The 288,358-nt window shown below is 42.7% G+C and overlaps 5 protein-coding genes across 11 annotated transcripts; 3 read left to right on the top strand and 2 right to left on the bottom strand.

Annotated features, from left to right (window-relative positions):
• Positions 1-131,051: 131,051 nt before the first annotated feature.
• On the top strand, positions 131,052-223,676 carry tiam2a (TIAM Rac1 associated GEF 2a). Of its 3 annotated transcripts, none has more exons than XM_042332759.1 (27): positions 131,052-131,234; positions 132,918-132,951; positions 133,641-134,840; positions 136,440-136,875; positions 139,114-139,286; positions 140,045-140,269; positions 144,522-144,707; positions 147,592-147,729; positions 148,940-149,011; positions 153,630-153,797; positions 161,012-161,116; positions 162,202-162,280; positions 163,575-163,667; positions 166,921-167,172; positions 174,921-175,021; positions 204,817-204,996; positions 211,321-211,389; positions 212,175-212,300; positions 214,183-214,291; positions 215,712-215,891; positions 217,057-217,175; positions 217,673-217,781; positions 218,571-218,629; positions 219,152-219,257; positions 220,690-220,777; positions 221,418-221,575; positions 222,224-223,676. In XM_042332759.1, exons 3-27 carry the CDS (start codon positions 133,641-133,643, stop codon positions 222,847-222,849), a joined length of 5,157 nt encoding a protein of 1,718 aa, XP_042188693.1. In that variant the 5' UTR covers positions 131,052-131,234; positions 132,918-132,951; the 3' UTR covers positions 222,850-223,676. The 3 variants fall into 3 exon arrangements, with proteins under 3 accessions (XP_042188693.1, XP_007903687.2, XP_042188692.1); XM_007905496.2 differs by having other exon boundaries at positions 147,592-147,738; XM_042332758.1 differs by lacking the exon at positions 131,052-131,234 and adding an exon at positions 132,540-132,554 and having other exon boundaries at positions 147,592-147,738.
• Positions 218,451-242,286, bottom strand: tfb1m (transcription factor B1, mitochondrial). Of its 5 annotated transcripts, none has more exons than XM_007905492.2 (8): positions 242,126-242,203; positions 240,664-240,809; positions 238,745-238,896; positions 237,782-237,890; positions 236,968-237,119; positions 234,359-234,478; positions 226,330-226,457; positions 218,451-218,614 (listed from the first exon to the last, which is right to left on the bottom strand). In XM_007905492.2, the coding sequence occupies exons 2-8, from the start codon at positions 240,791-240,793 to the stop codon at positions 218,596-218,598; spliced, it is 810 nt and encodes a 269-aa protein (XP_007903683.1). In that variant the 5' UTR covers positions 240,794-240,809; positions 242,126-242,203; the 3' UTR covers positions 218,451-218,595.
• LOC103186446 (claudin-20) lies at positions 228,118-229,679 on the top strand. Its single transcript, XM_007905487.1, has 2 exons — positions 228,118-228,795; positions 229,656-229,679. The coding sequence occupies exon 1, from the start codon at positions 228,136-228,138 to the stop codon at positions 228,772-228,774; it is 639 nt and encodes a 212-aa protein (XP_007903678.1). The 5' UTR covers positions 228,118-228,135; the 3' UTR covers positions 228,775-228,795; positions 229,656-229,679.
• A 521-nt stretch (positions 242,287-242,807) lies between the features above and the next one.
• On the top strand, positions 242,808-288,122 carry LOC103186449 (potassium/sodium hyperpolarization-activated cyclic nucleotide-gated channel 1-like). Its single transcript, XM_007905497.2, has 10 exons — positions 242,808-242,897; positions 266,057-266,164; positions 266,947-267,087; positions 268,282-268,440; positions 269,005-269,098; positions 269,842-269,969; positions 270,818-270,964; positions 271,852-272,089; positions 284,294-284,461; positions 288,002-288,122. The coding sequence occupies exons 3-10, from the start codon at positions 267,025-267,027 to the stop codon at positions 288,007-288,009; spliced, it is 1,005 nt and encodes a 334-aa protein (XP_007903688.1). The 5' UTR covers positions 242,808-242,897; positions 266,057-266,164; positions 266,947-267,024; the 3' UTR covers positions 288,010-288,122.
• Positions 244,948-259,075, bottom strand: LOC103186454 (NADPH oxidase 3). The gene is made up of 13 exons (XM_007905503.2): positions 259,031-259,075; positions 257,996-258,091; positions 257,454-257,564; positions 256,625-256,709; positions 255,018-255,166; positions 254,338-254,519; positions 253,755-253,884; positions 252,723-252,815; positions 251,335-251,588; positions 248,867-249,029; positions 247,921-248,067; positions 246,708-246,832; positions 244,948-245,074 (listed from the first exon to the last, which is right to left on the bottom strand). The coding sequence occupies exons 1-13, from the start codon at positions 259,073-259,075 to the stop codon at positions 244,948-244,950; spliced, it is 1,707 nt and encodes a 568-aa protein (XP_007903694.2).
• Positions 288,123-288,358: the final 236 nt, after the last annotated feature.

The raw sequence follows: 288,358 nt of genomic DNA, 5'->3' as shown, positions 1-288,358 counted from the left end.
AGGGTGGAGAAAATCATTGTCAGTACAAATATTGGAGTTCTAGCCAGGCTCCACTGGTTCCCTACCACTGAACGGATGATTTCAAGATCCTCACACTCGTTTTCAAATGCACGTCCCTCATGGCCCTCCGGTCCACCATCAGTGGCAGCACTTTCAGCCACTACGCCCCGAAACTCTGAAACTCTCTCCCTCTATACCTCTACCTTGTGCCTTCCCGCCTGAAGACCTTCCTCTTCGACCATGCCTACAGACACCTCCCTCGTCCCCCTGGCTCGGTGTCGTGCCGCCACTGTCAAGTGCTCTTGGACTCTACATTGCATGAGGAGCGCTATATAAATGCAAGTTGTTATTGTAGAAAACAGTGCTAAACACATTCCATATGTCAAGCAAGCTGGGAATTGAGCAGCAGTGTTTCTAAATAAGATTATAATCTCTGTATTTGATATAGTGCTTGATCATATCAGCAAAACAGCTCACTGGATTTTACTGTGAAGTGTGGTGATTGTATGTGTAGATAAATAAGTCAGCCAATCTGCATCCAGAAAGGTGCCACAAGGAGTCTTGAAGCGAATGTCTTGGAGGATTGTTGGCATGGAAAGCAGGAGAAAATGCCCTCTCTTTCTTTAAATTAGAGCCATAGGATTTTTAATATCTGCCTTCCAAGCCAGACAAAACTGTCAATGTCTTTCGCCCAGGCCTCACTGTAAAGTGAGTACACTGTTTTACACCAAGTGTTCTAATATTCCAGGTAACATAACATGTAGGAGCAGGAGTAGGCCATTCGGCCCTTCGAGCCTGCCCCGCTATTCTATCATGGTTGATCTTCTAATCTAACTCCAGCTAATAACCTGACCCTGTCTTATCCCCATATCCCTTAATCCCTTTTGCAATAAGAAATCTATCTATCTCAGTCTTGAATATGTTCAAGGACTGAGCGTCAACAGTCCTTTGGGGTAGTGAGTTCCATACATTCACCACCATTTGAGTGAAGAATATTAATTGAGCTACTGAATTTCACCTTGTTCTATTGCTAAATCAAGTCATCTTGACACCACATTTCCTACATCATAGAATATTACAGCACAGAAGGAGGCCATTCAGCCCATCATGTTTGTGCCAACTCTTTCGAAGAGCCCAATCAGTGCCCCATTCTTTCCCCATATCTCTGCAATTGTTTTCCTTTTCAAGTACCTTTCCAATTCCCTTTCAAAAGTTGTTATTGAATCTGTTTCCCCACTTCAGGCAGTGAATTCCAGACCGTAACAACTCTCTTCATCTCCCCTCTGGTTCTTTTGCCAATTATCTTAAATCTGAGTCCTCTGGTTACCGACCCACCCGCCAGAGGAAACAGTTTGTTCCTATCTACTCTTATCAAAACCCCTCGTAACTTTAAACAAATCTGTTAAACGTTCCATCAACCTTCTGTGTTCTAAGGAAAACAATCCTAATATCAAATAATGTTTCAGTTCAATCTGAAGTATAAATCAAATAATTGCTGTATAATCTTTACAACATTGTCGTCTTGTAATGCATGCAATCTAGTCTTCACGAGAGCTATTTCTGTGATTTATTTTGAAACATTGGTTGTTAGCCAAAAATTCCATAGCCATACATGGTAGTGTGTAAAGCACTGTGAGGAGAGGCTTGTAGTGGTACAAAAGTGCTTCCATTTAATTTAGACCAAGTGCATTATTGCCATCAGCAACAGGGTTAGTGCAGTCATGCGGTTATGCAAGCTATGTGGTTTAGCTGGTTAGACTCCAGCAGTTACCTCAATACACACTCTGGGGTCCCCAAGCCTTGGCTCTTGCCAACCTACACCTAATACTCTCTGGAATTAGGTAAACGGGATACGTCCCTCCAGGGAGAGAGCGTATTCCATTCCAACAATGTATCTCTGGGATTTCCATGTGGAGTGGGATGCAGGGAAATCTTAGCTTGGTTTGAAGGTTTGATGATGGGTTTCCACATGTGTCAGACACCCGGCTGAACCTCCCACACCCCCCCAAAAAAAAAGTGGAGTCACTGTCTAACTAAATGTGTGAAATGGTATGATTTGCCTTTGAATGCATCAAAGAGAACCATGAGGCGAAAGTGTCCATACCATATATCTGTTTTTTGGGGTGGAGGAAATTATTGTCAGGTTCTTTCTCCATTGGCTGTTGGACTCTTGTAATCTCAGTTTGAAATTAATGCCGGATCGATCATAAACTAAGAAGCATCAAATTTCTTTCATCCAAAGTTTCTAGTCTGTCATCCAGAACTCCTGCTTTCTTTCCCCCAATATGATCTTTTCCTTACAATCCCAAATAAGAGTACATATGATGGATAGTCAATAGATGCCAATCAACCAAGATCTGTCGCTGACAGAATTTACAGTCACAACATTTTTCAGTAAATCTTGTGAAGCTCTTTGTGACGTCCTCCCAATGTGAAATAACAAGGATTATGTAATCCGATAAATGGATTCAGAGAATCTCATTGGATTACAACCATTTCAAATAATCTCCTACATGATTATTCTGTGCAACAAAAACAATGAAAGGGTAGAGTTCTCTCGCCCAAACCACACTATACAAATCTGTATTAATTCCCCACTTTTGCAAATACAAGCTTGTATTGAGATTTCATTCTTCTTTTAGTTTTTTGTTTCTCTTTTTCTTACCAGTTTTCTCCCCTTACTCCCCTTCTCTCCTGAAGCCATTTGAGCTTCATTTCCTTGGGGTGCAGCTCCATTTCCGTTGGCTACAATAGTTGCCCAAAGGCCACATTATTGTGAAGTCCTGTATCAGTCCAGGCTCCATGACCCTATCACCCCACCCTCACCTGGCTCCATTGGCTCCCCATCCCCCAGAGGATAGAGTTCAGTATCCAAGTTAATAAAGTGACTGTATCACTGCAGCTCACTTAGATGAGAAAAGTACAAGAGGTCAAATAGTATCTGCAAAGAAATGATACTCAAGTTCATCGTGTTTGTACCTTTTGAAACCGGTATTCAGGATACTTTTAGGTCTATGTTATACTGTGGATTATTTCACCGTGTTGGCTATTGGTTTCGGAGTGCTGAAGCAATTTGGTTATTCGCCAGTGGAACCTAGAACCTACCAAATAGGCTGCTCTAGGGATGCATTTGATATGGAAATCTTATGTAAGGAATACTGCATTGCAGTCAAGTGAATCCTTAAGAGGAAGCTAAGCTTTCACATAATGAAGAAGGGAATAGAAGGTTATGAGAGGATTTGGAGACTCACAAAAGTTATATTCATAATTAGACTCAAGTGGAATATAAACACTGGTACAGACAGGATGGATTAAATAATAATAATCCTTACATTTGATATAGCACCTTATTATGCCTTTGAGCTGTCTCAAAGCGCTTCACAGGATATACTGTAAAGACTGCATATTTTGTGAGCGATATTTGACAGCCAATTGTGCATAGCAGTGTCCCGCAAACAGTCGTGGATTGAGTGACCAAATTATTATTGTTTATTTACTTTTTGAAGGGATTATTATCCCCGGAAAAGCAATCTGCCAATCGACTAACAACCAGGTGCCTACTTACTCGCCCAGCCCCGGAATCGAACCCAGGTCCTCTTGCTTGCGAGGCGAGTGCTCTAACCACTGAGCCACAGGACTCCAAATGGCCTGTTTCCATTGCTGTACATTCTTTGTAAATCTTTATAAATCCTGAAATGAGACTGAAGAAGAGCTGTTGTGCTGCCACCTATTGGCCGGATTATTTAATTTCATATCTATTCACAACTAGTACTGTTAACCCATTAAATAATAATATAATTTACAGCACTGCTGTGTTCAATATAATAATGATAATCCCTGCATTTGATATAGCGTCTTATCACGTCTTCATGATATCTCAAAGCGCTTCACAGAATATACTGTAAAATGAATTGACTGTATATTTTGTGGGTAAAATAACCTTTACAGCCTTCAGAGTGACTGTCTTTTGATTACAGTAATCTCATTATCAGATTGTATACTTATGACACTGCTATCAATTCATAGAATCATGCAATATTTCAGCAGAGAAGGAGGCCACTTAGCCCATCGTGCCAGCTCTTTGAAAGAGCTATCAACTAGTCCCTGCTTTTACCCCATAGCCCTGCGCACTTTTCCTTTTAAGTACTAATCCAGTTCCCTTTTGAAAGCTATTATCGGATCTGCTTCCACCACCCTTACAAGCATTCTAGACCGTAACAACTAACTCTCTGGGTAAAATAAAACCTAGCCTTCACTAAAATGGCCTCTTACAACAACACACTTGTACTCCACAGTCTCTGATATAGTACGTCTTGTTTCTAGCATTGTGGCGAATGTAGACACCGGGTAAAAGTGCCTCGACTGAAATTCTCAGTCCATATTTCTCAGCCTCTAAACCAATTGATAAGAGATAACTCCAAATGTTCTGATCAAATCTTGGAGCATTTAAATTTTTTTACTTTATGCCCCAAAAATTACATTCATAATTAGATCATTTTAAAAGTAATTCTCATACAGGGTTTTAAAGATTTTATTTCATCATCAAATATTTATATTTTTGGAGGAATATAATTTAATTGAAATAGATTTAAATCATGAAATGGAAATTGTTCCCTGGGTAATGTGTAATGCATTAAACAAATCAGGACAGCATATTGCATACATTATTGTAATAATAATAATAATCCTTGCATTAGATATAGCGCCTTATTGCATCATCAAGACATCTCAAAGTACTTCACGGAATATACTGTAAAGTGAATTGACTGTGGCTTCCTGTAAGGAATCCTTAATGAATCCCTGCTCCACTGATGTGTGAAAGGCACTATACAAATGCAAAATGGAGTCCTGTAGTTTAGTAGTTACTGCCTCGTAAATGAGAGAACCTGGATTCGATTCCCAGGCAGGGCGAAACATTGGGCATGTTTCCTTACTCCACATGCCTCTGTTTACCTAGCAGTAAGTACAAATCCAGCTGTTAGTCGATTAGCTTTTCAAGGGGGTAAGAATCCCTTCAACAAATAAAGAATAATTTGGTCACTCAATCCATGACTGTTTGTGAGACATTGCTGAGTGCAATTGGCTGCTGCATTTCGCCCACAAAATATACAGTCAATTCACTTTACAGTATATTCTGTAAAGCGCTTTGAGTCGTCTTGAAGACATGATAAGGAGCTATGTAAAATGCAAGGATTATTATCATTATTATTGACTGTATTTTCTGGGCGAAGTACAGAACATGCCTCAGACATACACACATACATAACTCAGAATATGTAGATATCCTGTATATATGCCCCCAGGTACATAATTCAGACTGTGTATGTGTAAATGTGCTTCTACACAGGTATATCATTCAGAGGATGTGTAGTCTTGCAGCACTGATGAGAACGACTGCATTTCCTAGAGCAAAGCTGCACCTGATGCTGTTGGTGGAAACTGCAGCAGAAACTCGCGTCAGGTTCTAAAAGAATATAGAAACCTATAAGATTATTAAGGGTCTTGACAAGGTAGATAGTGTGAGACTGTTTCCCCTGGTTGGAGAATCTGAAACTAGGGGGATCATAATCTCAGGATTAAATGTCAGCCTTTTAGAACTGAGTTGAGAAAACATTTCTTCACTTAGAGGGTAGTGAATTTATGGAATTCTCTACCCCAGAAGACTGTGGATGCTCAATCATTGAACATAATCAAGACTGAGATCGATAGATTTTTAAAAATGAAAGGGATTAAGGGATATGGGATAGGGTGGGTAAATGGAATTAGGTTAGTAGATCAGGCATGATCTTATTAAATGGCAGGGCAGGCTCGAGGGGCTGAATGGCCTACTCCTGCTCCTGTTTCTTATGTTCTTATTGAGAATCCTCATTGAACCCTTTCTGCATCGTATAGTGTAACTTGTACTGAATGGTGCAGCAACATCTTAATAACAATAATAATAATAATAATCCTTGCATTTGATAAAGTGCCTGTCACTCTTCACCCAGCTCGGTCCATACCTCACAACCAACACGGCTGAAACTCCGCTTGGCTGGATCTGGCCTCCTGTTCGTTCCTCGTGCCCTCTGGTCCATCATCCGTGATCGTACCTTCAGCCACTACTCCCCAAAACTCTAGAACTCTCTCCCTCAATCCTTCCGCCTTGCCCCCTCCCTCCCCATTTTCAAATCCCGTCTAAAGACCTTCCTCTATGATCGTGCTTACGGTCACCTCTCCCCTTGGCTCAGGGTCAGACTCCGCCACTGTCAAGCGCTCCGGGACTCTACCCCATGTGAAGGGCGCTATATAAATGCAAGTTGTTGTTGTTCAGATGAGATTTTAAGATGAGGTGGACATTAAAGGTTTCATGTTAGAATTTCAAAGAGAACAAAGTTCTCCAAACCAATAATCCTTTCTTATCCAAATTCACAAATTAATTTGGAGTTCACCTCAGTAATTGTTTGTCAGAGATTTCTGGTGTTTGCGTTAGGAAGAACAGCCCTTCAAAGTAACTTGTTACATGAAGTGCTGTGAAGGCTGTGCTGCTTTTATGTAATAAGGCACTATATAAATGTAAGCACTGTGGTCTTATTTATTATAATACTCAAGCATTGTACAGTTAAGGTCTGAAACAACAACAAATTACATTTACACAGTGCCTTTCATGTCGGGAGGGCATCCTAAGGATAGTTAGGGATTTAGTCCCGAGCAGGGGGTTGGGATCAGAATGGGTGGAGGGCAGGGAGGGTAGAAGGGTGGCCGAAGGCGTGGTCAAAGAGGAAGGTCTTGAGATGAGACTTGAAGGAGGCAAGGGAGGGGGCAAGGCGAAGGGACTGTGGGATGGATTTCCAAAGGGTGGGGGCAAAGAGGCTGAAGTCCCGATCACTGATGGTGGGGCGGGCTGGGCAGGGGATGTCTAGCAGGCTGGAGCTGCTGAGCAGAGAAATGGACAGGTTGATATGGGGTTAGCGGGTCTTAGAGGTAGGAAGGAGTAAGGTCATGAAGGGCTTTGAAAGTTCAAATAGAGCCCCACTGACTAAAATGCTTGAACAATCTCTTTAGTACCGAGTGCCCTTTACCTTCTCAGTGATGTTGTGCGATGAAATCCATGTGTAGTGAATTTGGATGTCTAGTCTGGATATAGTTAACAAAGTCTAAATAACCCTCTGTGTTGTATTTCATAAGCCTGAAGGGAACCACTGACTTGGTAAATTGATGATTGTTTTGGACGACCTGAATCCATGAGAAACCTTGAAATTTCAGCACAGATGGAAGCCATTTGGCTGATGATGCTCCTCCACACTCCCCCACCACACAGCCCCTCCACTTCCCCGGCGGATTCATATCTGTTCATCAGATTTCACCGTTTCACCCACAAAATATACAGTCAATTCATTTTACAGTATATTGTGTGAAGCGCTTTGAGACCTCTTGAAGATGTGATGAGGCGCTATATCAAATGCAAAGATTATTGATTATTATTATCAATTTAAAAATTCAGCATAAAGAAATCTAGTCACTTATACAGAGTTAACAGTGTGAAAAGTCTAACCTCCAATTTCTCTCTTCACCCTGTACAATGAATAGTTGAAATCAATAAAAAAAATCAATAACTCAGTCTGCAGGGAATCATAAGGATCATAATCTTGCCAATCTGCGCCTAATACTTTCTGGAATTAGGTAAGCAAAATGTGTCCCTCCAGGGAGAGAGTGCGCATTCCATTCCAACAATCTATCTCCGGATTTCCATGTATAGGAGGGATACATGGAAACCTCAGTTTGGTTTGGATACTCTTAAGCACCGTGATGAGTTTCTGTATGTGTCAGACACCCGGGTTAGCAAAATAAAATAAGAACAAACTCCATCCTACGACTCCTCACTATGTTGTCACTCCACACTTGTGCCCTACATTGGTATTCAATGTTTATGTTGGTTTGAAACTGCTGTGTTAGCAACTATTAGTAAGTACTTATGAAGCCAAATAGTGTGACCAATCATCATTAATTTCCCATCCTTTCTACTTTAGATTCTCTGAGTCCAATATTATTAGCTGCTCTGCGCAATTGGTTTCAGCATTTCGCCCACAAATTAGTATATTAGTATATTCTGTGAAGCGGTCTGAGACGTCTCGAAAATGTGATAAGGCGCTGTATCAAATGCAATCATTATTATAAATAAACAGTGTCTGCACTTTATAGGAACTTTAAGAAACTCCAAAATTCAATTTAGCTCTTGTTCCCCTTACTGAGCAGACTGGGATCAATCACACCTATGTTCTTTTGTTTTAAAATTCCCAGTGGGTCTTGTTTCACATGTCTCGAACATAGTGTGTGCACTCATCTTAATAAGATTTCCACAGGTTCTGAGTGTAGTGGAGAGCCAGGACAGAAGTAAGCATTCAGAAGATGTTGAAACTCGCTTGTGTTTGGCAGATCCTTGCCCTTGTATAAAGAATTCATCCCGACCATCAGTCCTTCAGACCAATAGGTCATTCATCCCAAGCTGCTTCTGGGACTTTGCTGGCACAAATAGCTATCACAATTGCCAACTGAAATAGTCACTGCATTTGGCAGTAATTCCCGGTTGAACACTTCCACTAATTTTGTAATAAGTAAGACTCTTTCAAAGGAAGTGAGGTGGCAAGAATTGTTTCTCTAGCCCCTGCCTTCTTAAGCTCATGTATGGTTAATGAACTATCACTGTCATAGCAATACTCATGGAGTCCTTAGTTTAGTGGATAGAGCACTCACCTTGCAAGCGAGAGGACCTGGGTTTGATTCCTGGGCAGGGTGAAACTTTACTCATGTTTCCTTACTCCACCCGCCTCTGTTTACCTAGCAGTAAGTAGGAACCTGGTTGTGAGTTGGTTGGCGGATCGCTTTTTTCCAGGGGTAATAATCCCTTCAAAAACAAATAATAATATTGGCACTCAATACACGACTGTTTGTGAGACACTGTTGTGCGCAATCGGCTGCTGTGTTTCGCCCACAAAATATACAGATTGATTCACTTTACAGTATATTCTATGAAGCACTTTAAGATGTCTCGAAAATGTGATAAGTCACAAAATGCACCATGTACGATATTATAAAAACAAACAACTGGATGATGCAGAGACAGTAAGAGACAGGTTGTCACTTGCCAGTCCACACACAGTTATTTTCTGTTCTCACCCACACCTTGCGAGGGAGGTGCGTATTACCACAACAAAGGGAGAATTGAAGGGCAAGTCATTCCAACGACACCTCTGTGCCAGCCAGCAGGTGGTCAGGTTGAGAACAGCCAAGTAGCTGAGGATTAAGAGTGGGATAAATTGGACCACAGGCAGACTTTAATAGAAAGAAGAAGCAAAAGTAATTTGCTAAAGTACAGAAGAAAGTCACTATCTTTACCTCAACAATTACATGACAGTTATAATCTGCTTGATCTACCCTGCCATGATTTAACTATTTCATGTTTATGCTTTCTGAGAGAGAGACACAATCAGTCCTTTCTGTTGGATAAATTGAATAAGAGTCTTGTTTTTCTATCTTACAGAGTGAAACCTTAGGCAAGTTTCCTTACTCCACACGCCTCGGTTTACCTAGCAGTGAGTAGGAACCCGGTTGTCAATCGATTGACAGATTGCTTTACGGGGGTAACAATCCCTACCAAATTTTTTTACAATAACAATAAGAATTTGGTCACTCAATCCACGACTGTTTGTGGGACACTGCTTTGCGCAATTGGCTGCTGCGTTTCTCCCACAAATATACAGTCAATTCACTTTACAGTATATTCTGTGAAGCGCTTTGGGACGTCCTCCCGACGTGAAAAGCGCTATATCAAATGCAAGGATTATTATTATTATTGCACAGTCACTACACTTCACAGTATATTCACGTCTTCTCGACGTCTCAAAGCGCTTCACAGAATAGACTGTAAGTGAATTGACCGTATATTTGTGGGCGAAACACAGCAGCCAATTGGGCACGGCAGTGTCCCACAAATAGTCGTGGATTGAAAATGATCAATTGTGCCTGGTGTTTCTCACAACGTTTAATTGCCATCTCTTTTGGGTCCAGGTTTAATTCCCTGGAATTAAATTATTACAATTCAATTGTGATAAGGCGCTATATGAAATTATTATTGTTAGTATTCAGGGAGAGAAATTCCTCTTACACCAAGGGGTAGCAACTTGGACAATGTGCACATTGAGTGAAATGGGACCTCTCCATTGCATTAGTGCTTTGTAATTGTTCGCTTCTATTCGTAATACTCCATTGAACCAAATGTAAATCAATGTAAAATTGGCCTTGGAATGCTAAGTTGCGGAAAACATTTAAAGGTTTTAAATTTAACACGTTACCAATGGTCACTTTATCTACCATTTGTTAATAATAATAATTCTTGCATTTGATAGAGCACATTATTACATTGGTGAGACATCTCAAAACGCTTCACAGAATATACTGTAAAGTGAATTGACTGTATTTTTTTTGTGGGCGTAACGCGGCAGCCAATTGTGCACAGCAGCATCCCACAAACAGTCTTGGATTGATTGAACAAATTGTTATTTTTTAAAGGGTTTAATAGCCCTGATAAAGCTATCTGTGTCAATTGACTAACAACCGGGTTCCTACTTACTGCTGGGTAAACAGAGGTGTATGAGAAGGAAACTTGCCTAACATTTCACTCCAGCTGGGAATCGAACCCAGGTACTCTCGTTTGTGAGGTGAGTGCTCTCACCACTGAGCTACAGGACTCCACAATTTTATACAAGTTCCAACTGAGAGCACGTAAAGGTGGAGTGGGCATCATGATGCAAGAGTCACTGATGGATGTGCTCATATTGATTTCTGTTAGCCCCACAACATTCAGGGATGTTTTCCTCTGGTCGAGTAATGTAGTGTAATGTGCCATTCATTGTTCGGTTTCAGGTCTGTCCCTGCACACACCTTCCTGCTTCTCAGGTCTACGTGACATGGGCATCATCATAATAATCCTTACATTTGATTTAGACATCTCAAAGCACTTCAGAACTAACAAATTACATTTGTATAGCGATTTTCTTGAGACAGATCTTGAAGGAGGTTAGGGAGGGAGCAAGGTGAAGGGACTGTGGGTTGGAGTCCCAGAGAGTTGGAGCAGAGAGGTTGAATGCCCGACCGCGATGGTGAGGCGGAGGCCGTGAAGCAGGCCGGAGCCTGCTTAGTGGAGGGAGCGGACAGGTTGGTAGGGATTTAGGAAGTTGCAGAGGTAGGGAGGAGCAAGACCGTGGAGGGCTTTACAAGTGAGGACCAGGATCTTGAACTGTATCCCCTGAGTGATGGGGAGCCAGTGGAGCCGGGTGTGGATGGAGGTGATAAGGTTATGGAGCATGTTACAGAAGAGGACACGGGCTGCAGAGGTCTTGTGGAGGGAGGATATAGTGTAAAGTGGAGTGATTGCATTTTGCACAACAATGTCCCCCAAACAGCCATGAAGAGAATGATCAATGTTATTTCATTTGGGGGATTGATGAGAAGAACCCTAGGAGAAACTCCCTTCTCTTTACAAATAGTGACATAGGATCTTTAACATTCACCTAAACGGCAGACAGGACCTCAGTCTCACCTAAAGGCGGCACCCCCCAGAACTAAGTTGGAGTGTCATCTTAGACTATATGATTTCAAGACCTGACATGGAGCTTGATCCGGCAACCTTCTGACTCACAGCGAGAGTGCTTTTAACTGAACCAGGCTGACACGTATTTGATATAGGGTATTTCCCATGGGTGATGTCTCAAAGTACTTCATAGGATTTTATTATCAAGTTTAGTGACTTTATTTTGTAGGTGATTGGCATTCCTGTGCATATGAGGTGAGATTTCATAAATCCTGAACTGGTTAGCGCGCTCGCCTCCCAAGCGAGAGGACCCAGGCAGGGCGAAACCTTAGGCAAGTTTCCTGATTCCACATGTCTCTGTTTACCTAGCAGTAAGTAGGAACCCGGTTAATCGTCGATTTGCGGATCGCTTCTCTGGGGGTACTAATCCCTTCAAAATAATAATAAGTAGGTTACTCAATCCATGGCTGTTTGTGGGAAACTGCTGTGCGCAATTGGCTGCCACGTTTAACTCACAAAATATACAGTATATTGACTTTATAATATATTCTGTGAAGCGCTTTGAGTTGTCTCGAAGTCGCGATAAGGCGTTATATCAAAGCTAACGATTATTATTATTTTACCTTTCGCCCCCCTTCACTCTTAAACCTCTAGGATACCTGATCAACAGCAAAAACTAAATTATTATTATTATAACCCTCTGACCAAAGGTGAATGTGCTACAATTGAGCCATGCTGACACCTAGTTGTGTTGCTTCACTCTCTGGCACCTCCCTACCTCTCTGAACTCACTCCGCAATCCACCACCTGGCACAGCCGCTTGGCTGGCACTGACATCCTGCTTGTCCCTCACACCCTCCGCCCAACCATTGGAGATTGCGCTTTCAGCCACTACGCCCCAAACTGGAACACTCTCCCTTAATCCCTCCGCGTTGCCCCCTCTCTACCCTTTTCCAAGTCCTGCCTGAAAACCTTCCTCTTCGACCGTGCTTATGGTCACCTCCCCGCGCCCCCCCCCCACCCACACACACACACACTGGCTCAGAGTCAGGCTCCGCCACTGTTAAGCGCTCTGAGACTCTACCCTGCGTGGAGGGCACTACATAAGTGCAAGTTGTTTTTATTGTTGTTAACACTTTCACAAACACATTGAATCACTCTGTGCATCAGTTTCACGTATTGAAGAGAGCACAATTTACCCTGCCCCTAGCATTACTGCCAACAATTTATGAAATATCAATGATAGCACTCTGGGATGCTACCCTGCGTGAGGGGCAATATATCAATACAAATTGTTGTTGTCTCTTGCTGCTGCAACATTCTGTATATTTTCTGTAGTCGTGTAGCTCAGTGGTTAGAGCACTTGCTTTGCGAGCGAGAGACCTGCGTTCGATTCCTGGCAGGGCAAAACCTTGGGCAAATTTCCTTACTCCACACGCCTGATAATAATCCCTCAAAAAGAAACAATCATAAATTGGCCGCGTTTCACCCACAAATATGCAGTCAATTCACCTTACAGTATATTCTCTGAAGCGCTTTGAGACGTCTAGAAGACGTGAAAAGCGTCATATCAAATGCAAGCATTATCATTATTATATTATTTATTTTATGTGTCTTGCCAAATTCCACACAGTTTAACCTGCTCCGCTGTGAAATACAATTTAAAAGCAGACACTTCAATACAGTTGTCTGTTACCAACAGCAGATTCTACAATAACAGCTTCAGATATCGCCTCGCTCCCTCCCTTGCCTCCTTCGACTGCGCCTTTGGCCATCCTCCTACCCCTACCCTCCCTGCCCTCCACCCCTCCTGATCCCAACACCATGCTCGGGTCCAAATTCCTGACCGTCCAGTGCCTTGGGACGTCCTCCTGACGTCCCTACCTCTCTAACTTGCTTACCCCCCACTCCCCCACCCACTGCCTCCGCTTGGCTGGCTCCGGCCTCCTGTTTGCCCCTCGTCCCCTCCACTTCACCATCGGTGATCATGCCTTCAGCCGCTACGCCCCAAAACTCTCTCCCTCAATCCCTCCGCCTTGCCCCCTCCTTCCCCACTTTCAAATCTGGCCTAAAGACCTTACATTTTGATCGTGCTTATGGTCACCTCCTCCCTCCCTCTCCCCCGACTCAGGATCAGACTCGCCACTGTCAAGTGCTCCAGGACACTACCCTGAGTGAGGGGCGCTATATAAAATGCAAGTTGCTGTTGTTGAAAGGTGCTATACAAAGGTAATTTGTTCTTGTTGTTGTTATCAGTTTAAATGGGATTTACCTGATAGTTATTCATTCTGTCTGATGTTGCACTCTCAATAGAGTGAGTGTCTTCACAGACAGACAGAGATTCAGATCTCCTAATCTGACACTTGGTGGACAAGTGAAGGAGCTTTAAAAAAACAACTTTTGATCTTCTGAGTGGGATCTAAATGTGTCTATTATAGACATTGGCATTTTCAATTGGTTTTACAATAATCCAGGAAAGGACATTAAACTAATGTGTTCCTTTGCTGCCCAGAGAGAGAGACTTCAGGGAAAGAGATTTAAATGTGATAAATTAAGAAAACTTATTATTGATTTTGATTACGATGGTAAATGTGATTTGTTTGTCGATTTTCACTGAATGGCCGAGCTTTGGAGTTCTAAGCACTATGCGGTTTGTCACGGGTTACACTAACTAGCTAGAATCCTCCCTGTGATTTCTCTTCCCTAGTCTTGAGCACATTTATAGCTCCCTTCACCCACTTTTCCCAAGGAGACTTTATTATAAACAATAATCTTTGCATTTGATATAGCGCCTTATCACGTCTTCAAGCCACCTCAAAGGGTTTCGGAGAATAGACTATAAAATGAATTAACTGTATGTTTTGTGGGCAAAACTCAGCAGCTAATTGCACACAGCAGTGTCCCACAAACAGTCATGGATTGAGTGACAAAATTACTATTATTTTCTTAAGTTTATTTTTGCTTTGAAGGGATTATTCCCCCCACCCCCTCCCTGAAAAGCAATCCACCAATCAACCAATAACCGGTTCCTACTTACTGCTAGGTAAACGTGTGATGTAAGGAAACTTGCCCAACGTTTCGCCCTGCCTGAGAATCAAACCCAGGTCCTCTAGCTTGTGAGACGAGTGCTGTAACCACTAAGCTACAGGACTAAGCTAGTCTGGATATATCATAGTTCAATTTACTCTAGTTCATAGTTCAATGGTTCAGTGGTTCAATATAGTTCATAGTTCAAGGGGACGTCCTCCCGACATGAAAGGCGCTCTATAAATGTAATTTTGTTGTTGTTTACCCCTGTACAATTGCACTTTTTAATCAAAATGCATATTTATCGCTTGAAACTCTCAAGGTTTTGAGGTGATTGTGGAACGATGACCTTTGTTTTCAAGGGCGAGGGTTTTAGTGAGTGGTCATTTGCGAAAGGCGCTCTATAGTGTTTGATTGATACTCGTTTATTCAAGCAAATGCTACCAAGAATGATGTGCGCCACATTTTCAAAAATTATACAGAATGAAATCATCAGGAGTTTTGATAGAGTCAATATGGAGGAATTATTTCCACTGGTCTGTGAGTCAGTGACTAGAGGGCATCAATTTAAGATAGTAAATCAGAGAATAAGTAGGTTAGGAGAATTTTTCTTACGCACTTAGAGTTACAATATGGAATGTACTGCCTGGAGCAGTGGTTGATTCAGACAGAATCCATATTGGCTTTCAAGAGGGAACTAAGACAAATAGCTTAAAAAGGATCAGCTACAGGGGTGTGGGGAAAGGGCAAATAAATGAGTGAGTCTCAATACCTTCTCTAATGATCGTTGGTAGCTCTGTGACCCACCTTTGTGACCTGTTACAACAACAACAACAACAACAAGATTACACTTGCATAACACCTTTCACGTCGGGAGAACTTCCCAAAGCGCTAGACAGAGTACAGTATTTCAGACCCGAGCTGGGTTCAGGGGGGAGAAGGGAGGGGAGGGGAAGGGGGATGTCCGATGGAATGGTCGAAGAGGAGGGTTTTGAGGCGGAACTTGAAGGAGGCTAACTTCATATCAAGTTAACGCCATATCAACCTGTCCGTTCCGTCCACTCAGCTGGCCTGTTCCACGTTTCCCGCCTGGCCTGGCCTGGCCTGCCCCACCATCGGTGGTTGGGCCTTCAGCCTCTCTGCCCCCACCCTGTGGAACTCCTCCGCCTCACTTCCTTGCTTCCTTCAAGGCCTGTCTCAAGACCCTCCTCTTTGACCGTGTCTTCGGCCGCCCTCCTACCCCTACCCTCCCTGCCTTCCACCCCACCTGATCCCAACCCCCAGCTCAGGTCCAAATCCCTGACTGTCCAGTGCCTTGGTAGGTTCTTCCGATGTGAAAGGTGCTGTGTAAATGTCATTTCATTTTGTTGTTGTTGTTGTTGTAGGTGGGTTGAAATGGTTTGAGTATTGCTCACTTGGCTAATATTTATTTCCAGAAGCTGGAGCAGCTCTCAGACCCTAGACCACTCATGCATTTAGTTACTACAAGCCTTGTATAACCGCGGATTAGTCTTGAGGGAGTCAGCACAGACACAATGGGTCCAAATAGCCTTCTTCTGTGCCGTACATTTCCATTGTAGGGCAATTATCAAGAGGGAGTCTTGTGATATGTTTTAAATTCTTTGAGGAGTATAAACAACAACTAATTATATTGGTATAGCGCCTTTCACATTGGGAGGTTGTACCAAGGGTCTGGACAGTCAGTAATTTACGCCTGGGGCATGGGATCAGGAGGGGTGAAGGGCAGGAAGGGTAGAGGTAGGAGGGTAGCTGAAGGCACGGTCGAAGAGGAGGGTCATGAGACGTGCTTTGAAGGAGACAAGGGAGGTGGCGAGGCGAAGTGACTGTGGGATGAAGTTCCAAAGGGTGGGGGCAGAAAGGCTGAAGGCCCAACCGCCGATGGTGGGGCGGGCCGGCCGGGGGATGTCTAACAGGCCTGAGCCTGCTGAGCAGAGATAGCGGACAGGTTGATATGGGATTAGCAGGTCACAGAGGTAGGAAGGAGCAAGGCTATGGTGGCTGCAGTAGTTTAACATGTTGTTTTCAATTGTTTGGAAGAATTCTGACTTCCACTTTGTATAAAAGTGACAGATGCCTGCTTTTGAGATGATTTGACTGGAAATGACAACCTACTTACCTGTCAACAGTGACGAAGAGTGTTACTATCCTGAGTCACTCCTAAACTTATAATGTGCAAATGTGTGAGTCGTGTTTATAATGGCGTGATAAAATGTGTGGTCTCCAGTCTTGCCTCATTCATTTTGGTGAGTTTCAATCCCTCCTCTGTTCACTTGTTGCTCATTGGGTTAGGTGGGTAGAAAAGCTTTGAGCATTTCTCACTTTGCTAATATTTGGAGTCCTGTAGCTCAGTGGTTAGAGCACTCGCCTCGCAAGTGAGAGGACCTGGATTTGATTCCCAGCAGAGCGAAACATTAGGCAAGTTTCCTTACGTCACACGCCTCTGTTTACCTACCAGTAAGAAGGATTCTGGTTGTTAGTCGATTGGCGGATCGCTTTTCCGCAGGTAATGATGCCTTAAAAAAATAATAATTTTGTCACTCAACCCACGACTGTTTACTCCACACACACACGCTTTTCGCCCTCAAATATACAGTCAATTCACTTTACAGTATATCCTGTGAAGCGCTTTGAGACATCTCGAAAACGTAATAAGGCGCTATATCAAATACAAGGATTACAATGTTTATTTCCAGAAGCCGCAATAACTGATAGACCACTAAGACTCGTGCATTTGGTTACTATAAGCCTTGTGTAACCAAGACTTTGAGTAGATTTTCATAACCTTGGTTAGCATTCCAATTTAAATAAATAACCATTATGAGAGCCAAAACAGTTCTGGTGCTATCCGCTAGGGGACAGCAGGAGTCACTATCAGTGTCAGCAGCTTTTTGAGCAGTTAGTTCATTCAGCCTCTAAATGAACATGGAAATCATAAATCGCCATTTACGGCCCCAATTCCACCACTTTATTTTGAATGCTTCTGACATCTAATTTTAGTATTTTCCCCTAATCCTATCTGTCTGATTACTTGCTACCTGTGTTTTGTTAGATTTATTTTTTGTCATTGATTTAGGTTTGAATCCCAGGCCAGGGCGATATTTCAGTTTCCTTACTCCACACACACACCTCTGTTTATTTAGCAGTAAGTAGGAACCCGGTTGTTGGTCGATTGGAGGATCGCTTTCTGGGGGTAATAATCCCTTCAAAAAAATAATAAAAGATACTGTAATAATAATAATTTGGTCACTCAATCCATCTTGTGATCCTTGTGGTGTCAGCTGACTCACTCATCACTCACCATGGTGAAACCACTCAGCAATAAACAAGCCAAACAGGATTCTGGTTTATATTGCCACATCAGTTGAAACCCACGACTATTCGTGGGATTCTGCTGTGCGCAATTAGCTACCGAGTTTCTCCCACAAAATACAGAGTCAATTCACTTTACAGTATATGCTGTGAAGCACTTTGAGACGTCTCGAAGACATGATAAACTATATCAAATGCAAGGATTATTATTATTATCAAGGGATGAGCCATGAGAAGTAGTGACTAAATAAGCCAAGAATACTTCTATAAACCTTACAGAGGTATAAATGAGTAAAGTTTACGGTATTTTAAGCATTGTTTGTGTTTGTTTATGCTGATGAAAATGACCATTATGTGATGGTGTATCTCTCACTTAAAGAGAAGGTAGTTTCTCCCTCCCAGTGTTCTAACTATTAATCCCCCAAATAAAATTATTCAGTCATTCCATGGCTGTTTTACAGGACATTGTGCACATTTTGGCTATTGCATTCACCCACAAAATACACGCAGTCATACAATACATCCTTTGAAGAGATTTAAGCCTTCTCAATAACGTACATGATAAGGCGTTATACCAAATGCAAGCATTATTATTATTAATTAGTAATTTATTCAGAAGCTTCAAGGAAAATCGGTAAAAAATCAGTTTTTGGTTGGGAGAAGAGTACACATGTTGTCCCTCCCAAAGACATCAACCCTAGAAAATAAATATCACCATTTTACAGTTTAAGACAACAGTCTTAAGGCTAAGAACATTTTTAGGCTCTTGTGTTACCTACACAAGAGATACACTTGCAATTTTTCCACCAGAAAACAGTGACTAGTCATCATAAGAAAAACCCAGGTTGTTTTCGACCCACACAGCCACCTGCAACCCAGAGACAAAATGTCTTTGTATTATTCGACTTCATCAGTCACATGTTAAAACTATTAATCTACATGGAATTAACTGATTAATCTGGAGCTGCAAAATTGCAGCTTTCCTTTTTTTAAGTTTTAATAAAAAATACTGTGAATCCAAACAATACAAAATTTACATCTGCATAGCGCCTTTCACATTGGGAGGACGCCCCAAGGCGCTGGAATCACAAATCTCAAATAATAATATAATAATAATCCTTGCATTTTTGATGTAGCGCCTTATCACATCTTTGAGACTTCTCAAAGCGCTTCACAGAATATATTGTAAAGTGAATTGACTGCATATTTTATGGGCAAAACGCGACAGCCAATCGTGCACAGCAGTGTCCAACTAACAGTCATAGATTGAGTGACCAAATTATTATTATTTTTTAAGGGATTATTATCCCCGGAAAACAATCCTTCAATCGACTAACAACCGGGTTCCTACTTACTGCTAGGTAACAGAGACGTGCGAAGTAAGGAAAGTGGGAATCGAATCCTGGTCCTCTCACTTGCGAAGCGGGTGCTCTAACTACTAAGCTGCAGGAATCCAAATGTCTCATGCATGACTGTCTCCATCTGTGGAATTATTACATCGGATGAGTTAATTATCTGGTATTTTTTTTAAATGTGTAAAAAAACCAAAAATTCTCTTGGAACTGACATCAACAACAACAACAAGATTCCATTTATTGAGCGCCTTTCACGTCGGGAGGATGTCCGAAGGCGCTGGACAGATGGGTCAGGACCCGAGCAGGGGGGAAATGGTCAGGGTGAGGGGAGGGAAGGGAGGGAGCGAGGAGGGGGTAGAGAGTCGAGAGGGGAGCTGAAGGCACGGTCTACATTAAACAAATTCAACCTGTTGTGTTAGGCTGCAAATTTAAAGCTCTCCCAATTCGAAAAAAGAGATAGCCTATCATTAGTATTTCAGCATGCCGTTTATCAACAATAACTTGCTTGCAGGATAAAAATGGTTTTATGGCTTATCGATTCCAAATTTTTATTGTTTGTCAAGTTCCTGGAAATGGAAACTGGAATAGCATGTGATGCTTTCTGATGCTGTCAAGCCTTTCAATCTACACTGAAGTTTAGTTAGAACACTCATCTCGTAAGCGAGTGTACTTGGGTTCAATTGCTCTCACCACTAAGCTGTAAGATTCCACGAGTTAGGGTCCCAGATCAGGACTTTGAGCTCACAGTCCAATGTAGTCCTAGGGGCTTAACTGTATTGTCAAGTGCCATCCTTCAGATGCAATATTAAACTGAGGTCCCTTCTGTCTGTTCAGGTGGTCGTTAAGTATTGCACGAAGAGTAGGGTGTTTCCGAGAGTATTGGCCAGGAATCCTTCAGAGAAATAGTCTCGCCACAAATAAATGATCATTACATTAGACAGTAATTACCTTTGGAGTTCTTTGAAATGTTTCCACATTGTAGGTGTGGTACCAAATGCAAGGATTATTATTAATATAATACGTATCATGAAGAGTTGGCATCATGGAAATGGCAAGCTGAGAATGCCAATTACAATAGGATGTAAAATGTAGGAAGTAATATTAAATAACTGCTCAATGTTTAATTGCTTCACTTTTAAGGACAAACTTTGCAGAGTCCTTTGTTGCCTTATTTCGGCCACAAAATACACAGTCACTACACTTCACAGTGTATCCTGTGAAGCGCTTTGAGACGTCTCGACAACGTGATAAGGTGCTATATCAAATGCAAGGATTATTATCATTATTATTATTATTGCTGGTCCATCTGAGATCTGCTAACTCAGCACACAACAGGGATTGAGCCTGGGAAATCTAGCTCAACTTCACATTTAACTATATGTTGGAAAACAACTGGACTAACTTCTATAAAGCTGACAGCTGTCTCATGCAGCAAGTCCCATTATCATACTCCCCTTGTGTGTCACAGACATACTTCCTGCAGTATCCAAGCACACAGCTCACTTTATCCCTCGGGTTTTCTAATTTATTCAGGTAGAAAATGGTTTGGCTCCTGTTAATTAAATTACCAAACAAAAGTGGAGTTGTGTGCTAAATCAAATTATGCTAATATTCTTAATAACCTTTCTAACAAGCGGATCAAGTAATGTCATCACAGGGATTTATTTTTCTTAAAATATACTGGTAATATAACAAAGCATTAAAATGTATTATATAATTAAAAAAAGATAAAGAGATTATTACTTTTATCAGTGTTAACCTGCATTGCACAGTCATTGCACTTTGGGGAATTTTCTGTGAAGCACTTTGAACTGTCTTCCCAATATGAATGAAGCTATATCAAATGTAAGGATGATGATTATTATTAATTATTATTATTAATATTAATAAACTTTACTGGTACACGTGAAGAGATCCTGTTGAGTGTGTAATAGTAAAAAAGATCATTTATGCAATACGTGTCAGTGTAATTCAGTGGTAGGTATTTAGACTCTATTTTTAATTTGACTTGTTCAGCACAAAAATGGACAATAAAGCCTTTGTCTGGTTCGTTCAAGAGAGAGTCACTGCCAATAATTGTCAGAATTGATGTGTCCACTCACCAAGCACAAATTAAATTCAATATTATGTAAACATTGCGTAATTATCAATGAATATTCCTGCCAACAACATACCACAAGCAATGCTAAATCTGTGGTAAAACTACCTCCCATAAAAGACAAAGATCAAAGAGAGATGATATTTAAAAAGACTGGCTCATCAATTCCTTCTCTACACTCTACGTGACTTCTCAATCTTCCAGTTTATTATTATGTATCTTCTTGTCTTAATTTTCTTTATTCTTCCTCTTTTGCACTACATTTAATTGTAACGTGTGAAGTGCCTGGCCAATTTTCATACCTAATTATTATTATTTTAAATGTATATATATTTGAAGGGATTCTTATCCCCCGGCTAACAACCAGTCGAAGAGGAGGGTCTTGAAATGGGTCTTGAAGGTGGCGAGGGAGGGGGTGAGGCGGAGGGACTGTGGGATGGAGTTCCAGAGGGTGAGGGCAGAGTGGCAGAAGACCCGCCCGCCGGGGTGAGTGAGGTGGGCAACATGAAGCAGGTCGGAGCCTGCTGAGCAGAGGGAGCGAGGATGGTAAGGGGTTAGGAGGCGCAGAGATAGGGGAGGGTAAGACTACGGAGGGAGGAGTTGGGAAGGCCGACAAGCATAGTCAAGCCTCGATGTTGCTATATAAATGCAAGTTGTTGTTGTGATTACTTTCAAAGATACAACCTAGTTCCTCTCACTAAGCTATTATCCATCATGCCTACCTATCTATGATGTGGTGGTCGGGCTTTTCCCTTGGCCTTTTGACAGCATTCATTATTTTGCCACATTGTCAGCTCAGATCAATAAGGTTTCTATTTACAGAGTTGCTGACTCTCCACATGTTGAACCTTACAAACAATCTTTGGCATTTGATTTTAACAATCAAAGAGATGGTTTCCAAGAAGCTCTGGATTCTGGACAATTGCAGATACACTTTTATTAAGGTGCCAGTTTCATTTTAACACTGTATTCACAAGCTGAAGGCCTACATGCCTCTACGTATCAGTTGAGTTGATACAGTAATCCTTTCAAACTCCAATAATTGGATTATAACATTACGAGTGAGACTTTTGGCTGCCTCGTAATGTTTTTCCAGCTTTGTGGAGTAATCTGTGATACTGAGAGGCATAAATGGTGTAACCATTACCAGTCAGCACAGAATGAGAGAGCACAGGTTTAGACTGAACATGCCTCGAGTGAGAGTGAAACCTGTTTCCCGCACGGCAGTGGAAATTGTGAACAGGTTCCTGGCAAATGCAATCACTGTTGCTTCAGTTGGATACATATCAGACTACAATAGCACTTGTAAAGAGATTTCATGTAGGGCAATAAAGCCTTTATAGAGACGGAATGAAAACACAAGCAAAGTGGGAAGGGTAGGAAGAGGTTAGAGGAGGAAGATGATCGAAGAGGTTGTGTTTTTTTTAAGGATTGAATTTCTTCCCGGGGTCTTGGCCAACAATCTTGTCGTTAAAATATTAGTTGTTTGTGGAACATTGCTGGGTGCAGGTTGTCGGTTATATTCCATAACCTCCCTGGAGCACAGCCACTGAGAATTTGAAGCTCCGTTTTTGTTCATTAACATTGTTCTTTTACAGTCCTTTTTCACCTGGAGCTTCCGTAGCCCATAGCACAACATGTGCAGCTCAAAAAAAAAAGTAGATCATAGAATCATAGAATTATACAGCACAGAGGGAGGCCATTTGGTCAATCGTGTATGTGCTGGCTCTTTGAAAAGATCTATCCAAATCATCCCCCTCCCCCTCGCTCTCCCCAATCTTCCTTTTACAGTTTAATAATAATAATGTGTAGTTCTGTAGTTTAGGCTTAGAGCACTCGCCTAGCGAGAGGACCTAGGTTCAATTCCCAGGCGGGGCGAAACCTTAGGCAAGTTTCTTTACTCCACACATCTCTGTTTACCTAGCAATAGGTAGGAACCCGTTTTTTTTAGTCAATTAGTGGATCACTTTTCCAGGGATAATAATCCCTTCTAAACAATTTTTTTTTAAATAATAATGATTTGGTGACTGTGGGACGCTGCTGTGCACAATTGGCTGCCATGTTTTGCCCACAAAATACACAGTCAATTCACTTTACAGTACATTCTTTGATGCGCTTTGAGACGTCTCAAAGACATGATGAGGCACTTTATCAAATTGTAAGGATCATTAATAATCCTTGCATTTGATATAGCACGTTATCACGTTGTCAACAAGTTTCAAAGCATTTCACAGGGTTTACTGCAAAGTGTATTTTGTAAGCAACCAATTTACACACAGAAATTTCCCACAAACAGGCATGAAATGTTTGAGCCATTTTAACTGGACCATTTTTGGCCACAACACTTGAGAGAAAAGGAGAGAAACTCCTTTATTCTTCTCAATAGTGACAGCTGGGGCCTTGTGTAATGTCTCATCAAGGACAGCATCTCCATCAACGCAGTACTCCCCCATCACTGCATTCAAGTATCAACCTAGACTATGAGCTCATGATCCTGACCTGGGACTTGAACCCTCAACTTTCTGATTCAGAGGCTGGAGTATTACCAGCTGAGTCAGGCTGACTTAGTAACAAGGGAGGGGCTCTGACACACCAAATCAAGGCTTTCTTGACAACGAAACATGTTGTCATTTAAACAGAACATCTCAAACTTTTAGCCAAATCCTGGGGATTTGCTATTGCTGGTCTGTTTGATAGAAACAATGAGATTATTGTTCTATCTCCTTTTACAAAGTAATCGTCAATCTGCTCAGTCACTTATAAACACACCTTGTATGTGTCATGTCATATTTCTGCTGTATTTTCTTGACTGAGACAAGATTATATGATGATGTACCTTGATGTGCCAGATTCTGAGTAATAAATGCATTAGCGTGAGGGAGTGAGGAACGCGATCATATCATTCATATTCATTTAAAACTAATAATTAGTTACAAATAATATAAAAATATAATAATCCTTGCATTTGATATAGGCCTTAACGTCTCAAAGCGCTTCACAGAATATACTGGAAAGTCAATTGACTGTATATTTTTGGGGCAAAATGCGGAAGCCAATTGCACACAGCACTGTCCCACAAACAGTCATGGATTGAGTGAGCAAATTATTATTTATTTATTTTGAAGGGAGTATTACCCAGGATTTCAGGAAAAGTGATCCACCAATCGACTAACAACCAGGTTCCAATTTACTGCTAGGTAAACAGAGGCATGTGGGGTAAGGAAACTTGCCCAATGATTCGCCCTGCCCGGGAATCAAACCCAGGTCCTCTCGCTGGTGAGGCGAGTGCTCATTTAATTTCATGAGTTCATTTCCATTTTAGTTAAGCAATCTAGCTGTGTATGACTTCATTCTAGTTATGCTAATACTTGTGTCTTCCCCTCTCAAAAGTGCAGGTGTCTGCTTAACTCATCTCGTAGCATGTTCACTTCTGAGTCAGAAGTTGTGGGTTCAAGCCCCATAACAGGCTTTAAGCTCATAATCTAGCCTGATATTCTCCATACTAAGGGACCATTGCCCTTGTTGAAGGGCTGCCCCTGCCCTTTGGAGTCCTGTAGAGTATTAGTTAGAGCACTCGCCTCACAAGCAAGAGGACCTGTGTTTGATTCCCGGGCAGGGCAAAACCTAAGGCAAGTTTCCTAACTTCACACACCTTTGTTTACCTCAAAGTAGTCAGTAGGAACCTGGTTGTAGTCAATTGGTGGATCACTTTCTGGGGATAGTAATCCCTTCAAAAAAAATGATAATTTGGTCACTCAATCCACGACTGTTTGTGGGACACTGCAATAGGCTGCTGCATTTTGCCCACAAAATATCCAGTCAATTCACTTTACAGTATATTCTGCAAAGTGCTTTGAGATGTCTCAAAACAAAATAAGGACCTATATCAAATGCAAGGATTATTATATTATTATAAATAATAATTTATATGCTCATCTATGTGTTCTGTGATTCAAGTGCATTTTAAAGAGTTTTAGGATTTAGCACATGATGTATATAGTACATACATTCACTTACACAGTACAGTATATCCTGTGAAGTGTTTGAAATGTCCTATCGCTTGCAAGGCAAGAACTCTAACCGTTAAGCTACAGGACTCCACATTATTTCATTTAGATATTATACTGTATGTTGCATTCACACATTTCAATTACTGTTTGACTGATCACTAACCCAAGGGGAAGCTTTAGTTCAAACAGATAGATTTCTTCTTTCCTATAAACTTCTCAGGATTTGCTTGAGAAAAAATAAAATATTTATGTTGATTGATTTGTTAAGAATCCTCAACTGATAGACTAATAATAATAGTAATCCTTGCATTGTATATAGCACCTTATCGTGTCAAGACATCTCAAAAGTATTTTAGAGTTTGTTTTCTTGAAAGTTTAGTGACCGTATTTGCAGGTTAGATCTCCATCTGCCCATGTTGCTTGGGGTGAAATGCCTTTATTAACAAATGGTTGGCAACATTTTTTATCCATTTGTCATTTACATTGAGATACAAAGAGCCAAATCTCATTGAAGCATGTCTTCGTACCAAAAAGAGCTGCATTGTACTCATGAGATCTGCATGGTAAAAACAAGTCCTGTACTTCAGTTGTTAGAGCACTCGCCTCGCGAGCAAGGTGACCTGGGTTTGATTCCCGGACAGGGCGAAACATTAGCAAGTTTCCTTACTCCACACCAGTCTGTTTACCACGCAGTAAGTAGGAAACTGGTTGTTAGTTGATTGGCGGATCTCGAAGATGTGATAAGGTGCTATATCAAATGCAAGGATTATTTTATTATTAAGGTACAAGGTCAGTGTCTCTTTAACGAGAGAAATTCTGTAAAACTTTGTACCATTGCATGTCAAGTATTCCGAGCGCTACTCCGCATGAGGGACGTTATATAAATGCAAGTTTTGTTGTTGTCCCAGAGATAATCCATCAAACCTATAAGTGACCCATGGGAATAATTTTAACCTTCCTTTATACATTCATTACCTTGCTCTTTCAGGATCATTTCCTGGTTTTAGTCATCAGTCTGATTCAGGCAAGGCTGCAACACATTAACATTTGATGCTGCCTCCTAAAGGTCTGTTAATAAGGGACTCTTCCATGTGGTTATCTTAGAATTGAGACACAGTTTTTACTAACAATAATTTACTAGTAATTTTGTGCGCTGTTTGGATGAGACATTAAACCAAAGTCTACCTGTTCCGGCAGACTTTACGAACCTCAGGAAACTGTACAAAAAGAAAAGAGTTTCTCCCGCTGTCCTGCAGACAATAAGCTGGATATTAAATGTATGAAGAATTAAACTTTGCCCTTTTTGTTTGGTCAGCCGGGTGTCTGAAACGTGCAGAAACCCACCACAATGCTTAAGGTTACGATACTCAAACAATGGATTTTCACATCTGAAGCACATACTTTATATAGCTGTACTTTATGCATCTGTGTTGCTCACATTGATAACAGTTTAGTTGAAAATGTTTTTTTCTTCAGGTAGGGTTTGGTAAAATTGAAAATCTAAAATGTGTTTTTGCTTTTTTTCCCCCACAGGATAACACTTCCAATACAATAAAGTTCTAAAGAGATGAGACTTATATAAAGCCTCTTCCCTGTTGCATAGGAAATACATGTGCACATGACAAAGGTAAGCCAGGTATCTGACACTTGCAGAAACCAATCATCATGTTTAAGTCCATCATATTAACAAACCTGTTTCTCAGTGGCTAGAGCACTCGCCTCGCAAACGAGAGACCTGGGTTTGACTTCCGGGCAGGTCAAAACGTTGGGCAAGTTTCCTTACTCAACACGTCTTTGTTTACCTAGGAGTAAGTCGGAACCTTTAGTCGATTGGCGGATCGCTTTTCCAGGGGTAATAGTTCCTTAAAAAATAATAATAATTTGATCACTCAATCCATGACCGTTTGTGGGATACTGCTGTGCGCAATTGGCTGCTGCGTTTCACCCACAAAATATACAATCAATTCACTTTACAGTATATTGAGATGCCTCAGAGATGTGATAAGGCACTGTATAAAATGCAAGGATTATTATTACTCTCTACCCCCTCCTCGCTCCCTCCCTCCCTTCCCTCCCTTCACCCTGACCATTTCCCCCCTGCTCGGGTCCCGACCCAACTGTCCAGCGCCTTGGGACGTCCTTCTGACGTGAAAGGCGCTCTATAAATGAAATCTTATTGTTGTTGTTGTTATTAATACATTATTATTAATATTGTATAACCTACATCTATTCAGCTGGCCAGCTGGCATAGGTAGGGTATGGGTGGATAAGTGTGTAAGTGTGTGTGTTGGGGGTGGGGTGATACATGACACACTCCGAAACCAGCAAACAGAAATGTTGCTGTTCTGACTTGGAACTGAAGAATCTTGATCACAGCAAGGGGTTTGTATGAGTGTTGGACACCCTCGCGGCTGTTAAGAATTGTATTGCACCTGCTTTTTTCCCCCTTCCCTTTAAATTTCTTTGTACCTAATGTCAGGACTTTACCTAAGCAAAACTGTTCGTAAAATCTGAACTTGCTGAAGAGTTGCCTAAGGCCAGTGCTGTACATCTGATGCCTTCGGACTCCACCCAGATTGTCAGTTCAAGCTAAAGCTGATGAACACTTTCTGCTGTTTTCAACAGGCAAAGGTAATACCTGAAGAAAAGCACAGAAGCCAACACCTTCGCCGTCATCAGAAGACATGTTAACCACAAATTACTCAGCGGCCAACAATGCTGAAGCAGTAGCAGAAATTGACACCGTCTTCCAAACAAAGAAGATCATCTACTTTGGTATCTTGATTGGTCCCTCATCTCCTCCGCTCCACCATTGGTGGCCATGCCTTCAGCCACTACGCCCCGAAACTCTGGAACTCTCCCCCTCAATCCCTCCGCTTTACCCCCTCCTTCCCTCCCCACCTTCAAATTCTGCCCAAAACTTTCCTTTTTAATTGTGCTTACGGTCACCTCGCCCCCTCCCTCTTCCCTGGCTCAATGTCAGACTCCACCACTGTCAAGAGCTCTAGGACGCCACCAGATGCAAGGATTATTATTTTATTATAACGTTTAGTTGTACTAAATTGCCCTTTCTCGATAATCCTCCTCCTGCTGTTATTGCATGTTAGACTTGCTTCATACAGGATGTGTAGTGACATGCTCTTGTCAATAGGTAATGTCTTGCCAGCTGGATCTTCTCAGTTTATCGTTGAATCATTCAATAACCACTGAATGCAAATTGTACAAAGTGCTGATTATTGGCTCTCAACCAACAGTGAAGGGTCACTATGTGGGTGGGGGGGGCGGATGAAGTCTCCTGCACTATTTTGAGAGTTCTCTTTAAAATCTGAAAATAATCTTGAAGGTGGTAACATTTTGACGTGAGGGTTTTTCAATGATCATTAATTTTTTTATTTGCTTATTATTAACATTATTGACCAAGTGTGAGCTTTACAAATCACCGTCATTCACACTTTTTCATCACGTCTCTCCTCACAGGGATCTTTAGCACCACCCTCCGTAAGCAACAACAACAATTTGCAGTTATATTTCGCCCTTCATCCGGGTGGCGTCCCGGAGCGTTTGACTGGTGGAGTCTGACCTTGATCCGGGGAGAGGAAGGTGGGAGGTGACTGTAAACATGATCAAAAGGGAAAGTCTTCAGGTGGGATTTGAAGGTGGGGAGGGATGGGGCAAGGCAGAGGGATTGGGGGAGAGAGTTCCAGAGTTTGGGGTGTAGTGGCTGAAGGCACGGCCACCGATGGTGGAGCGGAGGGGACAAGGGACAAAGCACCAGGTGTTAGAGAACAACACAGCCCATATTCTCTCCCACACTAGCCTCTTCCTGTATATTTAGCAAAAATGTTTCTCCCAATAGGTGTGCCATAGAAATCAGTAACACTTCTCAACATGTTTAACAGAACACAGTGGAGAAGGAGTGCAATAATACATGTATTCATAACTATGTTTGTTGAGTTACATAGGAACATAAGAACAGGAGTTGGCCATTCAGCCCCTCAAGCCTGTTCTGACATTCTATTAGATCATGGCTGATCTATACCTCAACTCCAATTATCCACCTGATTCCCTGACCTAACAAATATCTATCCACCTCAGTTTGAAGACATGAATGGATTCAGCATCCACAGCCTTTTGGGGGAGAAAGTTTCAGATTTCCACTCCCCTTTGGGTGAAAAACTGCTTCCTGATTTCACTCCTAAATGGCCTGGCTCTAATTTTAAGCTGATACTCCCCTTGTTCTGGATTCCCAACCAGAGGAAATAGATTCTACTCAATTGAATCCCTTTATTATTTTAAAAACCTCAATCAGATCACTCCTCAACCTTCTAAACTCACGGGAATAGAGACCAAGTTCATGCGACCTGTCCTCTTAATTTAACCCTTTAAGTCCTGGTATCATTCTGGTGAATCTGCACCCCATCCAGAGGTCTAATGTACTATCCTGACGGGCGATGCCCAACACTGAACCCAGCTCTCCAGATGGGGTCTGACCAAGGCTCTATGCAGTTGAAGCATCACTTCCTCTCCTTTATGTTACAGCCCTATTGAGATAAAGGCCAACATTCCATTAGACTTTTTGATACCCTTTTGTACCTGTGAGCTTATTTTTAGTGATTTGTGTAGGTGGGCACCCAAGATATGTTGTGTTAGAGATGTTGCCGAGCAACAGGTTGTGATTCTGAAACGACCAACAGGACATTAAAAACTAACAACATTTAGGAAGTATCAAATTACACTGTGTGTTGGTACTGTGTTACGAAGCAGTGCATGAACAGTGCAAGGATCAAATCAGCAAATACAGCCGTTGATTTTAACAGTACATCTGCATTATTGAAACTCGGTAATGTTTAAAAGTTTATTTCAATAAAAATGATTGTTGACTGCCTTGACTGTATATTTAACAAAAGTCCATCTCACAATAGGTTTGCCATAGAAATCATTCTCAATAACACTTCTGAGAATTGACTGTTTATTTTGTGAGCAAAATCTCTTCTCCCTTTATATGCAGAAACACAGTGATAATCACCCCTTGTGATCCAGAGTTGTAACAGCATTCGTCGGTCTAGGGGAAATCTGCTGCTCATTGATTTCCCAGCAGATATTTGTTCAACTCTTCAATCGCTAGGGGCAAGTTCATGAGCTGTCTGTCCTGTCTCCAGCTCCACCCTGCTATGCCAGCCAAAATAAACATCAAAAAGAGAAGCTGGAGGGGAAATAAACAGAAATCTAATCCAATCCCTGCTCTGCACAAATGTTATCCATAATTGAACTCCCTCCTCACCCAGCATACAATTAAATCACCTTTTTCCAAGCAAAATTATCTTGATCACGGCAACTCAACAGTCTAGATGGATTAGAAATGCAAGATTTTTTTTTCTCAGCCTGACAAACCGGAAACCCATCACGGTGTTTAAGAGCATCCAAACCAAGCTAAGATTTCCATGTATCCCACCTAGACATGGAAATCCCAGCGATAGATTGTTGGCATGGAATGCACACTCTCTCCCTGAAGAGACACATCCTGTTTACAATAATACTAATCCTTGCATTTGATACAGCGCCGTATCACGTCTTTCAAGCATCTCAAAGCACTTCACAGAATATACCATGAAGTGAATTTTGTGAGTGAAACACGGCAGCCAATTGCACACAGCAGTGTCCCACAAACCGAGATAGATTGTTGGAATTGATCAAATGCAAGAATTATTATCATTATTATTATTTGTTTCTCTTTCTACAAGTACAGATAGAAACATATATATGCCATTAAAGGTAGATATAGTTATTGTGTGTGATAATTCTTCAAAAGTATCTTGCCTGATCCGAGCAGGCTACTGAATACAAAATGCAAAAACCTACTTGATTCAAAAACAGCACAGAAGTTTCACACTTGTCTGGTTTCAGTTATTCAGTTGTGCTCCACTACATGCTGAGTGGAGGTTGTTGTCTGCTGACCCGCTGCTGTGTCAAAATTAAATGCTTCTGGATTTTTTAAGCATGCTCAACAGCCCATTCAAACCCTGTGAAATTAAACTTGTGGCTGTGCCACAAGTGAGTGAGCTGTGAGGGTGTAGAACTCCACTTGCAACAACATGCTGGAATGTGGAGTCCTGTTGCATAGTGGTGAGAGCACTCGTCTCGCAAGCGAGAGGACCTGAGTTTGATTCCTGGCCAGGGCAAAACATTAGCCCGGTTTCCTTACCCCACATGCCTCCTCGCCTCCAATGCCAACTACGAGGCGATGCTGGACTTCCTCAAATCCAAAGTCGAGGGGATTCACTCAGCTGCCTCTGCCCTTCCATCTACTAACCCCTCCCCATCTGTCCCTCACACCCCGGCTCCTACCCATACTTCCCTCCACACCTTCAAACCACCATTATAACCCGCATGAAACCAACCACCTGCTCCCTTGACCCCATCCCTACACCTCTCCTTACCTCCCAGCTCACCTCCTTGGCCCTCTACTCACAGACATCATAAACCTCTTCCTGTCCACTGGTACTGTTCCCACCCTTTAAAAATGGCTGTCATCACTCCTATCCTTAAAAAATCCTCGTTGGACCCATTCCTGCTCTCAAAATAATGCCTCATCTCCAACATCCCTTTCCTCTCCAAGGTCCTGGAATGAGTCATTGCTTCACCACTTCGCTCCTTCCTCTCCCGTCATTCCCTTTACAAAGCCCTCCAATTGGGTTTCCGTGCCGCCCACAGCACAGAAACCCTCTGATCAACGTGACAAATGACATTCTGTCCATCTGCAACCAGGACTCCCTCTGCCTCCTCGTCCTCCTTGACCTCTCTGCTGCCTTCTGCTGGCCAGTTCTGGCCAGGATCCACTGGCTCCCCATCACCGAATGGATTGACTTCAAGATCGTCACTCTCGTGTTCAAATCCATTCAATCCCTGGCATCTCCCTACCTCTCCGACCTCCTCAATCCCCAATCCACCACCCGGAGCCTCCGTTCGACTGGCACCAGCCTCCTCTCATCCCTCACAGCCACCGCCCCACCATCGGAAGTCGTGCTTTCAGCCACTATGCCCCAAAACTCTGGAACACTCTCCCTCAATCCCTCCACCTTGCCCCCCCTCTCCCCTCTTTCAAGTCCCACCTGAAGACTTTCCTGTGAGCTCTGAATGAGTTGAATCTTTTGAATAGTGGAGCTGGGGAGATCAAGCGAACAATGCGTTTGAGTAATCCAGGTGGGAGGTGACAAAAAATTGCATGTACGAGGGTTTCAGCTGCATTTGGGGTAAGGTACAGTCGGAGGCGGGCAATGTGGCGGAGGTGGAAGAAGATAGACCTGGTCAAGGAACGGATGTGGGGAACGAAGGAACCGGACACCTAGATTGTGCACTGGATCGGTGAATCTGAGGAAGAGTCCAGGGAGGTTGAGGATCAACTCTGCAGGAATGAAGAAGTATTCTAGAAGGAGTCCTGGTACCCTGCAGGTGACCGGGTAGGGGCGGGAGGAGAAACCATTTGCCGAGATGAAATGGAGACGGTTTGTTAAGTAGGAATCGAACTATGCGAGTGCGATCCCACTAAGGTGGATGAGGGAGGTGAGGTGGTGGAGGAGGATGGCGTGGTTGACCATGACGAATGCATCAGATAGGTCCAGGAGGATGAGGAGGCAGAGGGAGTCCTGGTCACAGATAGACAGGAGGTCATTTGTGACTTTAACAAGTGCTATCTCTGTGCTGTGGGCAGGGAAAAAACAGACTGCAGAGGCTCGAGGAGGGAAAGGTGCGACTAAAGTTGACCTGCAATAATGCGTTCCAGAATTTTAGCAAGGAAGGGTAGGTTGGAAATGGGATGGTAGTATAAGAGATTAGAGGATCGAGAGTGGGTTTTTTGAGGAGGGGTGTGATATCAGCAGTTTTCAGGGGGAGTCGAACAGAGCCTGAGGAGAGCGACTGGTTGACCGTGCCGGCCAGCAGTGAGGAGAGAAGAGAGATTAAGTGACCAGCAGCTTGGTGGGGAGGGGTTCGAGGCAGCGGGTGGTGAACTTCATCTGGGGATTGTGGTTGAGAGGGAGGATGGAGAAATGGGGGCAAAGGAATGTAGTGGCAGGAGCCGTGACTGAGGGAGAAGGCAGTGTGGATGGTCTGGGTGGGGTGGAAGGAGATGTGGTGCCAGGGAGGACGATGCAGCCAAGTGGATGTTTTCAATCTTTGAGGCAAAGAAGTCTAGAACCTCTTCACACTTGGTGTTAGTTGTGAGGATAGAGGGATCTTGAGGGGGTGCACAGAGGTGATGGACGGTGGAAAACAGCATCTTTGGATTGTTGTTTGCTTCCAGGATGACTTTGAGTTTAGAAACAGCCCTGGATTTCAGGGGAGCCAGGGAATTAGAGGATATCAGAACAACAACAACAACATTTCATTTCTATAGCAGTATATTCTGTGAAAAGCATTGAGACCTCTCGAAGACTTGATAAGGCGCTATATCAAATGCAAGTATTATTATGTAGTGCTTTTCATGAAGTAGAACACCTCAAAACATTTTATGGAGACAAAGCAGAGTGCAAAGAAGGCTGGGAGGCAAAGGGGTAGGTAGGAGGTGGTCAAAGATGCAGACAAAGAGATATGTTTTCAGATAGGATTGAGCGAGTTGGAGGGATTTGAGGAGAGAGTTCCAGTGAATGGGAGAAAATCTGTAAGATTTCTACAATTCTTCCATGAAATAATAAGATTTCTAGCTTCCTAAACTCACTAGATCTTGCGCTGTTTCCTTATCAGATAATGGATTGCGGAACATGGGAATGCTTGCTAAAGATTTGTATTGATACAGTGCTTTTCACATTGGGAAGATTAGGGATGAGGGGCAAGTGGGGTGGAGACTGAAGGGGGTGGGGGAGGGGGGGGTGGTGAAGATAACTGAAGGCACGGTAAAAGAGGAAGTTCTTGATTCAATACAGCAAGAACAAATTGCAGTTACACATCGCCTTTCATGCTGGGAGGATGTCCTAACAACAACAACAACAAGATTCCATTTATAAAGCGCCTTTCACGTCAGGAGGACGTCCCAAGGCGCTACACAGTTGGGTCATGACCCGAGCAGGGGGGAAATGGTCAGGGTGAGGGGAGGGAAGGGAGGGAGCGAGGAGGGGTGAAATGGTCAGGGTGAGGGGAGGGAAGGAAGGGAGCGAGGAGGGGGAAGAGAGTCGAGAGGGGAGTTGAAGGCTCGGTCAAAGAGAAAGGTTTTGAGACCGACCTTGAAGGAGGAGAGGGAGGAAGCGGCGAAGGCACTGGGGATAGAGTTCCAGAGCCTCGGGGCTGAGAGGCTGAAGGCCCGACCACCGATGGTAGGGCGGTTGGGGCGGGAGACGTGGAGCAGACCGGAGCCGGAGGAACGGAGGGTACGGGCAGGTAGGTAGGGGGATAGTAGGTTGGAGAGGTAGAGCTAAGGCGCTGGACAGTCAGGGATTTGGACCAGAGCAGGGGTTTGGAATCAGGAGGGAGGGAGGGTTGGCATAGGAGATTGGCCGAAGGCACGGTGAGGAGGGTCAAAGAGGAGAGTCTTGACAAATGCCTTGAAGGAGGCAAAGGAGAGAGCGAGGCACAGAGGCTTTGGGATGGAGAGCTGAAGGCCATGCGGGAGATGTGGAATAGGCCCAAGCCTGCTGAGCGGTATTTATTGTAATTATTATTATAATAATATCTGGAATAATATAATAAGTATCTGGGAAAAATATATATATAAAAGGCTAAAACCTCTCATCCTTGCCCATTCTCAAACAGTATTATTTCACAATACAAATGTTAAATGAGCAGCCAGTTTACTTGCCAAAAGATTACTTATTCTCCCCTTTGCATAAATTAAATTAGACTTATTAAGGGCAGATATTCCCTAGGTAATCCACAGTTTGTCTTGATGCAATTAAACCATTCATTATATGAGGTTTGGGCATCTCTCATGTCTCCCTTGGTACTGAACGTCTGTGAGAGGCTGAGAGCCTGGGTAAGAGGTATATCCATTCCCGTAGCTCGACCGTTTAATTGAACGATTACTTTTACACTGGAAGTGGACCTTTGCAGGCAAGGTTCCTTACTCAACACACCTCTGTTCATCTAGCAGTAATTAGGAACCTGGTTGTTGGTCGATTGGCGGATCGCTTTTCCAGGGGTAAAAATCCCTTAAAATTTTTTAAAAATTTAGTCACTCAATCCATGACTGTTTGTGGGACGCTGCTGTGCACAATTGGCTGCCGCATTTCGACCACAAAATAGACAGTCAATTCGCTTTACAATATATTCTGTGAAGCGCTTTGAGACGTCTCGAAGACGTGACAAGGTGCTATATATCAAATGAAAGGGTTATTATTGATGCTTCAAATCTTGGACCTCGCCCCCAGAGGGGTGGGATGGAAGAAACACAGATTAACATATAAATTCAACGAATGAGAGTTAAAGTCTGTGTGTGACTGACAGAGTGAGATGCCAATGGACCATTGGGGGCCAGGCTGGTTGTAGGCGTGTTGGCTGCACTTTATATGTGTGACACACACACAGACTCACAGAGACTGTAGGCTGAGGAATAAAAGGTTGGGGTTGAGCTTCTTGCAGTTAGGTGTGGATAGCAGCAACAGCATATCAAAGCCAAGATAAAGCCAAGCAAAGACTTTTACTCTCAGTTACAACTGCAGCATTGACAGCTGTAAGGTTGTCTCACCAGCTGGTAAGTTTGACACAACAGTCTCTTGACTTTGTCCCTTTAAAGTTGTGCTGTTTTTGTTCTCCCCATCCTCTCCCCCTCCATTGGCTTCCCATTCCTTTTCTTTCTTTCTCTCTCTCCCTCTCTCTCTTCTCTCTCTCTGCCTGGACGTTGTGTTTTTTTGTTGGCATCTTGTCTTATTGTTGTTATATGCTGAGCTCCTGTGGAGAGGAGAGGAGTGGAGGCAGCAATGGGGCTAATAAAGGAACGAGGAAATATCTGTGTGACTTTGTCTGGGAGAAGCTGTGTACTGTGAGTGAGAGTGAACTGGGTTTCTTACAGAAGTGAAGCTAAACTCAGCCACATCACAGCCAAACTATTCTTAAGCACTTAAGGAGTACCCAAAATTAGGTCAGATCTCTGTTTCATATAAAAGTCAACAAACAACGTGTTACTGTAGGGATTTTTTTAATGAACGAAGTATATATTTATTTATCGATAGAATATATATTTACATTTATTTCCTTGTGGCGGGGCAGTTGCCTCTGTGCACTCAATTTTATAATAAATAATAATAATCCTTGCATTTGCTGCAGCGCCTTATCACATCGTTGAGACGTCTCAAAGCGCTTCATAGAATCTACTGTAAAGTGAATTGACTGTCTATTTTGTGGGCGAAACGTGGCAGTCAATTGTGCACAGCAGTGTCCCACAAACAGTCGTGGGTTGAAGTGACCAAATTATTACTTTATTTTTTGACAGCATTATTATCCCCAAGAAAAGCCATCCACAAATTGGCTAACAACCGGGTTCCTACTTATGGCTAGATAAAACAGGCGTGTGGAGTAAGGAAACTTGCCCTGCCGAGGAATGAAACCCAGGTCCTCTCGCTTGCGAGGCGATAGCTCTAAACACTAAGCTGCAGCACTCCACTTTACAGCAGGGAAGGGAAAAGCAAGTGTGTATTGTCCTGAAAAAGTTGTGAGTTAAAGAGTAAGCGGAGGGAGGGAGGGAGGGCTGGCTTGGTGGTGCCTTTGATCCCCGAGGTGACTCGAGCTTTCACTCTGTGCGTGTCTGTGCGCCAGGCACACCCTGTATTTACCATTTTCGGTTTTCTTGTGTAATTATGTCAAACCAAAAACAAGTTACATAATTAGAAAGTGTATCTTTATAAGCCTTTCTCTGCAACTCCAAGCTGGTGCTTTTAATAATAATAATAATAATCATAATCCTTGCATTTGATCTAGTGAACGCCTTATCACGTTGTTGATGTCTCAAAGTGCTTCACGGAACAAACTGTAAAGTAATTTCATCTTTTTGTTTTAAAAGCTAGTACTTTTAATCATTTAAAAAAAATATTCGCTCAAAGTGGGTTTCTCCCCTTTGCCGTGTGTTAAATAAGCGCTCCAAAACGCCACCTGGCATGAGGGGCGCTGTCTAAATGCAATCTGTTGTTCCCTTGTGAAATGGAAGTGTAGCAAGGAAATGTGCCGGAGAGCTAGCGGCCGGTTTGTGTGTGTGTGTGTGTGTGTGGGGGTGTGTGTCTGTTTGTGTGTTTGTGTGTGTGTGTTAAGCGCTGGGTTTGGGGAGAATTGGACCGATTAGAGCCAACTCTGTGGAGCTCTGTAATTCAGTGGTAGGAGCACTTGCCTCGCAAGCCAGAGGAACTGGATTCGATTTTCGGGCAGGGCGAAATGTTGGGCAAGTTGCTTACTCCGCATTGCTTTTGTTTACCTAGTAGTAAATAGGAACCCTTGATTGATTGGCGGATTGCTTTTCCGGGGGTAATAATCCTTCAAAAAAAATTTTTTTTAAATTGGGCCCCCAATCCACGACTTTGCAGGACGCTGCTGTGCGCAATTGGCTGCCACGTTTCGCCCACAAAATATACAGTCAATTCACCTTACAGTACATTCTGTCAAGTGCTTTGAAACATCTCGAAAACGTGATAAGGCGCTATATCGAATGCAAGGATTATTATTATTACAATGACATCAATATTCTTGCCTCAAATCATATATGAAAGAGCAAGCAGGGGTGCGGTTCAGAGTCAAAAATAGGACTCCGGATTGCAGGAGTAAAGTTGTCCACTGATAGCTAAAGTTAAATAGTTGAAGCTCTCTGAGACGCTACCCCTGCATGAAGTTTTTGTTGTTTTTGTTAAATGCTCAAAGCTGTTGATTGTCAATCCTCTAGTGCTGCAATCCTCCAGCACTGAGAAATAAATGCTTTGTTTGTGCAATTCAATATTTAAAAAAAAATCAATATTTGCTTGCTGTGAAGCGACTGAACGGAAATTTTAGACACAAAGCTGTTTTTTTTTGTGTCATCTTGATCAGTAAAGTAAATTTTTTTTGATAACGTCATCTTCTGGAGGTTCACAGAAGAGATCTTGACAGATATCAAAAGGACACAGAAGCCTCTATTTAAACATCTCAATGCTACAAATGTGTTGGCTTAACTCAGTCACTCGAACTTAGGTGATGAAAATATAATGATAATAATACTTGCATTTGATATAGCGCCTTATCATACCTTCGGGGAGTCTCAAAGCTCTTCACAGAATATACTGTAAAGTGAATTCACTGTATATTTTGTGGGCAAAACAAGGCAGTCAATTGCTCACGGCAGTGTACCACAAACAGTCATGGATTGAGTGACCAAATTATTATTATTTTTAAAATATTTTTTTCAAGGGATTATTACTCCCAGAAAAGCAATCTGTCAATCGAATAACAACCGGATTCCTACTTACAGGCGTGTGGAGTAAGGAAACTTACCCAAAGTTTCGCCCTGCCCGGGAATCGAATCCAGATCCTGTCGCTTGTGAGGTGAGTGCTCTAACCACTAAGCTACAGAATTCCATAGGTGATCAGACCTACAGCTGTCATTAGGTACTGCATGTGGTCTCTTATGTCTCTGGGTTAAGGAAAGAATGTATTGGATAGGGTCCTACTTGCTAACCGTTGACGCTTGCAACTTGTGTGTGTGGATGCTGGGTGAGGATTGATGATAATCTAGTGAGGACCTTGCTACTAGTTACCATTTGTTTGGTACACAGGGTTGAGGAAATGTCCACACATGGCAGGGAGCCAGATAGGCTGGTCAATCATCAACCATGTCTTGGCTTGTCTCAGACCTGCATGCCTTCCTTAGTTCAGGAACATCCTGCTTACCTTATCTCCCACTGCCCGCCCAACCCCGATTTCTAGCATTATTATTGAGACATGGTACTCAACTTATTGATGTTGAAAGGGTGAAGGACTGAGTGCAGTCACAGAGGTTTAAACTCCAAAGTCCATTGTTCAACCAAATAAGATACGCCTCAATTTGCTGAGTGTGGAGAGGATGAAGCTTGGTTGTGAAGTTCCTGATAACTCTTCGTGGGGGAGGAGGGGAAGGGAGGGGGTGAGGCGGAGATAGAAAGTGAAAGAGTCAGACACGGCCGCACAGAGGGAAAAGACTCCAAGAATGACAATCTCAATTTGCTATAATTTGCCACCATTGGTCGTGTCTCTAGCTTCTCTGCCCCACACTTTGGAACTCCTCCCCACAGCCCCTTCACTTCTCTCCCTCCCTTGCCTCCTTCAAGGCATATCTCAAGACCTTCCTCTTCGATCGCGCCTTCGGCCAACCTCCTACCCTCCCTGCCCTTCACCCTTCCTGATCCCAGCCCCCTGCTTGGGTCCAAATCCCTGACTGTCCAGCGCCTTGAGACATCCTCCCGATGTGAAAGCCTCTGGTAAATGGAATTTGTTGGTTGTTGTTGTTCTTGAGTGAAGGTGTATCACAAGACTTCAATTTTCAGTTTGATTTATACAGTACGTTACTTGACTTTATGGTGTGCACTTGGGCTATCAGCATATCTCTACCATTTGGCACTGAGCTTCAACATGTAATGGCCTCTCCTGTACAACAACAAGAAGATTAGATTTGTATAGCACCTTTCACGTCGGGAGGACGTCCCAAGTGCTGGACAGTATACAGCATTTAAGACCCAAGCTGGGGCTAGGGAGGGAGAAGGTTGGGGGCAGAGTGGCTGAAGGCTCGCCAGCCAATGGTGGGGCAGGTGGGTCGGGGGACGTGAAACAGGCCGGAGCCGGTTGAGCGGAGGGAGCGGTACAATACATGTACTCTTTTGTTCAAAGCAACAAATGTGTTTCCACAATTAAGAAAAATCTGTTCACTGTCTGCTGCTTCTTTGTGTTTGGTTTGGCCTTTGGTGCTTGATTATAGCAATACTATAGAGTTTCCATTACCCAGTAATAATCTGAATTAATAATAATAACCCTTACATTTGATGTAACGCTTCATCACATCTTCGAGACAACAAAGCACTTCACAGAATATACTGTAAAGTGAAATTACTGTATATTTTGTGGGCAAATTGTGACAGCAGTGTCCCACAAACAGTCGTGGATTGAGTGACCAAATCATTTTTATTTATTTATGAAGGCATTATTACTTCCGGAAAGCTTCCGCAAACGCCTAACAGCCGGGTTCTACTTACTGCTAGTTAAACAGAGCGTGTGGACTAAGGAAAGTTGTCTAAAATTTTGCCCTGCCGGGGATCGCACCCAGGTCCTCTCGCTTGCGAGGCGAGTCCTCTATCCACTAAACTACAGGACCTCACACACAGTACAGTCATTCATGTCATTATCAACTTTTCCTAACACCTGCTAGGAAGCGCAACAAGTATAAGAAGCACTGATCTACCGAGGGCAAGACATATCCTTTAGGGGTGTGGCAGTGATGTGCAATAGTAATGAAACCTAACAAAGACTGCAAACTGCACAGGATATGTCAATACATTTAAAAATTGCTGATGCAGGTATTTACAGACAGCATCCTTTGAAGTAGATTGAGCCTCCTCAGCATAATTGCAGCAGTAATCTATAAACTCTGCTTAAAACATGATCATTATGACTTGATGCCCAAATTGATTTTATAGCAAAACATTGGAGCAAGGAGAGGGAAGTAACCAGTATGAACATAAAATCACATTATAAATAGGATAGCTACTTTAAAGATAGGTCATTATGATTCTGAAGGGAATAGATAACGTAGACTATGATAAGCTGTTTTACCTTGTACTGAACAGTAGAACCAGAGCCTGTGATTGAAGGGGGTAAATTCAGAACAAATCTGCGAAAACATGACTTCAGTGAGCCAGTGATAAACCTATGGAACAGGCTCCTTAGGGAGATGGTGGAAGCAGAAAATGTTGTTTGTTGCAAGAACTAATTAGATAGATTTCTGCTAGAAAATAATATCTGGGGATAGTATATAGTTTGGGTCACGACCTGTCAAGCAGCTGCCAAGATGGTGGAAGTCGAACTGAATGGACCTTGGTCTTTTTTCGCCAGCAAATTCTTATGTTCTTACATTATGGACCTGAAGCAATATTTAATACAAACGGGATATAGTTTTTTTACTATTGTTGTTCCATAGATTGGCCAGAAATAGAAGGTATTTGGGGACCAACCACAGCTTGCACTTATACAGTGCCTTTCACATTGAAAACCAGTCTCAAGGTACTTTACAGAGATTGAGTGGCATTAGGGACGAGGTGAGAGCTGGAGGAAGGCACAGAGAGAGAGGTATTTAGATGGATTTTGAAAGCAGTCAAGAGAAAGTGAGAGGTGGAGGGCTGTAGCTCAGTGGTTAGGGCACTCGCCTCGCAAGCGAGAGGACCTGGGTTCGATTCCTGGGCAGGGAGCAACGTTAGGCAAGTTTCCTTACTCCATATGTCTCTGTTTACTGAGCAGTAAGTAGGAACCTGGTTGTTAGTCGATTGGAGGATCACTTTCCGGGAGTAATAATCCCTTTGGTCAGCTGCCTAATAAACTGCAGATTTATTATTGGGACTTGTACCACAGTGTAGACCCAACTGTTGTGATTTATTTCTCAATAAAAACGTCTGCACGGATAAGAAAATTGATCTTTTATCTGATTTTTTCCTGCTTCAAGTTAACTTAACAGAAATGATCTGCAGTATTTGTGTTTCTGAAAACAGAAGGGAAGGAAGGATACTATCTTGTCATATTGAAGGAGCACACGCATCATTTAGTTTGATAATTGTCACCAAAACATCCAATGATTTTCTCAACATTACAGTGCTGATCACTTCTTCATCGTTTGAGGAGTGAATTGCTTTGCCTTCTCCTCTCACCTTGATTTCTGAAGCATATAGCTCCTCCCAACATAAAAAAGGATTAGTTTATAATAATAATAATCCTTGCATTTGATATAGCGCTTTTCACATCGGGAGGACGTCCCAAAGCGCTTCACAGAATACACTTCAAAGTGAATTGACTATATTTGTGGGCGAACGCAGCAGCCAATTGCGCACAGCAATGTCCCACAAACAGTCGTAGATTGAAAATGACCAATTTATTATTGTTTTTTTTGGTTTTGGAGGGATTATTATTAGGCATGTGGAGTAAGGAAACTTGCCCAAGGTTTCGCCCTCTGCCTGGAATTGAACTCACTCAGGTCTCTCGCTTGCAAAGCGAGTGCTCTAACCACTGAGCTACAGGACTCCAGTTTAGCAAAATAGTGCACCAGATTCAGACTTTGGGATGTGAAAGGCACTATAAAGGCCAGCGAGAGGAATTGAGTTCCATTCCCAGGCAGGGTGAAACGTTGGACAAGTTTGCTTACTCCACTCGCATCCTTTAACCTAGCAATAAGTAGGAACCCAGTTGGTAAGTCGATTGGCAGATTGGTTTTCTGGGGATAAAAATCCCTTCAAAAGATAATAATAATAATTTGGTCGTTCAACCCTCGACTGTTTGTGGGACACTGTTGTGTGCAATTGGCTGCCGTGTTTCGCCCATAAAATATACAATGAAATCACTTCATAGTATATTTTGTGATGCGCTTTGAGATGTCTAGACGACGTGATAAGACGCTATATCGAATGCAAAGATTATTATTATCATCTGCTCTGCTTCCAGCTTCTGATCACTTTCCAGTCATGTCTGCTGATGACATTTAAAGTGCTCTGAGATATTACCCTGTGCAGAGGGTGCTATATACATGCAAATTGTGGTGGTTGTTACTGGAAAAGTGAGCCCTTGTTGATATTGAATAAGGACAGGATTATGCTCAGCTCGGTTTGCTTCAGTAGAGTAGTCTGACGCTTACTGCCTAAACTCATATATGAAGAAAACAAAAGGCAAAATACTGCAGATGCTAGAAGTATGAGATAAAAACAAGTGGTTGGGAACACTCAGCAGGTCAGGCAGCATCTATGCAGAGAAGATACTGTATTAATGTTTCAGGTTGATGGAAGCGTACATGTTTGAAGTATGAAGAAGTTCAGTACACATTGCAGTAAATCCTATGAAATGCTTTGAGACGTTTCAATAACGTGATAAGGCACGGCATCAAATGGAAGGGCTTTTGTCATAATTGCTCATTGAGTGGGCAGGCTGGAGAGGTGCCTTAACGCGTGCCTGTGAATATACAATGGGTGAGGATTTCTAAGTAATGCAAGCAAAGGGAAAATCAGGGACCATATGGGGAAACCAGCTGGTTTCAGCTTGCCTTGTGCACTATTGTTGGGGCAAGATGGAAACTCAACACTTCGACCTCTCCTTTGACCACCCTCTTACCCCTACCTTCCCTGCCCTCCACCCATCCTGATCACAATACCCTGCTCAGGTCCAAATCCCTGACTTGAGACATCCTCCCAACGTGAAAGGCACTGTGTAAATGTAATTTGTTGTTGTTGAATCAACTCAGCTCCATTTGCACCAAGGGGGAAAAAGGGAATCATTTTTTTGATCAAGTTGAAGTTTGCATCATTGCAGTTGTTAATGTAAATTGCTCAAGCGCTCTGAGACGCTACCCTGCATAGAAGGCACTATGTACGTGCAAGTTGTTGTTGTAAACTGCATACAATTTGGCGAGTGGGAAAGTTAATTCTTAGGAGCCTGTAAAACTGCAGCAATTTCTAATCTGATCTCCCACTTGATAAACTTGAATGTAATTACCCTTAAACTCTGGAAGGAATCTGAACCATTTCCAGTTTGAACTCCAATATTAATTTCCAGTTTTATTTCTCCCCGCCACCCCCAAAGCCCTTAACTTCACCTTTCCTGATGCTGGAATCTGTTTAGTGTGTCCCAACCTACACTCAACCTTTGTGGAGTCCTGTAGCTTCGTGGTTAGAGCACTCGCCTCATAAGCGAGAGGACCTGGGTTCTCTGATGTTTTTAAAGATTCAAATCTTACGCACACTAGCAAAATGCCCAAAATATTTATTTCAAAAGAAAATGAAAAAGAATATTTTGTCATTCATGATTGATGATCATAATAATTATAATATGAATAATAATCCTTGCATTTGATATTGTGCCTTATATCTTCGAGGCGTCTCAAAGCGCTTCACAGAATATACTGTAAAGTTTATTGATGGTATATATTTTGTGGACGAAAGCACATAATTCTTTCTTTAACAATGTTATGTTCTTTGTTTAAAAACTTTATGTTTTGCTTGTTGATTTAGTTTAAAGTATTTCCAATGATCAGCACCAATGATCCAGTTGTGAGTCCTGTAGCTCAGTGGTTAGAGCACTCGCTTTGCAAGCGAGAGACCTGAGTTCAATTCCAGACAGGGCGAAACCTTGGGCAAGTTTCCTTACTCCACATGACTAATAATAATCCCTCCAAAACCCAAAACAATAATAAATTGGTCATTTTCAATCTACGACTGTTTGTGGGACATTGCTGTGCGCAATTGGCTGCTGCGTTCGCCCACAAATATACAGTCAATTCACTTTACAGTGTATTCTATGAAGTGCTTTGGGACGTCCTCCCGACGTGAAAAGCGCTATATCAAATGCAAGGATTATTATTATCGTTATTGATAACAATAATAGTAATAATATTATAATAATAGTGAAATAATAGCAAAGATACTTTAACCTGAAACTGAAAGGACCTGTGGGTTTGAAGGCAAGAAATATTGCACCAAACTGCTTCATTTTGAACCTCGAGCACTCTTACATTGCCACTGACATCTAGAGAGTGCACCAACATCTGAAGTTGTTAGTCGATTGGCTGATTGCTTTTCCAGGATAATAATCCCTACAAGAAATAGTAATGATAATTTGGTTACTCAATCCGCGACTGTGTGGGACACTGCTGTGCGCAATTGGCTACTGCGTTTTGCCCAAAGGCATAAACCCAAGGCGGTAGGACAAGAGGGCACATATTTCTTGACTATGAATGAAGGCATATTCAGGACAGACACCAGATAGTATTGCTTTACACAGGGGCAGATTAATGACTGTAACAGGTTACCAGGAAGAGTGGTAGAGGCCAGATCACTGGACTCTTTGAAGCAACTGCTCGATACTGGGATAGCAAAACAGTGGGGTTGATATTCTGAAAAAGTGAGATCAAATGGTTCCACACATCATCTAACCCTCCTATGATCTTCTATAGCATGAAGCAGATTCCTGGCTGAAGGAAATGAAGCTTGCACTGCTGGGACTATCTGTTGCTAGTCTATCATGACATATAATGGCTGGAGCCTTAGCAATTAGGAAGCCACATGGTTGACTGGAGCACTGCAGGGCATCCAATGGGTGAGTTTAGACAGTCCTGAGTCAAGCTGCAGGATGTGTAAGAACACCCTACATAGCAGGCACCATAACCTAAGTGACGTGTTTTGACACACAAACCCATGTATACCGTGAGGTAGTGATGGGATATGAAATCTGCCATCAGGATGCTCCCCCACAATGAGAGGTTTCTGCTGTTCATCAGGTGTCCTGGAATTTTAAGAATGAAGAGGTGAGAAAGGTAAAATAATAATAATAATCCTTGCATTTGATATAATGATTTATCATGTCTTCGAGACGTCTCAAAGCGTTTCACAGAATATACTGCACAATGAATTAACTGTATATTTTGTAGGCGAAACATAGCAGCCATTAGCGCACAGCAGTGTCCCACAAACAGTTGTGGATTGAGTGACCCAATTTATTTTTTAAGGGATTATTGCCCCCTGGAAAAGCGATTAACAACTGGGTTCCTAAGAGGTGTATGGAGTAATTCTGAATGGGAATTATCATCAACAACAGCAAAATTACATTTGTACAGTGCCTTTCACGTTGGGAGGACGTCTCAAGGCGTTGGATAGACAGAATTTTGGGCCCGAGCTGGGGGTCAGGGTCGGGGAGTGTGGAGGGCAGGGGGGGAAGCAGGGAGATCGAAAGCACGGTCAAAGAACAGGGTCTTGAGATGGGTCGAAGGAGGCAAGGGAGTGAGGTGGAGGGACTGCGGGATGGAGTTCCAGAGGGTGGGAGCAGAGTGGCAGAAGGCAATAGTGGGGCGAGCAAGGCGGGGGACATAAAGTAGGCTGGAGCCCGCTGAGCGGAGGGAGCGAGCAGGATGGTAAGGGGTTAGGAGATCCCGGAGGTAGGGGGGAGCAAAACCATGGAGGGTTTTGGAGGTGAGGACCACAATTATAAACTGTATCCTCTGTGTGATGGGAAGCCAGTGGAGTCGGGTGAGGATGGAGGTGATAGGGTCACAGATCCTGGTACGGGAGAGGACATGAGTTGTAGAGTTCTGGATGATCTGCAACCTATGGAAGGAGTAGTTGGGGAGGCCGACAAGCAAGGAATTTGTATAGTCAAGCCTTGATGTAATGAAAGCACGTATGAGGGTTTTGGCGGCCTGTGGTGTGAGACAGCAGTGATCCTGGAGTCAAGGGTGGAGGCAGAGAGGTAGAGTTGGGTGTCATTCACATATGTGTGGAAGTTGACCCCATGTCTGCGGATGATGTCACCAAGAGGGAGCATATAGATATTGAAGAGGAGGGGACCAAAGACAGAGCCCTGAGGAACCCCGCACGAGATAGTGTGGGGTCTGGAGGAGAAACCGTTTGTGGAGATGAAGTGGAGGCGGTGTGAGAGGCATGATCTCAACCAGTCGTGAAGGTCTCGAAAGCAAGAAGACCCGTGCACAAACCCGGGTCCTCTTGCTTGCGAGGCGAGTGCTCTCCAGGACTGCAGTATTGTAAATTTTGAGTATTTTGAATAATACTCTACATCCACAAGACCTTGACTTGTTTTCTATGTGCACTGCAGTTTTTCCTTTGCTTTCTTTTGACATTGCAGGATTGGTCTAATGGCTGGTTGGTTTGGTGGGTGAAAGGAAAGTCATTGATTCAGTACGATCAGAAAGTGAAACCTAAACAGAGTAAATCGCATTAAGCTACATTTACAACACGTCTTCCTAGCATTTCATGACAACCAGTCATGCTTGGCAGAGAGAGAGGGNAAAAAATCCATATTTCATATTTATGAATCCTGTTGTCATCTTTTGGGATTTAATTTCTCTGGGACACAGAGATAATTGGAAGCAGGATAAATGTATTTTTTTTTAAAAAAGCTTTCAATACTTCCTCTGCAGACTAACCAAATAAAAAGCCGAACCTTTTAAAAGCCCGAGAAATTTCAATAATGTTTGGACAAGGTTAGAAACCGCAGAGACCTTACTGGAGATGTAAATAGCACCCGCCACAAGGATCAGACAGTGAAACTATTATTTCATAAATGATCACTCCATGAAGCCAACAAAAACAGGGGCTACATCTTGAAAGGATGCTTGCACAGCTGAACCCTCTGCAAGATAAGCCAAGATAACAAGGTTTTCTTTTCCATGACTGACTTCTTGCTCTACCCCCAAATGGTATGCCAAAGCTTTCCCATAACCAAGATGTATTTGTTTTATTCACTATGGTGCACTGGTGTTCCTAAGCTCCACCACACATTCCTTACCCTGTAAAAGCTTAAACCTGTCCACATCAGCAGATTTTTAGGCTTCAGTTGCCAGGGATGGGTGTGTTTAGAGCACTCGCCTCTCAAGCGAGAGGAACTGGGTTTGATTCCCGGGCAGGGGAAAACCTTAGGCAAGTTTCCTTACTCCACACACACGCCTAGTTCATCTCGCAGTAAGTAGGAACCCGATTGTTGGTCGATCGGTGCATCACTTTTCCAGAGATAATAATCCCTTCAAAAATAAATAATAATAATAATTAGTCATTCAATCCAAGACTGTTTGTTTGTCAATGCTGTGCGCAATTGGCTGCCGTGTTTCTCCCACAAAATATACAGTCAATTCACTTCACAGTATATTCTATAAAGCGCTTTGAGACGTCTCAAGGACATGATAAGGCGCTGTATCAAATGCAAGGATTATATTATTTATTCAGTGCTTAGCTCCAGGGCTATCACCTGATGCAACACAAAGCTCTCAACACTTATATTCCACTTTGGCTCTGGACTTGCGTCTCTCCCCAGAGGCAAAGTTGTGACATAAAAGAAGAATAAGCTGAACAGTTAAGTCTGTGAGCAGACAGACTAGTATAATTAACACAAAGTCGCCAGCTCTGTATATTCAATGCTAATTAGATGGGGTGACAGATAACCAAGGCACCACAACTCAAACAAAGACACTTTCCAACCAAGATCCTGGCTGATAATAATAATAGTCTGAGGCAATGTGGCTCCAAATACACAAGCCCACCCTCTGTGACAATCTTTAGTCCGGTTCCTGAGCCAGGCCGGTCCGCAATATTCCAGGGCACTGCTGATGACAGCATAGCCCGGCCTGGCTCATCAGCAGGACCTGGAAGGGTAGACCAGTCACTGGGGTCAGGGAGTCATCCCACTCAGCTCCTGTTAACCCTGCAAGCCAAAGCCCTAATGGGTCGGTTGGTCCTCGCTGGACAAGCAGTGGGAAAGCTTACCAGACAGCAATATTGATGGTAAGCTGTGTGGTTTCAGCTGGTTGGACTCCAGCAGTTACCCCAACACATGCTGTGGGATCCCCAAGCCTTGGCTCTTGCCAACCTGCGCCTAATTCTTTCCGGAATTAGGTAAACAGGATGTGTCCCTCCAGGGAGAGAGTGCGCATTCCATTCCAACAATCTATCTCTGGGATTTCCATGTGTTGGTGGGATGCATGAAAATCTCTATTTGGTTTGGATACTCTTCAGCACGGTGATGGGTTTCCGCATGTGTCAGACACCCGGCTGAGCAAAAAAAATACTAAGACCATCCTGGGGTCTTGTGTCTGTTACTATGGGGGACTCCACGTGTTCACTTACTGCCACTGTGCAGTGGCGATAATTGGATTTCAGCATTGCCAATATTATTAGTAACAAGCCTTGCGTTTGATATAGCGCCTTTCACATCAGGAGAATAATAATAGTAATAATAATAACCCTTGCATTTTGATATGGCGCCTCATCGCATTGTTGAGACGTCTCAAAGGGCTTCGCAGAATATACTGTAAAGTGGTGTGACTGCGTGCATTTTGTGGGTGAAATGCAGCTGCCAATTTGCGCACTGCAATATGCTCACAACCAGCCATGAAGTGAGTGATAAATTTCATTTGGGGGATTGGTTGGCCAGGACTCCCTTCTCTTTTCCATACAGCAGTACCATGAAATCTCAGTTTAACATCTCATCTGAAATACGTCTTAAAGCGCTTTGCAGGATTTATTGCAAATTGTTGGCTTGTAGGTGAATGCAACAGTCATTTTGTGCATACAGGAATGTCCCAGATAATGGTTCTGAAATATATTTTTTTTAAAAAATGGTATTTTCAAATTGCTTCGGATCAGCCTTCTTATAACTTATAATTAACGCCAACAAGTTGTGGAAAGTATGTTGGCTGGTAAACTATATTTCACCCCACGCACTTAAAAGATTATAAAGGGTCCATTATTTTATAAAAAGCCCTAGAGGAGAGAAAGACAAATATGTGGCAGCTCTTCCAATGTCCTGATGGATAATCGCAGGTACAGAACTGAGACCTATAGATCAACGAGGTTAGTGGTTCAATTCTTGAAATAGGTTGAATTAGCTGATTTTAATTGAGACCATAGTTGAGTGGGGGGGGAGGGTGTCACATTTTGCCTTAGTGCCCGCTTGGCTGAGGAGTAGAAAGAACAGCAGGATTTCTGCTCTTGACAGCTATTTGGTGCCTCTGCCAAGATGTGTAGCTTAGTGGTTAGAGCACTCACCTTGCCCTCGAGAGGACCACATTGGATTCCTGGGCATGGCGAAACCTTAGGCAAATTTCTTTACTCCACATGCCTTTGTTTACCTAGCAGTAAGTAGGAACCCACTTGTTAGTCAATTGGCAGATCGCTTTTCGGAGGTTTATAATCCTGTCAAAAAAAAATTTGATCATTCACCCACAAAATGCATAATTCACTTTACAGTATATTCTGTGAAGCTCTTTGAGACGTTTCGAAGACGTGATAAAGCCCCATATCAAATGCAAGGACTATTAAGTTATGAGTATTAGACAAGGAATGGTTGCATAGGTGAGGTAGCAATGACTATCCAACAGTCTCCCAGCAACTCTTAGCCAAGAAAAATGTCTGCCTTGTTTCGAGGCTGGTAATGAATAAACGGACGCAGTAATCCTATTTACAAAATTCCTCTTTATCCTAAGACCAATATCATACTCATCCTTCAAATAGTCTCCAGAGACCAAGTTAACCATGTTCCCTGCATCAACCAGCAGGGACTCTGGTCACGTAATCCTTCCTGGAGCTTGCTAAGTGTGTTCCTAATTTTAAAACATTGCATTCCTGACTGATTCCTAACACTCGTTTTTTTTGAAAATAAATAAGTAGTCAATTAACATTCTTGCTATGTGGCTCATTAAAGTGATTTGTCTAGACAATATGGAGTTGTGCATCCAGATGCTGAAGTTTGCATCCTGTCTTTCTGCAAACCGAAAACTATGGGTTGGAATTACAGTACAATATTGTATTCTGATTACAACATTGTCACCTTGTAATCAGGTGCAGTCCTGTAGCTTAGTGGTTAGAGCAATCACCTGGCAAGCGAAAGGACCTGGGTTTGATTCCCGGACAGGGGAAATACTTAACAACTGGCCAGTTTCTTTACTCCACATGTTTGTTTACCTAGCAGTAAGTAGGAACCCAGTTGTTAGTCAATTGGCGGATCCGGGGGTAATAATCCCTTCAATATTATTATTATTTTAGAATCCCTACCCCATCCCCACTCTACTACAATCCTGGATGCACACAACAAAAACATATTTCCCGTCTGACTTGACCTTTGCATCAGAGCTGGATGTGGATACTCAGGATTGTGCCGTAGTGGAACAACTCTGCAGACACACAACAGCAAACAACATTTGTCGAGTGTCGTCTTGTTAACATTTCATGCATGTCACACTTATTTGTAGACTGTTTGATTCCATGTGCAGCGCAAGAATTCACTCCCTCTGTACAACAGAAGAATTCTGATCATGCACTGCTGCCTGGCAGTATTTTCTTCATCTGATCCCAGAGCACTGTTGAACGTAGCCAAGTATCCTGCAAGTCTGACTGTTTTCCTAGTAGGGCTGAAACTTGCCGGCCAGCAATATCAATGGCAAGCTACATTGTTTTAGCTGGTTAGACTCCAGCAGTTACCCCAACGCCCACTCTGGGGTCCCCAAGCCTTGGCTCTTGCCAACCTGGGCCTAATACTCTCCAGAATTAGGTAAGCAGGATGGGTTCCTCCAGGGAGAGAGTGCGCATTCTATTCCAACAATCTATCTCTGGGATTTCCGTGTGTAGGTAGCATGGAAATCTTAGCTTGGTTTGGATGGTGATGGGTTTCCGCAGGTGTCAGAAACCCGACTGAGCAAAAAAAATAGAATTTGGTGGTTACAGTCGAGAGCCTTGATGTTAGGAGGGAAACAAATTGAAGATGTCGTTAGACAGTCGGTTAGTTAGTGTTAAGTCAGTCAGTGTTAAGTGCAAATGTAGATCTTGCATTTGGTTGCTTTACTTCAACATTCAGGTACCAGAAGATGATAAATGCTAATTATTCCTGCTCAGTTGACATTGAGGTTGATTGGTGTGTCTTTACGATGGCAGAGGTCAGAGATGTCATGGACTCTTCTGAAGCTGTAATGTGCTCTGAGACATTTGAAAGGCTTACCTTGGTAATGAAGAGTAATGACTGGTGTCGATCATTTTTAACATTAACTTTATTATGCTCGGTGACATTTGACAATCCATGCTGAGTGGTACCAATTCAAATGCATGCACTGACAGAGTGGTGGGATGCAGGGGCTGTCTGGTGAAGTGTTAAAACAGAAGTGGATTCCTGTCCAGTGGTTAGCGGTTAGAGCACTTGCCTCGCGAGCGAGAGGACCTGGGTTCGATTCCCAGCCAGGGCGAAATGTTGGGCAAGTTTCACACCTCCATTAGTAAGTTATTATTATCATAAATTATATTTCTAATTTATAAATTTATAAATTAGCAGTAAGTTAGAACCCGGTCGTTAGTCAATTGGCGGATCCCTTTTATTCCCTCAAAAATAAAAATAACTTTTTTAAAAATTTGGTCACTCAATCCACGACTGTTTGTGGGACACTGTTGTGCACATTTAATTGCTGTCTTTCGCCCTCAAAAATAAGGCGCTATATCAAATGCAAGGATTATTATTGTATTATGACGCATGTCAGACTTAAAATGTTAAATCATTGTTGAATGCAATATAATCCAGTCTTTGCAAAAATGAGTAAAGTGAACAGAAAACAAATAATGTTGTAAACAGTTTCCTATCTTCTTACTGTTTAGTATGTGTGAACCTCTTAAGAAAGTAGCTTTTTTTTTTCTCCTTCCTAATTGGATTTGTCTGGGAAAATTCTATGCCATTTCCTGCTTTGCTGGATGAACTTGCAATTCTTTATGTTCTTGAAAGATGTAGAAAAATTGGCATATCAATGCTGGTGAAATGTAGTTGTGGAGCACATTAGTGGTGCTGGGAATCCTGGACATGATGACTAGTGTGTGCCTCATTCTGCCCATCAGATCTACAATAATAATAATAATTCTTGCATTTGATAGAGTGCCTTATCACAACTTTGAGACTTCTCAAAAGGCTTCACAGGAGATACTATAAAGTGAGTTGACTGTATTTTGTGGCCAAAAAGCAGAGGCCAATTGTGCACAGCAGTGTCCCACAAACAATAATGGATTGAGTAACCAAATTATTTCTTTTTTTGAAGGGCTTACTTCCCTCAGAAAATTCTACACTTGTCACCGATGTCAATGATCCCAATACGAACAGTTTTCAAGGCAGTCATTTACGTGAAGCTCACATCGGTTCACTGGAGAGTGTTTATTTGTGAGGATTTAAGCAGAGGTGTCGGTCTTAAAGGGTTTTTCTGATGTTTCCATTGATGCCTGAATGAGATCTGGCTTTAGTAGGAGTCGACCCAAGTCGTGAGACTTCTTTTGAAGTTCACCAAGAAAAAAAAGTTTGTATGAACTTCAAGATGAATGACCTGACTGCGAATCCATAATGTTTCACTTGCAGCATGAGCACATTTTTCACCTTATATGGAAGGCTGCCTGTGACTTATCTCAGGCGTATTTAATATTTGTGTTTATTGTCACATTCCTTAAAGTTCAGTTGCAAGAAATAGTTTTACTGCATGTAACCCAAATACTTTGCCAACGCATGTGAAGTTTTTGGTGCTGCTCTTAAAAATGTAAACTCGCAGCTCTGGAAATACCGCTGAGCGGTTTTATTTCACAAAAAAAGCCACAAAACCAACTGTGCTTTTTTATACGCTCAGGAATTGACTTGTTCCATATGACAAAACTCCCTTGTATAAAAGGTTCTGTTTGCAAAGGAATAGTGAGCTCAAATTAATTAATACAGCATGCTTAACATGGATTTCAGTATGCCCTCCGCATCAAAGAACTACTCAAAGTGCTTGACTAACACAGGGTCGGACCCAACCGGCAAGTGAGTCCCTCATCTTTGACCGCGCCTTCGGGAACCCTCCATGCCCCCCACCCCTCCTGATCCCAACACCATGTTTGGGGCCAAACCCCTACTGTCCAAGCACTTTGGGACCTCCTCCTGACCTAAAATGCGCTGTGTAATTGTAATTTGTTGCTGTTGTTGTTTAAAGACTTTGACTGATCGCAGACTTTTTAGAAGTAGTTTTAAAAGGTATTTGAAGACAGGAAGAGAAAGAGATGTACTGTAGTAATGCAAAGCAGTTTTGGAAGATGGTTCCCACAGACCTGATGCAGTGACCATACGTCCTGGAGTGAAGGAAGTGGAGTAGAGAACAATAGAAACAGGAGTAGGCTATTCAGCCCCTCGAGCCTGTTCCACCATTCTTTTAGGTCATGGCTGATCTGTACCTCCAGTCCAATTTTCTGCCCTTGCCCCATATCCCTTCATACCTTGACCTAACAAATATCTATTTACCTCAGTCTCGAAAATGTGAATGGATCCAGTGCCCACAGCCTTTTAGGGGAGAGAGTTCCAGATTTCCACCACTCTTTGGGTGAAAAACTGCCTCCTGATTTCACTTTCATAGACCATATGAGTCAGATGAGAGTTTGGTTGGAAAATAGGACTGAAGAACATTGCAAAGCTAATTGGTGGGGTAAGACTGTGGAGAAATTTGGAGACCAGGAAAACCATCTTAAGCTCCATTCTATGTGCAGTCAATTCACTTTACAGTATATTCTGTGAAGCGCTTAGAGATGTCTCGAAGAACGGTTCCGACGAAGGATCGTGGACCCGAAACGTTGACTCACTTTCCTTTCTCCATAGATGCTGCCTGACGTGTTGAGTGTTCCCAGACACTTCTGTTTTTGATACTCTAAAGTGAATTGACTGTATATTTTGTGGAGAAACGCAGCAGCCAATTGCACACAGCAGTGTCCCACAAACAGTCGTGGATTGAGTGATAATAATAAAAAAAATTAAAAGGGAATATTACCCCTGGGAAAGCGATCCACCAATCGACTGACAACCAGGTTCCTACTTACTGCTAGGTAAACAGAGGAGTGTGGAGTAAGAAAAATTACCCAAGATTTGTTTTGACTTGGCCAGTATAAGGCTCTAACCATTAAGCTACACAAATTGGCAATAAAACTCATAGTCCTTTTTAGGAAAGCTTGGTGTATTGTTTTGTTTTGGACATATATGTTCCTATTAGTGACATCTCTTATTTCATGACTCATATAATTAATGCTGTTTATAATCAATCCATTCTGAATAGTCGTAATTGTACTGACCTGATCTACAATGGGGCTAAATAGGTATCCTACTCTGCATGTACAGTAATTTATACTGAAGAGTCTCTGACCATTTATATAACACTCCTTCATGTAGGGCATGGTTTTGGAAAGCTATAAAAAAATTTCCAAGACTTTACCCTGTGTAAAGGGTTATGGGAGAAGGGGTGGAGGGAAAGAGAGGGTGGCCACAAGCGTGGTCGAAGAGGTAGGTTTTAAGGCAAGACAAAGACTGATTGAAAGGAGGGGGAGCGAGTTAGGGGCGTAGAATCTGGAGGCTCAGTCACTGATGGTAGTGTGGACAAGACAGGGGCATGCATGCAGTAGCTTTGAGTTTGTCAAGAGTAGGAGAAGATCAGATATGTCTGCTAGCCCGTAGAGTACAATCCATATTCGATTTCTATAATGGCTGACCAAGCATAGAGTTCTGGCGAAGCTTAGGCACTTAAAATGGCCACTGTTCCCTTGAGATTGTGTTGAATTTGTGCATTGTGTTGATCTGATGTGAACATGATCTTTCAACATTTACTCACCTGTAATTTGACCTAGTTCATCTCAGACTGTATCCAATTACAGGCTCGACAACATAAGCTTTTTGAGGTGGAAAGCGACTGTGCGTTCAAATTAGACTCTTAGGCTGATGCGGATCTGATTTGTTTAATCCAGTGTTATTAAGTGGAAGGTCATATTCTGAACTTCGATCCGAATTTAAAAAAAACAACTTGGCTTGTTGCCCTGGCTGTAAAGCAACTGATTTAAAAAATATATATTCTATGCTCTTTAGCATACGGGGGAAATCAAGTCTTAAATGTTTCTGTCTTTATAATAAAAATAAACCTTGTATTTGATAAAGCGCCTGATTATGTCTTTGAGACTTCCCAAAGCGCTTCACATTTTACTATAAAGTGAATTGACTGTATATAAGCTAAAGCTTATATAGTGCATGTGAATCACATGCTTGTACTTCCTGTTTGGCCGATGCCCAAAATGTTCTGACAAAAGTTAATATCACACTCACACCAGGAAGAGAATTGTATTTTTGCAATCGTGCTCTGGGTTTCAATGCATATTTTTTTTCCTTTTATTTTTCTGAAATCAATAAGAGACGACTTCGACTTGAAAAACTGGTTTGAGATATCTGCTGGATTTGTGCTAGGTCAAAGAGGAGATTTACAGCCCAAGTTTAGAGAGTTTTTACAGCTACCTACCTTTGTGTTTTCTATTTGTGATGTTCCATTGATGGAACAGATATCTTAATCTTGCCCAGTTACTTTCCCCCAACTACTAATTATGCCACTGTCTGCGTCCTTTTTTTGTGTATTTTTCCCTATCCTTTCTGAAAAAAAGGTCTAGCTAAGTTCCACTAGCTCCCTGTTGCTGAACAGATAGATTACAAGATCCTCTCACTTTTTTTCAAATCCCTTCATTCCCTGGCACCTCCCTACCTCTCCAACCTGCTTACTCTCTAACCCACCGCTTGACTGGCTCCGGACTCCTGCTTGTCCCTTGTGCCCTCCACTCCACCATCGGTGGCTGTGCTTCCAGCCACTATGCTCAAAAACTCTTGAACATCCTTCTTCTATCCCTCCTTGTTGCCCCTTCCTTCCCCATCTTCAGATTGCGCCTGAAGACCTTCCTCCTCGACTGTGCCTACGGTCATCTCCCCCTTCCTCCAGCGTTCTGTCAAACACTCAGGGACTGTACCCTGCATGAGGGCGCCGTCTGTCTCAAATCAGATAACACCGCACGGGTCAGGACACCGTCCAGGTTGTCTATTTGAGGTAGGCGGATAACGAAGATGTTATCTCATGCTAGAGTACAGTTCCATGGGAATTAACAGTGCTCTATCACCTTGTCTGGGTCAATTAGTGTTGGAAGACTATTTTGTCCCACAAACAGTCATGGATTGAGTGACCAAATTATTATTTTATTATTATTTTCTTTTTAAAGAGATTTTTACACCTGGAAAAGTGATCTGCCAATAGACTAACAACCGGGTTCCTACTTACTGCTGGGTAAACAGAGGTGTGTTGAGTAAGGAAACTTGCCTAATATTTCGCCCTGCCCGGGAATCGAACCTAGGTCCTCTTGCTTGTGAGGCAAGTGCTCTAACCATTACGCCACAGGACTCCTCATAAGCTCAAAGCCCTGATATTTGTCTTAAAAACCTCTTATGAATTTTTGGGTGTTATCTTGAATGATTTTAAAATTATCCCCTCCCCCCAAAATTGTTATTTTCTTAAAGATAGAGGGTGGGGGTGGGAGGTGTTAACCACTTGAAAATAAAGTGTTCTAACCCCTAAGCTACAGGACTCCATAATCTCTAATAATATTAGTCCTTGCATTCAGTATAGCACCTTTCAGGTTAGGAGGAAATCTCAAAGCACTTCAGACAATTTACTGTAAAGTGTAGTGACTGTGTAGCAAAGTCCCAAAAGCAGCCATGAAGCGAATGACCAATTTTATCGGAGGGATTGTTGACCAGGATGTAAGGGAAGTTCCCTTCACTTTTTGAATAGTACTGTGGGATCCCTTAACATCCACTTGAACAGGTAGACGGGACCCCATTTAACATCTCATCCGAAAGATGGCAGCTCCAACAATGCGGTGCTCCTCAGTATTATATTGGAGTGTGAGCCCAGACTCAGTTGAAAGTCCCACCTCGGGATTTGAACCCACAACCTTCTGACTCCGTGGCGCGAATTCTACCAACTGAGGCAGGCTGACAGCCATTCTTGCGTTTCCATTTTCTATTAAATTGGTCTCGGCCTCGTGTCCCTAAACTTCTTGTTGAATCAGGACCGTGTCAGTTTCTTTCTCGAGTGCTTCAACAAAGTTCCTATTCCCTGCAGTCATTTGGCACTATTTTAATGTTGAAATTTTAGATGGACTTAAAAATAAGACTAGGGTTATGGTCTGCAGTACTTGTTTTAAGTCATTCCTGTGTAATGTTGCCAAAGCGAAAACTCCATTTCCAAATTGAGTGTCGATTTATATTTGGCTTGAGCTTACATGTACTCAAAAGTTTCGATGAAAATTTGCTGTCGTTCCCTACATTTTTGAGTAAAAAAATACATAGCAGCCATTGTGTAAGATTGTGAAGTCCTGTAGCTCAGTGGTTAGAGCACTCACCTAGCAAGCGAGAGGACCCAGGTTTGATTCCCAGTAGGGTGAAACATTGGGCAAGTTTCCTTACTCCATACACCTCTGTTTATCTGGGAAAGTGGGAATCCGGTTGTTAATCGATTGGCAGATCGCTTTTTCGGCGGTAAAAATCCCTTCAAAAACAAAAATAACAATTTGGACACTCAATCCAAGACATGTTTGTGGGACACTGCTGTGTACAATTGGCTGCCATGTTTCACCCGCAAGTTATACAGTCAGTTCACTTTACAGTGTATTCTGTGAAGCGCTTTGAGGAGTCTCGAAGATGTGCTAAGACATCAAATGCAGGGATTATTATTATTGTATTCATTATGTTATAATATAGTGAGGTAGGTACAGGGTTGTCAGGCAAACCATGGAAACCTTGGCCCAGTGCAAGGCAACAACTCCTGAGAGGGTATAAAGGAAGGATCAAAAAATAGGAGAATGTATTTCAGAAAGCTGAATGGCTTCCAGCCAACCTTAAACATGAGAGGGAAACGTATGCAAATTCTTTGAAATATGCACAGCTAACTCCTTGCCAAAATGAATGAAAGGAATGTAAACCATTTGTAAACATCCAACCATATTGTTCTAGAAAATGAATGTGCTACAATTCCAAACCAATTTGAATTAAGCGAGTCTAAAGATCTTTATTGCTGCTGTTACATATTGTGAAATTTCAATACTACAACAACAAATTTACATTTGTATAGCGCCTTTCACGTCGGGAGGATGTCCCAAAGCACTGGACAATCAGTGTTTTGGACCCAAGCTGGAGGTCGGGGTCGGGAGGGTGGAGGGCAGTGGTGGACGGTGACCGGAGGCACGGTCGAAGAAGAGGGTCTTGAGACGGGTCTTGAAAGAGGAAAGGGAGGGGATGAGGTGAAGAGACTGCGGGATGGCGTTCCAGAGGGTGGGGGCAGAATGGCAGAAATACGAAATAATAATCCTGCATTTGTTACAGCACCTTTCACGTCTCAAAGTTTGAGGACGTCTCAAAGTTTGAGGACGTCTCAAAGTTTGAGGACGTCTCAAAGAGCTTCACGGGATTCACTGTAAAATGGAGTGACTCTTTGTTTGTAGTCAAATGTGTCAACCAATTTGTACACATGTCCTGCAAAACAGCCAATTTCCAACTCTGATAAAGTCAATATTCCAGCATTGTCTTAACTTCTGTATTCTGGAGAATATTTTGAAAGACGAACAATATTCAAAATCTTTGTCAATTTTAATGATGAATTTGGGCAAACTTGGGGGTTGGTGTGAAATTGGAAACATTGTCGAATAAGATGAAGCTTTTTTTTGCCATCAATCTGTGCTCTGCCCGCTGGGCATGAAAGCATTTAATTTTTGTGTGTTCAACCCCCCCACCCCCGCTCTTCTTTATGAAAACAACAACTTCCTGTATTTGGAAGGGGTTGGGGGAGGGAATTTTAAAATTATTCAAAATAGCCCCCAAATCCACAAAAGATTTTTAATCTAAAATGTTGGGGCTTTGAGTTTATGTAAAGTCTTGTAGCTCAGTGGTTAGAGCACTCGCCTCGCAAGCAAGAGGACCTGTGTTTGATTCCCAGGCAGGGCAAAACGTTGGGCAAGTTTCCTTACTCCACACACTTCTGTATACATAGCAGTAAATAGGAACTCGGTTGTCAGTCGATTGGCGGATCACTTTTCCAGGGATAATAATCCCTTTAAAAAAAATTTTGTCACTCAATACACGACTTTTTGTGGGACACTGCTATGTGCAATTGGCTGCCCACAAAATATTCAGTCAATTCGGCAAGTTTGGGTTCATTGCAAAAGGTTTAGAGTACAAGAGTAGGGAAGTCTTGCTGCAACTGTATAGGGCCTCGGTGAGACCACACCTAGAGTATTGTGTGCAGTTTTGGTCTCCTTATTTAGAAAAGGCATACTTGCCCTAGAGGGGGTGTAGATTCACGAGGTTAGTTCCTGGGATGAGGGGACTGACCTATGAGGATAGCTGAATAAACTAGAGCTATATTCTCTAGAGTACAGAAGAATTAGGGGAGATCTTATTGAAACATATAAGATTCTTAAAGGGTTGGATAAAGTAGACACTGAGGGTCTGTTTCCCCGGTAGGAGAATCTGTGACCAGGGGTCACAGTCTTAAGGTTAAGAGTCAGCCTTTTAAAACAGAGTTGAGGAAACATTTCTTCACTCAGAGGGTAGTCAATTTATGGAATTCACTACCCCAGAAGGCTGTAGATGCTCAATCCTTGAACATCTTCAAGGCTGAGACTGAGAGATTTTTTAAAAAATAGAAGGATTAGGGGATATGGGGAAGAGCAGGTAATTAGAGTTAGGTCTGAAGATCAGCGATGATCTTAAGCCATGATCTTATCGAATGGCGGGGCAGGCTCGAGGGGCCGAATGGCCAACTCCTGCTCCTAATTCTTATGTTCTTATTTTCTAATTCATGTTATGGTATACTCTGACGTGCTTGAGATGTCTCAAAGAAGGGATAAGGCGCTATATCAAAAGCAAGGATTATTATTATTATTATTATAATAGTCCCCAAACCCTTCAGGGCAGTGCTAGTAGAATGTTGCATTGTCAGAATTACAGTTCTTCAGATGAGACATAACACCGAGTTCCTGCCTGTTCAGCTGGACAATGGCATTATTTAACAAGGCTTTCTGGGTCTGTGAGAGGTAGAAAATAATACACACAACTGTAAATCAAATCTAGCTATAAAGTGGTCCAACTTATATTCTCAAATTTTTACTAGTGGCATTGATTGAATTGTTACACTGAATTGGATTACTTTTTTCTATGTATTAGTTTAGTCAGACTGTCACAGTTAGGAGCACTCAAGACTCCGAGTCCGAGGTTGTGGGTTCAAGACCCACTTGGGAATTTCAGATCTAAATTGAGTCTCCAATTTGGGTGTCGTCCTTTGGATAACATGTTAAAACTGAGTTCCCATCTGTCTGTTCAGGTGGACTTTAAAGATTCCAAGGCATTACAGTAATCAGATCATATTGGTCATTCACTTCATTAGCTGTTTGTGGGATATTGTTGCATGCAAATTAGGAGCTTGCTTACAAAATACACAACACAAATACAAAATACACTTTACAGTAAATCCTATGAAGTGCTTTGTGACAGCCACCCCACCATGAGAGGTAATAATAATAATCCTTGCATTTGATATAGCATCTTATCACGTCTTCTAGCCATCTTAAAGTGCTTCACAAATTTTACTGTAAAGTGAATTGACTGTATATTTTGTGGGCATAATGTACCGCATTATTATTTCAGCACAACAAGAATTCTAAGATCTGTGTCCATCGTTACCCAGAGATTGCAGCCTTCTCTATTGTAGTGAGCATTTGTACCAGTATCTGTGCTTGTTGTAAACAGAGAAAACAAATGCCATTTATGAACTCTATATTGAGTCGTATGTCATTTAATAATTATTTATCACTTTTGAATCAAAACCGAGGATAATGTATTCAATTGATCATAGAGTTTAAACATATCAATGGCAAGCTGTGCGATTTTAGCTGGTTAACGCACACTCTGGGCACCTATTACTTTCCGGAATTAGGTAAACAGGATGTGTCCCTCCAGGGAGAGAGTACACATTCCGTTCCAACAATCTATCTCTGGGATTTCCATGTGTAGGTGGGATGCATGGAAATCTCAGCTTGGGTTGGATACTCTTAAGCACGGTGATCGGTTTCCTTACGTATCTGAGCAAAAAAAAATTTCAAGCACAATATTCCATTGGTACTCAAGACCCATTTTAAGGTTTGCTTGAAGAATTAAAATGCTTCCCTGGGATAATGAAGATTTCATGGCCATGTAACAGAGTTTTGGTAAATATTCATGCCTTCAGATTAAAGTGAGGTTTTATAGAGAAACTGCTTGGGTGACTTGTTTGAAACTATGTTAATCCTCTTGTTCCCTCCCCTCACCCTGACCATTTCCCCCTTGCTCAGGTCCTGACCCAACTGTACAGCGCCTTGGGACGTCCTCCTGACGTGAAAGGCGCTCAATAAATGGAATCTTGTTGTTGTTGTTGTTGTTTATGTGTGGCTGTTTTGCACTGTTTTGCATTGTACACTCTGAATTACTAGACATCAAATGCAAGTTCTATAATGTCATTAAATTTCAAAAACAAGTCATGAATGGTGTTGGATAGCGCACCATGCATTGTGGGGGAGGTTGCAGTTATAACTCACTACCACACTTTGTTTCCAAAAGTGTGGTTCATCAAGGGTTCAAATCAGTGACCTTCTGGTCTAGACTTCTTAACGCTGCACAAAGCAGTGCCTTTCCCCATTCGGGTGAAGGAGGATCTCCACAATCTCAGCTGACTTTTGTGCTGGTCGGAGAAGCATTGAAGACACAGAACCTCCCTATTGTTAGTTCATGATCCACGCTGGAAAGTGCCCCAGAGTGGTCAATCAATAAATAGTCCTTGTATTTGATATAGTGCCTTTCATGTCGGGAATACATAAATTTGTGGAGTCCTAGCTTAGTGGTTAGAGCCCTCACCTCGCCAGTGGGAGCACCTGGGTTCGATTCCTGGGCAGGATGAAACATTAGGCAAGTTTCCTTACTCCACATGCCTCTGCTTACCTAGCAGTAAGTAGGAATTTGGCTATCAGTTGATTGGCGGATTGCTTTTCCGTGGGGTAATAATCCCTTCAAAAATATTAAATAAATAAAAATAATAATTTGGTTACTCAATCCACGACTATTGGTGTGACAATGTGTGTGCAGTTGGCTGCCGTGTTTGCCCCAAAAATACAGTCAATTCACTTTACAGTATACAAAACACAAAATACTGCAGATGCTGGAAATCTGAAAACAAAAACAGAAGTGTCTGGGAACACTCAGCAGGTCAGGCAGCATCTATGGAGAAAGGAAAGTGAGTCAACGTTTCGGGTCCACGACCCTTCATCACTTTACAGTAAATTCTGTGAAGCGCTTTGAGACGTCTCAAAGACATATCAAATTCAAGGATTATTATAATAATACCTAGAGCACACAGATATTTTGTGAATGCAAGGACCCTTGGTGGGCAAGTTGTATCAGTGTTCAATAGCAGTGGTAGGTGTGAGGAGAGATTTAAATCAACTCCCTTCACAGTGGGAATAAGAAGAGACCAAATGGAGTAATATGCATTCCAAAGGAAGCATGTGTCCTGTGGAGGGCATTTACAAAACAACAACAAATTGTACAGCTACTTTCACGTCAGGAGGATGTCTCAAGCTGCTGAACAGTCAGGGATTTGGACCCGAGCAGGGGGATGGCATCAGGAGGGTTGGAGGGCGGGGAGGGTTGGGAAGGAGGGTAACCGAAGGCGCAGTCGAAGAGGAGGTTCTTGAGACAGGTCTTGAAGGACAATGGAGAGAGTGAGGCAGAGAGACTGTTAAATGGAGTTTCAGTGGTTGGCGGGAGATGTGAAGCAGGCCGGAGCTCGCTGAGTGGTGGGTGTGGACAGGTTGGTAGGGGTTATTGTCCTTCAGTACAATAATTATTATATGATATGAAGCAATCTTCTACTCTGGTATCATAAGGTGTGGCAAATAATTTAAGGTATGCTAAATTCTTGGATGGGATTGTAAATATTTATTATGATTTGGGCAGGGCGAAACATTGGGCAATTTTCCTTACTCCTTACACACACTTCTGTTTATAATAATAATAATCCTTGCATTTGATATAGCGCTTTTCACGTCTTCTAGACGTCCCAAAGCGCTTCACAGAATATACTGTGAAGTGAATTGACTGTATATTTGTGGGCGAACGCAGCAGTCAATTGCGCACAGCAATGTCCCACAAACAGTCGTAGATTGAAAATGACCAATTTATTATTGTTTAGTTTTTTTTGGAGGGATTTTTATTAGGCTCTGTGTGGAGTAAGGAAACTTGCCCAAGGTTTCGCCCTGTCTGGAATTGAACTCCGGTCTCTCGCTTGCAAAGCGAGTGCTCTAACCACTGAGCTACAGGACTCAGGAACTCGGTTGTTAGTTGATTGGTGGATCCCTTTTCTGGGATTAATAATCCCTTCAAAAAAAATAATTTGGTCACTCAATCTACAACTGTTTGTGGGACACTGCTGTGCGCAATTGCCACATTTCATCCACAAAATTACATTTGTATAGCGCCTTTCACGTTGGGTGGACTCCCAACATACAGTCAATTCATTTTACAGTATATTCTGTGAAGAGCTTTGAGACATCTCGAAGACGTGATGAGCCGCTATATCAAATGCAAGGATTATTATTATAACATTTAAGGATGATGATAAATGGGAGCTCCCCATTATAAAGATTTAGCAGAAAAGATCACGTTTTCGCTAGCGGCATGTGATTTGAACCCAATGTCAACAAACCCAGTTATTTTGGCATCTCATAGGCAGTATTATGATTATAGCTCCACACATAATTCTCATTTTCATTAGTGTAACCGGACTTCCAGATGTTGCGATTCCAGGTGTGCTCAGTATTATCTTAACATAATCTAATGTTGGAATTGAGCCCTACAGCTCTCAGTATTAACTTTACAAGTTAAATGGCATGAATAGTTAAATGAAATGATTCCATTATATTTCTGACCCTGATGGTGATAAATCACTAATATAGCATTTGGCCTCATGCAGCAATTCATATGTCCCTTACACAGCAGTTAATCCTAACGTCTCTGCTCCCTTTTGAAGAGTCTCGTTTCATTTATTATTATAATAATCCTTGCATTTGATATGGTGCCTTATCATGTCTTTGAGACGTCTCAAAGTGCTTTACGGAATATACTGTAAAATGAATTTACTGTATATTTTTGTGGGAGAAACGCAGCAACCAATTGCACACAGCAGCATCCTCAAACAGTCGTGGATTGAGTGAACAAATTATCATCACTATTTTTTCGAAGGGATTATTACCCCTGGAAAAGCGAACTGACAATCAACTAACAACCAGGTTCCTACTTACTGCTAGATAAACAGAGGTGTGTGTAGTAAGCAAACTTGTCCAACGTTTCGCCCTGCCCGGGAATCGAACCTGTGTCCTCTCACTTGCGAGGCGAGTGCTCTAACCACTGAGTTACAGGACTCCACTTTTGTGTTCGACTTATGCTCAAATTGCTTTTGAACCTGAAATAAAAACATAAGAGTTTACTCGATGAAAGAAGACCATCTAATTCGCCTTCTACCATCCTGGCAGTTGCTTGACAGGTCATGATCCAAACTATATACTGTATCCCCAGATATTATTTTCCAGCAGAAATTATCCAATTTGTTCTTGAAACAAACAACATTTTCTGCTTCCACCGTATCCCTAGGGAACCTGTTCCATAAGCTTACTACTCGCTCACTGACCCCCTTTCAATCGCAGGCCATGTCCTCTGGTTCCACTGATAACAGTTCCTTGATGCTCCAAGTCCTTGAGAGAGGAATGTCTTGCAGTGGGTGCCTCTTTCTAAGCCATTACTGTATTTTGTTTATGCAGCTTGGAACATTTGGTCTAATTGTCAATTAAGTGTTGTACCAGATGGATCTGGACATGTGTCTTTCTCTGCGTCCTCTTAAGAGCCTCACTTATCCTGCAGAGAGGAATTTGCTTGACAGTTCAGTGATCAGGCTGAAGGCTTTACATTGATCACTTTCTCATTCACCCTATACAACACTTAACGTTTTACAGATTTCCAAGTACTGTATTTCATTCTGCACTAATAATAAAAAAAGCAATATGTCAGCATTTCTCCTAAAATGTTTCTAAACCTTTGCAAGTTTATTTGAGCTAGGTTCCCTTCACACAGTACCTTTAAAAGAATCCTGTAGCTCAGTGGTTAGAGCACTCGCCTTGCAAGTGAGAGACTTGGGTTCAATTCCCAGCAGGGAGAAACGTTGGGAAACCTTACTCCACACGCCTTTGTTTACCTTAGCAGTAAGTAGGAACCTGGTTGTTAGTCGATTGGCAGATCGCTTTTCCCGGGGTAATAATTCCTTAAAAATTAAAAAAAAGTAACAAAATTGGTCACTCAATTCATGACTGTTTGTGGGACGCTGCTGTGAGCAATTGGCTGCTGCGTTTCAACCACAAAATATACAGTCAATTCACTTTACAGTCTATTCTGTAAAGTGCTTCGAGATGTCTTGAAGATGTGATAAGGCGCTATATCAAATGCAAGGATTATTATTAGTAGAAAACCAAATATTTGTCACATAGTGATGAGAAATGTACCCAGAATTGTTTTGTGCCTCCTCTAAATTTTTTCCATTAAGAATTTTGCATAAACCTTTAAACCTGGGAATGTATTGGTATAGATCATGACTCCTGCTGTGCAAAGTAAGGATAATAATAATAATCTTTGCATTTGATATAGTGCCTTATCACATCTTCAAGATGTCTCAAAGCCCTTCGGAATATACTGTAAATTGAATTGACTGTAATTGAGTGTGTAATTGTGTACTGACCTTGTAGGGGTTGAGTCCTAATCTGGTTGCTGGAGGAATGCCTAGTCGGAAAACTCCACCTCATCCTCAAACTGTTTTTATTATACATCAATTCTTCTACGTCTGTGCTGGTCTAGTGTTCTTCTCTTCCTCCCTTTGTGCACGCCACTACTATTAATATTTGCATGAATTGCATGAAGTTAAAGCCGCTGCATGTTAAGTTGGATTGTCTTTTGAAATATTCAGAATAGCTCGGCCACAAGGTTCTGGGTTTGAAGATGAGGCTGCTCATCCTTCACTCTTCCAAAATCAGTGTGGAGTCCTGTAGCTTAGTGTTCTGCCAATCAACTAACAACCGGGTTCCTACTTACTGCTAGATAAACAAAGGCGTGTGGAGTAAGGAAACTTGCCCAATATTTCTCAAACCCAGGTCATCTCTCTTGTGAGGCAAGTGCTCTGACCACTGAGCTACGGAATCAGTGCTTGCAAGTGCTATCGGAATCTGACATTAAGGTGAATATTTGACAGCCAAGCATAATATTATTAATAAAAGACAAATTGCAACAAGGAATACAGCTACACACAGAGGACAGCGAGCACATTGAGAAATCAGTATATTGCAGAACACAACTATACAAATCACACAATGAGAAATACAGCTGTATACAGAACACTGCAGAGCACAATATTTATGGAAGTTTGGGGTTGGTGTTTAATTGCTCTGGGATGCTACCCTGCGTGGAGTCCTGTAGCTCAGTGATTAGAGCACTCGCCTTGTGAGCAAGAGACCTGGGTTCAATTCCAGGCAGGGTGAAACCTTGGGCAAGTTTCCTTATTCCAAATGCCTAATAATAATCCCAACAAAACAATAATAAATTGGTCATTTTCAATCCACAACTGTTTGTGGGACATTGCTGTGCACAATTGGCTGCCGTGTTTCGCTCACAAATATACAGTCAATTCACTTTACAATATATTCTGTGAAACGCTTTGAGACGTCTAGAAGACATGAAAAGCGCTATACCAAATGCAAGGATTATTATTGTGTAAATGCAAGTTTTATTTTGGTGGTGAGTTTGGGTCAGAACCAACCCAGAACTACTTTATGCTTCTAGTTTGTCAGCTAAAATCTCCTCTGGAACCTTCTTCCACAAACGTTACCTCGCTTCTGTGCACCTACTTCCACATCCACACCTCTTCTGCCTTTAAACTCCATGTAAATATACAGTATATCTCCTGGACATACTTTTGGTCAATATCTTTCCTTACTCCACACACCTCTGGTTACCTGGCAAGAAGTAGGAACCCGGTTGTTAATCGATTGATGGATCACTATTCCGGGAGCACTAATCCCTTCAAAAAATAATAATAATGATTTGGTCACTCGATCCATGACTATTTGTGGGACGCAGACGTCCTCTTATGTGAAATGTACAACCCAAAGTTTATGTAAAAAAAAACATTTTTCGTACTTAAAATCTTGTGTGGAAGCTCTCCAAGACGGTGTTTACTCTTAGCAATGTAGAGATTTGTGTGCCTTCGTGTAGAGATCAAAATGCTTTCCTTTAGGAGAGCAGGGTATTGTAATTATGTGTTTGTTTCCCTTTGTGTGTATGTGTGTTTGGGCTTTGTTTATTTGTTATGTAAGAAAATTGAAAAAAGATCAGTGGAGAAGAGCCAACAGAATTAATATTTTCTCTGTGGAAAAAAAAGATATTTCAGGCATAATTATTCCTGTAATGGATTTACTGTTGAGACTGGATTATTTTCACTACAGCAACAACAAAAACTTGCATTTGTATAGCGCTATTCATGCAGCGTAGGATCCCACAGCGTTTGACAGTGACGGAGCATGACGCCGAGCCAGTGGAAGGGGGAGTTGACTGTGTCGGAGTTAAAAAATTGCTAAACCATCCAGCCCTGGGAGGGAGGGAGTCATTGCCCAAAAACCTTCTAGAGGTCCAAGGTAAAAGATGCAGAGTTCCAAGCGGACTCATGAGGTTAAGGCGTGGAGTCCTGTTTCTTAGTTGTTAGAGCACTCGCCTCGCAAACGAGAGGACCCGGGTTTGATTCGGCGAAACATTAGCCAAGTTTCCTTATTCCACACGACTCTGTTTACCTAGCAGTAAGTAAGAGCCCAGTTGTTAGTCGATTGGCGGATTGCTTTTCGGGGGGTAATAATCTCTTAAAAAAAAATTAAGAAAAGTACTAACAAGTTGGTCACTCGATCATAGAATATTACAACACAGAAGGAGGCCATTTGGCTCATCGTGCCTGTGTCGGCTCCTTGGAAAAGCTACCCAATCCGTCCCATTCTTTCCCCGTGGCCTTGCAATTTTTTCCTCTTCAAGTCCCTATCCAATTCCCTTTTGAAAGTTGTCATTGAATCTGTTTCCACCACCCTTTCAGGCAGTGCATTCCAGACCGTAACAACTCAGTTAAAAATAATTCTCCTTATCTCCGCTCTGGTTCTTTTCCCGCTTATCTTGAATTTATGTCCTCTGGTTACCGACCTAACCACCAGAGGAAACAGTTTGTCCCTACCTACTCTTATCAAAACCACTCGTAATTTTGAACACCTCTATTAAATCTCCTCTTAATCATTTCTGCTTCAAGGAGAACAATAATAATAATAATAATAATATTCAAGGAGAACAATCCCATCTTCTCTAGTTTCTCCACATAAATCTGCACTCTCTCCAAGGCCCTGACATTTGTTCCTAAAGTGCGGTGCCCAGAATTGGACATAGTACTACTTGAGGCCTAACTAGTGACTTCTAAAAGTTTAGCAGAACTTCCTTGCTGTTGTACTCTGTTACTCTACTTGTAAAGCCAAGGATCCCATATGCTATTTTGAACAGATCTATCAATCTGTCCTGCCACCTTCAAAGACCTGTATATGTGAATCTCCAGGTCTCTCTGCTCCTGAACCCTTTTTAAAACTGTACCATTTAGCGTACGTTACCTCTCAATCACAAATGACTGTTTGAGGGACTCTGCTGCGCCCAATTGGCTGCTGCATTTCGCCCACAAAATACACAGTCAATTCACTTTATTCTGTATTCTGTGAAGTGCTTTGAGACATCTCAATGATGTGGTAAGGCACTATATCAAATGCAAGGATGATTATTAAGTCTCCTGTGCAGTCTGAAAAGGTGCTCACCAAGTTGGTTGGCAAAAGTCAGATAGTGTCTAAACCCAGCATGGGATTAAAAACTCCCACACATTGCACTGAGCCGCGTTTCAATTCTTCCAAATACACAATGCTGAGCGAGGAGATTGATGAACGTGTTTTTGTTGCTGTGCAGTCTCTACCACAGACAAAGCAGCATTTGTCAACCTGATTCTTATTTGCTCCACTTCATATTGACCTTGGCCTCAAGTCCAAGTTAAGGCTGGGGTGGGTGTCTGCAGGCTATGAAATCTTGTCACTGTCCTGTTTAATGGGGGCTACAAAAATTGCTTCAAATATTAAAATGCTACAAATTCAAGTTGCTCCCCTNCCCCCCTCCCTCCCTTGCTGCTCCCGAAACACATATGAAGGTGCATTCCACATTTTACAGTGCTAAACCCACACAATGGAGTCTTATTGTTCCATTCAGCTGCCATACATTTCTGGTTACCTTTGCCCATTTGGGAAAGAAATCTTTCTGTTAGATAAAGTACTCACTGAACTGCACATTTCTGATATTTAACAGGCTCATATAACAAAACACCACATATCCATTATTGGTTCATGTGTCCTGTTCCAACAGACACCCCCGGATCAGATTGTTCATTCACTTCAGCGCTGGCTGTGTGTGGGACATTGCTATGCACCAAATTGGCTGCTGCAGTCTTCTACGTGGAATCCTGTATCTTAGTGATTAGAGCACTCGCCTCGCAAGCGAGAGACCTGAGTTTGATTCTTGGGCAGGACAAAACCTTCGGCAAGTTTCCTTACTCCACACCTCTGTTTACCTAGCAGTAAGTAGGAGCCCAGTTGTTAGTCGATTGGTGGATCACTTTTCTGGGGTAATAATGCTTAAAAAAAATTGATCACTCAGTTCACGACTGTTTGTGGGACACTGCTGTATGCTGCTGTGTTTCACCCACAAAATATACAGTCAGTTCTCTTTACTGTATATTCTGTGAAGTGCTTTAAGACGTCTCGAAGACGTGATGAGGCCCTATATCAAATGCAAGCATTATTATTATGACCTTGTGATCAGTTCTTGATGGTGCCTCAATTGCAGGGGTTCAGTCTTGCAGTTTCAAATGCAGACTAACTACAACTTCTGCAGCCACTAAACATGAACAGTTGGTTTACAAATTCTTTTCTGGGGGAAACAAAAAAAATCCTGGACAAAATAAACTGCACTCCCAATTTTGCTACCCTTTGAAATCAAAGTTTGGTTTCCATTCAGTTCCCGTAAAAATGATTCATTCTGAAAGGAGTCTCCTTGTTCAATTACTACGCTGATACTTGAGTGAAGTTTTCATTTCCGCAAGTGGAGAAGCTGGAGATTTGCAGCAGATGTGTGTTCCAGCTCGATGCAAATCTTCTGCTTTATAGTCAAGACAATGTTGAGGTCAAGGGATTGCTTTCCAATTGGAGAATGGTTGGTTTATTGATCACTGATGTGTAGCTCAGTGATTAGAGCACTTGCCTCGCAAGCGAGAGGACATGAGTTTGATTCCTGGGCAGGGTGAAAAGTTGGGCAAGTTTACTCCACACGCTTCTGTTCACCTAGCAGTAGGTAGAAACCCAGTTGTTAGTTGATTGGTGAATCGCTTATCTCTGGGGTAATAATCCCTTCAAAATAAATAAATATTATAATAATTTGGTCACTCAGTCCACGAATGTTTGTGGGACACTGCTGTGCGCAATTGGCTGCCGTGTTTCACCCACACAATATACATCAATTCACTTTATAGTATATTCTGTGAAGCACTTTGCGATGTCTCAAAGACGTGATAAGGCACTATATCAAATGCAAAGATTATTATTAGTTCCTCTTTTTCACCATTTCTCTGTGTCTGGGAGACAGCCTGGGCACCAAAGCCCCCCTCCAAACAAACCTCCCATTCAGGTCAGCATTTCAGTGGCATTCGGATGTCCTCCTGACGTGAAAGAGAGTATACAAATATAATTTTGTATTGTATTTATGAGGAGAGTGAAAAGGAATTAATTTAAAATTCAGCTTGTGTACTGTATACAAAATGTCTATCCACCTAGTGAAACTCAAACCCTTGCTTTTCGGATGTTGAACGGCCAACAAGTGACTATCTTTCTGGGGGGAGCTAAGCACCTGAACTGGCTCCAAGGTTACATTCCTGGGAATAGAATGTGGGAATCGAGCCAGACCTCTGTGATGGTCTTTAGTCCGGTTCCTGAGCCAGGAGGGTCCGCAGTATTCCAGAGCACTGCTGATGACAGCACAGCCCAGCCCGGCTCATTGGTAGGACTTGGAAAAGCAAATCAGTCACTGGGGGCAGGGAGTCATCTTACTCAGCTCCTGTTAACTCTGCAAACCAAAGCCCTAAGGTAGGATGGTCCTAGCTGGACAAGCAGCGAGGAAACAATATCAATGGCAAGTTATGCTTTTTTTAATACAAAACCAAAGCACCTAACAGTATGCATTTAAGAAGTTAAGTCGCTTAGTTGCAGCAGTTAGTCTTGTTCACTTGGAAGAAATGTTTGCGGCACAAAGCGTTTGTGGAGTCCTGTAGCTCAGTGGTTAGAGCACTCGCTTTGCAAGTGAGAGACCTGAGTTCAATTCCAGGCAGAGGGCGAAACCTTGGGCAAGTTTCCTTACTCCACATAGAGCCTAATAATAATCCCTCCAAAACAAAACAATAATAAGTTGGTCATTTTCAATCTACGACTGTTTGTGGGATATTGCTGTGCGCAATTGGCTGCCGTGTTCGCCCACAAATATACGGTCAATTCATTTACAGTCTATTCTGTGAAGCGCTTTGGGACGTCCTCCCGACGTGAAAAGCGCTATATCAAATGCAAGGATTATTATTATTATTATTATTATTATTTGTCTGCCGATGTGACTGATTGCTCTGACTATTGATAAAAACAATGGAGGTGTTGGTGTTCCTGTTTCTGTATTATGCCTTTAGTGGCAGTCAATGAAACACTTTATGTACATTTGGAATAATAAGATTATAAATAAATTTGCATTTTGACAACATGGCACCTTAACATCTCAATGTGTTTGACAGAGTTTCTGTAAAGTGTAGTGATGATTTGCAGGCTAATATGCAGCATATTTCCACATAACAATATCTTACAAACTGTCATGAAATGAATAACCAATATTTATTTGATGGATTGGGACTTTTAACATCCAACTGAACAGGCAAATGGTAGCTTGGACTAATGTCTCATCTGAAGGACGGCACCTCTAACATATCAGCACACCCTCAATTCTTCACTTCACTTCACTCTGTTTATAATCCTTGCATTTGATATAGCGCCAAGGTATACAGTCAATTCACTTTTCAGTATATTCTGTGTCGCGCTTTGAGACGTCTCAACGACGTGATAAGTAGAGTCCTGTAGCGCAGTGGTTAGAGCGCTTGCCTGGTAAGCAAGAGGACCTGGGTTTGATTCTCGGGCAGGGCAAAATGTTGGGCAAGTTCCAGTACTCCACGCCTGTTTACCAAGCAGTAAGTATTCAAGATTCTCATCCTCACCTACAAGGCCATTCACAGCCTCGCTCCCTCCTACCTCTCTGACCTACTATCCCCCTACCTACCCGCCCGTACCCTCCGTTCCTCTGGCTCCGGTCTGCTGTACATCCCCCGCCCCAACCGCCCGACCATTGTTGGCCGGGCCTTCAGCCTCTCAGCCCCGAGGCTCTGGAACTCTATCCCCCAGTGCCTTCGCCGCTTCCTCCCTCTCCTCCTTCAAGGCCAGTCTCAAGACCTTTCTCTTTGACCGTGCCTTCAGCTCCCCTCTCGACTCTCTTCCCCCTCCTCGCTCCCTCCCTTCCCTCCCCTCACCCTGACCATTTCCCCACTCCTCACTCCCTCCATTCCCTCCCCTCACCCTGACCATTTCCCCCCTGCTCGGGTCCTGACCCAACTGTACAGCACCTTGGGACGTCCTCCCGACGTAAAAGGTGCTCAATAAATGGAATCTTGTTGTTGTTGTTGTTGTTGTAAGTAGGAACCAATTGGCAGATCGCTTTTCTGGTGGTAATAATCCCTTCAAAAAAAATAATAATGATCTGGTCACTGAATCCATACTGTTTGTGGGACGCTGCTGTGAGCAATTGGCTGCTGCGTTTTGCCCACAAAATATATAGTGAATTTGCTTTATCGCACATCCTGTGAAGAGCTTTGAGACGTCTCAAAGACGTGATAAGGCGCTCTATCAAATGCAAGGATTGTATAGAGTAACACTGTCTGTTCATGTTACTTTGGGGTAGGATCTCATTAAAGTGATTGATCTCATTATAGTACATTGTCTATTGCAGTTGTATGTCTCAAAATGTTTCTGTAAAGTGTAATAATTGGGTATTTTGTAGGATCAGAAGCCTGGCATTTAGAGTTGTATGACAATGTGCTGCTTTGATGATCTTTAATTTTACATTGTGCCAACCATATGTAGGAAACTCAGTACACAGAGGAAGGATAAGATTTAAAAGCTGATTAATTAAATAAGAATAATCATTGCATTTGATAAAGTGCCTTTCACGATGAGAAGACATCTCAAAGTGCCTCACAGGATAGACTGTTAAATGGAGTCACTGTAGACAAGCACAGTAGCCAATTTATGTACAGCAAGAATCCACAAACCGCCCTTAAGACGTTTCAAACACGTGATAAGGCACTATATCAAATACGAGGATTATTATTATGAAGTATAAACAATTGTATTTTGGGGGGGATTGTTGGTCAGGACTCTGGGAGGAACTCCCTTCTTTTGAACACTATAATATAATAAAGTCTTCGAGACGTCCACAGCACTTCACAGGATATACTGTAAAGTGAATTGACTATATATTTTGTAAACCTGATACAGATCAGATTACACATGAAGCTTTCGAGAGACATTATCTGAATGGTGGTCAGTGACCAGTGTTCCACAATGACCAGTCCTGGGCCCCATCTCCAGTATATATAAATGGCCACAAGGTAGAAATAGAGGGAAACATAGCCAAGATGACAATAGCTAACAATTATAATTTGTGTAACAGGACTGAGCTCGGCTGACGCACATTCTGTAGAAAGAAGATAAAGGCTTTCTCTGCAGATTGTCTCCCTTATAAAACTTGTGATGCTAATTACAGGGCAAAGTCATTACAGTGAAACTCTTCATGGTGCAGTTTACAAGAATGACACATTATGGGTTGGTTTTCTAGTGATGCAACCAGCCAAAGTGCAGAACCAGTGGTTTGGGAGGCTATCTTTTGTGTGTCATGTTTTGACGTACTTCAGTTTTAAAACTTGCCAAATCATTTGCAGCAGCCACAGAGCACAGAGATGTGGTGTTGCTGCACATTCTGCACTTCTGCTCCAATCCAGAAGCTCCAATGGACCTAGGAAGATATTGAACAGGCCCTGCTGTACAATAGCAGGACAAGTGCTGTTAAGGTTGTCTGGCCAATGCGTGTCTCGATCCACAAGAATCTCCATAATGTATGTTCCAGTGACAGGTCATTTCAAACCATTTTTGCTGTGTGTATGGACAATAATAATAATACATGCATTTGATATAAAGCATTATTACGTCTTTGAGGCATCTCAAAGTGCTTCACAGATTATACTGTAAAGTGGAGTGACTTTTGTGGGCGAGACGCGACAGTCAATTACACACAGCGGCGGCCCAAAACAGCCGTGGATTGAATGACCAAAATTTTTTCTTGTTTTTAAGGGATTTTTACCCCCGGAAAGTGATCCGCCAATTGACTTAACAACCAGGTTCCTATTTCCTGCTAGGTAAACACAGGTAAATGGATGGTTCTATTCCATAGATCTTTTGATATTGTACCACTGCAGATCAATAATTTGAGAGAAAAAAACACATCCAGACTCCACATTTATCACCCTCACAGCCTCGCCTTGGGTCTAATTATATGGTGCACTTTGGAAAACAAACACTGTGCTTGGCTGCTGACCGAGTCTCCTCTGGATGTCTGCCAAGGCCATAAACGGCCTCTGATAAAGTGCAAACATTTAGGAAAGACTTAGAACCTTATAGCACTTCATCACATTGAAGCGTATTTTATGGTGTTACTATGAGGATAATTGCAGTGACTTTCTTTGTTGGCAAACATGAAGCCATATTGTGGATGTCAAAGTCCTACAAACAGCTACGTGATGAAAAATCGATTGTATCTGGAAGATAATTGAAATCCCCCTCTCTTTTCAAATCGTGTCATTGGATCTTTAATGCCCACCTGAAGAACAGGCAGAATGCACCTCCTTTTAAGGTATAGTCTGCGTGAGGGGTGCTCTACAAATGCAAATTGTTGTTGTAGTAGTCCAAAGTACAGAACTTCCAACAAAGCAGTGCCTTCCAGCGCTGCACATCAGCCGAGGCTATGAGCTGAAGTCCCAACAATGGGGTTAGAACCCACAAACTTCCAACACAGAGCCAAAGTACCGAGCCAGGCCAACTAACACTTAACATTTAACACTTTGAGGATTGCAGTATATTTTTCACACTGAGGTAATTGAGGAATCAGTGCTTTGGGAAGTCCTCCTGACATGAAAGGCGCTATACAAATGTGATTTGTTGTTGTTACAGCAATTAATTTTGCACAACCGAAATCAATGACATCCATACACTACATCTGTAATGCACACATGCATTTGTCGAATACTAATGGCTTCGTAGATTGAGGGAATATCATTGCAGTTGATATTATAAAAGGGCTTTGAAAGCTGAAGTATATCCGTGCTTGCAGGGATTGCAGACAATGCCGTATGATTTATTAACTGTTAATCTCATGGTGTGTGTGTATGTCTTCCATGTTGTGTCTTTGGCTGAAGAAAAGCACAAAAGGGAAAGCACAGGACAGTGACTTCTGCTCTTCATTGCCACCATTCCATTTAGTTTACTGCTACGATGCTATTATGTGTTAGAACAACAAGGTGACTTGAGTGGTGAATTGCAACATGTTTCCTGCTTGCTGAAGGAAGTGGTGTCATTAGAGACAGAATTTAACATTGATTGGCCATAAACTCATCCCACAGTAATATAATAATATGTCTCATTCTGGGAGAATCTATAATCACAGCCAGAACCATTTTTATGTTTTTAACCCAAGCATGCACCATGACAAGAATCAGAACAAAGGGATCCCCTTTTAAGCATATTTTAGTGATGTTTAATTCAGCATTCTATGCTTTTTAATTCTTGCAAATCATGTATCACTCCAATTCTTTGTGGTTAGAGCACTTGCCTCGCAAGCGAGAAGACCTGGGTTCAATTTCCAGGCAGGGCGAAACATTACGCACATTTCCTTACTCCACACACCTCTGTTTACCTAACAGTAAGTAGGACCCCAGTTGTTAGTCGATTATAATAATAATAATCCTTGCATTTGATATAACGCTTTTCACGTCGGGAGGACGTACCAAAGCGCTTCACAGAACACACAAGTGAATTGACTGTATATTTGTGGGCGAACGCTGCAGCCAATTGCGCACAGCAATGTCCCACAAACAGTCGTAGATTGAAAATGACTAATTTATTATTGTTTTGGGTTTTTTGGAGGGATTATTATTAGGGGTGTGGAGTAAGGAAACTTGCCCAAGGTTTCGCCCTGTCTGGAATTGAACTCAGGTCTCTTGCTTGCAAAGATTGGCGGATCGCTTTTCCGGGGGTAATAATCCCTTCGAAAACATAAATAATAATTTGGTCACTCAATCCATGACTGTTTGTGGGACACTGCTGTGCGCAATTGGAGCTGTGTTTCGCCCACAAAATAGACAGTCAATTCACTTTACAGTATATTCTATCAAGCGCTTCTCGAAGACGTGATAAGATGCAATGCAAGGATTATTATTTTATTATAGAATATAATCCACATAAGTATATTTTAGTGATGTTTAATTCAGCAATCTATGCTTTTAATTCTTACGAAGAGTGTATTTGATAGACTGTGATTGAGAAGTAAATGAGAGTTTGTAGCATAGTGGGGCAACAAATATTCCAAATAGGAAAAGGACTGTGGAGTCAGTAAAAATGCAAGGAGAAGAAAATTTACCATTACAGATGGAGCAGGGTTTTGCAGTAAGTTTTGTGTGCAATTCTAATTATTGGTGAAGTTCTTGAATTGCTTTGCGGGGACTGTTGTAGATTACATGTTAGAGGTGGGTGGGATTAATTGGCTGTGGTGGGAATTGAAACTTTTGAAGCAATATTTATTTGCTGAAAAGAAGCTGTTTTTAATGCTTGAACTGGTGCTTCCAGGTTGTGGCTTAATTTAGGATTTAGCTTTGATTTTTCAGCAAAGGGGAAACGTTGAAGGTTAGCGGTTGCAACTTTATTTGGGTGGTCCCACTTAGTGCATGAAACTAATTATGGTTACAGATACCCCACATTAAGTCAAGACATTTCCATTTGAGAAGCATCTAAATATTATCCATCCAAATTACCCCAAATTATGAATGTTTTTTATTTTTAAAAAAATCTATGTATACATTGCATTGTTTAAGCAAGTCGTTACAAAAACACTGGGACTCACGTTTATGATATCTCAGCATTTCTACGGTGAGTATTAACACTGGTTTTCCAGATGAGGTTTATTTCTGAACCAGTTACAACAGAATCACATCGTTGAAATTATTTCACAGTTGGACCTATAATAATAATAACAGTAATCCTTGGGAGCGACAGGACCTGGGTTTGATTCCTGGGCGGGACGAAATGTTGGGCAAGTTTCCTTCACACACCCCTGTTTACCTAGCAGTAAGTAGGAACCCGGTTGTTAATCGATTAGTGGATTGCTTTTCCGGTGGTAATAATCCCTTAAAAAAATAATTTAGTCACTTAATCCACAACTGTTTGTGGGACACTGCTGTGCACAACTGACTTCCGTGTTTAGCCCACAAAATATAGTTATTTCACTTTAAAGTGCATTCTGTGAAGCGCTTTGATACATCTCGAAGATGTGATAAGGTGCTATATCAAATACAAGGATTATGATTATGATTATTATCTGAATCCTGATTGTTTTCTCTTGTCACTTGGGGCAAAAAAAGGCTATCGTTTTGAATGGAAGAGTCGAATGTGGGGTGAGTTCAAAATAAGACGTGAAATAAAATCTCTGCGTGTCAGTCAGCCTAGGGGCTTCTTATTGATGTATATCGGGCATGAGATGAAGTGTTGAACCTTGGGCTACCATCTATTTAAAATTTAAGCCATGCAATTGTCGGCCCTGGGATGGCTAATTCTGACTTAATGAAACCCAACCTGCTGTGAGTAAACACCTCGTACCTCACCCTGCTTGATTCTTGCATAATTGATCACTTCATTTTACTCTCGCCTCACCAAACCTATTGATTGTATTGTCCTCTCGAGCTGCTCTTAAACCTGATTTACATCACCCCTGCAGTTCCAAACAGTTGGGTCACCTGCGCTTCTTGCAGAGCTAAACCAATTCATGAGCCTGTGTATGTATATCGACCAGATGGATCCCTGTGAAAAGAAATGATGGGAGTTGAAGGGTGAAGTCTATCAGAGAATGAAGGCGAGACGCTTCAGACCATTTGACTCCTCGTACTTTGATTTGGAATGACCTGGGAAGTCTTGCTCCATCTCTATTGTGTGCAGGCAGCAGTGCGTGAGAAGATGAAGTCACCTGTTGCTCGTACTAGGACGAGAGTGGCATGGTGTCATGTGCTTTAACCACTAAGCAACAGGACTCCTGTATATAAATGAAATTTATACTGTTGCATTTTCTGTGTGTGTGTGGGGGGGGGGGGCATGTGTACATAAATCATAATAGTAATCCTTGCATTTGATGTAGCTCCTCATCACGTCTTCGAGACGTCTCAAAGCGCTTCATAGAATATACTGTAGAGTGAATTGACTGTATATTTTTTGGGTAAATCGTTTTAATGAAATACATGTGAAAACAAAACACAAAGTAGGATACTGGGTGGTACGTTTTCCTTTCAACTCTCGGAACTGAATTTGGAGCCAGCCTGGATTGATGGGATAAGTATCCTCTGCCTGGCCATGGGGGGTTCAATCTGAAATAACATCAGTTCCAACTTACTTCCTTGAGGGTGTGGGCGGACAGCACTAAACTGGTCTTTAGTTAGCACTAAATTGGCCGGCGCACTCTGGGAGACTACAGGATACCTGATGCAGGAAGTGGAAAGTATACTGTGAAGTGTTCATCTGAGGTTTATTTGAGGCATGTTACTGCTCCATAGTGCAATGAATTTTGCATCTAACAGTGCTATGATGGAGCACGAGTGTTTCACATTAACTAATGCAGCTTGAAGTGTCCTATTGTCCAGCTTAATCTTCTGAGATTGTGAGCATATCAATTTACCATCGTAAACTGTTGCACCTTTTTGTGAGGAGAGTTATCCTTTACAAGTTCCCAGTTTAATCCACCTCAGTCTAGCAATAATAGGGATAGAGGAAGAGTGTTCCAGAGTTTTGGGGCGTAGTGGCTGAAAGTGCGGTCACCGATGGTGGAACGGAGGGCACGGGGGATAAGCAGGAGGCTGAACCAGTCGAGCCGAGGCAACGGGTTGAGGAGTAAGCAAGTCAGAGCAGTTGGGAGGTGCCAGAGCATGAAGGGATTTGTAAGTCACTTGTACTAAATTATTTATTCTCAGAGTGATTACAGTATAGTCCATGTTAAAGGCATTTCAAAGTCACACGTTAACCTTCAGCTGTTCAGCACCGTTAATCTAACGATTGTCTTTATGAAGGGAAATGGAGCCAGTGATTCTTATGTTTTTTTCTTATCAGTCTCAAACTACACATCACTTTTCAATGTCTACATTCTACACAAGAAGGCGATTGACAAATTTGCCCGTTCTCACTGTGTAAAGGAAATACAAGGCAATATATTTGCACACAGACTCTCCAGTTATTGTCTGATAATCCTTGTATTTGTTATAGTACCATTCACATTTAGAAGACATCTCAAAGTGCTTCACAGGATTTACTGTAAAATGTAGTGACTGTATATTTTGTGGGTGAAACCAAACGCTAATGCAGAAGCCGATGTACGCACAGCTATATCCCACAAACAGGCATGAATTTTACTTGGGGGATCGTTGGCCAGGGCATCAGGAGACACTGCCTATTGTTTTTTGAACAGTGCCAAGGGATCTTCAATGTTCACCTGAAAAATCAAATAGGACCTTGGTTTTAACATCTCATCTGAAGAGATTTCAACAACAGCAAATTACATTTGTATAAGTCTTTCATGTCGGGAGGACTTCCAAGTCGCTAGACTGTCAGGAATTTGGACACGAGCTGGGGAACAATACAAATCCCCCCCCAGTGCTGTATTGAACTGTCAGCCTAGACTGTGAGTTCAAGGACCCGGAATCGGGCTTGAATTCACTACCTTCTGACTCAACAACAACAACAAGATTCCATTTATAAAGCGCCTTTCACGGAAGGAGGACGTCCCAAGGCCCTGCACAGTTGGGTCATGACCCGAGCAGGGGGGGAATGGTCAGGGTGAGGGGAGGGAAGGGAGGGAGCGAGGAGGGGGAAGAGAGTCGAGAGGGGAGCTGAAGGCTCGGTCAAAGAGAAAGGTTTTGAGACCGGCCTTGAAGGAGGAGAGGGAGGAAGCGGCGAAGGCACTGGGGGATGGAGTTCCAGAGCCTAGGGGCTGAGAGGCTGAAGGCCAGACCACCGATGGTAGGGCGATTGGGGCGGGGGACGTGGAGCAGACCGGAGCCAGAGGAACGGAGGGTACGGGCAGGTAGGTAGGGGGATAGTAGGTCAGAGAGGTAGGAGGGAGCAAGGCCGTGAATGGTCTTGTAGGTGAGGATGAGGATCTTGAATTCGATCCTCTGGGGGATGGGGAGCCAGTGGAGGTGAGCGAGGGTGGGAGTGATGTGGTCCGAAGCCTGGTGCGGGACAGTACACGAGCTGCAGAGTTCTGAATGACCTGCAGTGTGGAGGGAGGTGCCGGGAAGGCCGACGAGGAGAGAGTTCCCATAGTCCAGCCTTGAGGTGACAAAGGTGTGGACCAGGGTTTCAGCAGCGTGAGGGGTGAGGTAGTGCTGTAGTCTGGCGATGTTCCGGAGGTGATGGAAGGCGGTGCCAGCTGGTGCGGATGTGAGGGAGAAAGGACAGTTCAGGGTCGAACAAAACACCGAGGTTCCTGACTGGCTTTGAGAGGTGGAGAGTGCAGCCTTGGATACTGATGGTGTCGGCGCCTGAGGTGCGGAGGCGTTGACGTGAGCCAATCAGGAGGGCCTCGGTTTTTCGCACATTGAGCTGAAGAAAGTTGTCTCTCGTCCAGGACTCGATGTTGGACAGGCAGCTGTCAGGACATCGGTGGTCGTGGAGTTGAGAGTAGAGGAGGAAAGGTAGAGTTGGGTGTCATCCGCATACATGTGGAAGTTAACTCCATGTCTGCGGATGATGTCACCGAGGGGGAGCATATAGAGGGTGAAGAGGAGGGGACCGAGGACAGAGCCTTGAGGGACACCGCACGAGACAGTGCGGGGGGTGGAGGAGAAGCCATTTGTTGAGACAAAGTGAAGACGGTGAGAAAGGTACGACCTAAACCACTCAAGGAGAGTGACTCAGAAACAAGAGTGCTACTAACTAAGCCAAGCTGACACTTGCATTGTAAACTTTCATCCTTTGGGCTTCCTTTACTGAAATAGGTTGGGTTTGTACTTTGTCTATGACTTTGTGCCCCAAAACCCAAACAATGGATAGTAAAGTGAAAATCTCAAATGCATCTGTTCCTGCCCCAGAAGTTTCATCAATGATTTAAAAATCTGTGACGGCTGAGACTTGCAAATGAAACCGTTGTTTACCTGGAGGCTGCAATGCTCAACCTCTTGCTCTGCCTTTTTCTTAAAATTCTAAAGAATTGTCAAAAATAACCTTAACTGGTAGAACATAAGCATTTGCTAGGCAAAAGAAGACCAAGGTCCATCTAGTTCGCCTTCCATCATACTGGCTGTCACTTGACATGTCGTGTCGTGTTCCTCAAACTATATACTGTATCCCCAGATATTATTTTCTAGCAGAAATCTATCTCATTTGTTCTTGAAATAAATAACACTTTCTGCTTCCACCATCTCCCTAGGGAGCCTGTTCCATAAGTTTACAACTCGCTCACTGAAGTAGTGTGTTCACAGATTTGTTCTGAATTTACCCCCCTTCAATGGCACAGCAATGCATGCTTGCTCAAGAACAGCAATAAGAATTTAAGAAATGCTCGACGAAAAATGACCAAGGTCCATCTTGTTTGTCTTCCACCTTCCTGGCGGTCGCATGTACATATGACCTGAACTACCTATGTAATATTTCCCATAATATTATTTCCTAAAAAGAACTATCTAATCTGTGTTTGAAAGAATCAACACTTCCTGCTTCAACCGTCTCCCTAGGGAGCCTGTTCCACAGGTTCAATGTTCGCTCACTGAAATAATAAAAATAATTCTCGCATTTGATATAGTGCCTTATCACGTCTTCTAGACGTCTCATAGCAGATCACAGAATATACTGTAAAGTGAATTGACTATATTTTGTGGGCGAAATGTGGCAGCCAATCGTGCACAGCAATGTCCCATAAACAATCGTGAATTGAAGCGACCAATTTAATTTTTGGAAGGAATTATTATCCCCAGAAAAGCGATCCACCAATTGACTAACAATCGGGTTCCGAATTACTGCTAGGTAAACAGAGGCATGTGGAGTAAGGAAACTTGTATAACATTTCGCCCTGCCTGGAAATTCAAACCCAGGACTCTCGCTTGCGAGATGAATGCTCTAACCACTGAGCTACAGGACTCCACGTCCTAGTGTTTGCGTAGATTTGTTCTGAATTTGCCCCCCTTTCAATCACAGGCTGTCAGCTGGTTTAACTATTCTGGACTAGTTGAAATAGCCTGTCATGATCTACATTGTTTAGCCCCTTTAGAATCTTAAAGACAGCAATCATGTGATCTCCCAATCTTCTCTTTTCCAGTGTGAACATACATGCCTGCTTAAGTACTGTGTTACGTTTTAGTGATGTGAACTTTGTGTTTACTTTTCAGAATCAACATCCACTCATGTGGGCCTGACGGAGATCACTGGCTCCACTTCACTCTGTCAAGGTGATCATTACAACTCAAGGTTGCTGCAATAATGCTAAGGATGAATAATTTAGTACAAGTGACCTGTTTACAGAGGTTATTTTTTAATAACAATTTTCTGTACAGCTTAATGATTATACTTCTCAAAATACTCATGTGGTTTTATATTTGTAAACCATTTAGATAGTTCACATCTAAACCTTATTTGGTCTATTATTTCCATCTGTAGAAATACAGGGCAACACTGATATAGTGGTTATAGTGATTCCTTGTGTGAGCGGAGTACTGTAGCTCAGTGGTAAGAGCTCTCTCCTCCCAAGTGAGAGGACATGGGTTCAATTCTCAGGCAGGACAAAACATTGGGCAAGTTTCCTTACTCCACAATCTTCTGTTTACCCAGCAGTAAGTAAGAACCCGGTTGTTAGTCGATTGGTGGATCATTTTTCCGGGGGTAATAATCCCTTCNAAAAAAGAATAATTTGGTCACTCAATGCACGACTGTTTGTGGGGCACTGTTGTGCGCAATTGGCTGCCGCATTTCACCCACAAAATATACAGTCAATTTGCTTTGTAGTATATTCTGTAAAGCGCTTTCAAACATCTCAAAGATGTGATAAGTTGTTATATCAAATGCAAGGATTATTATTATTATATAGTGCTATCTTGCACTGTACAATGGAGCCATACTATCGAAGGGGAAGGACTTCCCGTAAAAATGGCCGACTATCATGATATCGGGTCACCGCTGACATTATTTCCTCACGCTACGCGCAGGAAATAATAATAATAATAATCCTTGCATTTGATATAGCGCTTTTCACGTCTGCTAGATGTCTCAATAAAGCGCTTCACAGAATATGCTGTAAAGTGAATTGACCCTATATTTGTGGGTGAAACGCGGCAGCCAATTGCGCACAGCAGTGTCTCACAAACAGTCATGGATTGAAAATGACCAATTTATTATTGTTTTGTTTTATGATGATGCTAATGTCATGACAGAGCCGCTACTTCTGATCCCAGAGGTGAGAGTCCTACCCACTGAGGCAGGCTGACAATAGCTTGGCCTAACACAAAAACAGAAGTGGCTGGGAACACTTAGCAGGTCAGGCAGCATCTATGGAGAAAGGAAAGTGAGTTATCCGTTTCGGGTCCATGATCCTTCATCAGAACTGGGGCATGTTGGAGGGAGAGGCTTTTAAGGGCTAACAGAGAGGGGGGAGGCAGGGCAAGGAAGACAGTGGAGGGGATGATGGATTGACTCACTGCACCACTACACCATTCCTGCACAATTTGGATCAATTTCAAGAATCTCTCACTTGTTTTCAAATCCCTTCATGCCCTCGCACCTCCTTACCTCTCCGATCTGCTTAACCCCCACCCCCTGACTCCACCACCCGCTGCCTCCGCTCGGCTAGCTCCGGCCTCCTGTTTGTCCCTCATCCCCTCTGCTCCACAATCGGTGGCCATGCCTTCAGCCACTACGCTCTGAAACTATCTCATTCAATCCCTCTGCCTTGTCTCATCCCTCCCCACTTTCAGTTACCGCCTAAAGGTCTTCCTATTTGATCGTGCTTACGGTCACCTCCTCCCTCCCTCTCCCCCTGGCTCTGTGTCAGACTCCGCCACTGTCAACTGTTTGGGGACACTATCCCACATGAAGGGCGCTATATAAATGCAAGTTGTTGTAACTCCCAATTTTGTGAGAACATGCTTAATTGTAAAACTGTTGTTTTCAAACTTACATGTTAGACATCTAAAAGCGCTTCACAGCATTCACTGTAAAGTGTATTTTCTAGTCTTATAGGCTGAATGAATAACATTGTACATTATACATTACAAGAAGCATTGATATCATAGAATCATACAGCACAAAAAGAGGCCATTCGGCCCATCGAGTCTGTGCCAGCTCTTTGAAAAGAGCAATGTAATATCAATCCCACTCCCCAGTCCTTTCCCCATAACCTGCAAACCCGTCCTCCTCAAATACCCGTCCACTGCGTTTTTAAAAGTTGTTATTGAATCGGCCTCGACCGCCCTTTCAGGCAATGCGTTCCAGATTTCGCTGTGTGAGTCACCGACACACCCACCAGTGGAAACAGTTTTTCGCTTTCTAACCTATCAAATCCCCTCATGATTTTGAAGCCTCTATTAGGTCTCCTCGTAACCTTCTCTGCTCCAATGAGAATAATCCTCACCTCTCGAGCCTTTCCTCATAATCAAGGTCCCTCATTCCTGGTACCATCCTCGTAAATCTCCTCTGCACCCTTTCCAATGCCTTAACATCCTTCCTATAGTGTGGTGCGCAGAACTGGGCACAATATTCTAACTGAGGCCTAACCAGTGTTTGATAGAGGTTAATAATAACCTCCTGACTCTTGTACTCTATGCCCCTGTTTATAAAGCCTAGTATCCCATATGCCCTTTTTACAGCTTTATCTACCTGTTCTGCCACCTGCACCCCCAGGTCTCACTGTTCTTTTACCCCCTTTAAGATTGTATTACCGGCCTATATTTCCTCCCCTCATTCTTTCTTCCAAAATGCATTACCTCACATTTTTCTACATTGAAACTCATCTGCCATGTGTCTGCCCAATTTGTCTTCCTGCAGTTGGCTCCTATCCTTTTCACTGTTTACCACCCTGTCGTCCGCAAACTTGGAAATGGTACTTGCTATACCCAAGTCCAGATCATTTATGTATATTAAGAAGAGCAGTGGTCCTAATACCGATCCCTGGGGGACACCACTGTACACTTCCCTCCAGTCAGAAAAGCAGCCGTTCACCACAACTCTCTGCTTTCTGTCTCCCAGACAGTTCTGGATCCATACTGTCACTGTCCCTGTTATACCATGGGCTTCTATCTTTCTTACAAGTCTTTCATGTGGTACTTTGTCAACTGCCTTTTGAAAGTCCATATAAACGACATCAACTGCACTACTTTTATCCACCCTCTCAGTTACCTCATCGAAAAATTCTGTTAGATTTGTTAGACAAGATTTGCCTTTAACAAATCCATGTTGGCTGTCCCTAATTAACCCATATTCTTCTAAGTGAAGATTTATTCTGTCCCAGATTATAGTCTCCAGGAGTTTCCCCATTACTGATGTTAGGCTGACTGGCCTGTAGTTCCCAGGTTTATCCTTCTGTGCCTTTCTCTACAGGGGAGTCACATTGGCCACTCTCCAGTCCTCTGGCACCACTCCTGTGTCCAACGAAGATTGAAAAACTATGTATTTAATGTAGGCGGGAGGGAGGAAAGAACTGGTTAATAACATATGTACAGCAAGGATGGAAAGTTCCTTTCAACCAACTAGCCCAAGGCGACTTGATTTCCTGCTGTGGCAAGACGGAACAACAAAGCACTTCATTGCCATGGTTATAACCCGAGCCAAACTAGCTTGCCCAGACAACCCCTGATGTAAAACAGCTGATTTGCTCTCCCGAGCCACGATATCTCAGACCAGGTTTGGGGGGAGTTCCTGCTGCTATTCTCCACTTGACTTCATCAAAATTTCAAAAATAACAATAATGATTTGGTCACTCATTCCACGACTGTTTGTGGCACACTGTGTACGCAATTGGCTGCCGCATTTCATGCACAACATATACAGTCAATTCGCTTTACAGTATATTATTCTATGAAGCGCTTTTGAGACGTCTCAAAGACGTGATAAGCCACTAGATAAAATGCAAGTACTGTTATTATTATCAGACCACTTAATTTGTTTGCAAAAAAATTTAAAGATTAGAATGATAGTTCCCTGACCTGACTGCTATCAAACACTAAGGCTGATGGAATGGGATGAAGAACAGTAGTTCTCAGAAATTTACTATTTGCCTGCCTGAAGTGAAACTTTGGATTTCATCCTTGCAAAATATCAATCTTACTATAACCGTCTTCCCATAACAGCACAAAACTGCATCATAAATCAGCGCAGCAGTGAGGGTCAATTAATTTCAAATTGCCGATTAGCTTCTGTGGAAAGTTCTCCCTTAGCGTCTGTCCTACATTTTCCTTTTCCAATCTTGAAGGAATTATTACCCCCGGGAAAGTGATCCACCAATCGACTAAAATTGGGTTCCTACTTACTGCTGGGTAAACAGGCGTGTGGAGTAATGAAACTTACCCAACATTTCGCCCTGCCCGGGAATCGAACCCTCATCCTCTCGTTTGTGAGGCGAGCGCTCTAACCACCAAGCTACAGGACTCTACTTTGTAATTAAAGGCACAACAGAGTTTATTTATGAATGTTTTAATCTGGCCCTAGTCCTTAGCCCCACACACTGGGTACTTGGTAATAAAATCTTTGTGATTGTGAGCCCAAATTGCAAAGCAGCCAAGCCTGCTAATGATGGCCATTTCATTTAGCAATTTTGATAACCTGCCAAAATCTACAAATGCAACCGCTCCGCAAACGTACTGCTTTCCACTGAGCAGATTTATGAGGACAGACTTTAGGAAGTTAGAGTAGGTTATATATAGCTTTACGGCTGACCACACAAGGATGGCTCCATCAGTACGGGTACAAACTGTACCATTTTTATGTGGGTACATGCCATTTTGACAATTTACCAACTTTTTCTTTATTTCTCCATTTGTTCCTCCTTTCACATTGTATCCTTCAGTATGACTGTAGGTACACACAGTCCACCCTGGTCCACCAGCAGGTGTACATCTAACCAAGATCATCAGGCTATCGGGTCATCTGGGTGGGGGGGTTGGTGTGGGGTGGGTTAGGTGTGGGGAAGATGTGGGAGAGGTAAGTGGAGTCTCCTCGGAGCTGAACTGGCCCTAAGGTGACATGCCTGGCAATGAAATGTCAGAATCGAGCCAGCCCTCTGTGACGGTCTCTAGTCCGGTTCCTGAACCAGGCAGATCTACAGTACTCCAGGGCACTGCTGATGACAGCACAGCCCAGCCTGGCTCATCGGCAGGACCTGGAAGGGCAGACCAGCCAATGGTAGCGGGGAGTCATCGCACTCAGCTCCTGTTAACCCTGCAAGCCAAAGCACTAACGGGTAAGGGTGGTCCTAGCTGGACAAGCAGCGGGAAAGCTTGCCAGGCAGCAATATCAATGGCAAGCTATGCGGTTTTAGCTGATTAGACTCCAGCAGTTACCCCAACACACACTCGGGATCCCCAAGCCTTGGCTCTTGCCAACCTGTGCCTAATAACTCTCCGGAATTAGGTAAACAGAATGTGTCCCTCCAGGGAGAGAGTGCGCATTCCATTCCAACAATCTCTCTCTGGGATTTCCATGTGTAGGTGGGATGCATGGAAACCTCAGCTTGGTTTGGAGACTCTTAAGCACCGTGATGGATTCCTGCATATATAACTGGCTGAGCAATAAGAAGGACTGGAACAAGGTGGACCAGTTGTGTGTCACTAAAATCAATACAGATGCAAGTTGAAAGCTTTCAGTGTCCATCAGCTCTCAGACCAAATGGATCAAATGGCCTCCTTCTGTGCTGTAAATATCTATGATTCCACAGAGATCATTTTACTTTTGAAAGCAAATTCGGAATAGCAACTAGGCTTAAATGGATTGTACTACTGTATAGTGCGAGTTGACACCAGCATTTGTCAGTAGTAATGCAATTTGAATTGAAATTGATTTAATCCGCTCCCTCCGCTCAGCAGGCTCCGGCCTGCTCTACGTCCCCCACCACCCGGCCCACTCCGCCGCATCGTCGGCGGTCAGGTCTTCACCTCTCTGCCCCCAGCCTTCGGAACTCCATCCCGCAGTCCCTTCGCCTCGCTCCCTCCCTTGCCTCCTTCAAGGCACATCTCAAGATTCCCCTCTTCGACCTCTACCCTCCCTGCCCTCCACCCCTCTTGATCTCAGCCCCCTGCTTGGATCCAAATCCCTGACTGTCCAGCGCCTTGAGACATCCTCCCGCCGTGAAAGGCGCTGTGTAAATGTCATTTGTTGTTGTTGATTGCCTGTATCTGGATTTCAAATAGTATGGCTTCACTCTCATTTAAATGTTGCATGAGACGGTTAAGTGGATGTAAAGCACCACTTTGTTGTGTACTTTGCGATTTTAGTTTTTGTATTATATAAACCATTGTACAAAAATTCCTGCCTGTTCTAACATAGGAAAAGGAACTGTCTGAAATGTACCTCCTTGGAATATCTTCCTTTTATCCCCGTACAGTTTTAGCTGTATAGGAATTCGGCCACTTTTCTCCCTTAGGGATTTAGGAATTTGAGCACAGGAAGAGTCCTTGTGTTGCCATACGAGAGGGTCTGACAGACTCACAGTGACCTCCCAGCATCTGCTTGCAATACAGACTCCTGCGGAGAGAGAAAGAAAGAGAGAGACAGAGAGAGAGAGAGAGAGAGACTGCCCCTGGATGTTTGTTTAGGCGTTGAAGAAAGGATTGAGACAGGAGGGACAATGTGGAGGATACAGAAACACACTTTACAAGAATACACTGTAATTATGCGATGGAAATATAGGTCTAAAAGTGGAAACTCTCATCCCTTTTTAAACCGCGACATGAGGTTACACAATTAACAGAAGGAGTGAGTGTTGGTTATGATAATAATCCTTGCATTTGATGTAGCACCTTATCACGTCTTCGAGACATCTCAAAGCGCTTCACAGAGTATACTGTAAAGTGTACTGACTGTATTTTATGGGCAAAACGTGGGGCAGCCAATTCCCACAAACAGTGCCCAAATTATTTTATTTTGTTGAATTTTCTTTTGAAGGGATTATTCCTCCTGGAAAAGCAATCCTCCAATCGACTAACAACCGGGTTCCTACTTACTGCTGGGTAAACAGAGGCGTGTACGTGGTATAAGGAAACTTGCCTTTCCTGCCCAGGAATCGAACCACTGAGCTGCAACTCCACAAAGCAAGGTGCAGCTTTGTGTAATAGAATGGGGTCGGTCCTGATTAAGAAGCTCCTCCAGGGCACATGGCCCATTTTAAGAACCCAAGGTAGTGCGGCTTTGATCTAAAAGCCTAATTCTAACAACCTGGGGTTTTGGGGCTGGCTGACCAGCTCGCTGTTGGAACCGAGGAGCTGATCTTAATCAAGGTTCCACCAATACACTGTTGTTCAGAAGTAGAGGTACTCCAAATGTATGTTTTTCATCAGGTATCAGGATAGTTCAAACATCTGTTTAGCATCCGTTTTTGAATCCCTTATTAAAATACAATCAGGGGGATGTGGGACTCCATATTATGCAGCCGCACTCAGTCATTTCAGGCAACTGCAGTTCATATCTTCAGCTCGGTCATTGAAACCCTCTCAGTGAAAGGGATGAAGGTCTCTCTTTCTGTGGCAGCTGTTAAGGTCACAAGTCGGGGTCCTTTTCCATTTAAAACTGCCACGAGAAATCTCCATGGAAACCGGAGTGCCAAACTGGAGAAAACTTCACATCTGCTTATTCTTGCACATTAAGCCTCTTCCCACCCTGCCCTCCCCCCACCTCATTTCTCCCCCTCACTCCCATATATTGACCTTGCATCAATGGGGCGAAACAGTGCAAGTGAACCCAAGTGTAGTCTTACTATTCGAGTTTGTGAACTGAGGGGAGAATAAACTAGGGAACATTAAATCTCACATTTAGTGCAACTGCTTTTAGCTCCTGCTGGGCTGGGTTTCAGACTGTGAACCATTTGTCTGCAGATCAGAAACATTCCCTCACCTTGTAGCATGGAGTTTAGGATTCTGCATTAAGCACTGGTATTAACAATATAATCATAATAATAATAATAATAATCCTTGCATTTGATATAGGCCTTTTCACGTCTTTGAGATGTCTCAAAGCACTTCACAGGATATAGTGTAAAGTGAATTAACTGTATATTTTATGGGCGAAACATGGCAGCAGTGTCCCACAAACAGTTGTGGATTAAATGACCAAATTATTATTATTGTTTGAAGGGATTATTACCCCCGGAAAAGTGATCCATCAATCGACTAACAACCAGGTTCCTATTTACTGCTGAATAAACAGAGGCGTGTGGAATAAGGAAACCTGCTCAATGTTTCACGCTGCCTGGGAATCAAACCCAGGTCCTCTCGCTTGCGAGGCGAGTGCTCTAACCACTGAGCTACAGGTCTCCACATCAGCATCTAAAGATGTTTACATTTTACTCGTGTCTCAGAATTTGTCTAATAAATGTCTGACTCTGCTACTGAACGTCGAGGTGGGGACAAGGTCAGGGAAATGTTGACTGATGATCATGTTACTCCTAGTTAGTTAGTTAGTTAGTTAGTTAGTTAGTTATTGTAATAGAACTTGATGGAACTTGCTCCTTGCTCCTAAATCTTGACAGTTAACCAAAATAAAAAGCATGTGCTTTGTGCGTGATTTAAATTAAACCGCGGCCAATGTTTTTGGGGAAAATGTGAAGTGATGTGCCTCAGATCCTGTGTGAGCCAGGACTGATGTTTCTGGTGGACTGGAGGCTGTTTTTGAAAAAAAAGGGACATTGGCAAAACATGAAAAGCTAATTCAGAATGACTTGTTCCCTGACGAAATCTGGAGACATTGAATCTTTCCATGCTGAATGCTGTGTGCAGCAATTTCTTTTCAATTTGTAGCCTATTGTATGTGTGTCATGCGTATGTGTGGTGTGCATATGTATGTCTGTGTGCGTGCATGGTATATGTGTTGCACATGGCGCATACGATGTGTGTGTGTATGTACAGTGTGTATGGTGTGTGTGGGTATAGTGTGTATAGTGTGTATGTGTGTGTACTGTGTGTTTGTGTAAGGTGTGTGTGAGTATGTATGTATGCATATGGTGTGTGTGTGTATATACGGTGTGTACAGTGTGTGTGTGCAGTATGTGTGTATGGTGTGTGTATATGGTGTGTGTGTGTACAGTGTGTACGGTGTGTGAACTGTCTGTGTGTGTACAGTGCGTGCGGACGGTGTGCACGTGTACGTTGTGTGTGTACATGTGTATGGAGTGTGTATGGTTTGTGTGTGGTGTGCGTGTGTATGGTGTATGTTTGCGTGTGTATGGCGTGTGCAGTGTATGTGTATTTACGGTGTGTGCGCGTACGGTGTGTGTGTGGTACGGTGTGTGAGCATATGTGGTGTGTGTGTGCGGTGTGTGTGCGTATATTGGTCTGTGTGTTATGATGTGTGTGTGTGTTTATGGTGTGTGTGTTGTATGGTGTGCGCGTGCACGTACGGTGTGCACATGTGTATAGTGTGTATATGGTGTGTGTGCATGTGTATGCGTGTGTATGGTGTGCGCGTGTGTATGGTGCGTGTGTACGGTGTGCGCGCGTCTACGGTGTGCGCATGTGTATGGTGTGTGGTGTGCGCGTGTATGGTGTGCGCGTATGGTGCGTGCGTGTATGGCGTGTGTATGATGTGTGTGTATGGTGTGTGGTGTGCGCGTGTTTATGGGTGTGTGTATGGTGTGTGTATGGCGTTTGTATGGTTTGTGTGTGTGGTGTGTGTGCGTGGTATAGTGCATGTGCGTGTGCATGGTGTCTGTGTGTGTGTATTGTGCGTGGGTGCGGGCGAGTGTATTGTGTCTCTGTGTGAGTGTATTGTGTGTGCGTGTGAGTGTATTGTGTGTGCGTGTATGGTGTGTGTGTGTGTATGGTGTGTGCGCGTGTGAACGGTGTGTGCGTGTGTATGGTGTATGTACGTTGTGTGTGCGTATATATGGTCTGTGTGTGTATGATGTGTGTGTGTGTTTATGGTGTGTGCGTTGTATGGTGTGCGTATGTGTATGTGTGTTGTGTGTGCATGTGTGTATGGTGTGTGTGTGTATGGTGGTATGTATGGTGTCTGTGGGTGTGGGTATGGTGTGTGTATGGTGTGCGGTGTGTGCGTGTGTATGATGTATGTATGTGTGTGTGGTGTGTGGTTTGAGTGTGTTTATGATGTATGTGTGTGTATGGTGTGTGTGTATGGTGCGTGTGCGTGTGTGTGGTGTGTGCGTGTGTATGGTGAGTGTGTACTGTGTGTGCGCGTGTACGGTGTACGCATGTGTATGATGTGTGGTGTGCGCGTGTGTATGGTATGTATGGTGTGTGTGTATGGTGTGTGCGTGTACGGTGTGTGTGTGTATGGCGGTAGTGTAGTTTGTGTGTATGGTGTGTGTGTGCGCGTGGTATAGTATATGTGTGTGTATGGTGGTAATTATGGTGTCTGTGTGTGTGTATGGTGCGTGCGAGTGTATTATGTGTGTGTGTGTATGGTGTGTGTGGGTATGGTGTGTGCGTGTGAACGGTGTGTGTGTATGATGTGTGTGTGTTTGTGGTGTGTGCGTTGTATGGTGTGCGTATGTGTATGTGTGTGTTGTGTGTGCATGTGTGTATGGTGTGTGTGTGTATGGTGGTATGTATGGTGTCTGTGGGTGTGTGTGTGTATGGTGTGCGGTGTGTGCGTGTGTATGATGTATGTATGTGTGTGTGGTGTGTGTGTGTATGATGTATGTGTGTGTATGGTGTGTGTGTATGGTGCGTGTGCGTGTGTGTGCGTGTGTATGGTGCGTGTGTACGGTGTGTGCGCGTGTACGGTGTACGCATGTGTATGATGTGTGGTGTGCGCGTGTGTATGGTATGTATGGTGTGTGTGTATGGTGTGTGCGTGTACGGTGTGTGTGTGTATGGCGTTTGTATAGTTTGTGTGTATGGTGTGTGGTGTGCGCGTGGTATAGTATATGTGTGTGTATGGTGGTAATTATGGTGTCTGTGTGTGTGGGTATAGTGTGTGCGTGTGAACGGTGTGTGTGTATGATGTGTGTGTGTGTTTGTGGTGTGTGCGTTGTATGGTGTGTGTATGTGTATGGTTGTGTGTTTATGTTGTGTGTGCATGTGTGTATGGTGTGTGTGTGTATGGTGGTATGTATGGTGTGTGTGTGTGGGGGGGTGTGTGTGGGTATGGTGTGTGTGTATGGTGTGTGTGTGTATGATGTATGTGTGTGTATGGTGTGTGTGCATGGTGTGTGTGTATGGTATGTGTGCGTGTGTATGGTGTGTGTGCGTATATGATGTGTGTGTGTTTATGGTATGCGTATGTGTATAGTGTGTGTGTATGTTGTGTGTGTGGGTATGGTGTGTATGTGTGTGTATAGTGTGTGTGGTGTGTGTGTGTATGATGTATGTGTGTGTATGGCGTGTGTGTATGGTGCATGTGTATGGTGTGTGTGTTTGGTGTGTGTGTGTGTTTGTGGTGTGTGGTGTGTGCATTGTATGGTGTGCGTATGTGTATAGTATGTGTGTGTATGTTGTGTGTGCATGTGTGTATGGTGGTATGTTTGGTGTGTGTGTGTGTGTGTGTGAGGAGGGTATGGTGTATGTGTGTGTATAGTGCGTGTGGTGTGTGTGTGCCACTTGCCCTATCCCCTTACTCCACTGGCTCTTTCCCCTCCTTTGAGCACCTCACCCTCTCCCACCCCTCCTTCCTCTCCCTTAAAATCCTCCTCCTCTACCGGCCCCCTAAAACCTCTCCCACCTTCATCTCTGACATTTCAACACTCCTCACATCTCTCTGCCTCTGCTCTGGTTGCCTCATCATCCTGGGCGACTTTAACCTACACTTCACCCCCTCCTGCTCCATCTCCACAGACTTCTCTTCCCTGCTCTCCTCACTCAACCTCTCCTTACACATAAACTCCCCCACTCACAGTCACGGCCACCCACTCGATTTGGTGATCACCCGGGGCCTCAGTGTCTCGGATGTCACCATTACCGAGAAGGTGCGTGTACGGTGTGTGTGCGTGTGTATGGTGTGTGTGCGTGTACGGTGTACGCATGTGTATGGTGTGTGGTGTGCGCAAGTGTATGATATGTATGGTGTGTGTATAGTGTGTGTATATTGTGTGTGTGTGTGTGTGTGGTGTGCGCATGTGTATGGTTTGTGTGTATGGTGTGTGTGGTGTGTGCGTGGTATAGTGTATGTGTGTGTATGGTGTATGTGTATGGTGGTATGTATGGCGGGTGTGTGTGTGTGCATGGTGTCTGTGTGTGTGTATGGTGTGTGTGTATTGTGCGTGTGTGTGTATTGTGCGTGTGTGTGTATGGTGCGTGCGAGTGTATTGTGTGTCCGTGTCAGTGTATTGTGTGTCCGTGTGAGTGTATTGTGTGTGCCTGTGTACGGTGTGCGCGTGTATGGTGTGTGTGTGCGTGTATGGTGTGTGTGCATGTGTACAGTGTATGTGTGTGTATGGTGTGTGTGCGTGTACATGGTGTATGTGTTTGTTGTGTGTGCATGTATATGGTGTGTGTGTATGATGTGTGTGTGTTTATTTTGTGTGCGTTGTACGGTGTGCGTATGTGTATGGTGTGTGTGTGTATGTTGTGTGTGCATGTGTGTACAGTGTGTGTGTGTATGATGTATGTATGTGTGTGGTGTGTGGTGTGTATGTGTGTATGATGTATAGTGTGTGTGTATGGTGCATGTATGGTGTGTGTGCGTGTATGATGTGTGTGTGTTTATGGTGTGTGGTGTGTGCGTTGTATGGTGTGCGTATGTGTATAGTGTATATGTTGTGTGTGCATGTGTGTATGGTGGTATGTATGGTGTGTGTGTGTGTGTGTGGGTATCGTACACCCACACACCGTATGCACACACACCCCATACACACACACATACACCCCATACACACACACACCATATGCGCACACCATACGTATGTACGTATAATGTTTGTGTGTGTGCATACGCTGTGTGCGCGAGTACGGTGTGTGTGCACGCGTACGGTATTTGTGCGCGCATACGGTGTGTGTGCGCGTGTACGGTGTGCGTGTGTGTATGGTGTGTGCGTGTGTATGGTTTGTGTGCGTGTGTATGGTGTGTGCATGTGTATGGTGAATGTGTATGGTGTGTGTACGGTGTGTGAGTGTACGGTGTGTGCATGTGTATGGTGTGGTGTGCACGTGTGTATGGTATGTACGGTGTGTGTGTGTATGGCGTGTGTATGGTTTGTGTGTATGGTGTGTGTGGTGTGCGCATGGTATAGTGTATGTGTGTATGGTGTGTGTGTATGGTGGTATGTATGGTGTGTGCATGGTGTGTGTGTGTGTGTGCATGGTGTCTGTGTATGGTGTGTGTGTGTACGTGTGTCTGGTGGGTGTGTGTGGTGTGCACGTGTGTATGGTGTATGTGTGTGTATGGTGCATGTGTGTATGGTGTACGTATGGTGTGTGCATTGTGTGTGTGTGCATGTGTGAATGGTGTGTGCGCGTGTGTGAATGGTGTGCGTGCGTGTGTGTATGGTGTTTGCGTGTGTGTATGATGCATGTGTGTATGGTGCGTGTGTGTATGGTGCGTGTGTGGGATGAGTGTGTATGGTGTGCATGTGTATGGTATGTGTGTGGTGTGTGTCAGTATAGGTGTGTGTGTGTGTATGGTGTGTGTGTGTAAGTATGGTGTGTGTATGGTGTGTGTGTAAGTATGGTTTGTATGTATGTATGGTGTGTGTGTTTGTATGATTGGTGTGTGAGTGTGTGTATGTACGGTGTCTGTGTGGTATGTGTGTGGGTGTGGTATGTTGTGAGTGTGTGTGGTATGTGTGGGGGTGTATGTGGTTAGTGAGGGACGGTGGGGGAGAGGTGAGTCACTGCTGTAGAGTACTCGCATCCTCCCACAGGAGAACCCAAACCCTATTGGGGCCATTTCTGGTGGCTTTACCCCTAAAGGGGGTGAGGGGGGGGGATGGGGTTTGAAATAAAACAAATCGTAGCTTAACCAACTGACAGAAGCTCCTGGAAAACAGTCATCTGTTCAGTGGCAAAACTGCACTCACCACCTATTCGAAGTTGCAGAGATTAAAACAATTTACTGACCCCAGTAATCAAATCAAAGCGCAGGTCGATGTTTCCGAGTTCTTGTCGAGTCAAGAAGACAACAAAAAGAGTCGGACGAGCATCTGATATTCATTTGTGCTCAGTGTTTTTCTCCTCTCCCCCCCCCCCCCCCACACTCTTTTAAGGACATAGCCTTTATGTCAGTGTGTGTTTTCGTTCGAGCCGCAGTTTGTAAATGGCCTGGCACGATTTGCATTGGAGTTGGAGTGGTTTTTTTGCATAACGGTCTGGCAAATGTTACTATTTCAGGAAACCGACTGGTTTAAAATTGCTCTGGAATTCCTTCGTGAGGTCATTTCCTTCAGTTGAAGTCTGTAGTTGTGACTTTATAGAGGCCTGACGGGGAACTTGCTCCCTGCTAATGTATTTGTTAGCTTCATGGGAGCCGCACTGTAGCGGAACAACAATCCTTTTGAATGTAGTTACTGACGTGAATTGGTAAACGCGGCACTCTGTACCTGGGGGCTCTCGTAGCTCTGAAATGAACAGAATAAGGCAAACGTTACTAGGTAAGTAAACTGCAGTTGGTGCTTGGTTGACATGCATTCTTCTTAACATCATTTCTGAGTATTGGAACGTATTCTTATTTCATTGCATCTGACTGCTCTGGGGAGCTGTGTGTTAGATCAGTCTGCTGCTCTTACACTGTAACTCTTGTACTCATAGCATACGGACTGTGACATAACAATAATAATAATGATAATCTTTGCATTTGATGCATTTTGAGATGTCTCAAAGCACTTCACAGAGTATACTGCCAAGGGAATTGACTGTACATATTATGGGCGAATTGCAGCAGCCAATTGCCGACAGCAGTGTTCCACAAACAGTCGTGGGTCGAGTGACCAAATTATTATTATTTTCTTTTTTGAAGGAATTTTTCTTAATTTTTTTTGAAGGGATTATAAGCCCCAGAAATGCAATCCGCCAATCAACTGACAACCAGGTTTCCACTTACTGCTAGGTAAACAGAGGTGTGGATAAGGAGACTTGCCCAATGTTTCGTCCTGCCCGGGATTCTAACCCAGGTCCTCTCGCTTGTGAGGCGAGTGCCCTAACCACTGAGCTGCAGGACTCTACACCCCTTTTACATTCACGGATTTTGGGCGCACATTTCAGGGGTGGGGGTTTGGGGCTGGGGGGAGGAAGGAAGGAGGCCTTGCTTCCGACGTACATTTTGGAAGGCACGGAAATGGTGTAGCTGTCGCGATGATGTCAGAGAAAGGCAGCGAACACGCACAAAAATGTTAGGATGTTATTTTGCTGACAGACTCTAATAACAGCAGTGAAAGCTGGGGCGTGGTTTTGAATCTTTAAATGTGCGAGGGCAGTTATAAAACCTGTTTTTTTAAAAAGGCTAGTAGAATTGTGGACTTTCTAAATAGGAGCATGGAATATAATATTCACATTTATGTTGATGGAGTTCTGTAGCTCAGTGGTTGGAGCACTCGCCTCTCAGGCGAGAGGACCTGGGTTCGATACCTGGGCACCCGGAGGGGAGTCACTCATTTGTCAAAGATTATGAGAAGGTTTAATAAATAAATAAGGAGAGACAGTTAACTAGAGGGCATCAATTCTCCAGGCTGTAGATGTAGTCCTGTAGTGTAGTGGTTAGACTTCTCACATCCCAAGTGAGAGGACTTGGGTTTGATTTCCGGGCAGGGTAAAACATTGGGCAAGTTTCCTTACTCCACACGCCTCTGTTTACCTAGCAATAAGTAGGAACCCAGTTGTTAAATGGCAACTGGGGGATCACTTTTCAGGGGTAATAATCCCTTTAAAAATACTAATAATTTGGTCACTCAATCCATGACTGTTTGTGAGCACTGCTGTGTGCAATTGTCTGTCATGATTCGCCGACATAACATACAGTCAATTCACTTTACAGTATATTCTTTTAAGCGCTTTGAGACTTTTAGAAGATGTGATAAGGTGCCATATCAAATGCAAGGATTATTATTATTCATCAAAATAGCAAAGGGAGAGTTGTGGGATGAGTGACTGATCCAAAAGTGCGTGTTCAGGAAATTTGGCCGCCTTTCATAATTAAGCGCTCTGGAATGCTGCCCGGCGTGAGGGCACTATATAGATGCAAGTTGTTGCTGTTGTTTGCAATACCTGACATGCCTCTGCAAGAAAGCTTGTCATTGAATAGCAGTGTAAATGCTCTGTGTTAGTACTGATTGATCATTTGTTGACTGCAAACCTTTTCAATTCATTGTGTGACATGATGAGGTGTTAGATCCAATGCTCCAGTATTATTATTCTCAATGGCCCTCCCATAGGTAAGGGCACCTACAGCCAAGGATACCTCATTGGTATGTTGATAGAGTTCTACATGTCCCATATGCCCTGTAGCTTAGTGGTTAGAGCACTCACCTCGCAAGCGCGAGACCTGGGTTTGATTCCTGGCAGGGCAAAACCTTAGGCGAGTTTCCTTACTCCACATGCCTGGTAATAATCGCTCGAGGAAAAAAAAAAAAAATTGGTCACTTCAACCCCAGACTGTTTGTGGGACACTGCTTTGTGCAATTGGCTGCTGTGTTTTTCCCACAAATTTACAGATAATTCACTTTACAGTATATTCTGTGAAGTGCTTTGAGACGTCTTGAAGACATGAAAAAAGCGCTATATCAAATGCAAGGATTATTATTATAAGTTGTTGTTATTGTTGTGAGCAGGAGGATAGTGACAATGCTCTCAGGCAGTTCATGCTGAGCTGTGCTGCTCACAAGGAAGCTCGCAGGGAGTTCCTGGTACCAGTTGTTCACCTCGTGAGGGCTCAAACCTGCACTTGTCTTATCCCTAATGACAATTATTGTAAAAGTATATCCAACAAGCAAGAATAATCCTTGTATTTGATACAACGCCTGATCACATTGTGAGTTTTACTGCTGTCCACTCCCTCTGCTCAAGGCAGGTCTCAAAAGATACCTTTTTGACTGTACTTTTTCAACAACAAGAAGATTCCATTTATAGAGCGTCTTTCACGTCGGGAGGACGTCCCAAGGCGCTGAAGTCAAGTCATCGTACCCCTCTGGCCTGCTCCACGTCCCTAGCCTGCCTCACCCCCCCCACCCCCATCTTCAGTTGGGCCTTCAGCCTCTCTGCCCCGACCTTCTGACACTCCATCCCACAGTCCCTTCGCCTCGCTTCCTCTCTTGCCTCCTTCAAGGCACGTCTCAAGACTCTTCTTCAATCGTGCCTTCGGTCACCACCTACCCCCACCCTCCCTGCCCTTCACCCCACCTGATCCCAACATCCCAGCTCAGATCCAAATCCCTGACTGTCAGCACCTTGGGACATCCTCTCGATGAGAAAGGGGCGATATAAATGTCGTTTGTTGCTGTTGTTGTCTCCCGCCCTATCCACCCCACCATTGGCGAGTGTGCTTTCTGCCATTCTTTCTCCGCTCCCTAGAATTCTACCGTGGAGTTCCTCCGACTCATCTCTCGCTCCCCTCTTTCAAGGCATATCTCAAACAATACTTTTTTTACCACACATTCAGTCATCTTACCCCCCGCATGACTCCCACCCCCAATTTGGGTGCCCATCCAGCACTGTAAGGTGCTTTGAATCATCCGATGTGAAAGGAGCTGTATAAACATAAAATGTATTGTGAAAAGTATAGTTACTACATATTGGTAGATGAACAAGGAAACCAATTTGTGCACAACAATGTCTCACAAACAGCTATGAAGTGAATGATCAAATATTTATTTGGGGGATGTGGGGGCCAGGAAACTGGGAGAGAGAAACTCCCTTTTGTTTCTGAATAGTGCCATGAGAATGAAATGTAACAGATGAGAATATTTCTGAAGGTTTTCAGTTTGGACTAACAGTGGCTCTTAGAAATCATTAAATATCTTTTAGGCCTGTTAGCGAATTGGAAAAAAGTTTTTTGAAGTAATCATTTTTGTTCTCATTTTTATTGTACGTGTGTTACACTGAATCCAATGACCATGTTAAATGATGTGAATGGCCCTTTTGCTTTGTTTTTTTTAAACATAATTTGATTTTGAGAAGGATGGATACTGGTTCCCCGGGTGACTTATTGGTGGGATGGTGTGTGTGTTGGGTGGCGGGGGTACTTTGAATTAAAGGTTCAATCTGTCCATGCAGGTCCAGTTTTTTGTTTGTTTCTCAACCAACCAGAATGTGTGCCTTTTCTCTTAGCTCCTGGCTGATTTGCAAGCCAGCACCTGCTTGTATTTGTGATTCTGTTCTTAACAACCTGTTAATTGGTCATTGACTAATTGTACAGCCAAGTAATGTGCAGATGGATGAAATTATAATCTGTGAAATGCGCCCCTTTTATATCCCCCCCCTTGGCTTTTTCCCTTCCAAAGGTTTTCTTTTGTGGTTGACAGAACAACACAACATTTGCATTTCTTGGCTTGATTGTAATTACCACTGAATGCTGCTGTTCTGTGGCAAATGCCAAGCAGCTGTGGGCAGCCAATTCTGTCTCAATGATGTGGGCAAATTAGGTTATCAATAGCTGGGTCACACCTCAGTTGGAGAGCGAGGAAAACCCAATCTGGTTGGTACCAGCTCTGATTTGATTCAGTTTAGTTTGGAGGTGAACAATCACACCAACATGTTCTGAATGCTTTTCTCCTCGAGTTGGGCCGAATTAAATTTTTCCTTCTTTGTTGAAAGAATGAGAAGAGTGTCAGCTTGTTCTATGTATTGTGCTGCTGTTCAGACTCCTTGATCAGTGTCTATCTAGCAAGGGATCCTACCAGTTATCTGTGTAAGTACTTGGCAACTTAGAAATACTGGGGAGAAGTGTAATGTGAGGTTCATCCTGTTTTTTTTAACAGTGCAGTTGTCAGTAGGTTGTTAAACCAACCACTCTGCCCTCTAATGAGAATCTTGCTTTGAGTTGATTTGCTTGCTTTGGGACTCTGCAAGGTAATTAATTGACTTTCACTACGTTCAGTTTATGCAACCTGTATGATTCGTGTCCGACTGAAAGTGCTGTTTGAATTTTAAGGGGCTTTTTAACATTTTAGGGAGGGGGACTCAGCTTGGTAACAATGGAAAATGTAAAATGTTTGTTTCTGTGTGAAGACTAGTAACTAGTTTAGAGCGAAGCCTTGTGCATTAAGGAGTTGTGGCAGAAACTGATGGATGTCTTCTGTGAAAGGCTTCTCAGTTCAGCACTTAGTATTCTAATTGTATCCTTTGACAGGCTTTGCAGATACTGTATTTGAATACCATTTACTTGCGATTTGCAGGGCCAGGCTATCCATCCGTTGTTACAATTTGCAAGTTATTTTCCTAACCGAAATACTAAACAATGGCTAAGTTTGTCATTGAAAAATGTGTCTTTTGTTTAATAGTGTAACTTGTTGCTTGGATCTTGTAACTTGTCTGCTCACATGTAAACAGTGAATGGGTTTCTTATTCAGAACATAATCAACTTTGATAATCGCAGTTAATCTGTTCGCCTACAAAATATCCAGTCAATTCACTTTACAGTATATTCTGTGAAACGCTTTGAGACATCTTGAAGACAAGATCAAATGCAAAGATTATCAAATGCAAGGGTTATTATTAATTCTTGCATTTGATACAGTGCCTTATCATGTAGTTGAGACGTCTTAAAGCGCTTCACGGGATATACTGTAAAGTGGAGTGACTGTTTTACAGGCGAAAAACGGCAGCCCATTTGGGCACAATGATGTCCCACAAACAGCCATGGAGTGAGATATAGCACTTCTCAAGTCGGGAGCACGTCTCAAAATGCTTCATGGATATACTGTGACTGTATTTTGTAGGCAAATTCCCTTTCTCGTCACTGTTCTAACTCCTTTTGATTGGGTGGTGCAGCTACAATTTAATGGTGGCAACTAGTCCACTCATTGAGACAATGCACATCCCATTGCTGTCATTTTATCAAGGAATCCCTGAAATGAAATGACAGCTCAATGAATCTTTGCATAATTCAGAACCATGTTCTTACTTGGAAAGTGCATTTACTTTGAGCATAAATATTTAAAATGTTAAAATTCAGGTATAATGTATTAAGTTAATTTAGATTAATTAGTGTTTAAATTAATTTACAAGAACAACAAAATTACATTTATAGAGTGCCTTTCACGTCGGGCGGACATCCCAAAGTGCTGAACAGTCAGGTGTCGGGGCCCGAGCGTGGGGGAGGGGTGGTGTAGGGGTGAGGGAAGGCAGAGAGGTGGGAGGGAGACCAAAGGCGCGGTCGAAGAGAAGGGTCTTGAGACCGGCCTTGAAGGAGGCAAGGGAGGAAGCGAGGTGAAGGGACCGTGGGATGGAGTTCCAGAGTGTGGGGGCAGAGAGGCTGAAAGCCCGGCCACCGATGGTCAGGCGGGAGACGTGGAGCCCGCTGAACAGAGTTGGTAGGGAGTCAGCAGGTCGATGAGGTAGGAGGGGGCAAGGACATGGATCTTGAACTCGATCCTCTGGGGGATGGGGAGCCAGTGGAGTCGGGCGAGGGTGGGAGTGATGGGGTCACGGAGCCTGTTGCGCAGAGGTTGGGATGATCTGCAGCTTGTGAAGGGAAAAGTTGGGAAAGCCGATGAGGAGGGAGTTTCCGTAATCGAGCCTTGATGTGACGATTGCGTGGGTAAGGGTTTCAGGAGCCTGAGGGGTGAGGCAGTGGCGGAGTCTGGCATTATTGCATTAAATTCAAGGATTATTATTATTATGGATAGTATCTTTCAGATTTCAGTTTAACATATCCTACGTCTGAAAGCACATTACAGAATATATTGTAAAGTGTAGTGACTATATTTTGTGGGTGAATGCAGCAGCCGATTGTGCACAGTAGTGTCCCACAAACAGTTGTGGATTGAGTGACCAATTTTTTTTTGAAGGGATTATTACCCCCTGGAAAAACGATCCACCAATCAATGAACAACCAGGTTCCTACTTACTGCTAGCTAAATGGAAGTGTGTGAAGTAAGGAAACTTGCCTAACTTTTTTCCCTTCCTGGGAATTGAACCCAGGTGCTCTCACTTGTGAGATGAGTGCTCCAACCACTAGGCCAGAGTGTATTTATAGTGATAGCAAAATGGTTCAGGTTAGAACTGTGGGCAGTTTGTATTTTTGCAATGATTTATTGTCTGCTCTGTTATCAGTGCTGGGTGTGTCTGAGGTGCCGTCTGTCAGATGAGATGTTAATCAGCCTTCCTGTTCACGTGGACGCCAAAAATCATATGGCACTACTAGAAAAGAAGAGGGAGTTCCTCTCCCTCCGATAAAATTGGTAACTCACTTCATTGCTTTACGTAAATTGACTGGCTCGTTCACCTACAATTTGCACAGTCACTATAGTAAAATTTTGTGAAGAGCTTTGAGACAGCTTGACAGTGATAAGACACTTTATTAAATAATAATGATCAGTGCATTTGATATAGCGCCTTATCACGTCTTCGAGACGTTAGGATGTCTGTAATGGGGCCGATTCCAGTTGATTGCCATCCCTGTAGTTCAGTTTGGCTTTAAACAAAGGTCATTGATGTTCGCATTACCTCGCACAAGCTGTAAATGTGGTCTCAATGAGGATGTGTTTTCGCCCTTTCCCGTGCACAATGAGAAATGGTTCAGGAAGCCGTTTTGGTTTTGAAAACTATAATAAAGACTGGGCTAGACTTCCTGAATGATGCCTTGCACTGTGCGAAGAGCCAAAGGCAAATCAAGATTTCTGGAACAATAATTGTACAGAGAGAATAAACTAGCGATGCTCTATTCCAGAAATTTTTGAGTGGTGTCAGACTGGAAGACACATGAGCCCAGAGGAGTGAGTTGCTGTTGCTGTGGTTTGCTGTACTGTAAATCATTTAATTCTTAAGTTTTTGAAGGTTAAGGTGAACTGACTATTATATTTAAGACCATTTGTATCAACGTAGCTGCATAGATGATGCGGTGGATCAGCACAGGCTTGGGGCAGTTGTGAAATGCTGTACTTAGCATCTGGCATTCGTTTTGTTGGCTGTTCAGCTGCGTAGAGGGTCGGTAGAGGGAAATGTCCAACCAACTTTTGAAAAAGCTTCTGTCCTGGAGTCCTGATTCATTTGATATTTATTTGCTCAGCCGGGTGTCTGACACATGCAGAAACCCTTCACGGTGCTTAACAGTATCCAAACCAAGCTGAGGTTTCCCTGCATCCCATCTACACATGGAAATCCCAGAGAGAGATTGTTGGAATGGAATGCGCACTCTCTCCCTGGAGGGACACATCCTGTTTACCTAATTCCGGAGAGTATTAGGCGCAGGTTATTAATAATAACAATAATAATAATCCTTGCATTTGATATGGCGCTTTTCACGTTGGGAGGATGTCCCAAAGCGCTTCACAGAATATACTGTAAAGTGAATTGACTGTATATTTGTGGGCGAACGCGGCAGCCAATTGTGCACAGCAATGTCCCACAAACAGTCGTAAATTGAAAATGACCAATTTATTATTGTTTGGGGTTTTGGAGGGATTATTATTAGGCTCTGTGTGGAGTAGGGAAACTTGCCCAAGGTTTCGCCCTCTGCCTGGAATTGAACTCCGGTCTCTCGCTTGCAAAGCGAGTGCTCTAACCACTGAGCTACAGGACTACAGGCTACAGGTTGGCAAGAGCCAAGGCTTGGGGACCCCAGAGTGTGTGTTGGGGTAACTACTGGAGTCTAACCAGCTAAAACCGCATAGCTTGCCATTGATATTATTGTCTGAGAAGCTTTCCCGCTCTGAGACGCCGTCTGGCGTGGAGGGCACTATATAAAACCAAGTTGTTGTTGTCCAGCTAGGACTGCCCCACCCGTACATTAGGGTTTTGGCTTGCAGGGTTAACAGGAGCTGCCTGATCCAGGCAGGAGAAATGTTGATAATGGGAAGGAGGACACGTGAAGCCATTTCTTTTTTAAGAAAGCGAAAATTGAGCATTATGCCAAGATACCAGAAGCCCAGTGTGGTCTCTTTGGGATGCTACTCCGCATGAAGTGTGCTATGTAAATTTGGTCTCTGAAATGCTATAATTGTGTGAGGCTTACAGCAACAACAACTTGCACTTATATAGTGGCCTGCATGCAGGGTAGCACCTCAGAGCGCTTAACAGTGGCAGAGCCTGACTCTGAGCCAGGGTCGGGGTGCGAGCAGGCGTGTGGCTGTAAGCACCGTTGGAGAGGAAGGTCTTCAGGCGGGACTTGAAAAATAAGGCGGACGGATTGAGGGAGAGAGTTTCAGGGCATAGTGGCAGAAAGCGCGATCTACGATGGTGGGTCAGAGATAATCAAAACATGGTCAAGAAAGGAGGGAATAAATTGTCGAATAGTTCAAGTGGAAAGGGAACTCAGAAATACACCATCATTCTAAATCCCTCTGTGTAATTAAACATTGACAAAAAGCGATCACCAATCGACTAACAACTGGGTTCCTACCTGTTGCTCGGTAAACAGAAGAGTGTGGAGTAAGGAAACTTGCCCAACATTTCGCCCTGCTCAGGAATCCAACTCAGGTCCTCTTGCTTGCGAGGCGAGTGCTCTATCCACTAAGCTTCAGATATGACTCAACAAACAGGAGTGGATGCCACTGTGGAACATTAATCCACAGTGGCATGGGTTAACAGGTAATGTTGTGGAGTGAACAGCCATACTTCATTTATGGACTGTTTACATTAGCTGATCTTGCGTAAATCAGCAGTTGGCTTTGTTAGCTCCTGAAATGTCCCGAGTCTTTCTGGTTACGGAAACAAGATCAATTATTCTCTTCATTTTATGCACTGCTTCATTAATATTAATAGGTTTTATTGTAATATTAATAACATTTGCTTTCTGCTTCGTCTCTGGGCTCTGCATGCAATGCAGGCTGAGAGCACACGATTCACTCCCTGGACTCCATAAATATCTACAGTAATAATAATCCTCCTCGCATTTGATATAGTGCCTTATCATGTCTTCAAGGCGTCTCAAAGTGCTTTGCAGAATATACTGTAAAGTGAATTCACTGTACATTTTGTGGATGAAACACTGCAGCCAATTGCGCACAGCAGTGTCCCACAAACAGTCGTGGATTGAGTGACAATTATTATTAAACATTTTTGGGATAATTATGAATTATCTATTGGGAGATGCCCCAAAATGCCATCCTCTGTTTGCTCTACCCTCCCGGCCTCCTGCTTTTGGAAACGGTAGAAAACACAGGCAAAGTACTTTGAGGTTAAGTGATAGAAATGGAATTGATTGAGATGACTGATTCCTTTGTGTAGAAGCTTTGTTTGAACTTGGCAGCAGATTGCATCACAAAGCTTCACAGTCCAGCAATTAAAATAATGTGTCAGCACGTCACTGCTGAAATACCACTGCAGAACTGGATTAAAATGCTACTTTGAAGACTTTTGCTTGCAAATGTTCTGACATGATAGTTTTGAGAAATGAGCCATTGCTAAGAGCGTCTAGAGCTACAAAGGAGCCAGTAGCACAATGTGTTGTATCTCTGTCCTTTCATCTGTTGAGTTACTTTCTTGCCCAGAAAGCATGGATGAAGGTCTCCTTGCTCTTGTGACCGTTTGCAGGGGTGAATTGTAACTGTTGGCATCAAGATCACAAGAGACGTTGCGATGAAGAAGGCCTTTCCAGAGGCTTTTCAGAATTCCCAGCCTTCCTCCCCGCACAGCATTGGTGCACTGGGCTTCATGTGATCACTTAATCCACGACTGCTTGTGTGTAACTGGCTACCTCTTCACCCACAAACTATACAGTCAATTTTCTTTGCAGTATATTCTGTGAAGCTCTTTGAGACGTCTTGAAGATGTGATAGGGCATTATATCAAATGCAAAGGATTGTCATGAAATCCTGTGTGATATCCTCATGGAATTTATTAATGGCTTGGATTACTGGAGGAAGATTTAAAGGAATGGGGTATGCGAGAGTCTTTGGATAGTGCAGAATTGGCAGTGAGCTAATTGTTGCATTTTTGCAACTTATTCAGGAAACTCAGAAGGAATGTAACTGAAATATTTTTGTGTATAAACCTCTTTAATTCTAGTTCTAATAATAGGTTACAGTGTCACAAAAGCAGTTCAAGTAAAGAATGCTCTTCAGCCCATTTGATCTCATTATTCTGAAATACCTGACAATGCCTTCCCATTGTAGTCTCAAGGTATTTCTTAAAAGTCCATTGTTGCCTTTACCTTTGTTCCCACTAACCTGTTCCAATTGCTATTACCCTTGTATGTAAAGAACTCCTTCCTGGTGGTGGTTGTAAAATTAACCTTTTGATGTACTTGTTGAGTCCAATAGCTCAGTGGTCAGTACTCGCCTCACAGGCAAGGGGACGTGGGTTTGATTCCCGAGCAGGGTGAAATGTTGGGCAACTTTTCTTATTCCCCACGCCTTTGTTTAACTAGCAGTAAGTTGGAATCCAGTTATTAGTCGATTGGCGGATTGCTTTTCCGGGGGTAAAAAAAAGTGGTCATTCAATCCACGACTGTTTATGGGACACTGCTGAGCACAATTGGCTGCCGCATTTTGCCCACAATATATACAGGTGATTCACTTTGCAATATATTCTGTGAAGCGCTTTGAGACGTCTTGAAGACGTGATAAGGTGCTATATCAAATGCAAGGATTATTATTACATCCTAGGTGCATCTGAAAGTATTGTTTTGGTTCCACTTTCTCAATTCCATTCAGCATCTTGTATAACGTCTCTTTTAAGACTAAAGAGCTCTGGTCTGTCTGGTCACTCTTCACGCCTCTAAAACCAGGTTCATCTTCATTGGTCTCTCCTGCACCATCTCTCTTATTCTGTGTAGTATTATAATCCCTGAGGAACCAGTGGGAACATAGTTTGCCGAGTGACTGTTCACTGCTTTATCTCCTCCCATCAGTATGAATTATTGCAGCTAGAGAAAGTCCATTATCCTGGCTTGTAAAGGGTGTGAGTCATTGCTTCGTTTATCTTGCTTTCAACAAACATTGTTCTGATGAAGTTCACGTTGAGAGTTGTTGATTCAGGTAAGTGACTTGAGGGACCCATTGAAAGTAATAATAATCCTAGCATTCGATATAGCCCTTTATCACATCTTCGAAACGTCTCAAAGCACTTCACAGACTATACTGTAAAGTGAAATGACTATATTTTGTGGTCGAATACATCAAAATGGTTTCATTTTCACTTTATGCTTCAGAACGCTGATGCTGCACTTTCAGCCTCTATGCCCCAAACTCTGGAACACTCTTCCTGTATCCCTCTGCCTTGCCCCTTCCTTCCCCATCTTCAGGTCGCGCCTGAAGACCTTCCTTTTAGATCGTGCCTATGGTCACCTCCCCCGGCTCGGCATCGTGCTCCATCACTGTCAAGAGCTCTGGGATACTACCCTGAGGGGAGCTATATAATCACAAGTTGTTGTTGAATTGCTTCAAGTTACAGTGTAACAAACTGAGAACTTCTCCACAATTTGAGATTGTGATTGTAGTTTTGGCTCCAAGAGTTTTTTTTGAGACGGCAAATCACTTTCTGCACGGTGTTATAATAATAATAATCCTTGCATTTGATATAGTGCCTCATCACGTCTTCTAAACTTCGCAAAGCACTTCACAGAATATACTGTAAAGTGAACTGACTGTATTTTTTGGGAGAAACGCAGCAACCGATTATACACAGCAGCAATTATTGAGTGACAATTTTTTTTGTAAGCCCTTGATTCCTGAAGAATGGCATTGTAATAAACTAGACACCCTGATGGATAACCTAGACCAGAGGACAGGAAGAGAGCAGGACATAATTGGCCACACTGGGTGCTTGCCACTCTTTTAAGGATCAAGTCTGGTGTGGCCTGTAAAGTGTCAGTTTTTTTTATTGCTGCCAGTTATCCCACTGTGAGGAAAGCCAGACCTACTGATATAAACCGAGAAAGTGTTTTAGCTTCAAGTAAACTTGTGTTTAGTTAGCTGTGCCGTCGAAATCCACTGTCCTCTGCGTGAAGTAGTTCCTCCTAAATTCTTTTAGTTCTTCTAGTTGCTATCTTACTTGTGTCCCCTGGTTACGGACTCCCCAACAATTGCGAACAGTCTATTTATGCTAAAGGGGTGGTGAGAGTGGGAAGTGCTGTGTTTAGAAACCTGGCCAGTTTAAAGTTGGGGAGAAATTTCGCTTCCCGGGTGGGCCGAAACCTTAGGCAAGTTTCTACTCCACACACACACTGTTTACCTTGCAGTAAGTAGGAACCCGGTTGTTAGTTGATTGGCAGATTACTTTTCTAGGGGTAATAATCCTCCCCCAAATAACTCAATCCACGACTGTTTGTGGGACACTGCTGTGCGCAATTGGCTACTGCATTTCACCCACAAAAAATGAGTCAATCCACTTTACAGTATATTCTGCGAAGCACTTTGAAATGAGTCGAAGACGCAATAAGGCGCTATATCAAATGCAAAGATTAGTATTAGTGTGCGACCTGCCTGGCAAAGGAAGGGTTAAGCCAGCACTGCTGACTCTGGTATGCCGTGTTGACGCAGAGCACGTGAATTAGATCCAATTCAACAAAGGCCAGGACTTAACTCTTCAAAAAAAAACCTGAATGGAATCTGTTGCAAACAATAGTGAGCTGCAGATCAAACGACGCACGATTCAGAACAACCTGGAACTATACCGGGGGCTGTAGAGTAAACAGTGCCTCTGTGCACAGGGTAAAGGTCAGAAAATTAAGCGAACAGCAATGGTTTTGATGTGTTTTTCTTTGTTTAAATTGTACTGCTTTTGAATCCTTTTATGAATTCCTTGCTGCACAATGAGAGAGTGATATCTTTCACTTTTTTCCCCCTGGAATTCCAGCTGGGATTCTGCAGAACTTCAGGGAATTGCAAGTGAGGACGTGAGCAGGGATAATGACTGAAATTGGTTAAATGAATATGCAGTTATAAACTTGGTGGGGTGGCGGACACAGATTGCAGAACAAACGTTGCTCAGGGCTTTTATCTTTAAAGTCTCCCGATTAATTTTAAAAGAATCCTTTGCGTCCCACTGAGTGGGATAAGTACTATCATTTCATCCAGCTCGCAGACCAACACTCTTCGAGTGTAGTCTATACACTGACTCTGGTGGAGATGAGCTACCTCTTTGAAGAGAAATGTGCTTGTGAGGGCATCTCTTGATTGTTATAGGGTTGATCTTTTCTCTCCCCCCCCCCCCCCCCCACACCGCGTCAGCAACCCGTTTTAAATAATGTACAGCATCCTGTAGCTTAGTGGTTGCAAGAGCGAGAACCTGGGTTTGATTCCTTGGCAGGGCAAAACCTTAGGCAAGTTTCTTTACTCCACGCCCCTTTGTTTACCTAGCAGTAAGTAGGAACCTGCTTGTTAGTCGATTGGCAGATCACTTTACAGGGGTAATAATCCCTTCAAAATCTGACTTCAATCCATGACTGTTTGTGGGACACAAATGCGATTCATTTGACAGTATATTCTGTGAAGTGCTTTGAAACGTCTCGGAGACATGATAAAGTGCTATATCAAATGTAAGTATTATTTTTAAGAGTTGACTTTTTTTCTCTTTCCTTTCTTCCCCCCACACCCCCCACCCAACACCCCCCCGCGTCCAGTTTTGAGGAGCCAGTTTTAAATAATATTAAAACACAGGTAGAAACCATAAATACAAGTTGGTTTATTGCATAGAAAGGTGAGGACACCATTAGTCAGATCTCTTTGATGCTCCAGTTTTACTCTGAGAGAAATGTTAAGGTATTGCTACTTGCAATGCCTCGAAATGGCTTAATAATAACAATAATCCTTGCATTGATTAGAGCGCCTTATCAGGTCGTTGAGACATCTCGGAGCGCTTCACAGAATATAATGTAAAGTGCTACAAACATTCTGGCCCTGCATGAGAGTCGCTATATAAATGCATGTCGTTGTAAAGTGAATTGACTGTGTATATGTGTGCATATATATATATATATATATGTGTATATAAAATAGATTTTTATGGACAAAACACGACAAACAGACGTGCATTGAGTGACTGAGCCCAGATCTGCTTGATTACAAGGCAAGTGCTCTCACCAATAAGATACCGGACTCCAAATTCCTTGATAACACCCCTCAAGCTTTACTTTCTCAGAATACGTTAACTATAGCCGCTTGTGTCACTCACACCAACTAATCAAACAACAAGTATAATAAATGTGTATATGTACACTATATATATAATGACGGAGAAGTGACAATGACTCAGTTTGCTTAATTATGGATTTATTTAGCAAATGAGGAGATTTCACTTTGCTCTGTTGACTATTTCCAGAGCAGGAAACTGCCCACAACCACACCAAATCTATTAAATGTTTCACTCGCGGCAGGAATGGAAGGTATCATACTTTTAGGAAATCTGTTATTGGGTGAGATCCTGTTTGGTCCTTATTAAGTGGTGGTTTGTTACCAATTACGGTATGACTTGCTGCCTGGACTGTGGTATACAATAACAGATAATAATCCTTGCATTTGATATAGGGCCTCATCCCGTCTAAAAGCGCTTCAAAGAATATGCTGTAAAGTGAATTGACTGTATATTTTGTGGGCGAAACGTGGCTGTCACTTCCTGCACGCTGCACATACACAGTAAGTGCTGTGACCTCACTTCCTTCATCAACAGGTTACACGTATATATCGCCCTTCACGTCGGACAGACGTCCCAGGGTGCTGGACAAATGGGTTTTGGACCTGAGAGTTGAGGGCAGGGGGGTGAGGGTTGGAGTGTGGCTGAAGGCACAGTCGAAGAGAAAAGTCTTTAGATAGGAGTTGAAGGAGGCAAGAAAGGGGATGAGGCGGAGGGATTGCAGGATAAGTTCTGGAGTGTGAGGGCAGAGATTGTGAATTGTGAAACGCAACAAGTGACGCTGGTGACCTGACAACCCAGAAAGCAGAATTATTTCATCATGGGAAGCTGTCTGCTCCATGAACTGAGTCCTCTAGCTCAGTGGTTAGAGCACTCGCCTCGCAAGCGAGAGGACCTGGGCAAGTTTCCTTACTCTATGCACCTCTGTTTACCTAGCAGTAAGTAGGAACCTAGTTGCTAGTCGATTGGCAGATCGCTTTTCCAGCAATAATAATCCCTTCAAACAAAAATAATAGTAATAATTTGGCCACTCAATCCACGACTGTTTGTGGGACACTGCTGTCCGCAATTGGCTGCGTTTCGCCCACAAAATATCAGTCAATTCACATTACAGTATATTCTGTGAAGCGCTTTGAGATGTCTCAAAGATGTGATAAGATGTCATATTAAATGCAAGGATTATTATTACCTTAGGTCAACAAGACACCCTCTCTACACAGAAATTCATCTTATTACTGTGTTCCTCTGTACATTATGCAAAATGTCTGTTTAATTGATGATGCTTGCACTTTACAGCCATATAAAGACCTGGGGGAAGGCGATCGAAAACATCATTTTAAAATTACAGCTTCAAATGGGATATGAAGATGCTAATCAAACATTGATGAACACGTATCTTGATCTGTTTATTCCATACTCCTGTTCGTGGTGAATGAAGCATTTTAAGTGCTAAAATGTGAAGGGCTTCCTAAAAAGGTGATAAATTAGTGTGCTGGAATGGCCAACCCAACCTCCTATTTCACCGCAATCGAGTCCCGTAGTGTAGTGTTTAGCGCACTTGCCACGTGAGTTAGAAGACCTGGGTTCGATTCTCAGGCAGAGCGAAATGTTAAGTTTCCTTACTCCACATGCCTCTGTATAACAAGCAGTAAGTAGAAACTCGGTTGTTAGTTGATTGATGGATCGCTTTCTGGGAATTATAATCCCTTTAAAAAAAAACAATAATAATTTAGTCACTCAATCCACGACTGTTTGTGGATCACTGCTGTGCGTAATTGGCCACTGCATTTTGGCCACAAAATATTCACTCTACAGTATATTCTCTGAAGTGCTTTGAGAACGGGTTCTCCAGGGAGACGGTTGAAGCAGGAAATGTTGATTCCTTCAAACACAGATTAAATAGGTTTCTTTTAGGAAATAACATTATGGGAAATAGTTTGGGGACATATGTGCATGTGACCGCCATGAAGGTGGAAGGCAAACTAGAAAGGCCTTGGTCTTTTTTGCTTGTAGCATTTCTTATGTTCTTATGAGAGGTTTCGAAGATGTGATAAGGCACTATATCAAATGCAAGGATTATTTTTATTGTGGAATTGATTGAGATGGCATGGACCAGGAGAGAACTAAGTTTGGGCCATGCAAGCCATGTGTTTTGCTTTGAACTCAGTGTGAATCAAATCCAATGAAGGACTATTGGTAGCACTCACGTACACCTACTTTCACTGGAACCCAAAAAAGTTCCGTAAACAACATAAATTGAAGTGACAGCCAGCAGTCATCTAAATAGTATTAGCAGCCGAGGAAGTATTAGGTGTGTGTTTCCTGCATTAAGGTTGTGGTGCATTCAGTGGCAAAAGGCTAAAGTTTTCCATATGTGTGTTTACGAAGCAAATTGTCCAGCCACATTTCAAAATCCCTGCAACCTCCGGGATTTCATGCAAACTTTACGCATTGGGCTAGGGTTTTGGTTAACCAGAAGTTGCACATAAGGGTCCGGGAAAGTTAAGACAGGATCCAAATTGTCCTATATATAATATGTGTATACACTGTGTGTCCAGTGGAGTCCTGTAGCATAGTGTTTAGAGTTCTTGCCTCGCAAGCGAGACGACCAGGGTTAGATTTCCGTGCAGGACAAAACCTTAGGCAAATTTTGTTACTCCACGTGCCTCTATTTACCTAGCAGTAAGTAGGAACTTGGTTGTTAGGCGATTGGCGGATCGCTTTTCTGGGGATAATACCTTTTTTAAAAAAAAGTCACCAAATCCATGGCTGTTTGTGGGACAGTCCCCATGTGTCAGACACCCGGCTGAACCCCCCAACCAAATAATTTGTGGGACACTGCTGTGCACAATTAGTTACCGTGTTTCTGCCACAAAATATACTGTCACTCCACTTTACAGTGTATTCTGTGAACCACTTTGAGACGTCTCGAAGACGTGATAAGGCACTATATCAAATGCAAGGATTATTATTGCAAAAGCCTCACATTGTCAAACCACCAAGCTACAGGACTCCACGTTGTATTGGTGGGAGTATAGTCTAAAAGGATACATGATATAAGTTTTAAACACAAGTACCTTTTGGGTTTCTTTGTTCAACAGAACCCATCGTCAGCAGCACCAACTGAATGAGTGCTGTGAGTTTGTCACTCGTTAAGTGATGATTACTGCTCTAGGGCACTTTCCAATGAGTTGGGTTTATCCTTGCATGCCAAAGCCTTAAGTATTCCAGGGAGTGGGTTAGAACAAAACTAAATGTGCAATGTTTTGCATTGAATCACATCTTTGGAAAGTGCCCTCAAGAGAGCTGCTGTCTAATTTAAACCCATTAGGAAGCTGTCCTTTTAAACTGTATTGCTTTGGACCAGACAACTGGGTGGGTGCAATGAACCACGTTGATATATATGTTGGAACTTGTCTCTATTGGTTTAGGCTGCTGTCAATTAGGTCTTTATCGGGGTAATAATCAGACTGAGTACACCAGCAAATAGCCCTTGTTTACAGTGTTTTTTTTAATTTGAAGGAGAACAATATGAATTTACTAGCTTGATTTCACATTCAAAATGTGCACAGATTTTGTCCTCTCCTCTTTTTCCCCCTGCCTCACTGCCCCTCCCTCCCCTTCCTTGCCTTCAATCCTTCCTCCCTCGCTTCCCTCCCTCTCCTGCAGGCTCAGAGTCATGCTGGGATGCATAGCCTCTGGTACTTTGCCCAAGTTGCCGTTGTGTGACCCTGATCTCCAGGAGGCAGCAGTTTGACAGCTGGGGATCACAATGGAGTCTGATCCTGTTCTCCCTGATCATTTTGCAGGGTCACTGGAAACCAATCAGGAGCAGGAACACCCTAGCTGATTTCCTCCCCCACCACCTCCCCCACTCCCAGCCCAAGGATGCTGACATGAAGCTGATTTGATGCACATCTTTTGCCATTCTTGGGAGAGATTAAACAGCTCCTTACAGTTTGGGGATTGAACCCGGACCATCTGATCTGTACAACTCTGGACATCACTGGGCAGTGCATCACATCTAGGCTTGACTACGCCAACGCATTGCTTATCGGACTCCCCATCTCTTCCCTCCACAAGTTGCAGATCATCCAGAACTCTGCAGCTCATGTCCTCTCCCGCACCAGGCTCCGTGACCCTATCACCCCCACACTGGCTCCCCATCCCCCAGAGGATAGAGCTCAAGGTCCTCATCTTCAAGGCCCTCCACAGCCTTGCCCCTCCCTACCTCTGTAATTGATAACTCCATATCAATCTGTCCGCTCCCTCTGGCCTGCTCCACGTCCCCACCCGTCCCATCCCACCATTGGCATTCGGGCCTTCAGCCTCTGTGTCACCACCCTTTGGATCTCCCTTCACCTCGCTCCCTCCCTTGCCTCCTTCAAAGCATGTCTCAAGTCCCTCCTCTTCAACCATGCCTCCGTCCATCCTTATTGTCCCTGCCCTCCACCTCACCCCTAATCCCAACCCCCAGTTCGGGTCCATCTCTGCGATTTCCAGGTTTAGGTGGGATGCATGGAATTCTCAGTTTGGTTTGGATATGTTTAAGCAATGTGATGGGTTTCCGATTGTGTCACGCAACGCCTAGTTTACCAACACAAAAAATGGCTGGAATAATGGTAACCGAATGTTATCACATAATGTAGCTGGTTTGTGTGTAACGACTGAGGTGGCAAAAGTACATGGTAAATCTGTAGTAACATTCTTTTCTTAATTCTCATCCAGTATCTTATGTGGCTGAAGAACACATCTGGGGATCAGATAAGCAATGGGAAGCATGTGGTTTCCTTAAAAGATACCAGGACATATTAACGGATTAGTGGTGGAAGCAGCATCAATAATCCTCTAATTCATGCATCCTTAGATGAAAGTGGACTTAATTGTTTTGCAGATGAGTAACCCTTAGGGGTTTAACTTCATAAATGAGGAGGGAGAGACCATTTAAGGATTTTCCAGTTGTTTAGATGTAGACAAAGAATTCCTTAGCAGATGAAGCTGCAGCAGAAATACTGAAGACACTGATGAAGCGAAGCATTCATGGGGCTTGGGAGAAAGTGGCAAAGAAATGGGGATGGACGAAGATGGGAAGTTATTCGTAAGGAACCAAGGAGTCCTGTAGTTTAGTAGTTAGAGCACTTTGTCTTGCAAGCGAGAATCCTGGATTCGATTCCTGGCAGGGCGAAACTTTGGGCAAGTTTCCTTACTCCACACGCCTCTGTTTACCTAGAGGTAAGTAGGATCCCGGCTGTTAGTTGATTGGCAGATCATTTTCTGGGGGTAATAATTGCTTAAAAAAATAGTAAATTGGTCACTCAATCCATGACTGTTTATGGTACACTACTGTGTGCAATTGGCTGTGTTTCACACACAAAATATACAGTCCATTCACGTTACAGTATATTCTGTGAAGCACTTTGAGATGTCTCAAAGACGTGATAAGGTGCTGTAGCAAATGCAAGGATTATTATTATGAGGGTAGCTGAGGACTTCTAAAGGAACATATGGCACATTTGAATTGCATCAAAGTCACTGACGGAAAATAGGCCATTTGGACCAACTAGTCAATATCAACGTTCACACAAGACATCATCTCTCATTACCTCTTTATACACCCCTCTATTCCCATCTCCCTCATGGATGCAGCAGGTTTCCTCTTAAATATATTGATGCTTTTTGCTTCAGGCGTTCGACAGCATGTACCTCATTAGGAGTCCTTTTCCTTTAACTCAATGGTAGAGCACTTGCCTCGCAAGCGAGAGACCTGGGTTTGATTACTGGCAGGGTGAAACCTTGAACAGGTTTCCTTACTCCACACGACTGATGATAATCTCTCAAGAAAAAAAACAATGATAAAATTGGTAACTTCAATCCACGACTGTTTGTGGGACACTGCTGTGCGCAATTGGCTGCCGCGTTCGCCTACAAATATACAGTCAATTCATTTTACAGTATATTCTGTGAAGCACTTTGAGATGTCTAGAAGACGTGAAAAGCTCTCTATCAAATGCAAGGATTATTATTATTTTTGCTCGGCTTCTGTGTAAAGAAGTTGATATAAAGTTGCAGGTCTTCCTGTTTTTTCGTCTCGCCAATAATTTGGGAGCAATGTTAATTTGACAATACTTAAGGCAAGTCTTTAATGAGTCGCAGAACGTTGGATGGACCCCATCTGGAGTACTGCATTCAGTTTTTGGCACACACCTCAAGAAGGATAACAATAATCCGTGTATTTGATATAGTGCCTTATCGGGTTCGGGATGTCTCAAACCGCTTCACAGAATACTGTAAAGAGAATTAACCGGGCAATTTGTGGGTGAAATTTGGCAACCAATTGTGCACAGAAGTGTCCCACAAACAGTCATGGTTTGTGTGACCAAATTATTATTCATTTTTAATTTTGAAGGGATTATTACCCCTGGAAAAATGATCCGCCAATCACTAGCAACTGGGTTCCTACTTGCTGCTAGGTGAATAAAGGCGTGTGGAGGAAGGAAACTTGCCTAACATTTTGCACTGTGATGTGTAGTAATTTCCTGTATTTGTCGGCAAACTTTCAGCTGTTATGGCAATACTAGTCTGGCGAAAGCCAGAAATAAAATTGAGTTCAACCAACTTGATTTCTGTTTCATTAACTTAACCTCATTCCATTTGGTTTGAATCAAAATGACTGAAAACTAATTTACATGGTTTTTTGAAAGTATTGCTGTGTAAATGAAATGGATGTGTAATGAAAATGTTTTAAGATTACATAGAATTGCATTGAATGTCACTGATGGAAATAGGCCATTTGGACCAACTAGTCAATATCGATGTCATATGTTCATGTGAGTCGCCACCTCACCTTACCTCTTTCTACACCCCTTTATTCCCTTGTCCCTCATGTATGCAGCAGTTTTCCTATTAAATGGTGCCCTCTGTTCAACCATTTGTAGCTGTGCTCAGCCACTATGCTCCGAAACTCTGAAACACTCTTGCTCTATCCCTCTACCTTGCCCCTTCCTTCCCCATTTTCAGATCGCGCCTGAAGACCTTTCTTTTCGACCATGCTGACGGTCACCTCCCCCGGCTCGGTGTCGTACTCCGCCACCGTTAAGCGCTCTGGGACGCTACCATGCGTGAGGTGTGCTAGATAACTGCAAGTTGTCGTCGTAAACATATTGATGATTTTTGCTTCAGTCATACCTTTCGACACTGCGTATCACATTCTCGCTAGGCTCCTGTGTAAAGACGTTGATCTAGGGTTGAAGGTTCTCCTGTGTTTTCTTCACAACTCGCCAATAAATTGGGAGGGATGTTAATTTTAGCAACATTTAAAGCAAGTCTTTAATGAATCGCAGAGTGAAATGTTTATTAACCCGGCTGTGTGTAATGACACTATTCTAACCAGATTAGTTAAAGTGATAATTAAACTTCACTACAATATGGTTAAAGAGTTAGTGATTCCAGTTTGGGCTATCATGAAAAACACTTGACGGGTTTCCCCCAAAACATTGGTCACTTTTCAAAATGTTCAGTTTCTTTGTTTTTTCTCCCCCCCCCCCTTTGTAATGGAAATGTTCTTCCTTTTCATTGTACTTAATTACCTTTGGTAGTTGAGTGTAATTGTACACTTGTGAAAACCTCCTCCCAAAAGCATCTTTAAAATAGATTGAAATGTGGTTAGTTATCTCATGTCGAATGTCCTTGCAGATGGGAGGGATTGAAACCCCTTGTCTCGTAAAGGTCTATTAATTTAAACAACTGGGACTGAGCGCTTGCTCCAATGTTGTATGTCTATTTCCAGTGTTCTCTACACTTTCACCAGAAAGTGAATTGACTGTACATTTTATGGGCGAAACACAGCAGCCAATTGTGCAGAGCAGTGTCCCACAAGCAATCGTGGATTGAGTGACCAAATCATTTTTTTTAAAAAAAAGGGCTTATTACCCCCGGAAAAGCAATCTACCAATCGAGTAACAGCCGGGTTCCTACTTGCTGCTCGGTAAGCAGAGGTGCGTGGAGTAAGGAAATTTGTCCTTACGTTTTGCCATACCCGGGAATCAAACCCAGGTCCTCTCACTTACGAGGCAAGTGCTCTTTCCTCGAAGCTACATGACTCCACTTACTGCTTTAAGTGGACCAATGGATCGGTTAATGAGTGTCTAGAGCCTGCCTGCTGGGCATTAGTCAGATAGCACCTGTGTCCTTGTTAATATGCCATCCCATTAATTCCTATGGGACGATTGGGTACATGAAAGGTTCCATTTTTCTTTATTTTCCCTTGATAGCAAACTTAGTAATACATTAACATAGTTCCTTATTTAATTTATACGTTGCCCAAATAATTTAACTCCGCCACAAATTCATTTTGTTTTCTGTTTGAAGAGCCCTGCTGTGATCTCTATTGAGCGAGACTACAAATGTATCGTTCGGCTGCAAACACAGTCACGCACATCACAGTAAAACACCTGTGAAGTCCTTTGTATTGTTTCAATTACACTATATCAAATGCAATTATTATGCTTCCCGATTACGCAAATGGTATACATTAAAAGGTGCTTGTAAAATGTTACCTTTTATTTAGTACAGCTATGAAAGACGTTTTTGAGTCCCAGCTGTATTGCTACAGAGGTTCTGAGACAAAGGAAGAGAAAATAAGAATGTTATATTGGCCATTTGTGTTCAAGATCCTTGTCTTCGAATTTAAATCCCTCTGTTGTCTTACCCCACCCTTCTGTGACCATTACAAACCGTACCCTCTTCACGTCCCTCATCCTACCATCGGCAATCAAGCTTCCAGGCTATCTACCCCGCACTATCTGGAACCCCATCTCAGAGTCTCTATGACTCAAGACCTTACTCTTTCACTGCGCCTTCAGTATCTTTTAGTCTCAGGAGGAAATAATAACAATAATAATCCTTGCATTTTATGCAGTACCTCATCACGTCCCCGAGACATCTAAAGCACTTCACAGAATATCCTGTAAAGTAAATTGACTGTATATTTTGTGGGTGAAATGTGGCAGCCAAGTGTCTCACAAATAATTGTGGATTGAGTGACCAAACTATTTTTTATTTATTTTGAAGAGAGAGAAACATTCTTCTGTATGATGGGTGGAAGGGCAGGGGAGAAGAATATTGCTGTGTACTGTATTTGATTTGCCACTTTCTATATACTTGTTTTTTAAGTGCTTGATGCTAACAGCTCCCAATAATGGAGGGAAGTGCTCGTTCTCACAGACATTCCTTACATTCACCACATCTCTCCTTCCACCGTTAACTTTCACCCCAACTGCCAAGTCCCTCATGCAAATCTTCAGCGTGTCCAGTTTGATTATTTCAGTGCCCTCCCCACCCTACACAAGTCACAGAACATCCAGAACTCTGCAGCTCATTTCTGACATGAAAGGCACTATACAAATGTAAATATGGAGTTCTGTAGCTTAGTGGCTAGAACGCTCGCCCTGCAAATGAGAGACCTGTGTTTGATTCCAGGGCAGGGCGAAATGTTGGGCAAATTTCCTTACTCCACACACCTCTTTACCTAGCAGTAAGTGGGAACTCAGTTGTTAGTTGACTGGCGGATCACTTTTCCGTAGGTAATATTCTCTTCAAAAATAAATAAATATAATAATAATCCATGACTGTTTGTTGGACACTGCTGTGGGCAATTGGCATCCGCAAATTATACCGTCATTTGTCTTTACAGTATATTCTGTGAAGCCTTTGAGACATCTCAAAGACCTGATAAGGTGCCATATCAAATGCAAGGATTATTATTGTTATAAACTGCCACCAGAATTTTTAATCACCTGAGAGGCTGAGCTCTGGATTTAAGTAGCTTTCTTAAAACCTTGCCTTAGTAAAACGTGTCTGTTGTGACTTGTGACAGAGCACCCTCTATAGGCATTTATGTATGTGTATGGAATATAATGCTGTTCAACAACTACTTGGCTATTTCAAGTATTGTATCTCTTTCAGACATTCATTGCAAGAATTATTTGTTGATATTATAGTTCTATTAAAATAAATTAATGCAGCGCAGCCCTGTCAGAACATGCCCAGGCTGGAGTGCAGCTTTGTTTAGAGGACTGGTGCACTGTGAAGCCATTGCCATAGCGGAGTTTGCGGTGTTTCCAGCGTTGGCTTCCTGTGCTTAAAAAAAAGGCTGCCTTCTAGGTTGACATTGATATTACTTCCTGCACATGTGAGCAGTGAGCAACACACAGGACGTGACATGAGTGGTGACCTGCAGTCAGCCATTTTTTGTACCTTGTTATGAAGTGGGTATTTGGGACAGTGGAGCCGGACCATGGAGTTTACCTGTGCATTGCGTAGTGTTCATTTGGACTTGCTATAATGTGTGGCTTAACTGGTTCCGGCCTCCTGTTCGTCCCTCGCACCCTCCACTCCACCATTGGAGGTCGCGCATTCAGCCACTACGGCCTGAATCTCTGGAACACTCTCCCTCAATCCCTCCACCTTGCCCACTCTCTCCCCTTCCCCTTTTCAAGGCCCACCTGAAATCCTTCCTTTTTGACTGTAAGCCCCCCCCCCCCCCCCCCGGCTTGGAGTCGAGCTCCGCCACTGTTAAGCATTCTGAGATGCCATCCTGAATGGAGGGCGCTGTACAAGTGCCAGTTGTTGTAGCTTTGGGGCGTTGGGTATTTGCAGAGACTATCAGAATCCTGCAGCTCAGTGGTTAGAGTACCTGGGTTCGTGGGCACGGCAAAACGTTGGGCAAGTTTACTTTCTCCACACGCCTCTGTTTACCTAGCAATAAATAGGAATCCAATTATTAGTTGATTGGTGGATTGCTTTTCCGGTATAAATAATCCCTTCAAAGAAAATAAATAAGTAATAGTTCACTTACTCAATCCATTACTGTTTGCGGAACGCTGCTCTATGCAATTGGCTGCCGAGTTTCGCCTATAAAATATGCAGTCAATTTACTTTAGTGTATATTTTGTGAAGCTCTTTGAGATATCTTGAAGACGGGATAAGGTGCGACATCAAATGCAAGGATTGTTATTATTAACACAGTCCAGATCTGCACCATAAACATGAAGCACATTTCAAAAGCAGTTAGAAATATTGTTGGACCTTTTTTCTGGTTCGCATCTGTTAAGCTAGATCTTTAGATCAAAATACCACTGTGTGTTTTATTGCACTAAAAAAAATATTTAGACACTTTTGGGTTCAGTTCTGTACATAACTGAGCTATAGAAATATTTTTTATTAAAAAATGTATAATAAGCAAAGACGCAGAATTTGAGCTCCTAATTCAAATTAACAATATGTACATTGCGGCTGCAAGAGAATGAGAAGCTTAACCCTGGGGCTGTACTTTGATGTATAACTGAGCCATTTGTAAACAGCTGCTTTTTTGCTTTTGAAACTGTGGGATGTCAATTTTGAAATCTTTAGTCTACAAACCATTTTTATTGGAGCGTGCCTGTTTGTGGAAAGAAGTTCTAGCTTCCATGGATACTAGGTTTGAGTGTAAAACACAGTGTTCCCCAAGTCACTGATTTTCTGTTCAGCTTTGGCTCAAAAGCTTTCCTGACTGAGCTCTCCTGGCAATTGTGGTATGCAAGGTCATACAACAGCCTAGTCATAGAGTATTCCCCGAGGAACTGTGAGGCATTATAGCAGCCTGTCCTGTCTGGGGGAATCATTTGAAGCGAGTGATGGAAAACCACTTTGGTTGGTCCACATTCCTTTACTCCTTTTTGGTTTCAACCAATGGAAAAAGTTGAGAGTGTTCGGGGGTGTAACTAGTGAACCAATGTTTGGGTGCAAGTCATGTTTCTTTCCAGTGTTTAATGGTTCGGCAGCCTGCAGTATTAGTCACAGCTCCAGCAGCAAAAGCAACTAGGATCATTCTTGTCAGATAGTGAATCTTGGGCGGTGCATTTCACAACGGGAAGGTAAGACTTTATCTTTATTTTTTAAAAAAACTCAACAGAATCTCTGAACAGGTGTTGTTTATCTTAGGTACAGGTGTGCCAAAGAGACGATAATAATAATCCTTGCATTTGATGTCACGCCTTATCACCTCAATCTACTTTTGTGGGATACTGCTGTGTGCAATTGGCTGCCACATTTTGCCCTCAAAATTTACAGTATATTCCTATGAAGAGCTTTGAGACGTCTTGAACATGTAATAAAGGCTCAATATTAAATGCAAGGCTTAGATAGCTTAGACTTTGTATCATCGGGGAGATTAGTGCAATTCTGTGAGAAAGGGTGGAGCCCTTAAATAGAATTTACTCATAAGATGTGACTGAATGGAGACAGAAATAAAATGGCATTGAATTTTTATTAGCTTGAATAAGTGTCAGCCTGGTTCAACTGGAACCCTCTTCTCTGGGTTAGAAGGTTTTGGGTTCAAATTCACGTTGGAACTTAGAGCTCACTGACTCTCTTGTACAGTGCCGTTACTCGTGTATTCTTTTGATGCAATATTATGTTGAAGATCTGTCTGTTCAGTTGGGCATTAAAGATCCATGATATTATGTGACCAGTAGGAAGAGCGTTTCTACCAGTGTCCAACAATTGTCCACGTAATTTGATCATTTATTTCGTGGCTGTTTATGAGATCTGCCAAATAGGCAGATTTGCTGCTGCATTTGCCTACAATAGATACTTGACCACAAATACATGTCTTTAAGGCATTGAGGAGTTTTGTGGTTGATAGAAATAAGCTATTTCCACTGGTGATGAGTCAGTGACTGGAGGGCATCAATTTAGGATAATTAGCAGTGGAAGCAAAAGGGGAAATCAGGAAGAATATTTTGCACAGGCGGTTGCTAGGATACGGAATCCCCTGCCGGGAGCGATGGTTGAGGTAGAATCCATATGAGTTTCAAGAGGGATCTAGATAAATATCTAACTCAGAGTGATTTGCTGGGGCTTGAGGGGGGGGACAAGGCAGGTAGAGGGACTGCTCTTTCAAAGAGCCAGAATTGACGTGACTGGTTGAAGGGTTCTATTAGTTCTGCGGTTCTGAACGCTTCGATACATTTCAACTTGAAAGATACAATATCAAATGCTACACTTATCCTTAATGACCCAGCGCCAAAGATTGTGTTGAAATTGGCTCTTGTGAAGTAGAAAAAATGTCTTATTTCGCAAGGGAGGCGAACAAGACCCACAGTTTTCATGCCCTCCCCGTCACTATGCATTACATAAAAAAAGTAACTAGTTTGTATGTATCAAGCTTTCTCCTTCGGACCACATATTTCAACAGTTTAGATTTGACTCCAAATACTGTGTAAGTGAGTGCTGGTCGGTTACATAAAGCAGACCTGTTTAAGGAACCCGAGGCTCAGTTACCCATTAAAATGCAGAATGGCAAAAATCTAGTCTTGCTAAACATTACCAGCTTTTATATTTAAGTGTGCTTGTGTGTAAAGGGGGTAGGGTGGAGGAATCATGCTGGTGAGAAATGTGGTTTATGGTCAATTTTCTACTTGCTTCCTCTTTTCTCCCCCCTTCTTCCCTTCCGCCCGATGAAGGTGTTAGCTCCCCTATTGGGGTACAGTTCAGGTACTTCACCCATGGTTGTGTGGGAATTCTCCATGTTAGTGCTTAAATCAAAGTGTCATTAAAGTTGACATTAAATGGCATAATGCTGACAAGACAGAAGCCATACTCATTGGCTCCCATCAACATCTTCTATCCTGTGGCTCTGATCTCCTCAACCTCCCTGGCCTATCCCTCAGACTCACCGAACAGGTGCGCAACCTCGGCATCAAGTTCGACCCGCAGCTGTCCTTCCTTCACGACATCCTGTCCTGACCAGGACCATCTTCCTCCACCTCCGCCACATACCTTACCCCAGAGACAGCCAAAATATGCGTTTGTCACCTTTCGAATGGATTTCTCAAATGCCCTCTTTGCCGTTCTCCCCAGCTTCAGGATCCAGCTGATCCCAAACACAACAACAAAAACAAGATTGCATTTATGGAGCCCTTTCATGTCGGGAGGTCGTCTCAAGGCGCTGGACAGTTGGGTCGGGACCCAAGCAGGGGGGAAATGGTCAGGGTGAGGGGAGGGAAGGGAGGGAGCGAGGAGGGGGTAAAGAGTCGAGAGGAGAGCTGAAGGCACGGTCAAAGAGAAAGGTCTTGAGACCGGCCTTGAAGGAGGAAAGGGAGGAGGCGGCGAAGGCGCTGGAGGATGGCATTCCAGAGCCTGGGGGCTGAGAGGCTGAAGGCCCGGCCACCGATGGTAGGGCGGTTGGGGCGGGGGATGTGGAGCAGACCGGAGCCAGAGGAACGGAGGGTACGGGCGTGTAGGTAGGGGGATAGTAGGTCGGAGAGGTAGGAGGGAGCGAGGCCGTGAATGGCCTTGTAGGTGAGGATGAGGTTCTGGAAATTCGATCCTCTGGGTATGGGGAGCCAGTGGAGGCGAGCGAGGGTGAGGGTGAGGGCGAGGGTGGGAGTGATGTGGTCGCGGTGTCTGGTGCGGGACAGTACACGAGCTGCAGAGTTCTGAATGACCTGCAGTGTGGAGGGAGGGCCGGGAAGGCCGGCGAGGAGAGAGTTTCCGTAGTCCAGCCTTGAGGTGATAAAGGCGTGGACCAGAGTTTCAGCAGCGTGAGGGGTGAGGTAGTGCTGTCGTCTGGCGATGTTCCGGAGGTGGTGGAAGGCGGTGCCAGTTGTGGCGCGGATGTGGGGAAGAAAGGACAGCTCAGGATCGAACAGAACCCCGAGGTTCCTGATTGGCTTTGAGAGGTGGAGAGTGCAGCCTTGGATGCTGATGCTGTCAGCTGCCCGCAAACTCTGCTGCCCGCATACTCACCGATACTAAACTCTGTAACCCCATCACACCAGTTCTAGCCAGGCTCCACTGGCTCCCTATCGCCAAACAGATCCCTTTGTGCCCTGGTAACATCCCTACCTCTCCGACCTGCTTACCCCCAATCCACAACCCCCTGCCTCCGCTTGGCTGGCTCCAGCTTTCTGAATGTCCCTCATGCTCTCCCACTGGTAGACTCGCTTTCAGCAACTATGCCCCAAAACTCTTGAACGCTCTTCCTCTATCTCTCCGCCTTGCCCCTTCCTTCCCAATCTTAAAGTTGCGCTTGAAGACCTTCCTCTTCAACCGTGCCTACGGTCACCTCCCCCCAGCTCCGCCACTGTCAAGCATGATGTTGTTGAGTGAATGAATGCCTACAGATGAATGGGGCTGTTGGGAGATCTGTCCTGGTGGTCATTAACTGGCATTTATGAGGAAACATGTGGTGCTGATCACAATTGCTCAGTATTGTATATCCCTGAAGTCCTCGATGTGATTCTACAAACCGTAAACACATGCCCTGTGTTGCGCATCTGCAAAAGCAACTCTGGAGACTCAAGAGTTTACAGTGACAAGGAATTTGGTTTGTTCAGCTCTTTTCCGCTCGGGAAAGACAACAAATCCACTTTTAATTGTTAACACTCCCAATGCTATCTGTTGCTGCTTAGTCTTGTGCCAGTGTTAGTACTTAATGGACAATCTTCATCACCCTTGCATTTGATACAGTGCCTTATCACATTGTTGAGACGTCTCAAAGTGCTTCACAGAAGCTTCACTGTTTGTGGGTCGCTGCTGTGCGCAATTGGCTGTCGCGTGTCGCCCACAAAATATCCACTTCACAGTATATTCTGTAAAGCACTTTGGGATGTCTCAAAGATATGATAAAACATGATATTAAATGCAAGGATTATTTTTATAATATAATCAAGGGCAATTCACCAAATGCGGTGCATTGTCAAAGGCGCTGTTTTTCGGATGAGATGTTAAACCGAGGTCCCATCTGCCTGTTGGGGTGGATGTTAAAGATCCCATGGCGCAATTCGTAAACCGAAGGAAGTTTCCCCAGTCTTCTGGCCTCGAACCCCCTGATAAAAATTGGTCATTAACTTCATTGGCTGTCTGTTCCAAAATTCATTGCCGAGTTTGCCCACTTCACATAATCACATGAAGCTCTTTGCTCAGAATGCAGCCACTGAGATATTAGACACCAGCCGACTGCTCTGTAACGAGATTGCCCTGCAGTTGTCGGACGTGGTCTTGCTGTAGTGCAGTGTATTATGGTTTGAGTTCAGGCATGCTAATTTTGAATCAATTGTGCTGGAATGGAACCATATGAAGGAAGGGTAAACATTCCTCTTGCTGAAGTACAAAGAAACATCAGGGATCATTAAACTCTTGTCTGCACTCTAGGACGCCATAGCCTTTCAATTCGATTACAGTCTAATTAAGCCATCATTCTAGCTTTGTGCTGCCAGAAACTATAGTGGAGAACTGTCTCCATCTGCAAAGTACTGGAGACTACAGTGCATTTTTAAACCATGGAAAAATAAGCTACATTCTGTTGCCACAATTTTGAATTGTAATTGTCCATTAGAATTATAAAGCACCGGGTTTTATTCCTTCAGCATAGAACAAAGTGTTGGATAGTTTACTCTGTTCCCTCGCAGGGTTTGAAAATGCTAACTTTCCACAAATATTAATTAAAAAGTGTTGGGCAATATTATTGTAGATTTCAAGATGCGAGGATTATTATTATTCTAATGTATAAAAAGAATTTGGATACCTGAAGAGTTGGTTACAAATGATACCACTTAACAAGGGCATTTTGGTACCTGAAAAATCTTCTTATTGTAAATATGGGAGCGTAGATAATAATAATAATCCTTGCATTTGATATAGCAACTTATCACATCTTCGAGACATCTCCAAGTGCTTCACATGCTGCACTATAAAGTCACTGTATATTTTGTGGGTGAAACTCAGCAGCCATTTTCGCACAGCAGTGTCCCACAAACAGCTGTGGGTTGAAGTGACCAAATTATTATTCTTATTTTTGGGGGGAGAGATGGAGAGAGAGAGAGAGGAGAGAGAGAGAAAGGGGATAGGGACATAGTCTTCATTCCTCTCCTGCAAGATGACTGGGTGTGGTGCCTTGGCAATATATTACTATGCAGTACATAAGTACACATAAAAACATAAATGTTTGTGTAAGTGGCATAAAGCAGAGGGAAGAACTATAATGGCATTGATAGCTAGAGACAAATTAGAAAGTGGAAATGTCTGCACGTGACACAACTTGTTGGTGACTCAGTATGTGTGCAATAGGCATGTCTGGGGAAAGGGTTCTCCAGGGAATCGTGGATGGAATTAGTAATGTTTACAAAGTGGGGGAAACAGCACCTGGAATAGCTTACCAGGAAGGGTGGTAGAGGCCAGGATTTAGGACATTGAAGTAGCAAAGGGAAGGTGCCAGTTTGAACATTCTAGAAAGACGAGATCAAACGGGCAGAAGAGGCTTTCTTCATTTAGACCTTTTTGTGATCTTAACTAAACAGCTGTAATATGTGAATATTTATAGTGAATAGTCTAGGCTGCAGTGCAACCCTGGGGGAATGCTGCTGCAACAATAACAACTTTCATTCATAAAGCGCCCCTCATCCAGAGTAGCGTCCCAGAGTACTTGATGTCGCTCAGGGACGCAGCTCCCAGCGCAACGCCGTGCTGGGGGGAAGGGGTGGAAGTTGACCGTAGGCCCGTCGAAGAGGAAGGTCGAAGATGGGGAAGGAAAAGGCAAGGCCAAGGGGATAGAGGAAGAGTGTTCTAAAGTTTCGGGGTGCAGTAGCTGAAAGCGTGGCCACCTATGCTGGAATTGAGAGCGAAAGGGACATGCAGGAAGCTGGAGTCAGTCGAGCGGAGGCAGTGGGTTGGGGTTTAAACAGGTTGGCGAGTAGGGAGGTGCCAGGGCATGAAGGGATTTGAAAACAAGTAGGTCAGAGGTGCTGCCGTTGAGGTGAGATTTTAAACCAATACACCATTTGCCTTTTTGGGTGGTACATTAAAGATCTTGTGGCACTATTTGAAAAGAGAAAGGAATTAGACAACCATCCCTCAAAATAAAATTGAACATTCACTTCAAAGTGGGGACTTTGCTGATTGGTGGTTGTATTTGCCTACAAATACGCAGTCAATAAATCCTGTGAAGTGCCAGGAGACGTTTTGATGATGCGATAAGACGCTATATCAAATGCAAGGATTATTAGATGATTCACACTCCTTGCTTTATTAATTCACTGTGCAGAGTTTCATGGATAGTTTGTCTCTTTTTTTATATTGTCTAGAGAATGAATTGAAACCAGTTTATTTTTTAACTGATGTTGGTTTCCCTATTTGTCTGCAGATGTTCACCTTTGAGTGGTATTGCCTGCTCGATTTGGGACTGTTCACGTTACAGGAGTATGTGCACTTCTGGGATCAATAACTACCACACCACCAGCCCTCCTAGCGGCCAGACAAGATTGGAAGCTTCGGATATCATCGGTGTCAGGCCAACGGTTTGCCACTAAAAAGTTGGTTGGGAACAACGGCCTAAGTAATGACTTTCTTCCTCGCTTCTGCAGAGATGCCAATAAGGGAGGGGCTTATTCTACTTCAGTTGTGTGAGGTTGTATTGGTTGAGTTTTAAAGTGTAGTATCTGTTCCCGATGATTGATTGGTCAGTATCCAGGTGTACTGCAAAGTGAAATGTGTGGCTCAGTGTTTAAATTTCACCGGGGGGCTGCTGAGCATTGCCACAAGTTGCAGATAATTATAACAATAATCCTTGCATTTGATATTGTGCCTTATCACGTCTTCGAGACGTCTCAAATCGGTTCACAAAATATTCTGTAAAGTGAATTGACTGTATATTTTGGGGGCGAGATCGCTGCTAAGTTAACCCTTTCCAGTTTGGTTGGTTGCCTTTCATAATACTGACAGGGCAACAATCTGGCCCAGGTTATGGATTGTTGACCAGTACTTCAACAACAACAACAAGATTCCATTTATTGAGCGCCTTTCACGTCGGGAGGACGTCCCAAGGCGCAGTACAGTTGGGTCAGGACCCGAGCGGGGGGAAATGGTCAGGGTGAGGGGAGGGAAGGGAGGAAGCGAGGAGGGGGTAGAGAGTCGAGAGGGGAGCTGAAGGCTCGGTCAAAGAGAAAGGTCTTGAGACCGGCCTTGAAGGAGGACAGGGAGGAAGCGGCGAAGGCACTGGGGGATAGAGTTCCAGAGCCTCGGGGCTGAGAGGCTGAAGGCCCGACCACCGATGGTAGGGCGGTTGGGGCGGGGGATGTGGAGCAGACCGGAGCCAGAGGAACGGAGGGTACGGGTGGGTAGGTAGGGGGATAGTAGGTCGGAGAGGTAGGAGGGAGCGAGGCCGTGAATGGCCTTGTAGGTGAGGATCTTGAATTCGATCCTCTGGGGGATGGGGAGCCAGTGGAGGTGAGCGAGGGTGGGAGTGATGTGTTCCCGAAGCCTGGTGCGAGACAGTACACGAGCTGCAGAATTCTAAATGACCTGCAGCTTCCTACTGGGACTGCATGAAACTACATATGTTTGACTACATACATGAAGAATAGTCACGTAATATATCAAAAAGATGTTCCTGTAGGTGGCACTGCATTGGGGCCTGAGCGAGTGTTTTCATATAAAAAACATTTGGTCATTCAATCCACGACTGTTTGTGGGACACTGCTGTGCGCAATTGGCTGCTGGTTTCACCCACAAAATATCCAGTCAATTCACTTTACAGTATAATCGTGAAGCGCTTTGAGTCGTCTCGAAGACGCGATAAGGCGTTATATCAAGGATTATTATTATAAGAGAGGGAAACATTGAATGCATGGTGCTGTAGGACTGTTCCATTGGAACGGTAAGCTGTGCGAGAATGACTCCGCCGTGATGACATTGCCTCATTTGCTCAGCAATAAAATAACTGGTTGTTCCTAATAGGAAAATGATGGGAATACAGTGAAGGAATTTGTCCGGCTGGAAAGAAAACCAAACCTCCGACAGCCCAATGTTGACATAAACATGATTCAGTAGTTTTTGGAACACGATAGAAATTTTGATTCAGCCATTGTGCACTGTTTAGTCTTTAGTCCAAATATCCCCTTGTTTGCTGTGTGCATTTTGTGTATATGTGTGACCATTGCAACCAATATTCTTAATCTTCACTTATTAACATGTTATTGTCCTGTGAAGGTAACTTCTTTTCTTTATTTCTCTGCTCTAGATCTTTCTGCACTACACTTGAGTCGAAAAAGCAGGTGAATAATTTGGCCCAGGTCTCTACAGAACCCTTATTGCATTTTCTGGGCTTACTCTTTCTCCTCACGTGAAGTGTGCTGTATAAATGGAGTCCGGGAGTCCTGTAGCTCAGTGGTTAGAGCACTCGCAATCGAGAGGAGCTGGGCTCAATTCATAGAATCACAGAATATTACCAGGCTAGAGAAACTCGGATTATTCTCCTTGGAGCAGAGAAGGTTAAGGAGAGATTTAATAGAGGTGTTCAAAATTATGAGGGGTTTCAATAGGGTGAACAGGGAGAAACTGTTTCTACTGGCAGGTGGGTCGTGACCAGAGGACACAGATTTAAAAGAGTTGCCAAAAGAACCAGAGGGGAGGTGAGGAGAAATGTTTTCACACAGCGAGTTGTTCGGATCTGGAATGCATTGCCTGAAAGGTTAGTGGAAGCTGATTCGATAACTGCATTCAAGAGGGAAGTAGATAGATATTTGGGGAGGACAAGTTTGTTATGGGGAGAGAGTAGGGAAGTGGGATTCATTTAGATAGCACTTCCAAAGAACTGGCATGGACACGATGGCCTCCTTCTGTGCTGTATGATTCTATGATTACAGCACAGAAGAAGGCCATTTGGCTCTTTGATTGCAGTTCATTTGTTGAGCGAGATTGAAAAAATGTTTCCTGTGTTTTCTTTTTTTCTCTGCAATTTAAGATGGGGAATTCGGACAGTCAGTACACTCTGCAGGGGACGAGGGGGCACCATATTGAGGGGAAGCCCGCACCTGGTAGCAGACAGAAGTCTTGCGCCCTGAAGATTCGGAGTGTCTACGCCAAGGATGAGAAATCACGCTCTGCTTTTGGCTGGGGGTACGGCGGCAGCAGCATAAGCTACAAAGCAAGATCTCTGGGCAGAAACTGCCTTTCACAACACAAGAGTAACCAACGTTACCCTCTCAACAACTCTTCACATCACTGCGAGTCTTTGGCCGCGGGAAATCACAGTAATAGCAATGCTTACGCCAGGTGCCACTTGGGGAACTACAGCGATGGGAACAACGCTATGTTAACCGGAAACCACATTCCTTGCATTCGTGTTGAGACAGCCGGCAATCCCGCTAAAGCCACGCAACGCAATGGCTGTGTGGTGAATGGGCACGGATTCCACACCAGCGAAATGGACGGCAAGGACCCAGAAGGAGAGCGCAGCCCAAAGGTTCTCATCAAAACCCTGGGCAAGTTTGACGGGAGCTTAAGGGTCGAGTTCCATAGCGGCTGCAGCGGCAGCAACAACAACAAACTACCGTCCGAGGGATCCCACGGGCCGGTTCAACTGCTTAGATACTCTCCAGCTATGGAGTCCGACCCCGGGAAACAAAGCGAGGCACACAGTGATCTCAGCAAGGAGTTTGGGATGGAGCAGGGCCTTGCAGCTGGTGAGGAGAGGTTGAAGTCTAGCAAGGGCAGCTCGTTGAGTTCAGAGTATTCCTGGTCAGACTCTCCCTGGGGTGCCCGGGTTTCCTCTGGTGAGCTTGACAACATGTTCCCAACTGGGAAAGCATCAGACACCAGCAACGGACATCTCTTCCCGAGATCGTCTCTCTCCTCTTTCCAAGAACTGTACAGCGATCAGGGTTTGGGACCCTCCACGCCCTCAGGGATGGATTTTTCAGGTGCCTATAGGAATCCCTCTCTAAAATCCCAAACCTTATTTGTACCTGACTTTCCCAGCTGCACAAACTTGCCGTCTGATGAGGAGGACAGAGGGCCCATCCAATATTCATCATACACGCTTCCCTGCCGCAAGTCCAAGCACCTTTCTGAAGATGGTTCCTCAAGAGATGCCTTAAAAAGTCGAATACGTCGTTTAAGTGCTTGGACCGGCAGCCTTACGAGGAAGAAAAGGAAACTGCAGGTGAGTCACACGTGGTACACAATAATATATAATAAAAAAAATCCTTGAATTTGATGTAGCGCCTTATCACGTCTTCGAGATGCCTCAAAGCACTTCACAGAATATACTGTAAAGTGAATTGACTGTATATTTTGTGGGCGAAACGCGGCAGCCAATTGCGAACAGCAGTGTCCCACAAACAGTCGTGGATTGAGTGACCAATTTTTTTTAAGGAATTATTACCCCCAGAAAAGTGATCCACCAATCAACTAACAAGCAGATTCCTACTTCTGTTAGGTAAACAGTGACGTGTGGTGTAAGGAAAGTTTTGCCCAAAGTTTTGCCCTGCCCGGGAATCGAACCCAGGTCCTCTCGTTTGCGAGGCAAGTGCTCTATCCCCCAAGGTACAGGCCTCCATGTACATGAATCGGATATCTTCAGGAGAAGCCACTGCATAAAAGACTGCTTAAAATGGCCCATGTTATTCAGTCTTCCAGTACAGAACCCTTGCAATACAGTGATATCTCTTAATATAGCATGGATTTTTGTTTACTAGATGGGAGCAGATTGGAATTGCTACAACTTTAAGAAATATCCATTGCAGCTAATATTTTGCAGGGCTATGGGGAAATTGCAGCTAATATTTTGCAGGGCTATGGGGAGAGAGCGGACAAGTAGGATTGATTTGGATAGCTTTTTTCAAAGAGCCTGCACAGATACGTTGAGCCGAATGGCCTCCTTCTGTGCTGTATGATTCTATGATTCTGTGAACCTTTCAAGTGGAGGAAAGTAAAGTGACTTATGGGATCTGTCAATTCATCTATGAGGAATTCATCTCCAAACATTAATTCCTTTTAGAATCTGGGACTTGTAGTTAAAACAACATTTGCTGTTTCTTGAATTCTCATCATTGTTTGTTTTGTGTAGGGGACGTGTTGTTTCAAAGCAGAACACGGCCAGATGGCAGAGTGCATGGGCTTGCCAATGTACTGTGACACAGGAGCAGTAGGAGACACAGTCCCGCAGTGAATGAGGGAGCGTTGAGGGCGTGTGCACAGCCTCTGTTCTCACTCACCAGCAGTGCTGTGGGTCGAGGTAGCAAGCAGGTTAGCTGCTGTGGGTTAGGAATTTTCAGGGAGAAAAGTTGATGAAGCTTTTAAGAGGATATTTCTTAAAGTTGTAGCAATTCCAATCTGCTCCTATCTAGTAAACAAAAGGCAAAGTACTGCACATGCTGGAAAAACATGCTAAAAGGACCCGGTTGATAGTTGATTGGCAGATTGCTTTTGTGTGGGTAATAATCCCTTCAAAAAATAAATAAGTTGCTCACTCAATGCACGACTGTGTGTGGGACACTGCTGTGTGCAATTGGCCGCGTTTTGCCCCCAAAAATACAGTCGATTCACTTTACAGTATATGCTGTGAAGCGCTTTGAGAGGTCTTGAAAACGAGATAAGGCGCTGTGTCAAAAATGTGAGGATTCGTTCTGTGTGTCCAGTGAGCAAGTGAATGTTTGCAATTGTACCTGAGAACAGGTGAGCTACGAAACCTGTTACGCCTGAAAAAATACTCGATAAGCAGGAACTTTCGTTTAACAAAACGCACCTTCCATTGTTGCAGGATTCAAAATCAAAGGATATGAACGAATATTGTGACAGTGGAATAGATGGCGTCACGGGGGACACTAGCTCCCCATCCCAGATCTCCAGTCTAATGTGGTCGCTGGGATCCAGCTATACCCTGCCTCCTCGAAGCAGCTCCAGCAATGCAGTTGGCAACGATGTCCTGCGGCAGAGCATCTACGAGAACTTCATGCGGGAGTTGGAAATGGGCCACATGCCTCTAGAAAACACTGACCAGTCAACAGAGAGCGAGGAGACAAGCAGCGACTCCTTCAGTTCTTTGGAACAACTGGATTTATTGTACGAAAAGGAACAGGGGTTTGTGCGGAAGGCCGGCTGGCTGTCCTTCAAGCCTCTTGTTGCCCACCAGAAGGAGAGGAAATTAGAACTCGCTCCTCGCAGAAAGTGGAGACAATATTGGGTTTCTCTTAAAGGTATTGATGCTGCCAGAGTTTGAGGTGCAGAGGCGCTGGCGCGAGCCAATCAGGAGGGCCTCAGGCTTGGTCACATTCAACTGTAGGAAATTTGCCCTCATCCAGGACTTGATGTCCAACAGGCAGTCTGTCAAGACAGCAGTGGTCCTGGAGTTGAGGGTGGAGGCAGAAAGATAGAGTTGGGTGTCATCTGCGTACATATGGAAGTTGACCCCATGTTTGCGGATGATGTCACCAAGGGGGAGCATGTAGATATTAAAGAGGAGAGAGCCAAGGACAGAGCCCTGGGGGACGCCAGACATGACAGTGCAGGGGCTGGAGGAGAAACTGTTAGAGGCAACGAGTGGAGACAGTGAGAGAGATAGGAATCGAACCAGGCAAGGGCAGGTCTGCGAAGGTTAAGTAAAGAGGAGAGGTGGTGTATGAGGATGGAGTGGTCGACAGTATCGAAGGCGGCAGAGAGGTCGAGAAGGACAATGAGGCAGAGGGAGCCCTGATCACAGATGTTCAGAATGTCATCAGTGACTTTGACCAGGGCTGTTTCCATGCTATGGGCAGCGCGGAAGTGGATTGGAGAGGTTCAAAGAGGGAATGGCGAGAGAGAAAGGAGCGGAGCTGGGACGTTCCAGGACCTTGGAGAGGAATGGGAGGTTAGAGATGGGGTGGTAGCTGGAGAGGAGGGATGGATCCAGGGAAGGTTTTTTCAGGATGGGATTCTGTCATTATTTATCCACTCTAAACCCTTCTGCATAATCATAATAATAATCCTTATTAATGAACACAGCATACTGAAGACTTCTAATAGATCTCCTCTTACTTGCTCCCCTCAATCATTTTGTAGAGACCTATAGCTTATTGGTTAGAGCGCTCGCCTCACAAGCGAGAGGACCTGGGTTTGATTCCCGAGCAGGGCAAAATGTTAGGCAAGTTTCCTTACTGGTCAATTTGCGGATCGCTTTTCCTGGGGTAGTAATCCCTTCAAAAAAATAAATAACATAATAATTTGATCACTCAATCCATGACTGTTTGTGGGACACTGCTGTGCGTAATTGGCTGCCTTGTTCAACCCACAAAAGTAAATTCACTTTACAGTATATTCTGTAAAGTGCTTTGAGTCATCTCGAAGACGTGATAAGACGCTATATCAAATGCAAAGATTATTATTTGATTGTTCAATCAGATGACGTATTTGTGCTCCAAGGTATCCAGATTAGTCATTCTATCAAAGTTGGAATGAAATTGCTCTACACTCAAAAAAAAAGTCCTGCAGACATCCTTGAGAGGAAATAATTTCAGCATTTTAGTTTATTTTAGTTTTATTCTTGAAAACTTGGCATTCTGGAGAGTGATCTTGTTCCAGAATTCTGGATCTAATCACAACAGACTGGAACAACAAGGTCTGCTCTATTTATAGAAGGGTTCTTAGTAATAATAATAATAATCCTTGCCTTTGGTATAGCTCTAATCACAGCAGGACATCTCAAAACTCTTCACAGGATTTTACTGTAAAGTGTAGTGACTGTGTATTTTGCAGACAAAAGGTGAGGGTTTGCTCAGGCAGGATGTACCCTTGTTGAAAGATCACTCGCAAACAGACCTCTGGGCTGACACATTGACCGGAGGCGACTGTGAGCAATTTTTTGCTCTCTCCTCACTCAGAGATTCAGATATCATGGGAAGGTTTAAGATCATTTCAAGTTCAAGTGGGCAAAATGTTTCTAGATTAACCTATGCAATCTGGTCTGGTGTTTATCCCATTGGATTTCATAGAGGTAGAGGTTTGCAGTAATGTAAAATACAATTTTAACATAAGTAGACTTGCAGACTACTGTGTGCTGTAGTATTGGGCAAGATATTTACATAGGAATGTCCAGGACTACAAGAACTATTTGTGTGTGTGTGTCAATATTCTACAATAACAACAAAGTACATTTACACAGTGTCTTTCACATTGGGAGGACATCCCATGGCGCTGGATTATCAGGAATTTGGACCCCAGCAGGGGGTTGGCATCGGGAGGGGTGGGGGGCAGCGAGTGTGGGAGTAGGAGGGTGGTCAAAGGCGCAATCAAGGAGGGTCTTGAGACGTGCTTTGAAGGAGGCAAGGGAGGGAGTGAGATTAAGGGACTGTAGGATGAAGTTCCAAAGGTTGTGTGGGGGCAACCTTCAGGGGAGGTACTTGATATACCATCCCAGAAAAATGCGATGATTGTGCAATGTTTCCTGCTTTTTCTTCTAGGCTGCACCCTCCTATTTTATGAGGCAACTGGGAAAAGCTTCATCGAGCAGAGCAGCGTGCCCAGATATGCCCTGTTTGCTGAAGACAGTATCGTGCAGGCTGTGCCTGAACATCCCAAGAAAGAAAACGTGTTCTGTCTCAGTAATGCCTTCGGGGACGTTGTTTTATTTCAGGTTACAGTATTTTTTTGTACGGTTACTATAGAAAGAAGCTCGTTCAAACCGTAAATGTGGAGTGTATGTGAAAGAGAATGAATGTCCTGAACTGACCGTTCGTCCCCTCTGTTCCACCATCGGTGGCCGTGCTTTCATCCACTAAGCGCTGAAACTCTGGAACTCACTTCCTCTAACGCTCCGCCTTGCCCCTTCCTTCCCCATCTTCAGATCGCGCCTGAAGACTTTCCTCTTTGACCATACCTACGGTCACATCCTCCAGGCTTAGTGTCGTCCTCCTCCACTGCCGAGTGCTCTGGGGCACTCCCCTGTGTGAGGGGTGCTGTGTAAATGCAAATTGTTGTTGTAGACACCAACTGTGCAAATAGTCAGTATTTTGTACCAAACCTGATTTCTTGTTCTCTGTGACTACACTATTTTCTTTTAGATTGACAACAACAACAAGATTTCATTTATAGAGCGCCTTTCACGTTGGGAGGACGTCCCAAGGCGCTGGACATGGGTCGGGACCCGAGCAGGGGGGAAATGGTCAGGGTGAGGGGAAGGAGGGAGCGAGGAGGGGGTAGAGAGTCGAGAGGGGAGCTGAAGGCACGGTCGAAGAGAAAGGTCTTGAGACCGGCCTTGAAGGAGGAAAGGGAGGAAGCAAGGCGAAGGCACTGGGGGATGAGGCATGCATGACGGAGGTTCTACTCAAATTTCAACAGTGAACTAACTTGTGGTTAACATGCAATGCTCACTGTGTCTGCCCTGTATTACAGGCTATGAGCCAGACTGATCTGGAAAATTGGGTTACGGCAATCCATTCTGCCTGTGCATCAGTGTTTGCAAAGCAACATGGAAAGGAAGATACAGTCAAGCTACTGAAAAATGAAACAAAAAGCCTTGTGCAAAAGATCGACATGGATGGGAAAATGAAGAAAATGGCAGAGTTACAGTTGTCGATTGTAAATGACCCCAAAAACAGGAAGGCAATTGAGAATCAGGTATTAACTATTCATGAATGAGTCCCATAGCCTAGTGGTTAGAACACTTGTCTCGCACATGAGAGGACCCAGGTTTGATTCCCGGGCAGGGCGAAACGTAAGGCATGTTTCCTTGCTCCAAACACCTCTGTTTACCCAGCAGTAAGTAGGAACCCGGTTGTTAGTCGATTGGCGGATCACTTCCGGGGAGTAATAATCCCTTCAAAAAAAATAATACTCAAGTGGTCACTCAATCCATGACTGTTTGTGGGACACTGCTGTGTACAATCGTCTGCGCATGTTATGTTGTTTCACCCACAAAATACACAGAATATCCTGTGATGCACTTGGAGATATCTGAATGATGTGATAAGGTGCTATATCAAATGCCAGGATTATCATTAATATTAATATTATTAATGTCAGCTGCCAACCTCTTCACATAGATACCTCATTACATTCCTGTGTGATTGGGGTGTAGCTCCAACAGGGAAGGTTTTATAGCCAGTCATTCTGGCCTGGGATCTCTGTATTATGTTGTTATGCTTCTTCTTGTGTTCCTGCAAACCATTTTAGACGGGAAATTCTGAAGGATAGTACCTTTGACAATGTTTTAGCTTGGACTGAGAGATCAAAGTCTGTCCTGAGGCAAGTGTGTTACCAATTTAAAAGGCATGGGTTGGGAGGTGGGCACCAGGACCAAGCAGGCAAGTGGGATTAGGCTTTGTGACTTGTGTCAAAAAGCACATAAAATATAGTCACTCCACTTTACAGTATATTCTGTGAAGCGCTTTGATACGTCTTAATAACATGATAAGGCGCTGTATCAAATGCGAGGATTATTATTACAACGGTACTATAACAGGGAATCCCTTTTTTGAACTGTTTCCCCCCACCCCCCCATGAAAAAAAAGTTGCAGCTGTATGTTAGGGCCGCACATTGTAATTGGTAAATGAAACTTCAAAACAGACCTCTTTGGTTATCTCCACCCCCCCACCCAGCTCAGGCACCCATCCAACCCTGCAAATGCCATTTGGTATGACCTGTCAATGTGGAAGGCGCCGTCTAAATGCATTGTGCGTTTCTTGCTTGTGAAAAGGGTATGTTTGCCTACAAGTACAGAACTTCAGTGAGTCATGCAGTAAAGCTACTTCAACATAAAATCGGTGACTCGCTCTTTGTTTCCAGTGAGTCTCCGATCATAAAAAGGGAAATATTTTCTTCAATCCACGTGTCCGCGTAAGCGTGTGGTAAACATTAGGGACACATTGTGGGTCTTTATGGATCAGCCATGGAGCTTACGTGCTATTTCCACTTGTTGAGTGTACTTTTCCATGTCGCTTGTGGATTGTTTGCATGGATTTGGGCAGACTTTCCTGGAGGGCACTGAATGATGCCTTTATGGAGCAGAGGTAAAGCATTACTGTTGAATAATGACGTTTTAGTTTCCTTACAGAGTGTATGAGGGGGAGAGAGAAAAATATTGTCTGTCTGTCTCTCAGTCAGAGTCTTGTCAGCATTTTCTTAGTCACTAACTATAAATCATACTCTGGGAAAGCTAAACAACCCTGCCTGACACACAGCTCTTCTGAGAAACAGCTGGTACTATTTTAGCATCTAAAATTGAGAGCAGATAGACTTCAAATTAGACTGGGATTCTGCGGCCTTTCTCTGAATGTGCCTATCTATCTTTAATGTTCCTTGTTCTGTGTGTGCCTGTTTCATCTTAAACTACTGTAAACGGGGGAAGAAATAAGGAGCTACTACATTGCTGGCAATTGTATAACCTTCCTGCTGATTAGTTTTGAGATTTGATTTCAGCGGCTTGACAGGAAAATGAAAATAATGAGATTTATTATCTTAAACTGCAATCAGACTGACTGAATGCCATTTTTGCTTGAAACTCTTCCCCACCCCACACACAACCGTACCACTGAAGAGATTGGGGGTGTGGAACAAATTGTCTTTTTGGTAATATTGATTCCTCAGCTGGGATCGTTCTCCTTAGAGCAGAGAAGGTTGAGGGGAGATTGAATAGAGGTGTTCAAAATTATGAATAGTTTTGATAGAGCAGATAGGGAGAAACTATTTCCTCTGGCGGGTGGGTCAGTAAACCAGAGGGCATGGATTTAAGATTATTGGAAAAAGTACCAAAGGGGAGACGAGGAGACACTTTTTTTCCCTAGAGAGTTGTTACTGTCTGAAATGCCCTGCCTGAAAGGATGATGGAAGCAGATAAGATAATTGGTTTCAAAAGGGAATTAGATAGGTGCTTAAAAAGGAAACCATTTTCAAGGTAAAGGGGTAAGAGCAGGGGAGTGGGACTGTTGGTAGCTCTTTCAAAGAGCCAGCACAGACACGATGGGCCGAATGGCCGCCTCCTGTGCTGTGAAATTCTATGATTTTAGCCAGCAATCTCTATCTTGGTGCCAGATCCGTTTTAAACTGTTTCAGCAGAATTGGTTTGAAATTTATGAAGTGATTGGATTGAATATCCTCAAACCTCCATGAACCTGTGCTTGTGCTAATCCCAGCCCTGCACAAGGTGTTTCTATAATTACAAGTGATAAGGCTTGGGCCAAAGAAGCACTTAATAAGGCACTTGACATTCGTAAAGAGAAGAGACTTTCTGACTTAATTCTGTTCAAAATATCAACGGTAGATATTTGAAAGAATAATAATAATAATAATCTTTGCATTTGATATAGCGCCTTATCATGTCTTCTAGACATCTCAAAGAGCTTCACAGAATATACTGTAAAATGAATCAACTGTGTATTTGTGGACGAAACGTGGCAGCATTGCGCACAACAGTGTCCCACAGACAGTCGTGGATTGAGTGACCAAATTATTGTTGTTTTCTTGAGGAATTATTATCCCTGGAAAACCGATCTATCAATCGACTAACAACTGGGTTCCTACTTACTGCTAGGTAAATGGACATGTGGAGTAAGGAAACTTGCTCAACATTTCGCCCTGCCGGGATTCGAACCCAGATCTCTCACTTGCGAGGCGAGCGCTCTAAACACTAAAATGAGTCCACTTTAATGAATTAACTTTATAAATTGAACATCAATATTTAGGCAGCCCTTATGGTGTAATGGATGGAACTGGATTATACAGACCAGGAGGTCTGTGCTGAGTTTACTGATCTCAACCCTCCCAGGAGAGTGAAGAGAAAACTCGCCAGAATTCCTGGTCTTTTTACTGCACCCTCTACTGGTCGTGTGGCAGTTGGGTGGCAGAGATGAGGCTCAGCTATGGCATCATCTACTCAACAATGGACTGCGGACACTCACTGTTAAGGCTCACACATGAGCAGGGGCCACTTGAACAGGTTAGCGGAGGGCAGCCACGTCACAGTCACCTTATTTTAATTAAGGCTCTACCTCTTTCTACTGATATTTGCAGTAGATAGTCTGATAATAATAATAATAATCCTTGCATTTGATATAGCGCTTTTCACGTCTTCTAGACGTCCCAAAGCACTTCACAGTAAAGTGAATTGACTGTATATTTGTGGGCGAACGCGGCAGCCAATTGCGCACAGCAATGTCCCACAAACAGTCGTGGATTGAAAATGACCAATTTATTATTGTTTTTGCTTTTGGAGGGATTATTATTAGGCACTGTGTGGAGTAAGGAAACTTGCAAGGATTATTATATTCTATATTACACCCTAACCTGAATCGGTACCAAAGGGAGGAAGGCTCAGAATAGCTTCACTTTACAAAGGAAGTAGTGCCTTGGGATGTCCCCCCAACAGTAACAGCAACAAAATTACATTTATAGAGCGCCTTTCACGTCGGGAGAGTGGAGTCGGGCGAGGGTGGGAGCGATGGGGTCGCGGGGCCTGGTGCGTGAGAGTACACGAGCTGCAGAGTTTTGGATGATTTGCAGCTTGTGAAGGGAAGAGTTGGGAATGCCGATGAGGAGGACGTTTCCGTAATCGAGCCTTGTTGTGCCGAATGCATGGATAAGGGTTTCGGCAGCCTGAGGGGTGAGGCAGTGGCGGAGTCTGGTAATGTTGCGGAGGTGGTGGTAGGCAGTGCCGGTCATGACGTGGAATGTGGGGGAGAAAGGACAGTTCAGCGTCAAATAAGACACCCAGGTTCCTGACTGGCTGAGTGAGGTGAGAGGCATTATATAAATGTAAATCTGTATGGAAATTTGCATTGTATTGAAGTGTGATTCGCGGACGTGACTTGTGAGCTCTTCTCAATGGGGAATTGTGCTGATCAGTTTCTCCTGTAATAATCGCTTCCTCACCAGATCCAGCAGTGGGAGCAGAACCTGGAAAAGTTTAACGTGGACCTGTTTAGAATCCGTTGCTATTTGGCAAGTTTACAAGGAGGGGAGCTTCCCAATCCCAAGAGTCTCCTAGCAACAGCCAGCCGGCCTTCTAAGGTGTCTCTCAGCAGATTGGGCATCTTCTCAGTCTCTTCGTTTCATGCTCTGGTAAGGATCACTTCCACAGGGCCAAGCCTCCATATCGATACACGTAGAACACATTTCTTCATCTTCACTCAGAGGGTAGTGAATTTATGGAATTCTCTACCCCAGAAGGCTGTGGATGCTCAGTCCTCGAACATATTCAATCGATAGATTTTTAAAAACTAAAGGACATAAGGGATATGGGGATAGGGCGGATAAATGGAATTAGGTTAGAAGATCAGCCATGACCATATTAAATGGCGGGGCACGCTCCAGGGGCCAAATGGCCTACTCCTGCTTCTATTTCTTATGTTCTTATGATATCTCTGTGGGTGGGTACGATATCAAAAATATTGCAGGGTTATGGGGTAAGAACAGGGAGTGGGATGAGTTGGTAGCTCTTTCAAAGAGCCAGCACAGGCATGATGGGCCGAATAGCCTCCTTCCGTGCTGTAAGATTCTATGTGGCAGAAAGTTTTTGTGCTATGGACGGAAGGCTGTGTTCAGAGGCTGGTCACTCAATCCACAATTGTTTGTGGGACACAGCTGTCTGCAATTGGCTGTTGCGTTTCGCCCACAAAATATACAGTCAATCTATTTTACAGTATTTTCTGTGAATTACTTTGAGACGTGATATCGAATGCGAGGATTATTATTATTCCACCACACTCTGTTCCCTCGTCCGTCATGTAAATATTTCAGCCCTGATTTCCCAAGCTTGCTAAATAATTTACATCCCCATTTATGCAAAAATGCTACACAAAACACCACCTGAACAAGACATGGCATGGAAACCTTTTTCCGTCCGTGCTCTTTCAGAGATGGCACAGGCACAATGGGTCAAATGGCCTCCTTCTGTGCTCTAGTATTCTATGATTCTATGATAATTTCCTATCACGGCCTGTGATATAATGCGTGATGTGTATAATTCCCTAATCCTCTTTTCAATGGAGTTGCTGTTCATGTGCACTTCTGATCTGAGAGACTTGTAACCGCCAGTTGATTATGCAGTGCCCAGCACTGAGTCACGGATGGAAAAAGCTTTCCACTCGCTCCACCTCTTGTTCAGTCAGTCCTTTGTGGTGCACTATTACATAAATGGGGATGTACATTATTGAGCAAGCTTATTTTTAGACCAATATAATACCAACTCCTTTGTGATGTGAGATATTTAAAAAGGAACACTTTTGCAAGAATATTTAGAAACTAGTAAGCCCTAGTAACTAGTGGGTATCAATTTAAGATAATTAGCAAACAAGCAAATGGGAGACTAGGAGAATTTTTTTTCCCCTGCACAATGTTGTTAGGATATGGAATGTCTTGTCTGGAGCGGTGGTTGAGGCAAAATTGATATTAGGTTTTAAAAGTAAATGAGATAGATATCTACAAAGTGGAGTCCTGTAGCTCAGTGGTTAGAGCACTCGCCTCGCAAGCGAGGGGACCTGGGTTTGATTCCCGGGCAGAATGAAACGTTGGGCAAGTTTCCTTACACCGCACGCCTCTGATCACCTAGCAGTAAATATGCACCCGGTTGTTCGTTGATTGGGGGATCGCTTTTCTGGGGGGAATAATTCCTTTTTATAAAAAAATTAATAGTAATTTAGTCACTTGATCCACAGCTATTTGTGGGACACTGCTGTGAGCAATTGGCTGCCGCGTATATTTATACAGTCAATTCACTTTACAATATATTCTGTGTGCTGATGTCTGTGGTATAATACCCTCAGGTAAAACTTCCAACAAGGTCAGATTTTGTGAAATTTCTGCCTGACCTCTCCCTCCCCGCCACCACCCCCAAACAAGGTAATCTGGAAAAGATCCAGAATATCTGAAATGTTCCAAATTAAAGTTTTAGTTCAGAAAAAAAAAATTGCGACTTATGTTGAAAATACTGCGATAGTATTCCTTCCAATGGTGACTTTAATTCCTTCCAGTGGTGCCCAGTGAAGGGGTGGGGGGGGGAATTAGGGTGAAAATTAAAGCATAGAAGTTCTTTAGGTGGAATTGACTACATAAATACGTACAGACATCAAGAGGAGAGCCAGGTATCTAGCAGCACAAGCTGTCTGTTGTAACTCGATGATGCGGCCACATTTCTTCTCAGAGGCAGACCTATCATGTTTAATGTGAAACTCGTGGCTCCTAATGAAACTTTATTTAATGAGTCCATCATCTGCAAGTGTTCAGCTCCGCAACATCGGTGTAAAATGCAGAACTTAAGACCGTTTCCAAACTGCTGGATGCTCTCACAAGCTGCGGCTCAAGGCAAGTGAGCGATTTCTGCTCCGACATCTCTGACTGACTGAAATCAACTTTTAGTCAAGCACTAAATTTACAGTGTGAATGAAGCATTCTGAGATGTCCTTCTCTATCAATGTAAGTTCTGGAATTCTGTAGCATAGTGGATTCTTGCCTAAGGTTTCCCTGGCAAGTTCCCTTACTCCTTAAGCATGCCCCTGTTTACCCAGCAGTAAGTAAGCACCCGTATGTTAGTTGAATGGCTGAGCATTATTACAGAAATAGTGATTCCTTCAATAATCCCTTCAAAATTAAAAAATAATAATAATAACTTGGTCACTCAATCCACGACTGTTTGTGGGACGCTGCTGTGCGCAATTGACTGCCACGTTTCACCCACAAAATATGCAGCCAATTTACTTTACAGTATATTCTGTGCAGTGCTTTGAGACGTTTTGAAGATGTGATAAGGCACTATTATTATAGCAAGGATTATTATAAAAGTGAAAACAGCGATGGTATCTCTCAGTTTCACTACTGTCCTAATATATCTTCTTGTGAGCTTCCTTGTGGCTTTGACATCCTTTTTAAAATGTATTTATAGCTTGTTACTGCAGTGAGGTACCGTATGTGCGATGTGTGACCTGTGCATTCTGCCTGTTTTTTCTAGATTTGTTCAAGAGACGAGACCATGCTCCGAAAGAGAACCCTCTCCTTGTCTCAGCGAATCCGAAGCAAAAAGGGCTTATTTTCATCCCTGAAGGGTTTGGACGATCTTGGGAGAAAGGGAAAAGAAAAACGTCCCCTGGTAACTCAGGCATGTTTCATGTTTTTAATTAAAACTAAGTAAAATTTCGTAAGCAATTTTTTTTAACTCCTCCTTTTAAACCCCGCCCTGATGTGGTGACTTACAAAATCGTTTGAATCATTTGCATATTCATTTGTCTACAAACGGAGTCACTACACCCTGCAGCAAGGGTAAAGGAAGCAACGTGACAAGGCACTAAATCAGGTGGATTATTTTGATATATAGTGTTCAGCATATAGTGTTCTGATATATGAACACTATATGCTGATATATGGACCTCTGTGTGCAATTGGCTGCTGCATTTCGCCCAAAAAATACAGAGTCGCTACACTTTACGGTATATTTTATTTTCAGACGTCTCAAAGACATAAGGCAAGATCAAGAGTCCTGTAGCTCAGTGGTTAAAACACTTCACGCAGTGGACCATTTGACCTATCATGTTTATTCCACTACCTTTTTTTCTTCAATTGCCTTTTCTTAATGAATCCCTCTTTCCTGCATAAAGGGACATAGGAACAGTAGGAGGCCATTCAGCCCCTCGAGCATGTTCTGCCATTCTATAAGATCATGGCTAATCTGTATCTCAACTCCAATTACTTGCTCTTGACCCGTATCCCTGGATACCCTGACCTAACAAATATCTATCCACCTAAGGCTTGAAGGTGTGAATGAACAGCATCCTTTGGGGGGAGAGAGTTCCAGATTTCGACTCCTAAATGGCCTGGCTCTAATTTTAAGATGATGCCCCCCTTGTTCTGGATTCCCCACCACAGGAAATAGTTTGTCTGTAGCTACCCTATCGAATCCCTTTATTATTTTAAAAATCTGAATGATACCTTAATCTCCCTCTCCCACATCCTTATTGTTATCCTATATAAGGTTAAACAATTGAATTTTCCCACAATGCTACTAACACTAATAGTCTCATCATTCTCCTTTTCTACAAATAAATTGCAATGTTCAAGGAAAAATTTTGTTTGGTTGATTTGGTTAACGTTGATAGCCATATGTCCGCTATATGTCAACGTTAACCTTAAAGCTGTTCAGATTGAACAAAATCATAGAACGGTCAATTAAGCTACCTAATCAAAATGCGGTGAATACAATGGCCTATTTGAATTTTTTTTGATAGTGAGCTTGAGGGAGATATATTGTTTCAAGGAATTTTTTTGGGAGATTTCTATAACTTTTGCTGCTCTTCTCTCTTTAGGTTTTTGATTGTAATGGAGGTGCAGACTTCACAGGCTCTCAGTTACCAGTGAGCCACAGTAGTACTGATGAGGTGAGTGAATCATAATTACAGCACCCTCTTACCCATAGCCATGACTGTCAAGAGCCTTGAAATGTCCTCCCAATGTGAAAGACGCTATATAAATGTGGAGTCCTGTAGCTTCGTGGTTAGAGCAAGTGAGTGGACCCAGGTTTGTTTCCCAGCAGGGCAAAATGTTGGGCAAGTTTCCTTACTCCACACGCCTCTGTTTACCTAGCAGTAAGTAAGAACTCAGTTATTAGTCGATTGGCGGATCGCTTTTCCAGGGCTAATAATCCTTTTGAAAAAAAAGAAAAATTAAAAATAATAATAATTTGGTCATTCAATCCACAACTGTTTGTGGGCCGCTGATGTGCACAATTGGCTGCCGCGTTTCGCCCACAAAATATACAATAGATTCACTTTACAGTATATTCTGGGAAGCGCTTTGAGACGTCTTGAAGATGTGATAAGGCGCTTTATCAAATACAAGGATTATTATTATTATTAAATGCAAGTTGCTGTAGTAGTTAGCAGTAGTATTGCATTGTATATTGGTAAAACAAATTCTTAGATATGGTTTGCAATTCTTAAATTGGTCTATCTTTGGTTCTTGTTAACAGTAAAAGTGGTTACATATTCCTGTAAGGTTTACATTTTAAAAAATATTCTCCCATGTTCAGGGAAATTCAGTGTCTTGGCTCTCTGTGGATCATTTCTGCACAGACTGTAAACTGATCCCATGCCAGATGTGAAATCTAAGTTAATGATACCCAGGCAACATGTTGTTCAAATCTGTATACTGCTTTGTCAAAACTGGGGGAGGGAGAAGGGAGAGTGGAGTGTGTTTAATAGTCTCTGGCACTTCAGTCTGGACTAATCATTTATGACAGTATGAATACTGGCAGGCAGGATACTACGGGTGACTGTTTTCTTGTTGGAAAGATTAATTCACAGGCAGCTGTCATAACCGAGCAGGAACAAGCATTATCAGAAGCAATCTGACATGGTACCTTGCCCAGTAACCCTAACCCAGTTAAGTCTATGCTGGGCCGACTGTTAAATCCTGCGACTTATTTCTCCCAGATAAAGTTTTGATGTTTCTCCAACATGCAGTTCCTCGTGCAGTCCTGCTTATTCGGGTGGATATTAAGGATCCTATGCCAATACAATACAATGTTACATTTGTATAGTTCCTTTCATGTCGGGAGCACGTCCCAAGGAGCTGGTCAAAAAGAGAAGGGAGTTTCTCCCTGGTCAAATAATCCCCATATAAAATTGATCGTTCACTTCATGTCTGCTTGTGGAGCATTGCCGTGTGCAAATTGGCTGCAACATTTTCCTACAAAATCACGGCATGAAAGGAGCTATATCAAATGCAAGGATTGTTATTCGCAAAATGGAGTAATCCTCTCCCTCAACAGGAGAGTAATCAAGGTCTTCCTCTGAGACTACAGTCAACATTTACTCTACATGATGAATAATCTGTCTCCTAGTCTCACATAGCCAGTGGTTTCAGCCTCTTTTCCCCCTGCCTTTGGAACTCCATCCCATAGTCCCTTTGCCTCGCTCCCTCGCCTCCTTCAAGGCACGTCTCAAGACCCTTCTCTTCAACACATCTTCGGCCACCCTCCTACCCTCTACTATCCCTGCCCTCCACCCCTCCTAATTCCAACCTGGTCCAAGTCCCTACCTATACAGCGCCTTGGGACGTCCTCCTGACTTGAAAGGTGCTGTACAAATGTATGTTGTTGAATCTAGTTTTTTTTAATATAAAAACTACTTTCAGGGAACACATTTCATAGTTTCCAGGAATTAATTATTTTCGGTCAATGAATTTAACGTCAGCAAAACTATTTCAAAAATCTCTGAGCAGAACCACGTAAATGTGTGGTGAAGGGAAGTTCTGAAGTAACGTGTAGCTTTTAATATCTCGGTACATTCCACGTCATGTCATTTCAGATCATTGATTCTGACTCCTGGAATATTTTGCTTAAAAACCACAAAGTAAATCCAGGGGAAAAGAAAACCCTTGCTTAGTCATTCACAGGATTTAATTTTAGCATTAGTTCAACTATGAAGATTGAATGTCAGAACTGAGCCTGTGATGGTCTCTAGTCCGGTTCCTGAGCCGGGCGGGTCCACAGTATTCCAGGGCACTGCTGATGTCAGCACAGTCCAGCCCGGCTCATCAGCAGGACCTGGAAGAGCAGAGCAGTCACTGGGGGCAGGGAGTCATCCCACTCAGCTCCTGTTAACCCTATAAGCCAAAGCCCTAATGGGTAGGGTGGTCCTCGCTGGACAAGCAGAGGGAAAGCTTGCCAGACAGCAATATTAATGAGCTATGCAGTTTTAGCTGGTTAGACTCCAAGCCTTGGCTCTTGCCAACCTGTGCCAAATACTCTCTGGAATTAGGTAAACAGGATGTGTCCTTCCAGGGAGATAGTGCGCATTCCACTCCAACAATCTATCTCTGGGATTTCCAGTGTAGGTGGGATGCATGGAATTCTCAGCTTGGTTTGGATACTCTTAAGCACCGTGATGGGCGTGTGTCAGACACCCAGATGAGCAAACAATAATCATGTCCTGGAGCCATGAAACTCCTTTTCTCCTTCTACTGTGGTTAATCTCACTCCTACAATAATTTCTTTTGACCATGAAGTTGAAATCCATCCTTTCATAGCAAAATGTTGGGGGAGGAATCGCAAGAGAGGGGAAGGAAGGGTGGAGTATAAAGTTTAGCCCTTGCTGGTTGGGCTGAATGGTCTGTTTCGGTGATGTAAAGTTTATATAATTTTATGCAGGGAGACTTTAATTTTGAGTTCTGGCTAAGCTAGAATGACGTAATCACCATTAGGGGATATAACTAAAAAGATATTTTGGATGGAGAATAATGGGAATGATCCCAAGATGGGAATCTAATTCAGAGGATCACATAATTGCAGAAACATAGAAACAGAAGTTGGCCATTCAGCCCCTTGAGCCTGTTCCACATTGCTATAAGATCATGGCTCAACATTTATACCTCAACTCCAATTACCCACCCTTGTCCCCATGTCCCCTGATTCCCTGACCTAACAAACATCCATTCACCTCAGTCTTGAAGACATGAATGGATTCAGCATCCACAGCCTTTTGGGGAAGAGAGTTCCAGATTTCCACTCCCCTTTGGGTGAAAAACTGTCTCCTGATTTCACTCCTAAATGGCCTGGCTCTAATTTTAAGACGATGACCCCTTGTTCTGGATTCCCCACCAGAGGAAATAGTTTCTCTGTAGCTATCAAATCCCTTTATTATTTTAAATCCTCAATCAGATCACCCCTCGACCTTCTAAACTCAAGGGAACACAGACTAAGTTTATGAAACCTGTCCTCGTAATTTAACCTTTAAGCCCTGGTAACTAAACCGATAGAGAATAGTCATGAATAGTTTGTAATTGTAATTTAAATCCTAAGATTACAGCTGGCTGGGAAGGGAGGAAGGAGGCAGTACAATTGTTTCAGATGCTTGTTTTATGATTCATATTGTTCCAATTTGTTTTTGATTTCTGATCAATTATTTTGGTCTCGCTTTGGCTTTGTACACTACTCAGCCCAACTTGTCCGTGCTGGTGTTGATAATAATAATAATCCTTGCATTTGATATCGCGCCTTATCACGTCTTCGAGATGTCTCAAAGCACTTCACAGAATATACTGTAAAGTGAATTGACTATATATTTTGTGGACGGAACACGGCAGCCGATTGCGCACAGCAGTGTCTCACAAACACTGATGGATTGATTATTATTTTTTTATGCTTGCATGAACCTCCACTATCCTATACCCTCTCCCAATCCCTCTTCCAGACCCCTCCGCTCCCTCCTCCCTCATGTGTGCATAGAGTTTCCTCCTGAATACATTAATGCTTTCAGCTTTGGACACAAAGCTCGAATTGTAATTTCTGTTTTCTAAATATTACAACAGCAGCTTGCATTTATACAGCATCTTTCACAAAACTGTAAATTCCGCAACCTGCTTTACCAAATATAGGTGGTCAGAAATTAAGTGAATTTTACAGACAAAGGCAATACAGTAAACCTCACATAAGTCATATCAGTTGGGACCATACATTTAATATGATTGTATTTGTGGAAGTAGAACAACAACTTACATTTACACAGCGTCTTTCGTGTCAGGAGGACAGCCCAAGCTGCTGGACAGTCAGGGATTTGGACTAAGCTGGGGGTTGGGATCAGGAGGGGAGAAGGGCAGGGAGGGTGGGGTGTAGGAGGACGACTGAAGGCGTGGTCGAAGAGGAGGGTCTTGAGACGTGCCTTGAAGGAGGCAAGGGAGGAAGAGTGGCGAAGGGACTGTGGGATGGAGTTCCAAAGAGTGGTGGCAGAGAGGCTGAAGGCCCGACCGCCGATGGTGGGACATGCAGCAGGCTGGAGCTTGCTGAGCGGAGGGAGCGGACAGGTTGATTATGGGGTTAGCGGGTCACAGAGGTAGGGAGGGAGCAAGGCTGTGGCAAATGCAATACCTTCATTAAAATATTTGCCAATGCTAAGAAATACAAACATATTGAAATGTCTATCAACACTTGGAATTGTCATTCATAGGAAATGGAACCTAAACCGATGCATGTTTAACGTATCCAAATTCTTATTCCAGCACGGAGCTGATGGATCTATGAACGTCCACTTTCCAACACCAGAGAGCGCATTGTGTGAAAGTTCCTCAGAGAGTACAATTCGTGTCTGCTTTTTTGACCACCAAGCAACAATCATCGCAGTCAAACCAGACCACACAGTGGAGGACGTGCTGACTATGGCTTGCAAGGTGCGTCACCTTTCACCCCCTAAGAAATGGAGTCCTGTAGCATAGTGGCTAGAGCACTTGCTTCGCTACCGAGAGGACCTGGGTTCGATTCCTGGGCGAGTATCCTTACTCCACACGCCTGTTTACCTAGCAGTAAGTAGGAACCAGGTTGTTAGTCGATTGGTGGATCACTTTTCTGGGGTTAATAATCCCTTAAAAACAAAATAATAATTTGGTCACTTGATCTACAAGTGTTTGAAGCACACTGCGCTATTGGCTGCTGCGTTTCACCCACAAAATATACAGTTAATTCACTTTACAGTATATTCTATGAGGCGCTTTGAGACGTCTCAAAGACGTGATAAGGCGCTATATCAAATGCAGAGATTATTATTATCCTGCTTTACTTAGCGTTGACCCAAATGCACAGATGTAGTTAATTTGCAACGACCTGACTCTTTATACATGAGAGCGAGCGGTGCACCAATTTCAGATTTTGATATAGGTTATTCTTATTGCATCGCTCACACACTCCCACTGGAGTGTTATCTGGAGATGATGGATCACATACATTAATGGAGTCATTTTTCTAAAACCTGCCACAAACTATTCACAACATTACAAATTCAATTGGAACAATCGTGGTGACCTTTGTGTAATCAACAATTCAGATTAATTCATTGCGCTGCATATAATTACAAAGACTGCAGGGCAACGAGACATTGACTGACCCAGATTTTTTCCCCGAGTCTCAGTCACTGGGGATTCTCACTGCCCATTAGTGTCACAGGGAATTGTTTTTCATTATCTTCTCTGCGAATACTCAATACAATGGTTTTAATATTATTTTTAGAATAAATATTTCGCCCATAAAATACTCAGTCAATTCTCTTTACAATGCATTCTGGGTTGAGACGTCTTGAAGATGTGATAAGGCGCTATATCAAAGGCAAGGATTATTATTATGAAACTGCTGTGGTATAAAACTTTTTCGAACATGAATCTGACATGCAAGTGTGCCTCATTTCATTCATCTATAACATATCGTGTCGCTACACTCGCTACGTGTGAAGCGCTTTGAGACATTTCGACAACATAATAAGATGCTTATTTTTTTCCTTATTCTGGTGCTTCTGCAGTCTTAATAGATGCTATACATTGATATAATATCTTTTACCTCGGGAGAACCTCCCAAAGCGTATGCTGTACGGTGTAAAAAGGCAGTGGTTATAAGATTCTAGGGATTGGGTGCCTAACTGTTGGAGTGAAACTTGCCCGGTTTATAATCGTCATCTTAACGACCTTACTTTTTGATCATACTTACTGTCACCTCCTCCCACACCCCACCCACCCCCTACCCCTGGCTCGGTGCAGACTCCGCCACTGTCAAGCGCTCTGGGACTCTACCCCATGTGAAAGTTGTACTGGAAAAGGAAAAAATGGCAACGATATGGGGAAAGAGCAGGGGAGTGGAACTGAGTGGGCAGCTCTTCTAAAGGGCTGGCACAGGCACAAATGGGGCGAATGGCCTCCTTTTGTGTTGTAATATTCTATGATTGTTGTTATATCTTCATGCCCCACACTATACAAAAGTCATGACTTACTCGTGCATCTGTTATATGCTGGAACATTTTAATTTGTGGTGATAAGTTTGCCAGATGCCCATTTTGCTATATTCCTGGAACTATGTTCTATGGGCAAGTTTTCATATTTTTGCAGATGTATCCTTCTTTATAAAGAATCTATTAAGTTGTCATTTTTGCACCAAATAAATTTAAATCGCCTGATCTCCTGGTGTCTTCGATGCAAGATGACAAGAGACTGCTAAATGTTTAATCCTGTGCTTCGTGTGTCACATTTTTTAAAAAAAAACGCATAGCTCCCTCATTGTTTTGCAAATTAAACTCGAAATGCTTTTGCAGGCGATTCACAGATGGATGGCAAAAATTTGTGGCAAGTTGGTCATCCAAGTCTTGTACAGCAAGTGCAGTCAATAACAAGAAAACTGCAAGTTTAGTTACTCCACATGTGTTTGCGGGGCTTATATTCTCTTTAATTTTTTTAAAAAATAACTTTAGTTTGGTCACTCAATCCATGACTGTTTGTGGGACACTACTGTTTCACCTACAAAACATACAGTCAATCGATTTTACGATATATTCTGTGAAGCGCTTTGAGACGTCTTGAAGACGTGATAAGGCACTATATCTAATGCAAGGTTTATTATTATTATTCCAAAATAGACGATCAAACACATATGAACATATGAGATTAATGCTTTTTGGACATGTTGTAGTTTGGGAGGTGCTTTAAATATTCCTTCGCCCTTTATGTAGCTTAATATTGGCCCACTATCTAGCCTGGAGAATGTCACAAGAGCAGAATTGCTCCCGGCAGTCTTCAAGTCGAGTTTCTATGATGTTTCTCAAAATACGTAAAAATCCAACCTGCAGCCCAGCCCTCAATTCTCCCTATTTTTTTGCCTGTCGTCACCTGTATTCCAGTTCCTGTTTTCCCCCCAAATTCTTGCAGAAACCCTTTCCCCTTCAACCCTTTTGTGTCCTCAATCCGTCTTTAAATTCCATCTTAAAACCTACCTTTTTGCCAATGCGTATGATCGATTGCCTCCACCTCTCCTTTCTCACTTGCTCAGGGTCCAAGACATTCTACACCAAGGGCTCAATATAATAATATTAATCGTTGCATTTGATATAGCGCCTTTTCATGTCTTTGAGACGTCTCAAAGTGCTTCATAGAATATACTGTAAAGTGAATTGACTATATATTTTGTGGGTGAAACACGGCAGCCAATTGCACACAGCAGTGTCTCACAAACAGTCGTGGACTGAGTGACCAAATTATTAATGTTTTTGTTTATTTATTTGAAAGGATTATTACTCCCTGAAAAGTGATCCGCCAATCGACTAACAACCAGGTTCCTACTTACTGATGGGTAAACAAAGGCGTGTGGAGTAAGGAAACTTGCCTAACGTTTTGCCAATATAATTGTGAGTTGTTGTTGATTCAGAGCGAGCTAATAAGGTCCATAGAACAATGGCATCCTCTGCCTCACTATTCAGAGAAGCAGCGTAAAGACTGCAATTTCTTGTCTTGGGAGGGTTTTAAATTTTATTGGCCATGGTGCAGCCCCCACAGAACATCAGGCATTTTTGCATCTTGTCATTGATTATTTCCTTGGAGACCAAGTGGCTTCATTTGATCCTCCTCCACTCCCCAGGAGTCAGCATTCGGGATTTGGTTTTGATGTTTCCCTTTGTGCCTTTGGGAGAAACTCCACTCAATGAAGGGTCGGTTCTTAGAACTGTTGGTTGCTTGGATGTTTTTGAAGTTTCAGTTCTGGACGAGCCAAGCCCAGGTTCCTAGACTGAGTCTTAAATCTTCTAACGGATGCTTCTAGACTTCAGAGGGCAATGGTAGATACACTTGACATTCAGGAAGATCTCCCGTGAAGGCGCATAATATTGTTGGGATCACATGGGGATCCTTTATGGTTCTAATATATTCTAATGTTTTATGGTTTTTGGAAACAGGAGTGCAGTAGAGAGTTTGTGACAGTCTTAACATTTCGCTTCCATTTTCAAAACTTGTATCAGTAGAGTTGCAGAACTGTGGCAATTGCCCCATGCCTTGTGCCACTGTGTTTATCTGAGGTGGAATACGTGGAGGCCTATATCTTAGTGCGCTTGCCTCGCAAGCGAGAGAACCTGTGTTTGATTCCAGGGCAGGACGAAATGTTGGGCAAATTTCCTTACTTCACACACCTCTGTTTGCCTAGCAGTAAGTGGGAACCCGGTTGTTAGTCGACTGGTGGATCACTTTTCCGTAGGTAATATTCCCTTTAAAATTAAATAAAATAATAATAATTTGGTCACTCAAACCATGACTGTTTGTGGGACACTGCTGTGGGCAATTGGCATCCGCAAATTATACCGTCATTTGTCTTGACAGTATATTCTGTGAAGCGCTTCGAGACGTCTCGAAGACGTGATAAGGTGCTCAAATGCAAAGATTATTATTCCTCAATGGAAATATCCCAATAACTTGGTACCAGGCAGTGTTGGGTCTTATTTGGGGTCTGCTGCATTATTGTACTGTTCAGTGGGGGAAAAAAATCCATCTCCCAGCATTTGAGTATTGTTTGAGCTTCTGTTCAGTAACTTTTTTTCTCTCGCTTTTCTCTCTTCCTTTCTTATACCTCTCAATTTCTTTTCATCGATGATCTCTAAAGCTACTTCTGTGCTGCTTCTGACCTGATTATCTCTCACTCTTACCTTCCAACTCTGCTGGTGAGTGTGTGTGTGTGTGGGGGGGTGGGGGGGCGGAGGGGGGAAAAGGCTGCCACTTAACCCAACTCCAAATCAATTGTGGCAAAACAAGTTAGACATGTTAAGTCACTTTCAAAGTGTTTCTCTGAAATGGAGCAAATTTCTAACCACTAAAATAACTGAAACATGTCTTTTTTTCAAGACCCTCCTCTTCGACTATGCTTTTGATCTCCCTGCTTCCCCCCACTGCCCTCGCTTAATTTAATTCACCCTCCCTGATTCCAAAACTCTGTCTGTCCAGTGTCTTTGGGAAGTCCTCCCAATCTGAATGGCGCTATACAAATATAATTTTGTTGTTGTTTTATACACTGAAAAAAAATTCGGCAATTAGTATGGAATGTGCAAGTTTCTTTTTTCAAATATATTATATATACACATTTATATAATATACACAATGGGTGACCAAAAGGTTGTGATACCATTACAATATCTAATAAGTCTTAAAGAAATTATTTTTGTTTAGATAATCGGGTAGTTATCACGACCTTTTGGTCACACTGTGTATGTACATATGCATAGATATACTGTAGATATATACATAGTGGGCATTTCGCCCACAAAACATTCAGTCAGTTCATTTTACAGTATATTCTGTGAAGCACTTTGAGAATTCTCGAAGATGTGATAAAGCACTATATGAAATGCAAGGGTTATTATTATTTTCCACCTCCAATCTTCCTTCCTCATCTCCTCAAGGCTATAGTTCCATGGGTGCTGGTCACGTTTCAAAACCTCACTCAAATACCGAGTCACGTATTTCAGCTCTTCTTCCATATGTGAGCCTGGCCAGTGAGTGAGGACTGAAGCAATCGGTCCATCTGGTGTGGCTTAAATGGGCTTAAATGACATCAAAGTTCCAAGTCCTTTCCTTAACAACATGCAATTTCCAGCACAGACCACCAGAGGGCGATCTGGAACCACAGCCGTTGGTGCTTCCTATTTCCATGCCAGCCTTGCGCCCTCCCCTTGCCTCCTTCAGGGAAGCTGGTGGCCAACTCCAGCTTCCTTAGTGCAGCCCTGACTGGTGCCACCTCACTCCATACTGAAATGAGCGATGAATCTCGTATCTTTCTAGTTCACATGGTTCAGTGTGTGCCGTACAGTGGCTTTGCCAAGTGAGCAAGCATCCTCAACACTGCTCCACATTAGTGCGTTGGGGTCGCTCATGATTCAATATAATTTTGGGGGCTGAGTGGATGTGCCAGAGGACCTGGGTTCTCCTACACACCTCTGTTTACTTAGCAGTAAGTAGGAACCCGGTTGTTGGTCGATAGGCGGATCACTTTTCCAAGGGTATTAATCCCTTAGTTTTTAAAAAAAATTGGTTACTCAATTCACTGATGTTTGTGGGACACTGCTGTGCACAATTGACTGCCATGTTTCGCCCACAAAACATAGTCAATTCACTTTACAGTATATTCTGTGAAGCGCTTTGAGATGTCTCGAAAAGGTGATAAGGCACTGTATCAAATGCAAGGATTATTAATCACAGTAATTATAATCCTTGCATTTGATATAGTGATTTTCACATCTTCGAGACATCTCAAAGCGCTTCACAGAATATACTGTAAAGTGAATTGACTGCCTGTGGGCGAAACGCGACAGCCAATTGCGCACAGCGCTTATTATTATATCAGAATGGAAGCACATTTCTTGGAGGATGACACAGATATTTCCCCTGTAACTTGGATCCCTTGATGAGAAGTGACTAAGGTCCCAGCTGTGCGAGCCTGAGCTTGGCTGTTGGTGGCTTGGAGGCTGGTACATCCATTGGATTTAATCGAGTCCTATCTGTGGATGTCCAGATTCTCATTACTCATCCACGCATTTGTTACACCCAAGCTCGACTACGCCAACTCCCTGCTTGTCGGCCTTACCAACTCTTCCCTCCACAAGCTGCAGGTCATCCATAACTCTGCATGTCCTCTCCCGCACTGGGCTCCATGACCCTATCGCCTCCACCCTCACCCGGTTCCACTGGCTCCCCATCCCTCAGAAAATAGAGTTTAAAATCCTTGTCCTCAACCTTCAAGGTCCTCCACGGCCTTGTTCCTTCCTACCTCTGTGACCTGCTAACCCCATATCAACCTGTCCACTCCCTCTGCTCAGTAGGCTCTGGCCTGCTCCACGTTCCCCCACCCAGCTCGTGCTATCAACCTCTCTGCCCCCACCCCTTGGAACTCCACTCCACAGTCCCTTCGCCTCACTCCCTCCCTTGCCTCCTTCAAGGTGCATCTCAAGACCCTCCTCTTCGACCGCGCCTTTGGTCACTCTCCTATCCGTACGCTCCCTGTCCTCCACCCTCCTGATCCTAATCCCCTGCTTGGGTCCAAATCCCTGACTGTCCAGCGCCTTGAGACGTCCTCCCAACATGAAAGGCGCTGTGCAAATGTAACTTGTTGTACAGTTTTGTTCAGTATTCCAAACCAGTTCAGTGGTAGATGGCTGAATTTAAAAGGTGCAGAGAATATTTCAGTAAAATTATACCCTTCATCACTCGACAGCAGGGTTATGCGATTGTGCTCCATCCCCTTGGATTAAGTTTGTATCTCAGTCGAAGAAAAACAAGTAGACTAAGGCAAGCTGATTTTCTACCTTACATAATAATACTAATCCTTGCACTTGATATAGCGCCTTATCACTTCTTCGAGACGCCTCAAAGAGCTTCACAGAATATATTGTAAAGTAGTTGCACTGAGTTTTGTGAAGCGCTTTGGGACGTCTCGAAGACGTGATAAGGCGCTATATCAAATGCAAGGCTTATTATTGTTATCATTATTTCTAAATGCTTTGATTTTAACCGTTTTCAAATGCTGATCACTATTTTTGCTGCATCACACGTTTGGGTGAGTGTAATAATTAACCAGCACATAACTCTGTCGTGTACAGGCAAGGCAACTGGATCCCGTTCATCACTTTCTTCGCCTTAGAAGAAGGGTGCACAAAAATGTGGAATATATTGTTCCCAACAGAATGGACTACATCCAGGACCAGGTAATAATAGTTTACTGGAATTTCACTCGGAATATGAGCCTGCCTAAGGTTGTATTGGAAACTGAATCTGGGGTTGCAATTGAAGGGATGCAGGGTGAACAGGCCTGCAGATGGGAGAAGTGGGGAGGTACTGACTTGTATGTTGGATTGTAACGTGGAATACGTAGCTGTATCCATGATCCATTATTTTTGAGCTGATATAGCAGATGGAACGTTGTGGTTAGAGCACTCGCCTCACAAGCGAGAGGACCTGTTTGCGATTCCCAGGCGGGATGAAACCTTAGGCAAGTTTCCTTATTCCACATGCCTCTGTTGACCTAGCTTGTTTGTTCCACCTGTTCAGGTAGACAATAAAGGTCCCACAGATTAACTGCTCATTTAATAACGACTTGCATTTATATAGCGCCTCTCACACAGGGTAGCGTCCCAGAGCGTTTGACTGTGGCGGAGCACGATGCCGAACTAGGAGAGGTGACCGTAGGCGCGGTCCTCAGTCGCGACCTGAAGATGGGGAAGGAAGGGGCAAGGTGGAGGGATAGAGGAAGAGTGTTCCAGAGTTTTGGGGCGTAGTGGCTGAAAACACGGCCACCGATGGTGGAACAGAGGGCACGGGGGGCATGCAGGAGGCCGGAGCCAGTCGAACGGAGGCAGTGGGTTGGGGGGCCAGTCGGTCTTGGCAGTTTACAGGATCCAACATCAACCACGTGCCTATCAATACAGTCAGTGCACTTGAGAGTAATTACTTGTGAGGCACTTTGAGGTCCTTTTGAATGTGTTAAGGTGCAATCAAAGTGGATTTTTTTTCTTTTCTAAAATTGAGAAACCTACAGGAATCATTTCGATTTCAACTGCACAGAACAGAAAGTGATTGATTACCATTAAACTGAGGGAACAGTCTACATGAACAGGCGACTTGCACCTCAGTTTGGCTCATCCAAAGGATGCACTTCTTGTAATGGAGTGCTTCCCAGCATCAGCCTAACACTGAACACACTTGATCCCAAAGGCTTAACAACTGAGCCAAGCTGAAGTGTCGCATTACGTTGACATCTCTAACGATATATTCACTTTGTCTTTTACCGCAGCTTTTTGATGAAGTTGAAATCATCGCCGTGAATATTCATTACGTGCGTCTTGAGAGGACAGGACCTGAAACTGCCTTTGGTAAGTGCTTTTGTCAGTCTATGTTTCTCGTAAGTGGAAAAGCAATGGATGATGAATTTTGCACCATTTTTCCATATACAATAATCCTTTCCTTTGATAAAGCATTTATCACGTGTTCGAGTCATCCCAAAGCACTTCACAGAATATACTGTAAACTGAATTGACTGCATAATTTGTGGACGGAACATGGCAGCCAATTGTGCACAGCAGTGTCCCACAAACACTCGTGGATTGAGTGACCAAATAATTATTATCTATAAACTGCAACCACTTTAGTGGATGGCTAAAATAAATGCAAATGCACACCAGTCTGACAATGCACTCTTTTTAAAAAGTCCAGAGATCCCTTCAGTAAATATATGATGCAAAAGTAGACAAGAACCATTGTCACGTTTTCAAATCCGTTCATGCCCTGGCACCTCACTACTTCTCCGACCTGCTTACCCACCAACCCACAACCTGCTACCTCCGCTCGACCGGCTCTGGCCTCCTGCATGTCCCCCGTAGCATGCATTCCACCATCGTTGGCTGTGCTTTCAGCCACTATGACCTGAAACTGTGAAACACTGTGTCTCTATCCCTCCTCCTTGCCCCTTCCTTCCCCATCTTCAGGTCTTCCCTGAAGACCTTCCTTTTTAACCGTGCCTACGGTCACCTCCCTCCTCCACCAGCTCAGCGGCTTGCTCCGCTACTGTGCTGCGCTCTGGGACGCTGCCCTGTGTGAGGGGCACTGTGCAAATGCAAGTTGTTGTTCTCACCATCAATAATTTGCGAGACTATAGTAGTTGTAGAGAGTTTCTGGCTTGCAAACCAACATTCCTGACCTCAGTGCACCTTTTAAGCTTCACATTTATATTTCAATATATGTTTCTGTGTAACAATGGCAAGTTCCATGTTTACGCAAATCTTTAGTGAGGAAAGCTCAATAAACTTCCATGAGGCACACTGTTCATTTGTGCAAGACTGATACATCTCTGCCCCCACCCTTTGGAACTCAATCCCACAGTCCCTTCATCCTTGCTCCCTCCCTTGCCTCCTTCAAGGCACAGCTCTAGACTCTCATCTTTGACCTTGCCTTCGGCCACCCTCCCTGCCCTCCACACCTGCTGATCTCAACCCCCAGCTCGGGTCCAAATCCCTAACTGTCCAGCGCCTTGCGACCTCCTCCCGATGAAAGGTGCTGTGTAAATGTAATTTGTTGTTGATGAAGTGCCAACTAAACATTAAATAGCAATAATGTGTTCTTGGTACAGGAATATTAATACTTTCTTTTCCTCCTTTCTTCCCCTAAAAGGGTTTGCAGTCGCTGGACAGTTTGATGGGAAGCATCAACACAGTTCTTTGTTTGTGAGCGATGTTCTCCCTGATGGACTGGCCTTTGGAGAAGGTATTGCTATTTGCATATGTATATGATTGGTCTTGCATTTGATATAGCGCCTTTCACGTTAAAAGGATTACTCAAGATTTTTATTGTATTTGAAGGTGAATGTGGTAGCCAATTTGGGCACAACAATGCACCTCAATGAACCACAAAGTCAATGTCCAATATAATAACAATCTTTGCATTTGATATAGCATCTTATTAAGTCTTCAAAACCGCTTCCTAGAATATATTGTAAAGTGACGGATACCGGCCTCCTGCTCATCCCTCGCGCCCTCCTCCCCACCATCGGAGGTCATTCTTTCAGCACTAAACCCCGAAACTCTGGAACACTCTTCCTCAATCCCTCTCCTTTGTCCAATCTCCCCCTTTTCAAATCCCACCTGAAAACCTTTGACCGTACTTACGGCCATTTCTCCCCGCCCCATCCTAGCACATGGAGTCAGCCTCCGTCGCTGTTAAGCGCTCTGCGACGCTGCCCTGTGTCGAGGGCACTATGTTGTTGTATAATATATATCGCAAATTGCAATATTCGTTTCTTGGAATAGCAATTGCTAATATATATGTGTATACGAAGACATAATACGGCGCTACATCAAATGCATGGACTATTTATTATGAGAGTGAAGCTTCCTCTACTTTGCCCTACCTGTACGCCTGTACGAACTCTGCAGCTCGTGTACTGTCCCGCACCAGACTTCGCGACCACATCACTCCCACCCTCGTTCGCCTCCACTGGCTCCCCATCCCCCAGAGGATCGAATTGAAGATCCTCATCCTCACCTACAAGGCCATTCACGGCCTTGCTCCCTCCTACCTCTCTGACGTGCTATCCCCCTACTTACCTGCCCGTACCCTCCTTTCCTCTGGCTCCGGTCTGCTCCACATCCCCCGCCCCAACCGCCCTACCATCGGTGGCCGGGCCATCAGCCTCTCAGCCCCGAGGCTCTGGAACTCCATCCCCCAGTGCCTTCGCCGCCTCCTCCCTTTCCTCCTTCAAGGGCGGTCTCAAGACCTTTCTCTTTGACTGTGCTCTTCTCTCGACTCTCTACCCCCTCCTCGCTCCCTCCCTTCCCCCCCCCCCCTCACCCTGACCATTTGCCCCCTGCTTGGGTCCTGACCCAACTGTATAGCGCCTTGGGTCGTCCTCCCAACGTGAAAGGTGCTCTATAAATGGAATCTTGTTGTTGTTGTTTTGCTCTAATCTCAGAAGAATACACCCCACATTATTGTTGCGGCATCCGTTTTTGCAGTAAAATCACCCGAACTGGGTTTAAAACTGTTCATTCTCATTTCATGTAGCAACACCCACACAGCAAGAGAAAATAGACGTTCATCCTTTTAGTGTGGGCAAGATGCAAACCCAGATCAAAGGAGTCTGTGGTTATTCAGGACTCCTTTGTATAGATGGGGTGGGGGAGAGTAATACTGTAACTTCCCTTTTAAGTCTCGATGTCAATAAATAATGTAGGAAGATTCACATAATAAAAACAATCACAAGATGTAACATAGGTCCAGCCTGCTCCATGTCCCCCGCCTGGCCCACCCCACCATCAGCGGTCAGCACTCTCTGCTCCCAACCTTTGGAACTCCATCCAACAGTCCCTTCATTTTGCTCCCTTGCCTCCTTCAAGACCCTCCTCTTCGACTGCACCTTTGGCCACCCTCCTAACCTTACCCTTCTGCCATCCACCCCTCCTGATCCCAACCCCCTGCTCATGTCCAAATCCCTGACTGTCCAGCAGCTTGGGACGTCCTCCTGAGATGAAAGGCGCTGTGTAAATGTAAATTGTTGTTGTACTTCCACAAAAACAAGTAGTCTTTGCAAGCGAGAGACCTGAGTTCAATTCCAGGCAGAGGGCGAAACCTTGGGCAAGTTTCCTTACTCCACACAGAGCCTAATAATAATCCCTCCAAAACCAAAGACAATAAATAATTGGTCATTTTCAATCTACAACTGTTTGTGGGACATTGTTGTGCGCAATTGGCTGCCGCGTTCGCCCACAAATATACAGTCAATTCACTTTACAGTGTGTTCTGTGAAGCCCTTTGGGACGTCCTTCCGACGTGAAAAGCGCTATATCAAATGAAAGGATTATTATTATTGTTATTATAATCTAATCCACAATATTTAGATTGCAGATTAAACCAGATTTGAAACTCATTGCAACTTCCAGGTATCACAACCAGTTTATTTTTTGTAGAAATTATGTAATTAATATTATTAATAATGGCCATTAATTATAAATCATGAGAATCAACAAGGTGAAAAAATGTCAAGAAGCCACTAGCGATTATATAAGAAAACCATTTAGTGTAAAACTTGCATAAATCTCACCTGTCTAAGTCGTATAACCGCCCAAATCCAATGCCTTGGGACATCCTCCCGACATGAAAGATGCTGTATAAATGTCATTTGTTGTTGTTGATAATAAGTGCGGACGAAGAGGTAAATCTTAAAATGGGATTTAAAGGGAGATAAAGCGGGGGGCAAAGCGGAAGGAGATCCAGAGGTTGGGGGGAAGTGACTGAAGCAGGTCTGTACCAGCAGATTGAAGGGGGTGGGCAGAGGAGTGGGGTTTAAGTAACCATCAGTTTATTTTATTTCTCATTATATATGTTTAGCCACACAGATTTTCTTAAACTCCATTAATCAATGTTGAGATATTTGAATATTCAACGTGGGTACGAAACTTGTCAAAATAAAACGCTGACTTAGAATAAAAATAGTAATAATAATCCTTGCATTTGAATTGCACACAGCAGTGTCCCAAAAACAGTTGTGGATTGTGTGACCAAATTATTATATTTTTTGAAAGGATTATTACCCCCGGAAAAGCGATCCTCCCATCGACTAACAACCCGGCTCCTACTTGCTGCTAGGTGAACAGAGGTGTGTGGAGTAAGGAAGCTTGTCCAATGTTTCTCCCTTCCTGGGAATCAAACCCAGGTCCTCGCGCTTGTGAGGCGAGTTTAGTGCCTTGGGACATCCTCCCTACGTGAAAGGCACTGTACAAATGTAATGTTGTTGTTGTTGATTGCTCTAACCACTGCTTAGTGGATTAGTACAGGATTATCACGTCTTGGAGAAATCTCAAAGCGCTTCACAGAATATACTGTAAAGTGAATTGACTGTATTTTGTGGGCAAAATGTTAAATAAAATGTTACGGCTTCTGAACAGTTTCCTGGAGTGGACGTGGTAGTCTTGATCAAGGACCATTGACTAGGTTCGTAACAGTTTAGTCCCTTTACTTCCAGGTGTACGAATAGGAGATGAGATCTTGATCATAAATGGGGAAGTGGTGGCTGATCTGCAGCACACACGCATCGAATCCTTGTTTGCAGAGAACCATTTGATGCTGACTGTCAAAAGGCAGTCATGGGAATTGAGCCAAGCTTCACATGAATGCAACGACTTGTTAAAGCACGAGCCCATCGCTCCTCGACCTCCCAATCAATCAAAACTGCTGCAAGAGTTCATTGACAGCCTCCTACTTCCTATCCCTTCTGGTAAGAGCGTTTTTCTGTCTTCATATGAAGCAACATGGACATAGGTGAACGTAATGCCTCAGCAGAGATTGATCAACTTCTTTTTTTATAATAAATAATCCTTGCATTTGATATAGCGCTTTATCACGTCTTCGAGGCGTCTCAAGGTACTTCACAGAATACACTGTAAAATGAATTGACTGTGTGTTTCGTGGGCGAAACACAACAGCCAATTGTGTACAGCAGTATCCCACAAACAGTCGTGGATTAGTGACCAATTTTTAAAAAATTTTTTTTTGAAAGGATTCAAAACCACTAAGATACGGGACTCCACAAAACTTCTAAACTTCAATGGCTGATTAAAAAAACGCTGCTGTTTAAAGTACTGTTCTCTCACCTTTTTGAATTTCCACAAAATAAAATATGCGTTCGTGGAGAATATTTGTGGTACACGTGGTTGGTGAAAAGAAACTTTCAATTGATTCCGCATTTCACCCACAAAATATACTATCAATTCACTTTACATTATATTCTGTGAAGCACTTTGAGACATCTCAAAGTCGTGATAAGGCGTTATATCAAATGCAAGGATTATTATTATTTTATAACCATTGCAAGAGTCTGAAAACTGAATTATTATTAACGGTTTCCTCCTTACACAGGTTGCAGAATTGGTGCATACATTTGTACCATGTTAGGTGCATGGTATACTTTCCTAGTTTTGTGGAGTCCTGTAGTCAAGTGCAAAGGTTATTACTTTTAAATGTGGAAAAACAGTTGGAATAACATTGAGGAATAAAGCAGGTTTCAGATGACATTGCTCTACAGCATAGAACATTGCTGTTAAACATAAGAGATGTTTGACGCCTTCCCCTTTCTTTAAAACTGCAATCAATCATGGTTCAAAAGCACATTGAAACAGGAATGGGTAAGACAAACCACAAATGAACTGATGTATTACCTGATGTATTGCATACTGATGTACATAAACCACATTGACCTTCAACCTAAAAGTCCGGTATGAGGATGAGCTGGCTACTCATTCAACAATAACAACAAGATTGCATTTATAAAGCGCTTTTCACATCGGGAGGACATCCCAAGGCGCTGGACAGTTGGGTTGGGACCTGAGCAGGGAGGAAATGGTCAGGGTGAGGGGAGGGGAGGGAGGGAGCGAGGAGGGGGTAGAGAGTCGAGAGGGGAGCTGAAGGCACGGTTGAAGAGAAAGGTCTTGAGACCGGCCTTGAAGGAGGAAAGGGATGAGGCGGCGAAGGCACTGGGGGATGGAGTTCCAGAGCCTCGGGGCTGAGAGGCTGAAGGCCCGGCCACCGATGGTAGGGCGGTTGGGGCGGGGGATGTGGAGCAGACCGGAGCCAGAGGAACGGAGGGCACGGGCAGGTAAGTAGGGGGATAGTAGGTCGGAGAGGTAGGAGGGAGCAAGGCCGTGAATGGCCTTGTAGGTGAGGATGAGGATCTTGAATTCGATCCTCTGGGGGATGGGGAGCCAGTGGAGGGGAGCGAGGGTGGGAGTGATGTGGTCCCGAAGCCTGGTGCGGGACAGTACACGAGCTGCAGAGTTCTGAATGACCTGCAGCTTATGGAGGGAGGGCCGGGAAGGCCGACGAGGAGAGAGTTCCCATAGTCCAACCTCGAGGTGATAAAGGCGTGGACCAGAGTTTCAGCAGCATGAGGGGTGAGGTAATGGCGTAGTCTGGCGATGTTCCGGAGGTGATGGAAGGCGGTGCCAGTTGTGGTGCGGATGTGAGGGAGAAAGGACAGCTCAGGGTTGAACAAAACGCCGAGGTTCCTAACCGGCTTTGAGAGGTGGAGAGTGCACCCTTGGATGCTGATGCTGTCAGCGCCTGAGGTGCGGAGGCGCTGACGCGAGCCAACAGGAGGGCCTCAGTTTTGCGCACATTGAGCTGAAGAAAGTTGTCCCTTGTCCAGGACTCGATGTCGGACAGACAGCTGTCAGGACAGCGGGGGTCGTGGAGTTGAGGGTAGACGAGGAAAGGTAGAGTTGGGTGTCATCCGCATACATGTGGGAGTTAACCCCATGTCTGCAGATGATGTCACCGAGGGGGAGCGTATAGAGGGTGAAGAGGAGGGGACCGAGGAGAGAGCCCTGAGGGACACCGCACGAAACAGTGCGGGGGCCGGAGGAAAAGCCATTTGCAAAGACAAAATGAAGATGGTGGGAGAGGTATGACCTAAAGCATTCAAGGACAGGGCCTTGAAGGTTGAGGTGGTAGGACAAGCGGTGGAGGAGGATAGCGTGGTCGATCCTATCGAATGCGGCCGATAGGTCGAGGAGGCAGAGGGAGCCCTGATTGCAGATGGTGAAGATGTCATTGGTGACCTTGACCAGGGCAGTTTCCGTGCCATGGGCAGCACGGAAACCAGACTGGAGGGGTTCAAACAGTGAGTGGGTGGAGAGGAAAGAGCGCAGCTGGGAGGCGACGACTCTTTCGAGAGTCGCTTTCCCTTTTGATGTTGCAATTTGAAATCATTTCCGTCATAAAGGCGATCAGAAATGTGAAACAGCATTCAGATGAGGAGTCTTCCAACTGAATACATCCGCCAGGCTATGTATATTCCTCCCCTACCTATTCAATTTCTTCCTCCCCGCTCCCCCACCTGCTGCCTCCACTCGGCTGGCTCTGGTCTCCTGTTTGTCCTTCATCGCCTCCACTTCACCATCGGTGGCCGTGCCTTCAGCCACGATGCCCCGAATCTCTGGAACTCTCTCCCTCGATCCCTCCGCCTTGCCCTCTCCCTGCAGCATTCTTGCAGCATCGCTCGCCATACTCACCACGTGACTCCCATCTGTGGCTAAACCAATGTCCTATGCAGTATTTTCCCGATGGGAAGGGGAGTAGGTCTATAATTAAGATGTATATCTCAATTTTCCTGGCGATATGCTTGGTAAAGGAATGTGGAATCCTGTAGCTCAGTGGTTAGTGCACTCGCCTCGCAAGTGAGAGGACCCGGGTTTGATTCCCGGGCAGGGCGAAACGTCTGGCAATAATAATAATAATCCTTGCATTTGATATAGCGCTTTTCACGTCGGGAGGACGTCCCAAAGCGCTTCACAGAACAAACTGTAAAGTGAATTGACTGTATATTTGTGGGCGAACGCGGCAGCCAATTGCGCACAGCAATGTCCCACAAACAGTCGTAGATTGAAAATGACCAATTTATTATTGTTTTGGGTTTTGGAGGGATTATTATTAGGCTCTGTGTGGAGTAAGGAAACTTGCCCAAGATTTCGCCCTCTGCCTGGAATTGAACTCAGGTCTCTCACTTGCAAAGCGAGTGCTCTAACCACTGAGCTACAGGACTCCACGCAAGTTTCCTTACTCCACCCGCCTCTGTTTACCTAGCAGTAACTAGGAACCCAGTTGTTATTTGATTGTCGGATTGCTTTTCCGGGGATAATGATCTCTCAAGAAAAAGAATAATAATTTGTCTATGCAATTGGCTGCTGTGTTTTGCCCCCAAAATATACAGTCAATTCACTTTACAGGATATTCTGTGATGCCCTTTGTGACGTCTTAAAGATGTGATAAGGCACTATATCAAATGCAAGGATTATTATTATTAGAGTGCTTGGTGTGTTTCTGTCCTAGCCACTGAAATATTGACACAATGTGTTTGAAGGGATTTGAGATTTGCTAAAAATATGAATTCACTTGTTTTCTGCAAAACACCAAGTTTGTTTCCCAACAACACTATATCTGAGACTCTGGCTGTTGCGCTGCTGTAGTAAAACAGTAAGTGAAGGAAGGAAATTATTCTTTTAGGTGTGATACCAACTTGACTGTTCATTGGAGCAGAAACCAGTTTTTACTTGAGGTCGTGCAAAGAGGTTTGTGTGGCTGGGAACAGTGTTGAGGTCTCGGGCCCTGGCTACTTCAGATCAGACTGGGCTAAAAATCTGAATTATAGTTAGCCCGTTCATTTTTGTGATCGGCTTAGCAAGCCAAAAGCAAACTTAGTGTGGTTTGTTTTCTGCTTGATGATGATTCCACTTGGAATATCAGACATTTGAATTATACAAGCAGATGTTCTACATCCCTGACATGTCCAGGGCCTTGGGACATCCTCCTGATATGAAAGGCACTGTGTAAATGTAAGGTTGTGGTGTTGTAAAGTGGTGTGATTATTATCACATTTTTGCTTAGCAACCTCTTTACTCCCTTTACTTTAGCCAGGCAGAGAGATTTCACATCGCTGTCGGTCTCACCTAAACTACAATCAGAAGTACACACTCAGTACAAATGCCCACACACTTAAGTCTTACACAAAACTGATAAGAGACTTCATTTAAAACAACAAGCTTTCCCATTGCTTGTCCAGCTAGGACCATCCTACCCGTTAGGGCTTTGGTTTGCAGGGTTAACAGTTGCTGAGTGGGATGACTCCGTGCCCCCAGTGACTGGTCTGCCCATCCAGGTCCTGTTGATTAGCCGGGCTGAGCTGTGCTGTTATCAGCAGTGCCCTGGAATACTGCGGACCCTCCTGGCTCAGGAACCGGACTGGAGGCCGTCACAGAGGCCTGGCTCGATTCTGACATTCCGTTGCCAAACATGTCACCTTGGGGCCAGTTCAGCTCCAAGGAGGACCCCCCCACACCTTGTTCAGCTCCCAAGGAGGACCCCCCCCCACCACCTTTGACTCTTTGTTTGCCAATGAGCAAAAAGGAGTAGGAATTCCGGAACAACAATACAATAATGATATTCTTTGCATTTAATATATATATGTGTGTGTGTGTGTGTATATATATATATATAGCTATAATATCATCAATGTCCCAAAGCACTTCAAATGTGGCAGCAAAATAGCATGAAGAAATGTACCTCAAACAGCCATGAGGTGAATGACTGATTTTACCTTGAAGACTGTTGGCCAGAACACTGGAAGAAACTCCCTTCTCGTGTCAGGTACCATCGTGGGGATCTTTAAGAACCATGAAAACAAGCAGATTTAGGCTTCAGTTCTCACTCAAGGACAGCACCTCTGACAATGCCGCACTCGCCCTGCATTAGAGTGTCAGCCTGGACTGTGAGCTCAAGGTCCTGACATGCGGCTTGACCCCACAACCTTCTCACACAGAGGCGAGACCACTACTAACTGAGCCCGGCTGACACACAAGCTTACCAGAGGAAGAACCATTTGCAGTGTTTGAAACCCTCGTATCTTGAAGGTGTGAACCAAATAGTGAAATGGAAAGTCATAATTTTTGCAAATTTATTCTGTTGCTCCGTAGTTAGAGCACTCGCATCGCATGCAAGAGGATCTGGGTTTGAGCCGGGCAGGTCAAAATGTTGGGCAAGTTTCCTTACTCTACATGCCTCTGTTTACCTAGCAATAAGTAGGAACAGGTTGTTAATCGATTGTTGAATTGCTTTTCCGCCAGTAATAATCCCTTCAAAAAATAAATAAATAATAACAAAAAATTGTGGGATGCTGCTGTGTGCAATTGGCTGCAACATTTCGCCCACAAAATATACAGTCAATTTATTTTACAGTATATCCTGTGAAGCGCTTTGAGAAGCCTCAAAGTGATAAGGTGCTGTATCAAATGCAAGAATTATTATTACGTAGGTAGAAAATCAGCTTGCCTTTGCCTCCTTGTTTTTCTTCGACTGAGATGCAAACTTAATTCAAGGGGATAGAGCACAATCCTAAATATTCTCTGTATCTTTTTAAATTCAGCCATCTACGACTGAACTGGCTTGGAATGCTGAACAAAACTGTACAAAAACAAATTACATTTACACAGCACCTTTCATGTCGGGAGATGGTCCCAAGGCGTTGGACAGTCAGGGATTTGGACCCAAGCAGAACATTAGGATCAGGAGGGGTGGAACATAGGGGTAGGAGGGTGATCGAAGATAGTCAAAGAGGAGGGTCTTGAGATGGAGGCAAGGGAGGGAGCAGGGCAAAGGGTACTGTGGGATGGAGTTCCAAAAGGTGGGGACAGAGAGGCTAAATGCCCGACCGCCGATGGTGGGACTGGCTGGGTGGAGGAAGTAGAGCAGGCCAGAACCTGCTGAGTGGAGAGAGTGGACGAGCTTATATCGGGCTAGTGGGTTACGGAGGTAGGAAGAAGCAAATCCATGCGCACAGCCGTGTCCTACGAACATGGATTGAGTGACCAAATTGTTTTTATTTGAAAAAAAAAGTTTTTAAGGGATTGATACCCCTGGAAAAGTGATCCACCAATCGACTAACAAACACGTCCCTACTTACTGCTAAGTAAACAGAGGCATGTGGAGTGAGTAAACTTGCCTAACCTGCCCGGGAATCAAACCCAGGTCCTCTCGCTTGCGAGATGAGTGCTCTAACCACTGTAGCTACAGGACTCCACTGTTGCATCTAATGAGCTAAATTAACAAATGTACTTGTCCACTTTTATCCTGTTCCTCTTACTGTCTACTGTTTCATTGAAAGCTTGAATGGAGCATCTGAAAGCCAGAGGTCTGTTTCTTCTTTGAAGCATCAATGTAGTTGATGACTTTTTAAATATATGAATTATTTTTTTAGACTCGGCTCACAGTATATTTGAGGCTTTTTTTAAAACACAAGCTTTCATCATCTTTTGGCACGTATAAGAATGAAGCATCCAACACCTCCTCCTTACTGCTGCTAGTTAAACAGCTTTATCCTGGTATCTGCTGCTATTGGATGGAGCTTTTTCAGTAAGTAGGAGCTGTCTGTGAGGATACATTTAGTTGCTATAGAGAATTGGATGTGATGTTTTGTGACTTCAGTCCATATTAAAAGCTATGGAGAAATACGTTATCTTTGTGGCTGTGAAAGAAAAATTGTCTTCACCAGATAGGTATTTTCAATTGAAATTGGTGGGGAATTGAAGAACTAATGCACTATCCTGTGGATTAATATTGGATGTCAATGACCGCCTTCTGAGGTCGGGGGGGAACTGAAAGAGAGATTTGTGTTATTGTACAAGCTCTGCTTTCTGTTCACGGCAGTCAATTCGGAATCTTTTCCCCTCGTACCTTAATTGTGCCCAGTGTTTTTAGAAGACCTTTTGTTGGTGTCACTCAAATTCAGGTAGGCATGCAAAGACTGGCTTTATTAAACTGGGATTGCTCCAACCTCCTGAATAATAATGATAATAATATTAATCCATGCATTTGATATAGCGCCTTATCGCGTCTTCAAGACCTTTCAAAGCATTCTCAAAATACACTGTAAAGTGTAGTGACTGTGTAAATTGTAAACTGAATTGACTGTATAGTTTGTGGGTGAAACGCGGCATCCAATTGCGCACAGCAGTGTCCCACAAACAGTCGTGGATTGATTGACCAAACTATTATTGTTGTTTTTGTTTGAAGGGATTATTGCTCCCAGAAAAGCGATCTACCAATTGATACCAATCTACCATCCTGTTACTCTAGGTAAACAGAGGCACCTATTTAAAACTGTGTCACCAGTTTTAATCTTCCTTGGAGCTTCTGCAAAATCCTTGGCAGTAAAGATATTGTTTATTTGTGCCATTTGATTGTTTAGATTCCAAAAGATGCGTCACCGGTTCCTGTGGGCTTGGCGTCTGCGCACATCCACTGATGCTGCTGCTTACTTAATGGTTTTAATTTCATAGCGTGAAAGCAGGAATCTAGACTGACAGCCCCCAGGATAACTCAGCCATTGGAGGAGAAGGATTGTGGAATCGCGAGTGTAATTCCGTGGGGAATTATTCTGTTCAGACTTTTATTTTCAAACTTTTTATCCAATTTCAGATTTTACCGACGTGCCTGATGTTCCGACTGTGACTCGGAGTGCCACCACCGACTGCGTAGAGTCTCTCCACCAGGCTGACAAGCGTCCATCTTTTTCAAAGGTAAGCTATCAGATTCTTGTCTCCCTCTGTACATTTTTAATCTGTGGCTAAGTGGTTAGAGCGCTCGCCTCACAAGCGAGAGGACCCAGTTTCCTATTCCTGGCCAGGGCGAAACCTTAGGCGAATTCCCTTACAATAATCCCTTCAAAAAAAAAAAAAAAAAAAATTTGGTCACTCAATCCACGACTGTTTGTGGGGTACTGCTGTGTGGAGCAGTTGGCTGCCATGTTTCGCCCACAAAATACACAGTAAATCCACTTTATATTATATTCTGTGAAGGGCTTTGAGACATCTTGAAGACATGATAAGGCGCTATAACAAGTGCAAGGATTATTATTAACTTCAAAGGGAAATTATCAACTAGAAACATACAGTCAGCTGGTAAATAATAATCCTTGCATGAAGTTACAAATTAAATAGACTCTGAGATGCTGTCTTGCTGGTCAGGATGGTGTGTCTGAAATCAAATAAATACAGGTCTGGCTGAAGCATTGCATGTAAATTAAATAGAGGAGAATCCGTACGTGCTAAACTAGCTGTGATTGCAATGTGTTTTGCTTTTGATGTCATGCGATTCAGCTAATTCAGCCATGAATGGACTAAAAGACTGTTTTTCTTACCCAGTTGCTTCATTTTATGAGAAACTGCTGTGAAACATGCAGGTTTAAGGCAGAGTGGTTAGAACTCTGTCATAGTAAATGATCAAAATATTGTGTCTCAATAAAATACCAGTGAATGCCTTTCGGGGGATATGTTTTTATTTTTTAGTGGGGGAAGGAGCTGGTAAAATAATGAGCACAACTGGGATTGATAATTTTATACACACAAACAACACCTTGTCAGCAAACAAAAGCACTCGAATAAAACAGCAAATTTAAAACAAAGATGAATTGAATGTGAGCAGCGTTCTAATAAAAGTCTAACATATATTCCCGTGTAATACGCATTTGATACAGCACCAGGGTTTTTGACGCCTGTATGTTTTTAAACGAATGTGACAGCTACATTATTCACAGTAATATCCCCCATGAAGCGAACAATCAATTCAACTGGCAGATTGTTGGGTCAGAAACGGCCTCGCTCTAACATCCAAACATCTCAAAGTGCTTCACAGAGCTTTTTGTGAAAGAATAATGACTGCACAACTCCAGGTGCAGTGTAAAGCCCTCCAGGACCTATGTTGTTGTAATGATGCCAATGACATGCACCAACTCCCCAAGTTAACACCACGTACAAGTGTTTCGGAGCCTCCAGTCCTGGCTGTACTTCCCTATTTAATAATAATACTTGCATTTGATGTAGCGCTTTATCACGTCTTCGAGACGTCTGAAAGATCTTCACAGAATACAGTAGTAAAGTGATTTGACTGTATATTTTGTGGGCGAAACGCGGCAGCCAATTGCGCACAGCAGTATCCCACCAACAGTCGTGGATTGAGTTACCATATTATTATTTTCTCTGCCCCTCCCTCTCTTCCCCTCCCTCTCTGCACTCCCTCTCAGTCTATATGGAGGCGAGGAAAGAATAGGAGGGGGAAAAAGCTCAGAACTGGTGGAGTCTGTAAATATTTATTTAAAAATGGATTCAGCATCCGTTTAATTTAGGCGTTTATGATTGATACAGTCACAAACCTGTTCTTTGTGTGTGAATAGTTATTGCTGTTAAACTAAGTTTTTAGCATCAGAGCAAGAGGTGAGAGAGAGACATTTATATCTGAGAGGGAAATTTCCTGGATCGCTGCAGAATCTCATGAGTTAACGTAGATTTTCTTGTGAGGCCAATGGAAGTAGATTTCTCTGCAGCAAAATCCTCTTGAAGTGCAGTGCGATCAAAGTAGCATTGATTACGTCTGGTACAGCAGTGAGCGAATACTGCCAAGGTGACCAGATAATGTCATGAATTGAGGAAATAATAATATTACTAACCATATTGTTACAGAAATTAAAAATAAAAATCCTTTTACAATGAAACCCAAACTCTGTGACCTGCTAACTATCAACCTCTCCCTCAGCAGGCTCCAGCGTGCTCCACATCACCTCCGCCCGGCCCACCCCACCATCAGTGGTTGTAATTCAGCCTCTCTGCCCCCACCCTTTGCTTCTCTCCCTCCCTTGCCTCCTTCAAGGCACATCTCAAGACCCACCTCTTCGACCGTGCTTTCGGTCACCCTCCTACCTTCCCTGCCCTTCACCCTTCCTGATCCCAGCCCCCTGCTCAGGTCCAAATCCCTGACTGTCCAGCGCCTTAGGACGTCCTCCCGATGTGAAAGGCGCTGTGTAAATGTCATTTGTTGTTGCTGTTGTCAGCGCCTTCTCGACCTGCGCATGGACCTGCATGAGCCAGTGGAGAAACTTTTTCAATCCCCAACGATCCTTCACAGCTTACTGCTGGGTTCAGGTTTCTTTCACCTCCATAACATGCCCACTTCCGCCAGAGAGGCCCTCTTGATTTCATCCTCACCTTCAAATGCCTACACAGCCTCGCCCTGTTGTACCACTCTGACCTCCTGCAACCCTACTGTCCCAGTCACTCACTCCACTCAAAAAACACTGACCTGCTTCACGTTCCCCACACACTCCGCTGCACCATCGATGAGCAAACCTTCATTCTGTGTCTACTCTGCAGATCCCCCGCCTTCTCCCTCCCTCTCTCCCCATGTTCAAAACCAGCCTTAAGATCTATTCCTTTGACTTGCTTTCAGCCACCTTTCCCTCGCCCTCCTCCGCTTCCCAACCTCACAGCTCAGGGTCCAAGTAAGCCCTGTGAAGTGAAGTGCTTTGAGACATCCTCCTAACATGAGAGGCCCTGTACAAAAGTAAATTATTGAATGGAAGCTACATTTTGACATGGACTTTAGAATACTTGGGCCAATTTACACTGCATAAGTCCAGATATGGATTTAATATTGAATTGGGTGGAGGGAAAGGATTATTTTTGCTCTGGACTCCAGAACGATTCATACCATTTGAGTCTTGTAGCTCAGTGGTTAGAGCACTCGACTCGCAAGCAGGAGAACCTGAATTTGATTCCTGGGCAGGGCAAAACGTTGGGCAAGTTTCCTTACTCCACACGCCTCTGTTTATCTAGCAGTAAGCAGGAACCCATTTTTTAGTCCATTGCCAGATCACTTTTCTGGTGGTAATAATTCATTTAAAAAAATTGTAGTCACTCATTCTACAAAAAGTGGCAAAAAACACTCTAAATGCAGTTTCATGCCCTGAATGGGAGAGCTTTAACATTGGACATTAAGGGGAGAAACCTTAGGCAACTTTTCTTCCACTATATACCTCTGTTTACCTAGTAGTAAGTAGGAACCTGGTTGTTAGTCGATTGGCGGATTGCTTTTCTAAACGTAAAAATCGCTTCACAAAAAATAAATAATAATATGGTCACTCAATCCATAACTATTTGTGGGACACTGCTGTATACAATTGGCTGCCATGTTTCGCACACAAAATATACAGTCAATTCACTTCACAGTATATTCTGTGAAGTGCTTTGAGATGTCCTAAAGCCGTGATAAGGCTATATCAAATGCAAGGATTATTATTGTTGTTATGCCATTTGAGGTGCTACACTGTCAGTGCCCAATATACAGGCGTGTGAAGGAGGCTTTGTCAATGTGGCATTTGGATGTGCGCCATTTCATATCATCTTTTCTGCATTCAACAAACTAGATCTTTCAGTCGACTTGTTCTTTAAGTATTACTCAGTCATTCCAGACCTTGGGACGTCCTCCCAATGTGAAACGTTCTATACAAATGTATTTTGTTATTGTTGTAGTCGATGTCGATCTTACCTTCCTTCATGTCAAACACCAAATGTTATTGAGATCGAGATATTGGCCTTTTAAGTCCTGTTCGATGGTGTTTTTAGTGCTGTTTTGTGAACTCACTTAAATTGTGACGAGAGCTGGCCTGATAAAGTGCAGTAGTTTGGCAGTTCTTGACAGTAGTGCTGTTCCTGTGACTGCTGTGTAATTTCATGCATCATTAGCCCTTCGAAGTGCCCATTAGTGTCAGAGCCACAATCAAACCTCATCAGTTCTATTGTTTGGATTTAAGGAACAAATCAAACTCCCGAGCATTTGTGTTTTGTTCTTTTTGACCGAATTGGGGGGAGGGTGAGTGGGGGGTGGTGTGGAGCTGTGGAAAGACTATTCTAAATCTGACACTTTATTGTTCGAGTACGAAGCCCAAGTGTCTTCTAATAAAAATACGCACAGCCCAGGTCACTTCGCACACTCGTTTGATTGTCTGCCAGCAACGTATTTCCCATCGAGAGACAGTAATACTGAGAGGCAAGTGAGTGTGAGGAGGAAACTGGTGAACACATCAGTCTACATATCTGGCAGTCCAACCCACATTGACACTTCACCTCCTCCAAACCACCACCCCTCCCCCTTCCCACTCCATGGTGTAACTGGACTGCTTTCAACTGCGTTGCTCTCGGTTTGGTGGTTTACTGAAACCTTATCACAGGTAAGAATGTGTCAAGACTTGACTTGACCTCTTTGTTCTATGATGTGTTAAGTGGAGCCATGGTGAAGTGCCTCCATGTTTCACTTGAGTTTGGTGCAATGGGTGCTACTGTGTAGAATAATAAACTCGGGTCAGGTCAAGAGAAGTACAAGTGCATTGAATTAAATGCTAAATTTAACTGATCTGCATTTGTGTAGCTGTGACTTGGTATCGGTTTTACTTGCTCTTTACTGTTTTTACTTTTTATTTGCTGTTGAAAACTGTTACTACAATACAGAAGGTTATTTCTGCTCATTTTCTTACTCGGGGTCTGAAATTGCTAAATGTGCGTTCCGTGGTGTGTTCCGTTTTAACAGTCCCAGATCTGATCGATTTCAAGATCATCACCCTTGTATTCAAATCCCTCCACTCCTCTGCAACCCCCTACCTACCTCTCTGACCTCTCTCCTCAAAACAGTATCCATTGCTTTCCTTCCTCTGGGTCTGGCCTCCCCCTCTTCCCCCGAGTCCTCCGCTCCACCCTCGGCAGCCGTGCCTTCAGCCACTACGCCCCGAGGCTCTGGAACTCCCTTCCTCACTCCCTTTGTCTCACTCCCTCTCTTCCTATTTTCAGGTCTCTGCTGAAGACCTTTCTTTTCGATCGCGCCTTTGGTCACCTTCCTCCCCCTCCCCCTGGCTCGGCCCCGGGATCCGTTACTGTAAAGCGCTCTGAGACACCGTCCGGGGTGGAGGCACTATATAAATCTTAAGTTGTTGTTGTTGATTGTGGAGTAAAACATATAAGCTCAGGCTTCCTATAACTTGCCTGCTGGAAGTGAATTTCAGTAGAGCAGAGTGAACTCAGCACATAACATCTGTCTTTAACTTGTAGTAAAATGATGCTTATCTGCGATAGAAGGTAGATAATAATAATAACCCTTTGTGTTTGACCTAGCACTTTATCGCGTCTTCAAGGCATCTCAAAGCGCTTCACAGAATAGACTGTCAAGTGAATTGGCTGTGTGTTCTGTGGATGAAACACGGCAGCCAATTGGTTGCAGCAGTGTCCCACAAAATAGTTGTGGATTGAGTGACTGAATTATTATTTTTAAAAATATATATGTATTGTTTTGAAGGGATTATTAGCCACAGAAAAGCGATCCGCCAATTGACTAACAACCGGGTTCCTACTTACTGCTAGGTAAACAAGTGTGTGGAGTAAGGAAACTTGTCTAATGTTTTGCCCTGACCGGGAATCGAACCCAGGCCCTCTCACTTGCGAGGGCGAAAAAGTAAGTTAGCTCAGAACAGCATAGTGCTGAAGGAATTAATAGATTAGTGCAAAATGTGTCTACTCTGAATATGGGCTGGACTATTATGTACAACGAGTTGTCACACAGGATGTTGTGGTGATACATGATGATATTTTCAACATAAGACCTGAATTTGTTTCCCCTGCTTAACCTTGGTAAGAATTTGGTCACACAATCCACGATAATTGGTTGACGCGTTTCGTCCACAAAATATACCGTCAATTCACTTTACAGTAAATTCTGTGAAGCTTATATGTGATAAGGCACAATATCAAATGCAAGTATTATTCAAATGCAAGCATTATTATTTTGGAACAGGCCCCCTCAAGAGACGGTGGAAGCAAAACGTGTGGTTTGTTTCAAGAACAAATTAGGTAGAATTCTGCTAAAAACTAATATCTGGGGATACAGTATATAGTTTGGGGACTTGACATGTCGAGCGACTGACAAGTTGGTGGAAGGCGAACCAGTTGGACATTGGTCTTCTCTTGTCAAATTCTTATGTTCTAGGAAAAGCAGTGACTAATACTGCAAGTCTTCCTGAAGGCGTCATTTATATCGTACAAGAGCTGAGCTGTTAGATGTAATGATGCCTTCAGGCTGCATTGCTTGTTTGAGACTCTGGGTGAGAAGGAAGCTGCAAAATAGACACCATGTACATGGGGAAGTTCTTGTAAGTGCTCCAGAGTTCCATAACAATAATAATAATAATCCTTGCATTTGATCTCTTCTAAACATCTCCAAGGGCTTCACAGAACATACCGTAAAGTGAATTGACTGTATATTTTGTGGGCGAAACATTTTGTGGCCAGTTGCGCACAGCAGCATCCCACACAGTCGTGGATTGAGTGACCAAATTAATATTATTTTATTTTTTAATGAACAGATTATTACCCCTGGATAAGTGACTAACAACCGCATTCCTACTTACTGCTGGGTAAACAGGCATGTGGAGTAGAGAAACTTGCTCAACGTTCTGCCCTGCCCTGGAATCGAACCCAGATCCTCTCACTTGCGAAGTGATATGTGATAAGGCATTTATCAAATGCAATGATTATTATTATTATTAAGTTTTGAAAGGACCAATATGGAGCAGCTGTTGAAATTGTATCCCATGACTCGGTGGAAAGATGAGAAGGGTTTCCTTGGAGATTTGTGCAGATTGAGTGTACTTGTGGATTGCAGAGAGTGCACTGTGCAGACGAGAGGCTTCAGCAAACCACAGTCTTTCAAGCCTTGTGAATATTAATACTATCAAAGCCACTGTTATTTTTTGGATCTTTAAAGCTATGTATAAAAATAAGTTTCTAACTGAATTTTTATCATTTCAGAGTCACTTTAATAATAATAATACTTGCATTTGAGACGCCGCCTTATCACATCATCAAGACATCAAAGCACTTCACAGGATACACTGTAAAGTGAAGTGACTTTAATGCAAAGACTAAAATTAGGTTATTCATGTTTCTCATTAACACTTCTCTTTAATAACTGTTGCTGCCAGTTATGTTATCAGGGGGTTGTAGGCATATTATTTAGTGCAGTCTATTTGGCAGGTGAATATATATTGCCAAAATGCTATGCAATTTTGGATATAAATATAAATAATCCTTGCATTTGATATTTTGCAAGGCCATGGGGAAAGAATGGGGGAGTGGGACTGATGTGGAGTCCTATAGCTCGGTGGTTAGAGCACTCGCCTTGCGAGTGAGAGACTTGGGTTTGATTTCTTACTCCACACGCCTGATAATAATCCCTCAGAAAAAAATAATAAAATTGGTCACTTCAATCCACAACTGTTTGTGGGACACTGCTGTGTGCAATTGGCTGCCACGTTTTGCCCACAAATGTACAGTCGATTCACTTTGCAGTATATTCTGTGAAGCGCTTTGAGACGTCTAGAAGACATGAAAAGCGCTATATCAAATGCAAGGATTATTATTATTATTATTGGGTAGCTCTTCCAAAGAGCTGGAACAGGCCCAAGGCATGTAGGCCCTTATCACGTCTTTTAAATGTCTCAAAGCGCTTCACAAAATATACTGTAAAGTGTATATACTGTAAAGTGTATATACTGTAAAGTGTATATACTGTATATTTTGTGGGTAAAACGCAGCAGCCAATTGTGCACAGCAGTGTCCCATAAACAGTCGTGAAATGAGTAACCATATTTTTATTATTATTTTTGTTTCCATATAAAATGTTATACAGCTAATGTTTTTTCTTAATGCTTCAAATCACGAGTTTTTCTCTTCTTAAAAAAAAGGTGTGTAAGGCTAAACACTGTCTAATTAAGGAAATATATAGTCAATTCACTTTATAGTATATTCTATGGAGTGCTTTGAGACATCTAGAATATGTGAAAAGCGCTATATCAAATGCAAATTGATTATTATAAGGAAACGTTTTGCATGTGAGGTTTGAGACACCATGGCTGTAAGCTCAGTGGGTAGAGCACTCACCCAGCAAGTGAGAACCTGGGTTCGATTCCCAGGCAGGGCAAAACCTTAGCAAGTTTCCTTACTCCACACGCCTCTCTTTACTTAGCAGTAAGTAGGAACCCGGTTATTAGTCGATTAGCAGACCGCTTTTCCCTCCCCCCAAAAAAAAACTAATAATAATTTGTTCACTCGATACAGTTAATTCACTTTATGGTGTATTCTATGATGCATTTTGAGACGTCTTAAAGACGTGATAAGATGCTATATTAAAAGCAAGTATTATTACTAATCTCTACCATCCACAGCTATGGCAGAGTGTTTATTCAAAAAATTTTAAATACTGGGCGGCATGTTACTGCTTGACTTGAGCCTGAAATCTACAATACATTTCCCAAGTGAACATTGCAGATGCGTTACTTTGTAAAGGTCATCAATTCTGAACGATGCGTGCATTTCTCTGGACATTTCTTCTCTGTTGCAAGTTCCGTGAAAGATTTCCTAGCAAGGATGCACTATTTTGGTCATGAATGTTTCAGATGTGGGTCAGCCTTGAGGAAGTTACCTGCTGTGTCGAGTTGGTTTGCTGTACAAGTTGGTTATTGGGGATTGGTTTGGAAATAGCTGGAGCAACGGGAGCATTGGATGGAGTGCTGCGATTTTTACTGCATATTTCTTGCCAAACCTGCCTCAAAACATTGCCTTTACAGTTCCCAAATCTTCATCAAAGGTACGGGTTCAAGGAAAATACAGGAACATTCAGCGCATTGCATCGAACCTGTCCACCGGTTGATTAGAAGTTGACAGATCTTTTCATCCGAATGTCTCGGCCTTTTGCCGTATCAATTAATACCTCAAAGCAAAACTTGTTTTGTTGTCTTCGTGTTTTGTTCACATCTGTTCACTCATGAGAACCTGCTGTTTTCCTTCTTTATTCTGTCCTCTGCTGGTTATTTCAACTGATTGAAGCCAGATTTTATGGAGCGCACTTATTGAGAGTCTTTTGCTCTCGCCAGTCTTTGTATCCTTTGCTGTTCGGTCTAGCTCGGTTTTTCCTTTGTTGAGGTTTTCTTCGAGTTTAGATGTGGATCATCCTTGACATTTTCCTGCATTGTTCTCGAGCATCATTTCACTGTGTTCACAAATTCCCGGGTAACTTTGGGGCAGACTACTTTTAAGTCAGCTGGGGAACTATTTGGTCTGGACAGACAATACAATACAAAATGACATGTGTTTTATTACATTACATTAAATTGAATTAAATTAGATGCCTTTCAGATTAGAGGACGTCTCAAGATGCTGGAAAGTCAGGGATTTGGGCCCGAGCTGGGGTTTGGGATCAGGAGGGGTGGAGGGCAGAAGGGGTATGGGTAAGAGGGTGGCTGAAGGCACAGTCGAAGAGGAGGGTCTGGTGATGTGTCTTGAAGAAGGCAGGGGAGGTAACGGGGCAAAGGGTCTGTGGGATGCAGTTCCGGAGGATGGGGCAGAGAGGCTGAAGACCCGACTGCTGATGGTGAGTCGGGCCGGGCAAGGGACGTGGAGCAGCCTGTTGTTATGGCTGAGCACTTTCAGTCGTAGGCGATGTGTATCGGCTTAACATTCACTTCCATTCTGATGAATTAACGCTTTTTATTCTTGTGTTCCAACCCACTGCTATTTGGCTATTCCCATTTGATGGGACTCAATTAATAATAATAAATAATAGTCTTTATATTTGATTTCATGTCTTCGAAACATTTTAAAGCGCTTCACAGGATATACTGCAAAGTGAATTGACTGTATATTTTGTGGGCGAAACCTGGTCGCCAATTGCACGCAGCAGTGTCCCCACAAACAGTCATGGATTGAAGTGACCAATTCATGACTTAGTCTTCAGACAGGATCTATCCATAAATAGAGATATCCATAAACACATCAATGGTGCTTGAAATACTCAGAAGAAGGCCATCTTGTCAGAAAAACCTGCAAACAGGATTTATGATGCATTGATATAATCTGAGTGCTATGAGGGTGATTCATTTGTAGGGAGAAGGGGGATGGCTGAGAAAGACGGGAAGTGTATATGTTCACTTTTGTCACCAGCTATAAATTACTGTCTCACCAGTGGGCTGAGTCTGTGTGTAAGTAGCTTTCTGTCTTTTTATAATTCACACCTATTTGGGATGTGTTTTCTTAGCTTTTCCTCTTCCCCCCATTCTCTGTAGATCAGCTGAGATGTACCCTTGTGGTTATATTGTGTAGTCATGTAGTTTAGCGGTTAGAGCGCTCGCCTCGCAAGCGAGAGGACCTAGGTTCAATTCCAAGGCAGGGTGAAACTTTGGGCAGGTTTTCTTGCTCCACATACCTCTGTTTACTTACCATTAATGGAAACCTGGTTGTTAGTTGATTGGCGGATCGCTTTTCCGGGGGTAATAATCCCTTCAACAAATAAATAAGTAAAAAATAAATAATCCCTTTCAAAAAATATAATTTGGTCACTCAATCTACCTCTGTTTGTGGGACACTGCTGTGCGCAATTGGCTGCCGCATTTTGTCCACAAAATATACAGTCAATTTACTTTACATTCTGTGTAGCGCTTTAAGGCTTCCGAAGATGCGATAAGGCTTTATATCAAATGCAAGGAGTATTATTATCCTCACCTCCCAAAGAACAACTGTGATACTGGAGGATTGTAGTGGGATCTCAAACGTGCACCATATGTGCAATGAGATTTTTTTCTCACCCACACCACTGCCTAAAGTGTCCTCTATGTGGTGTAAGCTGATTGAAAGGCTGAGGCTTTCCTGTTTAGTGGTGGATTTTCTTGCTTGTATGAAATACTTACATATTCAGTACTTCCCTCAGCTAATCCAGGATGACCTATATAGGACGTCTGTCTGAAACTCAGGTCGTGCCTGAAGACCTTCCTATCAGACCGTGTCTAGACTTTGAAAGTACCGACACTCTAAATGGTGAATTTGATCTCGTGCCTATTATTTGAAGTGTTGTGCTATCTTTTTGAATTGGAAAAGAACATTGAGAGAAACTGCGCATCATAACGTCAGCTTGTGTGTTCGATGTTTGATCGGAAATAACCCAATGTGAATGCTTCTGTCCGCTCAGATACCAGTAGAACTGGTGTGGGACTTTCCAGCCCAATACAGTGACTCTTTAGCCCTGCTCATTTGAAATCCTATCTGAATGCGCAGTTTAGTGTTTTCTCATTGTTAAGTCTGATGTTCGATTTTAAAGGACTGCTAGATGTCCTTTGAGAGCTCTCGCAGTAACTTTAGCTCTGTTCCTGCAGCTGCTTGAGGGCAAATGGAACCCACAGCTTTGAAATGAGCTCGTCAGCTGTGTACGTGTGACGAGATCCATGGGTTTACCAAAGAACTTCTAAATCAGGAATAGAGGCAGCGCTTAATGCAATTTAATCGGGATTAAAGGAAAGAGATGGGCTCCCAGCGACCAGGCCCAGCTTTGGATTGAATCTGTTGCTGTTCAAGCGAATTGTTCCGCCACAAAGGGTTTTTCTTGCTAGTGGCTGTTGTTCAGTGTTTGAAGTTCTTCAGAAAATGGAGGAGAGATACCTGCTGTTGTATTTCGCAATGTTGTCCGTGAAGCTGACGCTGAAAACCAAGCTTTCCTGTTTAGTGGTGGATTTTCTAGCTTGTGTGAAGAGCAGGGACTCTGCTGAGCCATACGGCAAGGTACTATACATTGTGAGCCACCTTGCCTTAATTCCTCAATGCTGTATGGCACTTTTGGTAAGGGGTCATATTGATTGCAACTCTAGTCATTTTTAAAACAAAGTGTGGAGTCCTGTCGCTCCGTGGTTAGAGCACTCGCCTCGCAAGCGAGAGGACCCGGGTTCGATTCCTGGGCAGGGCAAAACGTTGGGTAAGTTTTCTTACTCCACGCGCCTCTGTTTGCCTAGCAATAATTAGGAGCCCAGATGTTAGTCGATAGGCGATCGCTTTTCCGGGAGTAATAATCCCTTCAAAAAAAAATAATAAGTATCCATGGCACAACAGCCACGAGTCAATCATTTTAGTTAATTAGTGTTGCTTCCATAAGGGTTCACACAAACCAAGTCCTAGCTGGACAAGTGAAACCTACAAATGAGTCGTTGAGGTAAGATGTGCAGCTCTGATTTCAATTAATTTGTTGTTATTGTTCTGTTTTCAATGCCTTGAAGCTCATGCTAGGGAAAGGCCACAAAGGTCTGTCCTCTGCTGGTTATTTCAGCTGATTGAAGCCGTTTTATGGAGCGCACTTATTGTTGGGGCTTGGGATCAGGAGGGGTGGAGGGCAGAGAGGGTAAGAGGGTGGCTGAAGGCACAGTCGAAGAGGAGGGTCTGGTGATGTGTCTTGAAGAAGGCAGGGGAGGTAACGGGGCAAAGGGACTGTGGGATGGAGTTCCAGAGGATGGGGCAGAGAGACAGACTGAAGGGCCGGGCAGGGGACATGGAGCAGGCGGAAGCCTGTTATGGCTGAACACTTTCAGTCGTAGGCAATGTGTATCAGCTTAACATTCACTTCCATTCTGATCAATTCACGCTTCTTTTTATTCTCATGTGCCAACCCACTGCTTTTCCCATTTGATTGGACTCAATTAATAATAATAGATAATAGTCCTTACATTTGATGTAGCACCTTATGTCTTTGAGATGTCTCAAAGCGCTTCACAGGATGTACTGCAAAGTGAATTGACTGTATATTTTGTGGGCGAAACGCAGCAGCCAATTGCGCACAGCAGTGTCCCATAAACAGTCGTGGATTCACGTGACCAATTTATGAATTAGTCTTCAGGCAGGATCTATCCATAAATAGTTGTCCATAAACACATCAATGGTGCTTGAAATACTCAAAAGAAGGCCATCTTGTCAGAAAAACCTGCAAATAAATAAATAATCCCTTCCGAAAAATAATAATTTGGTCGTTCAATCAACGACTGTTTGTGGGACCCTGCTGTGTGCAATTTGCTGCCATGTTTCGCCCACAAAATATACTGTCAATTCACTTGACAGTGTTTTCTGTGAAACGATTTGAGATGTCTAGAAGGCGGGATAAGGAGCTATATCAAATGCAAGGATTATTATTATTTATGAGTCATCTTAAGGAAATATTAATTTGTGACAAGAAGCTAGGACTCACTATCAAATGAAAGGATTATTATTAGGAGTTTATCTTGTCTAGTGAGAGCTTAGACACCTACATGTCAGTTGTCAGATGGCCAATTTGTGAGCATTCTCTTTAAGTAGGAGGTAAGTGGAGTCAAGATGGCTACAAAGTGAGATTCCTTGCAAAAGGAGAGTCAAATCAATAGTGGACTTGATGATCTGATGCCTGAGGCAGATAGATCCTCAGTGCTCCAGATTCTGGTAATGATTATCCAGGACATTCAGTGCAATACTGGGTGTGCTGCATTGTGAGTGAAGCTGTCTGTCAGGTGAGATGCTAAAACCTGTTAGGTGGTGTTCAAAATCTCACGTGGCACTATTTGAAAAGCCTAAGAACATAAGAATTTGCTGGTGAAAGAAGACCAAGGTCCATCTAGATCACCTTCCACCATCCAGGCAATTGCTTGGCATGTTCTGTCCCAAAGTATATACTATATAATAATAATAATAATAATCCTTGCATTTGATATAGCGCTTTTCACGTCGGGAGGATATTATTATTATTGGATATCCCAAGATATTATTTTCTAGCTGAAATCTGTCCAATTTGTTCTTGAAACAAACAACACTTTAAGTTTTGAGCCTGTTTCACAAGTTTACTACTCACTCACGAAAAGCAATGGGAGTCCCCCAGTTTTATGGCCAACAATACTTAAGATTCTTGCCTCTGGCTTTTGAATTGAAGCCCTGGTATGGGCTAAACTCAATAGCTACAAGGTTGATAATCCAGAACAGTATTGAGGAGAACTGCATTGTTTGCAGTGTTGCCTTTTGAATGAAGCTTAAACTAAGGTCCTGTCTGCTAGTTGTTCATTTGGCCATTAAAGATCCCACCATATTATTTGAAAACAGAAGTGAGTGTCTCCAAATATCCTACCAAATCATATTCCAGAATAGTTGTTCATTTACTTCATGGTTGCTTGTGGGGAAGATGTGTAGCTCTGTGACCTGCTAATCAACCTGTCCGCCCGCTCCTTACGCTGATCAGGCTTCAGCCTGTCCCACACATCGGCAGTTGGATCTTCAGCCTCTCTGTCCCCACCCTTTGGAACTCCATCCTACAGTCCCTTCACCTCGCCCCCTCTCAAGACTCTCCTCTTCGACCGCACATTCGACGACCCTCCTCCCCCTGCCCTCCACTCCTCCTGATCCCAGCCCCCAGCTCAGGTCCAAATCCCTGACTGTCCAGCGCCTTGGGACGTCCTCCTGACGTGAAAGGTGCTATGTAAGTTGTTTTTGTTGTACAAAAATCCTTTGAAGCATTTTGACTTGCTAAAGCACTATCTGAAATGGAAAGATTATTATTATATGTATCCAATAACTGCACTTGGTGACTTTTTAAGTGTGTCAGGCATCTGGCTGATCCTAAACCATTGAGCACAGACTAGCATTTACCAGTTCATTACGGTATGCAACTCCCTTGTGCAGTGGCAGTTGCCGAGCCTGAATTATTAATCTTGCTATAACCACAGTGTGTACATTTCCAGTTCAAACTTGCTCATGTGTTCACTGTTCTGTGCATGATTTGGAGTAGGGTATTTAAGCGCTCTGGGACGCTACCCTGTGTGAGGGGCGCAAGTTGCTGTTGTTTTCTTTAAGTTTACAAATCACCGCCAGCAAATGGAAAGAAAATTTAATTTTTTTTTGTATGCTACCAGTGTGCAGTGGCTAGCTAGCCTTGAAAGTAATGGCCCAGATATGTACAGCAAGATACCATTGCGGAGTCCTGTAGCTCAGTGGTTAGAGCACTCGGCTCACAAGCGAAAGGACCTGGGCTTGATTCCCGGGCAGGGAAAAACGTTGAGCAAGTTTCCTTACTCGACACACACGCCTCTGTTTACCCACAGTAAATAGGAACCCGGTTGTTAGTCGATTGGCGGATCTGGCCGTAATAATCCCTTTTTTAAAAAAAGAATTTGTTCACTCAATCCAAGACTGTTGTGGTCCACTTCTGTGCGTAATTGTCTGCCGTGTTTCACCCACAAAGTAAACAGTCAACTCACTTGACAGTATGTCCTGTGAAGTGCTTTGAGACGTCTTGAAGACGCGTTAAGGCACCATATCAAATGCAAGGGTTATTATAAGTAAATGTTGTGAGTGCACATTAGTCTTTCAGATTATAATGTTGTCCTAGGCCTTTTTCTGAGACTACGCCTTTAAATGAGTTGTGAACTGGCTGCATCACACCCCTGAAAGATCATAGCTGCTGTTGCTATCCTGTCGGAGACTGATGCCAAGGCCAAAGTTATTGCTATAATCGGCTATTCTTCAAGGACGGGAGCAGGAAATGGAAGTACAGCTGCTTGAGACAGTGATTTAAAATGTCTTTAGTATTTTGAGAGCAATAATGCTTCGGCGAGGATTGTTTTGTATTATTGTTGGCTGACTATCAAAACTCGTGGTGGTGGGTGGTAGGGCTTCTGACTGTAACAGTTGTGCTTGTGATGGTCTATTCTGTAGGTAAGTTGGAGAAGCTGTTTTCATCCGGACAGTTGAGTTGAGGTTCCCAGCTGTTTTTACCACAGGGGCCACTAATAATTTGCGATGCATCGAATCCACCTTCGAGCTTCAGTTCCCGGCTCTTGCTCCACCAGTTTGCAGCCTGCCCCGTGGGAGAGATGCACTCAGCTTCTGTTAGTGTCGACTGATTTCACTGCTGGAGGCAGTGGGTTGACAGGAACCTGCTCTCGCTGCAGTGCTCACCTAGTTGCGATGTGGAACTTGTCCAAGCCACCTGTACTGCAGGCTCCGCAGCCACTTCACAGCTCAATACCCGCGGGCAACTTGTGCAGTCTGACACCAGCTGCAGCCAGGAGAATGTTACCTAAACGATCAGCGCACAGCGGCTTCTGCTGAGGATTCTCGAAGCTATTGCAAATTGGAATTTATTTTGTTTCGAAAGTCTGCGTGGAACAATGTGCTGTGCTTTCCTGTGCAGTAATTCAGATGGAGCATCTTACAGGCTCTTATATCTTGTTGTGGCTGATTCCAATCGGAGCCCAATCGGGGAGCGTGATTCAATGGGATTCTGCTAAGTGTTGACGTTGCCTGCCTGTCCTTTGCTGTATCTGGGAGGGGGCCAGGAGAGAGAGAGAGAAACTCCATGCCTGCCTCCGGGAAAAAGAAAAACGGAGTCAGGGGGTTTGCCCTGGCTAGTAAAACCAAGCGCCAGGCAGCGGCGGCCTACGGCTCTCTTCACAGGATGTTCTTCGTGGTAAGTCTCGGACTTGTCTCCCTGTATCGAGGGAGCCGACTGAAAGGGGAGCACGTCAATTTGAGGAACTAATAATAATGTTATAACCTCAATCACCTAATCTGAATTTATAATAATCCTTGCATTTGATACAGCGCCTTATCACGTCTTCAAGACGTCTCAAAGTGCTTCAGAATATACTGTAAAGTGAATTGACTGTATGTTTTGTGGCGGAAAATGGCATGAAAATGTTTTGCCGAAAACGTTAGGCAAGTTTCCTTACTCCCAACAATAATAATAACAAAATGACATTTGTTTAGCGCCTTTCAATTTGGGAGGACTCCAGACGTCTCTGGTTACCAAGCAATAAGTAGGAACCCGGTTGTTAGATTGGCGGATTGCTTTTCCGGGGGTAATAATCCCTCAACCCAAAAAAATAAATAAATAATAATTTGGTCAATCAATCCACGACTGTTTGTGGGACACTGCTGTGCGCAATTGACTGCTGCGTTTCACCCACAAAATATACGGTCAATTTTATTTACAGTATATTCTGTGACACGCTCTGAGACGTCTCTTAAGACGTGATGAAGAGCTATATCAAATGCAAGGTTTATTAAATATTCTCCAGCTACAGAAAGGCCCTGTATTTTGCTTCAGCTAAATAGGAAAATCCCTCCGTTTTACTCCTTCCCCATTTTCAGGTTGCACCTGAAGACCTTCCTGTTTGATGGTGGCTCTGGTCACCGCCCCCTCCCCCCAGTTCGGCGTTGTGCTCCGTCACTATCAAGCGCTCTGGGTTGCTGCCATGCATGAGGGGCGCTATATAAATGCAAGTTATTGTTGTTGAAAATAATTTGGCTGGTTGGATCAATAGGTTTAAAAAAAACTATACAAAGTGATTTGTTTCTCAAATTGAACGAGAGAAAAATATTTTGAGCTATTGTCTTCAATGATAGAAAGTTTTTTTAAAAAATCTAAATTTAGGACATCTTTGGAATCAAATTGGAATGAATCATTAGGATTTGCAAAGCAAATGAATGTCACTTTCCCCCACCAAAGCATTGCTTCTCCTTTGTAGGAACTGCCTGTTTCAAGGGTCAATGTAGATACATGGTAATAGCGAATTGCAAATTTTGCCCACAAAATAATTGGGTCACTCAATCCACAACTGTTTGTGGGACACTGCTGCCGTGTTTTGCCTACAAAATATACAGTCAATTCACTTTACAGTATATTCTGTGAAACGCTTTGAGACATCTCGAAGACATGATAAGGCACTATATAATAATAATAATAATAATAAACAATCCTTGCATTTGATAAAGTGACTTATCACTTCCTTGAAACATCTCAAAGCGCTTCACAGAATACTCTAAATGTATTTTGTGGGCGAAACATACGGGTATATCAAGTGCAAGGATTATTGTTGTTGTTATGAACGTTTAGCTATAGAATAGTTCAGCTCCCAACAGATCATAGTCTAGTGCTTTGATGGTGCAAAGAAATAAGTGTTAGAGTAAGTTCAGGTTTCAATTTTGGAGAACTGAAGATGGACTCGGAAGCATTCCCTTGAAGCTACTTTTAATTTAAAAGTACGGCTCGCTTGCTGACACTCAGATAGAATTCCTGCGTCCTCCTTCATGCTCTCATGCATATGTTGGTTTCTGAGATTGTGAGCTCGAGATTCTCCCTAGTGACCCTGCATTCACAGTGACGCTGATGTTTCTGCAGCCATTTCCTATTTTTTGTCCTTCCACTGTCAAGCGCTCTAGGATGCTACCCTATGTGAGGGGCGCTATATACACGCTATATACATATATACATATGTTGTTGTTTCACCCACAACATATACAGTCAGTTCACTTTACAGTATATTCCGTGAAGTGCTTTGAGACGTCTCAAATAAGGCGCTATATCAAATGCAAGGATTATCATTAATAATAATAATCCTTGCATTTGATTTAGTGCCTCATCACGTCTTCAAGACGTCTCAAAGCGCTTCACAGAATATACTGCATATTTGTGGGCAAAACGCGGCAGCCAATTGCGCACAGCAGTGTCCCACAAACAGTCGTGGGTTGAAGTGACCAATTTATTATTGTTTTCTTTTTTGAGGAATTATTATTAGGCGTGTGGAGTAAGGAAACTCGTCCAAATCAAATGTAATTTGAATAATAATATTTTATGATCATCATCTCTCCTGGATCCTTTATTCGGTTACGCCTCACTCTTGTCACCCTATTTTCTCCTCTCTCCCGAGGCAATGATTGCTCCTGAAATACAGCTTTTTAACACCCGACAGGTTTTAACAGCCACATTGATGTGTGGGCCAAGATAGTGGGTGTCAGCAGGCAGCACGAGAAATGGCACATGTTGAGTCTATCCCATATAGATGTCCCTCACAGCAGGCCAGTGATTTGTGACTGGCTGCAGGAAGTATTGGGAAGTTTCCAGCGCTTTGGGACATCCTTCCATCGTCAAATGCATTATACAAATGTAATATTTTATTGTGTCTCTGATTTTTTTTTCTCGTACATTTTTTCGTCCTCTCCAGCTGAGAGACACTTCACCAATGCCATTTCAACTGCTCATAATGTAAACGATATTGGGAATTTCAAACCATTCATTTTGAATTCTGTAATTTAGTGGTTAGAGCAAATACCTCGCAAGAGAGAGGACCCGGGTTTGATTCTCAGGCATGGCGAAACATTAGGCAAGTTTCCTTACACCGCACACCTCTGTTCCTTATTCCACACACCTACAAGTGGAATCTGATTGTTAGTCGATTGGCAGATCGCTTTTCCGGGTGCTCTAACCACTATAAGGTGCGATATCAAAAAGATTATTATTTTATTGTATGAAATGCAGCAGCCAAGCTCCCACCCATAGATTAATAATGATGTGCAATTCACTCTTGGGGCAGTATGTTCAGCTACTGTGGCCTTTTATGTTATAGAATTTCAATGACTGTCAAACCTGCATTGAGTGGAGTATTGACTTACAACATAAACTCGCGTTCACTTATCGTATTTGCAATAACTGGATGGTGTTAATGGGAATGAAATTGTATAACTTGGTTTGAGTTCAGTCCTCCAAAAGTGTGTGAAAGGCGCTATATCAAATGTAATTTGAATTATTAGTATAACAACAACAACTACCATTTATATAGCGCCTTTCACGTGGGGTAGGGTCCACCACTCCACCACACGCTGCCTCTGCTCAGCTGGCTCTGGCCTCCTGGTTGTCTCTCGTCCCCACCATTGGTGGCCATGCCTTCAGCCACTACACCCTGAAACTCAGGCACTCTCTCCCTTGATCCCTCCGCCTTGCCCCTCCCTTCCCACCTTCAAATCCCATCTAAAGACCTTCCTTTTTGATTGCGGTCACCTCCCCCATCCCTCTCCCCCTTGGCTCAGTGTCAGACTCCCCACTGTCAAGCGCTCTGGGACGCTATCCCACATGAAGTCGCTATATAAATGAAAGTTGTAGTAATAATAATAATTCTTTCATTTGATATAGCGCCTTATCACGTCTTCAAGACATCTCAAAGCGCTTCACAGAATACAATGGAAAATGAACTGACTGTATATTTTGTGGAGGATATTTAGGTGTTACATCGCACCTTGTTGGGACAATGCCTCAAAGGGCTTCACCCAGCTGACTGAGAGCTGGATCCCTTAACCAGCATGTTCCCTTTGTGAGCTGATTAAGGAAAGTTTCAGTGTCAGTAAATCAGGGGGGGGGGTTGTGTGTGGAGGATGATTGCGTTTGGCACAGTATCTGTACTCTAGAATAACCAAGATAAAGGTCAGGGATTAGTAAAGTGGAAGTATCCTCCATGGGAGGGAGGAGGGGAGAGGTAAACGGGGTAAGTGATCTGAACTGGCCCCAAGATGAAGTGCTTGGCAATGGAATGTTGGAATCGAGCCAGACTTCTGTGATGGTCCAGTTCCTGAGCCAGGAGAGTCCGCAGTATTCCAGGGCACTGCTGATGACAGCACAGCCCAGCCCGGCTCATTGGCAGGACCCGGAAGTGCAGACTAGTCAATGGGGGCACGGAATCATCCCACTCAACTCCTGTTAACTCTGCAAGCCAAAGCCCTAATGGGAAGGGTGATCCTAGCTGGACAAGCAGCAAGAAAGCTTGCCAGACAGCAATATCAATAGCAAGCTATTTGGTTTTAGCTGGTTGGACTCCAGCAGTTACCCCAACTCAATGAGGTCCCCAAGCCTTGGCTCTTGCCAACCTGTGCTTAATACTTTTCGGAATTAGGTAAACAGGAGAGAGTGCGCATTCCATTCCAACAATTTATTTCTGTGATTTCCATGTGTAACAACAACAACTTACATTTATATAGCGCCCCTCACACAGCGTTGTATCCCAGAGCACTTGTGTGTTGGTGGGATGCATAGAAATCTCAGCTTGGTTTGGATACTCTGAAGCATGGTGATGGGTTTCCACATGTGTCAGACACCCGGCTGAGCAAAAAAAAATTACGATTAGACTTTAATGATCTAGGATTTGCACACGGCTAAGTATCCACTATTCTTAGGTAATGTACTTACTCTCAAAGTTCCCTGGAATTGTTTCAGCACTCAACTATAACTTCCAGTTATCACAATGAGGAGGTGTTAATGGACTTTATACAACTCCATCAGGCCTTTTTCGGCTCTTGGAGAGTTATGCTAAGTGAAGAATATATTTTATATTCTCCGTAGCAGAACTTTTTGTCTGTCTGCATGTCTGTGATTTTTACAAGAGCGCAGGCTCAAAATGCCTTCCTAACCCGAAAGGTAGGGCCTCTTTTTAAAAAAAATGCTTCCATATTTAACTCTTTAAACAAACATTTATTCTATAATTGCTGCTGTACTGAAGCCTTGTGCAGATCATTAGTTTGAACTGTATGAGATATCAGTGTAGATTAGTGGGATGAAGAGAGGTTTCCTGTCACTAATAATCACTAGCAGGTGCTCTGTGATAGTAGCAGATGGCTCACCCATCTGTGGCTTTCAAGGGTTTGTGGCAAAACATTTTTTTTAAAAAAAAACTAGACTACAATTACTTAAAGGTTCTCTGACCTTATGGCATTGATTCTTTTTAATCACAGTTTAGATGTGACGCTTGCGTCTGAAACCTAGAATTAAAGTAAACGTAGCACGGTTCCACCCTTTCCTCCAAATTTGAGTCAGTGTGGGTAATAATTATACATTGCGCACTTTTGAACGTCTTGTTTTGGCATTTTATGTAGGTCAAGCTTTTGTAATTGGCATTCGTGAAGTGCCACATAAACAAAGCAGGTGTTAATAATGTAGATGATGCTGATTTTGAAACCAGTGGGGTGGCTTTGTGCTGTTCGTCCATTATATATGTTCTGCTTTTGTTTCGTAACTCATGATCGTCATGTCATGGTCCCATCTGTAATCCAATTAGTTTTCTGAGAGTCGTGACGTGAAAGGTACTGTACAAGTGTAAGCTGTTGTTGCTATTTCAATTATTGGGATCTAATTTGCAGTACTTCCTGATGGATTTATAAACAAGCAATATGTCATCAAATTTCTGATGTCGCAAACGTGCCCAGGACTGAATTTTCATCACATTTAATAATAATCCTTGCGTTTGATATAACGCCTTATCACATCTTCCAGAGTCTCAAAAGCGCTTCATAGAACATACTGTAAAGTCAATTGACTGTGAATTTTGTGGGCAAAATATTGCAGCCAATTGCGCCCAGCAGTGTCCCACAGACAGTTGTGGATTGAGTGACCAAATTATTATTTTTTGAAGGGATTATTACCCCTGGAAAAGCGATATGCCAATTCACAAACAACCGGGTTCCTACATACTAGGTAAACAGAGGCGTGTGGAGTAAGGAAACTTGCCTAAGGTTTCACCTCGTCCGGGAAGCAAACCCAGTTCCTCTCACTTGCGAGGCGAGTGCTCTAACCAATACACTACAGGACTCCAATAAATCATAATTGGACATCTGAATTTTCAGGTTAAAACCTGTTACTTTCACATCACAAGAATAAAGCTGCTTCAGATGTTTGTGCTGTTCTGTACGCACACAGACAGAGCACCTGTCGCTTTACATAAAGCTTGTGAAGTAGTTATATAGGAGCACCCTGTGGGAATCAGATGGTTTCTTGAGAGCCTGCTGCTGTACAGATGGAACTTTATTAAACACCCAAACACTGACATGATCGGGAGGAATGCTGAAGAGTAAAATAAAGGTGGGGGTTGGGGGGATATTTGTATTTTTAGTTGAGGTAACAGTGTGCATTGAGGCAATGATGATAATAATCCTTCCATTTGATTTAGTGCCTTATCAAAGCGCTTCAAAGTGCTTCACAGAATATACCGTAAAGTGAATTGACTGTATATTTTTATGGGTGAAACATGGCAGCCAATTGCACACAGTAGTGTTCCACAAACAGTCGTGGATTGAAGTGACCAAATTATTACTGCTAATCAACTAACAACCGGGTTCCTACTTACTCGTGGTAAACAAAGGCGTGTGGAGTAAGGAAACTTGCCTAACGTTTCACTCTGCCTGGGAATCAAACTCGGGTCCTCTCACTTGTGAGACGAGTGCTCTAACCAATAAGTTACATGACTCCACAGTGAATGAATAAATAATTGCAGGTATCAGCAGGCAGCGCAACAGTGATGTGTACAGTGCTACGCCCTGAGAAACTGCACATTTGTGAAGCTCAGTAAACAGAGGAGCGAGAGAGAGAAAACTAATCCAGTGTAGACTTGTCTGAATCTTGCTGTTAGCTTTGCTGATGACTCTGAAATCTGGCCAAGACGGCAGTAACATGGTTAGCAATTGTATCCCATCCATCCAATAAATTGTGGAGTCCTGTAGCATTGCTTGCCATTGATATCTGGAAAGTTTTCCCATTGGTTGTCTAGCTAGGACCTGCATAGTATTAACTAATCCATTTACATAGACCGTTGATGTAGAGTTGGCCTGGTGCCAAGAGGCTTATAGAAATAGTCTCATTGACGTGCATTGCAACTCATGGTGACACAGTGGATTCGGCGTTTTGATTTATAATAATAAGAACATTGATTTTACATCATGGCATCTCCAAATCGTTGGACATTTTCCAGTACTATTTACTCCTAAATTCTGTATAATGCAGGCACATGACTGTAAATGAGTTACACTTGCAATCCCCTTGAGACACCTCGATCTAGTGTTGCACAAAGCATTTCCTACACTACCCTGACAGGACTCAATGAATGATGTGTGGCAGTCTACCAACCTTTTGGAAATTGAATTGAATAAACTAGAGCTGACCCGAGCCCCCTCACCCCCTCCCTCCCCTTTCCTCCCTCCCCCCAAACCCTCCTCCGCTCTGTCCTCTTTCTCCATACCCCTCACCTTCTATCCCCACTTGAACCTCCCACAACCTCCCTCTGTTCCAGCCTGGAAATCCTCACGGGCTCACCGTGGCACTTGGCGTTGGCTGTCCAGCAGCAGCCACACCGACTGCCCCATTCTCCACCACACTCGCCAGCCACCCCGGACACAGACCCAGGGAGCCAACCTCTCCTCCCTCATCCCCATTCCCCCACCCCTGCCTCACAACCGGGACCCCCCTCCCTCCCCATACACTCTTCTGTCAACCGCTCCATCCACATCAGACTACAAAATGTCCGCTCCCTCTGCAACAAGGTCCTGGTCATCAACGATCTCATTCTTGATTTAGCTTTGACATCATGGCCTTAACGGAAACCTGGCTTACCCCAAGCGACATATTCCCCCTCACGGAGGTCACACCACCCGGCTACACCTCCCACCACATCCCTCGCCCCAACCGCCATGGTGTTGGTGTAGCCCTTATCTCAAGGACACCACTTGCCCTATCCCCCTACTCCTCTGGCTCTTTCCCCTCTTTTAAACACCTCACTCTCTCCCACCCCTCCTATCTCTCACTCAAAATCCTCCTCCTCTACCAGCCCCCTAAAACCTTCATCTCCGATATTTCTACCCTATTAACATCTCTCTGCCTCTGCTCTGATTGCCTCACATCCTGGGCGACTTCAACCTGCACTTCACCCACTTCTGCTCCATCTCCTCAGACTTCTCCTCCCTGCTCTCCCTCCACATCAACTCCGCCACTCACAGTCACGGCCACCCACTCAATTTGGTGATCACCCAGGGCCTCAGTGTCTCGGATGTCACCATTACCGACAAGGCCATCTCCGATCACCACTTCATCTCCTTCACCACCTCCACCCCCCCTCCCTACCTCCACCAGACCCACCACCATCTTCTACCGCCCCTGGAAGAAGTTACCCCCACAATCCCTAACCACTGCCTTGGAGTCCTCTGAACTCTTCTCCCTCTGGCCTTCATTCCTCTTCTGCTCTCACCCTCCTCCACAACACCCTCTCCGCCACACTCTTGCCCCCATCACCTCCAGTACTGTCTTTTACTCTCGCTCCTCCCCCTGGTTCACCACCCACCTCCGCTCACTGAAGAGCCAGGTGCGGGCTGCTGAACACACCTGCCTCAAATCTGGCCTAACGGTCCACCGACAAATCTGGCTGGACCTCCTCAAAATCTAACGCTCCACTATAGCCTCAGCCAAGTCGTCCTTCTACTCCAGGATAATTCTGGAGGTGAAGAACAATCTCAGCTTCTGTTCCCTACCACATCCCAACTCCTCCGTCCCGCCCGCCACCCCGTGCAGGTCACCTCCTCCAACCTTCACTGCGAGGAGATGCTGGATTTCCTTGAATCCAAAATCAAGGGAATCCGCTCCGCGGTCACTGCTTCTCCAACTTCCACCCACCCCTTCCTTCCCACACTCCGACTCCTACCCATCCTCTCCTACACACCTTCGAACCCGTTTTCCCACCCTCTGTCACCAACCTCATCCTGCCCCTGAAGCCCACCACCTGCTCCCTTGACCCCATCCCCACTCCACTCCTTATCTCCCAGCTCCACCTCCTTGCCCCACTTCTCACAGACATCATCAACCTGTCCCTTTCCTCTGGCTCTGTTCCCATTCTCCTAAAAACTGCCACCATCACTCCCACCTTAAAAAAACCCTCCCTTGATGCATCGCAGCTATCAAGCTACCGGCCCATCTCCAGCCTCCCCTTCCTGTCCAAGGTCCTTGAAAGAGTCGTCGCCTCCCAGCTGCGCTCTTTCCTCTCCACCCATTCATTATTCGAACCCCTTCAGTCGGGTTTCCGTGCTGCCCATAGCACAGAAACTGCCCGGGTCAAGGTCACTAATGACATCTTGACCATCTGCGACCAGGGCTCCCTCTGCCTCCTCGTCCTCCCAGCCGCATTCGATACGGTCGACCACGCGATCCTCCTCCACCGCTTGTCCTCCCACCTCAACCTTCAAGGCCCTGTCCTTGAGTGCTTTAGGTCGTACCTCTCCCACCGTCTTCATTTTGTTTCCACAAACGGCTTTTCCTCCATCCCCCGCACTGTCTCGTGTGGTGTCCCTCAGGGCTCTGTTCTCGGTCCCCTCCTCTTCACCCTCTATATGCTCCCCCTCGGTGACATCATCCGCTGGCACAAAACTGAGGCCCTCCTGTTGGATCGCATCAGCGCCTCCGCACCTCAGGCGCTGACAGCATCAGTATCCAAGGCTGCACTCTCCACCTCTCAAAGCCAGTCAGGAACCTCGGTGTTCTGTTTGACCCTGAGCTGTCCTTTCTTCCTCATATCTGCGCCACAACTGGCACCGCCTTCCATCACCTCCGGAATATCGCCAGACTACGGCACTACCTCACCCCTCACGCTGCTGAAACTCTGGTCCACGCCTTTATCACCTCAAGGCTGGACTACGGGAACTCTCTCCTCGTCGGCCTTCCCGGCCCTCCCTCCACACTGTAGGTCATTCAGAACTCTGCAGCTCGTGTACTGTCCCGCACCAGGCTTCGCAACCACATTACTTCCACCCTCGCTCACCTCCACTGGCTCCCCATCCCCCAGAGGATCGATTTCAAGATCCTCATCCTCACCTACAAGGCCATTCACGGCCTTGCTCCCTCCTACCTCTCCGACCTACTATCCCCCTATTTACCTGCCCGTACCCTCCGTTCCTCTGGCTCCGGTCTGCTCCATATCCCCCACCCCAACCGCCCTACCATCGGTGGCCGGGCCTTCAGCCTCTCAGCCCCCAGGCTCTGGAACTCCATCCCCCAGTGCCTTCGTCTTGCTTCCTCCCTTTCCTCCTTCAAGGCCGGTCTCAAGACCCTTCTCTTTGACTGTGCCTTCAGCTCCCCTCTTGACTCTCTACCCCCTCCTCGCTCCTTCCCTCCCCTCACCCTGACCATTACCCCCTGCTCGGTCCCGACCCAACTGTCCAACGCCTTGGGATGTCCTCCCGACGTGAAAGGCGCTCTATAAATGAAATCTTGTTGTTGTAGGGCTATTTTCTCTAGAGTACAAAAGAATTAGGGGAGATCTTATTGAAACATGTAAGATTCTTAAAGAGTTGGATAAAGTAGACACTGAGGCACTGTTTCCCCTGGTAGGAGAATCTATAACTAGGGGTCACAGTCTTAAAATTAAGGGTCAGCCTTTTAGAACAGAGTTGAGGAAACATTTCTTCACTACCCCAGAAGGCAGTAGATGCTCAGTCCTTGAACATCATCAAGGCTGAGACTGATAGATTTTTTAAAAAATAAAGGGATTAGGGGCTATGGGGATAGGGCAGATAATTAAAATTAGGTCTGAAGATCAGCCATGGTCTTATCGAATGGTGGGGCAGGCTCGAGGGGCCGAATGGCCTACTCATGCTCCTAATTCTTATGCTCTTATAATTGAGCTTGATACAGCGCCTTATCACGTTGTCGAGCCCACTCAAAGCACTTCATCTCAACTCACACTCTGGAGTCCGCAAGTCTTGGCTCTTGCCAACCTGCGCCTAATACTCTCCGGAATTAGGTAAACAGGAGAGAGTTCGCATTCCATTCCAACAATCTATCTCTGGGATTTCCATGTATAGGTGGGATGCTTGCAATTCTCAACTTGGTTTGGATAATCTTGAGCGCAGTGATGGGTTTCCGTATGTGTCAGACACCTGGCTGAGCAAAAAACAAACTCTATTCCCTTCTCTCTCTTATGTGCATCAGGTTTCATACAACCAGTGTTTTGGTAGCATATGCTGCAGTGTGTGTGTTGTGTGAATGTCAGTATAGAGTTTCCTCACTAGCTGTGTGATTTGTGAACTGGCCAACACAAAAGAAATGTATCAAGAATGTTGTACTGATTCCTACCCCTGGCACTACTATAGGACAGTGAATAATAATCCTTGCATTTGACATAGCACTTTACAGGTCGGGAGCGTGTTTCAAAGTGCTTCAAAGGAATATACTGTAAAGTATAGTCTATTTGTAGCACCTGTCACCTCCCCAGCTCTCCGACCTGCTTTCTCCCCTACCCACTACCTCTGCTCGACTGGAGTAAATATATTTAGGTAATTCCATTCAGTTCAGAAACACCAACGGGAATGCGCCCAAAATATATATTTTCCCCACCCCACTTTTTATTTAATTTCATATTATACTAGCTTAATGGTTAGAGAACTCACCTCGCAAGCGAGAGGACCTGGGTTCAATTCTTGGGCAGGATGAAACATTAGGCAAGTTTCCTTAATCCACACGCCTCTGTTTACCTGGGAACCCAGTTGTTAGTCGATTGGTTGAATGCTTTTCCGGCAATAATAATCCCTCTCTCCCCCCCGCCCCTCAAAAATAATAATAATTTTATAACTTAATCCACGACTGTTTGTGGGACACTGCTGTGCGCAATTGGCTGTCACGTTTCGCCCACAAAATATATAGTTAGTTAACTTTACAGTATATTCTGTGAAGCGCTTTGAAATATCTTGAAGACATGATGAGGCACTATATCAAATGCAAGGATTATTATTATTGTACCCTATGCTGGGTGTTCAGTGAAGAGCACAGGTGGTTATATTGCACACACTGTACCTGCTCCCAAGGGCGGTCGGAGAAGGTGTGGTGTCTGACTAGTTTTCTCTACACACACCAAGCACTTGATGCAGTAAATTGTCTTTGTTACTGAACTTCAACCCAATGTGGATATTTAGAGGCTGGGGCCAGGTATTCTTCCTCCAGTATTTCATGCGGAGACATCCGAGCGATTCAACTACTTTTTGAAAGCAAATGTCGTTATGAATTTCAAAATGTCCATCGGAAAATTGTAGCAGGTAATTCAAGTAGCTTTCCTGGGTCTGACCCAGAAACCTTTTGAGGTCAGCTACTTGTGTTGCACTCCATTGCAGATTAAACGTCTCAGCGGAAAAAAACAAAGGTGGCTTTGAATGAAGAGGGGATGTAATGTGAAAGGCTGTTGGTTGGGTTCTGCAGTCAGACGTCCATCTGGTGTCCTTGCGGTTGCTTTCGCCTCGATAAACGAAGAGTGCTCCTAAGGCTCAGTGTCATGTTTATCGTGCGCATCGGCGGAGATGTTACTAATTTGACTGTGTTCCCTCTTCAAGCAAAGTAAGGCCAGACCGGAATCTAGAGCAGTAAAGTTCTAATTGACTTAAATAATAATAATCCTTGCATTTGATATTGCGCCTTATCACGTTATTGAGTCATCTCAAGGCGCTTCACAGGATATAACGTGAAGCGGATTGACTTGTGCATTTTGTGGGCGAACCACTACGCTATGGGACTTACATGAGTAAGTGCTTGTATTTACAATAGTAATAATTTGATATCAGCGCTTTTCATGTCAGGAGGACATCTTCAAGTACTTCACAGGATTTAAGTGGAGTCCTGTACCTTAATGGTTAGAGCACTCGCCTCACAAGCGAGAGGAACTGGGTTTGATTTCCGTCAGGGTGAAACGTTGGGCAAGTTTTCCTTAAACTACACTCTGCCTCTGATTACCTAGCAGTAAATAGGAACCTGGTTGTTAGTCGATTGGCGGAGCGCTTTTCCAGGGATGATAATTCCTTCAAAAAGTAAAATAATAATTGGGTCACTCAATCCACGACTGTCTGTGGGTCACTGCTATGCACAATTGGCTGCTGCAATGAATACAGTGGATTAATTTTACAATATATTCTGTGAAGCGCTTTGAGACGTCTCGAAGATGTGATGAGGCATTATATTAAATGCTATTATATCATTTACTGGGCAAAAATGTGGTCGATTTGTGTCTGGCAAGTTGCTTTGTGGTTTACGCAACATTCTTTTCTTCCCCCCCCAGAGCACAGAGCAGGTTAGCACCTTGTGCAGAAGTCTACATGAGCTGCAGCCGTCCGGTATGGACAGACAGAAGGATAATCCCGATCAGCCTGTGAGAGCTCTGGCGCGGCACCTCTCTGATGTAGAGAGGCTTCGGAAAGTCATCCAGGAATTGGTGGACACCGAGGAATCCTACGTGAAGGTGAGTGTGTATGTGAACATTGTGTCCTTTGTGCTGAATTGATTAAAGCGCTATGAGACGTCTCAACGACGTGATAAGGCGCTATATCAAATGCAAGGATTATTATATTATGAATTCAGATTAGGCGATTGAGGTTATATTTAATTTGCCTGAAAATCAATCGTGTACAGTTAATCATCATCAAGTCAGCCTAGCATAAATATAAGACAAAATATGCAGATGCTGGAAATCTGAAATAAAAACAGAGGTCTCTGGGAACACTCAGCGGGTCAGGCAGCATCTATGGAGAAAGGAAAGTGAGTTAATGTTTCAGGTCGATGACTTTTCAACAGGGTTCTGACGAAAGGTCATCGACCTGAACTGTTAACTCACTTTCCTCTCTCCATAGATGTTGCCTTGACCATCTTTCATATCTTTTCAGTTCTTTCACCAATTATGTTTACTTCATATTGGAAAGGATGCGGGGCGGTGGGGAGGAAGAGGAGAGATTGCTTTAAAAGAGGAGTGATAGAAGAAATGTTTTTCATGCAGAACTGATTACAACATGTCTCTAGTGGCTAAGACCAAAGATTGAAAAGGGAATTGGATATTTGAAGAGGAACAATAATAAAAGAGTGAGGGGAAAGAGCAGGGAATAGGGAGATTAAGTTAAATGGCTCTGTGGAGAAGATTGCAGGAGCATAGTGGATCTTGGAGCATAGTGGTTAGAGCATTCGCCTCACAAGCGAGAGGAACCGGGTTCAATTCCTGGGCAGTTAGGCAAAACGTTAGGCAAGTTTCCTTACTGCGCACACCTCTGTTTACCTAGCAGTAAGTAAGATCCCCTCGCTTTTCCGGGGGTAATAAACCCTTCAAAAATTAATAATAATTTGGTCACTCAATCCACAACTGTTTGTGGGACGCTGCTGTACACAATTGGCTGCCATGATTCTCCCACAAAATATACATGCAATTCACTTTACAGTATATTCTGTGAAGCGTTTTGAGATGTCTCAAAGACGTGATTAGGTGTTATATCAAATGCAAGGATTATTATTATTAACTCTATATTCCTCTCACTGGAGTAGCTTTCACTGCATTTCCTTTCATTCCTAATTTTAAAATGCATCTTTTCTCTTGTCACACCAGTATCTCCCATCGTTCACTCTCTTTATATTTCTATTGAATGAATTAACTGCACTTGTTTTCCCTAAATTCGCCTGTTTTAATCTGCCTCCTCAGATTTGTTTCCTCAGAGTTTGCAATTCAGATGATTACGTCCATATTTGTGTTCCTTGAAGCACAATAGTCTGCACCCAATTTGCTTTCCATTGTTTTTCGCGCCAGGAGTTTGTTCCCACTATGATTAATCACTGTTGTTACCTCTCCTCTCGCAATGCCCAGTTGCCCTCCTCGCTGTTTCATGGGCGTTTTATTTTAAACTTTTTGAAACTTATTTTCTTAAAGAAAAAATCTTAAGAACTTTGGCGACTCTGATTGGTCATTAACCCATTTTGTCATTAGGAGTCCTGTAGCTCAGTGGTTAGAGCATTCGCCTCGCAAGCGAGAGGACCTGGGTTCGATTCCCAGGCAAGGTGGAATGTTGGGCAAATTTCCTTAGTCCACACACCTCTGTTTACCAAACAAGTAAGATTCCAATTGTCAGTCGATTGGTGACTGCTTTTCCATGGGTAAATAAATCTCTTCCAAATAAACAATAATATTTCGGTCACTCAATCCACGACTGTCTGTGGGGCACTGCTGTGAGCAATTGGCTGCCGTGTTTCAGCCAAGGAATATACAGTCAATTCACTTTACAGTATATTCTGTGAAGTGGTTTGAAACGTCTCGAAGACGTGATAAGGAGCTATATCAAATGCAAGGATTATTATTATGACCTTATGCTGATCTACATTGTGAGCATTTCTGCATTGTTTCCACTCTTCTCTCTCCCTCCCTCCTCCCATAGAAACATCCATAGTTTCCCACCATAGATCAGGAACTTGCAACACAGGTGTCGTATGTCTTTTGATCAGCCGGATGTCTGACACTGATACTAAAGTAAAAACAGAAATCACTGGGCTAGGCATAGGCAGCAGGTCAGGCAGCATCTATGAAGAGAGAAAAGTGAGTTAACGTTTCCTTTTATTGGAACTGGGGGATGTTGGAATGGAGCAGATTATAAAAACAAGCAGAGAAGGGGGTGGGGAAAGAAGAGCAAAGGGAAACATTAAGTGAACAGGAGATACTGAAGTTCAATATAGATAAGTGCAAGACACTGCTTATATATATTTCACATTCTTTTATAAATTTATAAATCTATATATTTTTGTCCACAAAATACACAGTCACTACACTTTACAGTATATCCTGTCAAGCTCTTTGAGACGAAATGCAAATGCAAGGATTATTATTATATATAGAAGGTAAAAATAGGAGGGACATGAATTTCTTGACAGGGATAAAACATGCCAAGCGGATGCTGAAAAGACGTTGGAGTATCAGTTGAGTCATTGCTCACTGCATCAAAACAGTGTGAGGCAGCAATAAACAAGGCAAACAGGATGCTTAGGTTATATTGTTAATCAGTTGAATTCAGATCCCTAGACGCCCTAGTTAGGCTGTGGTTGTGGGCAGTGTGCTAATATATTAGCAGTATGTGATGGGTTGTTTTCAAATCCCTTCATACCTTTGCACCTCCCTACCTCTCCGACCTCCTGTTGGTCCCTCATCCCCTCCTCTCTGCAATTGGTGGTCGTGCCTTCAGCCGCTGTGCCCCGAAACTCTGGAACTCTCTCCCTCAATCCCTCCCCCTTGCCTCCTCCGTCCCCACCTTCACATATTCCCTAAAGACCTTCCTTTTTGATTGTGACTCAGGGTCGAACTCTGCTACTGTGAAGCGCTCCGGGACGCTATCCCACGTGAAGTGCGCTATATAAATGCAAATTGTTGTTGTCCTGTCGGCAGTATAGAACCAACCACTGATTAATCCATTGTCTCTACCAATCCTTTGCACAAAACCAAGGAACTTAGGAATTGCAGATCACAGTGGTAGCAACAACCACAACGACAACTTGCATTTATATAGTGCCCATCATGCAGGATAGCGTCCCGGAGCACTTAAATCAGAACAAGGCATTTCTGAGCCAGTTCAGTGAGAGGGTTGAGAACCGGCCACTCTGACTGCAATATTGCATTTGAATTTCTATAGTGCCAAACCATCTCGAAAGTGCTTCACAAATGATTACTGTCAAATGTTCAATGATTGGTTATAAAGAAATGTGCCAGTAAGATCCGCAAATGGCCATAAAGTGAAGGATCCTCTTCAACTGTGCCTACAGCCACTTCCCTTCACCCCCCCACCCCCAGCTATGTTTGGTGTATCACCTATTGAGCCGTTGTACTACCTGAAGAGCACTGTATAAACACAAGATGTTGTTGATCCGTTTTTCTGGAAGTCTGTTGGGTCGTTGCTGTCAGCATCTCATCAATAGACTTCAGCAGCGCTTGCCCAGAATAAACTTTTGGGACTATGAGCTCAAGGCCCTGAATTGAGGCTCAAACCCACAACCTCCTAACCCAGAGTAGAGAAGCTCTAAAACATACTGAAGCTGTTCAAACTATTAATGTGATTTTATTTGGAGTCCTTTAGCTCAGTGGTTAGAGCACTCGCCTTGCAAGCGATAGGACCAGGGTTCAATTCCCATGCGGGTTTCCTTGCTCCACACACCTCTGTTTACCTGATAGTAAGTAGGAACAAGTTGTTAATCAATTGCCAGATCGCGTTTCCAGGGATAATAATCCCTTCTAAGTAAATAAATAATAATTTGGTCACTCAATCCACAACTGTTTGTGGGTCACTGCTGTGAGCAATTGGCTGCTGCTTTTTGAAGACATCATCAGGCACTATATCAAATGCAAGAATTATTATTATTACTCACTCTCTCTTGAGCATTGTGTAATTCCAAATAAAGTTTGTAATGTGGAGGTTTGTGTCCCATTTACAAGGATAGGATCTCACTGAGTGTTCTCCCTGCATTTTGGGATGGTTAACTAATCGTGATCCTGGTATTAATCATAGTCACGGTAATATAATAATAATAATAATCCTTGCATTTGATATAGCGCTTTTCACGTCTTCTCGACGTCTTAAAGCACTTCACAGACCAAACTGTAAAGTGAATTGATCGTATATTTGTGGGTGAAACACGACAGCCAATTGCGCACAGCAGTGTCCCACAAACAGTTGTGGTTTGAAAATGATCAATTTATTATTGTTTTTGGAGGGATTATTATTAGGCGTGTGGAGTAAGGAAACTTGCTCAAGGTTTCGCCCTGCCTGGAATTGAACCAAGGTGTCTGCAAGGTGAGTGCTCTAACCACTGAGCTACAGGACCCCACGGTACTAAATAAACCCTGTATTAAATAATGTAGGAACATTCTGCACCCCAATGGAAACCAAATCAATTGAATTTTCAGTTTATTTAAAGACCCTGACATCTCACAAACAGATTTTTTTCTTATTTACTTTTAATAAATCTATTTTAGATTTAGAGCAAGCTCATTTTGCAGATGTCAAAATAGAAACCGAGTTAAAACCATGTAAATGTAGTAATAATAATAATCCTTGCATTTGATTCAGTGCCTTATCATGTCTTCGAAGTGTCTCAAAGTGCTTCACAGAATATGCTGTAAAGTGAATTGACTGTATATTTTGTGGGCGCATCGCAGCAGCCATTTGCCCACAGCAGTGTCCCACAAATAGTTGTGGATTGAGTGAACAAATAATTATCATTTTTTAAGGAATTATTACCCCTGGGAAAGCAATCCACCAATCTACTAAAAAATGGGTTCCTACTTACTGTTAGGTAAACAGAGGAGTGTGAAGCAAGGAAACTTGCCAACATTTCGCCCTGCTGGGAATCTAACCTAGGTCGTCTCATTTGCGAGGCGAGTGCTCTAAGCACTAAGCTATAGGATTCCATGTAAGGCACAATAGGAGGCCATTTGACCGGTTGTGTTAATGTTGTTGTTTGCATCTCCAGTGAAGCCTTCAGCAACAACTAAACAATGTCACTCCTTTTAACTTTGTGAGAACTTCTCAAAGCGCTTTACAAAGAATGAGTGGGAGACCGAGCTGGGGGGCAGGTGACAAAAAGTGGAGTCAAAGAGATTGGCCTTCAGCAAGATTTCCGAGCTGAGAGGGAAGAGATGAGGCAGATAGAATTTTGGGAGAAAGTTGTAGAAGACTGAACAGATGGCTTGCCATTTGATAATGGAGCTAGGAGGAGGAGGCGGGCTTGAAGCAGGCCAGAATTGGCAGAGCCAAGGGGGTGATTGGAGGGTAGGATTGTAGGAAGTCCCAGAGATAGGGTGGGCTAAGGCTGTGGAGGGATTTGAAGATGAGAATAAGGATCTTTGAAGTAAGTTCGCTGGACAATATTCCCCAGAGAATAGAGTTCAAAACCCCTGTCATCAAAGCCCTCCACGGCCTTGTTACTTCCAACCTCTGTGACCTGCTAACCCTATATCAACCTGTCCGCTCCTTTGGCTCAGCAGGTTCCGGCCCTTCCCATTCCAGGCTCGTGGAGCCTGGTGAGAGAGAGGATACCAGCTGCAGAGTTCTATATGGTCTAGAGTCTGTGGAAGGTGGAGCTGTGGAGACTGGTGAGAAGGGCATTGGAAAACTCAAGTCGAGTCCACCTGTCCTCGTCCCAGTTCTGCATTGGTAGTTGATTCTTGAGATGGTTCAGCAGCAGTCCTTACTTTACAAAAGGCAAAACACTGCAGGTGCTGGAAATTTGAAATAAAAACAGGAGTTGCTGGGAACACTCAGCAGCCAGCATGTATGGAGAGAGGAAAGTGGGTTAACATTTCATGTCAATGATCTTTTGTCCTTATTAATAATAATCCCTTCAAAAAAAAATTATAATTTGATCAAAATATACAAGTTGGGCAATCAGCATTTCTGGTCTAAAGACCTTCCTCTTCAACTGTGCCTTCGGCGATCCTCCAACCCCCACCTCTCCTGACTCAGCTCTGGTCCAAAAAACCCTGACAGTCCAGCGTCCTGGGATGTCTTTTCGACGTAAAGGGTGCGATAATTTGTTGTGTAATTTGTTGATGTTGTTGTTCTCACATTTACCTAATGCCACTCTTTCTGAGAAAGCAGTGTGAGTGGGAAACCTGTTAAAAATGTTTAACAGCACAATAAGAGTGAAGTGCCTGGCGTGTGTAATGTCACACATTGTGCAGTCCAGGCGCTGAACACAAAGATGACAAAGATTATGTTGGGTCATTTGACAGTGTTTCAATAATACTACATATGTCTTCTTTCTTTTGAAGGATTTGAGCTGCCTTTTTGAGGTGTACCTGGATCCCTTACAGAATGAGACTTTCCTGACACAAGATGAGGTATGAAATCTGAACTCAGGAGTGCCAAGTGGCTTTTGTTTGACTATTTTTCACTTTGACTGAAGCTGACACCACAATTGCAGGCAGATACACTGCAAAGGCTGGGCATGTGGAGTCCTGTAGCTCAGTGGTTAAAGCACTCGTCATTACAAACGAGAGGACCTGGGTTTAATTTCTGGGGCAAGGCAAAACATTGGGCAAGTTTCCTTACTCCACACACCTCTGTTTACATAGCAGTAAGTAGGAACCCGTTTGGTAATTGATTGGCGGATTGCTTTTCAGAGCTAAAAATTTTTTAAAAAAATAATAAAAAATAATTTGGTCACCCAATCCACGACTGCTGTGTTTCACCCACAGTCAATTCACTTTACAGAATATTCTATGAAGCGCTTTGAGACGTGATAAGGAGCTATATCAAATGCAAGGTTTATTATTATACAATATATATAATGTTCTTCGTGCTGTTTACAGTTCAACACCTGGGTAAGATCCGGTGTCTCATCCTTGCAGATTGTTAGTATTTGTTGCACTATCCTGGATGGATTACTTGTTTTCATCCAAATCGGGTTTCCAAGGTTGATTTCGTGTTTTTGTTGAAGTTGCTGTTCTTGCCACAAGCCAAAATCTGCTGTCTATTAAAACTGTACTCCAGCTCCCAGCGCAATCTCAATGAAGCATTCATGCATCCTGGAATCAAGAAGGTCATGTTTCCTGTGCTTGTGATACATGGACATATGATGGTAATGAATTTTTTTTCCTCTCCCTCTCTTTACATCCCGTTACAGATGGAGTCGCTGTTTGGGAGCCTGCCAGAAATGCTTCAGTTTCAGAAGATGTTTCTCCAGACCCTAGAGGAGGGCATTGCCTTATCACCGGATTTTAGCAAACTGGAAACTCCGTCCCAGTTTAAAGTGAGAGTTTTAATTCCTTCCTAGGGCAAGGCAGATTGAAGTGGAGTCCTGTAGTTTAGTGGTTAGAGCACTCGCCTCGCATGCAAGAGGACCTGGGTTCAATTCCTGGGCAGGGCGAAACATTGGGCAAGTTTCCTTGCCGGAGCTTGCTGAGTGGTGTGAGCGGACAGGTTGATATGGGGTTAGCAGATCACAGAGGTAGGGAGGAGCAAGGACGTGGAGGGATTTATAGATGAGGATGAGGATTTTGAACCCTATCCTCTGGGGGATGGGAAGCCAGTGGAGCCAGATCAAGGTGATAGGGTCACAGAACCTGATGCAGGAAAGGTCACAAGCTGCAGAGTTCTGGATGATCTGCAGCTTGTGGAGATAAAACTTGGGAAGGCCGACAAACAGGGAGTACAACCAAACAATACTTTTGGATGAACCAAGACATCAGATTTAGAATTCCAAAGAGCAATTTCAGGACAGACATCAAGTTCAGAATAGGCACCAGAGGGTAATTAAGGATTGGAACACGTTACTACGAAGGGCAGTTGAGACCAGGTTACTGGACCCATTTTTTAAAAAAAAGCTTGATGCTGTAATGGGAAGATGATAAGGTGGGTATTCACCTCCCCTCTCTTTCCAGCTCAGCGTCAAACCAAACTGTGGTTAAGCGCTGCAAGAACTCTAACTGTGTGAAGGTCACTATATAAATGCAAGTCGTTGTTGTATTGAGTCCTGTAGCTCAGTGGCTAGAGCACTTGCCTGGCAAGCGAGTGGACCTGGGTTTGATTCCTGGGCATAGAGAAACGTTAGGCAAGTTTCCTTACTCCACACGCCTCTGTTTACATTGCAGTAAGTAGGAACCTGGTTGTTAGTCGATTGGCAGATTGCTTTCTGGGGGAAATAATCCCTTAAATAATAATAATTTAGTCACTCAGTGCACGACTGTTTGTGGGACACTGCTGTGCGCAATTGGCTGCCGCGTTTCGCCCACAAAATATACATGCAATTAACTTTACCGTATATTCTGTGAAGCGCTTTGAGACGTCTCGAAGATGTGATAAGGCGCTATATCAAATGGAAGGATTACTATTATTATTACTGGTTGCTTGTACTCCTTGTTTGTCGGCCTTCCCAAGTCATATCTCCACAAGCTGCAGATCATCCAGAACTGTATAGCTTGTGTCCTTTTCTGCACCAGGTTCTGTGACCCTATCATCTCAACCTGGTTCCCCATCCCCCAGAGGATGGGGTTCAAAATCCTTGTCTCTTGCGATCAAATTTTGAGAGCCCACTAGAAAAAGGATAATTATCACATGTTAACGTCACCTCCTGTGATACAAAAATACTGCCCAATGGGCTTCATAACATTAAAATTTATAGAACAAATATTTTTGTAGCCTTTGAATCCTGCTATTTATACTGTTTAGCAATTTGGATTAAAAGTGTTATTTACATTTATTGCAAAAACCTTGATATCAAAATAAATATTTCCCATGAGTTTTCATGCACCAGGCAAAGTTGAAGTATGATGAAATTTTTATTTTTGTTCAGAAGTCAACTTTTCATTTATTACCTCTTGCTCTCCTTTTTCCCTGAAGTAAGTCTCGGGCTGGGAGCACAAACTTGAGATTGGCAATGAAACTCTCGCTTTTCTGGGGATAATAATGCATTAAAAAATTAATAATAATTTGGTCATTCAATCCACAACTGTTTGTGGGACACTGCTGTGCACAATTGGCTGCTGTAATTCGCCCACAAAATATACATTCAGTTGACTTTACAGTATATTCTGTGAAACTTTGAGACATCAAATGCAAGGATTATTATTATTTATTTTATAAGCAATGAGGTTGTATCCATAAAAATGACTGTGTGTCATCTCCATTTTCAGAAGCTACTGTTTTCACTGGGTGGTTCATTCCTCTATTACGCCGACCACTTTAAACTCTACAGTGGTTTCTGTGCAAATCACACCAAGGCTCAGAAAGTCCTAGAAAGAGGTGAGTCATTGAAAATAAACATGGAAGCTTTGAGATGTTCAATCTGTGCTTCATTAAACAAGCCAGGCTATGCTACAAGTCAAAACACAAGTTGCTGGGAACACCCAGCAGATCAGGCAGCATCTTTGGAGAGAGAAAAGTGAGTTTCAGGTCGATGACCTTTCGTCAGACCTGAGACGTTACCCCACTTTCCTCTCTCCATAGATGCTGCCTGAGCTGCTGGGTGTAACCAGAAACTTCTGTTTTTGTTTCAGACTTCCAGCCTTATCACTTTATTTTCTTCTCCCATCCCCTCTCCTCTTTAATTAATTAATCTTTACTGGATTAGCCCTACACCATCTTTTTCCGCCTTTGAAAAAAGCTTCCACTCCCACCCCTCCCCCTTCTCGAGTCCCTTACAAACTCCCTCTCTTCCTCAGACCTTTTCTCCCTCACACATTCTGGGACATCATCCTCTGTGGGGGCGTTATATAAATGCATGTTGTTATTGTTGTAGAACAACAAAGAGCAGGGACCAAAGCTGAGATCGTCTGCTTCAGTATGTTTCATTCTAAGCAGTGCCTTTGCCAAGCCATTGGAGAAATAGGATCATTTCCAATAGAATTCTTTTTTGACCACAATTTTGCAGGTTTTCTATTCAATTCTAGCAACTCTGCCAGAGATGCTCATAAGAACTCATAAGTTGTGAATTCAAACTCATCGTGAACTTGCTCGGTGGAAGACCAAGATCCATCTAGTTTGCCTTCCATCATTCTGGCAGTCGCTTGACATGTTATGTCCCAAACTATATATTGTATCCCCAAATAGTATTTTCTAGCAGAAATCTATCTAATTTGTTCTTGAAACATTTTCTACTTCCACCGTCTCCTGAGAGAGCCTGTTCCATAAGCTAACTACTCGCTCACTGAAGTAGTGTTTCCGCAGATTTGTTCTGAATTTACCTCTCTTCACAAGCAGTGCCCTCTGGTTTCTATTGTTCAGTACACGATAAAACAGCTTATCATGGTCTACATTATCTATTCCCTCCAGAATCTTAAAGACCGTAATCATATCACCCTCAACCTTCTCTTCTTCAGTGTGAACATGGCCAGTTTACCTAATCACTCCTCCTAGTCCAGTCCTTCCATCCTCTCAATCTCAGAGGGTTACCCTCCTCTCGACTCTCTACCCCCTCCTCGCTCCCTCCCTTCCCTCCCCCTGACCATTTCCCCCTTGCTCGGGTCCTGACCAACTGTACAGCGCCTTGGGATGTCCTCCCGACGTGAAAAGTGCTCAATAAATGGAATCTTGTTGTTGTTGTATCCTCTCAATCACTGCAATATCTATTTCTATGTCTTGGCTTTCTCTTCCAAACTCTCAGCTAAATAGTCTCTTCCTACTTGTGCCTCTAAAATTAATATAAATTCTCTTCAAAACCCAGCTAAAACAGACAAAGCTTTCAAAGAATTTTTGGATGTGCGGAATCCCACGAAGCAACATTCCTTTACGTTGGAATCGTATCTGATCAAACCTGTCCAGAGAGTGTTGAAGTACCCACTGCTGCTGAAAGAATTGGTATCTCTGACCGATCCAGAGAGTGAAGAGCACTACCATCTAACAGGTCAGTACTTGAATTTAGGTTGATAAGGCGCTGTATCATACACATAGATGTTATAATAAAGGGCAACTTAGACTTGCCCCCAGGTGGGATACAGTGGCACAGATATGACAGGCCAAATAATCACCTCTTTCCACCAGTGAAAATCTCTGTTTCTATGGGGAGTCCTGTAGCTTAGTGGTTACCGCCTCACAAGCGAGATGACACAGGTTCAATTTCCCGGACTGGGCAAAGCCTTAGGCAAGTTTCATTACTCCGCACGCCTTTGTTTTCCTAGCAGTAAGTAGGAATCTGGTTGTTAGTCGATTGGCGGATTGCTTTCCGGGTTTAATAATCCCTTCAAAATGTATAACTTAGTCACTCAACTGTTTGTGCGCTATTGGCTGCTGTGTTTCGTCCAGAAAATATACAATCAATCGACTTTATAGTATATTCTGTGAAGCGCTTTGAGACGTCTCGAAGACATAAGACACTATATCAAATGCAAGGATTATTATTGTATTGTTATTACATTGTCTTTGCTAAAGCTGTTTTTGAGTGTTGATTATTTACAGGAGATTGTGGTGTTTTGCTTCTGCACAAATAATCTGTTCCTTGCTAATAAAATGAATACTGAAACACATTCTGCCAAAAGGCTTTGCGTTGAGTGTCCCATAAACAGTCAGGAAGTGAATGTACAATACTATCTTGGAGGTGAGGTGGGGGTTGTTGGTACGGAGACCCTTTTCTTTTTAAATGGTGCCAAGGGATTTTTGACGTGCATCTAAACAGGCTGACGAGACCTTAGTTTACTGTCATATCTGTTAGACGGACTGTATTGGAGTATCAGCCGAGAACATTGAGTTCCGGGGCCCGTTGGGCGCACATGCTTGTGGCTGCTGACAACAACCAAAAGATTACATTTGTATAGCGTCTTTCACGTCGGGGAGTATTTTGTATTTTGTGTGGTTTGCACTGATTTCTTTCCGCGAACGAGCTGGTCCCATTTAGTCGGACTAATGGGTTTGCTGGTCATCTGTGATTGAGGGTGGGGTGGGAGGAGATGGTATAGTGGATGTTCTAAAAACATGAGATCAGATGGGTCGAAAGGCCTTCTTCGTCCAAACCTATCGTCTGATCTTGCGACTGTGATGCGTGTCTGACGTCTTGTCGATGTCTTCACTTTCAGAGGCACTAAAAGCGATGGAGAAAGTGGCCAGTCACATCAACGAGATGCAGAAAGTCTACGAGGATTATGGAACAGTTTTTGATCAGCTGGTGGCTGAACAACCCGGAACTAAGAAAGAGGTAAAAGTCAGCTACACATCTTATCTTTTCGCTGGTCATAATTTGTTGGGATTGGTAAATGTTAAGAAAAGGGAATCATAGAATCTTACAACACAAAAGGAGGCCATTTGGCCCATCATGCCGGTGCTGACTCTTTGAAAGAGCTACCAACTAGTTCCACTCCCCCGCTCTTACCCCATAGCCCTGTACATTTCTCCTTTTAAGTACCTATCTAATTCCCTTACGAAAGCTATTATCGAATCTGCTTTCACCACCCTCTGAGGCAGTTCATTCCAGACCATAACTGTGGGTAAAAAACAATTCTCCTTGTTTCCCCTCTGGTTCTTTTACCAATTATATTAATGTTATATTAATGTTTAAAGAAATGTGGATAATCCTTTAATTATCATTCTATGTTGAGTGGATTATGTTATAAATTTGTAAGAATTTCTGTATGTCGAATGTGTCTCAAAAGCATTTTCAATTCTCTAGCTAAAATGTTTTCAATCATATTTCAGGTTACAGAGCTTTCAATGGGAGAACTCTTACTGTATTCTTCAGTCACCTGGTTAAACCCCTTCCCATCTCTGAGTCGAATGAGGAAGGAGCCTGAACTAACAATCTTTGGTAAGTGCATTAATGAGGGGCGGGTGGGGGTATGAGATGAGGGATTTTTCACTACTTCATTTAGTTTTACTGGGTTGGAGATGAAATGGCAGCTCCTAGTAATGTCCAGCTAACCAGCCCCCGGTCTGAATTCCATGCTGAGAATGTTATGCATCTCTCTCTCTCTCTCTCTCGCTTCTCCTCCAACCCACACCCACCCCTCCACATACACACATACATAATTCATGTTGGCTGCATAAGTGGAGCCATTACATTGGGTCTCCACAACCCCTGCCCGGCTCGCCCCACTATCGGAGGTCGGGCTTTCAGCCTCTCTGCCCCCACCCTTTGGAACTCTATCCCACAGTCCCTTCGCCTCGCTTCCTCCTTTGCCTCCTTCAAGGACCATCTCAAGACCCTCCTCTTTGAGCATGCCCTTGGGTCACCCTCCTACCCTCCCTGCCCTCAACCCCTCCTGATTGCAACTCCCTGCTTGGGTCCAATCCCTGACTGTCCAGCGCCTTGGGACGTCCTCCTGATTTGAAAGGCTCTGGTAAACTTAATTTATTGTTGTTGTCTTCTACTGGAGGGTTTAGATTCACTGGCAGACGTGAGACATAAAAATATTTTATACCAAATCTAGATTTATTCAACTTTCTCTGAATCAAAATAGTATCTCTTTCTGCCTCTCTCTCTCTCTACCTCCCTTTTAAATATTCCAGTTGACATTCTCAGTCTTTCCGCTTCTGATTCTTAACGAAAATATCTTCCTTAAGCCAGTCATTGAACTTTATCTCTTTTGTTTTCCAGTCTTCAAGCGAGCAGTCATACTGGTTTACAAAGAGATCTGCAAACTGAAAAAGAAAACGGTAAGTGACAAAATTACCTCTGTGACCTGCTAGCTCCATATGAACCTGTCCGCTCCCACCGCTCGGCAGGCTCCAGCCTGCTCCACGTTCCCCCGCCCCGCCCGCCCCACCATTGGCGGTCGGGCCTTCAGCCTCTTTGACCCAACCCTTTGGAACTCCATCCCACAGTCCCTTTGTCTCACTGTCTCCCTTCCCTCTTTCAAAGCACGTTTCAATACCCTCCTCTTCAACCGCGCCTTCGTCCAGCCTCCTACTTCTGCCCTCCCTCTCTCCACCCCCGATCCCAACCCCCAGCTCGGGTCCAAATTCCTGACTGTCCGGCACCTTGGGACATCCTCCCGACGTGAAAGGCACTGTGTAAATGTTGTTGTATTTATAACTATGCTGTTCTAACAGTAGTTTATTTTCAGTATTGGTTCTTTGAACTCTGATTTATTCTAGATTGCGGGTAAAAATATTGTTTCCTAACTGTGGTGCAATTTGTTTCTATTCCTTTCTCTTTCAACCACAACAACTATTTAGGCAACTATTCCACGATCTGCTTATATCCACGGTGATATCGACCAGTTTAAATTCCGATGGTTAATCCCACTTTCCGCTCTTCAAGTCCGACTGGGAAATGCTGCAGGTAATTCGTAGATCTGAGGCGTTGTTGCAAAGAGCTTCATGTTTGTTGTGCCTCTGACTCCAGACTGACAAATTAAAGGGATCAGGGCCAACCAAGAGAGAAACTGTTTCCTCTGGTGGGGAATCCAGAACAAGGGGGGCATCAGCTTAAATATAGCCAGGGTATATAGGAGTGAAATCAGGAGGCAGTTTTTCACCCAAAGGGGAGTGGAAATCTGGAACTCTTTCCCCCAAAAGGCTGTGAATGCTGGATCAATTGAAAATTTTCAAGACTGAGGTGGAGAGATATTTGTTAGGTCAGGGTATCATGGAACAAGTGTGGGTAATTGGAGTTGAGGTACAGATCACCCATGATCTTATACAATGGCGGAATAGGCTCGAGGGGCTAAATGGCCTCTTCCTGTTTCTAGGTGTCTATGTTTCTAAAACAGGAGTACGAAATTGCAAGTGACAGATTATTTTAAAAAAGTAAGTATATTTGTTTTTATTTCAAATATGTATTACAAGAGGTAGCCATGGAGCTGTGGATAGAGCTGCAACTTACAGAGATCAGGAGATCATTATTGGTTTGAATCTTGGTCCTTGTTGAGTATTCTGGTCTCAGCCAGGCTGCATGAGGTTAAATTGGCCATGGACTTCCCAGGATCAGATCAGAGTCCTGTAGCTCAGTGGTTAGGGCTCTCGCCTCGCAAGGGTTCAATTCACAGACAGAGCAAAATTTTGGGCAAGTTTCCTTACTCCACACTCCTGTTTACCTGGCAGTAAGTAGGAACCTGGTTATTAAACAATTGGCGGATCAGTTTTCCAGGGTAATAATCCCTTACGTATCTAAAAAAAGATATTTTCAGTCACTCAATCCATGACCGTTTGTGGGACACTGCTGTGCGCTATTGGCTGCTGCGTTTTTCCCACAAAGCATACAGTTACTTCATTTTGCAGAGTATTCTGTGAAGCGCTTTGAGATGTCTGGAAGACGTGATAAGGTGCAGTATCAAGAATTATTACTATTATCAGTATGGGGGAAATAGCCAGGGATCCTGCTTTAGCGCCCTCTACTGGTACACGTGGTCAGACCAACTTCTTCAGTAACAGTACAATGTTGACACTCGCTGTCGAAGCTCACAGAAGAGCAATGGCTTGGGTTGGGAACCCAAGGCCACAAAGCCCCAGGCAAAGGAGACTGACCAGACCAGCATACGCTAGAAACAATTATAAATAATTCAACACACTCGTTTTTTATTTCCAATTATTTGTAGCTTTTATGCATTAACTGTTGTAAACATTTCTTTGGAAGCCTCTCTGACTTGCAGCCATTATCCTGGACTGACTCCTGTTTGAGAGATTGTGGAATTTGGTCGGTAGTGGAATTATTTCTAGAAGAAACTTTTCTTTACAATAATCGGTGTCTTTATTCCTTCATTTTCGCGGTGCAGGAACTGATACTAACTGCATTTGGGAATTAAACCACACTAAATCTGAAATCGAGGGTCGACCTGAGACAGTCTTTCAGCTATGCAGCAGGTAAGCTGAAAGTTATTATTCGTTCTCCAATTATACCGGAAGGATGTGAAAATTATTTTTTGATCTACTTATGCACTTCATTTTTAATACTCCAGAAATTGTGTTCCTTGATAAAGCTGTATTTTATAAAAGATGCGTGTCCCCTTTATAACTATCCCCTCGTGAAGTCCTTTGGCTCAGTAGTTAGAGCGCTTGCCTCGCAAGCAAGAGGAACTGGGTTCGATTCCCAGGCAGAGCGAAACATTGGGCAGGTTTTCCTTACTCCACACACCTGATTGTTAAATCGTTTGGCGGATCACTTTACAGGGTACAAATCCCTTTACATTGTCTCAATCACTCACTCAATCCATGATTGTTTATGGGACACTGCTGTGTGCAATTCGCTGCTGTGTTTCCCCCACAACAGATACAGTCAATTCACTTTACAGTATAATCTGTGAAGTGCTTTGTGACGTTCTAAAGACGTGATAAGGCACTATATTAGTACAATGATTATAATTTGTTTATAACTTAAAGGAAAAATGACCTTGTGTTCTTTAAAGCTTTGAATTGCTATTAAGGTAAATACAATTAATTTCAGTCTGAGTTGGGTGTCTTGCTTGCATCAACTGATACTTCATTTACTTTCTCTCATCTTTAGGGACCCAGAGGGCAAAACTAATATCATCAAGGCCATTCGTTCAATCCTGAGGGAGAATGTTCGGCGTCATATGAACAAGTCAGAAACATCAATTGAGAAACTGACCAAAGATCGTCTCGCCCCTCTGAGATGCCGAGTGCCATCCTCTGCCAGAATTGGTTAGAAATGTTCCTTGGTGTATTTGTTAGCATGTCAAGATCTATGTAGTAACAAGTTATGATATTGACTAACATGTACATGTACTATCCTGTAGCTTAGTAGTTAGAGCACTCGCCTCACAAGTGAGAGCATCTGGGTTCAATTCCCGGGCAGGGTGGAACATTGGCAAGTCTCATTACTCCACACGCTTCTGTTTACCTAACAGTAAGTAGAAACCCGGTTGTTAGTCGATTGGTGGACCACATTTCCGGGGTTAATAATCCCTTATTTAAAAAAAATTTGATCACGTAATCCACAACTGTGTGTGGAGCACTACTGTGCGCATTTGGCTGTTGTGTTCCATTTACAGTATATACAGTCAATTCACTAGAGTATATTCTATGCTTGGATAAGACACAATATCTAATGAAAGGATTATTATTATTATAACAAGTTATGATTGAATTCAGATGAAAATGGAAAACATTTTCCAAAAAAAAAATCCTGACTGTCCAAAGGGTTCAGGTAATGACACTTTGTAAATAAACTAAATAAACACTTCGCTGGTCCCAACCATTTTCTTTTCTGAACTAATTCCATCTCTTACTCATGATACTCATAAACAGGGAATTTAAAAATTCTAACCAATGCAATTTTATTTATTTTAGCATCAACTCGAGCTTCAAAGCTTTTCAAACTCTGCTCGTCCTCTACCTGGGGTCAGGACCCCACGGGGCGCAACGCTGTTGATTCCGACGAGTGCAGTCTGAGCAGCGGAACTCAAAGCAGTGGCTGCCACACCTCAGAGAGTGGACCTGAACACAGCAATCTGCCATATCCAAAGCAGGAACACACAGAGGAGCAACAGGGGGAGGAGGTGAAGGAATCTGATATTCTGAGTGATGATGATGATGATTACTGCAAAACTAAGAACACATCTCCCACTGATGACATTGAGGTGCAGTTTGAGAAAATGCAAATTGAAATTGATCCTAGAAGTGACGGGGAGCAGGCCCCGAATGAGCAACTGGATACAGAGATTGATCAAAGTGATCATCCCAAGCTCGTAAGAGGCCATTTCTGTCCCATCAAACGGAAAGCAAACAGCACAAAAAAGAACAAAGGGAACTTGTTGTTTATGCATGAACATAACCGATCTCTAGATAGTCAATCTGATAGTCCAAATGTAGATCTGAACTCTGTGCTGGAGAGAGAGTTTAGTGTGCAGAGCCTTACTTCGGTAGTGAATGAAGACTGCTTCTACGAAAACGTGGAGACAGCTGAGGAGTCTTAGCTTCAAGGTCTCAAGTGGGTGTTGCTCTCTACAAAGTGATCAGAACTCGGGAAATTTATTATCTTATCTACACGTAAGTCTCCTAACTGTCCTCTTTGGTTTTGAAAGTAGACGGAAAAGGCTCGGTAAATAAGAGCAATGCTTAGTTTTCCTTATTGTTGTCTGCACTAAGACCACAGTTTTAGCTTTAAGAAGGTAGTTTTTTAATTTGTTTTCGTTGAAGAAAATATTAAGTACAGAGGAATTTTTAAAATTTATTGTCCATTATAGACAATAGAGCTATTGTTTTGGTTCTCTAATACAATGTTAAATTTAATGGTTTGCAAATAAGGCCCGGTAGTGAACATAGAACGTAATGTTTCCAAGAAAGGTCAAATTATTTTAAGAGACTGTAAATCTTAATTTTATTTATACATGGAAAATATTGGTTTACAATAGCACCAGAAAATTGAACAAAAGTGGGATTTGTCAAATTTTTGTCGTTTTAAAATGCCTGCCAATGCCGCTTTTTCTATTTTTGTGGACATTTTCTGTGTTTGCCAAGGTAAATCCGCTGGTGACACATATAGATCTACCTATTTAACATAGTCCAGCACTACAGGCTGTGGTTAGTCTGCAGTAATACAGATGTTTGCATACTCGATAGTTTTTTTCCTGTAAATAAGCATTGAACTTTGTGTATATTGTAATTTTATGAGACCTGTCTGCATTGTAATATTAGGTTTAATTTGTATTGGGTTTAATTTTGTATTCTGTTGAACATGACTACTTGATATTCAATATGCTGCAAAATGCTTGTGTGGAATAAATATGCACAGTGTATTCAGGAAGCTGTGTGTGGTTCTTTTTGATTGCAATGTAATTGAATATCAAAAAGCTGGCCTTGTTATCCATAGTTCAAAGCTTATTATAATGGAAGCAATGAGTCTTGATCTAATTAAACATTTACCAAAAATGCTCATTTTGGTCATCTCTAGCCACCTATCAAATTCAAACGAGCTTAATCATTCTAAACCCAAATTAGAGATGCAGGTTTTACTGGGCCTGGCCAGTCATTTTATCCAGCCCAAGGCTATTTCCAACGTCTACTCCTTCCCGCCCCGTGGATGTCCTCCGAGGGCAGCGTCAGGAGCCAGCGATTGGGAAGAAGCACAGCGCAGAAATAATGCCGGCTGTCATTGCAGTGTGTATGCAAACTGAGGCAAAGGCAAGTGTCTCATTCTCCACCACATCCTTATCAGTCGCTACAGATTGAGGGAAGATAGGAGGTGGAGGAATGAGGGACAGAGACTGAATGAGAATGTGTGTGTGATTGAGACAATGTAAGAAGGGAGAAAGAGTGCATGAGTGAGGGGAACAAAAAGCGAGGGCATCGTTTTGTGGTTTACTGTCAGGGACAATTGTAGCCTCTCTTGGCCAACAACAACTCAAATTTATATAGCGCCCTTCATGCGGTGTGGCGTCCCGGAGAACCTAGAGAACCGTTGACATTCTTGGTTCTAAAATCCAGAATAAAATGAAGACGGTACCTGGTGTTGCAGAGTTGAATCAGAGCTCCCAAGAGTAGGAATCATTTCAGATTACAATCCTTGTATTGCTAAAAAATGAGGTGTGAGTTTGGAAGGTGCAGAAGAAACAATTCTCCCAAAGTCATTCAGGATAGTTTAAATAAATTTTAACTGCTCTTTTAACCCACTTATTACTGTGTTCCTCATCCTCATGTTTAAGACCAAGCTAATATTTCTCTTTAATAATAATAATCCTTGCATTTTATATAGAGCTTTTCACGTCTTCTAGACTTCTCAAAGCACTTCACAGAATATGCTGTAAAGTGAATTGACCGTATATTTGTAGGCGAAATTGTGGCCAGCATATTAGCCGTATATTTCTGGTCACTTGAGGTACACTGCCAGACTAGATTTCACTGTCAAGATTACTTTAGCTTCATAATTTGCAGCCAAATCATTAAAAAATGACATCACCACAAAAGTATCTTTCAGCAATATAATTGATACTTTCAGAAATCTGATCAAAAAGCACAGTATGATTTGATGTTTAATGTTAAAATAGTTCAACTGCCATTCATGACATTTTATCCAGTCTCAGGTTCCATCTCCGCTCTGTCAGGGATGTGTTTGACTTTCCTCTGCATTTTATTACGTGAAAGCTTCTTTTGCCGTAATTCTTCTCTGAAGTTGTAAGTGAACAGATGTGGGTGTTCGGCACACAATTGTCCATATGCATCACAAAGTCTCCGAAAATGAGGTATGGAAAGTTCGACTGGCCGCAGCAGTGGGTCCACATCAGCCACGTCAATCATCTGGTCTGTTAACTCTTTCCTTTGAGATTCAGGAAATAAAATCCTAGCAAAAAGGAAAGAAGTTTCTTTTTTTACTGCCAAAGTCCCAAGTTTAGAATGTACCCTGTATTTTGGCAGGAAAGACCTGAAATCACCTGGAGCTCCATCCCAGTCCCTCCAACTTGCTCCCTCCGTTATGTCCTTCAAGGTCCATTTCAAGACCTGCCTCTTTGACTATGCTTTCTGTCATCTTTCCCCTCAGCTCCCCCCCCACCCCCCAGCTCAGGTACCAAGCCAGTATTAAGCACTTTGGGATGTCCTCCTGCCGTGAAAGGCCTATATAAATGTACATTTGTATTGTTTTGTAACCTCATCATTTTTAAGGTAACTGTAGAGGTATTCTCTTTGTGTGCTGGGGTTACCAATGTGATTCCTGGTTTGTGGCTCACTGCTTCTGAGCTGATGAATTTTCACATCAAATGATGATTCTAATGATACGTCCCTGTTGAATTTTAGTTTGTTATCTTTTCAATGGCTGTAATACCCAGTTTAAAAATAGCTATCCCACTACCAAGTTGAACAATGCGAAAGATAAGTGAGGAGTTTTATAATTAATATAACAGGAAAGAGAAAAAATGCATCTGATTTTAAAGGTCATCAAATACCAGACAAATGCCAGTGAAATGAAACTTCAAAATAAAAAGCAAACTTACCAAAATACAAGTTGTATAAAATGGCATATAATAATCGTTGCATTTGATATAGTGCCTTATCATGTCCTCGACACATCTCAAAGTGCTTCACAGAATATCCTGTAAAGTGAATTGACTGTATATTTTGTGGGCGAAACATGGCAGCCAATTGTGTACAGTAGTGTCCCACAAATAGTCGTGGATTGAGTAACCAAATTATAATTTTTTCAAGGGATTATTACCCCAGGAAAAGTGATCCACCAATCAACTAACTACTGCTAGGTAAACAGAGGCGTGTGGAGTAAGGAAACTTGCTCAATTTTTCGCCCTGACTGGGAATGGACCCAGGTCCTCTTGTTTACGAGGCTATAGCTCTAACCACTAAGCTACAGGACTCCATTTGCTGCATATTTCAACAGTCACAAAACAAGAAACATTTGCTGACCATGAAGGCTATAAAAACACCAGTGAAATGGAATTTAAACTTACGCAATTCCTCTGTGGCAGTATTTTCTCCTGAAGCTGAAGACGCATCTCACTACTTTTTCCACCAACTTGAAAGGTTGGTTAATCTGTGGTTCCATCAGAGGGGTAAAATGAATAACTCCTACATCCACCTAGAAACCAAGCAGACAATACTATTTTACTCACATCCTGTACAAATCGAATGCTAGGGGCATTCATATTTGATACATTGTCAGTTGGTTTAAATGTGTGCACCCCAAAATTAATTTTAAGTCCCACAGCCTTTTACGACTTAGTTGAGAAAATCCTACTCAACTTGACGGAGGTAAGAAACCTAAAGAAGCCTACCTTGCAGTCAAACTATTAATTGTCCAAATTGCATCCATTACCAGATTTCACCTTTGCCTAAAAAGCAACATTCTGTATTAAACAAGTTGATTATTTTCCTATCATTCGTTTTTTGATTACCACAAGTAGCTGTGATGGAAGTGGACATTAAGAAACCAATTGCTATTTGCGTATCAGCCTGCTGTCATCTCTGAGTCAGAAGGCTGTGGGTTCAAGCTCCACGTCAGGACTCTGAACTCATGTCGAGGCTGGAGGTGCCATTTCTCCAGTCTATTAAAGTACTCCTTTGATGGACTATCAAAATCCCCATTCTCTACACTCTGTTCAAGTGTCTTATTTTTTTCCCTTTAATATGATGACCCTTATGTTTTGTAAGATATAATTTATGTAAAGCTCTGCAGGGTAATATCTCCTCCTACACCAGGTGCTGCACTCCAATTAATCCATCCTCGCCAGGTTCAACTATTCCCAGTTCTTCAGCAAACTGACTTCAAGATCCTAGTTTTGATCTTTGAGTCCCTTCTTAATTTTGACCCACTCTACCACTGCAATTTTCTCCAATCTTATTCTTGCGCCCGTACCCTCTGCTCTTCTGACTCTGCATACAAGGAAAATATTCATTCCCCCATCCCACAATCAGTGACTGAGCTTTCTGCCTGCGCTCTGGCATTCTCTGCCAAAATCCTTTTGTTGCACCTTCTCTCCCTATTTTTAAAGTTTAAAAATTGAGCAAAGACCTGTACCTTTGCTCAATTCCTCTCTCCTTTTCAAGTCACTCCTTTTGTGAAGAGATTAATTCTAGGTAAAACATGCTTTTCAGAAATGATGAATATTCTCTACTATGAAATAGTGACAGATTGTTGTTATTCTTAGTCAATAAGTCTGCCCCTGGCTAAAGGGAATAAATCGTATGGATTAGAAACCGATTCCCAAGATATCTAATAATGTTAAATAAAATCAGAAACTAATGCTAGGGCTAAAATAGTTTGAGTGGTCAGAAATCTCAAAACCAATTCCCAAGATTGTTGAAACCACTGTTCAGAGCTCTGTCATAAATGTCTTCATAGGCACCCTGCCAGAAGACTTAAAATGGATATATTCTGTTCGTTTAGCAACTGAAGCTTTTAAACTGCATTATTTTGTGTTGTCAAAAGCAGACGACAGCCTGTTGCTAAGGAAAAACTGATGTCACAATGAACTACTCACACCAGTTTATAAATTCCACCCTCCGGTAGCTGTGATAAGTAGTCTACTCAGTATAGTATATTGCAGCGAACGGGCTTTGGTTTTCAGGCATCGGTTTTGTTCTGAACAGAACAATTTCTGTAAATAAATCTTTTTTTTCATTGATTCAAACATTTTAGAACAGATTTTATAACCAATATCATTCCCTTGAGCAGAGCTATGAAAGAAACCCATTAATCCATTCCGGTAATCGACAACTGACCGGGAGTCCGCAGAAAGCACGTGTCAAAGAGGATAATGGCGACAACAGGGCTGCAGGTTTTTGCCATCATTTTGTCTTTGCTCGCTTTGATAGGAGCAACTGTAGTCACAGTGCTGCCAAACTGGAAGGTCAATACCTTTGAAGGATCAAATATAATCTCGTCAACGATTCACATGCAGGGTCTCTGGACGAACTGCACCTGGACCAGTACAGGGCTCTTCAGCTGCAAGTACAGCCTCTCAATCCTAGCCCAGCCTGCCTACATCAGAGCTGCTCGAACTATGATGGTCCTGTCCTGTATTGTGTCAATCCTCGGAATCGGGTTCGCTTTGCCTGGGATGAAGTGTACAAGGTGGATAAGAGACCAACAGACAAAGAGCTGTGCCGCCATCACAGGAGGGGCGTCTTTCATTATTGCTGGCACCATGTGTTTAGTTCCAGTATCCTGCTTCACAGCCGGGCTAATCAGCCAGTACTTCAAACCATCCACCCCAGAAGCTAATAAGTATGAAATAGGAGGAGCGATATATGCTGGTTTTATTTCTGCAGGCGGCTCACTCATTGCAGGCATCATTTTCTGTTCCTCCTGCAACAAAGATCTGCAACAAGGAATGAGTCGGTCCTACAAGAGCCGGCAGCCTTCGGGACCCAAAGAAGGCCAGAACTATGTGTAAGCACAAGTCATGTACTATTAGGTAAGCCAAATAGCTTTAGTTTACAACTTTCACTGCTAGGAGGAGATGCACAAGAAGAAGAAACGTTCCTGAGTTCTGTGCTTGTTTGGACTACTCTGTCACCACAAACAGCAACGCATTTTGTGCAGAGATTGATGTCATTTGGCCAACTGTTCAACGCATGCTGTTTCAATCCGAATAATAAAAGCAGGTTTGCAGAATGCTACTTTAAAATGACTTTTTGCTCAGAAGCATAAGTGCTTCCGATGTATTAACATCAGCACTTTCAGCTTAAAGGTGATACAACTAGAAACAGCAAACGAACCATCCAAGTACGTTCTAACCAGTGTTTCCAAATACAGGATAGGCTTTTGGATTACGCATACATGATAAAAATATTTCTATTCTCAGTAAGCTTGTGTTAGAGATGTGTGTGGGGGGAGGGGAAAGAAAGCTAGAATTGTAAAAATGCAAGACGTTGCATGAATGTAATTTGAGAATTAAGGAAGGGCCCAGAAAATAGTGTCAATTTATAACTTATTCATTCAATAAAAAAAACTATTGCAATAATGGCTGTGTAGTACCATTTTTATATTATGATGATTAAAGGCGCATAGAACTAGAACTTTTGCAGGCACAAGCAAGCTTGTAACACATGAATTGAAAGCCCTGTTACCAAGATCATTGATCATTGCCAAGTTTCAGTAACTTCGACTACTTCAAAGCATTAAGTTTAGGATCTTTGTCCTGACCTTCATCATAATCTTGCTACACATTCCATACATCAGCTTGGTCCAATCTTGTGGTTGCCAAGGGTCAGATGCCCTATTTGAGAAACGTCCGCGGACCACAAAAGCAATATTTTTGTGTTTCACCTCCAGAAACAACATTTACACAACGCCTTTTTCAAGTTGGAAGGATGTCTTAAAGCACTCGACACCGCCGGCTGGACACCGGAGCGTGGTGGCATGGTGAGGTGAGAAGATATGAAGGGGATAATTTCAAGACCAATTTAATAATTTAATGCCCAAGACTATTTCGAACTTCGGGCCACCCAGTCACGCCGGTGGTAGATAAGGATACCCACTTGCCTTCCCATCAGCTTTGGAGGAACTTGATGACAAACTGCAGCAACGGGCAGCTTTATTTTGACTCTCAACCGACAACTCCTTCCATGAGAGGACGCTTTACTGGGGAGGGGGAAAGCGGCACGTGGGCTGCCTGGAGTTAGATATGGGCTCAAGTTGGATGAAATTGCGGGTGGGTTGCGGGTGCAGTAAGACCACCCAGATATACGTAATCATCTCCAGCCCTAAGAGTCCAGCAGGTTCTCTTCATTCTTTAGAATTTTGTTTATTCCTTGCTCTTTACCTGATGAAGCGGGTAAGCTTTCAACAGGCTCCTCGAACTCTTCAAAAACCACTTCATGCTACTGAAGTGGTACCAGCCTTTAAAACCTGAACAAAATCTTTGACTCGCATTTGAACAATCGATTTAAGTCTCAGTCTGTCAAGTCATTTCCACATTTGCCATGTTATTTCTAACACTATATTTGTCAAGCACTTTGAGATGTTTTACCTGAAAGATGCTGTATAAATCCCCATAATAATAAGTCAAAGAATGGCAAGGGTGAACTGTACAGAAATGAACCACAGCGAAATTCTGATCTCTAGGCCCTGGGATAAGCAGTCATTAGTTATGTGCCTACTTGTCACTCACTATCCTAGGAGTGTATTTTTGAGATACTGTACTTTGGGTAACTAGTCAACTCTGAAAAGTTCAGTAAAACTAGTATAAATCTGATCTGTATAAATCTTATAATTGCAAAGGTCATACCCAAGTCCCTATGAATTTTACATCACTCATACTTTGCATTAATTATTAAATGTACAGTCCCAATATGGTGCCTGAAGCTGGATCAATAGAATCATTCAAGGGAATTGCATAAGGACATAAGCAAAATAAATATTAAGGGATATGGGGGATAGCTAGAAATTGGGATTAAAAACACAGGTCACACAATGACTTCCTTTTCTGATGAAATACCGGGTTCTGTGTTGCAGTAAAATAACTTAAAAGTTTGGTGCAGACATCCAATGCTTAGCACAAATTGTTGTAACAAGTGACTTCACTGGAACTGGTACAGGAGAAGACAAAAGTGTTTTCCAATTTGCTAACAGAAATACGAGAATCTATAATAGGAGACATTTTACAATAACATTCTGATAAATTCTGCTCCACAATATTCTAACCTTACAAAATTATCTGTCAATGCAACACCACACAGAAGAAAAATGAAGATAAATGTTCAATCTGGAAATATCAAATGAACTAAGGCTGACAGTACAAACGAAATGTCAAAGTCACCATTAATCCATCTTTCTACATCTGCCCCTTCTGTGCTCAGTAACAAAGCCAGCTCCCGATTGCCCAAGTGTTTATTATTCATTCTCAACACAGCTGCCTGTGCTTTCCAATGCCTGCTTTTAACTACCATGGTTACGGAATTCCTTTTACAGCATTTACTCATCAGTTGGAAGAGCATTACCATTTATGGTACATTGCTGTCATTTTCTAAACAAGGATTTAAGATTCATTTCAATTACATAATTAAAATTAAAAAGTTGTGTCTGGACAATCTCACACTAGTGCTTCTCTTCTTCCCAAGTGAAATTAAATCAGCTAGTTAAATTAGCTCTGTATAAATCATACACTCCATGATAAGTTACTACCAAATTATTGTACTGCTAAACATTAAATGATGATCCTTTTGATAAGTGTTTATGTTTACCCTGAAAAAGTATGCGTTTTAAAAAATAAATTCAAGAGTCCTGGGTTTGAATCAGGACTATTTTATCAAACCTAGAAGATGGAGTGACCAGAAAATGTATAGTAGTTGTTATGAGATTTGTTTACTTTAAAAAAACATTCTACAGAATTCTCACAAGAATACTCTTGGGTCTTGGTCAAAAGATTTTAAGTTCTGCTACTGACATTAGCTGTGGTCAAGAATGGTAACTTTCGTAAATTTAAGCAGATGGGGAATTTCATGTAAAACAGTCCTATTATACATGTGTGCCTGTGAAGATACTTTACAATGGGACTAGTTGGTAGCTCTTTCAAAGAGTCGGCACAGGCACGATAGGCCAAATGCTATAAAATTCTATGAATGGTTTGCTCTCTATCATCCCTATGGTATACCATACATGTTTTAAAGTGCAAGGAATTTATAAAATATTTTTCCCAGAATTTTTATCTTTAACCACGAATGTGAGCACCATTATAGTTTACAAAATGAATGCAGCATGTTATATTTAATAATCTACCTTTGAGTGGTAGTTTCTCCGATAGCACATCAAGCATTTATTTATTTATAATAATCCTTGCATTTGATATAGAGCCTTACCACATCCTCGAGACGTCTCAAAGCGATTCACAGAATATACTGTAAAGTGATTTGACTTGTATACTTTGTGGGCAAAATGCAGCAGCCAATTGTGCAGTCATGGATTGAGTGACCAAATTATTATTAATTTATTCTGAAGCGATGATTACCTTAGGAAAAGTGATCCACCAATCGATTAATAACCAGGTTCCTACTTACTTCCAGGTAAACTAAGACGTGTGGAGTAAGGAAACGTACCTAAGGTTTTGTCCGCCCTGAGCTGATAGCAAGATGAGACTGAAAGGATTACCGTTTAAAAGAGCCAACTGATACAATGAGCCAAATGGCCTTCTTCTGCAAATTTCTATGGTTTTATGGCTCCCGGAAATTGGAATCAAATGTTTGATTTAATCAAAATTACTAAAGTACCGAGTCAAAAGAGTTAGTTAATTATTTTTAAATAATACTTCAAAAATGTGTCTCAATTAATGTTTCAGTTCAAACACTGTCCAGCATATTACTATAATCTATATCCATATTACTTTAATCTTACTTTTAAAAAGTAATATTACTTGTATATTACTATAATCAGATTATTTTCTAGAGGGGGAGAGATTCGATAGTGTTAGTGTTCAGAGGGATTTGGGTGTCCTTGTACACCAGTCTCAAAAAGTTAGTTTGCAGGTGCAGCAGCAACTCAGAAGGCAAACGGCATGTTCATTGCAAAAGATTTAGAGTACAAGAGTAGGGAAGTCTTGCTGCAACTGTATAGGGCCTCGGTGAGACCACACCTAGAGTATTGTGTGCAGTTTTGGTCTCCGTATTTAAAAAAGGACATACTTTCCCTAGAGGGGGTGTAGATTCACGAGGTTAGTTCCTGGGATGAGAGGACTGACCTATGAGGATAGGCTGAATAAACTAGGGCTATATTTTCTAGAGTACAGAAGAATTAGGGGAGATCTTATTGAAACATATAAGATTCTTAAAGGGTTGGATAAAGTAGACACTGAGGGACTGTTTCCCCTGGTAGGAGAATCTGTAACCAGGGGTCACAGTCTTAAAATTTAATGGGTCAGCCTTTTAGAACAGAATTGAGGAAACATTTCTTCACTCAGAGGGTAGTGAATTTCAGAAGGCTGTAGATGCTCAGTCCTTGAACATCTTCAAGGCTGAGACTGATAAGAGTTTTAAAAAAGAGGGATTAGGGGATATGGGGATAGGGCAGGTAATTAAGAGTCAGGTCAGAAGATCAGCCATGATCTTATCAAATGGCAGGGCAGGCTCGAGGGGCCGAATGGCCTATTCCTTCTCCTAATTCTTATGTTCTCATGTAATCCACTTCCTAAACAGTTGTTACGGTCTGAATGCACTGCCTGAAAGGATGGTGGAAGCAGATTCACTGATTGATTTCAAAAGAGAATATAGGTACTTAAAAAGGGAAAAAAAATGCTGAGGTAAGAAGGGGAAGTGAGACTAGTTGGTAGCTCTTTCAAAGAGCCGGCACAAGCACGATTGGCCTCCTTCTGTGCTGTAAAATTCTATGATTCAACAAAAAACATTCAACTGTCATTGATTTCTTTTGATGGGGAGATGTTGGCACAGTTTAGTTGCTGACACAATTTAGTTGCCAAATTTTTCTCAACAACAGTCACTAAAGTAACTCGGGATTTTGGGTAGTATATTTAATATATTGTGATGATGTCTGTGAATTATTCAAAATCATTACAAGTTCACTTCATCGAAATGCACTAGACATACAACTGCTCATAGCACCACTCCATTGTGTAAAGCAACTTGACATGTTTCAGTGTAGTAGGAGGCTGTAATAAAGACAAGAATTATTAAAACTAACCCTTTACTGGAGCAGAACTGGAGGTATCGTATATTAACATTTTCTCCCTTTACCTTTTACTAGATCCTTGCATCTGAAACAAGCTGAAGGCAAGCACTGGATGTCCCAATCTAACTGACTGCTGTAGTAGCATGCCTGAGGTGATTTTCCATCCCTATCCCTCACTCTGCAACTTCCCCTGAGCACAGCAACAATGAGATCTCTTCATCTTAGAGCGGTGACCTACACATCAAGATTAGATATTTTCTCAAAAGGTTGAGAAAATGTTTGAGGAATCCTTTATAAATGTACTTTTCTGGCGCAATGCCAACTAGGTCTGATGTTGAAAGTATCGTGCAAAGCCTTACCTTAGGTTTTGGAACAAAGGCTCTGCCAGGAATCATAAAGCAGCTCTTCACATTACACAAGTACTGAGCCATTATGGACAGTCTGCTTCTTTGCCTACTGCCAGTGCTAGCTATAAGGCGCTGTAAAAGAAACAAGCAACAATGATTAAAACCAATAATAAACCTGTAAGCAACTGGAATGCAGTGGCAAGTGTGCATGAACCATAATAGTACATTTAACACAAAACCAAAAACATCTACTGAATCACATCCTAGACAGATACAATCAGTCATGTTTCAGCTGAATATAATAATAATAATCCTTGCATTTGATATAGCGCTTTTCACGTCGGGAGGACGTCCCAAAGCGCTTCACAGAATACACTGTAAAGTGAATTGACTATATTTGTGGGCGAACGCGGCAGCCAATTGCGCACAGCAATGTCCCACAAACAGTCGTAGATTGAAAATGACCAATTTATTATCATTTTGTTTTTTGGAGGATTATTAGGCTCTGTGTGGAGTAAGGAAACTTGCCCAAGGTTTCGCCCTGTGCCTGGAATTGAACTCAGGTCTCTCGCTTGTAAAGCGAGCGCTCTAACCACTGAGCTACAGGACTCCACTTGTTGTGGATTAGACTCATTATGGATAGCATTAATACAACAACTTGTATTTACATAGCGCCCCTCACGCTGGGTAGCATCCCAGAAGCTCAGGACCTTCTTAAACTTTTTTTTCCAAAAAGTTTAAAACTTGCTTTTCAGCTTTAGCTTTGAAAACAATCCCAGAATTCCGGGTTGTTTTAAGTTGACCAAAGAAAATTGCAAAGACTCTGGACTTATTTTGCTAATGAAATAGAGCCGACTCTATGGACTCTCAATAACATTGTTATAGCAGAAAGATACTACAATCAAATTGATCTATGCATTAAGTTAACAAGTCGATTCCTCCATCACTGTATTGGTCTGATCAACTTATTGCAGTGAACTGTACCAACCTATACGGAATTTTCGAATATATGAAACGTATGACCTTGATATCTACGACCTTGCTAATCTTTATTAAAAAAATTACTTATTGAAGCAAATTAAGTTGCGTCTCCTTGGAGCTGAATCAAGCCAATCCTCTGTGACAGTCTCCCGTCTAGTTCCTGAGCCAGGCGGGTCCACAGTATTCCAGGGCACTGCTGATGACAGAACAGCCCAGTTCATTGGCAAGACCTGGAAGGGCAGACCAGTCACTGGGAGCAGGGAGTCATCCCACTCAGCTCCTGTTAACCCTGTAAGCCAAAGCCCTAACAGATTTGGTGCTCCTAGCTGGATAACCAGTGGGAAAGCTTGCCAGACAGCAATATCAATGGCAAGCTATGCAGTTTTAGCTGGTTAAACCCCCAGCAGTTACCCCAACGCATACTCAGCTCTTGGCAACCTGTGATTAATACTTTCCAGAACTAGGTAAGCTGGATGTGTCCCCCAGGGAGAGAGTGGGAATTCCATTCCAACAATCTATCACTGGAATTTCCATGTGTTGGTGGGATGCATGGAAATCTCAGCTTGGTTTGGATACTCTTAAGCACGGTGATGGGTTTCTGCATGTGGCTGACCGAAAGAAAAGCAAATTGAGAGTTTGTGTTAGTTCATACTTCATCGCAGGGTCATAAATTTAAGAAACCCTACAGCTTCAAAATATCAACGTTCTACCTCAGCTACTTCAGTTCAATTATCAAGCCATCTTTTGCAGCAAAGCTCACATTTAAATCAGAGGCACAATATTGCACTTCTAGCATTGTTCAACATTGTATTGCATTGGAATTAACCAACCCACAGCTCGGGTCCAAATCCCTGACTGTCCAGCGCCTTGGGACGTCCTCCCGACGTGAAAGGCGCTATACAAATGTAAGTTGTTGTTGTTAATAATCCTTGCATTTGATATAGCGCTATTCACGTCTTCTAGACGTCTTAAAGCGCTTCACAGAATAAACTGTAAAGTGAATTGACTGTATAGTTGTGTGCGAAACGCAGCAGCCAATTACGCACAGCAGTGTCCCACAAGCAGCTGTAGATTGAAGTGGCCAATTTATTATTGTTTTTTTTTTCTTGAGGGATTATTATTAGACGTGTGGAGTAAGGAAACTTGCCCAAAGTTTTGCCCTGCTGGGAATCAAACCCAGGTCTCTCGCTTGAGAGGCGAGTGCTCGAACCACTGAGCTACAGGACTCCACGTGGAGTCCTGAAGCTTTTTTGTTCCTTTTTAGGAAAGTAACAGAAAATGAAAATAAGTTAAACACATTCTTCTTACAGCAAATTTATATTAAAAATACAATATCTACAATTCAGTAAATTTTAAACAATTGTGAGTTTTATCTTATAGATGACTTACCTAAGAAATAAACATTAAATTGGCCTTATGGGTATAGTTCGGGATGGTGAAAATGTGGAATAGACTACCCAGGAAGGCAAATTGTACGAACAAATTAAGAAAATTAGATAGCTATTTGAACAAGAAATTAAGCTTCAGAAATATAAGAGATAATATAGATTTTTAAGTTATTATTATTTTTTTTTTAAACACACACTTTGTTTCTGCTCCTGTGCAGTCCTATAATGAACAGAAGAAGCACCACCTCTTACCTCTGCAACTTCCTTTTGAAACGTTAGTGTCATCTGTGTTCTCCCATAGAAAAAAGGGCCAGTCTTGTTTGCCACATTTTCCAGCCATCGGATGATGAGTGGAGTGGAAACATTGAATGGAAGGTTACCGATAATGTGCACGTTTGGTGGACCTATTCATAACATTTTAAAGAGTCGTTTTTAACCTTTTTACACTTAAAACAAGATTAACACTTATAATGGTCTTCCCCAAACTAGTCTTGCTTTCAGAATAAAAACAGAACTAATATTAAATAAAATGTAATAGCATCATCCAAGTGACTATATAATAATAATCCTTGCACTTGATATAGCGCCTTATCACATCATTGAGATGTCTCAAATATATAAAATATACTGTGAAGTGAATTGACTATATTTTGTGGGCAAAACACATCAACCAATTGTGTACAGCAGTTGTAGATGAAATGACCAAATTATTATTATTTTTAAAATGTACTGATTAATTTTTTTGAAGGTTTATAACTACCAGAAAGCAATCCGTCAATCGACTAACAACCAGATTCCTACTTACTGCTAGATAAACGGAAGCATGTGGTGTAAGGAAACTTGCCTAAAGTTTGGCCTTGCCCAAGAATCGAACCCAGGTCTTCTCACTTATGAGGCGAGTGCTCTAACCATTAACCTACAGGACTCCACAATATAACATATTATATCCATATAACACAACCTGAAAAAATGAAATGTTTTTTGCAATCTGTCTTTTCGTTCCCCCTTTGAAACAGAATCAGTTCTGAGTATTATCTTATTGGAAATACAACAAAATACCTCTTACCATCTTTCCACTCAGTTTGAAGTTCCTTTGGAAAAGCCCTTTCCATTTTATAGGTCAGAATGTCTCCGTGAACAATCTTCATCTTCCCAGGAGCTGCTTCAGCCAACAACTGAAAACACATCATTAGGTTACAGAATACTAATCTTTTAACAACATTTCACAGTATAATGATTGCCCTAACATAGTAGCTGCCCTAACATTACAACTTCTTTCTAACTGGCATCGTTGGATGTGCTGTCCTACGAATGATACATGAAATCATCTGAAGTCCTATAGCTCAGTGGTTAGAGCTGTAGCTCAGGGGTGTCCTGTAGCTTAGTGGTTAGAACACTACCTGGGTTTGATTACCGGACAGGGCGAAATGTTGGTCAAGTTTCCCTAGTCCACGCCCTCTGTTTACTTAGCAGTAAGTAGGAACCTGACTGTTAATCGATTGGCGGATCGCTTTTCCGGGGTTAATAAACCCTAAAAAAGGTACTTAATCCACAACTGTTTGTGGGACACTGGCTGCCACTTTTCCCCCATGGCTGAGATAAGCAACCTTATTGTCTGTATGACTTAGTGGGGTTCATTAATAAACATGATAAACATATGATTGCTATTTTTAACAATTGCTATATCACTACATACATTATTTATGCACATCAAGACATTGGTGAAGTTGCAACATTCACTTAAAATTTGCCTAATTTTTGTGTCACAAACCAATCAGGCTACTCTTTTGTACAAAAACAGAAGCGGAATATGAGTTATTTTCAGGTCGAATACGAATTCTGATAAAAGGTCATCGACCTAAAACGTTAACTCACTTTTCTCTCTCCATATAGGCTGCTTAACCTGCTGTGTGTTCCCAGCAACTTCTCTTTTTATTTCAGATTTCCAGCAACTGCAGTGTTTTGCCTTTTACTCTTTTGTACTAGCCATCTTGTCTGTAATAACAGTCATCGTTGAACAAAGCCTTACCTGCAACCCAGGAATAAATCTGGTGTCCTTTTCCACCACCAGCAGTTGGGTAATACCAGCATTGAGAATTGATCGGGTGATGCCACCTGGACCTGGGCCAACTTCACAAACATACGAGTCCTTTAAACTCCCAGCATTTCGGACAATTTTATCTGTGAATCAGACAATAATTAAACAATCAGCTTATAAAATTGCAAAGCTTCAAAAATAACATTCACTATTGGAAGAATGTATGGATTTTACTTGTATTGACAAACAAAAAGCATACATGATCTCTAACTACTTTAGCTACAAATACATTTGTACACTTTTATGCATACATCCATTTATATAAATAGGCTTTTTATCCAACACAAAAAAGAAATTTAAGCCATCACATATTTAACTTCCTCTGAAACTGCAGTGTCTATGGAGTCCTGTAGCTCAGTGGTTAGAGCACTCACCTCGCAAGCGAACCACTTGGGTTCAATTCGCCGCGGGGCAAAATGTTGGGTAAGTTTTCTTACTCCACACACCCCTGTTTACCAAGCAACAAGTAGGAACCCGGTTTTTACTCACTTTTCTGTGAGTAATAATTCCTTCAATAAAAATTAATAATTTGGTCACTCAATCCACGACTGTTTGTGGGACACCACTGTGCGCAATTGGCTGCCGCGTTTCGCCCCCAAAGTCAATTCGCTTTACAGTATATTCTGTGAAGCGCTTTGAGCCGTCTAGAAGATGGGATAAGGCGCTATATTAAATGCAAGGATTATTATTATTTATGAGTCATCTTAAGGAAACATTAATTTGTAACAAGAAGCTAGGACTCACTCGAGGAAATATTCTGCTGTCACCAGCAAGAAGCAAAATCATGAGAAACATATTGCCACTGAAAACTGCACAACACATAGTTAGTGCACACTCTTTAACTTACTTTGGCAGCAAAAATTAGTTTGTCAAGACAGTAAAAGTGAACCTAAGCTGCGATCTTAAAGTGCAACATAAGTGCTGAGCAAGAGGTAGGAACCAGGCTAATTCCAGGGCACTGCTGATGACAGCACAGCCAGCCTGGCTCATCGGCAGGACCTGGAAGGGCAGAGCAGTCACTGGGACCAGGGAGTCATCCCACTCAGCTCCTGTTAATTCTGCAACCCAAAGCCCTAACAGGTAGGATGGTCCTAGTTTGACAAGCAGCAGGAAAGCTTGCTGGACAGCAATATCAACGACAAGCATGCGGGTTTAGCTGGTTAGACTCCAGCAGCTACCCCAGTACACACTCTGGGGTCCCCAAGCCTTGGTGACACCCAGCTGACCAAAGAAAAACTGATTCCAGTCATATAGTGACGTTAGCAATACATCAATTTTCACACTCACAGTACAATTTTTGGATCAGACTAAAAGCCATTTCGCAATATTTATTTAATGGACATTGACAATGAACACTTCTCACTATTTAGCATGCATTAGATGCAGCAACATTATTATAGCAATTGAATACCGTATATTGATAGTAACAGGTTAATTATATCACAATATAAAATCATGGTTAAAAACACTGTAGGAGCACTGGTGCGCAAAAGAAATAATAATCCTTGCATTTGATATAGCGTGTTTCACGGCTTCTAGACGTCTCAAAGTGCTTCAGAGAATATAGTGTAAAGTGAATTCACTGTATATTTGTGGGCGAAACACACTAGCCAACTGCGCACAGCAATGTCCCACAACCAGTTGTGAATTGAGTGACCAAATTATTATTGTTTATTTTGAAGGAATCATTATCCCCGGAAAAGCGATCCGCCAATCGACTAACAACCAGGTTCCTACTTACTGCTAGGGATACGTAAGATACACTTGTATGAAGCATCCACAAGAGTATGAATAAGCAATCGATAAAAAAAACACAATGATGGGGCAAAAATACAAATCCTTTAGGTTACCTGTCAGTCTTAAATCCAACAGGAAGTTCTGAGAGAGTTGCTTTTCAGCTCTGAGTTTATACAACTTTATAATTTCTCCGATCGTGGGAAGAGGTGGTAATCGGAAAGATGCAATTTTTCCCGTTGCCATATTCCAATTCTTGAGACTTGTATAGAAAAAAAAGTTACCAAACAGTTTGATTATTGTATTCAGAATACTTGGGGATTATGTTGGGGTTGGGATGTCAGCAGCAACTTTTCAAAATCTCCGAATTGAATACCACTGCCAAAGATTTTACAAAAAGGGGGTGAAAATTCTATTTTGCATATTTTCATTTGACTCAGGACCTCAATATTATAATTGAACTGATTCATCTTATAAACATTAAACTAAACAGCCACTATGTACCCTCATTTTCTGAGCTGGACTAAATTCAGTTGAGAACATTATGCTCAGAAAATAGTGCAAACAGATCAAAGTTTTGATCCTATATAATCTACTGTGAATGAATCTTCTCAATGATAAAGGAATCCAGAACATGGAATCATTAATAATAATCCTTGCATTTGATAAAGCACCTTATTACATCTTTGAGACATCTCAAAATGCTTCACAAAATACACTGTAAAGTGCAATGACTATCTATTTTGTGGGCAAAACGCAATAGCTGTGTCCCACAAACAGTCGTGGATTGAATGACCAAACTATGTTTTTTAATTACTTTTTTTTGAAGGGACTACTTGTGAGCTGACGTGAGTAGACCCCTGCCGGCCCCACTCCTAACTCGTGCCCCCCACTTCACCATCTTTGCTGGCCTTCAGTTGGTAAGGATATGACTCTCAGTTTGAATCTCACAAGCAGAAGCAAAATTCAAGCAATTACAATGCCGGTACTGGTATTTTTCAGAGCTGAAAAAAGCCAGCACCAAAAAGCTGGTAAGTGCTGGTACTGGCATTGTAAATGACACTTTGCAGATATACCGGTTTGCCAGACCAGAACCCCAGCCCCCAATGGGTCCAGCCAGCCGGGTTTTAGTGTAAATCCTGTGATTTACACTAAAACTTTGAGATGAAAGGCAATATACTAAATGCAAAGCTTTACAACAACTTGCACATAGATGGCACCCTTCATCCAGGATAGAGGCCCAGAGTGCTTAACCACAGCGTAATTTGACACCGAGCCAGTGAGAAAGAGGAGGTAACCCTAAGTAAGCATGGAGACCGCTTTTTCTCTCTCTCCCAACCTTTCTCTCTACCTCTCCGCTCCCCCCCCCATCTTCCTCTCTATCTCCCCCCATCTTCCTCTCCACCTCCCCCCCACCCCACCCTCCTCTCTACCTCCCCCCACCCTCCTCTCTACCTCTCCATCTCCCCCCCACCCCACCCTCCTCTCTACCTCCCCCCACCTTTCCCCCCTTTCTTTCTATTGAATATATCCCACTTTCCTCATAAATAACCCAAACAAGAAAATATGCAAACCTACTTCAACCCTCCGTTACGATTCGTAACGGCCCCGAAACCCCACCTTCCTCTCCACTCTCCACTCCCCACCCTTTCTTTCTGTTTCTTTCTTCTTTTCTTCCCCCCTTTCACACTCTCTCTCTCCTTTCCTTACCCGCCGCCGCCCCCACGTCGCGACCTCCTGACTGACTGACTGATTTATTGACAGGTTCGTTGCCCACTCATAACATCGGGGACTGCGTTGAACGGCCAATCAGCGGGCTGGCTGCTGGAGGGTGGGCGGGACTTCCTGGCGTGGACGAGCACGTGCCGGCTGGCTGGCGGTTGGATGCGCGCGCAGCCCGCAAAGGGCGGGGGAGGGAGGGGGGGTGTGGTTTAATGTGACCTGTGAGGAGCAACAACAACAACAAATAGCATTTACATACCCCTCAGGCAGGGGAGTGTGGGAGCTCGACCCCGAGCCGGCGGGAGGTGACCGAGGGCGCGGTCAAAGAGGAAGGTCTTCAGGCCTGACCTGACGATCGGGAGGAAGGAGCGAGGCGGAGGGAGAGAGGAAGAGTTTCAGGGCGTAGTGGCTGAAAGCTCAGTGGCCAACGGTGGAACGGAGGGCACGAGGGACGTGAAGTGGGCCGGAGCCAGTCGAGCGGAGGCGGCGGATTGTGGGTTGGGTCGGGGGGTAACCGGGTCGGAGGGATTTCAGAACGAGTGTGAGGATCCTGAAATCAATCCGTTTGGTGACGGAGCCGGTGGAGCCTGACCAGGACTGGCGTGAGGGGGAACGGAGTTTAGTGCGGGTGAGTATGTGGTCGGCAGAATTTTGAGTTACTGTAACCCTTGTTAATGGGGGGGGGCGGAGCGGAGGTAAGTGGGATTTCATTGGAGCTGAACTGGCCCCAAGGTGACGAGCCTGGGAATGGAATGTGGGAATGTCTTCTGTCTCCAGCCCAGTTCCTGAGCCAGGAGGGTCCGCAGTATTCCAGGGCACTGCTGATGACCGCACAGCCCAGACCATCGGCAGGACCTGGAATGGCAGACCAGTCACTGGGAGCAGAGTTTGTGCAGCGCTTTGAGACGTCTCAAAGATGTGATAAGGTGCTATATCGAATGCCAGGATTATTATTACTATATTCTGAAATCTGGCTCTACCATTGATTCCATTCCAACAATCTATCTCATGGGAAGCATGGAATTCCTAGTTTGGTATGGGTTTCCGCATTTGTCAGACACCCGACTGACCAAAAACAAATAGCTGCATAGCTGAAAGTAGTAACAAATGCCACAGATATGACAGATGACAGATGAATATTTGCATGGATGTCATCACCTTTTCATTAAGCTCCAGGTGAAAGTATCAAACATTGCTCAGAAATATTACAGAACCACCTTGCTTTCCTCTCAACATATTTATCTTTGAGCTATTGAAATTTATATTCATGTTTAGCTTTTGTACCTTGGGATACCAGAATAGGTTGATTGGGATACTTTTTCATATCTGCTTGGCAATACAGAAAATGCGCTATTTTGGAAAAAGTCTTCCTTTCTAAACTTGTACCAAGTGTCGCAAACCATTCAGGCTATCATCAACCATATGTTAACCTGTAGTTCCTCTACTCAGTCATGTGTATTAGCAGAAAAGAATATGGAGCCCACCACTTCATAGATGCTCATTATTGTGGAGTCCTGTAGCTTAGTAGTTAGAGCACTTGCCTCACAAGTGAGAGGACCTGGTTTGATTCCTGGGCAGGGCGATACGTTGGGTAAGTTTCCTTACTCCACACTCCTCTGTTTACCAAGTAAGAACTCAATTGTCAGTTGATAATACTAATCCTTGCATTTTGATATAGTGCTTTTTACGTCTTCTAGACGCCTCAGAATATACTGTAAAGTGAATTGACTGTATTTATGGGCGAAACACAGCAACCAATTGCACACATCAGTGTCCCACAAGCAGTCATGGATTTAAGTGACCAATTTATTGTTTTTTTTTCTTGAGGGATTATTATCAGGCGTATGGAGTAAGGAAACTTGCGCACGATTTTGCCCTGACGGGAATTGAACCCAGGTTTTTCGCTTGTGAGGTGTGCTCTAACCACTGAACAACAGGGCTGCATGCCACTGAGCTACAGGACTCCACTAATAATCCCTTCAAAAAAAATAATAATTTGGTCACTCAATCCACAACTGTTTGTGGGACACTGCTGTGCGCCATCGGCCGCCATGTTTCGCCCAAAATATACAGACAATTCACTTTAGAATATATTTTGTGAAGCGCTTTGAGACTTCTAGAAGACGTGATAAGGCGCTATATCAAATGCAAGGATTATTATTATTTGGTGCTTCCTTGGCCAAAACGTCCGATGTCCCTGCATTTGTTTTCAGTTCCAGTATCTAGAGAGAGTACTTTCAATATAAATTACATTAACAAGGAACAATAATAACTTGCATTCATATAGTGCCTATTATGTAAAAATAATTAAAAAGCAGGTATCAATTCTCGGGAACTGGTATCGAATTCTGTGAAACAACAATAAACAGAACTTTATTGGTTAAAAAAAGCATTAGCAATACAGGATCATGATATAGACAAATGAATATTCTTGTATGCTGAATATGCTCTGCAACACGCCTAACACAATGCCATTAATAATACCCATTCTTTGGAATATGTGATCTATTTGAAAGTCAGCATTCAATGACGTAGCAGCATTCGATGACGTAGCAGGAAGTGTATTAAATTACCGCTGGCTAATTTTAAGTCTGCTAATTTATTCTTACTGATACAACGGCAAATGTGAAATTAATGAACTGGTTGAAAATAAATGCTATTGAAACGTTCCATGGCACTTAGCCATTCTCCTTATTGTAGTGGAAATGGACTCCTCTTGGGTCAGCAGACGAGTAAAGGTTGCACATCTTGTGGAGAACGCTGGAGAGGGCCTTGGGTCCACAGAAAAATACACCGATACTGGCACTGCAGGAAAGGGAAAGATAGAGATGCAGAGAAAGTGATGGTACTGAACAATAGCATGTTGTATTGCTCGGGTCAAAGCATAGTTATTAATACCTCCATGCTCTGCATAACTGGAGCAGAGTTGATGAAATATTGATGGAACAGCAGCCAAGTACAACATAATAAACATCTGCCAACAGAATATAATAATTATATTATTTGATACAGCGCCTTATCACATCATTAGTACGCCTCAAAACACTTCATAGAATCTATAATAAAGCCAAAATGTTTGTCTGTTTGTCCACCAATAATGCAATAAACATGATTTATGCCTAATCGGAAAAGTCTTGTGAGGAGGAGTGCCATGGGCATATTATTTTTCGGGGATCTCCTGTCTTTGATGAGCTATGACCTAAACAAACTCATTACACATGTATGGACTCCCAACAAGGAGGCTTCCCAACCAGGAGTCCTCCTACTGAGTCTTCCCATAGGAGTCCTCTCAATAGCACATTTTCTTAATGTTAAGGGACGAAGATGCCTAAGAAGCGAAGATCAAGCCTTTCAATGACAAATAAAAATGACAGACAAAAGAAAAAAGGCCGATTAAACAAAACTGAAGCACAAACAACAGCACATTTGGACTTTGACCCTGAAAGCCATGCAAGAACATGGCAAAATGAGTTGCCTGCTCAAAGAACAGCAGAGCTGGACTTGAATACTGAAAGGACTGCACGAGCACAGCAAATTGAGTTGCCTCCTCAAACAACAGTTCGGCTGGACTTCGACACAGAAAAGGTAGACAAGAACATGGCAAAATGACGCCCGTCAGCAGAGGTCACTCCATTTAGCTGCACTCAACTATGATCCAGGCAGAGACTGAATCAGATGATAGCCATTATATTGAGAATATCTGTCAGCGTAGCTTTGATAGGATCTTCTATCGTTGATGAGCTATGATGCAAATAAACTCATCGCACATGTATGGTAATTTTGCTTAAGGTGTACACAGCTACATTCCATATAGGATCTTTTGGTTGCAAGCATAGCTGCAACAGGTACAGCTAGTATACTATAAAGTGGATCGACTATATTTTGTGGGCGAAACCTGGCAGCCAATTACACACAGCAGTGTCCCACAAACAGTCATGGATTGAATGACCAAATTATTATAATTTTTTTTTGAAGGGACTATTACCCCAGAAAAGCACAGTCATAAAAGAGAAGGTCTTCAGTTGGGTTTTGAAAGTGAGGAGGGCGGGGTTGATTGAGGGAGAGAGTCCCAGAGTTTTGGAGCGTAGTGGCTGAAGGCACCGCCACGGATGGTGGAGCAGAGGGGACCAGGGACAAACAGGATTTGAAAACAGACTGGCACCAAATAGCTCTCCATTTTTCTTCTTTCTCACAGAGACACCCAGTCTCCACTCAGTGTCCGCTAAGGCTGGGAACTCAGCGGAGCAAGGCAATGAAACCTGCACTCCGCACTCTGGCAATTAAAGTCAGGAATAAAGCACACTGGCACTTTGATATAGCTCTAGCTTTTTTGAAATCTTTTATGTGTTTGTTCTAAAGATAGACAAGCATCCTAACTTATTGCCAAAATACATTAATTACTTAATCTCCAGACCATCAAAGCAGTAAAGGTCCTTACCCAGGGTGATCGCCAGCAAAATGTTTGAACTCCTTGTTCCAGTTCGGCCTGCCATAGAAAGTCTTCTGTTTCAGTCCTGTGATAACATCTTGGTTACCTTTGAAATGCATGGCAATGTGAGCAGCCTGCAACAGAACGAGAGCCAAGCTTTCATCGGGGCGAAGGGGATAAGATAACGCAGCTGGGTTTTTACAAAATTTGAACTCAAAAGGCTTTGTTAATCCCTTCACTAGCAAATCTAAACTTGGATGTCACCAAGTAATCCAGTCCATTCTACATAAGTGTTGTATGTAAGTAACCCAGACAACCCATCTGATCTAGAATCACATTAAAAAGCAGTGGTTTACTCCAAAAAATCCAAGATGCCATCCTTTCATTATCTTACGTACAATTCAGCCTTTCACAAGACTTCTGCTGAACAGTGCTCCCTTCGCAACACACACATATATTCCTGTATATGATAGTCTCAGATTTATCAGATATACACTTCTGCATATAAAAGTATGGTTTATTTGTGCCCTCTCTAATTTCCTTCCCTCCTCTTTTGAAAGCTTTGATTGTGCACATCGGCCTCTTCCACCCCACCCCCCACCCCTTGACCCCAATCATGAGCTGATATTATGGTGGGCATTACATGTGTGTTTGGCAATGAAAGTCACTATTGAGAATCCCCCCATCTTATGATGTATCACAATGTACACCCAACAGGCATTTCAGCTCTATAGTGTCCTCGAGCAGTGAGACTATGGAACACAATTCATGGGGGAAACCAACAACAGTATCCAATATAGACATGATTTAATAAATCCTTCTGAGCTTCAAAAATTTGTTGACTGTGATACATTCCATTGCATGGTTTGAACACTAGTCTGGGGCAAATATTACAGCATTCAGGCAAATCAGATCGACAGGGCAGAAGCTCAGAGTGCTTGTTGAAATGACTTCCTTGCCAATTACCATAAACAAACCTTTCATAATCAAGGTATGAAAATGACCCCCAGTACAACATAACAACAACAACAGCTTGCTTTTATATAGCACCCTTCATGCAGGGTAGCGTCCTGAAGCGCTTAACAGTGGCTAAATCTGACTTCGAGTTAGGGGAAGGGGGAGGTAAGCACGATCAAAAAGGAAGGTCTTTATGCAGGATTTGAAAGTGAGGAGGGAGGGGGCAAGACGGAGGGATTGAGGAAGTCATTAAATTTTTACCCACCTGAAACTCATCCCAACCAGTGAGAAAGATGTGATAACTCAGGAAGCCACTCTTGCCTATCTCAATCATTTGTGCTTCCAGGGATTGCAAAAGATCAACAAACCATTCAAAGGCATTAGTGTCCCGGCAGATCCAATAAAAATAGACCTTTTGATACAAAAGAAAAAAATCGCCATCATTCTCAGGATGGTCTTGCCACCTGCCCGGTGTTTGTTCAGCAAGGATCATCCTACTCATGACTACTTTGGCTTCCAGGAGTAACAGGAACCAAGTGGGAAGAATGCTTGATTTCCAAAGACTAGTCTGCCCTGCCAAGTTCTGCCAACAAACCATGGAGAGAGGAAACTGTGTCAATGTTTCAGGTCAAAGACGAAAGATCATCGATCCGAAACGTGATCGACCTGAAATGTTAACCTACTTTCCTCTCTTCATAGATGCTGCCTGACCTGCTGAGTTTTCCCAGCAAGCTCTATTTTTATTTCAGATTTCCAGCATCTTACTCCTGAAAAAGACATCTGCCAACTGGACTCCTACTTACTGCAGGGTAAACAGGCGTGGGGAGTAAGGAAAATTACCTAAAGCTTCGCCCTACCCACTTGTGGGGCGAATGCTCTAACCACTGAGCTACAGGACTCCATTAATATTACAGGAATATTATCATATTCATTCCACCTAAAAAACATATATTACACTATTATGGTGCAGCTGTACATTGACTGCTGGTTAAAGAAAACTAAGAATCCATATAGTTTAATTTAGCAACTTTAATTCGCGTCCAAAGTCTTCAACAAAGTATTCTTTTAAATCAGAGGTTTGTTTTGTATGTTTGTGCGCTGCCAGCAATGCCTTCATGGTAAACAATTCAATGGTCCACTGTGCCAAAACAATTGGCCTCACAAAACACAGAGATACTGTGAAAGTAGAACTTAACACTTGGAGAACTTACCCTTTTTACCTTCATTGTCATCTTTAGGTCATTGTACTTGTACCAAATGGATTTCAACACAGAGGCAAAAGGAGTCACTCCAATTCCTGCAGCAATGAACACACTAACTTCGTAATAGAACATATCTTTGCTTGCAGTGCCAAAAGGACCATCAACTGCAACTCTGTAAGACATCAAAAGTGCCCTGGTGTGTTCTACATCACAACAACATAATTACATTTGTATAGCGCCTTTCACGTCGGGAGGATGTCCCAAGACGCTGGACAGACAGAGTTACGGACCCGAGCTGAGGGTCGGGGTGGGGGAGGGCGAAGGGCAGAGGGGGAGATTGAAAGCACAGTCAAAAAGGAAGGTCTTGAGGTGAGTCTTGAAGGTGGTGAGGGACGGGGTGAGATGGAGGGCCTGTGGGATGAAGTTTCAGAGGGTGGGTGCAGAGTGATGGAAGGTCCACCCGCTGATCTTGAACTGTATCCTCTGTATGATGGGAAGCCAGTGGAGTTCGGTAAGGATGGGGGTGATAGGGTCGTGTGGGAGAGGACACGGGCTGCAGAGTTCTGGATGATCTGCAGCCTATGGAAGGAGGAGTTGGGGAGGCCGACAAGCAGTGAGTTTGCATAGTCAAGCCTCGATGTAATGAGGCTTTCGGCGGTCTGCAGTGTGAGACAGTGTCGGAGCCGGGTGACGTGAAGGTGAAGAAAGGCAGAGAGGGTCATGGCGCAGATGTGAGGTATAAAGGATAGTTGAGGGTCAAACAAGACCCCAAGGTTCCAGACCGGCAAAGTGGAGTGTGCAACCATGGATGATGATGCTGTCAGCGCCTGAGGTGAGGAGGTGCTGACGGGAGCCAATCAGGAAAGCCTCAGTCTTGTTGACGTTCAACTGAAGAAAGTTAGCTCTCATCCAGGACTTGATGTCTGACAGACATTCTGTCAGCACAGCAGTGGGCCTGGAGACAAGGGTGGAGGCAGAGAGGTAGAGTTGGGTGTCATCCGTATACATGTGGAAGTTGATCCCATGTGTGCGGATGATGTCACCAAGAAGGAGCACACAGATATTAAAGAGGAGGGGACCAAGGACAGAGCCCTGAGGAATGCCGCACGAGACGGTCCAGAGGCTAGAGGAGAAGCCGTTTGAGGAGATGAAGTTCAGGCGGTGTGAGAGGTACGATCTGAACCAGTGAAGGACAGCGCAGTGGAAATTGAGGTGAGAGGAGAGCCGGTGGTTGAGGATAGAGTGGTCGACGGTGTCAAAAGCAGCAGAGAGGTCCAGGAGGATGAGGAGGCAGAGGGAGTCCCGGTCGCAGAGGACAGAATGTCATTTGTCACTTACAAATTTGTCATATAACCAGTGCTCATCATTTCCACTTAGCTTGTTTATGCAACAACAAGAAATTACATGTGTATAGCGTCTTTCACGTGGGGAGGATGTCCCAAGTCGCTGGATAGTCTGGGATTTGGATCTGAGCAGGGGGCTGGGATCAGGAGGGGTGGAGAGCAGGAGGGTGGGGGTAGCAGGGAGGCCGAAGATGAGGTCGAAAAGGATGGTCTTGAGACGGGCATTGAAGGAGGCAAGGGAGGGAGCGAGGCAAAGGGACTGGGATGGAGTTCCAAAGGGTGGGGGCAGAGAGGCTGAAGACCCGGCCACTGGTGGTGGAGCAGGTCGGACGGGGGACTTGGAGCAGGACAGAGCTTGCTGAGCTGAGGGAGCGAATAGATATGGGGTTATGCAGTTATTTCATTTCATTTGATTATAGCCATAAACGAAGAATTTTAATTGTGAAATGCGGTGAAATGAGAGGAACAAGGCTGTGTTGTCAACATACATTTTACTAAAAATTAAAAGCTAGTTAATTCAATTTAGTGTATTTTTCAGCTAATCAGGTCATAATTCTTGCAGTTGTATGTATAAGCAATGTAAAGCTTGCAACATAATTCCACAGTAGAACATCGCTCTACTTCAAGCATTGTATTTAAATGGTGCCTATCGTTTAACTGAGGCATGACCTACTTATCTGTATAAGTATGACTGTATATTACTTGATGTTTCATGGAAATGCATCCGGAACATGATGAAGTCCTGTAGTTTAGTGGTTAGAGCACTCGCCTCGCAAGCGAGAGGAGCTGGGTTCGACTCCCAGGCAGGGCTAAATGTTGGGAAGTTTCCTTACTCCACACGTCTCTGGTTACCTAGCAGTAAGTCGGAGCCCGGTTGTTAGTCGATAATAATCCCTTCAAAATAAATAAATACAATAATTTGATCACTAAATCCGTGACTGTTTGTGGGACACTGCTGTGCGCAATTGGCTGCCAGGTTTCGCCCACAGAATATACAGTCCATTCACTTTACAGTATATTCTGTGAGGTGATATGAGACGTCTCGAAGACCTGATAAGGCACTAGATCAAATGCAAGGATTATTATTATTAAACTACCAAGATGGGTGCATTTGCAAAGCAAGTAAGTGTGTACCTCGGCATCGTCCATGCTTCCTGAAAAACTTTTTTGTTAGCTCCACAGGCCTCATATAATGCAATTGTCCAGTCTCCCACTGTTCTTATGTGTACACTGAAATGTTCTTCTTCAGGCGCAGAGGTGAGAGTGAAAGGATGCCATTGAAAGTGAGATATTGCAGGACATTGGAGGAAGATGTACTGGCCTGGATGACTATGAAAGCCATGTTTTTTCATTTGAAGCTCCAGTACTCTGGAAGGATGTACTATAACCTGCACATGAAAATATAGTGCAAAATTAGGAGTTATGCTGTACTCAAAGTTTCGTTCATTGATTATATTGATAACATCTGGCAGCAAAGACAAAGAGTTAACCAGACACAACACTTAGTAATAATACTTGCATTTGATATAGCACCTTATCACATCTTCTAGACGTAGTAGCTTTTTTAAAGCGATTATTAACCCCGGAAAGCAATCCGCCAATCGACTAACAACCAGGTTCCTACTTACTGCTGGGTAAACAGACATGTGTGGAGTATGGAAACTTGCCAATGTTTCGCGCTGCCTGGGAATCGAACTCAGGTCCTCTCGCTTAGCGGCAAGTGCTCTAACTACTAAGCTACAGGACTTCGGATGTGAGCAACCAGATAGTGAGCTGGTATGGAGGGAGTAAGCCAGATAATTCTTGTACCAAGCAAAAATGCTGGAGAATCATTGTAATTGAGAATGGGTGGAAGTGGTGGGAGTGGTCTGCTCCCATCACATGAGAAGCAGGGCTACAAGAACACTGGTTCTGAAATTGAGCACATTAAACTTTGGTAATTATAAATAGCCAATAGACTGTTTTATTTGTTTGTCAAACTGAGACCACCACTAGCTCAGAGATCAGTGTGACCGTCGATTGCGGGCAGCCTTTGGGATAAGTTTAGGGCCACGTTTTGTTTGTTTTAACGTCTCTCTGGACACTGGGCATGAAGTGAATGAAAGCATCACATTCCCGCCACCGCTTCGCTCGGCTTTTCACTCCTCTACTAGGCTTGGGGCCTCATCTCAGGCCTCCCCCAAACAACTACAAATAAGTAGTTTTAACAGTAAAATGTGACTCAATAGCACCAATCAAGCAATTTCCCACAAAATTTGTCACATTTACCCGCAAGAAATTGTCAAATTTCCAAGCAATTTTTGGCAAATTTCCCCTGCAAATTTTGGCAAATATTTCCCAATTTTCTATTGGTCCTGCTCATTGGTCCAGTTACTAGGTACAGTAGGTTTCCACAATGGAGGGGAAGTGTACTAGTTAAATGTACTGAGATGATTTGTGAGTCCAAAGCAAAATACAATACTACTGTATGAGCATTTCCTTGAAACAAGTTCTCCAGGAATATTATACAAGGCAGCTTTTACCTTGGTAATGACAACGTTTTGCATGGATCTACAAAAGCGAATCAACTTTTCACAGATGTAGAAGAAGAGAGGGCCCACAATCCATTTCCATGCCTGAAGAGTAAACACGAGAGAATTATGCAACAACAACAAAATTACATTTGTAAAACGCCTTTCACGTCGGGATGGGGGGCTGTGGGGAGGGCGGGGGGGGAAGCAGGGAGATCAAAAGCACGGTGTCTTGAGGTGGGTCTTGAAGGTGGCGAGGGAGAGACGAGACGGAAGGACTGCGGGATGGAGTGGGGCAGAGTGGCGGACGTGAAGCAAGCTGGAGCCCGCTGAGCAGAGGGAGCGAACAGGGTACCTAATGTCAATAGGAGCACAGTCTGATCTTAGGTTACTATCTTTACCCAAGGCCAACATTTACACGAGGCCAAAATTGGAAAAAGAGTCAAATTGGGGTGGGGTCGAATCATAACTAGAGTTCCGACATTTGCTGTTTATGAAAATTAATGACAACCTTAATAACTCACAAGATATAACAATAATAAATAATAATAATATAGCACCTTTCAACAACAACTTGAATTTATGTAGCACCCTTCACACGGAGTAGAGTCCCAGAGCGCTTGGCAGGGCAGAGTCTGACCCTGAGCCAGGGGGAGAGGGAGGGGGGAGGTGACTGTAAGCACGATCAAAAAGGAGTGACTGGGCGGAATTTGAAAGCGAGTGGGGATTGGGGGGCAAGGCAGATGGATTGAGGGAAAAAGTTCCAGAGTTTCGGGGCATAGTGGCTGAAGACACGGCCACGATAGTGGAGCGGAGGGGACAAGGGACAAATAGGAGGCTGGAGCCAGTCAAGCGGAGGCAGCGGGTGGTGCAGTGGTGGGGGGAAGCAGATCGGAGAGATAGGGAGGTTCAAGGGCATGAAGGGATTTGAAAACGAGTGACCTGTGATAAGCGCTTCACAGAATATATTGTAGAGTGAATTGACTGTATATTTTGTTGGCGAAATAAGTTGGCACCCCATAATAATACAGATATATTACGTACTACTGGTTCATTGCCAACAAATTGTGGTATGGGGCATTGTGGAATGTCGCCCCATTCTTTCTGGTGATCCTTGCAGTAAGTAACATTGTGGTCTCGTAAACTCTCAGAGGTTTGTCCTCGAACAATACGTCTGCAATAGATGAACGCTTAATTAAAGTTGATGGTGTTCATAGCATTTTAAGGATTTGTTATTCAAAAAAAAAGAATGTTGTGAAAGAATCCTGTTTAAAATGCTATTGATAATAATAATAATAATCCTTGATTTGACATAGGACCTTATCACATCTTCGAGACGCTTCACAGAATATTCTGTAAAGTGAATTGACTGTATAATTTGTGGACAAAACTCAGCAGCCAAAATTGCAAACAGCAGTGTCCCGCAAACAGTTGTGGATTGAGTGACCAAGTTTTTGGGGGTGATTTTTTTTTGGAAGGGATTATTATCCTCGGAAAAGCAATCCACCAATCAACTGACAACTGGATTTCTACTTAATGCTAGGATTCTTCCACAATCCTTACAGCTTGAAATTCATTGTTCTGAATTATCATTAATATCATGGTAAGAAATAAAAAATACACTTACCCTACCCCATGGATAGCAAGGCCAATGAAGAAAATAATGAAGAGGTGGTGAGTGAACCAAAACACCTCATAAAAGGACTTTATGATGAATTCTGTAGATGATGTTACCATCAGAATGAGAGCCATTGTAATGATGATGCCCGATATCCCTGCTATACTACTCAATAATTCTTTTACTGGGTTCTAGAAAGGCAAGGAATGAGGCAAAATGAGTCAAATAAGGATATAGTCACATTTTACACTCAAGGTGTAATTATGTTCCAATAATGTCTCTAATCTCAGTCATTTTATTTACTGGAACCTATCATGAACAACAAGCGACTTCACAGAAGGAGCAACTGATAGACAAGACATAAGCTGAATATTAATAATAACCTTGCATTTAATAATAATAGTTGGATTTGATATAGCGTTTTATTACGTCTTTGAGACGTCTCAAAGCACTTCACAGAATACACTGAAGTAAATTGACTGTATATTTGGTGGGTGAAATGCAGCAGTCAATTACGTACACCAGTGTACACAAACAGTCAGGGATTGAGTGACTAGATTATTATTATTATTTTTTTTATATTATTATTTGATGAGGATGTTTCATATTAATATTCCTTTTTTTGGCAATTCTTTAAAGCTAGAGCAATTATTAATTCTTTGCTATAATTATTTTTAGAGACAACCTACCGTATTGTATGTTCTGATGGGATTCAGATATTCTTCACTGCAGTTCTGACCAATGGTAGAAAGTCTGATTTGTAAGTTTTCCATGGCACCAGGTGAATAGCTCCTGTGATATCGTTCAATATTAAACAAGTGTGCGATGATGTGAATAACTAAATGCGAAAAATAAATAACATTTATTAAGTAACAAAGCGTATTTAATAAATAAATAAATAACATAGATTTTAAAATGTGATTTATTTTTCAGCCTATATTTAACAAATACAATAATATATAACAGTAATAATCCTTGCATTTGATATAGTACCTTATCATGTCTTCAAGACGTGCAACAACTTGTATTATATAGGGCACCCCACGCTGAGTAATGTTCCAGAGCTCTTGACAGTGACAACCATTACTACATATTAGCAGTTGTCTTATACTACTTTCCTACAAACAGAATCTGCCTATTCAAAGCTGTATTCCATGTGTTTGCCAATCCATCGGAACACATGGGGGTTATTCTGCTCCATTTACTAAATGTAGCATTGCCTTCAATAGGTGCCTTCAATACAATTTCAAACTAAATGGACCCTCATAGATCAGTTGTATCAATCTGTTTGCTGTTGTACTGAAGTATTACATATCCAGTTTTAGCTTATAGCTGTATTTTTGTTACAATGTTTTTGAGTCAGCAAGGATTATTATTAATATAGTCACCATGAGGGTAAAATGTGATTATATCTGACACATCATAGAATCATAGAATTATACAGCACAAAAGGAGGTCATTCATGTCTTTGCCGACTCTTTGAAAAGAACTATTTAAATCAATCCCATTCCTCCACGCTCTCCCATAGCCCTGCAAAATCTATATATAACAAAAAAAAAGTCCCAATGGGGAGGGTGGTCCTAGCTGCATAAGCAGCAGGAAAGCTTGTCAGACAACAAAGGCAAGCTATGTGGTTTTAGCCGGTTAGACACCATCAGCACCCCAATGCACACTCTGGGGTCCCCAAGCCTTGGATCTTACTAACCGGTGCCTAATATTCTCTGGAATTAGGTAAACAGGATGTGTCCCTCCAGGGAGAGAGTGCGCATTCCATTCCAACAATCTATCTCTGGGATTTTCATGTGTAGGAGGGATGCAGGGAAATCTCAGTTAGGTTTGGAGACTCTTGAACATGGTGATGGGTTTCTGCAGATTTCCAGTTTCCAACTATCTTTTACTATCCAATTAATAAACTTACAAATGAGTATTTGGCAGCCTGTAGCTCAGTGGTTAGAGCACTTGCCTCTCGAGCGAGAGGACCCAGGTTCGATTCCCAGGCAGGGCAGGGCAAACGTTGGGCAAGTTTCCTTACTTAACACACCTCTGTTTACCTAGCAGTGAGTAGGAACCCAGTTGTTAGTTGATTGGTGGATCGCTTTGCGGTGGTAATATCCCTTCAAAATAAATAAATAATAATTTGGTGACTCTATCCATGACTGTTTGTGGGACATTGCTGTGCGCAATTGGCCTCCACGTTTTGCCCACAAAATATACAGTCAATTCACTTTACAGTACATTCTGTGAAGTGCTATATCAAATACAAGGATTATTATTATTTAATAAGAAAATATCTCACCAGTGTGTAATACAATCATGTAGCCCACCATTCGGTGAAATGTAATGGTTTTGTCCAAGTATCTTCTGACATTGCTTCTGCAACACTGGGTTGACAAAATATAGAAGACTGTTTCAAAGATCAGCTATTTTCAGGGAATTAGTCACAATTTACATACAAGATGAGTTAGGAGAGAGTTAAAGAACTTTTGACTCTGAAGTGAGAGTGCTAAGTCTAAGTCAACTAAGTCAAGCTGACACCTAGAATCATAGAATCACAGAATCTTACAGGACAGAAGGAGGCCATTCGGCCCATCGTGCCTGTGCCAGCTCTTCAAAGAGCTATCCAATCAGTCCCACTCACCCACTCTTTCCCCACAGCCTTGCAATTTTTTCCTTTTCAAGTACCTGTCCAATTCCCTTTTGAAAGTTGATATTGAATCTGTTTACATCACCCTTTCAGGCAGTGCATTGCAGACCATAACAACTCGTGTGTAAAAAAAATTCTCATCTGGACAGCTCTTTTCAAAAAGCATTTTCAGACACTATGGGCCGAATGACCTCCTTCTGTGCTATATCATTCTATGATTCTACAATCTGCCTTCTGGTTCTTCTGCCAATTATCTTAAATCTATGTCCCCTGTACTGATCCACCCAACAATGATAACAGTTTCACCTTATCTACTCTATAAAAATCCTTCATAATTTTGCACCATTTAAGGTTAATATAACGCATTTTCAGTCATTATAATGCTTTTTGAGATCACTTACATTATATTGATATTCATTATCCTGTTAAACTCAGTAGGACTCAAGAGAAGGCAAATTGAGATTTATAAACCAGTACTTACACTCCCTGATGCTCGGAAGAAAGAGATAAGATTCCGACTGACAGGCAGCAGGATCAAAAGGCAGTTGAAATTGAGACACATTGCAGAGGCTCTTGCCCAAGCCAGTGTTGACTGATTGGAGAAATAAAAATAATAATAATAATCCTTGCATTTGATATAGTGCCTTATCACATCATCGAGACGTCTCAAAGCGCTTCACAGAATATACTGTAAAGTTATTTCACAGGTGTATTTTGTGGGCAAAACATGGCAGCCAATTGCACACGGCAGTGTCCCACAAAGTCATGGATTGAGTGACCAAATTATTATTAATTATTTATTTCGATGGGATTAATAACCCTGGAAAAACGATCCGCCAATCGACTAACAAACATGTTCCTACTTCCTGCTAGGTAAACAGATGAATGTGGAGTAAGGAAACTTGCATAAAGAACCCAGATCCTCTCGCTTGTGAGGCATGTTCTAACCACTGTGCTACAGGACTCCGCGTTGTTAATAACTGCCTCTAAAAACAACTTTTTTCTAAAGAAAATCTCTCTTACCCCAAGAAGAGCCCGAGTATAGATATATGCTTCCCCTCGTTCATACAAGAGGAAGGTGGAAACAAAAAGAAATGCATTTACTCCCAGCCACAGCAACTGTAACAAAGGAAAGTAGCTTTAATTTCACACACCTTTGCAGTTTGTGTACTTCTCAGGAGCGAGAGGACTTTATTACATTTAGCTTAAAAGGTTCATAATGTAATGATATTGTGAAATATAGTAATTTTAAAACAATAAGTTTTGAACACTTTTGAACACCAGATACATAAAAAAATGTTTTTAAGGTAGAATCCATTCTACATAAAATCTCAGATGGTTTAGAGGACATTTATGCCAAGAATCAGTTTCAACTATTATTTTAGTAAATTAATAATAGTAATAATAATCCTTGCATTTGATATAGTGCATTATGATGTCTTCGAGACGTCTCAAAGAGCTTTACAGAATATACTGTAAAGTGAACTGACTGTATATTTTGTTTGTGTCCCACAAACAGTCATGGAATGAGTGAGCAAATTGTTATTTATTTATTTTTCGAAGGGATTATTATCACCGGAAAAGCGATCCACCAATAGATTAACATCCCGGTTCCTACTTACTGCTAGTTAAACAGAGGTGTGTGGAGTAAGGAAACTTGCCCAACATTTCTCCCTGCCTGGGAATCGAACCCAGGTCCTCTCGCTTGCGAGGCGAGTGCTCTAACCACTGAGCTACAGGACATTAATTTATATTAATGTATATTACAATATGTTTGTCTAACTTCTAACATAATAAGTAAGCAGCATATAGGTTTAACTTTTCAGTAAGTTAAACTGGAATTCTTAAAAGATTTGCTTTGATTTCTTCATGAACGTCAGATTAAGAAACTCTAAGAAACATATTTCTCCCCCAAAGATTTGATTCACTGCTTTATAGTAATCAATAAAAAAATTAAAAATCAATAAAAAAATTGAAAAATATATAAGCTGTAGATACATGTTAATGTTAAATTCACACTACATAACATTCTCAATTAAATTAAAAAATTATACTTACTAATATGATGAATTTAGGAACTTCATTCACAAGCCAGTTCGACATTGATCCGTGGAGTCGATGTATTAGTCAGTTCTCCACGTCTGGACAAACTGGCACCTTGTTTTCTTACTATCCAGGATTGTGACTAAGATTCAACAGCATATACAGAGCACCTTGGGATTTGCAGTTCTGTCTATATTTCTCAGGAACAAGAGGACCTGGGTTTGATTCCTGGGTAGAGTGAAACATCAGGCAAATTTCCTTACTCCATACGCCTCTGTTTACCTCACAGTAAGTAGGAACCTGGTTGTTAGTCGATTAGTGGATCACTGTTCCAGGTGTAATAATCCCTTCAAAAAAATAATAATTTGGGCACTCAATCCATGACTGTTTGTGGGACACTGCTGCATGCTGCCGTGTTTCGCCCACAAAATATCCAGTTAATTCACTTTACAGTATATTCTGTGAAGGGCTTTGTGACGTCTTGAAGATGTGATATAACAACTGTAAGGATCATTATTATTATTAATAGTAAAAACATGTATACATTAAGGTTAGGGTTATACATATGAACCAAAATACCAATATGGCTCCAGTGAAGTCTATATATTTGATAAAGTTTTATTCTCACAGTTGATATTTTCATTAGAATTAGTATTATAGCCAAGAGCCTGAAAGCACAATCCATTTCAACTTTGTGGTACAAATGGAGTCCTGTAGCTCAGTGGTTAGAGCTCTCGCTTTGCAAGTGAGACCCCTGGGTTCAATTCCAGGTAGGGCCAAACCTTGGGCAAGTTTCCTTACTCCACACGCCTAATAATAATTCCTCCAAAACGAAACAATAATAAATTGGTCATTTTCAATCCACGACTATTAGTGGGACACTGCTGTGCGAAATTGGCTGCCGCGTTTCTCCCACAAATATACAGTCAATTCACTTTACAGTTTGTTCTGTGAAGCTCTTTGAGACGTCGAGAAGACGTGAAACGCGTCATATCAAATGCAAGTTTTTATATTATTTATATTATTTGATATTTATATTATTATAAATAGATACTCTTATTTCCAACAAAACTACTAAGGTAGCATAGAAAAGCGTATTTTTTCTTCTGGGCAAATTCTGAGAACTGAACTGACAGCTCTTCAGTCTATTTAGTACTAATTTATAAATTGTAAGTCTTCATGTATCTGAGTATAATTGCTGTGGATCTAGGGATCTAAATGTTAAAATCTAAATGTTTTGGTTCTTCAAACGACAGCAAAATTATATCTTTGAAGATATTGGTGCCCTCTCCTGGTAAGGTATAACAATTTCACCTTCATCTTCATGTGTTAAAAATCAATTGCAGTTATATTAATATGTATATTATGTACATTATATTATAATAATATATAGTCATATATTGTAAGTATGTATGTTATTTTAATAACTATATATTATCCCCTCATTTCCTCGCACCTCCCTACCTCTTGGATCTGCTTACGCCCGACACCACCACCCGCTGCCTCCGCTCGACTGGCTCCAGCCTCCTGAATGTCCCTCATGCCCTCTGTTCCCTCCTTGCTTTTAGCCACTATACCCTGAAACTCTGGAACACTCTTACTCTATCTCTCCGCCTCGCCCATTGCTTCCCCATCTTCAGATCGCGCCTGAAGACCTTCCTCTTCGACCGTGTCTACAGTCACCTACCCCTCCCCCGGCTCGGCGTCGTGCTCTGCTATTGTCAAGCGCTCTGGGACACTACACTGTGTGAGGGCCGCTGTGTAAATGGAAGGTGTTGTTATATAACTATATATTATATTAATACATTAATACATTAAGGTAGAAGATATGAGATTCAGGAGAGCTGTTTATATCACAAAACACCTTATGCTCTTTTTGAAAAATTCTGTTCTGACTTCACAATAAAAAAATCTAAAAATTCTCAATTCTCTTTGCGCTCTGGACGGCTAATGTCACATCACAATGAGTCACAATAAGTGTCAGCGTCAACGGTCGTTATTTGTGTCCGGAACGGGAAGCTGTTGTTTTTTGTTGTTTCTTGCTCCCACCCTCTCCCTCCTTTCTCCAGCCAGTGAGTTTGCTGTAGTACGATTCCCGGATAGGCAAGTTTCTTTACTCCATACGCCTCTGTTTACTTAGCTGTAAATAGGAACCAGCTTGTTAGTAGATTGGTGAAGTACGTTTCCGGGGGTAATAATCCTTTTAAGCGCTTTAAGACATCTCGAAGACATGATAAGGCACTATATCAAATGCAAGGATTATTATTATTATTATTATATTATACTAGGAAAAGGAACAGAGCAGAAGAAGCAGTAACTATGGAAGACGAGAGCAAGACAAGTGCCTTTAGCTCGGAGAAAAGTTTAACTGTAGACGAGGGGATGAGCTCGAGCTTCTTGAAGTCCCATACAGGGCTTTCGAGCCACCTGCAGATATTCGTGGCTGACACCGACAGCGCGTCACTCAGGTTTTTTGGCAACCCACAGGCTATCCTGGATGAAAACGACAAATTAGATGAATATTCACAATTCATCATCCACCCTTACAGCCGTTTCAGGTGAGATCATCATCATCATAATAATAATCTGACTCAATAATTTGACAATTATGTGACACAGCGCCTTTTCACTTCGTCGACACGTGTCAAAGCGCTTTACAAGATAAACTGTGAAATGGATTGGCTGTCTATTTTTTTGGCGAAACGTAGCAGCCAATTGCGCCCAGCAGTGCCCCACAGTCATGAAGTGATTAATAATAATCCTTGCATTTGATATAGCACCTTATCACGTCATTGAGGCATCTCAAAGCGCTTCACAGGACATACTGTAAAGTAGAGTGACTGAGTGACTGTGTTTTGTATATTTTGTTGAGATTGTAGCGCCAGGGAGCATGCGACAGGGACTGATATGATATTATTATTATACTATTATTGTTGTGTTCAGTTGCTTATATTAAATCCACAGCAAGTTGGCCGGTTTGGGCTGACTGGACTCCAGCAGTGGTCGTCGAGACTTCTCAAAATGCTTCACAGGATATACTGTAAAGTGGAGTGACTGTGTATTTTGTGAGCAATGCACATTCTGGGTTTTGTGTATTGTGCCCCCTTCCCACCCAAAAAAACTTCACTTTGACAACTTCCATTTTATTCCTGGAAATCAGAGGGTATGCATCCAGGGAGACAGAGTGTGCATCCCATTCATAATGCACACATGCACCTATAGCTGGCATATATTATGTGTAACTTAAGCAAAAACAGAAGTGTCTGGGAACACTCAGCAGGTCAGGCAGCATCTATGGAGAAAGGAAAGTGAGTCAACGTTTCGGGTCCACGACTCTCCATCAGAACTTTATCTGAGTTCTGACGAAGTGTCATGGACCCGAAACGTTGACTCACTTTCCTCTGTCCATAGATGCTGCCTGACCTCCTGATTGTTCCCAGACACTTCTGTTTTTGTTTCAGATTTCCAGCATCTGCAGTAATTTGTGTTTTGTTTATGTGTAACTCAGTCTAGTTTGGATACTCTGAAACACAGTGAAGGGTTTCTGCAATTCTCTCCACTTGGAGGACATCTCAAAGTTCTTCACAGAATTTACTATAAAGTCCAGTGACTGTGTATTTTGTGGGTAAACAGGGCAGCATATTTGCTCATAGCAATATCCTACATGAAGCAAATTTTTTTCTGGAGAATTGTTAACCTTGGACACTGGGAGAAATTCTGTTCTCTTTTTGAATAATGCCATGGGACCTTTAATGTCTAACTAAATGCAATTTTATTTTTGCTCAGCCGGGTGTCTGACAAAGCCATCACCGTGCTTAAGAGTCTCCAAACCAAGCTGAGATTTCCATGCATCCCATTTACACATGGAAATCCCAGGGATACATTGTTGGAATGGAATGGTCACTCTCTCCCTGGAGGGACACATCCTGTTTACCTAATTCCGGAAAGTATTAGGCACAGGTTGGCAAGAGCCAAGGCTTGGGGAACCCAGAGTATGCGATCAGGTAACAACTAAAACTGCTTAGCTTGCGATTGATATTACTGTCTGCCAAGCTTTCCTACTGCTTTTCCAGCTAGGACTGTTAGGGCTTTGGCTGCAGGGTTAACAGGAGCTGAGTGGGATGACTCCCTGCCCCCAGAGACTGGTCTGCAATTCCAGGTCCTGCCAATGAGCCAGGCTGGGCTGTGCTGTCATCAGCATTGCCCTGGAATATTGTGGACCAGCCTGGCTCAGGAACAGGACTAGAGACCATCACAGAGGGCTGGCTTGATTCTGATATTCCATTCCCAGACACGTCATCTTGGAGCCAGTTCAGCTACAAGGAGATCCCACTTACCTCCCCTCCAAGGAGAATAGTTGTTTGTTCGACATCCTACCAAGCACAGGTTTGAGCCCTCACTAGGAGAAAGGTAGGTACCAGGAACTAACTGCGAGCTTCCTGGTGGGCAAAGCATCTCAGCCTAAAATGCTGAGAGCATTGCCACCGTCTCCCTGTCTGCAGCTTGGGCACACGTCCCTTCCCATGGAGTGATGGTTTCACCGGTTGGAGGTGTGAAGTTTAAGAAGCAGCTGCTTGCCTCTCTGCCTCTCTACAGGCTAATCAAGATGGGTTCCAAGCATTGGATTTACGAACGTGTGTTCACAAACTCAAATTCCAGGAAACACCTTCCAGCAACTGTTGCCCCAAGTCTCAGAGTTTCCTCATCAGCTGTCTGAGAGCTGATGAAATACAGTACAATACTGGACTGTCAGCTTAGACCGTGACTCACAGTCTCAATGTGAGACTGAAATCTCAGATGAGAGAATTAATAAAGACAGATTTTCAGTGAGATTGAGAAAAGCATAATTTGGTCAGAATGAATAGCAATAATAATCCCTACATTTGATATAGCGTCTCATCAAAGAGCTTCACAGAACATACTGTAAAACAAATTGACTGTATATTCTGTGGGTGAAACGCAACAGTCAATTGCTCACAGCGGTGTCCCACAAGCAGTCTTGGATCGAGTGGCCAGATTATTAATATTAATTAATTATTATTTAAGATCACACAGAACTGTGGAAAATTCTTCAATTCAATTTGTAGGAACTTTTTGCGGAAAACTAATCCAAGACTGAATCAAAGAATGTTTCACCTTCCTAAATTTAACACTGTGGTTTCACAGGCCTTAGCTAGGTGCAACTTCAAGTCTTGGGAGGGTTAAGGGAACTTCATCAGGTTTGTGGGAAAACACAGATGAAGTGGACATTTTGAGTGTTGAGTCCAAAAAGGTTCTCAGAGTATGGAATGCTTTACCTGGAGCAGTGTCAATTGGAGCATTTGGAGAGGAACAAGGTAATCACATTTGGAGAGGAACAAGGTAATCACATTTGGAGGAAGGATATTAGAGCATGGAAGGAACAAGGAATTAGGTATAGGATATATATATATATCTCCTCCGCTCCACCATTGGTGGCCGTGCCTTCAGCCGCTACGTGCCGAAACTCTGGAACTCTCTCCCTCAATCCCTCTGCCTTGCCCCATCGCTCCCCACCTTCAAATCCCGCCTAAAGACCTTCCTTTTTGATCTTGCTTACAGTCACCTCTCCCCCCGGCTCGAGGTCAGACTGTCAAGCGCTCCGGGAAGCTACCCCTTGTGAAGGGCACTGTATAAATGCAAGTTGTTGTTGTAGATGGTCTCTGAAGTAGAAAACACAAACACCGATAATACATACTAGTTGAATTATTCTACGGATTATGGGAACATATTCCTATAAATGATAGATTGACAAATGTAATTCATAATTTTAATGGACATATACTTTTAAGAAAACACGTTTTGTTCAAATCTACTTGAAAGTAATTTTTGCATCATCTCCTAATCATATCGTAAAAAAAACTTAACTTTCTTTGCGTTTTTATCCAGACATTATTGGCTGATCGGTATGTTGATGACAATGGGCCTGAATACTATTGTTGTACCACTTGGGGTCAGTTTCTTCACAGAAGAAATCTATACTGGATCAGTCTGGATCACTTACATTGTATTCTCTGACACTATTTCCATAATTGATCTACTATTAAATTTCTACTTAGGATACACCGATGAAGATATGGAGGTATGAATGAAATCTGATTTTTAAAATGTTAGCCTTATTTCACGAAATGGTTTGTTAAAAGTTCAATACATTTAAATTTGATGAAGCACAATGAAAAGTAACACATGAACATTAAGGATTCCAACAAATGATTTAAAATTGTTTTATAACAATAATAATAATCCTTGCATTTGATATAGCGCCTCATCAAGCCGTTGAGATGTTTGAAAGCGCTTCACAGAAGTGAATTTGACTGTATATTTTGTGGGTGAAACGCGAAAGTCAATTGCACACAGCAGTGTCTCACAAACAGTCATGGATTTAGTGACCATATTATCATTATTATTTTATTGATTCATTTATTTTTTTGAAGTGATTATTAATCTTGGAAAAGTGATCCCCCAATCAACTAACAACCGGGTTCCTACTTACTGATAGGTGAACAGAGGCATGTGGAGTAAGGAAAGTTGGCCAACATTTCGCCCTACCCGGGAATCAAACCCAATGCAACTCATCTATGAGTCCAGGGGAGGACATTTGCTTGCCATTAGGAAGTTAGTTGATCGATATTTATAGGAACAGAACATCTGGCAATATTACTAAAACATAAAATATATAGCCATTTGACTTTAGTTTCCTGGTTTTGTTCACAATGGTCCCTTGGGGTTTTTCCCTGTATTTCAGTATGTGAAGGATACTCAAAATTGAAGAATTAAAGTCCCTTCCCATTGAATGATGGTTCTACCAGTTGGATGTGTGGAGTTTAAGCATGAGAGATGGGTAATGAACTTTCTGTGATTTCAAGTATCACATAAAGAATCATTTCTGTCGTCTGCCTATTAATATATGACCTAACATACACAAAAGTCAATTGAAAAATCACTGAAATATTATATACCAATGATATGTGTAGAGGTTACAGATTATATTATTTTCACCTGTATTTTTGCTTATATCTATAGGTTATCATTGTGGACCCAAAACAAATCAAAAATCATTATCTGAAAACTTGGTTTGTGATTGATCTGATTGCTGCGCTGCCTGTAGAGTACATACTTCTAATTCAAAGAGTAAGTGTTTGTAATAAGACTATATTACCCCATAGTATGGTTATGGGGTAAGAGCTAGGCTATGGAATAAGGGTAGGGAGTGGTATTAGTTGGTAGCTCTTTCAAAGAGCCAGCACAGGCACGATGGGCAAATGGCCTCCTCTGCTATAAAATTCTACGATTCTATACGTAGATGTATGATATAAGTAAGTAGTATATAAGTTTGTACCATTCTTCGTACTGTATAGTTTTTACGTTTACAAGTTCACCTTGTAGTAATTGAAAATTTACAATTTGCCTTTTGTAGCTGAATCGTGCCATTTAATGATAATAATCCTTGCATTTGATATAGCGCCTTATCACGTCTGGGTTCCTACTTACTGTTAGGTGAACAGAGGCGTGTGGAGTAAAGAAACTTGCCCAACGTTTCGCCCTGCCCAGGAATCAAACTCAGGTCATCTCACTTGCAAGGCAAGTGCCCCAACCACTAAGATATAGGTTGACAAAGCATTCCACTGTTTAACCTTGTAATCCCATATAGTGGCCATCTTCTTCTATCAGCCATGTTTCTGTGACAGCATTATTTTTGACTGGCTGCATTCTTAATTCTGAACATTTATTCCCTATGCTCCATGCATTAGTATGGAAATACTAAGTTGTCTTTCAGTACATTACTTTCAAGACGAATGTTTACATATTTAAATAAAACACCGTTGTATAATATAATATTCAATGTCGCTAATGTTTACTAAACATTTCTTTAAAATATAAATATATTGAGTATTAAAAAATTCTGTCTTCAGACTATAGGTAAACTTGATGCCTCATCTGTAGAATACACTGGTTCAAGAATCACTCGCATACTTAAACTGGCCAGGATAATGGGTTTACTACGTTTACTGCGCTTCTCAAGCCTTCTACGATACACAAAGAGCTGGGAAGAGGCAAGTTTTTCAACAATTCAGATATCTGTCTCCATAGATCCACGTCAATATCGAGTTGATTTTTTACAAGGAGTTGGGATCAGAAAATTACTTAGAGCCATGTGTTACTATCATGGGAATGAATATTATTGCAGGAAAACTAATGAAACTTTCAAGCATTATTGTTCATTGTCCATTATTAGGCAAAAATATTACTGGGTTAAAAATGAACTGTACATTATATTGCTAGGTGCTCCGCATTTTGTGAGCAATACTGTATGTTATCATTTTGGGAAATATCCATTGATAAGAATGATGCCCACCTCCTCCCCTCTCCCACGTGTTAAGGAATTACCTATAGGTGTTCTGAGTACCTTTATTTAGCCAGTAATCTTCAATTCTCCATGTAAGTTTAATTTTTATTGTACCAACTTGTATTTTACCACTGTCATTTAATTAAGTGTGTAAAACTTGATAAGCATTTACTGAATGTATCAGGGTATCAAGGAAGCAGAGGCGGGTAATTGGACTTAAGGTACAGATCAGCCATAATCTTATAGAATGGTGGAACAGGCTTGAGGGGCTTAATGGCCAACACCTGTTTCTGTGTTGCTATGTTTCTAATGAAGCAAGTTAATTTTTTTCTGGTTCCGTGAGTTGATTTCCAACATTTTCCATTCCCCTCAACAATTGGTAATTGTGAAGATCAGGTGTATGCAAGACTTGAATACTGCCACATCCAGAAAGGGTTTTCTGGCACAACCCATGGCTTTTTATGCGGAGGGCAAGATAGAAGTTTCCGACCTCTTTCTCCTACTTTTGTGTGATGATACTTTTTTTTGTTGATGTTGTTATTGAAAGCCTGTGGTGTATAAACTGAATACTAGGAATATAGGGAAGAAATGTAGTTTATTTTTTGTTTTGTAGTTCTCCACTATTTTGTGTTCCCCACCATCGGTGGCCAAACTTCAGCCTCTCTGACCCCACCCTTTGGAACTCCATCCAACAGTCCCTTTGCTTTGTTTCTTCCCTTGCCTCATTCAACTGATGCCTCAAGAACCCCTTCTTTGACCACCACCCTCCTGCCCCTACCCTCCCTGCCCTCCTGATTGCAACCCCCTGCTCGGGTCCAAATTCCTGAATGTCCTACACCTTGGGACATCCCCCTGACATGGAAGGTACTGTGGAAATGTAACTTGTTGTTTGTTGTTGCAGTTACATCATTGGAATATGGGTATATCAAGATTCTTGGGTTTAGGTTACTGGATCATTGTGGCTATCTTGTTCCTTCACTGGAATGCCTGTTTACAGTATCTAATTGTGAGCTTACAAGGAGTTCCTAAGAACAGTTGGGTCGGTCTTCTAAACATTAAGGTGAGGTCTGTCTTGTTCCATTAACTCTTCAGTCTTGCTATCTTTTAATTGTTTGTTCAGTTATGTGGTTACCTTGAACACCATAGAGATACCATTACTCCAACAAGAACAACAACAACTGGCACTTATACAGCGCCCTTTACACTGGGTAGCATCCTGGAGCGCTTGACAGTAGCAGAGTCTGACCCTGAGCCGGGGGGAGAGGGAGGGGGCAGGTGATTGTAAGGACGATCAAAAAGGAAGGTTTTTAAATGGGATGTGTGTGGAAGGAGGGAGACCCAAGCAAGGGGTTGGGATCAGGAGGGCTACAGGGTGGGGAGGGTGGGGAGGGTAGGGGTCGGAGGGTGACCGACTTATATAAACTAATATAAGGGCATGTAAATAGGGTGCCACTGATGGGATTAGTTCTGAGAAAACATGTCTAGCAAAGCCAAATAGGTCTGTAATACCTAAACCTGAGGTATTGTTGATCCTTAACGTGTGACACACAACGCATGTTTTGAATGTCATTCCTTTCACATCCTAGAGATAAAACTAATATGTCTTTAAAACATTTTTTTACAGGATAAATCCTTGAAAGTAAAGTATAGTTTCAGTATTTTCCGAGCTCTCTGTCATATGATGTGTCTTGACTATGGAACAATTGGAATCCCGACAGGTAACATACTTTACAGTTATAATGTGTCAATATGAAAGCAGTGCTTTCTAATTAAACCTTTGCTAAAAAAATAGTTTTTTCATGTGTCAGATATCCAACTGATCAAAAAAATCCTTTGTTGAAAGGATGTTTGCAGTGGGGTCTTGTAGCTCAGTTGTTAAGGCACTCGGCTCACAAGTGAGAGGACCTGGGTTTGATTCCCAGGCAGGACAAAACGTTGGGCAAGTTTCCTTACTCCACACACCTCTGTTTACCCAGTAGTAAGTAGAAACCTGGTTATTTGTCAATTGGCGGATCGCTTTTCCAGGGGTAATAATCCCTTCAAAAATAATTAATTAATTTGGTCATTCAATCTATGAACTGTTTGTGGGACACTGCTGTGCGCAATTGGCTGCCATGTTTCGCCCACAAAATATACAACCAATTCACTTTACAGTATATTCTGTGAAGCGCTTTGAGACATCTCGAAGACGTGATAAGGCGCTACATTAAATGCAAGGAACATTATTATTATACTGTATCCCAAGATATTATTTTCTAGCAGAAATCTATCTAATTTGTTCTTAAAACAAACAACACTTTCTGCTTCTACTGTCTGTCTCCCTAGGGAGCCTGTTCCATACATTTATGACTCACTCACTGAAGTAGTGTCTCTCCAGATGTGAATTTAACCCCCTTCAATTGCAATTTCATTTAATTTAATGTTTCACTATCTTAACTCTTTTTAAATTCTCTGTGTTTAGGAGCTTCTGAAATCTGGGTGGTCAACATCAGCATGCTTACTGGATCGATCATGTATGCTATTTTGTTGGCCCAGGTGACTGCCTTAATTGCCAATGCTAATGCAAGCAAGCGTGTATACAGAGAAAAGGTATTTATTGAAATATTGTGATATAATTATAATATAATTAATCCTTAATAATAATAATAATAATCCTTGCATTTGATGTAACGCTTTTCACATCGGGAGGACGTCCCAAAGCGCCTCACAGAACACACTGTAAAGTGAATTGACTGTATATTTGTGGGCGAACGCGGCAGCCAATTGCGCACAGCCATGTCCCACAAACAGTCATATGGATTGAAAATGACCAATTTATTATTGTTTTTGGTTTTGGAGGGATTATTATTAGGTGTGTGGAGTAAGGAAACTTGCCCAAGGTTTCGCCCTGTGCCTGGAATTGAACTCAGGTCTCTCACTTGCAAAGCGAGTGCTCTAACCACTGAGCTACAGGACTCCACGATCCTTGCATTTGATATAGAGCTTTTCACATCTTCTAGACATCTGAAAGCATTTCACAGAATATACTGTCAAGTGAGTTGATTGTATATTTTGTGGGTGAAACATGGCAGCCAATTGCACACAGCAGTGTCTCACAAACATTCGTGGATTGAGCTACCAATTTTTTTTATGAAGGCATTATTACGCAGTCCACCTGATTTTGTTAAAATAAACTAATTGTGATATGTATAATAGCATTACCAGGATAATAAACTTTTAGAACATTTTCTTTCAATAAATAATGCAACAATGAAATCCTATAATGTATCTAAACACAGATACACATACAATTTATCAATTGCTGATATTTAAGAAACAAGCTGAATAAAGCTGTATTTTAAAATGATTAAATACGGAAGTGTGTGTCTAGGGTGCTTTGCCAAAGGTCTATGTGACAATGTTATAATGCCTTCTTCATTTTTATCATTTTTTGTTAGTTCAATGCGTACAAGGAATTCCTGCGGCATCATCATATACCCAAGGAACTTCGATTGAGAGTTTTAGATTATCTGGCCCACCAGTTTAGAGGGAAGTGGTTTAACGAATCTATGATCCTTAATGAACTTTCACAGGCACTCAGAGAGGTAATTGCTGGAAACATTTTCAATAGATGCATAAGATTATACAACAACAACAGCAACAAACAACAAAATGACATTTGTAAAGCGCCTTTCATGTCGGGAGGACGTCCCAAGGCACTGGACAGCCAAAGCTTCGGACACGAGCTGGGGGTCGGGATCAGGTGATGGGCGGAGGGGAAACACAGAGATCGAAAGCACGGTCGAAGAGGAGGGTCTTGAGACAGGTCTTGAAGGAGGCAAAGGAGGGAACGAGGTGGAGGGATTGCGGGATGGAGTTCCAGAGGGTGGGGGCAGAGTGGCAGAAGGTCTCCCTGCCAATACTGGGGCAAGCGAGGCGGGGGACGTGAACTAGGCGGGCCAAGGTGACATGCGTGACAGAGAATGTCGGAATTGAGACAGTCCTATGTTGCAGTCTTGGTTGTCCGGTTCCTGAGCTAAGCAGATCCACAGTATTCTGGGCCATTGCTAAAAGAGCAGTCAGCCTAACTCATCAGCAGAACTTGGAGGGGACAATTGTGGGCAATAATTCTTCCCACTCAGCTCCTGTTAACCCTGCAAGTCAGGGTAGGGTGGTTCTAGCTGGATAAGCAGCGGGAAAGCATGCCAGACAGCAATATCAATGGCAAGCTATGTGGTTTTAGCTGGTTAGACTACAGCAGTTACCCCAACACATGCTCTGCGGTCCCCGAGACTTGGCAATTTTTGCCGAATACCTTCCGGAATTAGGTAAGCAGGATGCGTCCCTCCGGGAAGAGAGTGCGCATTTCATTCCAGATATGGAAATTTCTATGCATGGAACGCTTAGTCTGATATTGAATACTTTTAAGTATGGTGACCATTTTTTTTTGTCAATCGGCTAACAAAATCATTCTTTTCATATACTCATGTAGGAAGTAATCAATCATAACTGCAGTCGTCTCATGGCCAACGTTCCCTTTTTCAAGAATTGCGATGAGAACTTCATGAATTCATTGCTCTCCAAGCTAAAGTTTCATGTTTGCCAAAGTGCCAATGTGATTTATCACAAAGGTGCGATTGGACGCTATATGTTATTCATTGAGAAAGGCATCATGGTTTCGGAAGGAGACAATATTTCAAAGAAACTGACTGACGGAGACTTCATTGGAGGTAGGCTGAACCGCTTCTAAAATTAAGCATTTTTTTATTTTAACAATAAATAATAATAATAAATAAGTAAATATGCATTGCCAGTTCTGTAATAATACAGGATAAATCATAAGCAAAGGTAACCTAGTCATGCCTTGCTCTGTTACATACCTAGATATTTCCTGTCACAATTCAAAAAATTCATTTTTATAAATTGCTGGGTGCCATTTGGTATTCTTCCTTTTATTGGTAATTTAATGATAACAATCCTTGCATGTGATATAGCGCCTCATCACGTCTTATCACAATGCGCTTCACAGAATACACTGTAAAGTGAATTGACTGTAAATTTTGTGGGTGAAACATAGCAGCAAATTGCACACATCAGTGTCCCACAAATAGTCGTAGATTGAGTGACCACATTTTTTTGAAGGGATTATTACCCCTGAAAAAGCAATCCGCCAATTGTCTAACAACCGGGTTCCTACTTACTGCTAGGTAATAGAGGCGCGTGGAGTAAGGAAAATTGGCCAACGTTTCGCCCTGCCCGGGAATCGAACCCATGTCTTCTCGCTTGCGAGGCGAGTGTTCTAACCACTAAGCGACAAGAATTTACTTTGCAACATATCAATAGGAAACCGCCCATCATCTATACATTGCAAATCTGTTCCAAAATGAAAAGCTGTGGTTTCAGTAAAGAAAATCATGTTGCCAGCAGAGGGTGCTATTTACTCTTTATATATTTAAAGATTAAGAATAGATGGTTAAAGAAAAGATCAAACAAAATATTAATACCTGTCACCCCTGGAATTTAGGGCTGATTTTACAGAGACCAGACAGGCTCTGACAGGTACAGCGGATACACCAGTATATCTCTGATTGTGCCAAGATTTTGGGGAGTGCGGCTGAAAGATGAAACTTGATGATCATTGAATAATTTACTAATTACAGCAATTATAATCTGAAACAAATTAATGAGGTACAGAAAAAAAGATCACTGTTGCTTAAAATGAGAATAGGATTGGGGCCCTGATGATGATGATGATAATAATAATAATAATCCTTGCCTTTGATATAGCGCCTTATCACGTCTTTGAGACGTCTCAGAGTGCTTCACAGAATATACTGTAAAGTGAATTGACTGTGTATTCTGTGGGCAAAACCCGGCAGGCAATTGCGCACAGCAGCGTCCCACAAACACTCGCGGATTGAGTGACTAAATTATTATTATTATTTTTATTTTTGAAGGGATAATTATACCCGGAAAAGCGATCCGCCAATTGACTAACAAACAGGTTGTTGAGATCTCACTTGCGAGGTGAGTGAGATGTCAACAGCCAGTAGAATAGAAGATATTTGTGCCGGTACTTAAAACAAAATTGATTGTGTCAGGTAGCAGTACCATAGTATCATAAGAAATTGCTGATCAGAAGTTAGGCCTCAATACTCCCTTTTAAATAAAAAAGAGAAGAACCTGGGGCAAGCATAGAGGAGCAGCCTACGGAACAAGGAATTGGCTAGAACAAAGGACCGGATGCTGAGGAGGACACTTAGAAGAAGACAATAACAATTTGTATAGCGCTCCTCACACAGGGTAGTGTCTTAGAATGCCTGTGTATGTAAGACCTATGTAACATGTGGTTACCAACCAACCTATGAAAAAATGTGATTCAATGCGCTTGTCTTTTTGTCTTCACTAGACAATTTGTCCTAGGTTTGAAACTTTGCACTATAAATCTTGTATAAATAGTATTGATTAGTGTGCGTCAGCCTGGCTCAGTGGAAGCGCTCTCGCCCCGCTCTTGAGTTAGAAGGTTGTGGGCTCAAGTCCCACGTGAAATGTTCTTCTTCATGGTTCATATCTCCTTCCGTGGTTTCTTTCAGTCCATTTGCATAGGGAGGCTCCAGCAGTGAGGTGAATTTGTGGTGAATAGGGGAAGTGGTCGCAGGCAGGGAGAGCTCAGATGTACACTTGCCCATCCTTCATGTGGAGTCCTGTAGCTCAGTGGTTAGAGCACTCTCCTCGCAAGCGAGAGAATTGGGTAAAGGGATGTTAGTCGATTGGTGGATCGCTTCAAAGGGTAATAATTCCTAAAAAAAAATTGATCACTCATCCACGACTGTTTGTGGGACACTGCTGTGTGCAATTGGCTGCCACGTTTCACCCACAAAATATACAGTCAATTCACTTTACAGTATATCCTGTGAAGCGCTTTGAGATGTCTTGAAGACATGATAAAGCACGATATCAAATGCAAGGATTATTACAATAACAACAACAAATTGCACTTATATAGCGCCTTTCACGAAGGGTAGCGTCTCAGAGAGCTTGATAATGGCAGAGCCTGACTCCGAGCTGGGTGGGGGGAGGTGGCCGTAAGCATGGTCAAAGGGGAAGTTCTTCAGGCGTGACTTGAAAAAGGAGAGAGGGGCATGGTGTTGAGTAAAACTGGTACAACACCAACAACAACAATATAGTTGATATTGAGTAAACCCGGTAGTCGGCCACAGTCACCTACCCCTCCCTCGCCTACCTTGTTCAGTGTTCAGTCTCTGTTTGCGTGAAGAGTTCCGAGTCTTTATCCTACAAGAAGGCCTTTAGACATCAGTGGTGGAGAAACCTTTTTTGGCCACCAACAAAATAGATGTTCTTGATGGAATATTTCTTGATTTATGCCATAAGTCAAGAAATATTCAATCAAGGAAAAACTTGGAAACACACTACTGGAAACACAGACTTACCTAGACTAGTGTGAATGTTCGGTGGTGGGGGGAGGGTTTTCAATGGCTCCTCAGACCACCATGGGTTGGCCGCTGGCTTATATAAATGCAAGTACCAAATTTAACCATCAAGTAATACATTATGCTGCTACTAGATGGCAGTGTCCCACCCCAATAACACAGACCCCTAACTTCTGAGCATCAATATTATTTTTGATGCAGTCAAGTTCAACTTTCAGTTATAATAATATTTACTTCTGAAAATAATAATGTAATAATCTTTGCATTTGATATTGCGCCTTATCGCGTCTTCGAGACATCTCAAAGCGCTTCACAGAATATAAAGTGAATCAACTGTATATTTTGTGGACGAAACATGGAAACAGTCGTGGATTGAGTGACCAAATTATTATTATTATTTTTGAAGGCACTGTTATCGCTGGAAAAGCGGTCTGCCAATCGACTAGTAACCGGATTCCTACTTACTGCTAGGTGACCAGAGGCGTGTGTGTGGAGTAAGGAAACTTGCCTAATGTTTCGTCCTGCCCAGGAATCGAACCAAACTTGCTTGCGAGGCGAGCGCTGTAACCAATACCCTACAGGACTCCATTATAATCCCAAGAAGATGTTCTATGGTGTTTTTGTTTAATAGTTATTTTCTAGGCTGACTGCCATACAGCGGCAAAATCTGTGCTCTTGCTGTCTCAGAAAATTATATTTATTGATCGAGATTGAGACCTTGGGTGTCGACTTTAAGGACAGCCATAACAGTCATATTGAGATGAGTTCTTAACCTATGTTGCATGTCCACAGTTTTGCCCACATCAAGGAGATAGCACACTTGAATGTTGTCCAAAACAATCTGCCTACAGAAAAATATATACTGACACTGGTTTTAGAAACAATTGATCCTTTGTGCAATTTTCATACTCGTTGAACACATTTTTCAATGAAATCACTTAATTTACTGCCTAGTTAGCATTGTCGCCCAGCTAACAGCTGCCCATTTCCTTGTTTATTCTCCAAATTCAATACCTAAGATTAATTGTGTTAATAATAAAATTTGTTCCTCAGGTTTCAGAAAAGTAAAATTTTATTATTGGAACATTGTGGCCATCTTGTGGTCAACAACAACAACAACTTGCATTTATAAAGAGGGGTAGAGTCCTGGAGCAACTAAATTCATGCTATCCTCAACCAAAAACTATTATCAATTGCACAGGTGGCTTCAAGCCCTATCATTAAAAGTTAATTTTTAGCAAATTTATCCCTTAGTTTATTTTAAAGTTAATAACAATAATAATCCTTGCATTTGATAAAGCGTTTTTCACGCCTGACTGAATTGATTGTATATTTGTGAGCGAATCGAGGCAGCCAATTGCGCACAACAGTTTTCCACAAACAGCCTTGACCAAATTGAGTGACCAAATTATTATTATTATTTTGTTTGAAGGGATTATTACCCCCGAAAAAGTGATCCGCCAATTGTCTAACAACTGGGTTTCTAGTTACTGCCAGGTAAACAGAGGTGTGTGGAGTAAGGAAACTTGTCCAACATTTCCAGAGAGGGCTGGGAAAACTCAGCAGGTCAAGCAGCATCTATAGAGAAAGGAAAGTGAGTCAACGTTTCGGGTCCACGACCCTTCGTCAACTTGTGCTTAAAAACCTCTCCCTCCCAACATATCCCAGTTCTGACGAAGAGTTGTGGACCCGAAACATTGGCTCACTTTCCTTTCTCCATGGATGCTGCCTGACCTGCTTGAGTTTTCCCAGCCCTCTGTTTTTGTTTCAGATTCCAGCATCTGCAGTATTTTGTGTTTTGTCCAACATTTCGCTCTGCCGGGAATAGAACCCAAGACCTCTCGCTTGCAAGGCGAGTGCTCTAACCACTGAGCTACAGGACTCCAGATAACATAAAGTGCAATGCAGACCCGCAGCTTTGTAGATTTTTTTAAAAAAATACCATGGTTTAGTTCTTCGCTGAATATTTCAAATTTCAAATCTTTGGGATTAATAATTTATTATGATTCATTTTCTATTTGCAGCAATTAACCAGTAGTGACTTTACAAATATAACATGTATGGGAGAACAGTTTGGTCACTTAAATGTTTCAAACAGTTTTGAATTTCGCCCCAAACCTAAATGTCGTTTAAAAATAATCAATTAGTAAACACAAGTTTTGAAATGTTTAATGTATCAAAATACTGTTCGCAATGGGTAAATTCATGTTGAACCTTCAATTCGCTTTGGAACTTTAAAATACCCACTTCTTTTCTGTCACTTCTGCAGAAATTTCCTGAAAATTACAAATACTGAGTGTTGTGAAATGCAATTAGCTTAATGTACAGAACAACCAAGTGTGATGTCATATTCATTAGATGATTAAACTAAAAATGTTATATGTGCATTAATCGGTATAGTCGTGGATTGAGCTAGTGTACGCCAATGCCTCACCACCTTTAATTAGCCAGGGATATTGTATCGCTCAGTTTGACTCAATTTGAATGCCGCAAGCCGAAGATAACGGAGTCCTGTCACTTGCAACTTCCTGTAACTTAATGGTTAGAGCACTCACCTCGCCAGCGAGAGGAGCTGGGTTCGTTTGTTTGAAAAATAACTAAGTAAATAATGATAATAATTTGGTCACTCAATCCATGACTGTTTGTGGAACACTGCTGTGTTCAATGGGCTGCCGCGTTTTATCCAGAAAATATACAGTTAATCCACTTTGCAGTATATTCTGTGAAACACTTTGAGACGTCTTGAAGACTTGTAAGTCTGTATACTTCAAAAAAGAGAACAATTAACAGTTCTATAAATAAAAAAAGAAGCTTGAATATACATTTCCTAGTTATCCATCCCATCCACATAGCCTGAGCTTCTAAGCAGCAGATTTGTGTTTTGCATTGTTACTAATACAGTTCTAGCCAGGCTCCGGCCTCCTGTTTGTCCCTCATCCCCTCCGCTCCACCATCGGTGGCCGTGCCTTCAGCCACAACACCCCAAAACTCCGGAACTCTCTCCCTCAATCCTTCCACCTTGCCCCCTCCCTCCCCACCTTCAAATCCCATCTAAAGACCCCCCTGTGTTCTGGCCAACAAGCCCTCAAATAAAATTGATCGTGGAGGTTTGTGGGACATTACTCCTCTTCACAATAAATCCCATGAAGTGTCCTTCGGATATTATCAAATTGGGAATCTTTGAACCCTTGTCTCTCATAGATTGGGGACCAGACCGCCCTACCCACCCCCACCCCTCGCCCCCATATATCTACTGTTATCTAATTGTAGAACAAAAGGTAGCCTCATAAAATGTGGCAGGACGCATCAATTTTATAGTGTAGAGGTAACTTGATGTAATAGTTGTTAGACTTGTATGACAAATAATAATAATAATCCTTCCATTTGATATAGCACTTTATCATGTCTTCGAGACATCTCAAAGGGCTTCACAGAATATACTGTAAAGTGCAGTCACTGTGTGTTTTGTGGGTGAAACTCTGCAGCCAATTGCGCAGCAGTGTCCTTCAAGCATCTGTGGACCATGACCAAATTATTATTATTATTATTTGTTTTGAAGGGGTTAGTAACTCCGGAAAAGCGATCCACCAATTGACTAACAACCGTGTTGCTATTTACTGCTAGGTAAATAGAGGCGTGTGGAGTAAGGAAACTTGCCCATTGTTTCGCCCTGCCCAGGAATTGAACCTAATTCCTCTCACTTGCGAGGTGAGCGCTCTAAGCACTGAGCTGCAAGACTCCTCATAAAATTGAAGTTTGCTAGATATTAGTGAGCAGAGATTATTAGCATTTCTGTGTAACAGATTAAGTGCAGGCCTGGGATACAGAGGTAGAAGAAAGTTACTGCAAAGTGCTTTTAGTTGCAAGATACCTGCATTGCTCTTTATCTCTTGTATATATGATACGTTAGTATTAAATGCCACTGAAGTACTAAAAGGATTCAGTTTGACTGTGTATAATTTAATTAGCCAGCCTTAAATTGTTTTTTCTAGAAGCTTCAGTTAGGTAATTGCAATCAGAATGTCCATTTCAGAGTCTTAAACATATAAAGTGCTTTGTGCCACATTTTTTTGTTTTTTTTTAAAATGGTAAACAGTTAAAACCAACGAACAAATAATATGTAAACTGGGTGATTTATGTTAAAAAAAAGCTATTGCAGTATTGAAGCTTTTTTTAAAAAAAACAGTGTAGTATTTCCTGCAGCAGTGAATGTTAATGCACCGTTTCAAATCCACATCACACTTTATTTCTAACTATACATTGAATTATTTACACCTTCAAGGCAGCTGATTGAACTGAGGCATCAGTCAATTAGCAAATCAGAAATTTGTATGATTCCAATTTACCACAGGATCCTTGGCTTCTTTTTTTCGCTTCAGATTTTCACTCTGACATTGACAAATTACTTCTGTGCTGCCTGAGATTGGAAATTAAAAGCATTTAGAGTTGCTCATGCATTTATGCTAATGAGAACTTCTGAGATAATTTGCATGCCAAGCAGGGCCGATCTGAATCCTCATCAGTTTCAAAGCATTTGCGTTTGATGTGCAAATATGTTTTTTTATTTATATAAAAGGAAAAAAATGCCAGATTGAAATCAACGTTGAGGACAGAATTATTTTCCCGAGATGCGTTTTTTCATTCAGGATGTTATTTTTGAAAAGCTGTGTGTTGTCAAGTCAGTATTCCTTTGTTCATTAGCATCTTAGATGTTTATCAAAGCAATGATCCACTATCTGCCATGCAGCATTACAGTTTAGCTTCATTTTAAATTCAGCAGAAAAATAACCCAAGGATAGTTGAATGGAAAGAACTGTAGCCCGTCAGCAAGCTCCACAGACATACTCAAATTAATTCAATCCATACAAAGAAGAATTAATCACTCTTGATGACTAAGACATGTGGCCCGGACTTTGTTACTGTATTTAATCTTGATTTGAAGCAATACACATTGTTTTAACTCCTAACTTATAGCCGATTGTTCCATCCGCTCGAGAATTTTACTGATTCGAAAGGGAGGAGAATGGAAAACCTTTCATGGTATTTCTTCTTATATTAACAATCATAAACCTTGCATTTGATTCAGCGCCTTTCACGACTTTGAGATGTCTCAAAGTACTTCACAGAATATACTGTAAAGTGCAGTGACTGTGTGTTTTGTGGGCAAAATGGGGCAGCCAATTGCACACAGCAGTGTCCCACAAACAATCGTGGATTGAGTGGCCAAATTATTATTATTTTTGCAGGGATTATTACCCCCGGAAAAACGATCCACCAATTGACTAACAACTGAGTTCCTACTTACTACTAGGTAAACAGGAACGTGTAGAATAAGGAAACTTGCCCAACGTTTCATCCTGCCCGGGAATCGAACTCAGGTCCTCTTGCCTGCGAGGCGAGTGCTCTGATGACCAGTTTGGTGAACGGCTCGCTTAGATGGGAGGGAGGGAGTGGGGGGGGAAACGTTTGACCAAGGCACAAATGAAGTTTCAAAGAGGAGATCTCCGAAACATGTTGCCCACATTTAACAACCTTTGAGGTGGCTTTAGGAATCAATGGGTCATTTACCCATAGCTAATGGTGGAGTATTGTTGTGTCCAAAAGAGTAGATGTATTTGCCTGTAAAACACACAGTCACTGCATTTGACAGCAATTATCTGTGGGAGCGCTTTGAGATATTTTTAAATTGTAATAATAATAATCCTTGCATTTGATATAGTGCTTTTCACGTCTTCTAGATGTTTCAAAGCGCTTCACAGAATATGCTGTAAAGTGAATTGACTGTATATATGCGGATGAAACGCGGCAGCCTATTACGCACAGCAGTGTCCCACAGTCATGGATTGAGTGACCAAGTCTTTTTGTTTTTTTCTTGAGCGATTATTATCAGGCATGTATACACACAGCCTCTCCCAATTTTTCTCCCGTACACACAGCGTCTCCTGTAATCACACAGCCTCTTCCAGCGTCTCCCACTGTATACACACAGCCTTTCCCAGTGTCTATCACTGTATACACACAGCCTTTCCAAGTGTCTCTCCTGTATATACGCAGCCACTCCTGTATACACACAGCCTCTCTCAGTGTCTATCACTATATATAGACAGGCTGTACTGTACGTGGCTAGGATTGCCATGATGATTATAATACACTTAGGCAGGTGCTCTCAGTAATCTGCTTTTTGTGAAGATATAAGGAACATAGGAATATGCCTCGGCTATTCAGTCGGTGCTGCCATGGCTGAGATCATGGCTGATGTGTAACTCAATACCACTAGCTGCTTTTCTCCACCAACTCATGTCCTTCCTTACAAGCCAAGTATTGATGGACTTCTCTTTTCCTGTGACTGAAATGGAATTGTATGAGTGCTGAGGGCCTCATAATAAGCATTGTAACAACATTATAACAACAACAACTTGCATTTATATAGTGTCCTTCACTCCTCCTGGAGTGGTTGACAGTGGCAGAGTCTGACACCGAGCCAGGGGGAGAGGGAGCGGGGAGGTGACCATAAGCACGATCAAAAAGGAGGGTGTTTAGATGAGATTTGAAGGTGGGGAGGGGGCAAGGCAGAGAGATTGAGGGAGAGAGTTCCAGGGTTTGGGGGGGGTGGTGTCCTGTAGTCCTTGTAGAACAAGAGGCTGAAGCCGGCCGAGCGGAGGCAGCGGGTGGTGGAGTGTGGGGGTTAGCAGATCGGAGAGGTAGGGAGGTGCGAGGGCATAGTGATATAATAATAAAAATAATATAGTAATTTTATTATAATATTACTGTACCTTCTCACTGACAGTGACACTCTTTCTTTGGGTGTCTCTCTGCTCCTCTACATCTGATCACGACAGCTGCTCGCTCCTCTTAGAAAGCTTGTTGGGACCTGAATTGTTCATTTCAAATTAATGTCCTCTAATATCTTATTTGTGAATAATAAACAGTTTAGCTGTGAGCGGCTGTGGATCAAAGAGGCCCTTTGAATCAATTTCTGTACAACTCCAGTATTTAATATTATAGGCTCCGGCCTGGTCCACGTTCCCCGCCGGCTCAACCCACCATTGTTCTTCAGCGTCTCTGCCCCCACACTTTGGAACTCCATCCAGCAGCCCCTTCACTAGCTCCCTCCCTTGCGTCCTTCAAGGCATGTCTCAAGATCCTCCTCTTTGACCGTTGCTTCGACCACCCTCCTATAATAATAATAATAATAATAATCCTTACATTTGATATAGCGCTTTTCACGTTTTCTCGACGTCTCAAAGCGCTTCACAGAATAGACTCTAAAGTGAATTCCCTACCTTCCCTGCCCTCCACCTCTCCTGATCTCAAATCCCTGACTGTCCAGGCTTTGAGACGTCCTCCCGACGTGAAAGGCGCTATAGAAATATAATTTAAATAATAATAATAATCCTTGCATTTGATATGGCGCTTTTCACGTCGGGAGGACGTCCCAAAGTGCTTCACAGAACAAACTGTAAAGTGAATTGACTGTATATTTGTGGGCGAACGCAGCAACCAATTGCGCACAGCAGTGTCCCACAAACAGTTGTAGATTGAAAATGATCAATTTATTATTGTTTTGTTTTGGAGGGATTATTATTAGGTGTGTGGAGTAAGAAAACTTGCCCAAGGTTTTGCCCTCTGCCTGGAATTGAACTCAGCTCTTACTTGCAAAGCGAGTGCTCTAACCACTGAGCTACAGGACTCCATTTGTTGGTGGTGTTGTTGCTATGAATACTATGAAGTGCAAAAGCATTCAGGAACCAAAATTCAATGTTGGAGAATTTGTGGTACATTGAATTTTATTTCACTCGTGTAAAAGACTGACTTAAGTCACTTAAATTTTTTTTAACGGCCTCATGACATTACTAATATAGGAATATAGGAAGACTCTAACAGCCTGTTCCACGTTTCTATAAGGTCATGGCTGATCTGTACCTCAACTCCAATTACTAAACACTACCTATTATCATTATTATACTGAACAAATTTTATTATAATTACATGCTATTTTTATAGTTGTCTTTTAATTCTAATTATCATTATAATAATTATTATACTTACATATTAATATTAGAATTATCAAATACTATCTATGTTATCAACCATCAGTATTACATTTTACTAACCAGCAAAGATTTAGTGGAGTTCTGTAGCTCAGTGGTTAGAGCACTCGCTTTGCAAGCGAGAGACCTGAGTTCAATTCCAGGCAGAGGGCGAAACCTTGGACAAGTTTCCTTACTCCACACAGAGCCTAATAATAATCCCTCCAAAACCAAAAACAATAATTAAATTGGTCATTTTCAATCTACGACTGTTTGTGGGATATTGCTGTGCGCAATTGGCTGCCGCATTCGCCCACAAATATATATTCACTTTACAGTGTGTTCTGTGAAGCGTTTTGGGATGTCCACCCAACGTGAAAAGCACTGTATCAAATGCAAGGATTATTATTATTATTGTGAAAGCAAAGCTTATCGGTTAGAGCACTCGCCTCGCAAGCGAGAGAACCTGGGTTCGATTCCAGGGCAGGGCGAAACGTTGGGCAAGTTTCCTTACTCCACGCGCCTCTGTTTACCCAGAAGTAAGTAGGAACCCAGTTGTTAATCGATTGGCAGATCACTTTTCGGGGGGTAATAATCCCCTCAACAAAACAAATAATAATAATAATTTGGTCACTCAATCCACGACTGTTTGTGGGACACTGCTGTGCGCAATTGGCTGCTGTGTTTTGCCTACAAAATATACTGTCAATTCACTTCACTGTATATTCTATGCAGCTCTCAAAGATGTGATAAAGAGCTATATCAAAGGCAGCAATTATTGTTATTATTATTACTTCTTAACTCAAAAGTTTCAGAGCAGATTCAGGTTGTGAGCAAGAGCTCAGTCGAGATATTAAACTTAAATGGAATTCTTGCCAGCACCTCACATATAACTCAAATGATATGAACTTTACGTGAAGCAGATTATCTTTATTTATAGGCACACCAGTGCAGCACCTATACACAAACGTACCTGCGTAAATATCTGACGTTTAAAAATAGCTTTTGTCTCATCATTTTACTAATTTTCACACCCAGTCTGGGAAGGAGAATTAGCCTGGCTAAGCAGAGCATCCCGACAAGCAGACACTGTAGTGAAGTATTTATGAATCTAGTTGCACTTTTAAGGCAACATCTGTTTTATGATGACTTTTTCAGTCATCTGTGTCCAAACATAAGAAATGCTATTTTTGTGTAAATATTCCTACTTTATATGTCGCAAACGAGAGGACCCACGTTTGATTCCCGGGCATGGCAAAGTGTTAGGGAAGTTTCCTTACTCCAATTTACATAAAATTTGCTGACCTGATCAGGCTTTTTTCTAAATAATAATAATAATGCTTGCATTTGATATAGCGCTTTATCATGCCTTCCAGATGGTAAAGTAAATTGACTGTATTTTGTGGGTGAAGTTGCTGAACCACTCATAATTTTGTTTTCACTCCCTTTGTAGAAATGAGTATACTGACTGATAAGGTAAGGGAAGCCACTGTGACAGCCACGACACCTTGCAGATTCTACACGATATCCAAGGACGACTTCAATGAAACCCTGGAGTTGTATCCTAAAATGAATGAGCATTTTGAAAGGATTGTTGCAGAGAGGCAGGAAGAACTGCAAGGTGCGTGACCTCTAATATTTTATTTTCATTTCAGGTTTCCTGATATTGATGAGTAGAATGATTTTCCTTAGTATGAGTTTGTGTTTATTCTCTTATGATTTAACCCAAGTGTTTCATTTTATTATTAATAATAATAATAATTCTTGTATTTGATATAGCCGCTTATCATGTCTTTGAGACAGTAGCCAATTGCACACAGCAGACAAACCGTTGTCGATTGAGTGACCAAATTTTTTTTAAAGGATAATCGATGTATGTATCTATCTATTTATCTATTTACCAATTTACCAATTTACCAATTTACCAATCTATCTATCTATCTATCTATCTATCTATCTATCTATCTATCTATCTATCTATCTATCTATCTATCTATCTATCTATCTATCTATGGCTCCATATCAAATGCAAGGATTATTATAATAACATTGTTATCATTATCATTCATCTACTAAAAAGATACCTGTGTACAATTAAAGGTGTTCAACTATTCAACCTCGGGATTGGCCTCACTATGTGTTGGCCTTTCTTCAAGGATTCTCTTTAATAACTTTATTATTGATGATTCCATTTATCTATGAATTGAATGGAATTTGTAACCAGTTTATGTTTGTCTATTCAATCGTTTTCAGCTTTCCTATGATGTATTCTTCCATTCCCTTTCTGTTGGTAATGCTACTACATTACTATTTAATTAACTCAATTTTGTTATTTGAAACCATTGCCTCCTTTTCCATGCTGTATAATTACTACCTTGATTTTTATTGAATCACCTAAGTTTGGCAAGTGATTTTAAACCAAATTACTATTGACAAAATAAAACTTTCCACTCACAGATTTACATTCAGATCAGTGGTTAGAGCACTCGCCTCGCAAGCGAGAGGTCCTGGGTTCAATTCCTGGGCAGGACGAAACATTGGCTAAGTTTCCTTACTCCACATGCCTCTGTTTAGCCAGCAGTAAGTAGGAACCCAGCTGTTAGTCGATTGGCAGATCGCTTTTCCAGGAGTAATAATCCCTTCAAAAATAAATAAAAATAAAATAATCCACGACTGTTTGTGGGACACTGCTGTGAGCAATTGGCTGCCGCGTTTCACCTACAAAATATAGTCAATTCACTTTACAGTATATTCTGTGAAGCGCTTTTGAGACGTCTCAAAGCTGTGATAAGGCGCTATATCAAATGCAATTATTATTATTAAAATTACTTGAATGTTAAACATAGTGTAAGATATGCTGCTCAGTCAGAGTGTTTATGAGGAAGTGATATGAACTGAAGGAACGTGGTGCAACCAATAAAATAACATTAGGTGCAAATGTTATGCAAATGCAATATTGGGCAGTACAGTATATGTACATCAAAGTCATTGCTTTGTTATAGGTGACCTGAGGTGACATCGGCAGTCGGGCCTTCAGCCACTCTGTCCCACCTTTTAGAACTCCATCCCGCAGTCCCTTCACCTCGCTCCCTCCCTTGCCTCCTTCAAGGCACGTCTCAAGACCCTCCTCTTCAACCGTCCCAGCCATATCCTCCCTGCCCACCACTCCTCCTGATTCCAAACCCCTGCTCGGGTTCAAATCCCTGACTGTCCAGCATCTTGAGACATCCTCCTGACATGAAAGGCGCTGTGTAAATGTAATTTAGTGTTGATTGTTGTTGAGGTCTTCATCTTGCATTGCTTTTCTGCTCAAGGTTGTTGAGGCCTTAAGTCTAACAGAGGCCTTGGCCTATAGTGGGGAGAAAACAAAGTTACAAATGAAAATCTCCCAGTGAAAAACACAGTGGTGATGCAAGTCGGAACTCGCACATGGGGAAGGGTGTTTGGGCGAGCATTGGTTCTGGCACCTCATGTCCATGTTTAAGATGAATTCTGGAAGGTTAGCTTGATCACAAATTGTAGCAATAGTTTCAGCTGGGGTTAAATTATTCCAGACAACAAACTTTAATCATTATAATCCTTGCATTTGATATTGCGTCTTATCACGTCTTCAAGACGTCTCAAAGCTCTTTACAGAATATACTGTAAAGTGAATTGACTGTATGTTTTGTGGGCGAAACTTAGCAGCCAATTGCGTACAGCAGTGTTCCACAAACAGTTGTGGATTGAATAAACATTTTTTTAAGGAATTATTACTTCCAGAAAAGCGATCCGCCAATCGACTAACAACCAGGTTCCTACTTACTGCAAGGTAATCAGAGGCATGTGGAGTAAGGAAACTTGCCCAACCTTTTGCCCTGCCCAGGAATCGAACCCAGGTCCTCTCCTTACGAGGCAAGTGCTACAGGACTCGACAACACAGTTGTTGTAGACAGCTATTTTAACTTTCAACCTGAAAGACCCACTTAGGTTATTAGCCTAGCCCGTAAGATCTTTGTCTCCTTTGCTACTTATGACTTATATATAGTTATATGTAGGTGACTGCCTGTATGGATTTTACAAACTCATCTAATGCACTGTCAGTGCTACATGCAATCCTGGTCAATAATTCATTAATCCTTCATTTGTACATCTGAGATTCCAATCTACTAGAGCACACTTGACACCTACATGAAACCTGTTAAAGCGTCTATATCTCAGTAATTCTTAAAGCAAACAGCTAAAATGTCTATAATAAGGATAATAGGGTCTAATTTGTTAGGTCTATAGAATGCTTTGTAAATACTGAATCTTGGTTGTATGACTCTTTTGAACTCTCAGATACCCAATATATCAATATATATATAGGACCTGGGTTCAATTCCCGGGCAAGGGAAAACGTTCCTTATTCCACACTCCTCTGTTCACCTAGCAGTAAGTAGGAACCCAGTTGTTAGTCGATTGGAGGATAGCTTTTCCGGGGGTCATAATCGCTTCTGAATAAATAACTAATAATAATAATTTAGTCAATCAATCCACGACTGTTTGTGGGACGCTGCTGTGCTCAATTGACTGCCATGTTTCGCCCACAAGTTATAAGTCAATTCACTTTACAGTATATTTTTTGGGAAGCGCTTTAAGATGTCTCGAAGACGTGATATCAAATAAAAAGATTATTATTATATCACCAATATATCAGCTTCAACTTCTGTGAAGTCAGTGTCTGAGCATTATTTGAGGAATAGCTGTGAACAATCCAGAATTTGCTGTTTGCACATTTGTGTAAAAAAGGTTGCAAATGGAATCACAATAAAGGTTGTTAAAAATGGTACTACGCCTGCATAATTGATGACCTATGGGGTCAGCATAAACATATGACATTTCAGTAAGAGTTTAGTCACAGCTTTGAAATGAATCAAAAGCAATAAAGCCATTGATCTTACAATAATAGCCACAACATGAAATTAAGTGTGATTTAATAAACATTAACTTTAATTACTACAGAAATAGTTATTCCAGTCCAATGATGCTTTCAGGTAATTAGTATAAAAGTGTTCCCATATTATTTCTGATCACATGTTCAGTGTGTTCCATTTAATGTGCCAGTTATTTTATTTATCCTATTTTTCTGTTTCATTCAGCCCACTTTACTTACACCGATTCTATTTTTATCCTTTTACAGATTCTTAAAAAAACTGTTGTTCAATCAGCCATGCTGTTCAAATAAAGCTGAATAGAACATTTCTACCTACTAGAGAGAATCCTACAAAATCTGTTTCAAATGGATAATTATTTGTCATTGAAAAATGTTTTCCAATATACATTTTTTTAGCAAAAATCTACATTAAATACTGCTGAAATATAGAATTCCGTATTGTCTAATGTACCTTTGTTTTTATCCGAAGAACTTAAACCTGATCTTATGTCTCCTTTGAACTTATTTTAATGGTAAAGCCTATATTTTTGGTAATTTCAACCTTATTGTCTTGTTTAGGATTCAATAGCAAATACATCCCAAGTTACCTTCCTCACATTATTG

Source organism: Callorhinchus milii, unplaced genomic scaffold, assembly GCF_018977255.1.
Source record: "Callorhinchus milii isolate IMCB2004 unplaced genomic scaffold, IMCB_Cmil_1.0 Scaffold3, whole genome shotgun sequence".
NCBI lineage: Eukaryota > Metazoa > Chordata > Chondrichthyes > Chimaeriformes > Callorhinchidae > Callorhinchus > Callorhinchus milii.
Note: the sequence above shows the minus strand (reverse complement) of the source record. Positions and strands in the feature narration are given on the sequence as shown.

What these genes read in the sequence shown, in the direction of transcription:
- LOC103186449 (XM_007905497.2), top strand. Translation starts at nt 267,025, where the DNA reads ATGGGTTTACTACGTTTACTGCGCTTCTCAAGCCTTCTACGATACACA. An exon ending in TCGGTCTTCTAAACATTAAG is followed by an intron (nt 268,441 to 269,004) that starts GTGAGGTCTGTC and finishes ATTTTTTTACAG; the next exon opens with GATAAATCCTTGAAAGTAAA. An exon ending in AGCGTGTATACAGAGAAAAG is followed by an intron (nt 269,970 to 270,817) that starts GTATTTATTGAA and finishes ATTTTTTGTTAG; the next exon opens with TTCAATGCGTACAAGGAATT.
- LOC103186454 (XM_007905503.2), bottom strand. Translation starts at nt 259,075, where the DNA reads ATGTCGAACTGGCTTGTGAATGAAGTTCCTAAATTCATCATATTA. An exon ending in CCATCAGAACATACAATACG is followed by an intron (nt 254,520 to 255,017) that starts GTAGGTTGTCTC and finishes TTGCCTTTCTAG; the next exon opens with AACCCAGTAAAAGAATTATT. An exon ending in CTTGCTATCCATGGGGTAGG is followed by an intron (nt 253,885 to 254,337) that starts GTAAGTGTATTT and finishes CATCTATTGCAG; the next exon opens with ACGTATTGTTCGAGGACAAA.
- tfb1m (XM_042332678.1), bottom strand. Translation starts at nt 240,793, where the DNA reads ATGGCAACGGGAAAAATTGCATCTTTCCGATTACCACCTCTTCCCACG. An exon ending in TCAAACTGAGTGGAAAGATG is followed by an intron (nt 237,120 to 237,781) that starts GTAAGAGGTATT and finishes TGTTATGAATAG; the next exon opens with GTCCACCAAACGTGCACATT. An exon ending in CCTTTGTTCCAAAACCTAAG is followed by an intron (nt 226,458 to 234,358) that starts GTAAGGCTTTGC and finishes CTTGGTTTCTAG; the next exon opens with GTGGATGTAGGAGTTATTCA.
- tiam2a (XM_007905496.2), top strand. Translation starts at nt 133,641, where the DNA reads ATGGGGAATTCGGACAGTCAGTACACTCTGCAGGGGACGAGGGGGCAC. An exon ending in AACGTCCCCTGGTAACTCAG is followed by an intron (nt 147,739 to 148,939) that starts GCATGTTTCATG and finishes TTCTCTCTTTAG; the next exon opens with GTTTTTGATTGTAATGGAGG. An exon ending in AACCCGGAACTAAGAAAGAG is followed by an intron (nt 217,176 to 217,672) that starts GTAAAAGTCAGC and finishes ATCATATTTCAG; the next exon opens with GTTACAGAGCTTTCAATGGG.
- LOC103186446 (XM_007905487.1), top strand. Translation starts at nt 228,136, where the DNA reads ATGGCGACAACAGGGCTGCAGGTTTTTGCCATCATTTTGTCTTTGCTC.